The following is a 243,793-nucleotide window of genomic DNA, read 5'->3' on the forward strand; positions in this document are numbered from 1 at the left end:
TAATGTAATGGAAGAGAATGCCAGCTTGATTAAGATGAAGTGCTTCCTGTTCTCTTGCTGTTCTTTCTCTTGTATGGATCACATTCTGCGAGGGGTGAATCGCGCAATTCAAGCTCTAGACGACTCTGTCCGCATTACCGCACTTAATTTAACGGAAACGATCTCGGGGACATTTAGAACCTGTACTTTCCCCATCGCTTGTCTTCCTCTATCTGCAGTCTGAGGCCACGGCTGATCCCGGACCTGAATCTACGACTGCTGACACCCACGACGAGCCGGCTGAGTGACGGGACACAAATCACCAGCACAGTTATGATAAGGAGACGGAGGCCCTGTCAATCATAGTGCAGACAGGAGACGACAGGTGTAAAAGGAGCCACTGGAAGCCTGTACGCTTTAACACTTAAATGTTGCTGAGGCGGGCAGTTGAGGGTGGTGCATAATGTACAAGCTATAAGACCGTTTTTATATGCCTTACTCCACAACTACTGCAAATCCCATTATCTGCAGATATGCAAAGAGGCATTTTAAAAAGGAGACAGCAAGCAGATCTAGGAAACGCTTTCCATAGCCTCATTCAAAACCTGCCCATTATGAATGAAAATGCTCACCGACTGAGGAAGGATCAGCTCCTGTGAGATGCAAACATACACATAAGCCCCAACACATGGAGGTTCTCACCACAATGTGGCTATAGCACAAGAATGAATATAAGATATTTCACCTGAAAAGGTCTAAGCAGAGACTATATCTAAATCCACAAAAATTCACCACTTATTATCTCCTAAATAATCATATAATGACAGCATTCATTATGTTCACAGCAGAAGTTGCTGCAAATTCAATGTCATACAATATACTGCAAGGTAGAAATGATAAAGTCTTTCTAAAGACAGATCTGTAGATCTGTTATGCAAAGGAAATGGCATGCTGTAAACAGTCCCCAGCAAACAATTTAACCAACTTACAACACTGGCAGGGTAAAACTCCCCCAGAGAAACCTTGAGAGAAACCAAGACTAATTCTTTAATTACAGACAGTAGAGAATGGAACTAAATCACTTGAGTGTATATCGATCCCGGTGTTAAATAACTGGCAACCTAAGAACAGATAGGTGTTTACAGTGACAAAAGGAACAGCAGATCTGATGACAGGTCATTGATAGCCAGTTTAAAGTTACGCCGTGGTCATTCTAAATTGGCCTTAAAAGCTCTAAAAAAAAAGTGTTTAGGCAAGGTCAATGTGAGCATTTTCATGTAATATGAGTGGATATATGTTCAGATTTCAATCCAACTGATTCTTCAAATCCATACACCAATTAGTCTTTCACCAAAGTACAGTGGATCCCAAAAACAAATGGGGTCGGACTTAAAACATTGCAGAATTGTTGCAGGGCCCATGTTAAAATGATTCATTCTGATTGGCTTTCCTTCATGAAACTGCCAGACTGATCTAGACAGCATAAAGTGAAGATGAAATTTGCACCTTCTGTTTAAATAGAATTACTTAGTAGCTAAAAAAGCAAAAAAAAAAACAGCTATTTATTATTAATCTTAAGCAGAGTGTACACCATATAACAGCAGCATGCAACACCATATCACTGAATTTGCAGCATCTTAGCAGTAAATCTACAATCTTGGCCAAATTCCAGGGCATCAGATATATAGGAAGTCAGATTATTTGATAAAACCTTTCTAAAGATAGATCTGAAGCTCAGTCATGTCATGTATGAAAATTAAATTCTGCTGCATGTTTTTGCTCAAGAATGCTTCAGCATATAAAAAACACATTAAAAGGCAAACAGACTAACCAAAACTGATACTCTGCATTAGCAGTAAGTGAATAACTAAACTTGGGATTTTTGTAATTCCCAAGTAAAATGCCAAAACATTAACCAAATCCAAACAAAAAAGTTTTTAGGGTCCAGGCCCAAGTCAAATTCAGGAAAATCCAATAGAAGTCTTAGAAGGCACTTTGGAGTACATTGTTTTATAACTGGAACCAAAAGTGAAGTGAAAGCACCTGTATGGATGAATGTGTGAGTGGACATGCTGTACAAAATGGCAAGTATAAATACATGAATAAAACCCAGCTGTTGAATAATTCAGCTGCATTGCTGCCAGGGTTCCACATGAATGGATACATTTAAAGCAACTCCAGCACTCGGCCAAACTAGAAGCGCCAGGGAAGCAAACCACTGGACTACAGCGGACAACTGTGGAGTGAGGGGTGATGGGAGAGCAGCAGAAATAGAAGAACAGATTTATTCTCCGACACATTTACTGACAACAAAATAAAACCCACTGAAAATCCACTGAAGCTGCTACAGCAATCAAGCTCGTATAAAGAGAAGAAAGAAGCAACACCGTGAGAACAGACACGGACGGTAATGGACAGTGTGCAGCAGAATATGGACCTAGTGCTGCTTGCTTGACTGACCTCAGAGGACTCGACATACCCCACTGATCTGAATAGCGGGGAGCTTTTGGGGCAGAAAACCAAATGCTAAAAGCTTCCTTGTAGAGATGAGTTTATCTGTGCTGAAAAAGCAGAGCTGCACAAATGAAGGGAAAAGGGCAAGATCCATCACAGGGGAAACCACCAAACTCACTCACAGGCAAATACGAATACAAAAACCCAAATAGAAAAAGAACAATGAAAGTTCATTCAAGAAGGTCACAAATATAGTGAAGGCTGAGTGGTTAGTCAAAGATTTGTTGGCAGTCTAATGGCTTAAAGCCAGTCTAAGGCATTAAAAGCCCTGCTAATCCTCAACACTGGCAAGTGGCGGATAATCACGCTTCTTCAAACTGTAGCATGAACCTGTGAAGGGCCCTGGTGGCCTCCAGAGCAGTGGCTCAAATAGCATACACCCTATTCTAGTTCTCACTCTGGAGGCCAGAACATTAGGAATCCAAGGCCAACCTGGATAAAGAGGAGCCATCTGCACAGAACAGAGGTGTTCACCTCAACATGCTATAAAGTTACACACTAGGGGTGTGATGATATCTCGTGGCACGAGATCTCGCGAGATTAAAACGTGACAACATTTCTCGTCAGGCTTAAACCTGTCTTGTGGGGAAAAAAACAGTTTAGGCTGGACTTTTAAAGAGGGATCTGGCAACCCAGTAGCGCTAGCGATAGTGTGTGGTGGCTGAGCAGTGAGAGCAGCTCTCAGCAGAAGAGGAAAATTTGGGCATTTGCAAAGAAGATGCTTCTGCTACTTTTAAGTTGTATGTCTGGCTGCATTTTGGCTCCAGTGGAAACAATAAACGGTAACAGAGTGACCAACAAGACACAAACCATATATAAATACTGTAAGTAAATCCTACACGTGACTGTTTCATAGGCAGTTGCACTAATCCCGTAGCTCTGTACTGTATTTAAAACATGTTCTGTCTCTGTTTGCACTTCAAGCATAGTCTTAATACGACTGGTTATGGTTATGCATAGTTAAATTAAAAGAGATTCAGGAGAAAAAACACAAACCAAACGCTTAATATGACTGGTTATGGTTATACAAACTTAAATTACAAGAAATTTAAGAGAAAAAAAACACAAACCATAGTCTTAATATGACTGGTTGTGGTTTGCATTTATTGTTTGCACTATATAAGACTTAGAAACGTTTTATTATTTTTTATTCTTATTTCTATTTCTTATAAAATCAATGTGTGAGAGAAACCAGTCTGTTAAGTTTGCGTTTTTCATTTTTGACGTTTTCTTTAAAATTTTATTTTTAAATCTCGTCTCGGTTTTGTGAACCCAATATCGTGTCTCATCTCGTCTCGTGATATTATTGTGTCTCGTCACACCTCTATTAAACACACTTTAACTGTAAAAGTAAAATCAACCAACAAAAAAAAAGAACGGCACAGAAAAGCACAAAAATAGGAAGTGCAGTATATTCTCAGCAAAAACTTCCTTCAGCGAGAGCTCTGATGTGGTAAATGTGGCTCAACTCAGACATGACGAGAAGAGCATGCAAGTTAAAAATAAGTCAGAAAGGAAAAAAGAGAGAGAGAGAGAGAGAGAGAGAGAGAGGCTGATAAAACTCATCCCACCCACCCAGCTCACCCACCACACTCACTAAGCCCTCCTGCTTAAGCCGAGGTAAACATCAATGAACAAAGTCGCGTCAATTCTGACCGAGATCAGCTCAAAAAAAGATACCAGGCCTAAACGAGGTCAAGCAGCAGGTGTTTGGCAACATACCAGCTGAAAATACAGATTATTTGGCAAGTGCTGAAAGCCAGCATGGCTTTAAAGCTACTAAGGATAACTTGGCACACTAAAAGCAGATCTCTGACCCAGTTGACCCTGAATGTGTAGAACCCAATGTTAGATGATTTCTGCTGCAGAAATGACGCAAAAAATGCATGTGGTTTTAAACTATGATGTGTGCGTTTTGTGCGTGAAGTAGACATGTAGAAATATATTATATATTATATTATATAGAAATATACGAACTTTACATAGACCACTATGAACTTATATAGATCATAAAATCATTCACACCCCATATATTTAAATAAACAGTTCTTTATTGAACCAAACTATTTAAATCTGTGTGACTAAAAGTGCAACCATATTTAGAAAAACAGTGGTACCAGGTGATGGGAACTCTTTGTGAATTGTGAAATATGTACTAAAAATCTTTATGCTAATGTTTAATGCAATTTTGTTGAGGCACAACTGTAATCATATATGTATGATTTCTTTTAGCATTTATTGACCGAAGAAGTTCTTCTATGACTTCACTCAAAGGAAAGTTTGTAGGCGTAGGCTACACAAAACCACAAACATCAGAGATGTTTAATAAAAAATTAATAACAAGTGTGTGAAGGTGGGCATTTGTGAGAAGTGGTCAGGGTAGAACAAGGTCCTTCAGAGAATTGTCAGATTTGTCTCATCCACCATTAGGAGCAACAACATTCAGTAGGTTGTTGCCCACAGCTATAACAGTTTTTTATTTAATTTAAGTATTTGGTGAGGATGTGCATTTGAAAAAAAGCACTTTTAAAACATGCATTGTGGTACAGTGATGCTACTGATGCTGAAATGTACAGGTATTCTTTTCCTCACCCTTTGTAGGAATACTACTACTAAAAAACATAAGAACTCCTGTTTTAAAACGCTACAAAAATCTCAGTGAAAATGAAACTATGTAGAGTTTACTTGAAGAAATGTTGTAGAGTATGAAGTAAGTCTTTCCATCCTTCTCTGCTGGGGTGAAGTAAGGGGGGTGGGGGTGGAAACTGATGGACTGCTACCAGCTGCATGCCATTCTTGATGCACACCACAACCAGCAACTCTTGCTTTCCCTAAGGAGACTCCGCAGCAATCTGAAACATATTTTCACTAACACAAAAACCTCTAGTGATAAAAGAAGCCCTTTACTTTTTTTTTTTACTATAACAAGTTGTAAGTTGTATTAATTATCAAGGTTTTGATACAACAACTGATAAAATCATATAAGCTTAACCTATGAGAAACAAAATCTGGAAGAAAAAAAAAACAAGAAAAAAAAAGTGTGAGAACCACACTTGTGAGAGTCAACACTTCCTAGATCTTTCACTCTAACCCACCCCTTGCCCCTCCCTTCCAGAAGCCGCGGATCAGGCACTGAACCGTTAAGTGGGGCGGAATCTGCCAAATGAGGGTCAGCGGAGTGTCTGCGTGACCATTGTCGCCGCCGTCCAGGGTTCAAAAGCAAAGGCAAAGATCAGACCAGGCCTAGTCATTGGCTGAGACGGAAGCGAGGGGAGCTGCGGAGGGTAATGTGGGAAGTTTGGGTGAGTGAGGGGTGGGCTAATGGCTTTCTCTGAGCTTTGTAAGCAGAGGGGTTGCTGGGGTTGAGAAGAGGGGGCCCACGGTGTCAACAAGGCACAGGCTGCAAAAGAATCTGAGCAAACTTGTGGACAAAGGAGCCCCTCAGCGCCTGGGGGTGAGAGAGAGAGGGAGAGAGAGAGAGAGAGAGAGAGAGGAAGAGCGAGAGAGAGAGCGAGAGAGAGAGAGAGAGAAAGAGAGAGCAAGAGAGGAAGAGCGTGCGAGAGAGAGAGAGAGAGAGAGAGAGAGAGAGAGAGAGAGAGAGAGAGAGAGAGAGAGAGAAAGAGAGAGAGAGACACACACGCACATTTCACTGAAGAGGAAGTCAAATCAAGCCATAAACCAGCACAAGCCATTAGATCAGCTAGCACTTAAACAAAACGCTCTTTCTACAGCCCACCCCCGCCGGCCGCCCTACCCCTCGCCCCCTCTTCACACATTATGCGCACACATTAGGCAGTCAATAATGCACTTTTTTCCTCTTTTAAACACCCCCCTCTAATTACACAGTGCAGGGTCTGAAAAGCAGTAAAATGTTTGTTGTCATTTCTCACAGAAATGATCCAGCGGTACAGTGATTCCATTGTGTTCAGAGTCAGCAGGGCTTATACATGACAGTAATGGACCCTGAGTCTTAAAGGGTGACAAGTCGTGGTGAAGTGCCCCGGTACCATAAAAACACCCCCTTGAGCCATTTACACCCCGATAAAGCGGAGCGAGGCGGAGACGTCTTGTCCCCTGCTGGTTTGCTCTGGCTCGGTCTGGCCTGGTCCACAGTGTGCAGGCTAAAGTAGGCCAAGCCCTCAGCCCACTGCTCATCTCTGACAAGATTGATCTGTCAGGTACAGCGTGTCCATGGAGACCAGTGAGTCGATCGAGAATTGAGTGACATCTCTTCACTCAGAGAAACCCACCTCCTCGCAACAGTGCAGTCAACTGTGCTCAAAATTTCAATGCTACATTTTCTCATTTGTATTCTCTCAATATTCAAATATATTGTAATTGTACTAGCAACTAAATCTTTAGAAATGTATACATTTGCAACAAACACTAGAGATCTAGCTTTTGAAAACTTGATTTACATTTTACCAAGCATCCTGAAAAGGCTTAGGCTATTGTAAAATATTATGGTCTGGTAGTTATAAAAAAAAGGTTGACTATTCTAAAAAGAATCTTATTCAATAATGACATCCTGTTGTCCTTAATAAAAGTGTGCAATTACTGCAGTAGTAGTAGTAGTAGTAGTAGTAGTAGTAATGGAGGTTTAACTCCAAGACAGCTCATATGCTATTTTCCTGACAGGAATGGTGATTGTCCTGTCTTTGGGGGGGGTAAGGGAGTGTTGCAATTGTTGCAGTAACTATTATAGAGTTTAGCCAAGCAGTTAAACTTGCAACTTATTTCAGTACCTTATGAATATCAAGTGATTACTAGCTTACTATGCTACAAACACACTGATATTTGAAGGGCTGGCTTCTGTTATTTAAAAAAAAAAATGACTTTCTGAAGCAGAATGCAATCAAATTCTCAAATCAGTGCTCCAAATCTGGTAAAAAAAAAAAAAAACTGGACAGTTATTGCAACAAAATCTGAAAAGCTTTTCATTTAATTCCACCTCACTTAAAAAAGTAAAAAAATAAATAAAAAAGGCAATGCGCAATGCCCCAATACTTTTGTCCAAATAGTGTATACATCTTGTTAAATGACTAGTGGTAGCTGCTGAACACAGCTTTAGTTTTAAAGTGCTACACAGTTCTAGTGAAAATTGCAAATCTTAATATATTATCTCGACAGCTTTCCATCATATACACACCTTTACAGTACAGTGTGCTAATGTGAGAGTCCAATCACTTGTTCACATGCCAAACGCTATGCTAATGTGGCCAAATACCCAGCTAAACAAAAGAGGCCAGCACTCCCTACCAAGAACAAATACAACCTATTTACTCTCCACTTCCTACCTTCATAACGCTGATAACCTCATAAAATGTAAAACATCCAGCTTCCTCCAGTCTGTTACATTATGCATGTACCTTCCTTCCCATATGTCAACAATTGGGATAGATTTCACTGGACTCTCCAGGTGCACAGAGGGGAAACTACAGTTCATGCCAAACTGAAGCATGTCGGTTGTTTGAAAACTGAGCAAATAATAATGAAAGTGAGTGATGCTGATTGGGTACAATGAAAACCTGCAGCCACTTCAGCCATTTGTGAACTTCCTCAAACTCCTGAGGAAGTGTCTCGGTGCATTACTTTCTTGTGAGCGAAAAAAGACTTTCTAGGACTGGAAACTGTTTTCGAATCAGTCCACATTTGACAACCTTTGTTCTACAGTTTTGCTGAAAGAATTTTTTATTTATGTTTAAAAAGATACATCACAAAAAAAAGTAAAGCACATATTAGCCAAATCATGATGGATTCCAATGGTATGACCCAACTCCAAAGGTCTCTCTCCCATCTCACTCAGGGGTTCATCCATAAAGTCATGACTAAAAATTCCTGCAGACTAAAATAAACCTCTTCCTCCCCGCCATCTACTCGGATTTGTGCTCCATGTAGAACCTTAAGAGCATTATCTCAGTTTACTTCAGTAATTCCCATCCATTTCCACATCAATATTTTACATACAAGAGTCACCAGATCTCCTCCAATCACTTCTACTCCGGTGGGACAGATGGCGAGCCAACAGTCCCCTCCACAAACCCAGGCCTTTTCAATCAGCCCGGCCCAAACAAGCAAGATTTCCACACAAACCCTTTGATCTGAAGGCCACAGCCAGCAAATTCTCCTCAGGGTAAAGACCTCAAGCAGGAGCCAATCAACCGTCTGCTTCTGTAAATTCCTTTTCAAAGGGAAGCGATTGGCTGCATGCCTCCTGCTTCAGAATGAGGGACGCTTTTACCACTTTACCTTCCACTTATTAATTCATGTGCGTCAAGCGCTCCCCGACAGGCCGCGGATAAAAAGACTCGTTTTGTGCTTCTTATCCTGTACTCTCATTTACTGCCACTTGAATTGCCTCAATCCTTCCCAAATAGCGCCGCTGTTAATGTGTGGGAGCAGACGGAGATATTCTCACAGTGTGAGACTGCTACACTGGCTAGGAGCAGGCAGGTCACTGGGCTGTAGTACCTCCTGAAGATACAGCAGAAGTCTCTTATGACTTTTTTGGAGTGGAAACAAATAATGTAGACTCTTCTCCTACAAGAAGAACTACTTTAAGTTCCACAAAGATCCTTTTTTTAAAAAAAGGTGCGAGTGAAGAATCATAAATTTGGTCAAGAACTTCTAAAAACTCTTAAATGGGTCTTCACAAATCTAATTTACAAAATGGTTCTTTTATTACATTGCTTGAATAACATTTTGTAGTTCCATGGCCCATTGTTTTTAAAGGTTCTTCACAATCAACCCTCAATTACACCTTTAAAATCTACAAATCTTCAAATCAATGAGGCACCACATATTTGGCCTTTCCAGGATTTTAAACTCCCATTAGTCAAAAGCTATCACCTATGTGATGGGATCAGTGCGCCTCCCTGCACTCGCATCAGAAATATGGCTGTAGCGGGAAAGAGCGTTTTAACACAAGCCACAGAACTGAGTCATTACCTGCCCAGGAACCAGACAAGATCGATGGTACACCTCAACTAATCCAGAACTGAGACGCTCACTAATTCATAGACTTAATAACATCCTCCAACCTCCAGAGGAACTGTAACCATGCGAAAGCTTACACACACACACAATTAAAAAGATTCGCTGATTAAGATAACGCAGTCACACCACATTATGCACAGAAATATATAATCAACTATCAGTAATTAAGCAGAACTCTATTCTGGTTAATTAGCTCAGCATTAGCATTTTTCCACACAATCACGGGCCACTGCTTTAAGTGAGGGAAGATCATGAAAAATTCATGATTTATTAATGCGACAACAGAAACAAATAACACAAGCAGTAGGAAAGCCTGCCTCAAAGATGTTGGGAGCGCAGAAACTGCACAAATTAAACATTTGTGTTAACCTCAACAGAGCCGGCCCTGCCCTCGACAGAACGAGTGTCACCACAGCGCTGCGATTAGCCACTCACAACTACAACTCAGCTATAAACCTGTCGAGGAAAAGAGCAACACCAAAACAAACCAAAAAATAATAGTACACCTGGCATGAGAAATATATTTTAGATAATATATTGTCCTAGAAATAACTGTGAGGAACTACACTATTGCCGTTTGAAGTCCATTTCATGGCCAACGTCATGGGACAGCAGTATGTGAAATCATCAAGACATGTATCGGTAACCCCAAAGGACCACTGTATAAGTTACGAGGTTTTATCCTGTGAGTGTTTTGAGCATGTTGGCCAGAGTTCAGCCTCAAAGTGATACGAACTTTGAGATTTGAAGCAAAGCCTGATAGTGGGTTCCAGATGGATGGAACATTCCATATCTGATTTCTGATGTTGTGTATCAAAAATGTCTATCAACTGTATTTAATGGAAACATATTTTTTTAGCAATATAGTTGAGAGTTATGTGATCTGTGAGTACACTGCACATATTTCCAAGTCACTGACAGACCTCCAATAGACAGCAGAAAAAAAAGCACACAACATACTTGCGACTAAACACGAATGACCAATATCAAGATTAACAAAATCGACTGGGATTGGTCCATATATTAGCTGTGTTTTAAAGCCTTATCTGCAGCTAACAAAGGACGGCTCCTCAGTAGCACTGTGCTATGAAGATTCCTTAGCAGTTTATTGGTCACAAATATGAAACATTCTACAAAGTGACTGGAGGATTTAAGGGGAGGTCACCAGCAGGGGTGGGCAATATAGCTCTAAAAAAGATCACAATATTTTATTGTATTTTTGGGCTACTGATACTCTTGGCGAAATGACGAAAGATTGAATTAAAAACATTATTTCAAGAATACTCTACTGCAACAAAAGGAACATTTTATTTTATTATTGCATAAGATAAAAATAAAAAGACAAGGATTTAATCAGATTTGTAAAAGAAATCAATGATCCAGAACGTCATGATACTAATAATGCACTCCATATATCTCCATATATCCAGGATTAAAGTAAAGTAAATGATACTGAACAGATATAATCTGTCTCTAGTAGATATATAATGGGAAATGAGAACAGTGTGAATTTTTCTTTTGCTACAAACAGCAAAAAAAAAGTAGATGTGATCATTAGTGGTGGAAGATATGGCACAATATTTCAGGGTATAATATCGTTCACGATATTTAAAAACTTGGCCAATATTATTGCGTATGATACGATAAATGGCACACCCCCTAATCACCAGAAAGTTTCAGCCCATTGTTTTGTGCCTTCAGGCATTTTTATATTTTCTAATGAACTAATTAAGAAAAAATAACTGTTTAAAACAAACTCCAAAGTTTTAATTTCCACCATTCTCCTATGCAGTTCTCAGCTGCACACAAATGATCCCTCCATATGGAAAAGCCCTCTATGGTGTAGCAGCCTATGCTTAGGAATCGAGCACACAAATGATAAGCCATTTAAGTAATTATTGTGACAGGCCTGATGAAAACAGACAGCACTTCCAAGAAAATGTACACTTGAGTCATTTCTACACAGGTACGAGAATGTAGAGTAAGGGGTCTTTCCCAAAAACACAAATTGATGTAGTACAGTGAGATCCCTTTGCCTAATATCTGACTGAATTTTATTCTGTCACAGTGCTGTTATCCACTACTACACCCAACATATGAATGTTTTTTTCATAGAAATTCAACACTACAAAAACTCAATCAAAACAGACCCAGCATGATTAAAAGCACTACTTTCTATTTGACTGCAAGAGATTTAAACTTGTATGTTCAGCAGACTTGATAAGCTTGCCATGACAAATATTTGCCATAAAAAACTAAATCAAGGGTGATTTACAGAATACAGATCTCTGCCCGTGTCCTTCATTCCCCCATGCCAACAAAGTCAACAGCTGTAGAAATACCCAGTTAAACATTACTAGTTTAAGTATTAAAAGGCGAGGAGTCACCTGACACCCCCTTTAGAACACTAAAAATATGACCCTTCCTTCTCTTCTCACTTCTCTGACTCATTTTACAGGAAACAGGATTTGTTGTTTTAAAAAAAGAAAAAGGGGGAAAAGCTTTAAGACACTGATGGAGCAGCAGCCGGGATGGCAGATTGAATATCCCCCCCGTGGACAGGGGGCTTTAAAATCATTTCCTCCATCTGTATCTGATCAATGTGACAACTTCCACAAATCACATTGTGATGGATAGGATTTCCTGTGCATACCCAGTCAGTGAGCGGCGGACGTGCTGAATGATTCTATTGTTTACTAATGCGTGGTATGGCACTACACACATATTTCAGCCTGGCCCACGGTGGAATTTTGGCCCTCAGAGCCAGAACTCTGAGAGCATGCTCTACAAGCATGACAGACAGTCGGCTGGACCACCAATACATCAGCATGGGCAAGTGCAGGGTGGTTTACAGCTGTGGGTAGCAGGCGTACATCATCACTATATTTACATACTTGTGAGAAGTTATGAATGTGGTTTTAAAAATTGGGAAACAGTTAAAACACTGCTTTAAATCTTGTCAAGCATTAAAGATAAATGTTACAATTATGCAATTAGCCAGGTAGAGTTAAGTCTGGAGGTTTAGGAACCACAAACCTTGATGTCTAGATGTAACAGACCACCAAACTTTTCTTATTCTAAAAATAGATGCTATCTGCAAGAAAGTCACTTCATTCTAATGAAGAAAATGATTACAGCTGATGACACCAAACAGATCTCATAAAAAAAAAACTTTAAATTTTTGACACAATATGAATCTGGAAGTTGTTTGACACTGTGCCCAAATTTTATAACAAAAAAATAAATAAATAAACAACAGAAATAGTCTAAAATGACTTGGGCTTCCACTAAAATTTAGGTTTTGGGCAAATGTTTGGAGAAGCTGTGTGTGTAGATATACAAACAGATACTTAATTCAATAAAAAATACATAAAACAGATACCTGAATTAACCCTTTGGAAGTCCTTATGCCTACATTGTTTGGTTCGAACCAAAATAGCAGGTGTAAAAGCTACCACAAACTATGGTCTGGGACCAAAGGACCAACATTCAATCAAAGCAAAGACATACAGAGATACAGTCCACAGGCTGCATCAACTGAATCATGGGTTGGTTAATATGCAAAACACTTTTTAGGATAGTGAAACACTTTTGGACCAATCACAGGGTGTTGAGAATAGGTCCAATATGCTGTTAATTGGACCAGGTGTGTTGGGAGCAGGGAAGACTGCTACCTGCTACCTACTCTGGATGCAGCCAATGCTTTGGAACGCAGCACACAAATGATAAGCCATTAAAGTAATTATTGTGACAGGCCTATGGAAAATAAACAGAAAATCCAAAAATGGACGCTTGAGTCATTTCTACTAAGGTACAAGAATGAAGAGTAAGGTGTTTTGCCAATAAACCCATACAGATATAATAATGTGGGGTTACCTGGCCTAATTAGTAACTAAACCCTATTCTGCCAAAGACTATTTAGAGCTCCAAATTCCTCCTTTAAAACAGCCCCAGCTCAATGTACTGTATAGCAATACTTTCCCCAACTGATCTCTATTTGACTGGCTGCAAAATATTACCTCCACAGTTGATACAAGAAAAAAACAATAATACAAAGCACCTCAGGAAACAAACAAGAAAACAATGAAAGAGTATTAAACAATACTACCCTTCTAAAAATAAAATATGCTTCATATGGTTCTGCTTGAATGACGTCCAAGACAAACCATATTTGTGTCAATATGGAACCATTTGGTCCTTTATACTTTATATAAAACATTCCTCTGACTGACCCATTCTAAAACACAAAAATGGTTCCTTATGGCCCACTTCTTGAGCAGTATTTCTCAATATTGGCCCTAGAGGGCCACTGTTCTGCACTCTTAAAATGATGATTTTATTTTATTTTATCAAATTGAAAACCTCTGGAACATAATCAAGAGGAAGATGGATGATCACAAGCCATCAAACCAATCTGAACTACTTAAATTTTTTTTTGCACCAGGAGTGGCATGAAAATTATCCAAAATCAGTGTGTAAAACTGGTGGAGGAGAACATGATGCCAAGATGCATGAATCGCACTGTGATTAAAAACCTAGGTTATCTCACCAAATATTGATTTCTGAACTCTTAAAACTTTATGAATATGAACTTGTTTTCTTTTGCATTATTTGAGATCTGAAAGCTCTGCATCTTTTTTTTAATATTTTAGCCATTTCTCATTTTCTGCAAATAAATGCTCTAAACGACAATATTTTTATTTGGAATTTTGGAGAAATGTTCTCTGTAGTTTATAGAATAAAACAACAATGTTTAATGTTCATCGACCAACCTAATTCGCTCACTTCAGTGCCAAGGCCCCTCTCCTCCCCGTAGATACACAGAAAAAGCAATAATCCACGCCGGCCCATGTCAGCTGCAGCATTTCTGCTGGGCTCAGCTTGCTCATGTTCCAAACAGCTGTCCACAAACACACTCGCTTCCCAATTAACATCAGCGTGTCCTGCTGAGTAGCACCTCTGCAGTGTCTTGGGAGGGAAGGGTTTGATGCCAAAAATATCCCCTGCACATTAGTGCCATGGCTAAGCAGGAGGGAGCAGGAGTGGGAGGATGAGTGGTGACCTGGCGCAGGTGCACAGACACAAATACTCCTCAGGAAAGAATAGCTCTACTGCACGAAGCCGCGGACAGAGACGCACTGCGGACTGATAACGCGCACTTAATTACAAGGACGCGTTTCCTAAGCTCGGGTTTAGAGGGGTCATTATTAATGCCTCAGCTGTGGCTGGGCTAATATGTTACAGTAGAGATAACAGGCTTAGAAGGAAGGTAATAGTCTTAAAACAGTAGTGTAATACACTAATATGACATTACAGCAACATTATGTAGCATTTTTACCTTAAAATAGCAGCTTCAGGTCAGTTGATGCTCCACTGACTGTTTAATAGAGAGAATAACATGGACGTCATTGCTAAGCGCGCCAGCTACATGATATTTACTGATACTGAATTACTGTCCAGCCCTGTACTTCAGCTTCAACGTGAAACTTTCAGTGACAGTTCTGCAACTCTGACCTTGTCCAGAAATCTGTGGGGACAGCATGACATTTAAGGCTAATTTACGACCAAATGCATTCAATTTTGTCCTCGTATAACTCGTATTCCCGACTGTAGAGGAAGCCCTGAAGCAAGAAGTACCAATTCTTGCATAACGCTACTTCTATGAACTGCTGTTTAAACATACTTCCACTGTATTGTTTGGAAATAAAAATATTACATAATATATTTTTCTAGCATATCCACATAAAACTAAGGCAATATTTTCACTCCATCAAGTGAAAGTGAGGCGAGGTCAACGAGGATACGGCCGTTTCATTTCACCCTTCAGCTGATCTGCACATGGCTTAATGTTCAGGTAAATGAAACGTGTCCAAGCATTGCCTACTTAAGCTTCGAGACCATAAGCCAAGAGAACTGTGTGAAATATGAGATACATGAAATTCCACTGCTAGAAAAGGGGGAAAGTGGGACAAAGTGCACTGACTTAATGGTTCACACAAAGGCAAAAGAAGCAAGTTGCGGGTTCTTTCAGGGCTGAAAAGGAGCGAACCAGTGCTCTAAGCTCTGAGTGTGTGTGCCCAACCTGTCAACAGCTCTGAGTGGCAATAAAAGTGGCTCACAATCTTAAAATCGCACACAGTCTGTGTTCCCTCATGTTCCCTGAGAGCCTCCAGAGTGTTCAAATCAAGCTGAGCTCAATTCAAGTTCAGTTCTGCTTTATCTGGTGACATTTCCCCCTAAGCGGACTGGATAGGGGGCCGGACAAATAATCCAAATCTAAATAAACTCACAACCAATGACTAATGTTTACACCTTAGACCATGTACAGTATAAGCCAACACACTGTCGTATTTCTGATAACTACATAACTCTCATAAGTAAAACTTAATTAACATTAATTGACCCAAGAACAGAACCCTGTGGGACTCCACAAAGTACATCAAATAATTCAAAATAGATTCTGAATTAGGATTAATGGCTGAATATTAACCATAAGGCTTATTAGGGTTTTAAAAAGCTCTAAGGGCTGGTAGACTACTGAGTGAACATACACAGTGTGGTAGATAACAGAGACACAGTGAGTAATAAGCTCAACCAGCACAACTAATTGCACACCAGCCTGTTAAAGCACTCACCTATCCCTTTTTAATACAGCCCTGCAGAACAGCCCAGCAGCACCCAGCACTGAACTCACTTTCATTACACTACAGGACATGATTTTCCCTGCTCCAGGCCTGGAGGCCCACCTGCCCTGCAGTTCACATCATCATCTTCTAATGAAGTGAGTCAGGTAGGTGCGTTCAAGCAGGGGAGCACTAAACTGTACAGCTGTGGTCATCAAGCCTCCTTCTACTTCTGGAGATCCACTTTCTTGAAGGTTTTTACTTCCACTTAACTCACTACTCCCACGAAAACAGTAATTAGATTGATCAGATAGATTATTATTAATGGGGCTGGTGCTACAGTCTACATGAAGGTACATACAGTAGATTTTAGGATTCCACTGAGCTATTTGACCAATTTATTAATATAGCTGAATAAATTAAGACAGAATTGAAGTCTGGCAATAGGATCATACCTTAATTTTGCTATGGTGGGACAGTCCTGATAACTAGCTTATGTTATCATAAATAAATTCTTCAGAATCCAAGCTAGTAAATGGGTCACAGAGCAGAATTGGAGTTGAAAGTGTCCAGCTCCAGTTCTGGAGGTTTTTATACAGAACGATTCCTCAGTTTAGCTAAAGCCTGGAATATATACAACACCTACTTTTTCCACACAAACCTGATTTTAGGGCTGTAAGTTATCTGGCTATTTTGACAACTCGTACCCTGTGAAACCCGTCAATGAGCCGGAACTTGGAAACTGTACTTTACAGCGTTGAGAAATAGAGGCCACTTAAAACCACTTCTAGCCTTGACGTTGAAGCCCCAGTTCTGGAGACCCACCAGCCCTGCAGATCATTATCATTACCTTTGTGAAGCAAATCAGATGTGTTACAGTAGACAAAACACTAAACAGTAGAGTGTACTGAGGGCTTTTTGCAAAGCAGGATCTCTCAGTTAACAGCCAGCCTACAAGATATCCTACTAGCCTAAATTCTGACAACACCTACTTTGGGAAGCACCACCCGATGATACACAAAGCAGGACTTTTTTTGTAATTATAAAGCTAAGGGCAAAACTGAACACTTATAGGAAGTGGTGTCCACCTGCCCTGCAGATCATTAACTAATTAATGTTTAGAATACAGAAACACATTTTCTCACTCAAAGTCACCCTTTACTATCATTTAAACTGTCAGCCAGCACAAGTAATCTGGCCAAGGGACAAATCATACTTTGTCAAACAGTCCACAATATAAAGATAGAACAACATGGAGATTTACCTGCTCAAACACATGAGCAGGTGGTTTAAGGAAGTAAACGCAAACTCTTAGGGTCAGTTTTCTTGACAAGGATCAAGCACAGCCCAAGACTTACTATATTTTTCTTTAAATGGCAACGGCAAACGTAATGATCTAAGATCACCTCTCATCAGCTGTCTAATAGAATTCAGTAACCCTTAACTGATCCTGGATCAGCATTCTTACTTCAAGAAGTTTGATAAATAAGGGCCACAGAACAGTAGAAAGTACTACTTCTACTGCACATAACTCAAATTATCTGCTTATGCTCAGCCCAGCACAAATTTGGTCAACTGACATATAATACTTTGTCAAACATTCCACAGAATAAATCTAAGAGATAACAGTATGGAGATTTACCTGCTCAAACATTCCAGATGTTTTAAGGCAGTAAAACAGTAAATTATTCTAGTCTGAAACTTTGACATAGATTAAGCATAGCTTTAGACTGGCTATATTTTTCTTTAAATGGAAAATCTCTATTCAAAAGGATGTTTATTTCAGGACTAGGCTTCAGTGGACACCCCAACCCAAACTTTCACTTACTACTTTGTGAAACACCCTATGGACTAAACTGGGAATTATTAAGCAGAGGGAGGGCTGCTCATCATTGGGAGCATTGCTATATTTAGATCATTATCTAATTATGTTCTGTATGAGGTGAATTAGGTGTGTAAGGGCAGGGAAAAAAACATAAAACAGTAAAACTTATAGAAGTCTTTTTTTTCTCAAAAGCAGCACTTCTTTTGCACATGACTCATGTTATCTGGTTAAGCTCAGGCCAGCTCACGCTATGTGGCTAAATGACAAATCCTACTTTGTTAGACACCCCCTGGACTGAACCGTGGGGAGGTATTTGCAGTACTGTGGCTTGGGACATGAGATCCAGCTCAAAACAAGCTGGTTAACCAAAAAAAAACATACTCTTCGCTGGTTGGATAGCATTGGGTTGGTTTTCTCTGTATGGCAAGCTGTATATTTTAGCAGGACTCGCTCATACACAAGCTGGCAACCTGGAGATTCACCTGCTCTCAGACTCCTCTCAGAACTTCTTCTATTGGAATAAATTAATCAAGTTAGCTGAATGAGTGAGACAACCCCTGGACTAAGGCTGGGTAAAGTAAGTATATGAAGTTTGGAGCACTGTGGATGGGAAAGCCTCCTTGCTTAACAAAAAAAAAATCCATCTTAAAACAAACTGGTCAACCAGAAATAAAACATACTCTATGCTGGTTGGCTTGTTTGTTAACTAAGTCTTGACTAGTATAGAGTTAGTTTTCTCTGGATAACCAGCTGGATATTTTATCAGGGCTTGCTCCTGCACAACCTGGAAATACCTGCTCTCATATTCTTCTCAAAATGAGTGATGAGTGAGACACCCCCTGGACTGAAGCCGAGAAACGTATGTATATGAAGTTTGGAGCACTATGGCTGGGAAGGCCTCCTTGCTAAACAAAAAAATCCAGCTTTAGACCAGCTGGTCAACCAGTTTATATATAAAATAACATATTCAATGTAGGTTGGCTTATTTGTTAACTAGGTCTTGAATTGCATATGGCATATGGTGCTCTCAGACTCTTCTCACAACTTGCATATAACTCAAGTTAGCTGGATATATGAGAAGCTGGGCAAAAGTATATACAGTTTGGAGAACTGTGGCTTTGAAGCCCTCACTCACTCACTCACTCACTCACTCACTCACACAACCTGGGAATTCACCTGCTCTAACACACCAGGTGTGTCTGAGGCAGGAACTCCGTGACCCCAGACTGGACCCCCACGATCAAAGTTGGCAGTCACTTACTTGTCATACTCGGCGTTATCCCTGTCACAGCGCGCGTCCTTGTGCTTCTGCCAGTCCTTGCCGTGCTTGCAGGTGGTGAGCAGCACCACATCCTCGGCGTTGTGCACGTGGTAGAGCGCGTTACGCGTGTCCGAGCCGATACCGGTCAGGTAGCGCTTCCCTTTGAACACCAGCATGTACTTGCGGAAGGGCGGGATGCTGTTGGCCCGCAGGTGTCCTCGCTCGCCTCCGGCACGGGGATGCTCCTTGGGGAAGAGCGGGATGGAGACGTCGAAGTTAGGCCTGAAGTTCTCGGTGCTCACGCTCGCCTTGGCCAGCATGGCTTGCCCGATGTCGAAGCCCAGGTCCTCGGTGTAGTCCGGCCAGGTGCCTGAGTACAGGTTAAAGATCAAGTGGTTGCGTCCGTCGTTCCAGAGCGGCAGGCTCTGCACTTTCCCCTTCAGGTTGTGCACGTAGTGCGGGGACAGCTGGTCCCGGTCCAGGGTGTCCAGGCTGAGCACGAAGAGGCACGCCTGGCCCGGGTCCGAGGTATAGAAGCGAGAGCCCTCGATGGCCGCCAGGATGCTCTGGTAGTTCTCGGAGATCTTGTCGCCCTTCTGCTGCGGGTACACGTACACCTTGAAGCCGTTGCGCTGGCACAGCGAGAAGTCGAAGCACGAGTCCATGCGGCAGCGCTTGCCCCGGTACACGCTGGCGTGGACCTCCCGCTTGTGGTGCGGCGACACGTGGGCGTTGTACTCCTCGGTGTCCGTCTCATCCCACGGGTTGAACGCCTGGAAGGTGTGGGACGTGTGTGGCCACGGCTGCCCGGAGCCAATTCCACCACCAACTCCTCCACCACCACCACCGGCTCCTCCTCCACCGCCGCCGCCGCCTCGGGCGCGCTCATGCCGGCTAGTGGCCGGAGCAGGGCCCGGCACGCCGCCGCCACCGAAGTAGAGCAGCAGCACCAGGGAGGCGCCCGTCAGCAGCGAGATCAGGTAGCGCTTCTTGGCCTGCATGGGTCGGCGCTGACGCTGGTGCTCGCAAACCAAGGTCGAGGGGCTCCGAGTCGGGCTCTCTTACCGCCTCCAGCTCCGCGGCTCCGGCATTGCCATCGTCTTCCACCAGCCTGCACGGAGTTGCTCGAACGGGGTCTTCTTCCCTCAGCCTCGGATTCCGCCGTTCCCGCACCAGGAGGCTGATCAAGAGCATGTGGGCGACTTAGAAGGAAGGCTATTCCCACACTCTCCCTAGCGAGGTTATAGTTAGCTGAGCTGTAGAACAAGTTGTAGCATAGTAGTAGTAGTAGTAGTAGTAATAGTAGTAGTAGTAAGCTGGCTAGCTAACACATACTCCTCCTCCTCAATAACTAGATAGGTTAGCTAGCGAGTTAAAGATCACACTGCCTTAGAACTGATATGTACACATTACGAACACATAAATCCAGTGAACTAAATTAACTATCCTTTAGACTCCAGCTAGATTAGTTGTTTCCTCCAACTAGTTAGTTAGTAGCTAACCTAGCTTGGCTAGCTAGCCAACTTCCAACCATCCAGGAGTGAGTTAGGAAGGGAGAGAGGCAGGGAGAAACAACAGAAAGAAAGGAAAGAAGGAAAAGGGAAATGGGTTTCCTAGCAACTCTAACTAACTAGTCCGTTTATTTACCTTCCTTCTGTATCTGCCCCAAGTCCCAAAACACTCCAAAAACGAACAGCTTCCCCCCTATTACTCCTCCATTCAAACTCATAGCTAAAAGCACCGGGATTTAAATTTCCCAAACAGAAACCCTACAATGAGGGAGGGCAGTTTACCACTGTGGCCAGTGTAACCTCACAAATCCCTGCATTTCTCCCCCCCTCTCCTCCAGGCGGACCCCCACACGCCAACGAAGTAGATCCGAGCAGCAGCTCCTTTCATGCGGGCGGAGAGAACGGCGGCTCCCGGGGGAAGCAGCAGTAGGAGTAGGAGAGCCGCTAAGGAAACAAAAGCAGAGTCTCCAGCCCAACAAAACGAAGCACAGCCAAATCCAGCGCCCAGCCCGCACTCTCCCCGCGTTTAACTCAGAATATCAGCGCGCTAACCCGCCGCCCGGATCCCGAATATTCCCCCGCACCACTCGGCAGCCGCTCGCTCCTCCGCTCCTCTCTCACATTCCCGTCCCGACACGACGGCAGCTCCGCGCCCCGCCCACCACGCTGCGTCCCGTGCGATGATTGGTCAGTGCCGGGCGGCGGAATGGGCGGAGCTTTAGCGGCACCCTTTCGGTACCAGAGCGCAGCCGCAGTTATGTCGAGATTTTTTTATTTTTACTAAATTTATTTGTGCACAAATAACACAGTAACAATAATACAGACATTATTAGGAAAAAAGATAAATTAAACAAACACAAAGCAGTACTATACCAACAGGACACCTTCCTAAAATAAAATAAAAAACACACACAAAGCAGTATTATACCAATAGGACACTTTTCTAAATTAATAAAGAAATAAAAAAGACAAAAACAATCAAAACTTAAAGCAGTATTATACCAATACAACACCTTCCCAAAATAATAAACAACTAGAATAAGACTAAAACTAAACAAAAAAACAAAAAAACATAAAGCAGTATTATACCAATATAACACAGTCCTAAAACAATAACTAACTAAATAAATAAAAGTCAAAAATCAACAAAAAACAAACAAACACAAAGCAGTGTTATACCAATACAACCACTTCCTAAGACAACAAATAAATAAATGACAAAAAATTATGGAAAATTATGGCCCTTAAAGTCCAGCTGACATGTGCAGGACATTCACTTTCCCTTACTGGGTGTGGGATAGGGGGATGTTTTTTCTTTTCATAAGCTATTTTTAAATAGAATGGCAACATTAAAAAGCCTGGAGTAGCTATGTTTTCAGCTAGTTAAAGTTAAAAGATAAAGATAAAGTGTACCCTCAGTGATGCCACCCTAGTAAAAAGCAAAGTATGAGTCATTATACTCATAGCACATAATATTAAAACTATATACTGTATATACTGTAGAGTACTGTATAAAATTATTCTTTTGAGTATTCCAACTTAGAAAGCTGGGGTAAGAGCACAGGGTCAGGCATGTTACAGCACCCCTGTAGTACAGAAGGTTAAGAGCCTTCCTTAAGGGCTCAACAGTGGCAGCTTGATGAATCCAGGTCAGAAACTCAAAAAGCTGGGAGATGGGGACAGAGCACAGAGATATCACCCCTATGCCCCAAAGTTTGGTACAAGACTCTGGGCCAAATGCATGCTGTTATTTTAAGTGAATTAAGTCTGAAGTTCTCTGTGTGAATTAGGTTACTTTAATCAAAGTAGCCCACTTTGGCTATCTGTAAATAAAACTTAACTTTAAATGGTACATGGTCAGAAAATAGTACAGGTTCATCCCCAAAGCTACAGACAGTGCAAAAAAGCAAGTACCCCCAGAGGTATAATATAATCCTTAAGGCTCAACTGTGTCCCTTAAAAGTGCATGAAATACACTTTCCTATGGAAATTGTGCTTATTTGTAGCTTTAAATAAATAAAAAAAACCTCTATTAAAACAGTTCCTTACTAAAGGTACTGTGCACATACCCCCTCAGGATGTAAAGGGCCTACAATGCACACAACATGGTTCATTTATATGCTAACAAATGCAAACTGAAGTAAGTAAATGAGCCACTGGGTGGGTAGATGGCGCTCTTTCCCCACATCAGTCCAAAGGGTGATGTCAATCAGCATGAGGCGTCTGTGAGCTGATGTATTGGAACCGAGTCGCTGCTCTTTTCTCCGAGTGCGCTGTGATGCTACTCAGCAATGCTGCATCAGCAGCAGTTGGAAAAGAGGCAGTGGCTGACTTCACATATATTAGAGGAAGCATGTGTTAGTTTTCACCCTGCTGGGTTTGGGGCATCACTAATGATAGGGGGAGTCCTAATGAGTGGGTTGGGTAATTGGCTCTGTAAATTATGGAGAAAGTGGGAAAAAAAATTGAAACAAAATTAACAAAAATAACTTCAGCTCTCATAATTCACATCACCTTGCCATCTTATACAGGTACAGGTCACAACTTGTACAGGTCAGTTTACTTACTGTCGGTGTATAATGTTAAATTAGTTTAATTGGGTTATCTTTCTATAATTTATGGACATTCTATAAGTCATTTTTGTGATGACCAATAAGCTAATGATCAAAAGATAAATATCTACTCTTTAGTCTTCAGTCTGTGTTGTTCTTCAGTGTAAAGGTGAGAATGAACTGTGTAAAAAAATGAAAGGCTAAATCAGGACATTCAGTGCATAAAGCTGGATAAAGAGGTTTACTAGACTGTGCTCCTGAAAAGTCACTTAGACATTTTCATCAGGCCGTTCGATCAGGAGAGATGGGGAGGGGGGTAATTACTGGAGCGGGGCTGGGTGAGAGGGCTGGGAGAGGAGCCAGGATCCCGGGGTTAAACAGCTCAGCAGCCGGGCAAAGACAGGGGAACATCCCCTTCATTTCTCTTTGGAGCTTATGTACAAAGAGTTTCAAGATTGAAAGACAGATAAAGGACTATTTTGGGATGACTATGCTTAAAAGGATAATGTTTCCAATTGATGTTGGTAGATGGTTTAACAGTTAACAGTTACTGCATATTGTATTATTTGGAAACCCTCTTTACAATGGTGGCTTGGGTCTTGGGTTCAAGTCCCTATCTTGGAACACAGTTTCTATGTTCTCCCTGTGTCCATGTGGATTTCCTCCACACATGGATTGGCAGTGTCTTCACCCTATAATAGCTATCTAGCTGTTGGATAATCACAGCCCAGTTTATCATCCACAATTCCCCAAGTAGGCAAAATACTTTAAATGTATTAAATTAATTGGAATTTACTTTGATTAAAGGTGGTGTATATTGGTGTATATACTGTGAATATTAACTCTAAAGCAACACACATACACCCCTTCGACCCTTCTTTAGTGTTCCTTCAGAAGCTCCAACACAGAAGCTGCTACACAAGCCAGTTGTGATTCCCCTTCACAAATATCCGCAAACAAGACAGAACAACACTGTTCTATGCTGAGAAACAAAAATAATAATAGTCAAGTCAATATGAGTCACTTATCGAGTAGGAATAGAGCAACATTTTTCTCCCTTTTCATGTCTTTCTGTGTTTAGAGGCCTCTCCACCATCCAAACCACTCACCGGTGTTTATACTTGTCTTTACCACTGTAAAGCTCCAAGTGTGTGTGGTTGTTGTTCCACTGGTAAGACATTATTCCACAACCTGCTGTTGGGGTGGAGGGTGGATAAGAGCTGCTATTTCAAGAGAGAATGACTGCTCGGTGGTGGTCATTTAAAGCTTTTCTCACTGTTCCAAATTAAAAGATAAAATGTGTTAAACAGGACAGTGGCCTGGTATTGTTACTTCACCCATATAATGCTACAATATGTTGAAAAAACAGCTCTGGAAAATATTAAGAGGCCACAAGAAATGGCTAAAAATAACATAACAAAAAATGCAGAGCTTTCAGACCTCAAATAATGCAAAGAAAACAAGTTCATATTCATAAAGTTTTAAGAGTTTAGAAATCAATCACAGTTTTCGTGCATCTTATCATGTTCTCCTCCACCAGTCTTACACACTGCTTTTGGATAACTTTATGCCACTCCTGGTGCAAACATTCAAGCAGTTCAGTTTGGTTTGGTGGCTTGTGATAATCCATTTTCCTCTTAATTAATTTTAAAGGTTTTCAATTTGAAAATCAAAGAAACTCCAGGGCTGTATATCTTCCAAAATGTCTAAGAAGTACATATAGTCTGTAAACCCACAATTAAGGTGAACTCAAACAAAGGAAGTCTGATTTATGTAAAATTGGATATTTCTAAATATTTGTGGGCACATATAAATTTAAACAGAGATATTTGAGTTGAATCAACTTAATATAATATCTGAGTTTGCTGAGTGTTGCCATTGACAGCTTCTTTTCCATTGGCTTCTGGCACAATATATTTGCATACTGGGTGTGTCCCCAGATTCCGACACTAGTGTGTAGTGATCCCCCCTGGGCTAACTTAGGTAAACTTGTGGATCATATATTATCTGCATTTAACTTAAATGAAATCAAAGAGTATACTAAATATAAATCTATTTTATTCACCTGACATTAACATTCAAAGTTTAATTATTTTGAAAAACAAGTGATATAACAAAAAAATAAAAAGCAATGAATCATGCTCACGATTTAGATATAATAACTACTGTATTTTTCACACTATAAGGCGCACCAAGGAACCCTGAGAGCTCCGGTAAGCCAGGGCGATATTAGCTAGCGTTTTTTCCCACATCCCACAGCTTGTTTTAACACGGTAAATGAGAAGGCTACAGTCCAATATACTCCCCTCTGAACGACGAAAGAGCTAGCACTGCGGTTAGAGGGTAATGCTAATGCTGCTTCAGCAGTGCTAGCCGGAGTTAGTAGAAGGCATACAGGTCGATAATACTCACCTCTGAACGAGGAAATAGCTAGTGCGGTTAGCTGCTAATGCTAACGCTACTCTAGCCTCAGTGCTGGAGAACTAAACTGAAACTTCTTTAAAAAAAATTGTAATTCAGCAGAGTGGCTTTACTGCTCCTTACAAGCTGACTTGTAGAATTCATACATAAAACGCACCGGATTAAAAGGCACACTGATGATTTTTGGGAAAACTTAAAGATTTTAAGTGCGCCTTATAATTCAAAAAATATGGTAAACATTTCTAGTCTAATTAACTCTTGTTGTTTTCAGTAAACATTACTTAAAAATCTTAGGCAACCAGATTTCTCAAATAATTAAAGTGAATTCAGCTTATCCAGGCTTACAGTGTACTACATGAGCTAATGTAATGGATTTTCCTTCTCTTCCTCTCCCGTCTCTGGTTCATAGACTCTAGTAAATGGAGTTCTCCACTCCACAGCAGCCCAGTTCCCTGACCTGCACCTCAGAGTTCTCCAGACCACTGCCTCACTAGCCGCCGCTCATTTACTCCCCTACACTTCGCTGCATGCCTGCCGAATAACGCTGAGCATTAAATCCTGTTTTAATGACTTATTAATTATCCTTATCAATCAGCGCTAATCGCAGCTATCACTTCTGCTGGAGGATCTTTTTATTTTTATTTTTTTTCTCCTCAGAAGCAGGGTAGTAACTGAATAGACTTTAGCAGCTGGTTGGTGGAGAGGTGGAGAGGTGGATTACCTGCAGGATTTGCTTTTGTTCCCTGGCTGCAGATAAGCGTCCCCATGCTAAAGCACTTCCCCTTCCCCACAGCATGGCAGCCTGTGATAAAAAGCCCCAAATTTGGGCCGCTGTAAACAAATACCCGTGTCTGGAGGAGGTGCGCCGCGGGTGCAGGGAGTTCTGAGCACGGGGAAAGACAAAACAGCCTTTGAGAGTCCTCTAGCAGTCTGTGATTCATGGGCTGATAAGGCCGCGCTGGATGATGTAACTCTCCGCATTCCCTGAGTATCCTGAGCAGGCGGTGGGCGCAGTGGCACGGAGCGGCTACAGGAGCGAATGTGACAAGACAATTCCACAGCCATAACACGCCCTTATGGCAAAACCTCAACAGAGGGATCCATTAACTGTGGAATTAACAATAGAAGCTATGCTTGCCTGTGCACTCTAAAAAGTGATTTTGTGTTTTAGTCTCATGTACTATCAGCATGAACTTATCAAGAAGAAGAATTTTATTCTAAAAACTTAAAACAGTTTGTTGAGCCAATGAAAAAAAAGTGTATTTGTGTTTTATATAATAGTATCTCCATGCCTCTGTGTTATAGGCTTTAAGAGCAAGTTACCTTCATTCTGTGTTGCCAAAGGTTATCCTCTGTTGGCTTGGTACAGCAGAGTCAAGCAAATTAAATGACTGTGTGAACTAGTAAAAATAACTTTCAGGCTCCGATTGAGGGGAAAAGCATTGTCTAATAAAGAAAAAATGTTAAATATATGACACCACAGAGTCGAATAAGAATGAATAGATCTGTATACAAAAACACTGTTGACCCATACTCACTGTTTTAATTAACATTAAAGTTTTTTTGTATTGTGGATAGTGCTGAGGACACCTTTATTGTGAGACTTTTTAGTAATGTACAGTACTGTTATGCTTTTATTATGATGTGTATTGATAAATATTGTGATACAAAATAAAACACTTAAGTATCAAAAAAAAAAAAAACAACTAATGTCCATTGACTCAACTATAGGAACTAAATTCGATGTTGATGGTTGGATGGTTTGTAAAAGACCTGGAACTGAATTCCCTCATGTCCACAATTATAATGTAACATTTCAAAGGACTGTGTGAGATAACGTCATTATTTTTCCATGCTCATTAGTCATGTACAGAAAGGTAATTAATTCAATCTGCTCATTGCTTTAATGACTGATCCAAATCCACACATTGCAAGGGCCATTAATTCTAGTCCTGGATGAGCAGAGTTCATCCCAGTTTAGTCATTTCCCTGTTCAAACCACACCTAATTGAGCTTCTCTGTTAGGGAGAATTCTGCCAATTGTTCAGGGGTTGAGATGTAAGATGTGGCTTGAGGTGAGATGGACTAACTCAGATTTCTTTACAGTCCCAGAAGGCACCAGACATCAATTTGACATCAGAAAGATGTTGGACTCTTAAGTCAGACAGGCATTGAATTTCAGTTGAGAGTGATATCTGAGCTGGTGTAAAAACCCAACATGGTAGAGATGTTAACAATTGTCAAAAACAAACATTGTGTTGATATTAAGATTCAGTGTTGGATAGACATTGAATTCTAGACTTCAGAACCCTTTACAACCTTCAATCAATAACATTCTACAACAGTCTAATAACATAAAATCTAATGTTCTGTGAATATTACCATTATGAAGTCTAGCAGAGGTTTTGGTTAATAGATGTTCTAATTGTTTTGGAAGGACTATATCTTTTGAGGTTATTGGTTCAAGTACCAATCAGGATCTCCACAGCATGTACAACTATATACTAGTGCATCTCAGAGAGAGTGATCTATTTTAAGCATTTATTTATTTTATTGTTGATAATAATGGCTTACAGCCAGTGAAAACCCATAATTCAGTATCTCAGACAATTAGAATATTATATAAGACCAATTAAGTACTTTTGGCAGTGTGGGCAGTGTGCCAAGTCCTGCTGAAAAATCAAAATCTCCATAAAAGTTGTCAGCAGTGAGAAGCATGACGTGCTGTAAGATTTTCTGGGAAAACACTGCACTGACTTTGGATTTGATAAAACACAGTGGATCAACACCAGCAGATGACATGTCTCTCCAAACCATCACTGATCATCAGTAAATTTTACATTTTATTTGGAAATTAAGGGAGCAGAGTCTGGAGGATAAGATGGAGAGACACAGTCCAAGCTGCTTGAGGTCTAGTGTGAAGTTTCTACAATCAGTGATGGTTTGGAGAGACATGTCATCTGCTGGTGTTAGACCACTGTGTTATATCAAGTCAAAAGTCAGTGCAGAGTTTTCCAAGAAAATCTTACAGAACTTCATGCTTCCCTCTGCTGAAAACTTTTGTGGCAATGTGAATTTCATTTTCCAGCAGGACTTGGCACTTTGCCCACACTGCCAAAAGTACCAATTAGTACTTTATTTTGGCATGTATGAGATATAGAGTACAGCTTTAAAAAACCCAGACAGCAGCTGCGGGATCCTGTGGCTCACCTTTAGGTGCTATGCTTGATGATTAAGAGGTCATTGACCTCAGGATCTCTGTGGCATGTAGGAATATGCATGCATGTGATGGGCAGACAAGGCTGACAACAGATCCTGAAGAGGGGGATTTCGGTTGATGGATTAACAGAGCTGCAACCAGTCCCAGAACAGGAGAGAGGAACTACCTGATGACAAGCAATGATTATGGAACCAAATATATTTAATTTTGAAAAAAAGAATAATAATTTTGTCAAGACCTAACTTCAACTTGACCCCCCCAACCTTTTTTAATTTAAAAATACAAAAAATACAAAATACCTAACTTGTATACCCTTACTCCTATATTGCACTTTTGTCTTGTGTGTCTTGTCTCATGTATGTTTATATCTGTGACCTTGTTGTTTTGTACTATCAGTGTCTCTCATTCTTCTTTTATTATTTATAATTTTATTTTGCTGTACTTGCTGTAACTTTGGGAAGGAGGGTAACGTCATTTCAGTTCTCTGTTTGTTCTTTACATATGCAGTACTGACAATAAAACTACTTGACCTGACTTGACTTCCCCTCCAAGACAAAAGAAGACTGGTTTGTAATGGAATTTTAGCAGCTTAATCCAATGAACTTGCCTGACAGAAACTTGCCTTCCTCATTTTGCCTTTATCTGCACGAACCCGTCTGTGCTCTGAATCAGCCACAAATCTCTTCACAGTAAGATGATCACGCTTAAGTTTTTTTAATACCTTGTCCAAGGAATTGCACTTTTTGACGCTTTTTGACAACAGAGAGATCCTTTTTCTTTCCCATGTTGCTTGAAACCTGTGACCTGCTTAATAATGTGGAACATCCTTCTTAAGTAGTTTCCTTTAATCTGGCTCACCTGGCAAACTAATTATCACAGGTGTCTGAGAATGAGATTGATCAGTGATCCAAACAGCCCTGAGACACAAGACCATCCATGAGCTTAATTGAGAAACAAAAAAAATCTTTATGAAAATTAAATACAATTTGCATAATAATTTGGAACGTGGCGTATTAGACCTTTGGTCTGGACTAGAGACCCCTGGCATGCTTCTTCTTTAGAGAGCTATCACAGTCCTGACTTTTTGCTTCCATTTCATTTCCCATTTTTGTTGATTTATTCAAAACACACACTATAACCACTTTATTCTTACAATGCTGTGGTCATTTCCGGCTACTGATAAATGAGTCCAAATCCAGCTCTCCTCTTTGAGCGCGCTCAGATGCTGCGAAGCCAGAGGCGTTGAGGGAATCGAACCGCTACTCCATGACTAAAGCAGGCATGGCCACTGAGTGGGAGTGCAGTCTGAAGTTCTGCTCCTCTTGTTTAACTCTCCCTAACGGCCTCCGGGCGATCCAAGCTTTAAAAAACAGAGAGAGAGAGAGAGAGAGAGAGAGAGTGAGTGAGAAAGGAACAGACTGAGAGAGAGGGGGGTTTTTAAAAGAAAAAAAAAGAAAAAAAATGCAAAGCCTTTGAAAGCACAAGTCAGGGTGTGGGATGGTGAGATACCTCCTCCTTTCTTTATTTATTTAAAGTGACCTTTCCCTACTGGAATGGAGCTCGCTCTCGGCAGTGTGAGGTTTAAACGCTGGGAGATGTAGGAGGGGAGAAAAGCAGTGGTGGAAACTGAGCCGGAAAGAGAGAGAAATAGAGAAAGAGAGAGGCTTCATAAAAGAAGAAATGAAAGAGCAGAAGATTCTGGTGTCTTCAGGGAGACAGAGGCAGCAAATGAAGCAGAGCAGGTTAGATGTGCTGATAGTTTTTTTTGTCCTCATTAAAAAAAGCAGAGCTCTTGACTTCTGAACCCCTTCATTTGTATTCCGCAGCAATTTATTTGGTAGCGATTTGGACTGGGGAACCGGAGGATATTGTAGAGGTGAAATGAGACTTTCTTAGCTAAGAGCTAGCGAAAGATCCTTTACATTTTGACTCTCCTTTCTGACTTACCACAGTGATTAAAATAGAGGCAGAAGAAGCAGTCGGTCTCGGCCTGTTGAAAAAGCCTGGAGAAAGAGAAGAAAATACTGCGCTGATACTGAAAGGCACAAGGAGCAAGTGCAGTCATTTAAATCCATCCACTCACATTAATGAAAATTACATGTAGGTGAGGTGAGTGGGGTAAGATGAGCCAGAGGGTGAGCTGAACCAGCATTTTGGTCATGTAACCCCAAATTAATTTTCATTTTTCTGGTTCATACTGCTGTAGAAGGAAGAAGAATGTATATAAAAGAAATACATTCTTTTGACAAAAACCTCAAAAACTACCCTAGTGAAAAAAGTAGATTAAAGTATACTAAGCATTATTATGATATAGTGCACTAAAGTGTACATGCATTTAAAGAGTACTAAAATTTAAAAAATTTTTTTGTACTTATCATACTTTAGTTGTATAAAAAATGTCCGTACTTAAATTGTGCCCAGTGTTCTTAACTGTACTAAAATGGAACTAATTTAAATAACCTTAAGTAACATTTAAACTTGCTACTTCATGTATGTAACCCCATATTTTAAATATGCTTACAGTAAAATTATAATACAGTTAATGAGTATTACAACTATATCACTATTTTACACTGAGTATGTTAGAAATGTACTAAAAATTGATATTAAATATATTTACATGAGTAAATGTATTGAATTGCATTAAACTAAAAGTATACTTCATAGTAGTCTATTTTTTAAAACACTATATTGCACTTTTTAAAAAGTATGATCAAAGTTTACTTTCAAACATTTGATGAAAGCATAATATTAATGTACTTTTAATATATTTTGAGTAAGTAAATAATTCTTTATATTAACTGCCTCCTGGTGCCGGTTGCTATGCTATGTGGAGTCTATGTATATATATATATATGTCTATGTCAATATCAGTACCAATATGGCGGCACTTGGAGCTAAAGCTAGCGTTATAGGATGTAAACTGTGGTTTTTAATAAGCTTCTTGTGCACTTTTTTAAGTTATTAATGTCTTGTTTTAAATATCAGGGCTCTCTGGATTCTAGCAAGGAAGTGTGGAGCTACTTTGAGCTGGATAACGGTGGAAAAAGAGATTTATCAGGGCAAATTATGCCCTGTGTCACCCAGTCTGAAGGGTGTTTGGACAAACTGTTAAAATTTCTGGATCTTGGAACACTGTGGAAGAACGAAGGTGTGCTATTCATTAAAGGTAAGAACTTTTTTATCATGTTTTACTACACTAAAAGTCCATTTTACACCGGAGTTCTCCTTTAACTGATGCCACACATTCTGCACTGTGTTGTATACAATCATTTAATAATATAAATTCCTGTCTCATATTCTCTTGCTTATACTGTAGGTTGACTTAAGTAAAAAAGCCTCACTCTCCCCTACAGGACAGTAAGAGCTCTGTGAGATTTGGTATGTAATTTAGTTCAAAAGAAACAGGAGGAAATTATGTTCACACATCACACACTCATACACACACACACACACACACCCATATTCGCCTACACCCTCTTTGATGACATACAGGGAGAATGATAATGCATTACCTCCACCAGGTGAGATCAGAGCAGCTTTCCTCACCCCTCTGAACTTCCCCTCGCTTCCTCACACACGTCCCAGCTGCAGAACAGACACAGGCATCTGCATGGATCCCCCATCAGGGAACATCTCTCTGTACTGTATGTCATACAAACACACACACACACACACACACACTCTTCTTTAGGCCGCTGTGAACTCTCCTACCTCCTCCTCATTACTCAGCCCTGCTGGAAAGAATGCATGTGCAGACTGTGGACATTTTACATTCTTTAAAGTTCAGACTGTGACTTCGGTTAAGTAAATAAGAGAATCCAGGCTGGAATGTCTTCACTTGTTTCACGTCAGCAGTGGAAATACCACTGTTAGCCTTCCTGTTATGGCTCTGAGGTCAGACAGCTCATTAAACACTTTTTTAAAATCTAATTTTCCTGACTTTTCTCCCAGTCTCTACATAACCCCCATCATGTGCTACCACCTTCCGGCAGGAAAGACTGGCTGTTAGGCTTATTAAAAGGTGCATCGTCAAGAAAAGGGAGATGAGGCAAAGCAAACCATGGAATTAACGTTAGCATCAAAACACTTTATAATACTGTTTTATGGTTAATAGGTAACTAAGCAGGAACTAAGCAGTGACTAATTAATAGTGCTGCATTAACACCTACAGTACAGGCCAAAAGTCTGGACACACCTTCTCTTTTTCAATGCTTTTTTTTTATGACTATTTACATTTACTTTAATTTACTATCACCACAGTCACTGGACCTGAACCCAATCCAGATGGTTTGAGGTGAGCTGGAGCACAGAGTGAAGGCAAAGGGGCAAAAAGTGCTAAACACCTCTGGGAACTCCTTCCTTCAAGACTGTTGGAAAACCATTTCAGGTGACCACCTCTTGAAGCTCATTGAGAGAATGATGCCAAGAGTGTGTAAAGCAGTAATCAGAGCAAAGGGGGGCTATTTTAAAGAAATTAAAATATATAATTTATTTTTAGTTATTTCACATTTTTTTTGTTAAGTACATAAAACTCCACATTCTGTTCATTCATAGTTTTGATGACTTCAGTGAGCATCTACAATGTAAATAGTCATGAAAATAAATAAAACACATTGAAAAAAAAAAGGTGTGTCCAAACTTTTGGCCTGTATTGTAAATCTCTTCAATTAACTAATAGGAAGTCCTGAGTAATTACTCAGTAGATAGTACCGAACTAATGATAATAGTAGTTTACTATTAACTCCACATTAATTACTGAGACTTACATATCTCCTGGAGAACTACTTACTAATTATGTTTTCTTTATAGTTACTACTCATTATTACTGCTCAAATCAACATTAACTGCTAAATTAAAAACTCTTACATGCCACCTAGGGAACTATAGATCTAAATCAGTTTACACAAACAATTATTCAATCAGTGGTGATATTGAAGGCGTATTTGAATAAAGCCAGTGGCACCATTTGTAGTAGTAGTAGTAGTAACCTTACTTACTATGGCGTATTATATAGTAACTCCATGGACTAATAATAATAATTTTGGCTTGCTGGTGGCCTGTTAACAGTTTAATCTTTGATTGGTGGATCATCATTCACTTTTACCTGGACTTTAGCTTGGTGCTCATTTTTAATGTCTCCTAGCTATTTGGGATTAGCAGGACCTAACAAACATGAAAAAGATGTTGCAAAAAACAAAGTCGTCATTTTTAAAATTATCCTTAATATTTGGGACCAGAAGGACCAAAAACTAAATTATAGTTTTCTACAGTAAGTAAATAAACTAGTTTCAAGCATAAAATTCTATGTGAAAGTTTACCCGGCCCATGTTTCTGTCTGGACTGGCTGTAGGAACTTCTGACTGGGATTCCCGTCGTCTTGATTTCAGTTGAGTGTAATGTTATCATGTGACCACTAGATGGTACAGGCAATGTCTACATATGAGAACATGTATAATGGTGCAGGGAAGCAGGAAAGTAATGTAAACATATGAGGACGCAGGACTAAAACCAAAATAAAAGGTGCAATCTTGTCTCTTGTCTTTGCTAACTGAAAGAAACGATTATTATTACTATTATTGCTGGCTCAATCAACTGCACTAATGTTGTTTAAAAACTCCAGCAGCACTGCTGTGTTTGATACACTCGTGATAACAGTGTCATTGTCACTACAGTTCTGAGAATGCCCATTAAATGACGATGAGCATTGAAGCACAGGGTGAGAGGAGGATGATAATAAAGCATACAGAGAAACAGGTACAGGAATAAAGTCTGAATTTATCAAACTACAAAGTGCTCCTATATGAGATTCAATGTCGCCTTTATATCCAAGCCGCTTTCTGAGGTAATTCTTCAAGATCAATGTATTTAGGGTGCTGCTGTCCCATGAAATTTTGCATGTTAGTGTATGATGTGACGTCTTATAAGCTGCTCAATACACAGTATTTCCATTTGGTCTAAATGCTGTTTATCTAGCTTACTTATTGATAGCTACTCAAGCTACTGCATACTTAACCTCATTTACTAATATTCTATAGAACAGATACAGTTTAGTATAAACTGTATTATGTGTAAGGTAGCATCTTTAATTGGTGATAATTAACTGTATATTTGATGCACGGTACAGTCATTATGCTCAAATTAACACCAAATTAATTTTGTCCAATTTACTCGTGCATGCATAATGAATGTCGGCGAGTTGAAATAAAAAAACGCTGTTTGAGAGTATCGGTGGCATGGTTGGCAGTGTTGTCACGGTGCCAGGGTTTTATCTGGTGAATCAGTGACACTAGTGCTGAATCAGGCTCTTCTAAAGGGCCTCCGTGCTGCAATTAGTCAAGTGCAGCAGCCAGAGACAGGAACACACGCTTCACAACGTGTGGGGACTAACAACTCGGCCCTTTCCTGGAGAAAACAGGCTGCTGATAGAACATCAAGATCGCGTTTCAGCCGCTGCGAAGCTTTTAACACTGCTGACAATTGTTGTCACAGCTTGTTTACGGTGAAATCTCGCAATAAAAAGACCGTTTGGTTCGCTGTGCGACTGCACGCATGTGTGTATGAATAATTCTGCGAAACAGAACAAAGCTGAAAAGCTGCTGCTGTGATTGGATGTAGGAGTGTGTGTATTGAGAGCGTGTTAATTGTCAGAACGCAGCAGTCACTCCCCAGCGTTTGTGGGCGGCGCGGGGTTAAAAGTAGCTCCTTTTACAGAGCACCTTGTGCGGTCTCTGTTTGAATGCGACTATCTATTGTCCCGTTAATATTTCAGCTGTGAGCTGAGAGGCTGGGACACAATGCCTAAGGCAGATCATGCAGATTACAGAAACATTTACTATTCTGTGTGGTACACCACGGAGCCTTTCATCAGGCCTGCATTATTGAGGGAAATTATAGATTTTATGACAAATTTAAACTCAGGAGCTGTCAACTAAATCAACCCCCTTTGTGGTATTTCGTCACTTGTTTTTTCTGTGCTTTTTTCTCCCGCTGGCAAGCTCTTGTCAAAAATACCAGCTCAGTCTGTCTCCGCAATGCTAGAAGAAAGGAAAGGCTCCACTAGGACACACTGGTTTATGGGCGAACTGACAGGACGATCTGCTCCTTGCATTAATGCACTGCAACGTACACCAGAGGCCCTCTGCAAAAGCCATTAGTCTTGCATAACTCCCAGACTCGTGCCAAGAGCACTTAGTGAAAACAAAACGTAAAGCTATAAGCTATATAGGAGCCACTGGCAGCCTGATTGTCTTCACTAACAATGAGAGTGTAGCATTTTAACGATCACACGGACGAGTAAATGTGAATTCTTTATTTAGGACCTCATTATAAAAGAGCCCTAAGTCTGTCAAAAGCATTAGTGGTCCAGTCACTGCAGTGACTACACTGCAAATAGTTTCAGAACAGTGCACAACAGTATTTACTTTGCATAAACAAAACACCATTTATAGCTGATATGCCTAATGACATAAATAGAGGAACTTGTGTCATCTCCCAAGACTTTTGCCTTGTCCCATGGAAGCCACCTGAACCTTATGCATCCTGTGGTTGGTAATGCCTCCTATGTCATTTACATGTCAAGTACACATGTGACACATGACAATGTGTATCAAGGAATCTTATATATCTGCAAAATGAAATAAAAAATTCCATCCATCTGCACTAGACCTTAGATCGGAGCTAAAAAATCCAGCCCAAACTGACCCGAGCCCGTTCTGCCCAAGCCCGAGTCATTATGAGCCCGAACCCGATTTAAACTCGATATTTGTTTAGTAAGTAGATCATAAAAATGAGCTTTTTAAAAAAAACATGAGCAACATCTGTTCAGAATGATGGTAATTAACATTGCAACACTGAAGAAGCGTAGACCTATTATTTAATAAAAATGAACAGCTACACACAGCGCTGCAAGTCAAGTGTTAATGTGGACAAGTAGAGCGCTGCATGATTATAACATTCTAACTTGTGCAACTTAAAAAAAAAAGTTTGTTACATTGTGATTATCATGCCATAGCTTTATATAAAACAAAAATAGCATTAAAAAACAGAGGCCTACGTCACAGACCCGACCCAGCCCAAGGAAAGTAGTGGGAATTTTGGCTCAGGTTGGGCTCAGGCAGAGAATCTAAACTCTAATCTGCACCCACTATCAGACTTCAATCAAACTCCGACAATTAACGTTTCCTTACCATGAATATGCTAGCCAATGTTCAACCTCGCTCACATGATAGCACCTTACAGCTTAAACATGTACGAGTGTTCTCAAGCCATCTTACCCTGAAGTAACACTTCACCATCAATTTATAATCTTCAATAAATTATATGGCACAATACAAATATGTTGCTTTCCTATTTGTGAAACTGCACAGTGCTGTAAATTATCCAGTGTTAAATTAAATAATCAGTGTTGATTTAAAACTGGTACATTTACTGTGTGAAGACCTAACGCCCCTAGTGACTGCAGCTTTTCAAAAACCAGGCCAAGGTAAACACCCCCATGCAAGAATCAAAAGAGCAGCTCACGTCTATGTGCTGTTCTTATGCTCTTCATCAATAATTCAGACATCAGGTCTGCTAGCAGAGCTATTAGAAAATATGGCGTCATCGCACTCTTCTGCACTAAACAGTTGTAGCTTTACAAAGCTGCGGTGCACTGCTGAGGCCTGTGTATCTGCAGACAGGTCCATAAGTATTGAGACAGAAACACAATTTCTTTGCATGAAGCAATTAAGAAGATATGATTAAAGTGCAATCACAGGGGTTCTTAGCCTGAGCATTGTGACCCCAAAGGGGATCCTGACATAGTCCTATAGCAGTTTGTGAGAATAATGCTAAATGAGGATGATTTCTCTGTTAAATGTGCAAAAAACTTTTCCCAGTTTTGTCCTTTCGCCGATTCAGACAACTCATTGATTCATCTTGATTCAGGTTCCTAAATGCATGTCGTGGATCTGCATGTCCAAGTTTGCTTAAAAATAGAGCACTTTTTAGGAGATAGATCTGGAAGTGAGAATACAAAAGATAATGTGCATAAAAGTTTCTCATTCCAAAAACTTTAGAAAAGTCTCAACAGAAAAAAACAAAAAAAAAAATATGAGAAAATTTGCTTGGCACATTTGCCAATGTTAAATGAACCCCGTTAGTGTTAAATTAACACTGTGAGTGATACATTTTAATAATCAGAGTGTTATTTTAAAACTAACACTGTTAATGCGCCCATGCAGTAATTTCCAGTACGGAATCATGCCTGTTTTAATGCATTGTCACTTGAGGGCCCAAAGATCCCCAGCATCCAATACTGACTGTCATCCTTGTCCAGTTTGCCATGGTATTTATTCAGATTCTCTGAATATTTTGATAATATTATGTACTGTAGACATGTACTGTAGATGGTGGGATATCCATAGTATTCACAATATGTTTTTGTTGAGGAACATTTTATGAAATTGATCTAGAAATAACTTTTAGACAGTTTTTAGCAGGTTGGGGAAACTCTGACCATCTGTGCCTTGCAGCTGTTTTTTTATTACTGCCATTTACTTTTCCAGCATTTCAACTTTTTTGACATGCGTTGATGCCATTAGATACTGTTAAGAAACAGTAAATATTAATATTAAAGGTATTTTTCAGCTGATCAGACAAAATGACATTTAATCCAAAAACCTGATTATGATTAAGAGAATGAAGTGTCAAGTGAGTGATCTTGTTTGGGCTGACTCAAGTGTCTGAAACTAGTGAGTTGTTTCTGGATATTTGACCTGAACTGTGTATGTGGGTGAGTGTGCAAAGGACAGTTAGGCTGACACCTCAAAACTGAATGTCCAGTATGTAGTATGTAATTCAGAAGTCAGCGCCTAAGCAACAGAGATGAGGCCGGAGGACACATAGAAAACAGTAGTAATCAATAAATGATTTAACTTAATCAGTTAGAAACAGTTGCTGAGGAACCGCTTAACTGACCTTTGCACAGTATGTATGGGTGGGATTTTGGGGATAAAAGGTCTTGCAAATGTAAGGATCATTGAACTTCTTCTACTGAAACTCTGTCTGAGTGGAAGGGGTTCCCAGAGCTCTGTTGTAATAAATTGCTAATTTGCTGAAGATCTAAGTATCCTATCTCTCTATCAACTCTACTTCGGGCTTCCATCAAAAGAATCAAGGGGAACGCACTGGAGCAGTTGAGGGTAGTGCTGATTTTCCCAACAATACTAAATGAGTTATTATTTTTAACAGAATGCTAAAATGTCTCACTTTCATGAAACATCCTGAAAAAAAACCCTCAAATCCTTAGACCCTGAAACGTCTAAACCTATACATTTTACACAACTTGGAATTTAGGTAGTTTCCAAGACAAGGATTAACTTAACATTAAACTACACAGCACTGTAAATAAAGATTTTTTATTGAAAGGAAAATATAGTCAATGGATTAAATTAATTTCTGTCTTGAAAATCAACCATATGAGGCAGTTTACCTGACAGAGATTAACTCCGGTGTAAATTTGACTTTTGGTTTAGTAAAATATGATTAAAAGTACTTACCTTTGATGAATAGCACACCTCCGTTCTCCCACAGCGTTCAGAGATCCAGAAATTTTAACAGTTTTTCCCCAAACACCCTTTAGACTGGGTGACAGGCTCAAATTGGCTCCACACCTCCTTGCCAGAAGGTGTGCTGTTTATCAAAGGTAAGTACTTTTTATCATGTATTACTACACCAAAAGTCCATTTTACACCAGAGTTCTCCTTTAAGCCTCGTTTTGAACTACATATCTCACATTTCAACAGGAAACGTCCATTCACAGTGCTGTAGATTAGGTATTAGGTATAAGATTAGGCATAATCCTTGTCTGGGAAACAATTAGATTTCTCAATTTCAATAATAAAATATAAAAAATATAGGTTTTGAGGTTTCAGGGTGGAAGGATTTGAGGTTTGTTTAGGATGAGAGGTTTTGAAAATGTGACATTTTTCCATTTTATTAAAAACAATAACTAATTTACTGCTCGATGGCAGCAACGCATCTCAAAAAAGTTGGGTATAGGGCAGCAAAATGCTGGAAAAGTAAATGATAGTAATAAAAAATGGCTGCAAGGCAGAGTCTCTTATTTATTAAATATGGACTACACTAGAGATGATTTAACTTGCCAAGATTTACGTGCACACATGGAAAAGGGAATCACATCACATTCCGGTGTAAGGACAGTTGCAACTGTGTGTAAAATTCTGTGTGTGTGTGAGTGTGTGTGTGTGTGTGTAAAATACTGGGTTTCCATGCCAAGTCTGTTGCTTGAGTATGGGGATAGCTGTAAAGGAATGATCTGGACTGTGGAGCCACAGGCAAGAAGCTGGATATCAGTCTCCTTCCCACACACACACACACAGCAGGAGCATTTGCAGACGAGCACCCACACCTCCAGCTGTGTCCACTGAGCCTCGTAAGTCACACACTGCAGGTATGCCTCCTGCCCTCTGAGAAAGCAGGAATATCTAAACGTGAACTTTTGGCTTCTCTTTGTGTAAATATTGCAGTCTGGAAAGCCATACCACACACACACACACACACACACACACACCCACTCCACATGATTTATCTGAGTCAAGCCTAGGCCGGCATCGAACAGACAGACGGGATGTAAATAAAGAGAATCGCTGCCTGAGGACGAGCTGAAAACAGGCAGCAGCTTTTCATCCTTAAGAAATATAGCCTCTGTCAGCGTTCACGTTCACTGAGGAACCCTCCTGAGGTGGGTCATACCTGTGTTCCAAGCTGCTTGAGGCCTAGTGTGAAGTTTCCACCAATCAGTGATGGTTTGGAGAGACATGTCATCTGCTGGTGTTGATCCACTGTGTTTTATTATCAAGTCCAAAGTCAGTGCAGTGTTTTCACAGAAAATTTTACAGCACTTCATGCTTCCCTCTGCTACTGACAACTTTTATGAGGATTTCATTTTCAAGTACCAATTGGCCTTATATAATATTCAAATTTTCTGAGACCCTGATTTTTGGGTTTTCATTGGCTGTAAGCCAAAATCATCAGCATTAAAAGTAATAAACACTTAAAATAGATCACTCTGTGTGTAATACATCTATATAATATAGGAGTTTCACATTTTGAACTGAATTACTGAAATAAAGTAACTTTTCAAAGATGCATCTTTGATCTAGTATGCTTGAGATCAAGCTGCTTGAGATCTAGTATGCTTCATATTTATATGAGTTTAGACTACACAGAAATCATATTTTCCAGTCTAATTACTTTTTTCTGCATATGTATAATGCATGTGTTTGCTTATGACAAGCTACATGGCAGTGGAGTGAAGTATAGTGAAAATTGTCATTTAAAGAAAGTGTGGTTGAATTAGCATTGCTAACATTTTAAATTATTTATGATGACCCTGTTCTGTTTCTAAAATTATTTTAATAACAGTGATATTTTACACAACATGGTGGACAGCAGTGTCTTCAGTGTCTTTAGCCCCTTAAACAACTGAAATGTATTTATTTTACAGTGAATAAATATTTCCATCAAATTGCAGGACCAATTAAAATAACATTACTTTTTCCAGTGGTTCTTTTCCAATTGTGTAAATATACAGTGCAGTGTAGTGAACTAGTGTTTATACAGTATCCTGTTAAATTATTCAGCTGTTAATTCTAATAAAGAAGCTATTGGGAATTTCTTAGTAACTGGTTGTTTTAGCAACAACTAGTAGAGACCCACAAAGCTCTGAAACTGATGTTAATAATTAATGAACTACTGTAGTTATGAGCTTGAAGAACTGAATAGTAGGCTCATATTTTTACGGGGTTTATGGGGTTAAGCTCTAAACACAAACACATGTAAGGTTAAGAAAATTACATGTGAAAACTTTACTGATTTATTTCTTAATATTTTAGTGCAGGTACCACCTTCGGATGCTTCATGTACCACCAGCGGTACACGTACCACAGTTTGAGGACCACTGATTTAGACCAAAATGATCCCAAAAAGATAAAAATGCAGCCTAACAGGTTTTTAGCTCTTTTATTGATGGATGTGCTGAAAATTTCTACTGGGAACTTTTTAGTTTTTCAGTAGTTGTGCCTTTACTGGCGTCTCTAATATCTATCTAGTCATTATTTTAGTGAAATGATGCTTCAGTGATGCTTCATTATTGTTTCTTGAGTATGGTTTTAGGCACCTCTGCCCTCCTCTGCTGCTGGACAGTAGATGCTCGGGTCAGTGCTCATCTGGAGATGTACGGATCGTTCTTGGCGTTTAGTGGAAGCAGGCTTCAAAGAGCAGAGAGGAAACGGCTCTGGTTCTGGACTCAGCGCAGCAGTTTGAGCAGAATCACAATTGGACATTCAGCTCCCCGGGTTGCGAGGTGCAGGGCTGATGAGAATAAAACGTGGAATGTCTTGTTTTTTTCTTCTCTTCCAGCCCAGAGGGAGAAGGGGAGTGAAAGGTAAGGCAGAGCCCGGGGAGAGAGCTGACAGAAATGAGGGTTAGTGAGTCCACTGCGAGTTCGCTCTGAGCCTGGAAGACTGCTCAAGCTGCTCTGTAATTTCAGCAGACTCTGAGGGAGAGAGGGGAGCTGCTGGAGGATACACTCAGTATCCGCAGAACCTATAGATCTAAATTCACGTCCATGCGATGAAATTAAAATGAAAAGGAAGCAAGTCTTTTACCCACTGGCCATGAATGTTTGATACAACAAGTGTTTGAAGTGAATACTTCCTTTTTTCACATGTTGAACAGGTGCCAGTTGTGCTAGCTAATATTTCTGAAGAACAACAGGTTGTGTCGTAGTTTGGTAACAGTAGAAAAGTAAAAACAATGTGACAGATTTTTTGTAAATTTCATATAGTGTGGAACATTAACTGTAAGGTAATTTACCACAGCATGACAAATTTACCACAGCTTGAATCCCAGAACATGAAAAGATGACCATTGAGTCAAAGATTAGAAATTGAAAAATATATTAAAGTTTACTTGGAATATTGTTTCAGCATTACAGATATAAAAAGGAACATAAATGAAGAGATATAATAGAAAGAAAAGTAGTAAAAGTACATGAACGGATCAACACATAGTGTAATTAAATCTCAATAGGTCAACACATTCACAACTCAGAGAAAGTGAGAGAGAAAAAGAGAGAGAGAGAGAAAAAAAGAGAGAGAGAGAGAGAAAAGAGAGAGAAAGAGAGAGCGAGAGACAGAGAGAGAGAGAGAGAGAGATAAAGAGAAACGAAAAGCCAGGCTAGGGGGTGAGGACCCTTGGGCGTCTACCTTCCAAATCCAACACAGACTTCACACAAGCAGTTGTACCTTCAAGCAAATGATAAGTAAATCAATATAATCTAATGCAGGTGGATATAATATATTAATATGACTACATCACCAGCTCCAGCCTGTCTGGGCAACAAGTTTTTATCATGGTATTGATTTAGAACACAGCAAACAATCCTTGTGTATCACGTACAGATCAAACAATCCCTAAGTGTCCTAAAGTCTCTAAAAAGATAAAAGAAAAGAGTGAATGGAAAGCTCTTCTGGCCTGTGTATGACTTCAACTACGACCTCGACTAGACCTGGCATGTGCTGGATATCAAATGAGAGGTTCCTTTCTACACAGCGCTTAACTCAGATACATAGCATGTTGTTTCCTTGTTTATATACACTGGTCCCAGAACAGCAGCGAAGCTCCTCTGCCACTCACGTTCACGTTCTCCCCACAGCTCTTATTGTTGATGAAAACCTTCCTGACCTTCCTGACCTTCCTGATTCCTGATAAGGGTACAAACATCCTCTAAGGCCCTGTGTCATTGTGTCACAGTTAAAAATAGAGTAAAGTAAAACAATAAATGTATATGTAAATGTATAAACCATTAGAGTATGAGGGTGTGGTTATTTCCAATCTTCTTCTGAGGATCTCCAAACTGGTGCACCAAAAATAATGGTGAAATGGCACGACTCAAGCAAGTGGATTTAATCCTTTAGCTAAATCCACCAAAATTGCAATTACTGGCACTGTAAGGGAGAAAAAAGCATGATTAACCTGACCAAGCTATACAGGGATAAGCAAGGTCAACCAGCTTCAGCTTCAAACAAGATGGTCTTGCTGGTCAACCAACGTGGTCTTGCTGATCATGGTGGTTTACCATCTTGTATGAAGCTCAAGCTGTTGGTTGAGGTTGAGCTTGTTCATCCTTGTATAGCTTGGTCAGGTTAATCATGCTTTAGACCAGTTAACCATTAAACTGAACAAAAACACGCGGTATGCTGCTGAAAGCTGGTGAATCAGATTAATCCGCTTGGCCTAATGGCCAGGCTGCTTGTTTCTGCAGGGTCTAGACCAGAAGCATCCCAAAAGGAGAAAAATAGAGCCCAACAAACTTCATCTTTCAGTAGACGCTGGAAGTTCTTTAGCAGTTCTTTGGGGAACTCACTGTCAAGGATTTTTAACCCCATCTCAGCTCCACTTGTGTTTTGCTTGGTCTTGTTTTCTTCTACTTGAGCTCAGTCAACAGTCAACAAAACTTTTCCTTTAGTGTGGTTGGTTTCAGACTGGTGTCTCTGGTACCCCTGGACTCAGAGAAGCTCTGGGTTGCCTCCAGCTGTCAGTGGAGTGCTGAGTAAAGGTAGTGCCGTCACAAAGCACTGAAGCGATCAGTTTGGGGAGCAATTAATCATTAAGAGACGGAGTCCCGCAGAAGTGCTCCGAGCTCAGGCAGTTAGAGGTAACAGTGGGGGTAATTATGACGAGGCAGGGCGATATGGCAGCTGACACCGCCAGCCAGCAGCACCATTAGAGGGGCGGAGGGTGGGAGGTACCTGGAGCCTCGGAACACATCGGCAGACGGCTGGGAGATAAAGGGTTGGTGTATGGCTGAGAGAGATGGAATGTGTGTGTGTGTCAGTGAGAGAGAGAGAGAGAGTGAGCGACGCGAGAGAGCAGGAGAAATAGAGAGAGTGAGCGAATGCTCTTTGACCCGTAATGAATGCTGGAAGAGAAAGCAGGCGGAGACTCCTCATGCGCCCCCTGATGTTTATCCCTCGCCCCCTGTCCCCTCTGTTCCATTTCTGATTAATCCTGAGGCAGACTGAGCTGTCAAAACACATCTGACTAATGCCGCATTGTCTCGCTCTCTCTGGGGGTCCACTCAAACCCACTGCATTAATAGCTGAAACATTCAGCAAGTGTGTGCGGGGGTCCGCAATGACTCAGGCAGGTGAGGCAGCTGGCTGAACTCTAGAAGACCATCTCCATTCAGCAAACACTGAGCTCATGATGGGCTGTCTATGAGGTAATCTATGAGTTCGAGGTCAATGCTGGACAGATTCACTGGATGTCCTGAGTAATTGTTTGCACATTGGAGGACATTCAGTGCACTATACTGAACAGTTTCTTTTCCAGTAAACTTTCATTTTCACTCAAAATTGCCAACAAGTTACTTGAATAAGAATTGGATGAAATATAGGGAAATATGTAATAATAAATAATACGGAATTCCTGGAACTATTGATAAGGTACACCTGACATATTTCACATAGGCAATTGTGTATATACTTACCTGTTTCAATATAGTACTGCACATACTTTCCTGTTGGGTCCCAAAAAAGTAAAAGTGGCAAACTTCTGAGCTTTATGTTCCTCCTTTGTATAAGGGGAGGGGTAAGAAAACCTGTGAAAGACATACAAGCATGCTTGTATATACTTTGCATTGGCCAAAAAAGGTGATGAGAAAAAGGAGAATATCTGTACTTCTGCTGCATTTTTATTCTGGTGCTCCAGACCACTTGCCCAACATTAACCACAAAGAGTATCCTCTTTGGTTCGAATCCCGGTCATATAGCATTTCATCAGCTGCCGAAGCCCTAAGAGAGCACAATTAGCCTTGCTCTCATGATGTCAATCAGCAGAAGGCATCTGTGAGCTGATGTATCAGAACTGAGTCGCTGCGCTGTCATCCGAGCGTGCTGTAATGCTACTCGGCAGTGCTGCATCAGCAGCAGTTCAAAAAGAGGCGTGGCTGACATTCATATATGTTGGAGGAAGCATGCGCTATTCTTCACCATCCGTGTGTTGAGGCATCACTAGTGATAGGGGATATACAGCTGAGTAGCAGCTGAATTGGTGGGTCAATTGACAAACTCATAATACATAATACTCATAATACATAATACTCATAATACATAAAACTCATAATACATGTCAGTGTATTATTCAACCAGCTCTAGTTTAACACTAAAGACCGCAGGCTAGATATTTAGTCATTTATCTTTAGGCTTTTGATGCAGTAAATAATTACTAATCAAACAACTTAAATAGGAATAAAAAGTGAGGGTAAAAACACTAATGTGCAGGGGTTGTAAAAATACTCAGATTGTAGTAGTATTTTTGCCCAAGGACTCTTATTGGTCACCTTGACTGGGAATTGAACCCTAGTCTCATATATGATGTGGAAGCTCACTAGCAGGGGGTGGTGTTATCCACTGTGCCACACCAACCCCATTCCCATACTTTCCCCACGGGCACTAAGATGAATTTGATGAATAAAGGCAAAATTAATTGTGTTTTCTATAAGAAGTGTGGGGTTTGGTTCTCTCTGTACTTTAAAGGGTTTGGAACACAAATCCTCCTGCTGTACCATGAGACCCATGAGCACATCAGGTCTCTAGTTACCTTCTGATTGAGGAGCTCCACTGGTGCCTGGTTGTTCTCTCACTGCTGTGCTGTGTTCCTGCTCTCGATGTGTAACAGCAGAGTGAGGCAGCAGAGCTGCTCATGCTGCCATCGCTCTCCCAGCTGCCGCAGCCCAGTTCTGTGCCCAGCCTCGTGTCCCAGGGGGCGGCCTGTGCCCGGGGCTCAGCACGCTTCCAGCTGGCCCACCAGACCCTCCAGACCCCCTCTCTCTCTCTCTCTCTTTCACACACACATACACACTCACTCATTCATGCCCACAAAACCCGACCCCCTTCATCAGGCACCGTGCCCTACCCACACATGTTCCAGCCGTCACAAGCCGACAGGAGCGTTAACAACGTGACACATCCAAACCCAGCATCATCAATCTCCTGGGCCCGATCCGAGACACAAACCAGAAGCACTTCCACTCCAGTCGGCCCCCGCAGGACGGAGCGCTATCCGAGAGGATTTGGATGAGAAACAAGTCTGAAATTGATGCAGGATACTTGTGGTGGTGGCATTTGATTGGGAAATAAGGGTGGCACACCTGCCTAACAACAGCGTCCGCTTTGTGATGGAAATGCCCCGCCAGTGTACGACCAGGAGGCTTACTGAGAAAAGCCGTTTCCTCTCAAAGAGCATCAAACAGATTTAATTAATACCCCTGACTCCTACACACCGGGTCTGACAGATAGCATCTCGCAGTCTTAAGCGCGATCGAGTTCCATTAGTGCCGAAAACAAAGACAGGTTAAGTGGGTGCTGTGGGCTTCCAGCGAGAGTCTTTCTGAAGTTAGTGGCTTTAATATTATATGTGCTAATTAGTGCCCCACTGAACCCTGATTGTTTTAGAGCATCCATCAGTAACACTTTATAATAACTTTCATTAATGTATTATTAACTAATGATCAGTAGATGAGAACAAAGCATTAGTGCATCAGAATTTGAATATTGACAAATGCTCACACATGGAGTTTCATATAAAAAATGTTAGCAAATCATTATCTCATCAGAATTAGAACAATAATAATAAATCGTTAGTTAATAAGAATTTTAAACCGCGCAATTGTTGATCAATTGCAGTTCATGTTGCCAATGCGTTCATTAGTATTTACAAATGTGACAGCAACTTTTCAGTTTCTTAAAATGTGAAAAATAACAGTCATTAATCATTAATTAATGGTATATTAACGAAAGTTATTATAAAGTGTTACCCATCCATTCCAATATTAAGCAATATCATAATTCGCTCTTTTGCACGACTCACTGATTTTATATTGTTGTAGATTCCAGTACATTTCAATTACACTACTACCGTAACACTACTCTTGGGTAAGCCCAAAAAGTCCTTATCCACCCTTTTCCACCACACCTTGAAACACCATAGCAACCATCTCATGGAACATCATAGGAACCATCAGGCAATAACATAAAAAAATATATAGGACCACTGTAGCAACTGCTAGTAAAGCTCAAAAAACACTTTGCAATCATGTAACAACACAACAGGAGCCATCCATACAACACCATAAGAGGACACCATAGCAACTACTTAGGATCACCATGGAAACCACTCAGCAACACCATTGCAAACATCTCGAATATCATAGCAACCACTTAGAAACACTGTAGCATCCAGCTGGAATACCACAGCAACCAATAGAAGCTACTTTAGCTGCACAACCACTAATCACTTTGCTAGTCCAATACTGCATTCTTTTTTTGAGTGTTTTCTCCCTTGACTTGGTTGGTTTTCAAACAAGCACGACCCTAAATGCACCTAAATGCACCTCAACAAACCACTCAAGCATGTTGTTTTCTCTAATGTGTAGGTAAATATAGCAAAAAGGTTCTGTGTTCCAGTATATATACTGCATGTATATTTGTGCAGTGTAAGTGAATGTGGAAAATATTGCACTTTTTCAAACAAAGGTTTTTTTTTTAATAGGATGTCTACACAGTAAGCAAAGTTGCGGGGCGTGAGCGGTAAGCGCTGGACATATCGTATTTAGTGTGAAAACAGCTTAGCATGGAGCAGCAGCACAGACAGTGTTAATGCATAGCTTTGGTAATAATCTTGGTAATAGATCAGGTTAAACTGCACCTGAAAAGCCATTTACCTCAAACCTGAGGAGTATATTTAATTGTCGGTTAGATCACATTTGGATCATGACCACCTCAAGCGAATAAGAGTCTCTTTGGTCTGATCCTTAGTGCAATTACTCATAGTACACCTGCTCAAACAAACCATACCAAGTGTGCAAACAAATCAGAGACCGTTTTCTCCGGAGCAAATAGTGCTGGTGTAAAAAAGTCGTAAATGCTGAGGGTTTCTGATTGATTTCAGCTGGATCCTTCACAAGAACAAGCTGAATAAAGTGATTTAAACGTATATTAAATGTATAATTAATTATATTGGAATTGTCTTGTCTCAGATCTGAAGCCTTGAATCCCATGTGTTGTGTTTGGGAGGTGTTCTCTGTTCCTGGGAGGGCAGTTTTACTTTCATGCCAGTTTGAAAATGACATGGCACTTTCATCTGTTGAGCCTGGCACACAGCCAGAGGACCGACATTCGCACAGACATGTCTGAGAGAGGGAGAGGGGGTGGGGAGGTCAGTGATGACACATCAGATCTTTGTACTAGGACACCTGTTTTTCAAACACACACACTCTCACACACACACTTAGACACTTCTCAGGTGAACACGTGGGATAGAGTGAATCAGATCACTCTTCACAGAAACCTCTCCAAGGAAAGGTTCTCACCAGACTTGCTCAACTGTGACTGGGAAAAAGTGCACAGTTGTGAAACCAGCTTGGTTTTACTTGTGAAGGGTGAGGTTACCCAACAGAATGAAATGTTCTAACATGCAGAGTAAACTGAGATGCAGTGAAAATCCTGCTTCAACCATGGACCAAGATTATTAACACACGTCCTATTGTTCCACATGTCCTGTTAATAATAACTATTATTAACCAGGTTATTAATATTAACACTTTATACAGTACTTGGACAGATATTTCCATCTACTCCAGTTTTCTGGTTTTAGCTGCAGTGTAACTTCACTGATCCATTTAACCATATTTGACAACTGTGGTTGTTCCATTCATTAGAGTGTTTGCACTGTAATCCCACAATTAGTTTGAACTCAAATAAATTAAACTTTTTATATTTTCAAACCTTACTCAAGCACTTTGTGTTAGATGAACATTTGTGACCACATGTACATTCAAATGCCATCTTTGAGTTGAATCAACCTATAACAAAGAGTTTAGTCTGTTGCCATTGGCTCTTGCTCTTTTAATCTCAGTGTCTTCATGAAGGAGAGTCACCTGGAATAGTTTTCTCAGAGTCTTGAAGGAAGGAGTTCCTGGAGGTGCTAAATAATAGATGCTGCTTTTCCTTCATGCTGTGAAGCTCCAAATCACCATCTAATTTTATCAGGTTTAGATTAGGGGATTGTGAAGAACAAACACTTTTTTCTATGTAATTTCATATGTGCTTCTTAATTGTTTTGATGGTTATAATATTAATCTACAATGTGGAAAATAAATTCAATAAAGAAAACTATTTTTTCATTGCATGAAAAGATGTGTCCAAACTTTTGACTGGTACTGTATTTGAAGTAATTATACCTTTTTTACCTTAAAAATGTAACCGTAACCGACGTGAACATGCGCACATTCTGCCAATTATGAGTCTGAGCACATTAAACCTTAAAATCATTTTAGGCTGTTTGAATGAGTGAAATCTGTTTAGAATGATGTTCATTAACACTGCAACACTAAAGAAGCATAGATTACCTATTATTTATGAAAAATGTTTATTAAAAACAGATCACGAACAATGTGAACAATGATCCACAGGCCTCAACATCGGTAAATTAGGCTACAAGAATGATGTCTGAATGACTTTAGTCTAATCTAATATAATTAACATGGTTTAAGAATAAAACTGTAATATGGCTATACACTGCACAATCATTCAACTGAAATAGACCAAGAACAATAACATAATTTACAATGACTTACCTCTACTCTAGTATAATTAACAAGGTTTAAGAATATAAAACACTTTCTGAATAAACTAATATTTTAATATTTAGCATATAGCCTACGCACAGAACACAGAAAAGCAGCAATAAGGCTATGCACTGCAAATCAAGTGTGTAATGCGGACAAGTAGAGGTGCTCATACGGTTGTTTAAAACATTTTGCCACAGTGCTGCATGATTATAACATTCTAACTTGTGCAACTTTTCTTTAAAACATTTAGATTTGTTACTTTGCTATACTGTGATTATTACTCCATAGCTTTATATAAAATAAATCTAGACAGACGCTTACGTCACAGACCATTCTTGAACCTGAACCCACTCAGGCTTGAGGGTTGAGGGTCTTGCTCAAGGGCAGCAGTGGTGGCTCGCCAAACCCGTGTATGGAACCCACAGCCTTGTTGTCAATGAGCCAGTGCTTTATCTTTGGTGCTCCTGTTTGCTATGCAGAGTTTCACTCTTTTCCTGGTTCCAGCATCACCTCAGAAGATAACCAGAGCTGGAATAACAGAAAAGGATTCAGTGAACCAAAGCTGCCAAGTCCAGGCCAGCCTCACCCCAGCTCCTCACAGCCAAACCCTCATTACTCACCTCTACCTCCAGCAGGGAAATCCACACAGCCAGTTACTGTGCTAGCAGACCAGTACTGCATGCAGTGTGTGTGTGTGTGTGTTTAGACTAATAATACACTATGAGCATGAGCAGCTGCTCTTCGTTACTGGTCAGAGAAGGGGTGTGAAGAGGAGAAAGAGAGATGGAGAGAAAGAGAGATGAAGAGAGAGAGAGAGAGAGAAAAAGATGGAGAGCTGAGGTGGGTGATTCATGGTCAGTGCAGGCTATAATGAGCATGCTTACAGCACTCCAGCATCCATAGTGGCATCTGGAGACTGGAGAAAGTGGACCAGTTCCCTGCTGGACAGCTTCCACTTGGCCTGGGAAACGAGCAGATATCCCCTAACCCAGCCTGTGAGGTTTAAGAATATGCAAAGTCATACAAATACATCTACAACATACCCTATCAACATATAGCTTAGACACATCTGTCCAAAAACTCATTTTAGGGTGTTAGCATCAACATACACAACACCTACCATGACCACCACAACTATACAAAACATTTACAGTGGCTTGCAAAAGTATTCATGAGCTTTTTTTTTTTTTTTACATTTTATCACGTTACAACCACAAACTTTAAAAAAAAAAAATTATAGTGGATTTTATAGGATTTTAAGTGATAAACCAACACAAAGTAGCACACAATTGTAAAGTGGAATTTAAAATGATGTATTGTTTTCAATATTTTTAATAAATAAAAATCGGAAAAGTGTGATGTGCAAAAGTATTCAGCCCCTTTACTCTGAGCACCCTAAATAAAATCCAGTGCAGTCAATTGCCTTAAGAAGTCACTGAATAAGTTAATAGAGTGCAGCTGTGTGTAATTTAGTCTCAGTATAAATACAGCTGTTCTGTATCGACTTCAGTGGTTTGTTAGAGAACACTATTGAACAAACAGCATCATAAAGACCAATGAACTCACCAGACAGGTTCAGCAGGGTTGAAAATTGCCCAATTTTCAGCATATTGTATTTGATTTACAAAAGCCAATATTAATATGTGAGAGAATGCTGCGAGTAACAGGAGAAGTGGGATTTCTGCTGATTGCATTTACAGCTACAATAAAAACTAACACTGCAGATTGAGTTTATTAGCAAAATGTACAAACTTTTAGCTGTTTGCAATAAACCAAACAAATAAGAGCAACTTTAATATCTCAATAGAGTTTTGGAATGCCAAATAAGTTTTACACAGTCTTGACATTAGAAAAGAAAATCATACCATAGTATACTACATAAACTATATAGATAATCCTTTTTAGAAATATAGCATACAGCCATGTCAGATGAGAGTTCTCTGGAACTCCAGTACTTTTGGCATAAGGTGGGGTGGTGATCATCCAACATTTAAACCTCACTAATTTGCTTGTCACTGATACAATCAAACACAAAGCAGTGTTAAATCTTCCCTGGACAAAATACACTTGATTTTAGAAGGAAATGTAGGTATTGGGAATTAGTAGGTTTGTTCAAATAGTGTGTGGGCGTGTATTATATTACTACATACGGAGTGAAAAAACTTACAGTTTGCTCATTTTTATCCCAGTATCTGACCCTCTCTGTTTGTATGTGAAGTAAATATGGAGTGTGTGTGTGTGTGTGTGTGTGTGTGTGTGTGTGTGTGTGTGTGTGTGTGTGTTTGCCCAGATCTGAGGCATTGACTGTCTGCAGCTGTGACAAATGTTCAGGGGGAGCTGAGTGAGGCCAAGACACTGATTCCAACAGTTTTCAGCCCTAAAGCAGTACTTTTTACATACTAAAGATGTCTCCGTCTGTGTGTGTGTGCATATCCAATATCTGTGGAGAGTGGTGGGCAACAGGTCTGCAAGCCCCCCTCACTCACTTATGCTGGATTACACAAATATAATCTTAAATTAAATCCTGTAGATATAGGTCAGAGAGCACAGGGTTTGGAACAGACCACAAGACTGCAATGTTACAGATGAGCTAGCATTTAAGTGCTGACTGGTTGGCTAAGTCACAGGCCTGAGTGGTGCATCATGGGAGTTGGAGTTCATGAAAGTGGGTAAGTTGAAATGCAAACATTTTGAGATAAGATTAAGGTGTGAAACGTATTTTCTCCAATAAAATTTGTTTTAAAAACATTAAAAAAAAGAAACTCTACCCTGGAAGCTTAGTTTTTAACAATTTGTATCCAGTTTTTGTGGAGCTTTTCTTCTTTCGACAGAGAATTATGGGTAACTGAGGGCCAAGAAATACATCCTGCCTTTGCTGCAGCCTAGGCTTTGGATCACAGCTGTAAATATTATATATACATTTCTTCATGTTTTCTTATATTATACAGCACTGCTTTCTCTATAAAGATATAGATAAAAAAAATCAGAGTAAATCAGAGTACACATGCATTGAGAAATCAGATTACTGAGCTAAAATCCAGCTTTCTTTAACAGGTTACATAATTGGATTTCTATGCCTTAATCCAATCTAAGAAATGGTTAAGAAAAGGCTTCTTCTGGCACCTCTGTCTTTCCTATTGGTCCTGTTAGTTTGCTACAAGACCTGGGTTGACGGTGGCCTGGACAAAAACTTTTACTTCAGCTATTGTTTTCCAATTGTTCCAAACTGTTAAGATGTGTCTAAAATGAAAGTTTTTCTTTCATATGCTTGCCTCTTGTGCATTTTGGATGAAAGAAGTTTATTATAGAAGTTCTTTCTATAATTAAACCCTACTTAGTAATGCTAATTAGATCTATCTGAATTTGTGTGGTCCTAATATTTTAATGCCATTTAAAGACACAATGCCCAACACACCCAGCCTGCTAAGCAGCAGAACTAAACACAACAGCCCTGAAAAATTAATAAACCGGCTTCTTCTAAACACAAGTGGTGCTGTGGATCCCTGCTGTGTCTATTGCCCACTAGGAACATTCTGCAGCTTTTATGTGAAGCCACCTCAAAGAAAAGTACACTTTATTACAGAGGATGCTTTCAGGGAATATACTGTACAGTCATACATAATTCTGGCATTAACTAACAGACAAACAGTTCTATAGACCGATTACTCTGTTGGCTTTATCTTGCTCGTCTGCTTCCACATGCTAAGTTCTTCTGATTTAAACATCTTATTAGGGTTCAAGCACCGAAGGTGCGTAGAACCCTATTGTTTTTGCTAAGATTTTTCTTCTTCTTCTTATTATTATTATTATTATTATTCTTTTTCTCCTGTAAAAACAGTTGTGCAGCCTAAACCGTAAGTCATAGAGAAATGAAACTTGGTAGGTAGATGTAGGATCAGTGCATCTCGGTGGACAACAAAAATGGCACCGATTGGTCAAGTGGTGGCGCTATAAACAAGGAAATTCATTTTTCACAATTTTCTCAATAACTCAAAAACCATAAGACCTACATTCAAAATTCTTTTTTTGATGGATTCCTTGGGTCAATACCAACAACTTTCCAATTTGGACCATGCACTTCCGTCTATATAGATTTTGTGCTAATTTGCATAATATGCAAAACCTACTTTTGCAAACTAGTCCTAGGAATTTTGACCAATCCTGGCATGTTTGGTATCAAAACACTCGTGAGAGCATGCGCTTCAATGTTCATTAAGAAACAATTGAAATATGTAAACAATATGGCCGCCATATGCAAATTAGTCCTTCCGGATATATGCCCCATTCACTTCAAGAGGTAAATTTGGAGCACTGTTTCTCAGCAACCGTGCAACCTAGCAAGTTGAAACTTTGCATGCAGAATCTATCATACAGCCTCTAAAGGATGTTCAAAGGGCAACTTAATCAATCAACATGGCTGAACACCATCAGCCAATCAGCATTCAGCAGACATTTTGGCAGGCTGAATGTTGCCCAATCTGGATGATATTTGGCAGTTATGTTCAGGTGGAGACACTGTAGTGACCTGCAAAGTGCTGAAACAATCCGCCCACTGGGGGGCGCTGTTCCAAAAAAACGAGTATATGTCAATCATGCTGTACTATTTTGACATCTAATTGTTTTTTGCCATATTTAGTACAGTGGCTCTGACAAATTTCTCAATACAACTATGTTTAAAAAGTGCTTTGTTCATTCATAATTGCTAATTGTTTGAAAATAGCTATATTGAAACTACTCTCTGGATATTTGGCCTATCACCTCCATTTCAGTCTTGCTGCACACTGTAGAGTCTCTAGGTAAATTTCGAGACTGGTTACATTTCGAGACTCCAGAGTACTTATTCTTTACGCTCAAATGATTGCTATCTCCTCAATGTTCCCAAAGTTCGCACTGAATTCGGCAAACGCTCCTTTATGCATTCTGCACCTGCTGCCTGGAATTCATTGCAGAGTACTCTGAAACTGAAGGAACTTATTTCCCTTAGAACATTTAGAAATTTTGTAAGAAACCTGGAATCAGCCTCTTATTGTTTCTGTTCATGTTTTGTGTGAAGGTCCTGTTATTCAACCATATTGACCCATCCAGACTCTATATTGTACATTACTGTTTGATTCCTTATTGTTTGATTCTTTGTTTTATGGCTTAACTGTGAACTGTCTGTTTTAAATGTTGAAACTGATGTTTAGGCTGCTGTCTTGGCCAGGCTTCCCTTGAAAAAGAGATCATTGTGTCTCAATGGGACCGATCTGGTTAAATAAAGGCTAAATAAAATAAAAATAAATAAATGTTCATTAAAAACATTTGTGAAAATTTCACATACAATACTCTCCAGGCATCAAGCAATCTGTGCGTCCTTGGAATTTCTAACCTAAATTGCTGTAACTCTGCAGTATTTGCTGTAATCTCACAATGTTAAAGACCTCTGTACAATATCACTCTGATGAAGCGCCATTTAATACAGAACTAGATTAAGAATAACTTGACATTACATGTCATATCAGAACATTCACTCCTTTGTGCCTCTTCTCAACATTAATAACAGGTGAAAGACTTTTGATCATTTTAAATGTGACAGAATGTCTCCAATTGTGTTAGACCTTCTTACACATCACCATCCTATGCTCTAGTAGGCACCATTGTGCTAGTTGGTGCTTGATGAAGCGCCATTTAATTCAGAACTAGATTTATAATAACTTCGTAATTACATGTCACATCAGAACATTCACTCCTTTGTGTTAATTTAAACTTGTTTGGTCAAACATTTCAGCTTGTTCTGCAAAGGTTCAAAGGTCAATCTGAATACCACTTTGTGAACATTCTGGTTGAAGCCACCTGATCAATACCAATAACATGTAGACACCTTTTGACTAGTTCTAACTCACTTAATGAATATCCTACAAAGTTCACTAGATTTACATGTGAATTTAAGCACTGATCAGGTTGAAAGGCCTCTGCTCAACATTAATAACAGGTGAAAAACTTGATAATTTCTAAATGTGACAGGGCATCTCCAATCATATTAGACCTTCTTACACATCACCATTCAATGCTCCAGTAGGCACCATTGTGCAAGTTGGTGCTTGAACCCGATGATTGCCGCTTGCGGCTATATTTACTTATTGTATCTCATTTGTCACTCTATAAGGTGCACTTAAACTCCTTAAATTTCCCTCCAAAAAATTGACAGTGTGCCTTATAATCTGGTGCGCCTTATGTACTGTATGCATTTTACCAGTCAGGTAAGGAGCAGTACGACCACTCCAATGAAGTACAGTGTTATACAGGAGTTTCAGTTTAGTTTCTTCAGCACCAAGGCTCGAGCAGTATTAGCATAAGCCTCTAACCGCAGCGCTAGCTTCTTTGCCGTCCAGAGGTGAGTATATCAGACTGTAGTCTGCATATTTACCATGTTAAAACAAGGTACGTGGGATGAACTGCTAGCTAATATTGCCCTAGGTTACCAAAACACTCAGGGCAGGGGTGCAACTACATGCTTTTTGAGGTGTATGCAAACATACTATCGGCTGATCAGGTACATCAGGGCAAGTTAAACATATAAAGTTTTATTTTCTCAAACCTTGATTTGTGTGTTTTGATTAAGAGACGTCTCTTTTTTTTATAATTTTATTTCTGATTTTCCCCCCTTTTTCTCCCAATTTGGATATCCAATTGTCCCACCCCTTTGTGCGTCCCCATCACCGGTGACCCTTGGAGGATGCGGATGAGCACACGCCTCCTCCGACACGTGCGAAGTCAATCACCCCTTTTTTCGAGCTGCTGCGGATGAATCATTGCCTGAGCGGCTAGCACGCTCGGAGGAAGGCACAGCGGCTAGGTTCCGATTCATCCGCTCACAGACGCCTCTTGCCGCCCAGCGCCACCTTGAGTGTGATGGGGAGAGAGCGCCATCTACCCACCCCAGGGGGAGCAGAGCCAATTTTGCTCCCCCTAAGCGCCGGCAGCTGATGGCAAAGCTGCATGAGCGGGGGTTTGAACCTGCGACCTCCCGCTCATAGTGGCAGCGCATTAGACCACTCGGCGCCCCAGAGTAGTCTCTTTTTAACCAGCTATCAGAAACACATCACAGTTTACATGGTTCAGTTACCTTTCTTTTGGAAAAATCGCCATATCTCCAGATATGTTTTATCATCAGCGCTGAAATCCGGTGCAAGATCTCAAAAACCCTCAAAAATCCTCCCCAGTGAGGCGGTGGGGGGCGGGGGCGAGTATTTTAATCTTTGATTTAAAAATATCTAAAGTCAGAGCTTTTCTAACGTTTTCATTCAGTTACTTCTGTTTAAGAGCGGCATATAGGCAGGACTAACTACAGTAGCACATACATGTTTTTAAACTGTTAATATAGTATTTTGTAAAACACTTATACACATTCAGCTTCACCGCTGTTTAGAAGCTTAAATCGCGCTACGTTTAACCGGTAGCAATGCAGTTTCCGCCTTCTTTTGACAGATCTGTTAAGGTGATTGGCTGCAGTAAAAAATGATGGACAGCTTGGTCTGTCTGAGGATTGGCTTAATAAAAAGTGATTGACAACGAAAGTGTAGTATCTGATTGGCTGCAGTCGAAAATGATTGACACATGCTCAGCCCTTTAGCCACGCCCACTGGGGCTCCGGTCTGCAGCATTACATAGATGGCGCTCGCTCACGCTCGCTGGCCTGATGACGTCATCGCTCTCATCTAAAGAAATTTTTTAAACAAAGCAAAACGACGCGAGATTGTCGGTCCCATGGTGTAATGGTAAGCACTCTGGACTTTGAATCCAGCGATCCGAGTTCGAATCTCGGTGGGACCTAATTAGGCATTTTAGGCCACGCATTAGCAGATATTAACCAGCAGATATAGCATGTAATATTATGTTAACATAATTTAATTAGCTGGAGTCACAGTTTGCTAGCCTTGAGCCTATAATTGGTCATAACTATTTATAAACACAGCCAGATATTATTTTTCATAAATTTTTGGCCCGCCGGCGGGCCAGGGCGTGTTAAGAGGTTAATTTTAGTTGATTAATGGTATTATGTTATTATTTTATGTTTCTGATCCTTACTTTAACATTTTAAATTATGTTTTTTGTTGCCTTTACAACAAAGTTTAAATAGCGTTAGCTGTGCAGTTAAGGTACATGGCTTCATAGCTCAGTGGTCAGAGCGATGGTTTACGGAGCCTTAGGTCGCGAGTTCGAATCTCGCTGAAGCCTCAGTTTGCTTATATGTATATAATATGTTTATTAATTTACAAGTTTTTATTTTTATTTTTTCTAAAATGATTAAATATTATTTAAATATTTTTTCTTTCAATGAGGGCAAAATGAGGGTTTCTCTCTGTGACACAAGGTTTCTGTTTGATGAATAAGATATAATCATAGTTTATATTCAGCATAATAATAGACCAGCAGACCACTAAGGTCTTCCGTCTGGTTCCATGGTGTAATGGTTAGCACTCTGGACTCTGAATCCAGCAATCCGAGTTCGAATCTCGGTGGAACCTACTTATGCTCCCTAGGCCACACCTATCAGGACTCGCTGAAGCCTCAGTTTGCTTATATGTATATAATATAGATATTAATTTACAAGTTTTTATTTTTATTTTTTCTAAAGTGATTAAATATTATTTAAATATTTTTCTTTCAATGAGGGTAAAATGAGGGTTTCTCTCTGTGACACAAGGTTTCTGTTTGATGAATAAGATATAATCATAGTTTATATTCAGCATAATAATAGCTGAACAATAAGGTCTTCCATCTGGTTCCATGGTGTAATGGTTAGCACTCTGGACTCTGAATCCAGGAGTTCGAATCTCGGTGGAACCTACTTATGCTCCCTAGGCCACACCTATCAGGACTATACTAATGAGCGATAATTAAGGAGAGCAGGGACCAAGCATATTTTCTGTATATTTAGGAGAGGGAGATCAGCTCTTTTCTACAACTTTGTTTGAGTTCGAATCTCGGTGGGACCTAATTAGGCTTCTGAGGCCACGCATTAGCAGATATTAACCAGCACATATAACGTATAGTATTATGTTAACATAATTTAATTAGCTTAATTTTAGTTTATTAATGGTATTATGTTATTATTTTATGTTTCTCGAGAGGTCGCGAGTTCGATCCTCGCTGGAGCCTCAGTTAGCTAGCTCGAGGTAAACCTGCACGGCTCCATAGCCCAAAGTCCTAACAAATTCTACCACAATCCTAACTACTCCTAACAACAGCCGGGCAAAAGAGCCAATCACATGCCTCCACCTGTCTCTCCTTCTTATTTATAATTATAACATTTAATTTTTTATATGTACACAATGGAAAATGTGAAGAGAATAAGTGAAGATATTTGTCTATAAACCCAAATACACTGATTAAGCATAACCTCCTCCTTCAAACAAACACACACACCTCTAGTCTTTGCTCCTTCATCTCCACCTGTCTCTCCTTCTCTACCTCCTCCAGCTTCTCCTCCTGTATCTCCTTCACAAACACAACTGTCCGTCACCTGACAAAAAATATATTTGCATAATATTGATATTTATATGTGACATATGAACAGTCAAGATTTTGATGGTTTGGTTATAGTCGGAGGAAAAAAACTCAGTTGATTATTATGTGCAATTTACTTGCCAACCATATGGATGTATAAATTCACATTTGTAATCCAAGGTTTTACTGTATTTTTCCCACAAACTTTCGCTGTTGGTGTTTTTAAACAGTTGCTTCCTTCCAACACACAACTAATACATGGTACAATACAATAATATTACAATACAAAAAGTATAAAAACTATATTTCTTTGGCATTAAATATACACATACACATCTTTGTTTTGTTGAGGTTCTACAGTTATAATATAAATAATAATAATAATAATAATAATAATAATAATAATAATAAATGTATTTGTCACTGCTTTTAATAAAACTAAAAGATGTGGAAGGTGTCTGAAAGGTGTCTGCATATTCCCACTGTTTTGCATATTCTAAAGCTTTCTCTGCTTCATACACTTAATAAAGACTTATGGAATGATGTGTATAATCCACTACTGGATATACATAATGATTCATTTAGGCTCCATAGGGGGCTAAGGGATTTGAACAGGTAAATTCAATAAATGACTGTTTATCAGCTAATCAGTTGAATCCGCTGGAAAACACAATTTGAGGGCAGTGATCAGGGTTAAGAAACTGCTTTGAACTACAAACATAAAGTACTGTAATGTTACTAAACTCTGGCTATCCACAATATCTTTTAGATAACTATTTAGCTAAATGAATTTTTGTTCATTATAGCTTACATTTATCCTGCAATCCTAAATTAATAAACATAGTTTGGAAATGAAATAGTTATTAGTCGATCAAGTACATCAGGGCAGGTTGAACATGATCCGTTATATTGTAAATACAGCACCTGTCCAGCAGGTGCGCCACGAAGTGTGTTTGTGTTTGTGAGGAAGTGACAGGAGGGTAGATGGAGAAGGAGTGGATGGGTGCCTGATTAGTGCTATGCTTCAGTTTTTTTTATATGTGTTATCATGGGCGTTGCCTAGGTATGTAAAAATCCGGGGCTCAGCCCAGTTAACTATATTATTTTATTATCTGATCAGTTGGATCCGGTGGAAAACAATTTTAGGGCTAAAAAACTAATTTAAACTAAGTATAGGACTAAATTCTGGCTATCCACAACATCCAGCTTCTAGCTAACTGGTTAGCTAAATACATTTTCGTTAATTATAGCTTACAATAACCCTGCAATCCTAAATTAATAAGAACAATTTGAAAATGAAACAGTTATTGGCTGATCAGGTACATCAGGGCAAGTTAAACATATAAAGTTGGCTGTTTCTCCAGAGAGGCGGAACTTTATCCTTGAACTGGCTCCGTGATTCGCGTCAAGAGTTTTTTCATTCACACACGGCCAGTGACCTGTCTCCTCATTAATAATACAGCTGAGCTGAGCGAAACGATTCGGGGCTACTGGAAATTTATTTGGGGCTAAAGCCCCTGAAGCCCAGGCCAGGCAAAGCCCCTGTGTATTATCATACATGAACAAACTTACAGAAAATGCAGACTACAAATCATTTTCCGGCATCGATTTGGCGCCCCCTCTAGTGCAGCGCTCCTATGCATCGCATACGCTGCATACCCCCTTTTTGCGCCACTGACTCAGGATTCCTCAGTGTAGGGCTGTTGGGGGGCATTTACCAGCGATAAGCGCCACTAACCGTGGCTAGTGCTGCTGATAACTGCAGCTAGCGCTGCTGCTAACCGGGACAAAATACTGGAAATCTAAGCTTTCTGTATGTAAATGGAAGCGCTTCACTCACCCAAATAAACAGTTTTCAGAAGGGAAATCTGTGTAGATTAACATCCAGCACTCATAGACTTTGAAAGAAATAGTTTTTTTTAAGAATTAGTTTTGTTTACATAGGCGCCCCCAGCAGCAAGACCTGAAGGGAAGGGAATTAGAAGGGAAACATGGCGAAACCCCTGTTCCTTACTATTGTCACCTAAAATGTGCCATATAATCCAGTGAGCCTTATGTATAAAAAAATAGACCAGAAAATATACGTTCATTAATAGTGGGCATTATAGTCCGGTGCACCCTATAGTGCAAAAAATACAGTAGTCAGGACGGAAATTAATTTACTAATTTATTTTGTGTCAAAAATACACTGGTCAAAAAATGGGTGCAAAATAGTTGCATCCAAAAGAAAGTGTCAGATTTTGATGTTATTAAGAAGAAAGACAAAGGTTACCAGGAACAATAAGTTACTAAACATTTAAACTGATATAGGCAACTCTCAGTCATTTTAACTGAGCTACACATATAGAAGTAGTGTGTAATACAATATGCCAGCCATTCTCTGCATGAATTTCCTAATGGTGTCCTGTGATAATCCATCTATATACATATATATATATAAGTTTTGACAGCACATTCAATAGAATCCCACACATTTTTAATCGGGGATAGGTCTGGCGATGGGTCTGGCCAGTGTCTATGTCCTCAAGGAACACTTGGCATAGCAGCAGTATGCGGGTGAGCATTGTCCTTCTGAAATAGCACAGCAAAGTTTGAGTTCAGAATAAGTAGGGCCACTGGTAGCAGATCTAATAAATCTAATTAATGTAACATTGGGCTGTGGTGGATCTGGTGTCTTACAAAATGTGTGTCATACACTAGAACTTGAACCCAGCATCATGAAAAATATTTACTTTTTGGGCTTTTGTTTCACCGGCAGTGTCAGTCCTGACTCTGTCAGTCTGCCTGCTCTGGCCTCCGAACTACTTGAGGACTCCCCTTCCCAGCTTGCACTCATGCACTGGACACTACAGCGTTCCCGCTCCCCCGGTTACTGAATGTTTGCTCCTGGCCTGTCTAGTATAAATTCCCCCTCAATTTGCTCTGTTCCCTGCCGAATATTGAATTTAATTTTCTAGCTTTCTACAAGGTGTTTCCATTGTTTCCATTTACCTTTTGTTATCGACTTTGTTTGTTTATGACTCCCAATTTTTGCCTTGCCCCCTCTATCCCGTTGTCAATCATTTTTCGCTCCTCTTTTGCCTGGATTTACTGGGTTTTCGCCTGACTACACTCTGGTATGTTGTTTATATTTGCTGCCTTACTGATACTGACCCTTCCTGTCCCTTACTACTCTTGTAAGCCTAGTCTCTTTGCTAATAAACTGTGTGATTGGTATCTGCAAGTGTCTGTTGTGTGTCTGGCCAGTGAGGCAGGCAGTTTTTGTAAGATACTTAAGAGTTTTTATGGCTATGAATTGTACACAATGATGTAAACTGTCAACATATTGTGGGTGTAGGGCTGAATTAAATCAACAGTATAGTTGATAAATATTGGTGTGTATGTAAACACACTCACCATATACAAGCCATTATAGTCTATGAGCCTCTGACACTAGTTCTGCTAACTGTTACAGTTCAGGAATAGAAACGGATGCTTGACCTGTCCCTGTTGAATCAGCCGCCCAGCACACACACACACACACAAATGAAATCACAAACACACACACACACAAATAAAATCACAAACACACAAAGACACAGACACACACACACACACACACACACACACAAATACAATCACAAACACACAAAGACACAGACACACACACACACACACACAAATAAAATCACAAACAGACACAGACACACACACCATGGCTGGCTCACTTTGGTGTGACACTCTCTGGGTGAGGCTTTCAGGGTGTCGGCTCTGATGTTTAATTCATTGGACGGCGTGCGTCTGCATCCCAAGCCCACACTATCCACCATCCTTCTAGAGAAAAGGGTGAGGAAAACAGACGAGTGCGTAAGGAGAGGGGAGGGGAGGGGATGGGATAGGTGGAGGGGAGAGCAGGGAAGGTAAAATAATAAAAAGAATATGGTGTATATATATATAATGTACAGAAATAGAGTAAAAGAGGGCCATGGGGAATGCAGAAAAGAGTGACAGGAGAGAGAGGGAGAAGGAAAGAGAGAGAGAGAGAGAGAGAGAGAAGGAAGGAAGGGAAGAGAGAGAGAGAAGGAAGGAAAGAGAGAGAGAGCTATGAAAAGATGAGAGTATCTGTGCTGCTGGAGTCACAGGGGAGTGTGGAGGGATTGAGATAGAGTGATGGACTGTCATCTCTTTCAGTCCGTTCATCTCTCTCCCTCCCTTTCCCTCTCACCAGCTCGACTGAATACCTTCCGTCAGCAAGAAGACGCCGAGCTGAGCCCCGTGCACTGCAGTGTGTGTGTGTGTGTGTGTGTGTGTGTGTGTGTCTGAGGGGTCCCTGTCAATTTCAGACCAGCTTAACTCCATATTGAATGTGACCACACACTATAGCCTGTATGTTAGGGATCTGCAAGAATTTGCCCATAGGCATTTTGAGGCAATTTTGATCAATACCGTCATTGATTTAAAATCACAATCATGTAAAATATAATGAAACAGCAACAAACATTCACTTTATATTGTCAATAAAAAAAAGAAAGAACAAAACATTATCATGTACATGTGCATCTCAAAAAATATAGAATATCATTAAAAAGTTACTTTATTTGAGTAATACATACGTTTAAGTTAAATGTGAAACTCATATATTATATAGATGTATTGCACACAGAGTGATCTATTTTAGGCGTTTATTTATTTTATTTCTGATGATTATGGCTTACAGACAATGAAAACCCAAAAATCAGCGTCTCAGAGAAATAGAATATTATATAAGACCAATTGGTATTTTGGCAGTGTGGACAGAATGCCAAGTCCTGCTGGAAAATGAAATCTGCATTTCCAAAAAAGTTGTCAGATGCAGAGGGAGGAATGAAGTGCTGTAAGATTTTGTGGGAAATCACTGAACTGACTTTAGACTTGATAATAAAACACAGTGGATCAACACCAGCAGATGACATGTCTCTCCAAACCATCACTGATTGGTGGAAACTTCACACTAGACCTCAAGCAGTTCGGACTGTGTGTCTCTCCACTCTTCCTCCAGACTCTGCTACCTTAATTTACAAATGAAATGTAAAAATTACTGATGATCAGTGATGGTTTGGAGAGACGTGTCATCTGCTGGTGTTGATCCACTGTGTTTTGTTATCAAGTCCAAAGTCAGTGCAGTGTTTTCCCACAAAATCTTACAGCACTTCATGCTTCTCTCTGCAAGATGCTGATTTTATTTTCCAGCAGGACTTGGCACACTGCCCACACTGCCAAAAGTACCAATTGGTCTTATATAATATTCACATTTTTTGAGAAACTGATTTTTGGATTTTCATTGGCTGTGAGCCATAATCATCAACAATAAAAGAAATAAACGCTGAAAACAGATCACTCTGTGTGTAATACATCTATGTAATATATAAGTTTCACATTTTAAACTAAATAATTGAAATAAAGTAACATTTTAATGATATTCAAATTTTTTGAGCTGCACTAGTATAGGACACATGCTTATTTTCTAACATACAGTGTCCCTGAAGCTTTAGCTTTAGCTACAAAACTATGATTTATCCTCCTGTTTTATTAATGTAACGTTTACTAGTTTTATAAAAAAAATAACTAAACATTAACTCAACATTATTAATCCAAATTATACTATGAACCCTGCTAATAGAGAATGTTATAAGAACATTTGTTCAACAATGTTTTAAAAATGTTCCAGAAAGGTTAGCCTGTAATGTTACAGAAATAATGTTCCGGGATTGTTCTGAAAACGTGTCAAATAATAATGGCTTGCAACGGTCCTAGCTAGAGGTATTTTAACATTATGGAAATGTTAAAAGTAAAATAAAAACACTGACACAAGTCATGTTGCAACAACATTGCCAGAGCATTAAAAAAAATATATTTAATTAAAACATTAAAAGAGCATGCAGAAAACTTTTAAGTTACTTGTAACATTCAGTAAACTTTATTCTAATCAGAAATTAACAGTTGGCAGCCTGTGGTGTGGCATTTGATCAATTTAGTGATGCTGGTCAGCATCAGTGCAAGGCAAACGTGAAAAAATAACTTAAAAAAATTAAGGTAACAAACAACACAGAACGTGTTAGAAGACTAAGCTAATGGATGGGAAGTCTGATGCAAAAGTAGCTTGTTAAAATTTTAATACTTCCTTTTTAAACCATTTTTTTAGTTATTCCAAGGTCATAAAACTTTTTACAAACAAAACTGGAGAGCTATGTGTAAGACAGAAACATGCACACACAAGCATTACCCATGTGAATGATGACAGGCCTAATATTATGTTGTCATGTTCCACCTGTCTTTACCTGAAACACTCACCATTCATCAGCAGGTTCATCAATAAGCTTTCAGGCTTTAGGCTCATCAGCACATTCAGCTCGTTCATGTCTTCAGTAAGAAGATAGTTAAAGGGACAGAAGTTCAGGCAGCCTCTGCTTTAAGCTGGAAGTAACATGAATCTGAATTTAAAAATCAATTATTTTTTCCCAAGAAGGATCAATATTCTACAGAAAACTACAGAATAACAAAAAAAACCTTTCCATAAGACTTACATAATAAAACAATATGGTTTAAAAAAAAAGTGGAAATGTTTACTGACAGTACAGTAGTGCAACTACTGCAAATAGCCTTGAAACATCCCATAATAATACACTGGAGTTTCTAATGGTCAAAACAGACCAAATGTAGAGTTATGTGTTGTTAACTGAGTTGAAGTAGTATCTATTAATAATGCAGAGAGTGTTGAAAGCAGCCCAAAGGATGTTCACATTCTGCTTATAATCACATCGCTGTATAGGAGATATGGGTGTGGAAACTTCTTGAAGTTTTAATAAAATGAGAAGATAAACCCTTAAACTGATGACTGTAGAACCTTTTACACTATATCAATGCACTTTCCACTAACAATGCATTTTTTAGAAAACAGCATTGTTTTTTTGTATTGTCCAGTAAAGCCTTATTAGCAACTTTTTGTTTTTAAGAGTGTAAGATAAATACAATTAATCATATAAATACAATGTAATCACAGACAGTCATATGGAAACGTTTGGAAACACCAGTCAAAATATATTAAAACATATTAAAAATATTCATATAATGTACATATGGACAGTTTACAAACATTTTGACACATTTTACACGTTTTTTCCAACTTTTACATAAAACAAGTCATACAAGTACAAGTCATACAAATCTAATAAAATAATTAATATGGATGGTCAAGCAACTCCATCCAAGCCTTACCACCAGAAAGCCATGCAGACAAGCCAATATTTTGGCAATATAGTCTGTATAGTCTAACATGGTACAAGCAGCTCAAATGGTTCTTCTACAGCACCACTCTATTAATACTTTGACAAAAAGGATGTCGGAGAATTCAGATAAACATTTCTGTGTAACTTTTTCAAAAGTTATATGCAGAAAACTCAAACTCAAGAGTTTAGAGAACTGACAAAATGTGTTCAAGATATTGAAGCATTGGGATACACACCTTCATATACAGTACTAGTCAAAAGTTTGGACACACCTTCACATTCAATGTTTTCTTTACTTCTTTATTTAGTTTTTACAGTGTAGATTAATATTACAAACATGAAAACAGTTAGGAGACACATATGGAATTAGATGTTTGTCCTCTACCATCTCCTGATCTAAACCTGATGAACTGAGATAGTAATTTAAGGTGATTTGAGATGAGCTGGAGCTTCACAGCGTGAAGGAAAAGCAGCTACTATTGTTCAGCACCTCCAGGAACTCCTTTAAGACGCTTAGAAGAATCTAAAGTATAAAACAGATTCTGGTTTGTTTGACACTTTTCATTTACAAAATAATTCTGCATGCGTTCCTGTATTGCTTTATTATAGTCTTTAATATTAAAGCTGATGTGCGTAAGTTTTGGGATTTAGGGCCCTCTCTGGTGAGAATGGGTAATTGCACCAAGCATGCGGAAGAATCATTTTAAACTGGGTGGGTGTGATGCGGTCTTTCAGAGTGGATGAATCCGATTCCAGGTTATGTTCATTCAGAGAGAGAGAGAGAGAGAGAGAGAGAGAGAGAGAGAGAGAGAGCTCGGTCAGAAAATTCACTCCTTCGTTTCTTTGCTATTACTTTGAGTAAATCAGTCTCCATTGCTCCACCAGCCGCTCTTGTTCAGTAAAACTGAGCCGGGTCCTCTTTTAAGGAACATGTGTACATGTGACATAAGTACGTAAAGACATGTGACATGGCCAGAAGAACTTTCACGAAAAGCAACAGACACCTCAGTTTTTTTTTTTTCAGAATGAATATATTAGGCTTAGCAGGGATGATCGTTCCTGCACACTGGTACCATTAAATACAATATTTTATCCCTTCTCCACTCAGAAATGCTTCTGTTTCAGTTTAGAAACAAAATAATACGGACTGTAGCTTTAAATTTACAATGTAGAAACTCATAAAAAAGAAAGAAAACTGGAAATTGATTGTGAAGAGGTGCGTCCAAAACTTTAACTGGTGTTGTAGTACTTACCATTGAGCACTGAATTTTCCACTGCTGTATACGTTCCCACCACGGCCATTCGTCCTCCTTTTTCTTCTTCAGTCCCTCTACTCACCAACACCTCTCTCTGACACCTCCTCCTTCTTTCAGTCTTTATATGGAGAGACGTGTGCGGCGCACAATGAGGAACTCGGCTAATGCAGAGTGGACGAGCACATCAAACATTCATCCCTAATTAACACGTGATTAAAGGAGAACAGCAGCTGTGAGACTTCTACGTCTCTCCAGCTCGCGGTCCGGCCTCAACATCTGCTCAGCCAAACACAAAACAAGACACGGGAAGGACACGGCGTCTGATATATTAATATATTTATTTTATATCATTTATTAGAGATTTGTAACATTTGTTTTGAATGGATATCCATGTTTAGGCACGCTATATGGAGGTGGAGGAGACGCCAGGGCTCGGAAGGTTTTGGTCTGCATGCCTGTCTCATACAACAACAGCAGAACAGAACAGAACATGCTACCAGAAGTGGAGAAAATCAGTTCAAATACGTTCAACCGTGTAGAGGCGAAGAGTGTGCGAGAGTCATATTCAAGGATATCACATCAGAGATACCAGAGAGAGAGAGAGATAGAGAGAGAAAAGATAGAGAGAGAGAGAGAATACAAATAAATGTATTAGCATAGCATAAGTATGGTGGTTATGTCTGAAAAAAGTACAGGATATCTGTATGCGAGTGTGTGGATACCAGCGTGCACGTGTGCAGGTCACGTATCTGTGTATGTGTGAGAGTTTTAATCCCATGTGCACCCGTGTACATTTGTGCAGATCTTCTGTGAGGATCGCTCGGTGTGAAGCGGTGGTGTTTGGCACCCGAATAGAGCGGACAGATGAGCTGATAATTAGGACAGTACGGACATCCATATAATAATACCATCCAACATATAATACTAATACCTCAGCTCTGTAAGTGTGAATACACACACTGCACTACTGTTCAATAGTCTGGAACCACTTGTTATTAGTGAAATACCTTCTGCGGATTAGAAAATACACAGTATATACAGTAAAATATTTGGGCACTCCTTTTTATTCAGTGTTTTTTCTTTATTATTTAACTTATTTTCTACATTTTATATTAAAGGGGACATATTACACCTTTTACACAAGTTAGTTCTTTGCACAAAATCACTCCACTGCTCTATTCTTGCTAGTATCAGTCCCTTTGAGAGTGAGCGTTTAAGGGCTCTGTCACTTACGAACGTTCACCACAAGTTAGTGTTAGCTTGTGCTAAATGGCAAACCAAGAACAAGCCAGTCATAGAAGCACAAAACTCCTTATTTGAAAGTACTTTCATCTTCTTCACCTACTGACTTTCCACAGACAGCAGGTACAGATCCCTCCCTCAGAAGACGTCTACTGGCTAATTCTGCTGTGTACTACCTGAGCTTCTCAACCAGAATGGCCAAAATGGTGGACCTTTAAAATCGGAGGGGTGGTGCCAGGGGTGGTGCCAGGGTGGTTCTATGCATAGTTCCTTATAGTGACATCAGAATAAGGGAACATCCAAACATGCTCATAGAAGCAAATCACGATTCCTGTCACCTAACTCTTTCAGCTTGCAAAAAGTGAGTTTTGCATAATATATCCCCTTTAATATTAAATACGCCAAAACTACGAAGTTACACTATCACCTGCCACCTGTTATTATTATATTAATAACTATTTTGTTTTATTAATAACTATTATTTTATAAAAATTGATAACCTACACAGTGTATATTGAAACATACTACAATAACTGGCTATCAGTATGTGTTTTCAGATATGATGTTATTTCATTGATGATACACCAAATGTATCCATTTCTTATCAGTTATTGATAGGCATGAATCACTTAATTCATGATGTTTTAAAGCTCTGTCAATCATCTAATCATTCATATCACAATTACAGCTTCATGTATTATTCTGGATATATCTAAGCCTGTATATTAGCCTGGTTTACACATGTTGTGAGTTGTTTACATGGGTACAAAATAGAGACCACTAAGAGGATTAGAGAGTGATAACTATTATCATTATAAATTATACCAGTGATACGTGTGTGACATGAATGCACTATAAAAACAGTTCAATTGATAAATGTGAATATCTTAATGCTATTTACTGTCCTGCTCTTTGTAACTGTATACATTAAAATATGATTTGTTATCATTTTTATTTGTTATAAAACCCCATCAGATTAATTTAATACATGTATCTGAACCCAGACTGTGTTTCTACTATTCATATGATTTTTTCCAAACTATTGAACATTAGTGTAATGCAGCAGAACTTCATTTAACACTCAGGATTCTGCATTCTGACAGGTGGAGAGATGCAACCGTCCATTAAAACTCTATGCTTTTGCATTCATAGCAAAGTTTTGACACACCAAAAGTTCACACACCATCTCACTGGAAGAGAAGAGCTATCCCTGAAGAGCTTTAGCGTGAGTCTGGAATGCCATTGGTTAAATAGCATAGATCTGTGCTAATTATGGGATGGAGCCCATTATATAGATCACCAGAGCAAATATGAATTTGGCCTAAAGCAGAAGAACATCAGGGAGAGCAGTCAGAGGTATATCACTTGTATTATCTGGAATATTTGGTCTGAGGATATATATTTCATTGTGTTTCAAAACCAAGCTGTGTGTTTTTGTGGGAAGAGATACTGAAGGTGAAAGTGTTTTAAGCACAACATTATGACCATCTCCTTGTTTCTATACCCATCATCCATTTTTCAGCTCCACTGATCATAGAGGAGCACTTCATAGTTCTATAATTACAGACTGTAGTTCTGTATCTGTTTCACTGTACACTTTATTATTATCCTCCTTTCACCCCGTTTTCACACCGTTTTCCAGAGCAGCTATTATTTTTTGGGATAGTGGTGTATGAGGTGTTAGTGCGTGTTGTGCTGCTGATACAGTGAGTGGATCAGATACAGCAGTGCTGCTGGAGTTTTTAAACACTGTGTTTAATCACTTACTGTCCTCCACTCTATCACACACTCCTATCTACAGCTGAAACAGCTTGTAGATAAAGTAAAGTCAGAGACAGAAGCTCTAAATCTGTTGATGCACAGTTTACAGTGTTGGTTATCTTCTAGACATTCATTAATGCACACAGGATGCTGCCCACAGGACACTGTTGGCGAATTATTCCCAGTCCAGCAAATACCTGTCAAGTTTTGGATTAAAAAATAAAGATTTTTTTTTTGCCACCCGCTTCGACCTGCCCCACCAGCCCAACCAATTTCAGTATCATAGTATTATGATACAGTATTTAGAATTTAATAAATGAATTATTATATTATGTATATTAATATATAGTATTTTTTGTAATTTTATTTTGTTGTGATCAATCAATATTTTCTGTAGTCAGAATGTATGTATACATATGCAGTCAGTATGTATGATATACATATGCACATAGTATGTATCATAGTATGGTGTTTTTTTGGCCAGTAATGCCCTCTGCATTCATCCATGCATCTCTGATTTCTTGTTCCAGGGTTGTTCACTTGCAGCAGCCTGGTTGGCAATTCTCACGAGGTTAGTGGCATATTAGTTTGGAGAGGCACATGAATGTTTTTTGTATTAAAATACAGGAAATTTATGGGAAAATACTAATACGGGTGGATGCCAGGAAAGAGGGATAAAATATGGTAGTTTGCTGGTCAAAACGTGAGACTTGACAGGTACGGTCCAGCAGTGACATTGAGGTGTTTAAAAACTCCAGCAGCACTGCTGTATCTGATTCACTCACTGTACCAGCACAACACATACTAATACCTCATACACAACCACCATTCCAGGGTCACTGCAATGCTGAGAATAATCACCCAGCATCCAAATATTATAGATAGCTGCTCTGTGGTGGTTTTCTCTCCTGTGGGGTCCTGATCATTGAAGAACATGGTTAAATGTGGATAATAAAGTATTCAGAGAAACAGATACAGGACTACAGTCTATAATTTTAGAATTACGAAGTGCTCCTACATGGTCTGTGGAGATCAAAAATAGATAATAGGTCTAAAAATAAATAGGTGGTCATAATGTTATGCCTGGTTGATACATTTTCTACCTTTTCCGAAGTTCAACGCTGAAGAATGTTTTCGCCGGCATCTTCGCCGTTTCGTCATTTTGCAATATCATGGAACATTAACTGACAAATTTCCCAGTGGCCATCAAATTACCTTTCCTCAAACGGTTCCTCTTTCCTAAGCATGCAAGAGTAAAAAACAGACTTCTCATTTCAAACATATCATGAAATACTATCAATTTTTCACTGTAAAATAGCACAAAAATGCCCCAGGGACACTCAACCCAACCCCTGAACAGACACAATTTAGTGTGAACGATTGTATAAATGGGAAAAGACTCACACTTGTGCTTGACTTGCACTTCATAGTCAATGTACCGTAGTTTTATATTAACTTCAGATCAAAAACATTAGTCTTTAAAGAAACGTCTTCAGTGCACCCAGCAATATTTTTCAAAGTCACAGTACATTAAGAATTAAAGTTAATTCTGTATGCCTTGTTAGTTCCCTTTTCTAACAAGGATTAGAGGCAAAGATTAAACATTAACAATAATATGTATATAATAATTAGTAATACCTAAATAAATATGACTATATCTAATAAAAAATGCCCTTAAATCTAAATAACTCCCATGGTAGTCACCCTACAGCCACTCTAGCAGACTTTAAAAAGCCAGTTTTACAAGCCTTCCTCACATCTACAGCCCTAGACACCACGTCCATTACCGCAAAGCTATTTGAGCCTAGTCCTCCTGTGCAGCAGTGCCACCAAGGCTTCATCCAGCCATGAAATAGTAGCTCTTGGTTTAACTGGAACAAGCCTCTCCCACATGAATCACAACTTCAGCACATTTCTTGTAAACCAAGGGTTAGCAAACACAAGATACAGTCTAATCGATACCTTTCAATCTGCTACAGAATCCCCATCCCAGAACATGAATTGACTTCATGCACCCTTTCTCCATTTCACACACCATCGCTATCGCCCACAACACAACCTGGAACTGTTCTTTTAGATCAATTCCTCATTACGCTCGTCTGCTTCGCTGGAAGGCTAGTGATGCGTGATGCTACAGCTGCGAGAAAGTAGTTAGTTATGTTTTTTTCTTTTCTTTTTTAACTACTGGAGCCCAAGGATTGGTGGATTTAAGATTTAAGACAAAGGTGACGAAGACCAAGCAATGAAGAGATTAATCCACTCGATCCAGCGCAGCCCCATGTGCTTTATAGTAATAAAGGTAACAGTGTATGGCCATAATCACATGACAGTGATGCTTCAGAAACAATCCGCAAACAGAGAATGGAAAGTTCTTAGACATATCTCATTTTTTCTTTCAGACACTGTCTTTTAACTTGTTTTGGATGATATTTTAACAATGTTTTTCTGGTTATTATGAGCATGGACCACACCCTGACTGATCTTGGGACAGAAGAGGGGAACTCTACGTGAGAAATTTGGGCCGGACTCTGGCTTTCCCAGATTCATCATGGGAAACAGAGTGGATAGAAAGAGAGAGAAAGAGATTTATAGAGTGTGGGGTGGAAGGAGGAGTTTCAGGCGTGGTTCTTATCCCAAACTTAAATTATCCCATATCTATATTTCATATCTAGCTTGTATCTTTCTATGTCTGCTGTTTTCTTGGTACCACTAAGAGCTAGAGGATGCAGTTCTAATCTTTCATTCTTTAGAGAAGCACATCAACAGTCCTTTCCTTCTATCTTCAAGAGAATCTCTGTCCATTTTACAAGACTTTTCAAAAGATGCAGTTCCAACAGAAGTTCCCTTAATCCAATGGGGGTCTTTAAGCGCTTTAAGAATGTCTCAAGGTCAGGGATCAAGTGTATAGGATTTATAGTCCAGTGCTGACATAGGAGGAGGTGTTCTTTTCAGAGAAGCACATTATCCATTATTTACCAGATTTGGGATAAAAATCACTTTGCTATCCCTCTTTTTCCAGCTTCCCTGTCCTCCTTGATTTGTGACAATCACTGGCCATTTTCCACAGCTTTACAGTAGATGAAGTGCCAACAGAGGTTCCCACTGCTCTTGGATCAGCTCCTTCCTCCCTGGCTCCTTAAGAGTCCAGTATTTAAAGTATACAAGGAAGGGATGTGCCCCACCCCCTTGTGGAAGGGCAGGGGTTCCGTTACAAAAAGACAGATGAGGAAAATCTAATCTTCAGAGGAGCACATTATCCATCATTTACCAGCTCTCCATTTCAGCTTCCTTCATGAGAATCACTTACAATCCCTTATTTTCAATTTTCCCTTTCCTCCATGCTTCCTGGGAATCATTCGCCATGACAGAGGCTTTACCAAGCAAGTAGTGCCAATGGAAGTTTCCACTGCTTTTGGATCAGCTCATTGCTCCTCGTTGGGTTTCAAACTTTGTTGGGGATCAATTGCTTGAAGACTTTCATATCATCAATCATTTTCCATAGTTCTTTTACTCTTTGCTTTATGAGAACCATGGGTCATTTTCAAAGACTTTACAAAGAATGCAGCTTCAATAAAAGTTTCCTGGAGTCTGTTGGAGGTCAACTGCATCACGTCTGTCTTCAGGTCAGGGAAAATGAGTACAGAATTTTCAAGTTCTGTGGAAAGTTGGGGTGATCTATTGTGATCTATTCTTCAAGAGAACCACATCATCATCTTTGCTTGTTTCGTCTGCACTTAACTTCATAGGAATCACTTGCTATTTTTCAAGGCTTTACAATGGAATTAATGGCTAAAAACCTTTTTACTGCTTTTAGATCAGCTTCGATCAAGTATAAGATGTCTACTCCAGTGCCGAAAGTTGATGAGGTTAGGAAAAAGTGTCCCCTGTGGAAGGATGGGGTGGTCTGCTGCAAAAAGCTGGAGAAGGAAGGCCTTTGAGATCTTTGAGAGAAGCACATCATCAGTCATTTTCCAGTTATCTCTTCCATCTTCATTCATGGAAATCATTTGCCATTGTCCACGGCTTTACAACCAAATCTGTTCCAATGTAGCTGATCCCAGATCAGCTCCTTACTTCTCAAGCCCCTTCCTACTCCAATGGAAGTCGAGCACTGCATGACTGTGTTAATGTCAGGGAACAAGAGTATAGGATTTAAAAGTTGAGGCATCTTTCTTTATGAGAGCCACTTGCCATCTTCCAAGGCTTTACAACAAATGCTGTTCCAGTGAAAGTTTCCACTGGTTCTTGATCCCAGATCAGCTCCTTGCTCTTCATCCCCCCTCTTAGTCAAATGGAGGTTTATCTCATCAAGTCTGTCTTCAGGCCATGGTGGTACATTGCAAAGAGTTGGAGAGGGGAGGCATAATCATTGGAGGTGCACTCATCATTTTCCACTTTTCTCTTCAACCTTTATCCATGGAAATGATTTGCCATTTTCCAAGGCTTTACAATGAATACAGCTTCAATAAATGTTTCTACTGCTCTCAGGTCAGCTTTTTGCTCCTAGTTTCCCTCCAAAGCCTGGTGGAGGCCAAACACATCAGGTCTGTCTTCAGGTCAGGGGGGACAAAAGTATGGAATGTCTAATCCAGTGCTGAAAGTGAATCGGCATGGTGATCTGTTGCAAAGAGCTAAAGCAGTGAGGTCTAATCTTTGAGAGGAGGATATCATCCATCATTTTTCAGTTTTCTCTTTCTTTCTTTTTTCTTGCTTCATGGGAATTAGTTGCCATTTTCTGAGACTTAACAGATACAGCTCTTACAAAAGTGTCTATGCTCTCAAATCAACCTTTTACCCCATGTTTCCCTTCTAACTTCAATGGAGGTCAAGTGCTTCAAGACTATTCAAATCAGGGGACAATAGCATAGGAGTGCTGAAAAATTGGGAAGAAGCACCCCACGTAGAAGGACATGGTGGTCCATTGCAAAAAAAGATGGAGGATGAAGGTTCAATCTTCAGAGGTGCATATCATCCATCATTTACTATGGATGCAGTGCTGATAGAAGTTTACACTGCTCTCGGATCAGGTTCTTGCTCCTAGTTTCTATTCTAATCCTGATGAAGGTCAAGTGCTTTAAGATTTCTTGTCAGGGATCAAAATATAGGGTCTGCAATCCAGTGCTGGGAAAAAAATGATGTTGGGACGAAGCGCCCCCTGTGGAAGGGTGTTGTGGTCCATTGCAAAGAGGGAGATTCGATCTTCTGAGGAGCACATCATCCATCATTCATTGACCATTTTCTTTTCCACTTTTCTTCATAACTATCACTTGCATGTCTTTGCAACAAATTCCCATTCTAACTCTTATAGAGGTCAAGTGCTTCAAGACCTTTCAAGTCAATAAACAAGAGTTTGAGAAGAACTTGGGAAGAAGTGTTCCCTCTATGGAAGGGTGGGGAAGTCGGTTGCTTTAAGACACCTGGTCAGAGTCACAGTGCAGTTCAGATTGAGGGAAGGACTTGAGACTAGAGAGACGTCTGTGGCACAGGAACATTGAGGGAACTCGATCACGGGGACTCACAAAAACAGAACAAAGAGATGACTCATTAAGCAAATCTACAACAGACAAGACACTTCACACGACAGACGGAGACAGCAGACTGAGAGGAAGTAACATGGAGGGGGGGGGGAGGTTAGATAATACACAGGTGTGCAAAATGCAATCTCTAACGCAGTTCTTCCGCTGTCATGTAGTGAGGTGAGGAGGAATTCACAGAGACGGAAAGAGAGAGAGAGAGGGCGAGTAAGAAAATGAGACACAGAAATAGAAAAGAAAAGAAAGAGGCCAGCTCCCCTACTAAAGTGATTAGGAGGTCTGGTTGGTGTGGCAGAACATCATGCTAGTCTGCAGAGCGTAGCTAACAGGCTCTGTACGGGTTACTGTCGGGAAGAAGACGGTTAAAGTGCTACATTTCAGATGAGATTACATACAGAGAGTGGGCTACTTGGGCAGTTAGTCTCTCACACTGTCCCTCAAGTGGGAAGAAGATCCATGGTCCAGGGCTTTTGAGGTCCATCTCTTCAGTACAGGAAGAAGACAAATGCTAAAGAGAAGCCTTGAGGGCTCCTCTTGAAGAGAATTGGGGTGGTGGTGTTGGTGATGGGAAAAAGAGAGTGGGTTAAAGGGAGGTAAGGGCTTGTGGAACACAGGGGCAGATCAGGAAGTCTGAAGCCTGAAGTCAGAAGGAAGTCTCAAGAAGATGTTCAGGTTCAAGAGAATGGTTGCAGTCCAGGGGCTGGTGCGTGTGCCATTTGACATTTGAGAAGACGGTTGGTTGGAGGGTCATGTAGCGGCTTGCTGGTCTCCAGGAACGCTCGGCTTATGGAGAACTCTCCAGAGAGGCTGCAGAGAAGGACAGTAGAAGAGAGAAGTAAAAAAAAAAAACAGAGAGATCAGGGAGGGGGAGAGGAAATGAAGATGGGGTGAGAGGCCAGAAAAGGCAAAAGAAAGTCGAGAAAATGAGGAATGAGGGAGAAGAGCGAGCGTGAAAGAGTGCGAGAGAAATTACATGAGGGATTGAGGGAGGTAGAGCGGAAGGAGGGAAATTAAATGAAAAATAACAAATACAATTTAAGGAAAAGGAAGAGATAAAAATGAACACGGGCAGGGAGGCAGAAAGCGAAAGGACAAGGCGTTTTAAAAACAAATGTCGAAAGGAAAACATTTGTTCAGATTTAGAGGGGGAAAAGATGGGGAAGGGGAAACAACAGCAGAAAGGAGAAGAAGGGAGAGAGAGAAAGAGAGAGAGAGTGCAAGTTTTAAATGGTGGATTCAGTGGTAAATCAATAGGAAAACATGCATATTTGTATCCATAGCTTTACATATACATATTAGAGTTCTATGTTATTTATTGTATTAACTTTTAAATAAATCATACATTTATTTTTACAATTAAACCTTCTTGAGCCCTCCATTAAGCAATATTTAAAAATAATATAAGCATATAACCATATAACCAATAATTAAAAAGTGCTTGTGATGTGTGAAGGGTGTCAATTTTGAAATAAATGACATAAAAACTAACTAAATAAATAATGTTTTTCTACAAATTATCTGCTATAATCTGCACATGACTACAAAATATCTGATTTACCTGAAATCAAAAATAACAATTGCCAAATAAATTTGATGAAACATTTATTTTTAAACCACGCTGATGCAGTTTCTTGACCTCACTTTGTGTATTTCTGAATATTTCTGAAGTCATCTATTATATACTCATTTCAGTTCAGGCTCATAATTTCATATGAAGCATAATTTTTACAATAAAACAATTTAACAATAAAAAAATAGCATACACTAAATTACTACTAGGTTAAATAGCATGTTAGCAGATACAGCATGATGGACTACATGAGGATTGATGGTCAGTTGCAGCTGTTTTGGAAATGCATTTTTCATGCAAAATGTTCCTGGTGTTACCTTTCTTTGGTACCCACAATATGCAAATAAATAAGAAATATTTACACTGTTTTTATGCATTTTCTTTTAGAACATAAGTTAACATACTGTAAATACATTAATAACATTTGTTGATAACAAATTGAAATCATATGCTAGAAAAAAAGTTAAAACGTTTTGCCATTTTTAAAGTGGGTGTTTCTGTAGAATGACCTGATTCAACTCTATAATACAAACAAAAAAAAAAGACAGTGGAGGCACAACAGTATCTGGATATGCCAGTTAACTGGCACCCCACTAGCTTAACTGTCCTGACAGAAAGAGAGAGAGAAAGAAAGAGAGATAGAGAGAGAAAGACAGCTAGCTCTAACATTCATAAGCATGCCCTGACATGCAATGTGTGACGTGTGGCATCACAACATGACTCACTCACTCCAGACACATCTGACACTCAGCAGTCCACAAGTCTGCTTAGGTCTCAGAAGAAAAACGGCAGTTGAGGGTAGCATACCCATCTGTACCGAACCAATTACAGTTAAAGGAGAGCAGGATTATGAATCCACACATCTGCAGCATACCAAATCACCAGCTCCCTCTCAGTAAGGACCTTATTAGAGAACATACATTCCAAGAACATGCAATGCCTCCTGGCTAGCGTTTGAAATTCATTATCATGGAGCATCTTGACAGGCTGTCAACGCAACGCATGCCCTCCATCTCAAGCAGATGCAGAGGCGCTGTTGTTGATAGGAGCGTAAGGGAGTAGGGGAGTATGAATGGCTGACTCTGGAGGCTCGGAGGCTGAACCTTAAAGCGTCTGGGTTTTTTCAATTTTTTTGTTCGTAAGGGAATCGGAATCAAGGTCATGATATTTTTCTATTTTACTTACTTTGCCAGAATGTGTGCCAACTTGACAGCTACCATACGTGCATACGCAAGCATAGCAAATACAGCGGTGCACACGCACACTTTGTCGTGTCAATTGTGGGGTAAAGTGTTTTAAGTTCACTCCCCTGAGGGCTAAAAGTAGTAAATGGAGAGCAGTTTTCAGGGAATTTGCTGTTAGGCAGAGTGAAAATAATCCATCCTTAAACTTTCACTGAGTGAAGACTGTAACAGCAGGCCTCTGCAAAGCTTCTGTACTGACGAAGCACAACTACAGTACAGGCCAAAGGTTTGGACACACCTTCTCTTTTTTCAATGCGTTTTCTTTATTTTCATGACTTTTTACATTGTAGATTCTCACTGAAGGCATCAAAACTATGAATTCTAGAAATATATTCTAGTTTCTTCAAAATAGCCACCCTTTGCTCTGATCACTGCTTTGCGCACTCTTGGCATCATTCTCTCAATGAGCTTCAAGAGGTGGTCACCTGAAATGGTTTTCCAACAGTCTTGAAGGAAGGGGTTCCCAGAGGTGTTTATTAGCACTTGTTGCCCACTTTGCCTTCTTCACTCTGTGATCCAGCTCCCCCAAACCACCTGGATTGGGTTCAGGTCCGGTGACTGTGGAGGCCAGGTCATATTTTGTTAAGTAAATAAAACTCCACATGTGTTCATTTATAGATTTGATGCCTTCAGTGAGAATCTACAATGTAAATAGTCATGAAAATAAAGAAAACGCATTGAAAAAGAGAAGGTGTGTCCAAAGGTGTTTTGGCCTATACTGTATGTACTTGGAATTAGAACTGCAGGGACGGGTGACGGAGGTTCAGTGGTAATCACAGGGTTGCAGGTTCAATATCCTGGTCCACTTAGCTGCCACTGTTGGACCCTTAAGCAAAGCCCTTTAATCTGTTGTTATTTGCTGAACGGGGCAGGATAACATGGTTGACCCTCTGCTCTAACCCTAGATTTTCCAGAAGCTGGGATATATGCAAAGATATGAGAAGAATTTACATAAATGACAATAAAGGTACAGTACATCACATCTATCCACTGCAATGCCAAGTTCAAACTACAAAAGTATTGAGCCCTGATTTTATAGTCACTTTGCACTGACTTCTGGCTGATGCTGGCTTAGTTGCTATGTGTGAACTGTTGTGAAATGCGACCAGTGAGCTCAATGATTGATGGCCATTGCCAATATCTGTCTAAAATATCTGGACCTGCCAGCAACTTTAAATCCAAAATTGCTGTGACTAGAAGACCAGTACTGTACAAACCATAACCACTTAAATATTCCCGATTACAAGAAAAGAAAATAAGTTTCTTGAGAAGTTTTAAGGTTTTTTTCACTCTTACTTTCACTTTTAAAAGTAAGTGGGAGGTAGCTAAGCGCTGCCACTATAATCAGGAGACGGCCGATTCGAATCCTGTTCATGTAGCTTGCCATTAACTAACGGAGCCCTGAGAGAGCATGATTGGCCTTGCTCTCTCTCTGGGTGGGTAGATGGAGCTCTCTTTCCCCACAACACTCCAAAAGGTGATGTTGATCTGCACGAGGCGTCTGTGAGCTGATGTATCGGAACTGAGTCGCTGTACTTTTTTCCAAGTGCGCTGTGATGCTACTCGGCAATGCTACATCAGCAGCAGTTAAAAAAAAAGGTGGTGGATGACTTCACATGTATCAGAGGAGGCATGTGCTAGTCTTCACCATCCTGGAGTTTAGGAATCACCAGTGATAGGGGGAGTCCTAATTAGTGGGCTGGGTAATTGGCTATCTGACAATTCTGAAAGTTATGTAGTCCATACATGGCATTAGCTGTCACTGTTGGGCACACAACTTATTAGCTTTGGAGGCACCAAAACACAGTTGACCCTGTGCTCTGACCCAGGCTTTCTAAGCTATTATTGCAAAGAGAATAATTTTATTGCATTGTAGTACAAACACCAATAAATATACAGTCATAATAATCATTACATTAAATCATTTTCCACTGCAACAGTTCATAACACTCTCCATTCTCTCCTCTGTCCTACTGACTCCGACCTCGAAGAATGTGATTTACTCACAATGGAACGCAGGAGGAATCTGTGCACTTCATATGCTACACATTACATGCTTGCGTTCTGTTTCCTTTCCAAACAAAGGATGTTTATCACTGTTGCCTTCCCTTGACGCAATTTATAGTGCAATAAAAGATGACGAAGATAGAGCGCAAGATCTTTTTATCTCTTCCTGCACCATACTGGTTACGCCCTCAGCCTCAGTGGAAATGATAGATTGGATTCAAATGAATTACAGATGAGCAGCCTAGAGAGAGGGAAACTGAGAGAGAGAGAAAGTGAGAGAGATAGGAAGAGAGAGAGAGAGTGAGAGAGGGCCTGGAGAGAGCTCTGGAGAAGAAGGAGCTGGAGGCTACCTATGCATCCATAATCAGTTCGTACCTCTCCCATTGAATTCCAGCTCAGCCCCTGACTGTTCCAGGCCTAGCTACTCTCTGCCGAAAAACAGCCCAAAGCCCTTTGAGCTCACTGGTGATTGACAGCGCTGCCTTTGTAGTGGCTGAGGAGCTTGCTGATTGGATGACTTGCACAGAGTTTTGGCGACTCTGATCTACCGTGGCTTCTGTTTTGGCAAATGACCCGAGGCTATGTTTGAGAACTCTGAAGCGGGATGGCCTCTGCTCTCTCCTTCTTGATTTACTTGAATAGATTTTAAATGGCAGCAGAGGTGAGACCTAGCATGTTCATTGAGCTGAGCTGAGTTCTAAAGAGTCATGGGGACAATGAGGGAAAATCCACAAACTTTCATTGTGTTTTATAGATGCCTGGTTTGCTGCTTGTAAGTTATTATGTACGTCTAAAGTAAGAATTGTTAGGAGATGGACAGATTTTAAAGGTTACAAAGGTGCAGGGATGCAGGGACCCCAGTGGTGCTCTCACAAATTGATGGCCACAACCATTATGGCCGATAAAAGTTAACCAAAACAGGACACTGGCCTAATTGGTCTACAAAACCCATATTGTTGCTGTCCAATGAAAGTTTAGTTTACTATAAAATGTGAACAGACAAACTGGCAAACACTGTGCCAAGATTTACTAATAACAGACCAATAGAAACACTTCAAAATGACCTGAAATAAACTTTTTTTACATTGTCTTTCATTGAAAGTTTGAATTTTTTCCCTCTCTCCTGTAAAGTTGTTGTTTTGGAGATACTTGTTTTTTTATTGGACAATGACTATATGTGTGTTGAGAGACCCTTGCCACTCTTGTTGGCACTGGTGTACACCCATGGTTGGAAAAGCTTTGCCAAAGTGAAATCTAGAATGGCAAAAAGAGACCGAGTGGCCTTTTGGCTGCCCTTCTTGTGGGGAAAAGTGCCAACTCTACGAGACAATGTCCCAAAAGGTTCCATTTCCAGTAGAGTAATTGGAATGCTCTGCTGAATAGGGTTCTCCAACAAGGATAAACTGTAATTGATGGTATAAGCCAAAGTAAATTGTTGCCAATGATGGCAAAAGCTTTAAATACTACATGCATGCAGTATACTGTAAAACTGAAAGTGATATATTAGCAGTTTCCCAGACAATATAGTTGACTATATTTTCCTCGCAATGAAAAATCTCTAAAATCTAAATGCTGTGTAGTCCAAGACCAGGCTTAATCCCTGTCTGGAAAACTTTCCCTTAAAGAGATTAAGGGAATTTTACACTGTCCTGGATAAAATATGGTCCCACACTACATAATCTATGATTTAATTAAACATTTAATATGTTTGGGATAATTCAACACTGTATGGAGTTATCTATTAACCCTATGTAACAATAATCAGTGTTAACAAATACTGTTTTTACTTCACAGGTAGAACAACTCTTAATATTGTTCCTTAAAGTGTTAATTTTTAATGTATTTAATTCTTATTTTATGATTTCTTAAATTAAATATATTAACTATTCTGCAGGATATATCACATATTTATCCTGGACGAACTTTATTTTGAAAAGGAAAGAAAAACTGTTGCAGGGGAAAAAACAAGCAAAAGTCCTCTCAAAAATTAACAGCTTATTGATTGAGACCCTTATCCACCCCCTAAACCCAACAACGAGAGAGTTATTAATGATCCACCAGTGGAACCACCACAACTTAATCACATTCATTAAAACAAACGGTAAAATGTTGGCTGTAGTGCAAACTTTTTTACGATTTTAACACTAGGGTTTTAAAGTGCAGATGCCTTCTTTATTTTTTGCCCTTCAAACTGCTTGAGTCCACCACTGTTTGCCACTGTGCCACTCTCTTTAGGCCTCACCAGCTTCAAAATCCAGCCGGATATTTCCAGTAGACCACACAAAGAAGCGCAGCATCGGATCTGCTGCTTCTTGTAGGCTGCCGGCATTCACACGAGGTTTAAATAGGTCGTCGTGTTCTGCCGCACTTTTAGTTCCTCCTTTCTCCTGCCCTGATTTCTGATAACAAACAAAAGAGGGAAGTTTTTCAAACAAAACTGCTCATCAGCATAACCCGCAGAGGTTAAGTAAATAGGTCTGTTTATGCAGACGGAGCCGTTTGCTCTTTGTTCTAACTTCTCATCATTGACAATCCCATTTGTCGCGCTTGCTTCCTCCCCTCCCGCTCCCTCTCTTCCTCCCTGCCAGTGCCGAGCATGGCGAGGCGTGAGGAGAGGTACTGTGAGGAGAGGAGGCAGAGAACAGCTGGTTTAGGCACAGTAGCATCCCTCCCTACCTCTAGTGCCGGTTCCCCCGCTGACTGCAGGAAGAGCTGCTGAATAAATCACTTAAAAACAACTTTCTAATACACACAGTCTGGCAATTAGACCCTATTCTCCGCTTATTCAGAGTCAGATGAATTTACCAATTCAGTTTTTGACCATTCATGCTTTTGACTATGCATGGTTTGAAGAGCCACTTAGCTAAATATTGCTTTATTATAACGTCTACTTCAAACAAATCAGGGACATTGACTCTTTGGGCGTTTTCAACTTTTTCACCCAGGACCCGATTCTGAGCTTGTTTGGAGGGAGGAGCTCATTATCGCTGGTTTGTGCTCATCTAAACCATGTATCAATTCCAGTCTGATGTACAAGTGTGATTTTATTAGGCTGATACTGATAAAAAAAGAGGAAGCAATGGGATTGCTGTTGAAGCATTTATAATGAAAAACCAACCAGTCACTCAACCCCACACACAGCACTAGGAGCAGATAGCTTTCAATTTTGAAAAAATACCAATCAGTGATGATGGTGGAATATCTAAGGGGGAAGAGATTTGACAACTACTTGTTGCACTTGTGGACAGTGTTGGGCATGTTACTTTGAAAAAGTAATTAGTTATAGTTACTAGTTACTTCTCCAAAAAAGTAACTGAGTTACTAACTGAGTTACTCCACTATAAAACTAACTAGTTACCAGTAAAAGTAACTATTGCGTTACTTTTGTGTTACTCACCCCTGTAACCCCCACCCCCCCACCTTCTCAGCATTCAACGCCATTATTCCCATCCCATCACTGCTTGTTGCCCCTTTGTTTCCGAGTCTCTTGTCGGTGATTGTACATCCTATCGTCAGTCAGGTTTCGTGTTCCCTTGTTTTGGCACTTTCTATGTTCTCAGTGTTTCTTTGATTCTTAATTTTTGTTGGTTCTTTGTTTGTTTTTGTTCATTTAATGAATACTTGTAAGTGCGTCCACTTTCCCCATCTCCGTGCTGCTTCCTAACTGACAGTATGTCCCATTACTTGTGTCCATATCCTTTGTTTAGATTATATAATAAATATGTTAGATAACAACTACAATGTAATACATAATATAAAACGTAGTTGTGTTCTCCATTAATATACTAAGCATTTTTTTATTGTCAAGTTGAAAGCTGTGCTGAGGAAAGCAATAGAGACTGTCAAAAAAAATGACTTAAATATCTGTAGTCATTTACAGCATATGGGCAACAGAGCAATTTACATACAGCAGCTATTATTCACTACAGCATATCAACCACTACTGCATCAAATCACCCGGCTATTAGAAGAGAGAAGAGCCGACCAGATGTTCATGCAAATTTTTAATCAAAACAGGCTACGCTAACAGTACTAAAACAGTAAAGAAGGAACAGTCTTTTGAAATGGAAATACTGTGGAATTTACAATTTATATGTGCATACCGTTTGTGTATAATATATAAAGACAACCTAGTTTAGTCAAAGGTATCTAATTTGTAAAAGAACATTAGTAAAAGAGCCCCAGCTGAAATGAATCAAATGATTTGAAAGGTGTTTAGTCTGTGGCTCCTCCCCCTCATTTTTTTCAATTCTTTATTTTTAAATATGTAGGTTAGAACCTCTTTAATCACATTACTCCAAACAGATTTGACCTAATAATCTCCTCACACCTTATTAGCAGCAGTTAGACAGTAGGGCCGGTTAAAGCTGTGATATAACAATACATTTCATAAAGACATATCTGAGCAAATTTATCTTTTTCATCGGTTTTGGATACAGAAATCTACTTACCCTTATACCTAATAGGAGTAATTTAATTCTTCTATTATGTTTTTTCATACTTTATCCTTCGAATGCAACCATGTATTTTGTGTCGTGCCGTGAACAATGTGAAACTGCTAACGGGTGACTTAAACATTCATTCATGAATTTATTCACTCATTCATTCATTCATTCATTGTCTTTCTGTCTGCGTCTGTCTGTCTGTCTGCAGGTCCACCCACCCAGCTCTTCACATTTTTGACTTAGCTTCCCTCAAGATGTATTGATTAAAATATTACTGTATTTTTCACACTATAAAATGCACTAGATTATAAGGCGCATTATGTGACACTAATAAGGGACAGGGGTGTCGCCACGTTTTGTCTTTTAATTCAGCAGGTTATGCTGCTGGGTGGTGATGGGGGTGTTTGTAACTAAGTTAAGTAAAGCTAAGCTAAGTTAAGTACTTTCTAAAACGTACTAAACTGAAACTCCTGTATAATGCTGCACTTTCGCGGAATGGTTTTACTGCTTCTTACAACCTGACTGGTAAAATTCATACAAAAGGCGCAAATAAAATCCTTTAACTTTCCCAAAAATCTTCAGTGGGTCTTATAATCCGGTATTCATACATAAGGTGCATTGGAATATAACACACACTAATGATTTTTGGGAAAATTACAACCATTTATAGTGGGAAAAAAATAGGGTACCCATAAGTAAAATGATGTCAGTAGAAATTTTGACTTAACTAAATTAATTTAATTCAAAAGACATTCTGAAATCAGATACTTTATCTTATAAAACTGGCCATTTTCCTATGTTTGCAGTGTAACATGTGCAGGTGAGGGGCAGTGTTTAAAGGGCATAGAGGAGCAGTAGAGCAGTGGAGCCGTAAACAAGCTTCTTAAAGAAACACCAGTCTCCATAAATGAAGCTCTACAGGGGTGTAATCTCATTCCAGTCTAAAGAAATAGACTTTGTGAAACAACAACAAGGACAGTGGGAGCATTCTGCTGCAGATCATGGTATGTTTTACGGTGTGTTATCTCACACAGGTAGATCTGGGGTAGAGAGTTTAAATAGGGTTATTCTGTTGGTAAATATTCTCTCAGCATTTGTTCAGCTGCATACGTCTATCTAGAGACTACTGGAAATGTACACCTGGTTGTAAAAGGAGGAGTAATTCCTTGTAAAAACTGTCTGACATGAGTTACTTAAATATGTAATTAGCTGTACTTAGGTACCTGGATATATCCACCCATTTTAATGTGTTTCTCTCATACACAGCCCTGCCTCAAATGGAAATTATTACTGTCCAAAAAAATAAAATATCTGATTATAATCGTGCATTAAGTTAATGCATTTAGTAAGGTCTTTTCTTTTATAATTTTATTTCTCTTTTTTTTAACCATTTACACAGCCGATTACCCAACCCACTCATTAGGACTCCCCCTATCACTAGTGATGCCCCAACACCAGGAGGGTAAAGACTAGCACATGCCTCCTCCAATACATGTGAAATGAAAATATTTCTACAGAAAATATCATCCTCAATGGTCCTTTAAAGTACAATGGAAGACGTGACAGGAAAGTTGTATAAAATTCACACCCAATGACAACTACGCTAGTGATTGCGACAAATTACCCACCTATGATTAGCTAACCATAGCTGAAGCTCAGTGCTTATTTGCTGAGGAGGCTCTAAACTTTCTATATCTGTTAATCTCACTACCAGTATTTACTCAATCTCTGGTCATAGAACATTTTTATAGAGTGATGCCAAGCATGTATTTTCAAGCTGTGTAGAACCCAATGGTGTTTCTGCTGAAACAGTTTGCATGCTAGCTTCCATGGCTGCAGCAAACTGTTTGCCTGCTATTGTGTTCTATACCCGACAACCCGGGGTGTGAAAATGCGACTAGGGGAATGGCGATGATGCATCCTCTTCGTTTTATGAGATCCTACAGAAAATATTATCCTCAATGGTCCTTTAAAGTACAATGGTAGACGTGACAGGAAAGTTGTATGAATTCACACCCGTTGATAACTACAGTATGCTAGTGATTGTAAAAAATTACCTACCTATGATTAGCGAACCATTAGCTGAAGCTCAGTGCTTATTTGCTAAGAGGAACATTAGCCTAAATGGCAGTTGTCTTCTAGATTCTTCTGGGCTCTAAATGGTCTCTAATCTGTTGATCTCACTACCAGTATTTACTCTTATTTTACTCCATCTCTGGTAATAGAGCTTTTTTATAAAGTGATGCCAAGCATGTCTTTTCAAGCTGTGTAGAACCCAATGCTAGTTCTGCTAAAACAGTTTGCATGCTAGCTTCCATGGCTGCAGCAACCTGTTTGCCTGCTATTGTGTTCTATACCTGACAACCCGGGGTGTGAAAATGCGACTAGGGGAATGGCGATGATGCATCCTCTTCATTTTATGAGTTCCTACAGAAAATATTATCCTCTAAAGTCCTTTAAAGTACAATGGAAAACGTGACAGGAAAGTTGCATGAATTCACACCCGTTGATAACTACAGTATGCTAGTGATTGTGAAAAATTACCTACCTATGATTAGCGAACCATTAGCTGAAGCTCAGTGCTTATTTGCTGAGGAGAACATTAACCCACAAGGCATTTGTGTTCTAGGTGTGAAAATGCAATTGGAGGAAATATCACCCTCAATGGTCCAAGCTTGTCTTTTCAAGCTGTGTAGAACCCAATGCTGGTTCTGCTAAAACAGTTTGCATGCTAGCCTCCATGATTGCAGCAAACATGTTTGCCTGCTGTTGTGTTCCATACCTGACAACCCGGGGTGTGAAAATGCAACTTGGGGGGATGGCGATGATGCATCCTGATCATTTTATGAGTTCCTACACAAACTATCATTCTCAATGGTCCTGTAAAGTACAATGGAAGACGTGACAGGAAAGTTGTATAAATTCACCCCCGTTGACAACTGGGCGAGCGTAAAACGAGCGTGACTGTGCATCAGCAGCTGCGTAGTGAATCAGCCTGACTCACCTGTTTTGCTGTGAACACAAACACAACAAAGAGAGAAAAATAAAACACGATGCCCAGGGAGTTTGGGCTGGGAGGAGAGGGAATTAACTCTGACAGCGAGGAACCGCTCCTCCTTTCTGCAATTTAGCGGTGCAGGGCAGGCTGTAGCCTCAGAGTCAACGGTGCATGGAGCCAAGCTTTGTCTGACACTGATAAATACCTGAGGAACTGGTCCTGCTCAGAAAAAAAAACACACTTTCTCTCCCATCATTAACCTTGTAAAACCTAACCTCCAGCCTATGATTAACGACGCTCCATTATAGCCCTATTAGCTACCATTATTAGAGGCTATATTACACATACAAATACAACAAAGTTTGCCAGAGGAGGAAAACTGCCTATAGAGACTACCAGTCAAAAGTTTTAATTCCACATTTTGAATATTTTATGGGGGGTTTAATGGTTTAAAGGGGTTTCGAACCAATTCTGGCCAGACACACTATCCTGCTAGAATATCCCATGATTGGGGCGGTACATGAAGTCCCTAAAGGGCTGCTATTGGTCACAGAGCAGTGAAACATATCTGGAATGGTTCAATGACTTCAATGTTCAAGCCAAGACCCAAGCCAAGTCAACACCAGCCTGCACAGTTCCTTTTGGGGAATTATTATCATGTGGGGTCAATGGCTTCATGAAATTTATGCCACACATGAACCTTAATCACCAATACCATTAAAACCATTGCCAGTCCTCTAGAGTTAAGTTAACAACCTGACATGCCCAGGTGAGATGATGAGTTTAGAGTTGTGGTCCCATCTATGAAAGCTAAAGAGTACTGCACTGACCTGAGGGAGTCAGTATGTGTGTGGATTCTCTTGCATGGATTCTGCCAGATTTACATGGACAATTCTAGCCAGACGCCGCCAATCATAATCATTATTGCCCAATTATGCTCTGTACTGTGGGTTGTAATGCCTTGTTATTGAATCTATCTATCTATCTATCTATCTATCTATCTATCTATCTATCTATCTATCTATCTATCTATCTATCTATCTATCTATCTATCTATCTATCTATCTATCTATCTATCTATCTATCTATCTATCTATCTATCTATCTATCTATCTATCTATCACTGGACCACCTCTCTGGATTCAGTTTTTGTTAAAGAACTAATTCAATTCAATTTTATTTATGTAGATTTTTACAACAAATGTCACAAAGCAGCTTTGCAGAGTGGCTACAGTGTCAAGAAAAAAAACATCATCATACTAGAGGAAGAAACCTTGGGAGAAACCAAGACTATTAGCACTTTTTCACCAAAAGAACCATTCAGGCTTATAGAAACTGCTGTGCTTTTCAGCGAACCCACCTATGTTTCCTTCAGTTTTAGTGGAACCATCAAAACATCACATCATACATCATAAACCTACCAGTAGATTACTGTTAAAAAATAGGGGTAGTGTAGGTGTTAGCTGTGTGTGTTTTAAAAAACTATATATAGTGAAAAGAAATAATTGTGCCAGTAATACCTTGAAATGAAGTTGGATATGACAGCGCAGATCATTATTAATCTTTTAATAGTTAACCAAATAAGTGATATTGTGCTCCTGCACTTCTCAGGGAGTGCATATTTATAACTCTGAATACATTCAGCACTAGAGGGAATTTTCCCACAATGCGGCCTCAAAAGAAAAAGAGAAAAGAGTATTAAAAGATAGAACACAACAGCTTGCAGAGAAGGATAAAGAGAAGGAGGGAAAGAGCATGTGAGAGAGAGAGAGAGAGAGAGAGAGAGAACGAGCGAAAGCACCGATGAGGGCTGTATTCCCTAATGTGGTTCTGGGTGTAGGCTCTCGGCTTCTGCTCAGAGGATTACTGCATTTACACTTCAGCTTAAAAATAGCCCCCATGGTAATTTATTTAGCCTGAGCACGCCTGCCTGCATTGTGCTCCTGGAGAATGGCTTCCTCTGCCCAAGGCATGATAACCCTCCCTGCACTCTGAGCATCTCCTGTCCTGCTACCCCACCTCAAACACCAAACACCCTCCACTCCCTTTAGAAAAAAAAAGAAAAAAACAAAACCTGACCACCACCTCATTTCCTAATCAGGTTATGCCAAAACCAACACGTCACCATAGCCTGGTAGGAAAGTAGTTAGGGTCGGTTGGGGTGGGCATGGTTCAGCCTCATAAGCCCCAATAGCAAAACACATTCAGTGTGGAGGTTCCTTTTAATTTTTCGTATTTGGTTCAAAACTCACAGCATCCATTTCTTCTTCTTCTTTGTAAAAATAAAAGATCAGAAATACTAAATTTGTCTAAACACCATACCTATTTCCAATGTGTGATGATCCATCCCAGATGCCTCTGAGCCCTCCAAAACACTGACGCCACTTTTGAATAAGACTAACAAATATAAGACGTGGGTGCAGGTCAGAACTTTAGGCCAGTCAGTCCAGTTACCCATTTCTTTTAAGTCAGCCGCCACTCCATTGTAATGTGTGCAGCAACTGGTTTTGCATCGTCTTGTTAAAAATTGCATGAATGACCCTGGAAAATATGTTGTCTTGAAGGTAGCATATGGTGCTCTAATATTTCAGTGTATTTATTTTTGCATTTATTAAAGCTACATCACAGAAGTTTACTGAAACACCCGTGTACCATGACAAATACTGGCTTTTGCACTTGTTGCTGATAACAGTCTGAATCTTCCTTTTTTTTTATTAATTAAACACACTAGCTTTTTCTAAATGACGGGTCTTAATGCAGTGCCAATTGAGGGATCAGCAGTCATGGATGTTCAACAACAATGAAACAACAAATTTAATGATAATTAAGGTAACAAGACAAAAACATGAAAATATACATTGCAATACCTTGTTTTTCTCTGATAATAATAATAATAATAATAATAATATTTAATATGTAATATTACTATATATTATAAAAAATAAAAATAAAATAAAATGTTTTGCCAAGCATAAATCATTCAACGTCATGATATTAATCACGTAATTAGGTAGATATAATTAGTAATCACATAGAAATTGGTTTATAAAACGAAAACAGTGTTTTTTTCTTTGTACTCAGCAAAAATGTTTTTTGAAAAATGTAAAAATAAAAAATTTGACATGGCACAAAACGTTGTACATTGCATGTCCTGAGATGTGACTGTTCCGCATGTGTAGATCACAATATCAATTCCGAAACAATATATTGTGGAGCTCTACATGAATGATCATTCTATTTATACTGTCTGCAATTAAATCAATTGCAGCTTTCATTCAGTGAGGATGAGTAGCCTCTAGCAAAACACACATTCAGGCTTGCTTGCCCTTGAGGCTTGTCCCCCCAATGTTCTCAATCTCTGCTGGCAAGAAATAAAGAAATAAATAAAGCCTCCGGGAGTTTGATAAGAAAAAGGAGGGTGATGAAGTCCACAGCTCCCCACAAATGAGTCCATGGAAAACTCGGAACCTGTCAGCGGCAATTACAGCCGACATTGATAAGGGTGTAGCCAGCAGCTCGCCGCCTCGCTAAGTTGGAGTCCAGGCCCGCGGTGCAGAGCTGGAGAAAGCTGGCCGGAGCTAATCGGTGAGGTGCCGAAGCTCATTAGCCTTTCATCGGTAGGGAAGAACTCTCAAAAGGGCCCTAAAATGTGACAACTCAACACTTTCAGTAGCTATGATCCGTGTCGGCCAGGAAATGGGTCCAGGAAGGAATCCTAATGTTTTGACTCAGCGCTTTATCTCCATAACCTTGAGATTCATTGGTGAATAATGACTCTCCTTCGTGCGTTGACATTGCTCATATGGGAAAAAGATATTGTATTTTGCTTTCCCTCCTGCTGGCACCACCAAAACACTGGCGCTTATTGAGGATGCTAAATTTCCCATTCTCTGACATAAAGTGGAAGTGCAGATGGTGTCTATAATATGTAGCATAATAAAGAAGCGCCGCATATAAAAACGATACGCAACGGAATTTAGAGGGGAAGAGGAAACTTGGAGCTGTGTTTTACGGCTCAGTGCTTCGTGCAGAGGTTTCTTTAACCTTTAATTACCCTTGATAATAGTTATTGTTTCCTTTGATACAACCACATCAGAACTGATTTAATCAGCAACTGCAGCCGTACTGAAATTATACAGCATCCTTCATCAACTACACTCCCCAAAAACCCATAAGAATAAAAATAAAAGAAAACTGGGTCATGATCATCTACGAGCGAGAGATAAAAGCGTCTTCTGTGATCAGATGTTCTTTATGATGGTAAACAAGCAGCATTAAACATCTTCACGACTCCACAATATGTTTTAGCAGCAGCTGTGAGGGTGAATTTCTAACAACTGATATAAAACCCTAATTAGATAAAATGCAATGTTTCTTACATTTACTTTGAACTTTATTTGAACTTTATTCCAGACAAAACTTTTATTTTTATTTAATTTCTGATTGTATTATTGTTGATCACCTGTGATCTTTAGTCCTACATAAAGAACTATCATTTATCAATAGCTGACCCATTTTAAATAATAAAAAAAAATCTACATATATTTTCTATTGGGGACAGCTCTGAATTGGAGGCAGACCAGTCCAGTACATGCACGCTTTTCTCTTTCACAGTCATGCCTTTGTGATGTGTGCAGCATGTGGTTTGATGTCTTGTTGATATTCTGACTAGAATACACTTTTTTCAGTGTTTTGTTCCACTCAGATGCCTTTTTTTCAGTTTTTTTGGATTTAGCATTTGGATTGGCCTCTTTGCTGTGTTTACTGGATTTTTGCTGTTTGATTTTTTATCTTTTGCCTGATTTTTGACTTTGTCTCTGCCTGATTTCTATGTGCTTGTTTTGCTATATGTGTTTTTTTTACCTGGTCTGGCTTTTTGACCACTTTTTTGGATTACCCTTAAAATATTAAACCTGTTTGCTGGTTTTACATTTGCGAGCTTCTGGTTAATTCTGAGATTGTGTCAACTGTTGACGTAAATGTTTTGAAATCACATCATTTAGTGTTTTTTTTATAACATTACTAGTCCTAAATTGTCACATCCCAACAGTTTTTAGAATGTGTTACAGCCTAAAATGCAGGAATGGACATAAACTACCACAAGAAATGACGTTGAACAGAAACAACATGGAATATATTGGGTTTATACTGTCTAAAATCAAACAAAAGTCAAAGTAAATGTGAGAAACATTGCATTTTATTAGCATTTTCCATATTGTTCCAACGTTTTCTGAGGTGTAGCAGTAGTTTGTGCCTGTGGAGGATTGGGAGAGCAGGAGACTGGGTGTGGACCCAAAACCGACGCCAAGTTAAGTGCATTAAAGGAATCAGGTTGAGTGCCTCGGACATGAAACACAAACTTTCTTCAAGCTGCATTGGCCTTTTCCCTGCAGAGCTCTACACGGCCCAGTGCTTCACGGGGAAATGAATTCTACAGTAAAGTAATTAAATCAGAAATCAATTCAACAAACAATTAGTCTGGTTCCTGCATGAGTGTGGGTGTTGGGATGTGGGCTGACTCATTTCAGCTGATTACCAACATGTTTTCTTTTCTTTTTCCCCCTCTTTGGTTTGTTTTTCGAGAGGCAGGAAATTCTACTCAGGGCAAGTCTGGGCCTAATTACCCAGGTTCTGGAAGAGAGGTCTGTACTAAAGTTACAGAAAATAAAAAAAGGGAAATGCAAGAAGACGAAAGTAATGCGCCAATTCACACCTCCAATAATATGTTAGGAACACGATCAATCACTGAAGATGGTCACTGATGAGGCCTAAAGAAATCTGTTTTCTTATGTCTCATCTTTCATTTTTTCTGTTCAGGTTTTTAGGTTTTTTTTTAATACAGTTTTTTTTCTAAAAGGACATATCTATCATAAACTACAGATAAACAAAGAGGAGCACAATATCACTGTAATTACTCTGTACAAATTAATTTGTATTGATTACAATTAAGTACAATATAAATAAATAAAGAATATGTTTATACACATGTACAAAATGCATCCATACCTTAGTAGTGGTTTCATTTAGGAAACTCTCCTCAAAAGAACAAATGTGTGCACCATTCAAAAGTGAGTGAAATACATCTGTAAAAAAACAATTTTGTTATTTTGGAAGTTTTTGGGAATTGGGACTCACTGAGCTTAATTTAGTCTTGCTCTTGAGGAGCGTTTTGAAATTAATTTGTTCATTGTATATATATATTTTTCATATGTCTTGTCTATAGTATTTTTGCAAAACTAACAAATAAGCTGTTCATCTGATTGATAAAATATTTTGGGGTGCTGTTGCGCTCTACATTTTGTATTTAACTCTTAGATTTTAGGTGTTATTGTGCTGTTTAACATTATTCCAAAGCAAAATGGTGTAAATTAACAAGGACAATGTTCGATTTTGATAATACATAACTTTTCCCCTAATTCCCCTAACATTTCTGTCTTTATATCTGTTTCCATTCGACAATTCTGTGGCATTTCTTTAGCCTTCGTCATTCATAAGATTTTTAAATGAACTCATTGTGTGCATAACAAAGAAAGAAGCAAAGTAAGAAGTTATAATTGTTCAAGATGGGAATATAAGGGAGCAAAGGTCAAACCTGGTCAACCCAGGAGGTCTTCTGACAGCCATCAGCATACATCATATTCTATGTACATTATGAAACACTAACATTAGTGACTGTAAGCTATGTAGGTCGCATCAGAGAAGGATGTTTGCCAAGCAACTAAATGATAAATATTAATAACAAGAGTGCTCGGGGACTCTGGGGAGCGCATGTCGCCATGACGACTATCTTCCTTCCATCTCTGGCATGTTGGCCCCTCGTCGGCTCTCATCAGTGAAGAAACTGTCGAAACAGACCTGCCAAATGATTAGCCCAGCAGCAGTATCCACAGATCTGCACCAAAGCAGCCTCTTTAAAAGAGTTAAACTCTTTAAAGTGCTCCTTAAACACCAGACAAGGCCGGTTAATAGAGGGTGACCACACTGGTAGAACGGGCACCCAGGTGGCGCCAACGTCAACGGAAATGTCAACAGCAGAATACAGACCAAATCCAAACAAGTGAGAGGACGATTGCGCACTCGGTGATGACTAATGAACAACCGTTCATTTGAGCTCCAATAAAACCTGTCACCTGATCAAACACCCACTCCTCGCTGAATCATGGAGGAGGTATACAGCTGTCCTGTTAGCTCAGCCCTGCCTTCTCACACCTTCTCACAGCCAATCAGAGCGTGCGAGCTATTAGCTCAATATACAGTACACGCCTCTGTGAAAGACATGAGGAAATGGGGAAATCTGTGGACCGTGGAAGTGGGACTAAGGTGAGAGGTATCATAATGAGTCACTCACAGCCCAAAGGAGACACAACAATGACGGAAAAATTGAAAATGAGTGAAATACACCCAAGTTTAACAGGTGCGCTGTATCAACCGCAAAACAAATACACAAACCAGTCTACACAACAGTGTACAATAACATCCCTTGTTAAATATATACTTAATTGGAATATCAGTTTGCTTAAATCAATGTCCATGTGTTCCAAAACACATATTATTAAATGTGTTGCTTGATCAAACATGACAATAAAACCTGTCGCCTGATCAAACACCCACTCCTTACTGAATCATGGAGGAAAACAGCAGAACTGATAGCTCAGCCCCACCTTCTCACACTTTCTCACAGCCAATCACAGCATGTGAGCTACAACCTCAGCAAACATGGCTCCACCCACCACAACTGGTGAAAACTATGGACTGTGGAAGTGAGACTAAGGTGAGAATTAACATAATAAGTCACTTTCAGCCCAAAGGAGGCTCAACAATGATGAAAAATGTAAAAACGAGTGAAATACACCCAAATTTAAAAGGTGCGCTGTATCAACCACAAAACAAATGCACAAAACACTCTACACAACAGTGTACAATATTATCCCTCGCTAAATATATATTTTATTTGTAATATCAGTTTGTTTAATCAATGTCCAAGTGTGTATAATAATAAATGTATACATAGTATAATAAATGTGTCGCCTGATCAAACACCCACTCCTTACTGAATCATGGAGGAAAACAGCAGAACTGAAAGCTCAGCCCCGCCTACTCACACCTTCTCACACTTTCTCACAGCCAATCACAGCATGTGAGCTATAAGCTCAGAAAAAACATGATTCCACCCACCACATACATGTCTCTGCAGAAGAAATTGTAAAATATATGGACTGTGGAAGTGAGACTAAGGTGAGAATTAACATAATAAGTCACTTACAGCCCAAAAGAGACTCAGCAATGATGGAAAATTAAAAAATGACTGAAATACACCCGTTGAACAGGTGCACGTTAGCAGCCACAAAACAAATACTGGAAGCCAACAAGAGCATGCAAGCTGTAGGATCAGCAAACATGACTCCACCCACCACATACACACCTCTGCAGAAGACACGTTGAGGAAATGCCAAAATCCGACTGCGCCAGTGAGACTAAGGTGAGATTTAACATAATGATTCATTCACAAGCCAAAGGAGACTTAACAATGGAGGAAAACAGGGGGAAGGAGAAGGAAAACTGCAGAAAGAAAGAAAGAAAGTTCTGTCCTTTTGCACATATCGTTAGATAATTGCTTATGAATTATCACCAAGTGAACAGTTCAATGTTGCAGAATTGCTAATGTGCTAAAATGTCTATGTTTATTTTTCATTTAATTGCATTTGTAACCATACTACAAATGCTGTATTTCCCTGAAATGCTAGTCCAGCTGGATTTAGTACTTTAATCCTTACAATGTCGTAGAAATTCTACATTTCATACAGATTTTTCACAATTTTTTTTCAGGATTGCAGCTTAGAAAACATGGGTATTGAACCCATAAGCCTATGATTAGCAGACATGTGTATAAAACCCACTACCCTGATTAATAGCCAGGGTAGTATTATTAATCACATTTGGTTGGTTGTGGTTAATAGCACTAACTAGGCTATTAAAAAACATGTCACCCACTCCTTGCTGAATCATAGGGGGATAGTGCTGTTCTGTTAGCTCAGCCCCACCTTTTCCCACTCACAGCCAATCAGAGCATGAAACCTAAGCTCAGCAAATCTGGCTCCACCCACCGCACATGCATTAGACGCGTGGAAGTGGGACTAAGGTGAAAATGAACATAATGAGTCACTCAAAGCCCAGAGGAGACTCAACAATGATGGAAAATAAAGAATGAGAATTGATAGACAGAGGAGAAGGAAATTAACAAGACAGAAAAGAAAAAAAGAAATAAATAAAGAAAGAAAAGGTGCTGTCCTTGGTTTCACGTACAATTAAAGTGTGCTGGGAGCTCTGGGAGAGCTCAGTGAAGAAGTGACATAGCTGTAAATCAGTTTTCCACTAAAGCTCCAGTAATAATCACTCCTTTCACAGGAAAAGGGGACGAGCTCACATTCTGCTTCTCACTGCAATTGTATTAGAGCAGGATGAAGAGAATAAAACCCAAACACAAAGGGGAAATGATTCAGTGAATCTTAATCACTCTTCAAAAAGAAATCCTAGCAGCTGAAAAGCCCAAGAAAATAAGCTGACTCCTTCTCAGCATTTAAATCAAGCCAGCCAATCGTGGCAGAGCCAGTGAATGTGGGTGGGGTGAAATTTGTGTACACAGCTCTGTCTAATGCAGTGTCAATAAGCGTCATCTGCATGAAGGGCACTGCTTCCGACCTTGGGAAATAAACTCTGTGGCAAAAGTTCTGCCTAAGCTTCTTAACCTCTGTGCCCAGTATGGTCTAACCAATGTGAACAACACATTAGTAATACCCATATTAAGGAGTTAAAATATCAGATACAAATTATATCAGCTGATTAATCTTTGTAAGGCAAAGCAAGCCCAGTTTTTTTTATATAGCACCTTTCATACCCGGTCATTCGAAGTGCTTTACAAATAAGAAAATACAAAGAGAAGTCAAATAAAAATAATGTAAAAAAAAAAAAATAAAATGTAAAAGAATAAATAAAAACTATGAAAAACTAAAATAAGAATAAAGCATGAATGATTCAAACATGATTAAAACAAAGAGAAGTCCAATTAAAAACACGTAAAAGAATGACAATAAAATGGAAATAAAAATAAAATAAGAATAAAGCATAAAAAATATATGATTCAAAAATGATTTTTGTACGGTTATAATTAATCAGAGTACAATCATTTTAATGAAGATCCTTTACTGACTTGACTGCCACTGGTTGACTGCCAGCTCTATAATTTTCAGTAATCACATTTCATTAACACAATCAGCTAAAATTAAGCAAGTAAGCAGGGAAAGGGTTAATTAATGCACTGAAATGCCAAAAGTCATGGGACAACAGATTCAGTCATCCCCACTGCGCTGTGGAAGTTACCTCTGCATGAAGTGTTATTTCGGGGGCATGGCTTGGATTCACCCAAATCTGTATAAGTTGTGAGATCTTATCTTCTACATCAGGTTGAACACTGGTCAGCGTCACTGTAATGCAAAAAAACTTGACCCTCTATAGTATTTCTGCTGTTTTTCATTTTTTGTTGACCTAATGTGCATATGAGTGTTGTTCTTTACACTGAGTTAAATTTTATTAGACCAACAGAAATGATCCTGAATTACCTGGAATTAAATCATTTTGACTGATTTCCAATGAAAACAATGTTTTTTTCTTCTCATGTAAAGTTGACATTTCAGAGATACAAAGTTTTCTGTGTGACAATATATACACGTATATATGTATGTATATGATATATGATATATTAGTATATATGATATAGATAATATACTGTTTTATTGTTTTATTGGTTATTCTGTTCTCAAACAAACAGTCGGTTTTAGATGAGGATGTGCAATGATTTTAGGACCATGTCGGTAACTCTACATAACTACTCAAAAATGTTCTACACTGAACAGAGCCATTCCAATACGTATCAAATTAAATCAAAATAGTAGAATGCAAGGGACACACTGTGGAAAAAATGTCTACGTTTTATTAATTTTACTATTTTACTGAATTTGTAACCAAACTAAACATGCAGTATTTTTCCAAAATGCACTAGTCCAGTTAGAACTAGGTATAACGTAAGAATATCAGAGCAACCCAATTTTTTGCATTGGTGTATTCCTAGTTTCAGATCCTATTTAAACAGTTTGGCTATGGTATAATTAAAACTTGCCTGGCTGGTAAGATATATCTAACCTTTTATTTCATGACAAAATTTTATGACAACAACCATTAAAGCCCCGACAGTGGCATCTGGGGGATCATGGGCATCGAACAGGGAAGTAGAGCTACAACATTACTGTACTTAAGTACTAAAATCTTAAGCATTATTATATTAAGTATTATTTTTCTCCTGCTTCCACTTTTACTTCACTGCATATTTTGGTTTAATACTTTTAATACTTTTACTTTGATACATCTTCATGTGCTGCATCAGTACTTGTTACAATTATAAAAGTTACAGTTATAAAAAATTTAGGAATCATTCTAAACCCACATTATCACTAAATCCAAAGCTGATTTTATAAGAAGACCATGCTGCTCCATTCTGCCTTTCACTCTGAGAACTTTTCACTGCTTTATGTAATAACTAAATACAGAAATAACACAGTATTTTACTTTTACTTATTTTAGAAAAAACTACTTGCACTTAAGTGTGAAGCTTAAAGAACATGTCAACCTCTACTCAAGTCAGTTTTTTTAATAGAGCATTTATACTTTTACTCAAGTCTGGGTCTCTATTACTTTATACACGCATGTTAAACACACAACCCTTAGAATAGGAGGCATGGGAATCAAACTTCCAGCCTTGTGATTAATAGCCCAGGTAGTGCTACTAATTTCAGATTTGGGTGTGAAAAAATAGCACCAACTGTTAATCACTTAAAGGATTAATCACAGTTGAGAGTTGTGAGTTTGATACCGCATTCCCCACGTTTTCACTGCTCTAAGGGTGCTGCAGCATGGCTCACGAAGAGCTCTAAAAACAACTTTTTTTTTTTTTTTTTTTTTTTTTTTTTTTTACTGAAGTTCTGTACTTAACAATCACCATTTGTTGTATTCAAATGTATCCAGTGAATCTTGATCTTATGTAACAGATTTGATGAGTATGTGATTGCTCTCAATTTGGCAGTTACAATATACTCTAGACTTCCAAACAAGCTTAAAAGACTACATTTTTAGAGAAGAATAGCTGCTGATGATCCTACAGTACCTCGTTATCAGCCAGTATTATCTGTACACTGTTATAACTGGTCTGATCAAAATCTCTAGGGTATCTAGTTTCTGCATATTGAAGCTACAACCTGGCACACCCAAAAGCTCCGGCACTCTCCAGGTTGGACGACAGCCTCCTGGATGCAGATGCTGGAACTGTAGTATGACAGAGGATGTAGGCTAACAGTGCTACACCCCACACCTCCCCTGTTCAGAGCAGAACCTAGAAAAACAGTTTAAGAAGCTGACAGTGGAAAGCAAATCAGTGTCATTACTGCGTTAGTGGGTTTTTAGGTCTGTGTGCTGGCGTGTGGGAGTGCATGTGTGAATGTGTCAGCGAGCATGTGCACTGCATTTTGATCTATACATAGAACTGAGAGTGTATTTCATCCCGTTTACACCACGGCTTTATCTGTGTTTTTTCCTTCCCGCCCGGCCGCATCAAACCGAGGTGAAGACGGGCTGTCACACATCGCGGGAGCCGAGGAAAATGGCAGGATTTCATTCTTCATTAAGGGAGGAGAAAATGAGTTTGTCTTCACGGCTCGCTGCAGCGCAGGTCTGCAACAGTCTGCCATATGCATGCCGGCAAGCAGACTGCCACTCGCTTTAATGACATTTACTGAGGAAAAGAGAGAGCGAGCCAGAAAAACCAGAGCAAATTAGAAAATGAGTCTGTATTCTGATGAATGTTAATTTGATAAATACTTCTTATTATTTTGTGTCTTTTCATGCAGAAAATTGCACTTTTTGAGACACTTCTGCAGAGAAGTGCTGAAATAATCTAAACAGTGTAATTATCATCATGGCCTTGTCATGGTCATCTTCATCATTATCACTGAATTACTGAATAAGACATGAAGATACACTGTGGTTATGCTCAGACTGCAGGAACATTTAGCTGAATTCTTTCTCAATTGGATTTGTGTCAGTAACTACAGGATCTGTAACTACAGCATTTATAACTACAATGTCTATAACTACAGCTTCTGCAACTAAAGCATCTATACCTACAGCATCTGTAACTACAGCATCTACACCTACAGCATCTGCAGCTACAGTGTCTGCAACTAAAGCATCGGCAACTACAGCTTCTACACCTATAGCATCTGCAACAACAGTATTTGTAACTACAATGTCTGTAACTACAGCATCTGCAACTACAGCGTCTGCAACTACAGCTTCTATACCTACATCATCTGCAACTACAGTATTTGTAATTACAATGCCTGTAACTACAGCATCTGCAACTACAGCATCTGTACCTACAGCATCTGCAACTACAGCATCTATACCTACAGCATCTGCAACTATAGCTTCTATACCTACAGCATCTGTAACTACAGCATCTGCAACTACAGCATCTATACCTACAGTATTTGTAACTACAATGTCTGTAACTACAGCATCTGCAACTACAGCGTCTGCAACTACAGCGTCTGCAACTACAGCGTCTGCAACTACAGCTTCTATACCTACAGCATCTGCAACTATAGCTTCTATACCTACAGCATCTGCAACTACAGCTTCTATACCTACAGTATTTGTAACTACAATGCCTGTAACTACAGGATCTGCAACTACAGCATCTGTAACTACAGTATCTGTAACTACAGCATCTGCAACTAAAGCACCTGCAAATACAGCTTCTATACCTACAGCATCTGCAACTAAAGCTTCTACACCTACAGCATCTACTACTACAGTATTTGTAACTACAATGCCAGTAACTACAGCATCTGCAACTACAGCATCTATAACTACAGCATCTATAACTACAGCATCTGTAACTACAGCGTCTATACCTTCAGCCTCTGTAACTACAGCAATTATACCTACAGCATCTATAACTACAGCGTCTATACCTTCAGCCTCTGTAACTACAGCATCTATACCTACAGCATCTATAACTACAGCATCTGTAACTACAGCATCTATAACTATAGCATCTGTAACTACAGCATCTATAACTACAGCATCTGTAACTACAGCATCTATAACTACAGCATCTATAACTACAGCGTCTATACCTTCAGCCTCTGTAACTACAGCATCTATACCTACAGCATCTGTAACTACAGCATCTGTACCTACGGCATCTGTAACTACAGCATCTATACCTTCAGCCTCTGTAACTACAGCGTCTATACCTACAGCATCTGTAACTACAGCATCTATACCTTCAGCCTCTGTAACTACAGCATCTGTACCTACGGCCTCTGTAACTACAGCATCTGTACCTACGGCATCTGTAACAACAGCATCTATAACTACAGCATCTGTAACTACAGCACCTATACCTACAGCATCTATACCTATAGCATCTGTAACTACAGTATTTGTAACTACAATGCCTGTAACTACAGCACATTTTAAACCTCCACATGTGGCTGGACCTGATTAGCAAAAATTGTATTTCATGTGTTCTTCTGCTGTCTATCTATCTTTAATAAAATCTAGATATTTTGATGAATGTTAATTTGATAAATAATTATTATTGTGTCTTTTTATGCACTAAATTGCTCTTTTTGAGACACGTCTCAAAGCACAAAAATAATCTAAACAGTGTAATTATCATCATGGCCTTGTCATGGTCATCTTCATCATTATCACTGAATTACTGAATAAGACATTAAGATACACTGTGGTTATGCTCAGACTGCAGGAACATTTAGCTGAATTCTTTCTAAAATCAGATCTGTTGAGATGACAGTCCGCACTGTTAATTGCAAGTAATAAGATCGGATTTGTATCAGTAACTACAGCGTTTAGAACTACATGGTATATAACTATAAAACAACATGCTATTGGATCCCTGTGTTTATGTCACACAGGATTTGACAAGATCGTTGTTTATTTTATTGCAAGTGATGCCAAAAAGTTACTTTGAAAACTGATTTCAGCATCCAGGCTGAGAGACATCTATATAAACCTGATTACAATGGTATTTTGGATCACCTCCATATGTGGTTTGGATCTGATTGGCAAAAATCATATTTTATATGTTTTTTCTCCTTCTCCAGACATTCAAAAATCAATCTGAATACAATATAGATATGCCAAAAATCAGATTTGAGCTGCCAGTCTAAACAATGCCTAAATGTCCAAAGGTTTCTGTCTAATGATAGATTTAGCTGTGTTAAAATGCATATAGAAGACTTAATGCAATGTAGTTTGCCACCAGAGTGAAAAAGAAAATGAGTCTGTATTTTGATGAATGTTAATTCGATAAATACCGGTAGTCTTTTCATGCTGAAAATTGCACTTTTTAAGACACTTCTGTCTAGAAGTGTATAATTATCACTGTGGCCTTGTCATGGTCATATTCATCATTATCACATAACTCCCAATCATCACAACTACATATCCAGGCTGTTCAATTTCCATCTGGTGTGGATGATCTTTATTGTGTTGAGTGATGTAAAAACACTTCTGAAATCTGATACGAGACTGAGACTCTTACAGTCTTACTTGTCCTGGTCCTTATCATGGTCATCTTTATCTTTTTAATACATAACTGTATAAGATATGAAGATACACTATGGCTAAACTCAGACTGAAGGCAAATCGGATTTGTTTCTCAAATCAGATCTGCTGAGATGACTGTCCACACCCTTTTTTACCAGTCATTAGACTGGATTTGCATGTCTTGTGTCTACTGTGTCTGTATCTACTTAGAAACACTGTTGAATTCCTGCACTTTCATCAATTTCCATAAACTGAATTTGATTTGATAGTGTGTTAAGTTGCCAGTGAGACACTTTGAAATCTGATTTGAGCTTCCAGAACATCCAGGCTGAGACACATCTGTACAAAACTCTATTTAATCACATTTCAAATCACCTCCAAATGTTTTTCTTTGTTGACTCTTTCTTGACGTCTGAATACAATCAAGATCTGCCAAAAACTGAATTTGGGCTGGCAGTCTAAACAATGCCTAAATGTCTGTACTGCTATTTGCTGATATAAGTGATTAAACCAGACTGTTGAACCCCTGCACTTCCTTCACTCTGAATCTGACATGGTCATTGCTTATTGTTATGTTGCAAGTAAAGCAAAAAAAACTTTGAAAAACTTGATTTTGAGCTTCAAGAGTGTCCAGACTGAGATGCTTCTGTACAGATTTGACTGTAATTGGATTTGAAACCACTTTTAAGTATGATTTGGATTTGATTTGCAAAAATCATATTTCATGTGTTTTATTTCTGCTGTCTAGACAAATAAAAATAAATCTAAATAAAATCTAGATCTGCCAAAAATCAGATTTGGCATCAGTGCCTAAATGTCCAAATGTTGCGAGCAAATGCAAATGCACACACAGCTTGTTTGTATAGAAGAACTGCCAACACAATAGACATTTCAGGAATAAGAACCTGTTAGATCTTGCAGTTTAAAGAGGTGCTACAGCATTAACTTTCTATCCAGCATGATACGCACGCTTCAAAATAGAAATACTGCAAATGGTTCTTTGAGAGATACCATAGAAGAACCACTTATTGTTCCACGAAAACCATGTTTGGAGTGCGAGTGACCCTTGAAACTGGTAAAGAACATCTCTTAAAACATTCTAGCTCCATATGGAACCAAATCTGGTTGTCCTAAGGCATTGCTCTAACAGCTCTTTGTAGTGTCTTTATTTTTGAAAGTGTGTACATGAATAGTGAGGCATGACAATTCAGCTTTTGTATACTTCCGCCATGCTGTACATGTATATGAGCGATACTTAAACATTCTGATTGGGGATCTAATTGGGTACAGGTGTTTATAAGGCTTTTATTTTTCTGTTTACCAGATCATTTAAGAGATTATCCACCTCATGCAATCAGATTGAAATTGTATTTAGAAAGGCCTCAATGGGACTACTCTATTCCAATTAAGGTGTTTACATGGATGTGCTCTATTACAATTGAATTATTAACGGATTATTATTCTGCATGTAAACGTAGCCAGTTTAAACTTTCTTGAATCAGGCTCTTTCGAGCATGCCTACAGGAAGGAAGCCTACAGAGAGCTGCAAGGTTAAACACTCTAAACACTCCTGTGTTCCTCTGAATGACATGTTACTGACAGCCCAGACTGACATCTTCATACGTTCCAAGGACGGAAACTCAGTGGATGCGGTGGATGAGCGAACTAGTGAGCTATTCCATTAACAGAGCAGCAGGACAGCTGCTGACAAAGCAGGAGATTCAGTTGGGTAACACACAATGCCGGGTCTTCCGTACGGCTTTATCCACAAAGAAAAGTATTGGCAGGTCCTGTTGTCTGAGTGTGAGCGTGGTCAGGCTTCAGTAATTGCTGCCACCGCTGGATATCTTAATTCGAGGCGTGGGCAGGAGAGAGGAGGTTTCCAGGACAAGTGTTTAGAGGAAGGTGGTTTGTTTTTTCTCCTCCAGCCTGCTGCTAAACGTCAAAGCCACTAGTTTCTCTACACAGCCAGCAATTAGAGCGTCACTTCAGGGCATCCCAGTTACCGAGTCAAACTTCAGATCTGAGTGCTGTGAACTTGCCTTGGGCTGAATAGTTCTTGACATTTTACAGCCGTCAGACGAAGGTAAACGCTGCCGTTTGCGTCAGCTGCCGGCGAACACCTTTAAGGCGCGCAAGCCGCACATCGCGGAGGGTAAACAGCCAGCTCGGTTTACACAGGGATCTGGGAAATGAGCTCCGGAGGAGACCACGGGTTGCAGGGCAGCACAAATGGGAGCAGACATAGGCACATTCTGCGGATTCTGACTCTGAGCTCAGGAGACGTTATTTCCCCTTGATTTCCACTAAACAGAGCTGTGTTTGCGAGTCCTTTGGGGACGCGATTCCTCCGGGGTTTTTATGAGGCTCATGAGTTTTCTTTGCTTGGTCTGAGTTTATCTAAGCCATCAAATAGTTTATGAGATTGCTGCTTACCACAGCAGGGGGCGGGAGAAGTCATTCATTCACGAAGCGTCCTCGGTTAACTCCGCCGTGAGCGTAATGAGCAGTACATTCGGGTACATTTGGGCTATAAGCAGAATGTAACCCACAGCCTGTATACTTCTTCCCACAGCTGTAATGAGTTTTCAAGGCACCAAAAATATGCAAATATGCCACACAAGCGTTCTTGCATTCTTCTTCCTTTCAACAAAAAATGTCTTTTTTAATACATCCAAGCACTAAACTCTAAACCTGCAATCCTGCGGTTTTAGGCTGCACTCATGTTAGAGATGTTCTGCCTTGATATGACACAGATCTGCTATTTTTAGAGCTATTTTTAAGCCAATTAACCATTCAACACACAAGGACTGTCCTCATCATCTGCTCGTCCTCACACTAGGAGGATAAGGACATTCCCAAGCCTTGTTAAATACATGTGAATTGGTCAATGCCTCTTTCCCATTCACCCAACCAGAAAGAGCATGACCGATTGTGCTCTCCCGGGGCTCTGGCAGCTGATGACAAAACAGCCTTCAAATTTCAGAATTGAGTATCATGATTCTCAGGCCATAGTGCCAGCCTCTCAGTCTGCTGAGATACTCAGAGCCCATTTCAAAAAAATCAAACAAATACAGATCTAAGACAGTTTAGGACTGTTTACATCTGGATAGTATTACGTTTGCGACTTGACTTGATGAAGGCATGAAAAATTCATGTCTAACCACATATTTAGGAAGCACTACGCACTGGTTTAGAATAAGGCAGAATTTGCAAAGAAATGCAAAGAAAACAAGTTTATATTCATAAAGTTTTAAGAGTTCAGAAATCAATATTTGGTGTAATAAGCCTGTTTGGCATAATTTCTTCCACCAGTCTTACACACTGCTTTTGGATAACTTCATGCCACTCCTGGTGCAAAAATTCAAGCAGTTCAGTTTGGTTTGATGGCTTGTGATCATCCATCTTCTTCTTCATTATATTCCAGAGTTTTTTTTATTTGATAAAATCAAGTCCACTAGATATCCACTAGATATCCTAACTGTTTACAATTTAACGTGACAACAATTTTTCCATGAGGAACACGTCAGTTCAAAATGTGTGTAGTCCAATCCCTGTCTGGCAAACTGTCCCTTAGGGTCTAAGAGGCTAAAAGTAGCCATGACTGTTAAGACTCATAGAGTTTAAAATAGTAAACATGTCTGATACTTTTAAAATATGTTGTGTAGATTATATAAAAAAAATGACAAATCCTTAAAAATTCCCATGCCCATTTCTCACTCACTCAATTAGACAGAGGACAATCATCATTTGATGCCTCAACAAGGATGGAAGCCTACTAGTTCTGGGATTTTGTCTATTTTAGTCATAAATTAAGCATTGAAGTCAGTTTACATAACATAGTTTAATAATAAGTGACACGTTCACCATATTGAGGCTTATATGTCTTAACAACCAGAGCTCCCTTTAAGCCTGAGAGAACAGAACACTCCTCAGCTGGATGATGCATCAAGCTATCCAGCAAACAGAACAGAACGGATCTACACCGGGTGACGCACTGTCTGAAGATGACACTGGCATCGAGGCAAAGCTGCACACTCTGTCTCCAGTGTGTCGACAGAACTTCAGCAATGTGGGAAAGCCTGCAGAGGACAAGGACAGGCGGAGAGAGAGGGAGAGGAAGAGCTGCAGGCTGGGAGAGGTTAGCCCTAATGGCCTGATGACACTTCCCATGGGGTGTGGAGAAAAAGGGGACAAGAGGCGATTATCGCCGGCCGTGCTTTTCTCCTCTCCAACCGCTGAGGGTCTTTAGCTCGCGGACCACCACTCCAGCCTCTTCTCACATCCGCGCCTGGGAGATGCACTAAGAGCTCTTCAGGCCCTGTCTCTCGAGAGCCAGGCCCACACCTCTGAAACACTGCAGAGGGCATGCAGCTCCAGACACCTCAGGATTTCTCCCCCTCTTCTTAAAGGTCATATACTGAAGCCTGCATTTATATTCCAATGCATATTTCAGCTCTCAGAATAAATGCACCGCTCTGACAAACGGGTGTGATTGGTACATCGAGATGGGTCTTGGTATTCAGCATAAGAAGGTGCTGTGCCAATCACTGCCCTGCTACTGCATAAGAAAATGTCCCTGTTTCTTTTAAGAAGTGTCTTTACTGCTGAACAGAGGCAGAGTTTTCACGCTGCTCTTATTATAGTCAGGGTAGGAAATGTAAAGAAAAGAGATTATTGGGTAAAAGGGATGGAAAAGGAAAGGAAGTGAAGTGGGGCTATTTTATATAGGCTTGTGTATGTGATCCTTTGATTACTTCGCTGTTAAATCTGTAGATATGCTGACTTCTCCAGATTGCCTGTTTAAAAGTTAAGAGTTCTTCACCAGTGAATATATATAAATGGGTAAACACTTTATAAACCATTAAAAAGTAGTTACAACACAATAAACTAATGTTGAAAGTCAGTTTCAACTCATGTTATTTTATGTTAATATAAACCACGTTATTATTATTGGATAAATGATTAATCTGGGTAGTTAAAGTTAATTACAGATATGTTATTAACAGATATGATGATACTGACTGATGGAAAAGACAAATTAACATAAGCATCCAGAAGGATCTGAGGTTTAACAGTATAAATGAACATTAAATCACTATTTGGCAAACAATAGGCCACTGTTATCTTTTCCATGTGTCTATGTACTGCTTATTAATGGTTTAAAAAAAAAAAAAAACGTATAACCTAATTAATACAAATCTCTATAAACCCTTTATTTATAAACCCTTTATAAAGAAACCTTATTTTAAAGTTGTACCTTCATGCCTTTTGCACATTTGGTAGACATCTACAAATCTGTAGATGTTTAAAAGTTAAGAGTTCTTCAACACCAGTGAATATATAAATAGTAGTAATACAGGCAGGATGTGCACGAGGTGAATCCTTGTTTAATACTGCAAGAGGCTTTAGAGGGTTAACAGAACTTCAGCATTGTCTCTCCTGCAGGTCGTCAGTACTGAGGGGGGCTCTGTAAACTCTCTCTTTCTCTCTCTCTCTCTCTCTCTCTCTTTCTCTCTCTCTCTCTTTCTCTCCGGGGTTTTCCAGACCGCGCTGTAAACATTCATAATTAAGGCCATGTCAGACCTGCTCTGGTCACACTCACATATACACCCTTCTAATTACCTTCACATGTGACAAGGACAAACCGAAGAGATCAAAGGGTCTAGCCTGAGCGGACCCCCATCTCTCTCTCTCTCTTTCTTTCTCTTTCTATCTGTCTCTCTCCTTTTCACTCTCTTTGTTTTTTAATCTCTCTTTCTCTCTTTTTCTCTCTCACTCTTTCCCTTATTCACTTTCTTTCCATCTGTCTCTTCTTTTCACTCTGTTTCTCATTTTCTCTCTCTGACTCTTTCTTTCATTCACTCTTTCTTTCAATCGTCTCTCCTTCTCACTCTCTCTGTTTCTCGTTGTCTTTCTCACTCTTTTTCTAATTCTTTTTCTGTCCATCTGTCCTTCTCCTTCTCACTTTCTGTTTCTCATTATCTTACTCTTTTCTCATTCTCTTTCTTTTTATCTGTCTCTCATTCTCTCAATCTCACTCTTTTCTCAATCTCTTTCTATTCACCTGTCTCTCTTTCTCACTCTTTTCTCATTCTCTTTTTCTTGCTCTAACTGTATCTCTTTCTCTCTCTCTCTGTTTCTCATTCTCTCTCTTAAATTTTCTCTCTTTCTTTCATCTGTCTCTCTCCTTCTCAGTCTCCTCTTCCCACACTTGCTCTATTCTATTTACTCACCCTCTCCTTCTCACCCTCTCTCTTTCTCTCATTCTTTGCTCTCTAGTTCTCTCTCTTATGCACTCTTTCCCTTTTTCTTACTCTCATTGTCTTTCTCCTTTTCACTCTCACTTCTCTTAATCTCTCCTTCTCACTCACTCTCTCCTTCTCACCCTCTCTCTTTCTCTCATTCTTTGCTCTCTAGTTCTCTCTCTTATGCACTCTTTCTCTTTTTCTTACTCTCATTGTCTTTCTCCTTTTCACTCTCACTTCTCTTAATCTCTCCTTCTCACTCACTCTCTCCTTCTCACACTCTCTCCATCTTACTCTTTCTCTCTTCTTCTCACTTTCTCTCCATCTCACACTTTAACTCTCTCCTATTTACTCTCTCTCCTTCTCACCCTCTCACTCTTTACTCTCTAGTTCTCTTTCTTTCTTGATTTTATTCTCTTTTTCTTGCTCTCACTGTCTCTCTCCTTCTCACTCTCTCTTTCTCACACACTCTCTCTCCTATTTACTCTCTCTCCTTTTCACTCTTTACTCTTTAGTTATCTGTCTCTTTCTTGCTCTCACTGTCTTTCTCCGTCCTCTCCATCTCTCCCTCTGTCTTCTCCATCTCTCCCTCTCCTTCTCACTCTCTTTCCGTCTCACTTTTACTCTCTCTTTCTCACTCTCTTTTCTTCTCACCCTCTCTTTTTCTCAATCTTTCTTGTATTCTTTCTCCTTCTCTCTTCTTCTCTCACTCTTAACTCTCTATTTCTCTCTCTCTCTCTCTCTCTCTCTCAACCTTCAAGCCAAAGGTGATTACTCTCTCAAGCCCACCTCAAACAATCAGCACAGATGGAGCAGGGGAAGGAGCGAGGGTAAACATTAGCTTTGTGAGTGAAGAGTACACACACACACACACACACGCTCTGCATAACCGAGCCCCCTCATCCATATGTGACCACCTCATATGAGTGCATACACACTCCCACACACAGAACACACACTCTCGGGCAGGAATGTACGCTTCATACGCATGCAAACACGTATGAGCTGCTTCTGCATGAACCCTTATTTATGCACTGTGTACAATACAGCAATACACCTTCATTCCAACTGAATTAAGGTGATGTACAGGGTTATTTGAGTCATGCCACATGAGATGCCATAGTTTTGATGCTGTACAAGAGTATCAAGAAACTGGAAAAGATATTTTATGTTGATTCAGTAAAAGTTCCAGAGGTGGTTCTTTAATACAATTGTTTATCTACGGCACCTTTTGTAGCACCTTTACTTTTAAGATTTATGAGTATATTGGCAAATAACCTTTACACTGACCTTTACAAACCTTTTAAGGTTCTTAACTTATTTACTCATCTCTTTAAAAAAATAAGGTTCTTTATCAAACAAAAAATAGTTCTCCAATGATAATACTCACAAAGCACCTTTATCTTCTTGTAATGTGAGCAAAAAGTACCTTCAAACTTGTAAAGAACATCTACATTGCCTTCAAATGTTCTTCTTTTAGAACAAAAATCTTCAAGGAACCAAACACAGTTCTGCTATAGAATCACACTTGAAAACCTCTTTATATAACATTTGTTTTGAAGAATTCTGAGTGTAAAGAACCTTTGCATCAATCTATTAAAACCATTAAAACTCTCTCTTCATAATCCTTTGTGATGTCTTTATTTTTTAAGAGTTGCAAGGGTTAAGAACCTTTTTTTAATGGACAGAACCTTTAAATAAGTGAAGAACCTTTGCATTAACCTATTAAAACCATTAAACTATCTCTTTAAAATGGTTCTTCTATGGTGTCACGCAAAAACCCTTTGTGACATCTATATTTTTTTAGAGTTGCAAGGGTGAAGAACCTTTAAATTGGTAGAGAACCAATTTCAAAATCAACTTGTTTAGGCATTTAAAAGTTTATCCACACATACACCAATCAGCCATATCATTAGCACCACCTGCCACAAGACCTGGCTGATGTTTAGGAGATGCTCTTTTTCAGTCATCTAGTCATCACAGTGTTTTTCACTTCACCTGAGAGTGGGTCTTATGTTATAGCGGATCGTTGTACATTTCTTCAGACATGTTTTTTCTGCAGCTGTGAAGAGTGCAGTGTACTACACACAGTTAGAAGAGCTGCTCCGGCTGCAGTGATAGTGGGAATGTTTGGAGCTTCACCTGCTGTCTGTGTGTGTGTTTGAATAAGGGAGAGATATCAGACCAGTCAGCTCCATCTGCCGACTCACTGCTTATCATCATCATCAGGCCTTCAAACACTCAAACTCCCCGGGGTGGACGAGCCGTATCTCTTTAGCAGTGCTCATCCACTGCCCGGAGACTGACCACACCTCTTAGTTCAACTGTCCAAACCTGCATAGAAATGACCAGTATGTGATTTTCTGCTTGTTTAATTCTCAGATCTGATGTATAATTCTGAGCAGACCACCTAGCAGTTCTACTTCTGCCCAGTGTGGAAACACTGCTGTAAATTATTTAAGATATACAGCTCTGGAAAAAAAACTTTAATTTTACCAAATTGAAAACCTCTGGAATATGATTAAGAAGATGATGGATGATCACAAGCCATCAAACCAATCTGAACTGCTTGATTTTTTCACCAAGAGTGGCATAAAGTTATCCAAAAGCAGTGTGTAAGACTGGTGGAGAAGAACATGCCAAGATGAATAAAAACATTAAACCATTCTTGCTTGAGGTATAGCCCTCAGTTGGCCAATCACAAACATGCCCTAATATTACCCATAACCCATCTGTGCCACCTCAACTGTACTCTCCGCAGCCACACTGTGTGTACAGAAACAAAGCCACAGAAGGTGAGGATCTGCCTAAGCCTGCATGCAGGAATGCTGATTCTTCATCATCAAGTTCACTCTTTAAGATGCAGGAACTCCATATCTCTGCTGATTAGCATATTCATGAAAGTAAGTAAATCGCAGCTTTAAATGCAGCTAACAGAAACAGTGAGTAATATTAAATACGCTTGCATTTCACCCAGAGAACACACACTTTAAAATGCATCATTCTTCAAAAATGCTGGTGTCAGCTGGTGCCATCAGGCATTTTTTTTTTTAATCTCATCGTTTTAATTTTAGATTCATTACACTGGTATGCCAAATGTCACGGGACAGAAACCAGTATATCCAATGGAAGTTGAAGAACATTTAATATAAGATGTTACATACATTATCTTCATAACTATACCATCCAGCCACATTGTGTCCAATTGCTTAAAGATACACCTTCTAATGAATGCACTCAGCTGTGCTATGTTGCAACCATTGCTGACACACATGTGCAAATGCACACACTCAAAAAGCTTGTCAAGTTTGTATAATGTATATAAAATAATAAGTACTGTTATTAGAATAGGACTCTCTCTGGAGCAGATAAACATGAACCTATTGGCGCCATGCCTAATGCCATGTGTGGGCAAGGGGGGTATAAAGCTCCGGAGAATTGTGTTGTTGAGCAGTGAAATGAAATAATAATCATAAAATAAATAATTACGGCAATGCTTTAAAGTCTAGTGGAGAGTGAAGAGCTTTCTGGACAGTAGAGACGGTTATTAAAAAAAATAGGATAAACTCTATTTAATACCCTTGATTTTAGAAGAAAGAATGAATGAGCAGTTGTTTCTCAAGGCTCAGATGTTTTGCTCAGATTGGATTTGGCTATCTTGACAGTTCAGATTCACAAATGTAAGTGAGCTGTATCTGTGTGTGATGTGAACGAATCTGTCCCTGAAACGCCTCACATGTGCACATTAATATATGTATAAATGTCGTCTTTTTCAACATCAACAAAAAATCTCATATTTGAGAGATGACTCGTAGCTTTATAAAAGGAAATGGATGCGTTTGTTAGCAGCTCATATGTGGAGCATCTTTTGCTGGAGTGGAGAGTAAACAGCTGTTCTGAAGTTCATGCTCAGGTCGAGGAGGTGAAAAAAGGTCAGGTGGTTTGCTTTTGCTGTTTTTGCAGCTATAGCTGCACAGCTGCACTAAGAGACGCAGTGTGGGTACGAGAGAGAAGCATGTAGCGCAGCGTAAAAGCAAAAAGACACATGAATTCTGATTTGTTTGTTCACATTCATGCCGCATGTGCATGGATCGGATACATATCTGATTTAGGACCACATATGAAAGTGACTTAAGTCTGATTTGAAAAAATATGATTTGGCACATTCACACAGCAATGAAAAAATCAGATCTGAACCACATTGAGCAACAAATAATGTGAACATTGCTTAAGTCCAGTCTATTATTTGCAGTATTGAATGTTTGTACAGCAGGTTATATAGTGTTGTCAACCCAGGAAAACCTCTGAATCTAAAGCTTCATCATTTCCCAGCACTCATTTCAAAAGAGATAAGGCTCTGTACTAATAGTTCTGAGAGCAATGACCTTATGACTGTATGTTTAAGAGGGTAATGACATTAAGGAAAAATCGATCCGACAAAAATGTAAGATAAGCATGCATAAGCGTAAGAGGATCCCCGGTCAGCAGTACAGCTCTGTGATAGTGTATCAATATGAGTCTGAGCCAGAGATCTTTGGCCATGGAAATGTTCAAAACACACAGACAACTTTCTGAAGGCACCTCCAGATCTGCACACACCCCCTCTCTGCTTTGTTTTTACTGCCAAAACTGTGTACAAGTTGAATCTGCTTTCCTTTTGTAAAGGTTACAGCAGTGTTTCTTCACTGTTCAGATCCAGACAGTCTTTAGTATGAAAGTCGAGACAACCTTCAGCTGCTGGTTTCTACTGTGTTTGGCACACAATATTCTTAAGACCAGGCCTGTAGGTGTCAATAAGACTTTTTTTTTTGGATAACATATATGCTATTTGTCTAAATGTTTCTAATGAATGCATTCAGCTAACCCTAAGAATAACTTTTCTTAGGGTTTTCTGCAATGATGGCTTTCTTTCAGTCCTTGATTTAGGGATGATACGCATTTTTCACATACCGCCATACCACTAGGGGTGCTGCGAAGTGCTGTGTAGAACAGTGCCAGCAAATAAGCACACTGGGACAGCTCACTAGATAATGTTAGCCAGTTAACATAACTGCAGCGTTCTTTAGCTTACATGGCAAAAGTCATGGGACACAATACTAGTGTCTAATGCATTTGGTAGGTCAGTGTAATTATCTGGGGTTCTTTAAGCCCCTCTACTCTGAGGGCAGCCAGCACCAAAAAATACTAAAAAATAATAGCATGTACACTAGATTTAAAGTGAAACAAATGAGATTCTATTGAAGTATAAACTTTCAGGTTTAATTTAAGTGGTTTAGCAAAACTATCCTATGAAGCTTTTAGTAACTGCAGCCATTTTTCTACAAAGCCTTCTTATTTTAGAAGTAATTGGATAAATTATCTCAAAAGCTATTGTATGGGCTTCATGGGCTATTCTCTCAATAATCCATCATTAGTTAAGCAGGTAAAACGTTTGCTTGAGCTGATTCCATGTGTGGCATGTGAAAAGCTACTTACTGTGCATCCCTACTCTGGATAAGGCACTAAAATATTACATAAAAGCCCAAGTTTGTTGCTGTAATATCTCAGTTCTGTTACTTTCTGCAGAACTATCTACCCTCCCATGTTCTGCAGCAGACTATACTGTTATGCCTCCAGACTGTTTTTTTTGACGTTCTTTTTCAATAAGACAGTGCTAATGCAATTTCTGCAGGCTCTTTTTCGGAGAAATCCAGCCAGTGACAGGCGGGCCCCATCAGCCGAGCTGGCAGGGGATCTGGGTTCAATATCTTTGTCAGATATATTGTAATTGTGAGGGGCAGTGTGGCAGAACCCGCTGGTCGGGATATTGCTTTGTATTTCCCCGGAGTCCACCTTCGCCTCCTCCAGTCCTCTCTCTGTCTCTCTGTCTCTCGTTCTAGTTCTCTGGGTATCTCTGCCTGTCTCCCCCTCTCTCTCTCCTCCCTTTTCACACTTTTCTGGGGGAAAAAGGAAGAAGACCCAAGAGAGGGGGTTTGTGGTTTACACACTCATCCACCCGGCCTGCTGAAGCGAGCTGATACAGTGATCCATTTAAAAGCCTGCACGAGGAGGAGCAGGTGCCGCAAGACACTGGAAATGCAGAGGAAGAGGAACAAACAGCGGGAGATTGACGAACTCGAATGCAAAGCACATGCGCTCACATAGAAATGGAAAATGGACCGTCGAAAATGAGGACGAGGCAAATATGACCTTCAAACTACATCAGAATTCATATTTGAGGTTCTCTATCAGATACAGAGAAACAAAAACACTACAATAGTCCATTATTTTAGATCCAATCACCACATAGGACACTTTGTACTTTATTATTATTTCACCCTGTTTCTCAATGGCCAGGACCCCACAGGATAGACCACCCCACAGAGAAGCTATTATTATTTGGGTGGTAGATCATTCGTCTCAGCACTGCAGTCTATGTTCTGGCATGGTGGTGGTGTATGTGGTGTTAAAGTGTGTTGTGTTGGTAAGAGTGGATCAGATTCAGCAGCAGTGCTGCTGGAGTTTTTAAACACTGTGTTCAATCACTCACTGTCCTCCACTCTATTAGATACTCCTACCTACATCTGCTCCACCTTGTAGATAAAGTAAAGTCAAAGACAGAAGTCTTGAATCTGTTGCTGCACAGTTTACAGTGTTGGTCATCCTGTATACTGATGTGTATAAAAACTCCAGCAGCACTGCTGTAAGTGCAATTTTACTTACAAAACTGCACAGTGCTTCTATATGCTCAGTGAAGCTGAAAAAAGACAATAAGTCTAGAAACAAAGAGGTGGTAATAATGTTCTGACTGAACTATGGAGAAGCTATGTATAGCAGAGGCAATCCGTCTGCTACATTCTCCTCCACCTGCAAACAAGTTTTCTTCTCTCTGTCTATTTCCTCCTCTATCAAAGTCACTCTCTCTTTGTCTTTCTCTCTCTCTCTCTCTTTCTTTCTGTATGTCTCTGTCCCAGTCGGCTGAAGCCTGCTGGCCGTTAATCCTGCTCAGCCGCTGCCTTTCTCCTGCACACTGCGTTAGTAAACAGAGGCCTGTTTTAGTCAGTGGGATTAGGAGGGAGAGAGTTCTGAAGTATGAAAGAACGCCACGCTGGAACGCAGTCAGGACACCATTTCATGCTGTGCTGGTGTGATCTGTGTTACAAATAGGGCTGCAATTAATTACAATCATTTAGAGGATTGAATCATTTATTTTATCGAGTGTGTTTTTGGCGATGCAGAGATTTTAAGACTTTCAGAGATTTTATCTCTTAACAGTAACTCATAACGGGTAGAGTAAAATGTATCAGCATTTGAAATTGGACTATTCTTTGAGTTGTCTCAGTAAGCTGTATTAAACATTCACGATAGAATTCACATTTCTGTGCACACTGTCAGAACAGAATTCAGATTACTGCACACACATTCAAATAAAATTTAGATTACTTTGAACACATTTAGTTCACATCAGTTTGTCATTTAGAACAAAACTTGAATCAATAAGAGCTTATTATGCTTATTATTGTCTTATTATCAAAATATTAATTTGATATTAGAATTAGTTCAGTATTAGTTCGGAAGATCAGGATAATTTAGATAATGTTCATTACATACTGAGTACATGCAACACCATCAGTAAAGCCACACGTAATTAACAGAGAAAAGCAGATTCAATGGCACACATGGCAGCTACTTAAGGTGGTTTAAAAGGAACGTTGCTATTTTAAACAATTAAACAGAAAAATGTTTAGAAGATGCTACAGTCTATCTATAAGTACAGTGTTGTATGTGGTTACCAGATCTGGTAGTGGTTTTAAGAGGAAAAAATATACAAATTAACAACAAAATTTATTCAAAAGTTGATGAGAATATAGCATTTGTGACAAGCGATTTGGTGGGACAGTGGATGTGCTGACATAGAATACAACCAGAGTGATAAAAAGGGGGGGGGGGGGGGGATTGGGGGCACATGGTAATGATGTATGGGTTTAGGGGAAGGGCAGGAGGGAGAGCTGCTTGGGCGGTGAGACCCAGATGAATCAATGTCACCAGGGGGGTGGGGGAAGGTGAGGGGTTTTATTGATTGACTGACGATTTGCATATTCTGATGTGTCTGCATACCAAAGTACTCGGACACAACATCCACAGCCTATAGCACGGTTGAACCAGAGAGGTCGCTGCAGTGGTGGAAATCACCAAAATTAAAGCTTAATTAAAGTTTTTTATAAGGTAAGTAAACGTTTATTTTTTTTTAAGCAGGACTGATATGTTTCATTTACTTCAAAGGAACACATTTCAGCTCTTTAAAATGTTCTCTTTAAATTTTGAACCTTCAACCACACACAGACACACTCCTCTTCTTGTTTGGAAGCGATTTGTTCGAAAGCTTGTTAGCTGTGCTAGTTAGCATAGCTACCTACTTTATGATCAGTGTATAAAAACTGCATTTACTTAGATTGCAATATTACAATACAACCACAAACCATTTAATACAAAAGCATGAAGGCAAAAGAATCTCTAGAAACTGAAATAACTAGAATAATGTAAATACTGTGTAATTACAGCATGTATATTAGTTTAGCTAAGTTGATGTGTCCTACTTACAAACTTTGAACTGTAATGGTGAGAAAAGTGAAAGAAAAAGAGAAAGAGTATGTGTGTAAGAAAGAGTAAGTGAGGTCAGAAGGTCGTTCTCCTGATATGAAAGCTCTCCAGGTGATTCTAGCTCCTTGCTCACAGCCCGTCTCCCACTTAGCCTGTCTCCAATCAGGTCCTGTGTGCAGACTCTATCGCCCCGCTATCGCATCTCCCGCCGCTGGAACCTCGCTTAACGGTGATGACAGTGCCTGTGGCTAATGAATACAATGGTAAAAATGAGCTGATGCGTGGGGCTGGCGGGCTCAGGAACGCTGCAGATAAGAGGCTGAAGATGACGAATGGCCTCTCGAGCAGCGCCGCACTGATAAGCTGCTCCGAGGACGGTCTAGCCAGGGACACATCCATTGTTGACCACTGTGAATGGCTGGTGCTTAAACGCAGAAAAATGAAGTGAGCCACATAAACATGCACTCGGTGATGGAACGCCTAATTAAGACAAAGCGGGCCACAAATCTGCCTGACATTTAGCCAGCACCAGAGGGGCTTCCTGTCGGCACCGTAACAAACTGCGACGGGGCCAACGACAGACTCCACAGAGAGGCTGTCGTCCAATCTGATAGCGGCTTTATCCCTGACATCCAATCACAGTTATCAGTGATCTTTGGGTGTGTGCTTAACTAGGCCAATCTGACAGGGATAAGAGGAGATTCTAACAAATCCCTTTAATATTTACTCTGGCATGAAGCAAAGTGATCGGAATTAAAAGTAGAGGTGTGAACACGACGCACTGGGAATAACCCAAACTGCAGCTTAGTTCCCGCCCAGAGCTTGTGCAAGTTCTGCCCAAGTCCCGCCAGACCCCAATCATAAACTATTCTTAGTCATTATAAGGCTGAACCGGATTTTTACTAAGTAGAGTGTTAAAACTGAGCTTTTTTTAATACATTTTCGGGCTGTTCAAATGAGCAGTGAAAATCTGTTCAGAATGATGTTAGATAACACTGCAACACTGAAGAAGCATAGATTACCTATAATTTAAGAAAAAATGTTCATTAAGATCTCCTAAAGATTGAAACACAAACAATGCGAACAATGATCAAAAAGGCCTAAACATCTGTAAATTTGGCTACAAGAATGACATTTGAATGACTTTTTCATAATCTAATATAATTTAACATGGTTTAAGAATAGAAAATACTAAAATACTTTCTAAACAAACAAACTTTTTGATATAGAGCTTATAGTCTAAGTGTAAAAACACACAAAAAACAGCAATACAGCTCTGCACTGCACAATCATTAAAGTGAAATAGGCCAACAGTTATTAAGATCATTTACAATGCCTTTCCTCGACTCTAACACAATTAACAAAGTTTAAGAATATAAAATACTTTCTGAACAAATGAACATTTTAATATTTAGCATATAGCCTACGTCCAAAAACACAAAAAAAACAAGTCAAGTGAATAATGCGGCAAAGTGGAGGAGCTCAAGTGTGCGTGATACCATTCTAACTTGTGCAACTTTTTTTAAAACACAGTTTGATTTGTTACTATGCTATATTGTGATTATCATTAAAAAGCATTAGCATAAAAAAAAATAAAAATACAGACCCCTACGCCACAAACCATTTTCTTGAGCCTGACCCGACCGAGCCCAAGGAAAGCTCGGCCCGACCCGCCTTTGACCCAAACTACACCGACACGCCAAAAGTCATGGGATAGTAGCTTGTGTATTTTTTATGAAGTATTACCTCAGAGGTGTTTTGGGAACACCCACACATAAGTTGTAAGTTGTGAGGTGCTATTTTGTGACTGAGGTTGAACACTGGTGTCATATTCGGGACAGGACTCAGACACTCGCAGATACAGGTAAAATAACAGTTTATAGTTTATTAAAGGCTTGTATGGTACAGGAGTAGTTGGAAACAGAAACAGTTAACAACCGGATAACAGCAGCCACGTAGACAAAACCATACCATAAACTTGAACAGTCCAGAGAATCATACACGGGAAGGCCAGCAGCAGAGGTAGACAAAAAGGCAAAGAACGATAAACAGTCCAGGTCAAACACAGTAAATCCAAACAGAAGGGAGCAGGCAAAAATCGGCGTCGAGAAAACAAAGAACAAGGTCATACACTGAAAATACAGAGACAAGAGATAGTAACGCTTTGTAATGAGGATAAACCAACAATTCTCTGCAGTATAATGCAGGTAATCAGTACTCGGGACTTCCTGGAGGAAGCAGGTGATGTGTCACGTGATCGGGTGTGTGTGTGATGTCAGCAGGTGGTGCGTTCTGGGTACACAGGGTAAACAGGCGCGCTTTCAGCACCAGACGTGACAACTGGTTAGTGTGCTCATGGTGAAGTAGTGTGTGTTAGTTGAGTTGGAGCGAGGCCTGATGTATATCAGACAGTGTATATCTGTTTTACAAAAATGGTTCTGCTATATGATTGCTCAAATAACCCTTTGTAGCACTTTCCTATTTTAAGAGTGTGTAGGTAGTAGGAAGCCAGGAAGCTGTTGAAAATGTAAGAATTTGTACAGACCAGAATTATTAAAAATGACAGGTTGTAAACTGACAGGGACCTTGAAAGCTTTTCAAATAAAAAAAACAAAGACATACTGCAAATGATGACAGTATTTTATGTAACACTGTGAAAAGCTTAATAATAATATAAACATACTGGTGTTTAGTTACAACACTACAGTGCATAATTTATCACTGCATATAAAACAACTTTATGATGAGTTATTTTAGCCTTTCAGAGAGTAGTGTTTATGTATCCACTCTTCAGGGGATGTTAATGCGAGTGTGTTTGTATCAGCGGTACACAGAACTTTTCAGAATCAGAGATAAAGCGAGAGAGAGAGACAGAGAGAAAGAAAAGAAGAGAAAGAGAGGGATCTTATCAGAGTGGCAGGCACGCCGGGATCAGCTCAGGGATCAGAGTGGAGCGAGAGAGGGTCACACTCGGAGACTGAAAGCAGCTTTAGACTGGCCTTATCACTGCAGCGCTGCAGAGAGAGGGAGAGGGCGGCGAGGGCTGCGAGGGTGGCGGGGTTGGCGGGGGCAGACCGGGTGCGTCAGCACAGACATGATCAGGTCCATCTGTGTGATGTGGCTCCAGACAGAGCCGCCTGCCACAGCCGGCTATGAGATTTCGCCCTTGCTGCCTGAGAAATGGTAAATATCGCGCTTTCTGTGAAGCACTGCTTACACGAGCAGGAACTGCCATCTGATAGCACTCGCCAGCTTTTAACAAACAGTGTGAGAAAGCTCTGCCTGAGAAATAAAAACCAAGAAAGCCTCAAAAAAGGATCATCTGGGTTTATTGACTTCTGCACGCTATAAACTTATTAAGACAATTACTTTACAGTTAACCTACATTCTAAATGAAGCTGTTGTCATTGTTGGTCATAATGCATTTCGTCCATACAGCAAGTCAAAGCTTCCCAAATTCATCTGTTTGTCATATGTGTTATTTGTATTTAATGCAATGCAACTAAGTCTAAACAGCCAGATCAGAATCTATGCTACTTTCATGTCAAAGGGAAAGAAAAATGGATGGAAAGAGAAGAGAAAATGGACAACAGCAGTGAGTAAGGGGTTCAGTGGTGGGATAGTAAGGTAGAGACCCTAAATAATAAGGAAGATGTCTCTGTTAAAACTAAATTTAAAAGTCGAAATCACAACTGCACTATGTTTGGAGAAATTTCTAAAGAAAATTCTAAAGAAATTTCTAAGAAAATTGCCAAACAGGAAGACAGGTCTGCAGTTAATTAATGGAAATATAAATGCTTTAAACTGAGGTTTCTGAGCAGACACTGTTCGGCCAAATTCCAATATAGGAGTGAATAGCCTGAATCAGATTTGGGCCACAATTTCAGCTGTAAATCATGTCATTAACTCATTAATTTATTTCATAGTGCTTGATAGTGGCTTAGAGGAGACCATGGCTGCTGATGATTGGGAGTCAGACTACTTATAAAGCTTAGAAATTTTCTTCACATGACCTTTCCCTATGATTCCCTATAACTACCCATATCTCTTACAGGAGAATAAAGATTTGAGAGTTTGGTGAAATATTCTACACTGTTATAAGTATGAGTTTCTTGATGAACTTGCAGATTTTTTTTTTATTTGAAACTGTGGAGGATCCCCATATGGTGCTTTTCTTTACTAAAAGATTCCTCAAAGCATCTTAAGAGGATCCTTCACAGTTTTAAACTGAAGAACCCCTAAAAGTTACTAAAGAAGCTTTTATTTTATTTTTTACAGAGATCCCCATTTTGAGGTTCCGCACTTCTGTGCTCCTTACCTATTTTTCCGCTTTAAAACTGTACAAAACAAACAAAACTCACTTTTAGGAGATCAGTTTATCTGCTAGTACTAAAACTTCAGGCTGTGTTGTAAATGAATGTGTAGTAGAGGTCTGCGCGGGACTGTTTTTTTAAACCCGCTCCCGCCCGCTCCCGCGTCTTTTTGTCCCGCTCCCGCCCGCTCCCGCAAAAAAATCACTTCTTTTAATCCCGCTCCCGCCCGCCACATACACATTCCCGCCGCTCCCGTCCCGCAGTCCTAATATGAATTGAATTAATTACATTTAGTGCTTCAAATTTACATATGTATTTATTAAAACAGCAATTCAGTTCGCAGTCCAAACACATGCCATCAGGTGCATCAAGAATCCTAGAAGTGGATTAGAAGTGGATCTATATTATATAAAATAATAAATGTAAAAATATATAAAATTAAATTCAATTAGTTTAATTAATATTTGTATTATTATTATTAATAATAATAATAATAATAATAACAATAATAATAATAACAATAACAATGTTATTGTTATTATTATTATTATTATTATTATTATTGTTATTATTATTATTATTATTATTATTATTTTGCACCAGTATAGTAAATGTCGTCCTTTAAATTACACACCCCCCCCCCCCCTCCTCTGCACACGCCTGCTGGAGATGCTGAAAATGTGTGTGTGTGTGTCCATCCTCCGAGAGATTTTTCTTGTGTTTTTTTGTTGCTTGCATGGGAATCATAGCGTGATTATTATAATTTTCTTAACTATTTATCAATTTGCGGGAGCGGGACCACATGTTAATGTGGTCCCGCTCCCGCATGGCCTGTATTGATTAAATTACCGCTCCCGCCAATAACAATTCAGTTTTGTCCCGCGCCGCAACATATTCTAACGGGTCCCGCGGGACTCCCGCGGGAGTGCAGACCTCTAATGTGTAGGTCTGGACTATGTGAATCTAGATTTGGGCATGATGACAAAAAGATGGGATTCTGAGGAATGTTCCATGAATGTTCCACTGAGCCTCGCTGTGTGTTTTTCCGGTTGCTGGCGGTGCCCCAACTTTCCATCACTGCTGCGTTGAGAAACATGGAAAATCCATTGTTTCCATTTTTCTGTCCTCTGTCTTCTGTCAGAATGCAATAATATTTGTTTGCAGGGCTGGGAAGTGGGAGGTGTGGAACGGAAAGTTGATAGCTGCATTGAATTCAGGAAGTTCATCTTTTTGGGAAGTTCTTTACTTTTTTTCTACATGGAAGAAGTCCAAAGAGTCCTGTCGTCTTACACGATAAGTTGCCAAATTCCTCTGTTTTTTTTTTTAGGTAAAAGTGTTGGAGTGCCAGGTTGATGACTCAGAATGGGGTGGTGTGTGAAAGTATCAGCGGCGGCTGCGGTGCTGCAGAGGCAGCAGGAAGGACAAGTTGTACATTTGCTTTACATTCAGAATGCTTTGTTATGAATCATCGCCCCCAGCGGAACAAATTACTATAAATGGCATTATTACCATAAACTAGAGGGTAAAGAAGACTTCAGATTAAAAAGTCTAACACACACTCTCGCGCTTTCACACGAAGGCAGTGTAATTATGTGAATGCATGGAGTAAATACAGCCGTCTGGCGGCGGCTCCGTAATTGATTTGGTGGAGCTGCTTTGTTGCTTAATGGCCAGAGGACACGGCGCTGACCTGGGTGGGCAGGACGAACAGGTGCGGCTGTATTTGATTTGTCGGGAGGCTGAAACGCCCCGGAACAGCGCTCCTTAATCATGCGCCTTAATTAAAAACGGCCTGCGCCGTGCGGGACGGACAACACATCCCACCGCTGCCGACGGTCCAGAGCAGGGTGTAAAATAAACTGCACCCCCTCCTTCTACTCCACCAGCAGCCATAATAATTAAGCGTAAAATGAGGGCAGTAATGAAGGCGTCACGGGTGTGTGTGGTGTGTGATCAGATGCAGCCGTATATTACGGTGGCTCTGTGGAAATGAAGCGGCCGGTGGATGATAGCTGGACTCGTGTGTGAGTGTTTCAGCCCTGTAGAATAGCCTGTGGGACTCTGGCCTTCGGGTGCAGCTGGCACCTGCTACAGAGTAATGGCTAAGTGTTGCATTCAGTTTGAGCTCAGTGTGAGTGAGTGAGTGTGTGTGAGTGAGTGTGTGTGTGTGTGTGTGTATCCAAAAGACTTTAGGGCTTTGGACAACTCTACAGTATAAGGGGTGGGAGATATGGACCTGATATAACATCTTTTAATATATAAGAGTATTTTTGTCATCAATATTCAATAATTCTGCACAATATGGAAAATATTGTACTATTTTCTAGTTTATTGTATTAATTATATACTACTGCATCAAAACAAACAGTAAAAGTAATGTTAAATGTAACAGATAAGTCACAATGTATATATATTATAATATTTCACGTTGTTTTTGTGACGAAAATAAAAATAAAAATATTGATATTGATACTAATTTTCAGAATATACTACTGCAACAAAAACAAGTTTTACTACATAACGTTTTATGTAGTAAAGAAGTTTCAACCATTCAGTAGAAACAAATCCTAAACTCGTAAATTTATGTCTAATTAGTAAGCAACAATAAATTAACAAAATAAAAGTAGCAATGTAGCAAAAACAAGACCATGCTCTACCATTTTATAGACATCAAAGCAGTTTGCCTCTAGGAAATAATCTATAAATGTATAAAGTCCACTGACCCCAACTGACACCAAGGTAAGCAGTAAACTGCCAGAGCTTTTTCTGGTAGTTTACTGTGTAAAAAAGTAATAGTTTAACAAAATGCAGCAAATGTTCTGTAGCAATGGAAAGAAAACTATCCTTTGCAAACAATTTAATATTTAAAAGCAGCAATCTGTACAAAAGCAGTGTTAAAGGGACAGACTGTGTTACTGTAGTTTCCACCACAGTTTTTACACAACTATGCAAGTTTGAATTGCTATCATAATCAGAAGTAGGCCATATAAAATCATAAACTATATCAATACAATTATTGAAATGATAAATTATATCCATATTGTGAGAATATAAACTCAGAATAATAACTACTGAAAGTGTAGAAACCTGAAAGTCAGTGATAAGAGGGCAAATTAAGAAAAGCACACATGCTTGGGATGTGCAGAACAGCAAGTTGTCTACTAAAAAAACAAAAGAGAGTGTTCTAAAACTTTTGACTGGTTCCATTGCATTATCAGTGCAACACTAACTTAGCTGTCCCCTCTGCCACAGTCTACCAGCGTCTACCAGCCCCCTGCTACCTGTATCCCCTGTGTACAGTACTAGTCAAAAGTTTGGACACCTCTTCTCATTTAATGTTTTTCTCTTTATTTCTTTATTTAATTTATTCTCTACATTGTAGAATAATATTAAAGATATTAAAACAATTAAGGGACGCACATCCCCTGATCTAAACCTGGCCAACTGAGATGATTTGAGGTGATTTGAGATGAGCTGGAGCTTCACAGCGTGAAGGAAAAACAGCAACTATTGTTCAGCACCTCCAGGAAGTCCTTACTTCAAAACGCTGAGAAAACTATTCCAGGTGACTCTCACTCGAGATTAAAATACCAAGAGAGATCTGACCTCAAAGATAAATGTGATATTAGAATAATCTAAAGTTGTTTGGCACCAGCTATAGGCTGGGTTATGTTTCAGCAACTGAACTGAAACCAGGAAAGAACAACATGCACTTGCATAGCCACCCACACTCTCTCTCACACTCACATACACTTAAACATACACACAGGATCAGAAATGAAATATTGTATTGTGACGCATAATGCAGCATTCATAAATGTAATGATGTTCATTGTGATAATGGAATTAATCTGCTGCCTGCAGTTTTCTAATTAAACTAATTAATGTTAGTGCATTGTTTTAAAAGTCATAATAAGCTCCTCTCACACCAACACATTCAGGGATAGCATCATAAACCTAGCCCTAGACTACATTTACTTTTCAATGGACAATTTCTATTTTAAATACTGTGTTTAAGTCCAAGAAAAAACTGCTCCATAAAGTACTTTTATACTCCCAGCCTTTACATTATTACTGCACCTCTAAATGTTCATAATATTAATACTGTACTTTAATCACCTTTACCTTGACCCATGCCAGTACCTTAAACTTACATTAATTCACATCAGAAAAACATAATTGAGATTCAAGTCATGAATTCCAATTCGAATATACAGGTGCATCTAAAAATGTAAATGTAAATATCAGTGAAAAGTTACTGTGAAACTCCTATAATATACAGATGTATTACACACAGAGTGATCCATCTATTTCAAGTGTTTCTCTGAACTTTTGAATATTATATAAAGACCAGTTGGTACTTTTGGCAGTGTGGGCAGTGTGCCAAGTCCTGCTGGAAAATGAAATCCGCATAGAGAAGCATGAAGTGCTGTAAGATTATTCAGGGAAACACTGCACTGGCTTCAGACTTATGTTAGATATAACACAGTGGATCAACACCAGCAGATGACATGTCTCTCCAAACCATCACTGATTGGTGGAAACTTCACACTAGACCTCAAGCAGTTTGGACTGTGTTTCTCTCCACTCTTCCTCCAGACTCTGATCCCTTAATTTACAAATGAAATGTAAAATTTACTGATGATCAGTGATGGTTTGGAGAGACATGTCATCTGCTGGTGTTGATCCACTATGCTATATCTTATCCATAGTCAGTGCAGTGTTTTCCTGGAAAATCTTACAGCACTTCATGCTTCCCTCTGCTGACAATTTTTATGGAGATGCGGATTTCATTTTCCAGCAGGACTTGGCACACTGCCCACACTGCCAAAAGTACTTATTGGTCTAATATAACATTCAGATTTTCTGAGACACTGATTTTTGGCCATAATCATCAACAATAATAGAAATAAACTCTTGAAATAGATCACTCTGTGTGTAATACATCTATATTTTAAGTGAGTTTCACATTTTGAACTGAATTACTGAAATAAAGTAACTTTTCAACGATACTGTAATTTTTTGAGATGCACCTGAATGTGAGTGTGCTGAATGTTTGTTATATTACACTAGGCAGTGAGAAATGTTGCAACAAAGAACTCAGGAGCAGTATGCTGTGCTATGGCAATATGCTGCAAGCTGCACATCAGGATTACAACAGTGAACAGCTCTACAACTGTACACAAAAACTCAAACTGTGATTCTGCTGCTAAAACGAGGGACTTAATTCAAAGCAGTAAATTACACTGTGCACTGATTATAACCCAGTACCCCCAATATCATATCATTTTACAGTCACTTTCCCTCCAGAAGGAGCCAGCAGCAGAGTGCACCACACTGACGCTTAAAATCAAACTCCTGATTCATTCCTGACAGTCCGACACGTGACCCAGAGACTCATCAGGGCACAATAGTTCTCCTCCACAGTCTCCTAGACAAACTGCCACGCCGCTCTTTGAGGAACATGACTGCTTAACAACTGCTGAGATTAACAAGCCTCATAAAGCAAGCGCTGCAGCGCACCACACATCCAACATGGCCGCCTCCAACGAGTCCCGGCAAATGAGATTACAAATCATATCGCATGCAATAAAAGGAGCCACTACATAGGCTCGGGCCAGGCCACAGGGGTCATTCGCTGACCGTGTCCTGAGCTGGGTAAGGAGCCATCAATCAGACGCTTATTAGGATGCCATTGGCCGCGGAGCTGTACCATCTGGGCTCAGCCGTCTGGCCTGTGTTGGAGCAGGTGACTGCTGCATCACTCCTTCTGCTCCTCATGTATTCCTCACGAGAACTGCAACATCTCAGCTCACTGAAGGATCTGTAGCATCCATATATTACCTTATATTTTCTTTATTTTTTTTTACTCCCTGAGGTTTAATTATACTTTTATACCATTGGCATGATTGAAAAGGGCTCGAATGTGGGAGAGTACTGTAAAAAAAAACGTGAATAAAAAACAATTAAGCCACAATGGGTCGGATTAGCCCTAGCTGTAGTCTATATTTCCCTTTTACTGGAAAGTCTCTAAGCTGTGGAGTCCAAGACTCCAAGTCAGGGATCTACATGGACAAAACTCGAGGAGCAGCGACTCTGAGCTGCACGGCCCAGATCCAAACTCCATAAGATCTTCATATCATCAGTTGTGTCCATTATACAAGTACTGGACACAAATTGCAGCCACTTTTTGCTGTGATATAAGAGATAAGAGTTGAGAGCTAGAAATGAATTTAACAACCTAAAGACAATTTGGTTATGTGATGTACCTCAGCACTTGACAAGTGTACCTAATTTTTGGCAGAATGCCATAAAATCACCCAGCGCATATGAAGCTGTACCATGCTGCTGTACTGTAAAATATACTTTTCTGTAAATCATAGTTGTCAGTTATAATTACATGATAGCTTCACACATATAGTCCAAAAACATGGAGATTAGGTAAATTGGATATTCTAAATTGATCTGGTGTGTGTATGTGTGTGGTATGTATGTAAGTTTGTGTGTGTGTGCGAAATATATGCAGGACTGTGTGCCCAGATATCCTGGGTACATGCTAGTCCAGGTGGACGGTTGTTTCCGGTTGAGAGTACGCTGTGTGCTATTGGCTGTGTGCTGATGAGTCTCTGGGTCACGTGTCGGACTGTCGGGAAAGAATCAGTTTACTTTTACCGTCAGCGTGGTGCACTGTGCCGCTGACTCCACTGAAGGATCTGTAGGTGATTGTAAAAATAGTTCCACATTGCAGATAAAACTGTTCTGTTACCTTCTGAGAAGTTTGTTTTACTGTGGCAGCTGAGAATCATGTCTGTTAATGAAGCCTAGAGGACGTCAGATGGTGCTCTGCCACAACAAAACTAAGGAACTGAATTGGGTCGTCTTTAAAATCTGATTAAGGCAATTAAGGCTAATAAATGCCTGGATTGGCCCTGATCATGATGCACTTTATCATATCAGGACATCCCTATTTAAAAAAAATCTAATTTAAAAAGTGAGAAAATTTGTTTTCCCCATTATATTTGCCCTTTCACAGCAATTGCAATAGTATGCCAAGCAAACGTGGGTTGCATATAGGAGAAGATTATTCAAAGCTAACAGTTCTGAAGCACAGCGGCTTATACAGTAAAGGGAATTTCAATATCAGATGACTATCTAAAAAGGTGTGTAAAGGTGAGCAATTAAGAGAGGCAATTACATAAAAGGGGCAAAAGAACAAGTGGTGGATGGTGTGAATGTGTGCTGTGATATGGTTGGGTGGGGGGGGGGGGTAGATGACACAGGTCCTGAGAGACATTCTTAGTCTGCTGTTTCAAAGGCTCAGAGAAGATCAATCAGCCGGAATAGCTAAAAGACCTTTCAATGAACTGGCTTTAATCTCCCCCAAACGTTACAATCAAACTGAAAGTCAGCATCCTAAAGATGACCCAGGGGTTTAATAACTATCTCTGTGAAGAGTGTAAATCTTTAATAGAGGGCAAAGTAAGCCCGCGGCAGATACACGCACACACACACACACACAGAAACAGTACGAATTAAAGAGCTTCAGTCTGACTCATCCGCATCAAACCCTTTGGGCATCTTTTGGTCTGTAAATATTTATTATCTGATCACTATCAAGCACTAAAGCCACTAGAACCCAATTGGCTCTTCATGATGAATAAGCTCTCGAGGATCAGCGACTCGGAGCTGCACCGCCCAGATCCAAACTCAATGAGATCTTGGCATCATCAGTTGTGTCCATTATACAAGTACTGGACACAATTGCAGCCACTTCTGCAGTGATATAAGAGATAAGAGTTGAGAGCAAGAAATGAATTAAACAACAACCTAAAGACAATTTGGTTATGTGACGTATCTTAAAATTTGGCCGATTTGTACCTATTGTGGCTAAATGTTTTTTTTTGTACCTATTGTGGCTAAATGTTTCAGCCAGAATGCCATTATAATCACTCCAGGGAAGATAAAGTTGTACCATGCTGCTTTAAATCTGTCCATTGTAAGTAGATGATAAGCTTACATATATAATATTTTCTATTATATTCTACAGCACTGGAAAAAAATAAGAGACCACTTCAGTTTCTGAATTAGTTTCTCTGATTTTGCTATTTATAGGTATATGTTTGAGTAAAATGAACATTGTTGTTTTATTTCTCCCAAATACCAAATAAAAATATTGCCATTAGGAGCATTTATTTGCAGAAAATGAGAAAAAAAGTTTTAAGAGTTCAGAAATCAATATTTGGTGAAATAACCCTGGTTTTTAATCACAGTTTTCATGCATCTTGGCATGTTCTCCTCCACCAGTCTTACACACTGCTTTTGGATAACTTTATGCCACTCCTGGTGTAATTCAAGCAGTTCAGTTTGGTTTGATGCCTTATATTCCAGAGGTTTTCAATTTGGTAAAATCAAGGAATTTCATAATTTTTAAGTGGCCTTTAATTTTTTTTTTTTCCGAGCTGTCTGGCTTTTTTTCCCCCAAATTGACATTTACATTGCATTCACAGATGGACGAGTAGGAATGAGCCAAAATATCCTGGAACAAAATCATGTAAAATTAATTGGTACTGATTAAATCCTGAAAAATAGTTTTTCTTTTCTAATAATAAAAAAAAATGCTTTTAAATATTTACTTCCCATTTGAGGCACTTGGTATAAGCTGTAAATAGCTAATTTCATACAGGGTGTTTCTGTTCATTTATATACATTACTGTACTGCAGAAATCTAGGCACCTAATGACAACATTTCAAATATTTTCTCTCAGTAGTAAAAGAGTTTTACTGTGAAAAGTCCAGCTCACATCAAAACAGATGCAGTTAACCATAAACACAGTAAAACAAAATTAAGATTTCCCGTGACCTGATTTAACACTAGGCATCAGAATGATAACTATGAACTATCTAACTATGAATCGTGCTTGAAAAGATTTCTGAAGAAAACACTGAATACGTGTGCAGGTAAAGTGGTGAAAACTTCCTGCTGGTTGCTACAGTGTTGATGAGTGGAGGTGAGGTGATAAGCGTGTGAAGGTGGAGATCATTATGCAGAGGGTAGAAAGATAGAGGTTAGAGGCTCCTTTTGTGCTGATCAAAGCTCCACAGACCCTTAACATTTTTACTTACTATCTGTAAGTCTACAGTAGTGCATTCAGCACTGATTTTTTTTAAAGCAACAGTTTGTAGAAATATGTTTTTACAACACAGAACAGCTTAAATCTAAATCCAGTGAACTTTAATACAGAGAACAGTACTTTCATCATTGCTGCTCCAGGCACAGCGTACCAGTATCTACACTACGTAACTCTGGTGAAGCGGAAAGGATATAACTCGAGACATATTCTTGTAAAATCCTATAAAATATTACCCGACAGCCTCAGTGCACATGCTTTGTTCACTTCTACTGATGGTTCAGCATTGTAATATTTAGGGCCCTATAAAAATATGTTTTTTGTTTGTTACCCTTTTTCATCACATTTCAGATTTTTAGGATTTTATTAGTGCTGTCAGGCAATTAAAAAAATAAAATTAGTTTAATGTAAAGTAAATTAATCACATTTAATTACATTCATCCTCAAAGTATTTTAAGATGTACAATTCATTATAATTGTAATAAATACTTGCCATAGACTTATACGCTTTATGTAATGATCATCAGTCAGTAACAGATGCTGTAATTACTGTATATCTCCTACAAATCTAAGCCAATTTTTATTGTTTGATGCATCTTTATTTACTGACAAAAAATACCAATCAATTATAGAGTATAAAGTAAATTGGGCTTTTATTATTAACCCTCTACAGCACAGCGTTGCCCTCAGGCAACAGAAAGTTTATTTAAGCCTATTTTCTAGTACATGTTTCTTTAAATGATTGCAATCAATTAGAATGGTCAAAATAATCTCAAAGATCAATCCAATAAGGTGTGGGAGTCACTTTCAAGCACCATTTGAAGGCGGGACATCGTTTTTTGAACCATGGTCACAGGAGCACATGGTGTGAGAAGAACGTAAGATTATGTGCTTTAGTAATCTTTTTGTTAATTAAATTAACTCTAAAAAAAAAATATTTGTATGTGTATTAAGATGTCAACAAGCAATTCATCAGGTTTTTATGAAGTTTTTTTATTTTTCATGTACAGAAATTAAGTTTATCTTTTCGTTGCCTCAGGGCAACGTTGTGCAATAATGGGCATTTTTCAGGCAGGTTTTGCTAACAATGTGTTTGGATGTTATTACATGTATGTACAATTGTACACATTTTGTATATATGTATATAATGTACAACTGTACATATTTTAACACATTTTGCCAGGAAAATGGACACAAGACTGTTCTATAAAAAAAGAGCAGGATCAGCATGTTAGACAATTCCCATCTGACAGTGAGGATAGTAAGATAGACAATGAGGATGCGTGGAATGGAGAACAAGGTTTTAACAGAAGTAAATTAATAGAGTTTTAATTTCATATAGTATACAAAATACAAAATTGTGGGTCAGATATCATGCTGAAAATATCTTTGTTGTGTTTTAGTTGGAACTGGAAACCTATTTTTGATAAGATACTATTGGGGATGTAGATGATAGTCTTTTTGAGGAAGACAGTAGGTTTTCCCAGACACCTTGATGAAAAATGTGTCACACCACTGCCTCTCCAGTAAACCCTGACTGGTTACACATCCCTCCATCAGCTGATGAAATTCTGACTCCTTATAAATACTTCAAAAGTCGTCTCTCTGATGATCTCTTTGAGCTTATTGATAAGGAGTCAAAACGTTACAGCATCCAGTGCAATCGCACCAAGCTGCTCAAACTTACTGTAGAAGAACAGTTCATTGACTCAGTGCTCTACATGTCACTATTCATCCTACCAGCCACCTGCATCTATTGGAGCCAAGGTAACTGCATTTCGTATGTTACTAAGCTGATGCCACTTGCATGGTGGGAGACCATCAAAAAAATTCTCCATTTCAGCGACAACAGTGTTCAGCCCACAAAATATAAGACACAACATTTGGCCTCACCTAGAACACATTCTCACCAAGCTAAAGTACATGATATATATAATGTTTCTTGTTATACGATATGTGATTCAAATTTGTACTATTGTTGCACAACATTGCCCTTATATGACATGATATGACAAGAAACACTACGTAATACAAAGATATGGCTATATCACATCCGGTATGTTTTCCTGTTTACTTAATGAATTGTTATTCTTTGTTTAAAGTTTTTGTGCTCTTACACTGCTCTTTGAGCACTGTTCTATGATAAGTGAATTCATAATTTTCTCTTCAATTTTGTACCATTGTTGCACAACGTTGCCCTTAAGCAACAAAAAAAAAAAAGATTGAATGGGGGGGGGGGGGGGGGGGGGGGGTTCAGTTATAAAGGTTAAAAAAATAAGCACTGAGCAACAGTGCTGTCACTGCTGGTCATTTTATTTTTTAGATTTTCTAATTCTGTATATTCAGTGTGTATCGTGTTTACATCTCCAATTCCAATTTTGTTTTTCAATTCTGTGTTTTCTGCATCACATAAATCATATGGCTCTACCTACAGCATGTCCTTTACTAGTTCAACTGAGCAAATTCCACTTTAGAGAATAGCAGCAATAAATGGTAAATCTGGAACAAATACTGCTGCTTTAATTCAGAGCGGTTCAGAATCACGGTGGACTCTGCGTGAACCTGCAGGTCGGCCATAAATTATGAAATTCTATCATGGCTTTATTTAATTGCCTGAACACAGGCGCAAACTAAACAATGCCAATCACATCTAATCTTCTGTAATTCCTGTCAGAAAATGACTGGAGAGAGATGAAAACCCACAGGAGCATAAAGAACTTTACCCCACGTCTGCTCATTCACAGGTGTTTGGATCCGTCCGCTCTGCTTTCCACAAACAGAGAACTGCAGACAATAATCGCCTCTCCCACAGAGACAGGAGAAGGGACATTTGGACAAGCAATTAAACATGAAATGCGCAATAGCACCAATTATATCTAATGATGGATTGTTAGATTGTTGATTAGTGTTTGAAAATGCTGTGGGATTTCTATACAAAAGAAGAAAATGAGAGAGGGGAACAGAGGGAGAGGGAAGGCAGGGGAGACAGAAAACGATAGAGTGTGTTTTTGTGTGTGAGAGAAAGAGTGAGAGAGAGACCACACACACTGACTTGTGTGTGTGTATGTGTGTGTGTGTTTGTGCGTGCTGTCACAGCAGGAAGGACCCAACTCAACAGTGCAATGAAAAGCTACAATCAGGCTGGCGCAAGAGAACAGAGAGGAAGAATTAGCCCTGCTTGTTGAGAACCTGTGTGAGTTTCAGATGGAACTGCATCACAATGGGTCAGCTTGTTGAAAAAACTCTTGATTTAGGCTTAGTTTAGTCACACACTCTCGAAAATACCACTTGGTTTGACGCAACAGGGTCATCAGGTGCTACACTTGGCTCATGAGCTGCTTGACACTGTGTTCTCTTCAGCACAGCTGAGACTCTGTGGCCCGGGCAAGGTCAGCGGCTCCACCGGTTCCAGCGCGGAACGCTTAATGACGCTTGAAAACTGAACTCCAGCCAAGTGACCTCAGCAGCTGGACTAACAGAGCCTCCTGGAACAGGCTGAAAACACAAAACTGTGTGGACTGGAATGGACAATCACTGTGTCTTATTTTTCACACTATAAGAAGCACTTAAAATTATTTTATTTTCCCCCAAAATGCATCTTATGCATGAAATTTACCAGTCAGGTTGTAAGAAGCAGTAAAGCCACTCTACTGAAGTACAGCTCTATACAGAAGTTTAGTTCAGTTTAGTTCTCCAGCATCGAGACTGAGGCAGTATTAGCATGAGGCGCTAACCGTGCTAAGTGCTAGCTCTTTTCGCTGTTCAGAGGTAAGTATTATCAGCCTGTAGCCTGTTTCTAACCCTGGCTATCAGTGCTAGAGCAGCATTAGCATTTTACCATGTTAAAACAAGCTACGTGGGACAAACCACTAGCTCATGTCGCCCTGGCTTACTGGAACAGTCAGGGTTCTTTAGTGTAGCACTGTTAGGTGGCATTAGCCGCTAACCGTGGCTAGCACTAGCGGTTAGCTGCTAATGCCAATGCTGCTTCTCCCAGCCTTAGTGGAAATTAACCTTGCTGTAATAAAAACAGAAGCGCTTTGCTCACCTAATTAGACAGTTGTCAGGAGAGAAATCTGTGTAGATTAATATCCAGCGCTCAAGATCTGCTGAATTAGAAGGAAAACATGGCAAAACCCCTGTTCCTTACTAGTGTCGCATATAATGCGCCTTATAATTCAGTGTGCCTTATGTGTAAAAACAGACCAGAAAATAGACGTTTATTGACCGTGCGCCTTATAATCCCGTGCACCTTATAGTGCGAAAAATTCGGTAATATATCCAACAAAGAAAGAGTAAACATGGAGAAAAGTATTATTTGTTATTTTTTACTTTTTAGCATAAAGTGAATTTGTCAATTGTTCTTTGTTGTCAAGAATGGACCAATAAATATGCTCCAAAATTGACAGTGGCAATACAGATATATCCTGTACTATTTGCCCAAAAGTATTGGGACACCGGCTCCTGCATGATATCTTCTTCAATCAAAGGTATTAAAAAAAGAGCTCATCCTGCTTTTGGTGGGAGTAACTCTCTTTATTGGTGTTTTTCTTACTTTTGGAGCATTGCTTTGAGAATTTGATTGCATTTAGTGACAAAAAGAGAGTAACGAAATAAAAAATAATTGTGTGTCCTGTACATATGCAATATTGACAATAAAACTACTTGACTTGACTTGAATAGCAGTAGTGAGGCAGGATGATCACCACCATCCTCATCATCAAAAGGATTGGATGGAGCACCAACATTCTAGAGAACACAGTTCTGGGGGGTTTACATCACATTTACTTTACTTTTTTTTTAATACTACCTTTACCTACACCTGACATTATTCATGTTCAAATCTGCTCTAGACAAAGAGTCCAGTTCTATTGGCAGTACTTGTCTACTGGGGCTGGACAAGCTCTGTGTGTGCATTTGCACTAGTGTATCAGCAATGGGTGCAAATTAAACTATTTGAAGGCATTTTTAGAAGGGGTATAAAATATCTGTGTAAAATACATTATTCGTGGTGTCCTCTTGTTTTTGGCAATTGCAAGTAGCAGACATATTTTGGCATAAAGAGAGCTGTATGTACAGTAAGCTGCTGAGGCTAATCTTATGTTGATTTATATTTCTGAGCAGATGCACAACTGCATCCTGGCACAGAGAAGCCAATCATTGCTAAGCGTAGCACGCAGGGGTCATGAACTACATGTCACACATATATCTGTGCAGCTGTGCACTACGTACACACACACGTATCTACACAGTAGCATAAATCAGGCTTCAGCCATGAATGCTAATCACCACGATTATGTGTCCAAAAGTTTGTGTACATCCATTCTAATGAATGCATTCAGATACTGTAAGATGCACAAATGAACCCACACAGCTTATTTAGTCCCTGTAGAGAGGTCATGCCAACAGAATAAGGCTCTGTGGAGAAGATAAACATGAACCTATTGCTACAATGCTGGTATACTATTACCAGGCGTGGGTTGGAAGTAGCCTAAACTCTCTATTATTAATCCATCCAGTACTTTTGGGATAAGTTGGAAAGTTGACCATTTTTGTCGCCTAATCCTCAAGGCAATGCTTTGAGTCTAAAATCTCGTAGAAAGCACTTGGATGGAACGTGGACTAGGTGTGTTCCAGATGGGCATGAGCTCTGAATGGTAAACTGGAGCAGCCTGGTGGTCAATCTTCGTTAATTGCACATTGCACCAGTAAGAGCAAAGTGTGATGGTTCAATAAGCAGGGTAAAAGTACAGTTATGCCCAAAATATTGCAATGCACACAATATTATGGGTGACATACCAGCGTTCAAAAGTGGCCAAATTGTTGGTGCACGTCTTGCTGGCGCATCTGTGACCAAGACAGCAAGTCTTTGTGATGCATCAAGAGCCACGGTATCCAGGGTAATGTCAGCATACCACCAAGAAGGACCAACCACATCCAACAGGATTAACTGTGGACGCAAGAGGAAGCTGTCTGAAAGGGATGTTTGGGTGTTAACCCGGATTGTATGCAAAAAACATAAAACCACATCTGCCCAAATCACGGCAGAATTCAATGTGCACCTCAACTCTCCTGTTTTCCCCAGAACTGTCTGTCGCCACAATAAATTATTGTGGTCTAAAACCAGGTGTTTCAGTTTCATTGTCCAACCCCTGTACAATCTATATGGGGACATGTTTAACCCCTCTTGGTCCCATTTCCAACCCTGATAGGGCCCATCATTAATATTCATATGTGGCCAACATGAAACTTGGGTGCACAACTTTCAAGGAAACAAGTTGTCTACACATATAGGCCCAACAGACTCAAAAAAAAAAAAAAAAGAAAGACAGCATGAAAACTAGTGTATTTACTAGTGTATTTAATAGTGCATACCATTTATTCTTCACATTCTGTTTTCACCAAAGTTTGAGGTTCGTACTGTTATGGTTCAGTGCAAAAACCTACCATTACCACCCAAACCATCATCCCCTTCTATCAGCCTAACCCTGCCATCTAAATCAGTATCAGTTTTAAAAAGTCCAGCCTCCTGGAGCCTAGGCCCACTCAGCAACCCAACCTAAAGAGGAAAAAATCCTGCAAATATCTTATTAACAAGCCTCAGCAGAGTGGAGGAGTGATGTGCACTGCCCAGCCCTCCCTTAATGCCCACACTATTGATTCTGTTAGTGAGGTTCGTGGCCCAGGGCTGGGTAAGTGAATGCATGGCAATGGGCAGCCTGGTGTTTCAGCGTGCATGCTTGTGTGAGTGTGTGCGAGGCGAGGGTGCAGCTCAGAGTGAGTGTACGAGCACAGTGTGTACGCGAGTCCTGGCGTCTGGTGGTCCCAGAGCCCAGTGGTTTTACACTGGAGACGGGGGGCAGACAGTGCGGAACCGGGCCGATGTCTTTTTAATGGACTTTGCTTCTCTGTGTAAGCTGATGAACGAGGCTCCTCGCTGTGAAACTCGAGCCTCCAGGCACTTCATTGTGAACTCGCACTGACCCGACACGCCACGCCGCTCACTTGCACCGACCTGCTGCACGCTCTGGCCCCATTTCCACTGTAAACAGGCCATGCCCAGTCCTCAGTACTGGTTATCTTCTGAAGCAGATTATGTATTGACCTCATACAGGTTTGATATCTGCTGTAAATCCTAACCAAGATCAGATTTTTCTGGTTTAAGCTGGTGTTCGAAGGTCAAGCATCCTGACCACTTGGTTATGTTGGTCTAGATTCATCAGGTTGATCATTGCCAATCGATCACACTAGTTACACTTTGTGTTCACATGTTTGTGCAGTTGCACACATTCTAGCCTGTCTAGTCCCTGTAGAGAAGCACCATATTTTTCGTACTGTAAGACGCACCTAAAATCCTTTAATTTTCCCCAAAAATATCAGTTCACATTATAATCTGGTGCACCTTATGTATGAATTCTATCAGTCAGGTATTAAGGCATTAACAGTTACCAGCTAATGCTGCTGCACCCAGCCTTAGTGTTGAAGGAACTTCACTGAAAACTCAACCTTAGAAAAAATATTGTAAATCTAAGCTTACTGTAAGTAACAGAAGCACTTCACTCACACAATTAATGGTTTTAAGGAGAGAAATCTTTGTAGGTTTACATCCAGCGCTCGTTTGACTTTCATTAATAGTGTGCCTTTCATTAATAGTGTAGACAGAGTCACCAATTGACCCACCAACAACCCAACATGGTAGGCTCCTGTCCTAAGCATAGACAGCTGCAGTCAATGTAAGGAGAAGTACCTTGATCTCCTAGTCCTCCTACTGTATTTTGGGCTTGATGGCTTTCGAGAGATGGAGAAGCAGATTGGCTGCCGACCTTTCCACCCTGTTCACTTCTGGAACAGAGGCGGTACCTGGCACTGCAGAAACTGAGTCAGTGTGAAAAGTGCACGAGGGACAGACGTCTCACTGTGAACTGCAGTTACATCAAGATGGATTCTGCTACCAGAGTCCTGGAGGGTGAAAGCGAGTGCCTGAGCCTGTGGGGGTCTGTGCTGCCGTGACTTGAGTGTGGATGCCTCATACCCCCAGCTATTGGTACTGCCCCAGTCCCAAAGGTAGATAGAGTCTCTGGCACAATTCTCTGCCTTGGATTTCCCCTCTATTACTCTACGTCTCTTACGTCTTCTTTCTCTTTACGTCCCCAGTGTCTTGACTCCTCTGGTCTTGTCCTTGGGCCACACCTGTTCCCAAGCCCATGTGCCTCCCCTCTTACCCCAGGCTAGTTTCTCTGAGGTGGGAGATCAACCTTTAATGAGGGCAAGGACTTCACCTGGCCAGAATGGCTGCAATGGCCAGATGCCCGGTGTATCAGGGAACATGTTAGAGTTGCTGCCAGAACTGACAGTGACACTGGCGGCTGTAGAAAGCACACATGTGCCACCGCAGCTATGCTGCACACATTGCTGATGCTGACTTCAGATGTGCAAATGGCCACACACAGATTGTCTAGTTCCAGTAGAGAAGTATTGTCAACTCAATTGGACTCTCTAGAGCAAATAAACCAAAACCTGAAACTACTGACACTATGCCTTATTCAAGGAATGGGCTAGAGGGCTAGAAAGCCCCCCCAACACTGAGCTATGGATCAGTAGAACTGTGTACACTGGTGAGTTAGGATATGAGATGCAGTGCCCTCAATAAAGTTGAAAGCCTTTTTCACAGTTGCTCCAACACACAGAACAGCATGTGAAATAATACACTATTTTTCTAATAACAAACACAAGACAGTTGTTTTTTAAACCTCTTAATTATTTATGGGTGTTTTGATTGTAACATGAAATCAGCGTGTCACTTGTCATACCTTTTGAAAGGCAGGTTAGATCTGACTTCGGCGCGTTCGTATCTTAACAGCGCAGCGCTTTTGCACATCTCGGCAGAGGATATTGACCTGTGTGTTCACGCTGTGAAGCTACACCAGCAGCTCTTCTATGGGAACAGCAATGTAATTGTATTCTTTATTCTGTTTATTGTTGAGTTAAAAGTTGGGTTTGTGCTCTGCAGAGCATCCATGTGTGTTTAAAGGGTACCACTTTTAAATAAGACTAACTTTATTAAGGGTTTATAAATGGTTTACAATTAGTTCATTAATGGTTACTAATTAGGTTGTAAATGCCTTAAAGATCATTAATAATCAGTTATAACACATACGTAGAAAGGGTTACAATGACCTGTTGTTTGCCAAATAGTGAACTCACAGCCATCCATATTGTTGGCCTTTCTACGTGTGTGTTATAACTGATTATTAATGATTTTTAAGGCATTTACAACCTAATTAGTAAACATTTATAAACTAATTGTAAACCACTTATAAACCCTTTATAAAGGTAGTCTTATTTTAAAGTGGTACCGTTTAAAGGACATGCCATAAATTTACCTAATTTCCAGACCACCACGCCCATCCGTGTAGATATATTCCTAAATTTCAATGCTTTTTTGACGGTGCGGGTGCAAGGTGTGAAAATAGACTGTTGACGAAGTGTAAGACAGCAAAAAACATTGTGAAACGCCTTGTGCAGGGTGTACGATAAGACCCGGAAACTTAAACCTACCCAAAACCTCACAAAAAAAAACTTTTTTTTTTTTTTTACAGGTTTTACAGCCAAAAATTTAACATTTCAAAAGAAGACAAGGTGTCCCCCATATGCAATGGATTGTTTGTATGCGTGTGTGTGTGTGTGTGTGTGTGCATTTATTTGTCTCGCTCTGTTTGCAAAAACCCATCCTGTCTCAGTGTTATCCCTCTCTCCAGCAGGCTTAAAGACCCGGCTTCATTAAGAGCCTGCACATGTTGCTCATGCCTCACTGCTCCTGCTTCTACTGTCCTTGAGAGCCTCTCTTCTCTATCTCACTGTCTTTTGCATCCTCTCTCTCTCTCTCTCTCTTTCTCGCTCGCTTTCTGTCTTAGACACACACACACACACACACACACACTGATGAACAAACACAACCATTTAGTCCAGAGAAGCCTGCTTGCATGGGTAGACACACACACCCACACATTTGTTGATTTAACAGTGTTAAGACACGGGGTCACTCACATATTCCATGTATACTGTCTACCTTGTTAAGCCAAAATATTATGACCACCCACTGATACATTTCTGTATGTATTCTATGAGTTGAGAAACGGGCAGATGTGAAGGCCTAAACCTCGTACGTCCACAAGAGATAAACTGTTATAGCCAGACTGCCGGTAGTCCAAAGAAGGAAAAACCATTAACAAACCATTAAGTGTTCAGCGCTCAAGGCCCATCGATGCAGAAGGGCAACAAAGGCCATCCCAGCAGGGGCTGAACAGACAGGAGTCTTGCAGTAGCCCAGGTCATATAAATGGTTAATGATGTTTACTGGAGGAAGTGTAGAATCTGCAGACCGGTCAGAATGCCCTTGCTGACCACAGTCCAGCACTGATAGAGGAGATATACAGAATAGACAGTGAAAAACGTGAAAGAAGCTTGTGGACTGAGGTGAAAGAGTAGTATTACATCATGCCTGTGTAGTGGATTAAACAGAGGATTCCTGCATCGCTTGGACACACACACACACACACACATACACACACACACATACTACCCCCACTTTATGGTCTATAAGGAACTTCAACCCCCAGAACACTCTAAAAGCCTTGGAGTTATCTTTTTCAAACAGCCTTAAATTTCAAAATGACATTTCCTGACTATTTCTTCACTCAGCCTCGCCCGAGAGCCCTAAATGCGAGTTTAGGGTAAAATTCTGTTTACATTCCTCCAAGTCATAAACCTCGGAGTTAATGTAAACATTTGGAACATTTGCAACACATTTGCAACATTTGCATCACTAGGACAGGACTACGGGACTTGAGAGAGGGTTCAAAACTTAATGAATGCCTTGGAAATTGTAAATTCACCAAATATATTATACCAATTTAGGGGTTTGTGCTTTCTGCAACCACTTAGAAATAAGATTCATGAAGTTAAAATGAATGCTCTTAGCTTGGAAATTACATTCCCAACACCAACTTCACCAACTTCCCCCACGGTCGTAAATTCCGACGACAGCCGCTTATCTAAACACAGCAAAGGGGAGGAATTTCTCACTAAGAAGATTTTGCTTAAAATACATATATATTGACTATATAAAAAAGGTGTTTTATAGAATGTTTACTAAATAATGGTATATGTGTCTGGTATATGGTATATGTGTTTGGATGTGTCCTGATTGAATTCTCCTACACATTCAAGTCTGAATCAACAAGGTTTAATTAGCATTTGATAATATAGCTTTATTTGGTTATCAGTGGTTTAATCATGTATTTTCTTTTAAGTGATTTAATTGGGTTTAAATAATATCATGACTCTTGATCTCTTTCTGACAGAGTACCATCCATCATTGTATTTCTAAGATTATCTTGAGTATTACAAAACTGTTTGTGGGCAATATATATATATTACATTTATTGTGATTCAATTGTAAGATTGTGTTTCCTGAATTTATCATCACAAACTGATATGCTGAAAAATGTATTTTGATCCACTGTTTAATTGAGTTTTCTTTTGGTTTGATCTATTAGAAAAATTCTGAAGCATGCTGACCATGTGAGCAAGGGGGGGTTTTATGGCCCTTTGTGAATCCCCACCAAAGTTTGAAATTGCTCCTAGACCAATCAAAACACAGACACTTGGGCCACAGAGCCAATCGGAGCTCAAGGGCCAAACAGGCCACAGAGTCTAATAGTAAACTGGGCAGACACAGTTTAGAGTTGCCAGTTTTAGAGTTGCCAGTTGAGTTTTGGGAGTTCAGGTCAGAGCAGTTAGAGAAGGAGTGGGAGAAGGAGTTGGAGAAGATGAGTTGAGGAAAACAGTTAGAGGAGAGAGGTTAGGGAGCCCAGAGATGGATAAAGGATAGACTGTTAGTTTAGTCATCTTAAGTTAGTTTTCTTAGACTAGTGCATTTAATCTTCAAGTATATTAATATTAGCTATCCTAGTTAAAATATCTAAGGTTATTTTACAATCTACGAAGCCAAGCATTATTCCATCTAAGTTTAGCTAAAGTACAGCTGAAAAGGAGATCCGCCAGATCCAACCCAGAAACCTGCGGTCCGGAGGCCACCAGCAAGCCACCTGAGAGCGAAGGGATTTCCCTGTGGGTTCTCATGGGGCTCCGTGCTGACACAGGAAGTCAAGCCACCCTGCAGACCGGCTCACGTGATCCTTTTTCGGGGTGAAGCATCAGACGACCAACCCAGGCGGACTCACCAAGGCCCACTTCAACAACTCAGAGTAAGGCAGAGCTGGGTTTAATCTTTCGGCAGATGGTGTTCTGTTGGTCATGGTCTGGGTCAGGTCTTTAATAGAGCGTCTTTAGTATAGATGACTCATTTTGAGTGGCTTGGTTGGAAATAAGAATTGGTTTCGTAGACTTAAAATGCCTTAGATCCTTATTTAGAAATATTCACTTAATAGTTCTATTAATCTTTATTCCTTTCATATCAGCATTATAACGTGTTTGTTCTTTTATTTCTCATTTATCATTCTACACTATGATTTGATAGCTAATGGCTACATTTATGACTTTTTAATGAATTATTTACTCATATCTGTGTGATTTAATAAATACTTTTATTTTACAAAACCTGTCATTTCAGTGTGTTTTTCTGGATAACTTGGTTATGAAAATTTCTGTTACCTGTAGAAACCACACCCTGAGATGTCTTGTGTTATTAATTAATTTGATTAATCAATTAATTAATTAATTGATTAATCTAATTAAATTAATTTAATAACTGGCGCCCAATTAAAAAAATATTTCAACATCTCAATTAGCACCAGGTATTAAACCACTGAGCCCGCTACATAATTGGCTCGCCAACGTGGGGCAGGATTATTATTGGTTCTCCGCCGCGAGACCAGAATATATACACATTTCATAACCAGTTCCAGAAAATAGCGCTGTAAGTTGCAGAATAAAGTGTATTTTGTTGTTATTATTAAATGCGTTAGCTGCTGGCTAGCTGGCCTAGTTGGAGTTAACTGCATAAACCCAGCGTGTTAGAAACACACGCACATGTTCTACACGTGTTTTTGTTTACAATTCAGGACTGACCAGTCCCCCGCTGTGTGTGGTATGCGAGCGCTCTTGAAAACATTACGCTTATTTGTAAAATAAGCTTGGTTGACACACCGCCGTGTGTGGGTAACCTTAAACCCGGGTGTATATACGTGTATATACGTGTGTACTTACATAAAGTTCGAACTGTTTCCGGTAAAATAGACATATTTTGCCAGTGTTGATCTGATAAGGCCTTCGCGCAGCCCTGAGTCGCGGATCTCCGGCTCATCGACTCCGCGCTCCAGTTAAAACTGCCGGTTTTTGCGCGAAATCCGTAAAATCCTGCAGTACTGGACACTTCCACGTGCGTAAAAGAGTAGCTAACTTTTACGTAACACCACCCTGAGTGGCAGGAAGTCTATTGTGTGCGTGATTAAACTAACCACGCCAGGATGTAAATCCTCTTTGCTCATCTTGTGAAGTGTGTTGCTGCTGTGTTAAACTTTAGGACAGCCGAGTCCTTCTCCTCTGCTATTCACAGTCGACTGAGTCAGTCAAATCTGCTGACCAGGTCCCAGACCCAAGGGGCGGTCCTTAACGTGGCATCATCAGTGGGCGTGACCACTCCCACCAGTCGGCCTCTGCCACCATCTGGTGGACAGCCTGACTATTTACACTCAAACTCAAAGGGTGTTTTACTACCCCTCACCACTAGGGGGGGTACACTGCCACATCGCCATCTGGTGTTTGATTTGGTTAACTGCATACAGTGCAGAAAGGTGCATTTCATTTGTTTGACCACCAGAGGGAGCCACTTAGCCATATAGCTGTGTCGCCACCTGGTGTTGTACTTGTGTAATTGCTATCATCCTGTAGAGTGCATTTAGAGTTTCTGTCGCCAGAGGGTGCCAATTTCAAACAAACTTTTTGTTAAGTTAATAAAGGGAATTTGCATTGTGGTGGGGTTAAATGGTTTGTAAATAAGTAAACAAATAACTGCATTCATTTAATCGGTTAATATTAAATAGTTAAATTTAAGTTTCAGGTCTGCTCTCTCAAACATTACTCTTTATGTTACATTGAACCAAGCTAAATAGCTATCTCCATTGAGTAACTAATCACAACATAAAATAATTAACTGGTCATTTTAATCAATTTGATTAAGTAAAGTTAATTAAATTTTTGTTAATTAATTATTTTCAATTTAATTCAACCATCTTCAAATAAATTAAGCTTAATTATTGATCGATTAAGATCAATTATTAATAACTGATTGAAATTAATTAATTAATTAACCATTAAAAAAAAAAAAAAAAAAAAAAAAAAAAAAAAAAAACCTATCCAGTTATCAGTTACTCAACCATATACCCAGCACACCTGTGCTTAATACATAGTTAAATTCTCCCATCCTGTACATAGTTAATAACTATACCCATATTTAGATTTAGACATTGTGTATAGTGCCCTACAGTTATTAAACTGTTCACTAGCATCACTGACAACAAATCTAACTATTCTTTTAAAATTAATCTACTAATTGTAACCTTAGGTCGCCCACTTTTAACAGATTTTCTTCTTAGAAAAGGCACAATGCTAATTGACTCGAACATAAAATAAACTTGTTTGTCATCAAAATTGTTTGATTCCACGTGCTTTACGTAAATCAAAATGTGTGCCACCGAAAAAGCTCTTTTAGAGCTTACAGCTGGTCTACCCCCAGGACTTACCATCCCAGTCCAACAAATGGACAGTGGGGGTCTCCATGCACTAATTGCCAAAAGCCTCAATGAGTGTGTATCTAAAATCCTTGAGGGCAAGCAACAAGTGGATCCGATTTCCCTAATACTGTGGAAACAACTGCTGTTGTCACAGGATCAACTTGCTGCTTCCTCCAAAACCATTCAAAATCTCCAAGCAGAGATTGTGACTTTAAATGATAGAGTTGCAGACCTAGAGAACAAAACTGTACAGTCTGAAATTAACCAAAGAGACCTCAAAACCGAAGTGCAGCTGCTTCAAAAGGAAGCCAACATAGCTACCCAACTTGCAGCTCAGTCACAGGAAAAACTAAAACATGCCATTGCAAGACAGGTTGAGCTACAAACTGAATTAGCACATGCTAACAATGCAGTCAAATTAACTCGAGACCAAACAGAGTTAACATTTGAGCTGATGATGGAGGGAGACTCCCCCATCAATCCAGCTGGTAAATCAGGAACCCCTGGGGTTCCGGATCCTAAGCAACAACCATCCACAAATACAATCCCTCTAGTCTCCCTTAAAGGTGCTGAAGCGCCAGTAGAACCAAGGTTCACTCAGCGTTCCCAGCCACATGGGACCTCTGCGCAACCTCAAGCACCCTCTGATAGAGATTTGGACAAAATTGCGCGTAACATCCCACGCTTTGAACCAGAACCGGACGGTTCTAATGATGTCCACCAGTATCTTCGCGACATTGACTTCTTCTTACGCCGTTTCCCCAAGGCCACGGTAAATGATAAAATCTACCTCATTAAGGTGTCCTCTAGTCGGGAAGTTGGACGTTTCATTGAGCGCCAACCACCCCAGGTTAAGAGAGATTATCCTGCTCTTTGCAAGGCTTTGGAGAATGAGTTCTCCAACCACCTTGTTCAAACCGGCCTTGCTGCAGCTCTTGCAATTAAGCAGAGACGCCAGGAAACACCCCTACAGTACTATCACCGCCTCAGGCTAGCTTATTTCGGCTATAGAAATGAGCCTGGAATGGAGGAAGAGGAAGTTTTCAAAACATTGTTCGTGAGAAACCTCCATCCCTCCACCAGTCGCTTTTTTGGAGTCGCAGCCTGCCCTCGTACGCTAACAAGCCGGCAGCTGCGTGATTTGGCTCTCAGAGGATTTGCTAAGTTCCAACAAAACATTAATAAAAAATCAGAGTCAAATGACATCCTGATAATTAATGAGCAGTCCTCCCACGTCAAGCAAAAAGGGGCACACAAGGCTCCAATGCCACCTAAGACCCAGTTAAACCACAAAAACCAGAGAGTGTTCCACTCTTGGCGTCGCTCGTCCCTACATTGGGCCCAGCAAAGTGACCAAAAGCCCTCCTATCGAAGGAAAGGTAGGATAAAACGCAGTTGGAATGGCGAACACTCACAGCACCATGTTCGAGCACAGAGCTCCAGCAAACTTCAATCTCCGCTCAGGAGAAAGAGCCCAAAGCACCACAAACGTTGGTGTCCACCTAAAGGGCACAAGGATGAGACATATCCAACTAACCTGAGCACTAAAGACGGCAGTCTGCTCAGACAATTTCGTAACGAAATACGCAAGCAGGACAATGCTGAATCTGAATTCTTGCCAATTGTCCAAGCTCCAGATCAACCTGCTTGGGGGGGTGCGAAATCCATCCACCCCAATGCAGCCTTGGTTGTACAGCCAGACGCTGAAAACAACCACACTGAGGAAGCTTCTTTCCTCAGCCTGGAGGATCCACCACCTAAACAATTCTTGGGTTTCTTAACCGAGAAAGGTTCAACACCAAAATTCTACCTAGCCACCTGGCTGGAAGATGTGTTCGGGTATGAAGCTCTTTTGGACACGGGGTCAGACATTTCTTTGATGTCAAATTCACTTTTTGACCAGGTGAGGGCGACAGCCCGCCGAAACAACAAAGAGATACCTCTGAAAAAGTGTGCTCTTCACCTTCAACCATATTCGCACACTGGTATCACTCTGCATTCAGCAGCCCTGGTGCACGTTGCCATCGGTCCAATGAGCCTCACCCATCCAATTCACATTTCTCCATTGGAGAACGTCCCATTGCTCTTTGGCAAAGACCTCCTTGACCGGTTCAAACCATTGATTGACTTTCAGCATCGTAGAATCTGGGCACAGGTTTGCGAACCCCTGCCCTGTCCTAAGGCACAGGATAGAGTTCAATGCTATCATGTTGCTAGCAACATTGAGCCACACAAGCTCATTGAGCCTTCAAATTCCACGGAAATCAATGAGAAGCTCACAGTCAGGATTCTGAAACCACCATCTTCAGAGTCCCCTAGCATGACTCTAAAACAAAACACCTGTTCATGGGCATTGACTCCCTCTACGGCTGTAGATGAGTACAACCCAAAAGCTGGAAAGTCATTCACTCTTAACACAACGGTCAACGGTGAAATTTTTCTTCCATGGGCTGACAAGTCAGCTGTTCACAGACCACCTGCAGGTTCCTTGCCACGGACTAACTGTGATCCTCTGTTCGTGCACCAAAAGGATTGTTCTCTTCTTGTTCCTGCACCAGTGGTTCCAGACAAACACAGTCCCTTGGATTCTTATGAATGTAAAAACATTCCCACCATCTACACAGATGGATGTGCTTTTCAGAATGCTCAAATCAAATGGAAAGTTAACATGACAATTGGTGCATGTGACAACACTTCTTTCAGAACACTGGCATTTCAACTTGATCCACTTGCCACTTACTGTGCGTCTTTCAGGATGCTCAAGGGCCTGTTTGTTTATGCCCCAGATACACACGCTTCATCTTCATTCGTGGTGCCTCAGTGCCATGGGGGGGAGAGCCTAGCCCAGGCCCTCGATCACCCATGGGTGGACCACAAAATGATGGGGAAAACACACAGAGCACTCCCACAATTGACATATCTGCCACTTGTTGGAAAAAGGCTAGTGTGTTTTCAGCCCCAATCTTCAGAAGATCTGTGTGGTGTATGGCCAATTCCACAAATGGATTGGGTCGAAAGACTCATGAAATTTGTTCGAAGGAACAAACATCTCATCACTGTGGCAGGTGCATTTGCCAGATGGAGGGGACGTCCCCCAGACCCTATTGAAATGGCTCAGGCCACAACTTTTTCGCTGAACCACACTTTCTCAGGTGTTGGTATATCTCACCGTTCTAGCGGAGAACTGCGGAAACACCCAAAACTGGGAAAAAGCACGCTTGGATACCAACCATTGTGCTACACTGCTGACAAGCTACTGGTGAGGTCCCAGCACAGCACTGGCAAAACAATTCGCGAGCTCAGGTCTCATTGGTTTGGTCCTCATGCAGGGGCAGACAAACTGCCTCGCATCTGGAACCAAATCCCGCATCGTCAGTGTTTTATTAAACCGATTCTCAAACAAGTTCACTGTAACCCAATTAAACTATGCAAAAGCCCCATGGGACAAGTCGGGACCAATAATGCCCTAGGTTAAATCATAATACGGGGCTAAATACCTAGACACACTGAGTGTTCATTGTCCACCATATTCTGACCTGACGCAATTGTTAAATTGAGAACGTACCACACATTCACTGTCTGGAACTCACCTATCCAAGTAGCATAACTCACAACAAATTGGATATTTTGTTAAACCTAGTGTTTGAATCACCATTTCAAACCATTAGCATAGCAGTATAATAAATACATGGAGAAGGGGGGGTGCCAATTTTTTTTTCTCTTCTCTTCAGGTGCCCAAAACATATTTTGTTTCCCTTCTGACTACGTTTGCTCCGCTATATTGTTCTCAATTGTTGACTAAGTAGTGGCTAATTATTGAAGCATACCTTATGGGTAGGTTGTCTTGATAAAGTTATAAAGGAACAAATAGCTAGCAAACTATTTGTGACCCTTTCATATGCTTGTTGCCACACTATCACATTAAATTAACTATTCTATTCAGAACCAAAAGCCAATAGCTACAAAAAAAAAAAAAAAAAAACTGATCATCAGAGAAATTGTATATCCATTAGACCAAAAACTCTGTCAGCGACCTTGTAGTAGATTGTCTTAAGAAAGCATGACCAACAGGACACCAATTGCATGAAAGATGTACCCTAACATGCTCTGTCTACAGAAATCCACGTTGACATCGACCGATGACCCAACGTCCAGTGGCCCATCGATCGATGGGGGGGGAATGTAGTGGATTAAACAGAGGATTCCTGCATCGCTTGGACACACACACACACACACACATACACACACACACATACTACCCCCACTTTATGGTCTATAAGGAACTTCAACCCCCAGAACACTCTAAAAGCCTTGGAGTTATCTTTTTCAAACAGCCTTAAATTTCAAAATGACATTTCCTGACTATTTCTTCACTCAGCCTCGCCCGAGAGCCCTAAATGCGAGTTTAGGGTAAAATTCTGTTTACATTCCTCCAAGTCATAAACCTCGGAGTTAATGTAAACATTTGGAACATTTGCAACACATTTGCAACATTTGCATCACTAGGACAGGACTACGGGACTTGAGAGAGGGTTCAAAACTTAATGAATGCCTTGGAAATTGTAAATTCACCAAATATATTATACCAATTTAGGGGTTTGTGCTTTCTGCAACCACTTAGAAATAAGATTCATGAAGTTAAAATGAATGCTCTTAGCTTGGAAATTACATTCCCAACACCAACTTCACCAACTTCCCCCACGGTCGTAAATTCCGACGACAGCCGCTTATCTAAACACAGCAAAGGGGAGGAATTTCTCACTAAGAAGATTTTGCTTAAAATACATATATATTGACTATATAAAAAAGGTGTTTTATAGAATGTTTACTAAATAATGGTATATGTGTCTGGTATATGGTATATGTGTTTGGATGTGTCCTGATTGAATTCTCCTACACATTCAAGTCTGAATCAACAAGGTTTAATTAGCATTTGATAATATAGCTTTATTTGGTTATCAGTGGTTTAATCATGTATTTTCTTTTAAGTGATTTAATTGGGTTTAAATAATATCATGACTCTTGATCTCTTTCTGACAGAGTACCATCCATCATTGTATTTCTAAGATTATCTTGAGTATTACAAAACTGTTTGTGGGCAATATATATATATTACATTTATTGTGATTCAATTGTAAGATTGTGTTTCCTGAATTTATCATCACAAACTGATATGCTGAAAAATGTATTTTGATCCACTGTTTAATTGAGTTTTCTTTTGGTTTGATCTATTAGAAAAATTCTGAAGCATGCTGACCATGTGAGCAAGGGGGGGTTTTATGGCCCTTTGTGAATCCCCACCAAAGTTTGAAATTGCTCCTAGACCAATCAAAACACAGACACTTGGGCCACAGAGCCAATCGGAGCTCAAGGGCCAAACAGGCCACAGAGTCTAATAGTAAACTGGGCAGACACAGTTTAGAGTTGCCAGTTTTAGAGTTGCCAGTTGAGTTTTGGGAGTTCAGGTCAGAGCAGTTAGAGAAGGAGTGGGAGAAGGAGTTGGAGAAGATGAGTTGAGGAAAACAGTTAGAGGAGAGAGGTTAGGGAGCCCAGAGATGGATAAAGGATAGACTGTTAGTTTAGTCATCTTAAGTTAGTTTTCTTAGACTAGTGCATTTAATCTTCAAGTATATTAATATTAGCTATCCTAGTTAAAATATCTAAGGTTATTTTACAATCTACGAAGCCAAGCATTATTCCATCTAAGTTTAGCTAAAGTACAGCTGAAAAGGAGATCCGCCAGATCCAACCCAGAAACCTGCGGTCCGGAGGCCACCAGCAAGCCACCTGAGAGCGAAGGGATTTCCCTGTGGGTTCTCATGGGGCTCCGTGCTGACACAGGAAGTCAAGCCACCCTGCAGACCGGCTCACGTGATCCTTTTTCGGGGTGAAGCATCAGACGACCAACCCAGGCGGACTCACCAAGGCCCACTTCAACAACTCAGAGTAAGGCAGAGCTGGGTTTAATCTTTCGGCAGATGGTGTTCTGTTGGTCATGGTCTGGGTCAGGTCTTTAATAGAGCGTCTTTAGTATAGATGACTCATTTTGAGTGGCTTGGTTGGAAATAAGAATTGGTTTCGTAGACTTAAAATGCCTTAGATCCTTATTTAGAAATACTCACTTAATAGTTATATTAATCTTTATTCCTTTCATATCAGCATTATAACGTGTTTGTTCTTTTATTTCTCATTTATCATTCTACACTATGATTTGATAGCTAATGGCTACATTTATGACTTTTTAATGAATTATTTACTCATATCTGTGTGATTTAATAAATACTTTTATTTTACAAAACCTGTCATTTCAGTGTGTTTTTCTGGATAACTTGGTTATGAAAATTTCTGTTACCTGTAGAAACCACACCCTGAGATGTCTTGTGTTATTAATTAATTTGATTAATCAATTAATTAATTAATTGATTAATCTAATTAAATTAATTTAATAACTGGCGCCCAATTAAAAAAATATTTCAACATCTCAATTAGCACCAGGTATTAAACCACTGAGCCCGCTACACCTGATGATTGTCTGAGTTACAGAGTGCAGTAGCTAACTTGCTGATTTTGCAGTAGCAACAATATGACATTATTTTATTATTCTCTTGGCTATTGAAGCTGTTATTTTAAGAGGTTAAAATGCTACATAATAGGTATGATGTACGATATATATCGATATAAATTCCAGAAAAACGCTCTTATTGACCATTTAAAAAGCCATTTAAAGGCCTGATTAAAGGGCTGATTACTGTTGTTTAGATGTTTTCCTCGGGTTTTGAGTGCACAGGTGGGGGCGTGACTGGTGACGTCAATGGGCCCTGCATTGTTTAATATTGTGATATATATATATATATAGTCAAAAAAACAACAACATTTGCCATGTATTTTTTTTCCCAAATATTGTGCAGACCTACTACATAATGTTGTTTTAACATCTTAGAACATGAAATTAATTTGAGCCTAAAATAAATGTATAACTTACTTTAAAGAAAAAAAGCACTCCCCTTTAATTTTTGACCTTATAAACCCTTTAAACTGTACATAAGCCATCAATTTCATAGACACTAAAACAAAAAAACCTTGTGACTACAGTTATGGGGATAAATACTAGCACAAATTATTTAAAGTACTTCTTGACCACTGTGTTATTTCAGGCAGTGTTTCTAACTTTAGGCAATCTCTGACAGTTTCTGGACAGAAACAGAGAAAATCTGATCTGACAGTCTATTATTGAGACCAAGTGTCCAAAACTAATGATGTTTCACTGTCATGAGTTAAAATAGAAAGTGTCTGAGGGAGTGCAGAGTAAAAATATACAGTATTTATGTGTTTACAGGAGTGGATGGAGAGCTGAGCTACTGCTGCTGCTGTGAACTTCACATTCACAGTAGATACAAAAAAGTGAAGAAGAAGCAGGACCAGAGAGTTATAATGTCACTGCTAAAATAAGAGAAGAAACACTGGTACAAGAGAACTAGAACTCTTAGACCCAACTAGACAACCTTTTTGAAAGGTCAGACCACCTTCCATTTGTACCAGGTGTTGATGCGCAGTGCCGCCATCTTGGATTCTGATCTCTTTGATGCTGTTGATGCTGTTTCGATTTTCTGAGTGGGAAATCTGATTTGTGGAGACGTTCCATTTGGACTTGGACGTGGGAAATCTCAACTGGAACGCCTCCACAAGTCGCAAGTGCACACCACATCATACAGTTTATTAGCACTTATTTATCAATTTGTGTCTTAATAAATAAATCAATCGTAAATACTCTACACTGTACAACTTTTTTCTTAACATTGCTTCCATAGTGTTTGGATGTATAAATACCTTACAATGCCTTATCAACTGGTATGGCTCACAATACTAAACTGGGATAATATTAACAATGATAACCTGGGGCATAAAAAGTACCCAAAACGATGGTTGGATTGCAACACTATTCAAAAGGAAGATTGAGGTTAACAGGAACAATAAATGATTAAAAACAATTTGATTGATATGGACAATATTTATTGAGCTACACATACAGAAGTAGTGTGTAACGTATATGTAACACAATGTGCCAGGCATAGAGTTTTGATTTCCTGACTCTGTGCCCAACCCAAACTTGGACTGAGCTCAAGAAAATGGCCTGAGATGTAGGCCTATGTTTTTTAGTGCTATTTTTTATTTTATATATTGAGAATATTGAATATCCTTAGGACGTTCCTGCAGATTTTGCAATGGGATATAGACTGTAGACAGTATGTCCAATAGCATCCCACACATTTACAACTGGGCATAGGTCAGGCAGTGTGACTTGCCATGGCTCTTTTATATGAACATTTAACAGAAACCCAGTAACATGGGTGTGGCCACAGCATAGCATCTGCCTTAAGGGCAAGCTATTGAGATGGCAGCTGTATGAGGATGAGCATTTTCCTGTTGGAACAGTGCACTGGAGTGTGCGATCAGAAAAGGTAGATAACTGTTTAATATATGTGAATGTTTAACTGGAATACAGTGGATTAATTTCCAAATTGAACACCTGAAATTCAAGGTGATAAACAATAAACTGTAAAAACCCTAGATTTGTTCCCAGGGGCACCTCAGGTCTCGTGATGGTCATTGCTTTTCGGGTCAACTCTGTTTCGGTATTGTACATTGTACATATTGAAGGTTAAGAGTTAGGATATTTTTGTCCTAAAAACACTAAGACTCACATACACTCACACACACCCACATCTAAACACACACACATGCACACATACACACACACACACACACACACACACACACACACACGACTGCAATGCATTCCCACTTTCCTTCCTAGTCTCTGGATGAATGAAGCGGAGATGGGCTTCTTTCTGACCTTGGCATTCTGCGCCCACAGTGTGCCACCCCGCAAGGTGCCGAGAGGGAGGAAGAACTAAGATTAGTCCTGCATCGCAGATAAAGAACATGCAGCTTACAGCGGAGATGGAAATGGGAAGCTCTCACTTCTCGTGTCAGGGGTATTTTAGTCTCAGGTGGGTGGTAGAGGCAGGGAGGAAATATTTCAGATGATACTCAAATACCAGTGTATGACTGCTATAGCTCCTGAGCAGCAGGAGGCTCTCCAGATTTAAAGCAAGACTCTAAACCAGGAGCAGAAATGCATTGAGATTAGGAAAACTGGATTCTCTAAATTGCCCTGATGTGTGTAAATGTGTGTGTGAGTTTGTATGACTGCATGTCCAGATATGGACTGGCTTCTCAGTGCCCGATGCAGTCCTCTAGGTGGGCAGTCGTTTTCTGTGTGTGATTGGCTGCTGCTTCTCAACAGCTTGTGTGTGCCAGCTGAGTGCAGAGTGTGAAATGATTGTGTGTGGAAATGAAAGCGCAGCGAAAGTTCTACTAAAGACTCCAATGCTACGTCACCTAATTACCTATCCAATCAGCTGTTTCCTCTGCCTTTAAATAAGATCACTCATTCAGTACCTTTGCTGCCTTTCAGACGCTGATGGTCGTTCTTACCCTCCTCCTTCCCCACCGCCTCCAGGTTGGTCCCGTTTGGTTGCCCGGGGGTTGGCTCCGCCCCTGTCTCCAATGTACGACAGGATCTGCAGAGCCCAGATGAATCAAGCCCTGGGCCGATGACGGGGCCTACGCCAAAGACTCTACTAGAAGACTGTTTCAATATAACTTCTTTATATATGTGTCTTTGTTTTGCTAAATATGTTAAAACATTAAATTGTTCAACTGACAACATTTCTTCCGGAGTCGTAATAGTAGAACTTAATTGCACAGCGTCCTTGGGTGTCTAGAAAATATAAGTGTAAGTTCATTCATTCATTCATACTCAATGCACACTCTGGTCTGAATACAGAGCAAATAGAGTTTTCTAATTACAAAAAGTTTAAAGTTAGTTTATACGTAGTGTGGATGTGGACACTGCACAGCTCGATCAGTAGCCTCTGATTCACCCTGTTACCATCCCACTCATCACTTCTTCACTCCGCTCCACTCCACCTGTGTCTTGTTAAAGCTGTGTGTATATCTGTGCTCTGGTTTTGTTTAGTCTTTGTAGAGTCTTGGTTTATTTCCTGTGATTCTGTGTTATTGTCGTCCAGCTCTTCGTTTCCTGTTAGTTTCCATTTCCTATGATTTCCCATTCCTTTTTCTTAGTATCCTGTAATTTTTAGCTTTTGACCTTTACTGTGTAATTTTGCCATTGCAATGCTGTACTACACAATACTGAAAACAGTACAGGCCGACCTGCACGAGTGATACTAGAAAATGTAAGTGCTATTATTGTCTTATGCACCCAAGGGAGTACTATTCTATTGGTAATAGCCCCAATTAATTTTCCAATTAACTTCAGACTGTATATGTTTCTCTCTACTGTTCAGAGAAAATACTTTCTTGGAGGTTCCAATATGCGTATACAGCTCTGGAAATATAAGAGACCACTTAAAATTTATACGTTTTTTTTATTTTACCAAATTTAAAATCTCTGGAATATAATCAAGAGTAAGATGGATGATCACAAGCCATCAAACCAAACTGAACTTCTTGATTTTTTGCACCAGGAGTAAAGACATAAAGTTATCCAAAAGCAGTGTGTAAGACTGGTGGAGGAGAACATGCCAAGATGCATGAAAACTGTGATTAAAAACCAGGTAATGCACCAACTATTGATTTCTGAACTCTTAAAACTTTATAATATGAACTTGTTTTCTTCTCATTATTTGAAAAAGCCTAAAAGTTCTGAATCTTTTTTGTTATTTCAGCCATTTCTCATTTTCTGCAAATAAAAGCTTTAAATGACAGTATTTCTATTTGGAATTTGGGGGAAATGTTGTCTGTAGTTTATAGAATAAAACAACAATATTCATTTTACTCAAACATATACCTATAAATAGCAAAATCAGAGAAACTGATTCAGAAACTAAAATGGTCTCTTTTTTTTCTAGAGCTGTATGTTCTTGAGAACCCTATTCTACTGACGAGACTGGCAAATAGACAAGCTGTGTGTATGCATTTGCACATCTGTCTCAGCAGTGAGTGCAAATCAATATTAAATTGTATATGCTTTTGCTTAATGCCAAGAAACCTGTATCGAGTCATATTTCCTACACAAAAAAATCAGGGGCACTTCAGGGAACACTATAAAGAGACTGTCTTACAGGTACTTTAAGTATATTAAATGTTAATAAGGGTAAATTATTTGTGGAATTCGTATTACAGTGCATGTAGGGAAAATTAAAGACTAATTCACACTGGATGTGTTTCTCAAGGGCTTTCTCTCAAGTGCATTTTCACCTTTCAATGATTTAGCTCAAACAAGCTCTGCAGCCAAAGTGTTTTTTAAGTGTCAAATTGCTCTTTTTCAGCCTTGTGTGATTTTAAATTGCATTCTTAACTATATTTAACATTATATATTTAAGAATTAATCAAATTGCCACTACTGGTCTAATTTGTATTTGTGCAAGGACATCTATAACTATAAAAAGAATGTATCCTGCTTTTGTTGTAGGTTTCCTGTATCTCTTAAGTGTCTATCCTGCATGACGCCCTATGCATTACAGGTTTGGTCCACATGTAGTCAGTATTTATGTACCGTATGTTTAATATTCTTTATTTTAATGTAATTTTGTATTATATTTTATTGTTAAATGATGTTTTTTAGAAGTTAATTTTCATTACTTCATTACAAATTAAACTTGAACTTTTTCTTTTCCAGTATTTAGCTTCATTCACACCAATTTTAAAACAAACGAAATAAAGAGAGTAACAAAAAAAGAAATCCACACCCAAATGATTCCTAGTCACATGCATAATGAGCATGTGAAAATAAATGTATAAAAAAAAGATGAGGGATACGGCATAACAATACATAATGATGAAATGATGATGGAATTTCTTACTGTATATTTGGATCCAAAACAGGGCCCCAAAGCGTAATAAAAATCAAATGTTTTTGAAGCCTTGGGCCCGATCCCATTTCACCCCTTGGCCCTAACATATACTCCTACCCCTTCTTTTCTAGTGTAACCATTCCCCTTGGGACAGAGTTACAAAGGGAAGGTATAAAAACCTCCACCTTAAGAATTGGGACAACCATTTAAGCACCTGATACGTCATTAGGAGCGCTGAAGTTCAGTAACCTAGCTGCTGCTGTTGGTTAACTAGTTAAGTTTAGGGCTTTATTGTATGTCTTCAGAAGGGGGGGGGGGGGATAGTGCAGAAATGAATTATTATTATTATTGTTCCTCTATTCATTTCTCTGTGAAGAGGAGCTGAAATTAGCTTTGATTAGCTATTATTTTATTTATTTTTTTCGTTCCGCCTTAAACGCTGCAGCCCCTGCTGTCTGTTGCACCATTTAAGGTGGAATGGGAAAGTTAGCTAGCTAGCTAGCTACTGAGACAAACTACTAGCGATCTTTTTTATGCTTTTTATGAAGAATTCTGCCATGAACCATTATAACTACTCATTAATCTATGGTAAAATAGTGCTAATCATCACTTTTAGTAAGAAAAAAAAAATTTATTTGTGGGTTTCTTACCAGTGATCTCTGTTTGAAGGGCGAACAAGCCCTATCTATTCTTCTTACCCCTCCAGCCTAACAGGAATCGGGAAAACAGCAAAACAGAGGGGTAGGGGTAAGGGGTGGAATGGGATTGGGCCTTAGTGTATATGTTATTTGCTCCATCTGATAAACATCCCATAGCTTTTGTATCCACAAGATGTATGTTGAGGTCTGGCTTCACCCATTTCATTGTAAAGTAAGTAATGTTAACTGCTGTAAGTAGAAAATGTAAGCTTTTAAATGCTTTTTTTGCTTTTACTGTGTGTATTTTGGATTTGACAGAGGGATTTCAATATATAAACCTCTCAATCTGACAAACCACCACTTCACACCAATTATTCTATTATGACAAAGCTGTTTGTGGCAGTTTTACGAGTATATAACTATGACCTCTCAATCGTCTCAAACACTGTGCAAACTGTGCCCTGGTAGATCTGCAGTCTTCCACACACACCAAAAAGCACACTGTATATAATAAAGCAAATAAGCATTCTCTATAACACTCACATACTGTAACCGAAGCCCTTTGTAACAAGTCCAAGAACTGCACTGCCAACTTTCTGAACTGTGCGGTCCACTCCCTCCGTAATGAGGCCCGGTCTTTAGCACACGAGTCAAAGAGTCCGCCTAATGTGCAAACTCATCCAATATGGCCAGATTGTGCTCCCATTAAAAACCAGTCACAAGCATGGCAGAGAGGACTTCATTATATGCAATCTCTCCATGTGGCTTGAATTTATGGAGGCATTATGTGACAGGCTCTTCTCCCCCCCCCCCCTCTCTCATAAGCAAGACTTAATCACAGCCTCCAAAACAGGACCCAGATACTGTCTCTTTTGGGATCGTCAGGAAAGGCAATTAAAAAAAATGAAATTAATCTGACCTTCTGGAGGAGAGAGGAAGAATTTCCCAGCATGGATCCCGAGGCTCTGGCTGATAATGACACCAATCGGCTTTTCTTTCCTTCATGACCCCCAGAGCAAAGAGCGCTCAGCCTGCTTCACATCCCCACAGAACACACACTTCATACCTCCATAATGAACAATCCGTTAGATAGATCAGAAATATGACTGATATTGCTGGAATAAGGAAGCAATTTCATCACAGATGTTGAGAGGTAAAGTCTTTGCTGCCGATGCAAGTATATTACATTAGATATTGCATTGAAGTCAGTTTTAAATATGAAAGCTAATTGTTTTTTTTTTTTGTAGCCGAGACCATTAGTGGCATACATGAAGACCAAGACCATCAAGACCAAGGCCAGTGCACATCAAGTCCAAGACCAAGGCAGAGACTTTGTAGTAGTCATCCAGTCTAAGACAATTCTGAGACCAGTTATAACAAAGACCTAAAGGTAGAAAAGTCAAGTCAAGCCCAAGACCACAACACTTTAAGTTGTTGGAGTTGTCTTCCTTAATCAAGTCACACCTAGTTGAAAATCATGAAATGAAGCGTTTGAGACATGAAAAACGCCTTACACCCACACTGTTAAAATAGCATCGGAGCTTAGGGCGTACACTGATGGGCGTAATGGTTTGGAAGTGAGGTGTGCTCAGGTAAACTTTTGGCCTGTCACAATTTTGGCAGCAGAAAACTAAGGTGCGCTACTGACCTATTTAAACCCTGACAACAGTCAATCGTCACATGTTCATACCTACGCAGGTGCGCCGTACGCGTAACACACTAAACAGAATAAAGAATTAAATATCACTGAAGTTCCCTTAAATGAGCTGCTGGCGTACCTACACAGCGTGATTGTACAGGTCAGTATCCTCTGCTGAGATGCACAAAGCATAGTGCTGTTAAGATACGAACGTGCCAAAGTCAGAGCTCACTCTTAAAGGGAATGACAACCGGCACACTGATTGGTTTATTTTCCATTATGCCCAAAAAACACCCATGATTAATTAAGAAAATTAGTTCATGCCTTTTGCGTGTTTCGAGTAACTCAAGGTGTAATTTTTTACGTCCTCACGATACCAAAGACACACAGACACACCCTAAATCCAGCTGGTCAATGCGTAATTGACTGGTGTGCTATAGGGTCCAAAAATAGGGGTCAATGAAGTGTAGTGGTTTAGTCCGAGTCAATCCTGAGACCAGGACAGATCAAGTCCAAGTCAAGACAAGGATTTTGTAATAGTTAATTCCAAGTCAATGTAAAGATCAGGACACATTCAATCGTAGTCCAGTCAAAGTCAAGGCCAAGACCAGTAGCAGATAAGACCAGGTCTCCATCCTTCAGTGTTTCTTATGAAAGCTTCTCAAAATGAATAATGGATGCCCCCCAAAATCTGCATACTTTCTGGCAAGATGCCTAATAAAACAACTACAACTAGCACATACTAATTTTACCTTAAATATTACCACTAAATACAGTGCACATCTACTACAACCACATCAAACACCAGCCCTACACCTCAACCCTGTGAGATACTGCATGACATCATGAATCCCACCTTCACTAAAGGGACCCTGCAGACATTCAATCCACTAGAAACAGCTTGCAAAAACCACATAACATGTTTAAGCAACTTGACATTTTTACAAGTCGATGCGTCCCTGTGTGCCCTGTGGGCTCCTGACACATCTGGGAGTTTAGTATTTTAAAGAGTTTAAAGCTTTATGATGATGAGCGTAAAACATCGCAAAACACAGACATTTTCCACCTCACCTTTAAAGAAGCTGGAGATAAAAAGATTTAAGACACCAGTCAGAGACAAAATTAATCCTAATCACACATTCTTACACAAATAATCACACATATCAACAAAATAGCAAAAACACACAACACTAGACTTTACAGATTGTACAGTAAGCATGTTATTTCTGTATTTTCAAAAAAAAAAAAATAATATTTTAAACAAATATAAACTAATCCAGTTTTGCATGTTAAGGTATGCACTGTAAATGTGGGTAGTGCAAAATTGAAAATAAATTAACACAATGATGAAAATGATGTTTCTCTAAGTTCAGTCTGCTGTTAAATCGATCAGTTAACTTGCATATCAAATACAGCCCTAAAAAAAAAGAAACCACTTCAAAATTCATTTCCTTTGATTTTACCAAATTAACAAAAACTCTGGAAAATGATCAAGGGGAAGATGGATGATCACAAGCATTAAACCAAGCTGAACTGCTTAAATTGTTGCACTAGGAGTGGCATAAAGTTATCCAAAAACAGTGTGTAAGACTGGTGGAGGAGAACATGCCAAGATGCATAAAAACTGTGATTAAAAAACAGGGTTATTTCACCAAATATTGATTTATTCTTCTTTATCTGTTTTGTTTATTTGTTTCCATTTCTCATTTTCTGCAAATACATGCTCTAGATGACAATATAAATAACATATACCTGTAAATAGCAAATTCATCATTGAACAGATTAATTTCTGATTGGTTACTGGTCACAGCAAGTTTTAGTTATCTGCTATGATGATTGCTGTCCTGTATAATTAATAGCAAACAACCTAAAAAAACTAAAGACCATCATTACCACCCACTGCACAGTCTACTATAGGTGGTAATGCCTTCTGATGATGTATTCCCAGTACACATGTGACACTGTGGATTGAGGAATGGTAAATTCCAGCACAACTTCAGAAATGAAATGTCCCATCCATCTGTACTCACCATCAGACCTCTCTCCAACTATATGCTAATTCATGTCACCTTGCCATGAGCACACTGACCAGTGTTCAACCTCACTTACAACAACAGATAACACCTCACAACTTAAATACAGGTGCAGATGTTCCCAAGCTGTTCACTGAGGTAACACTTCAGAATACATTTCCAAACTGCTATCCCATGACCTCTGGCACACCAGTGTAAACGAATATTAAGTTGCTGCATCTCCGTCTCCAGCAGTTTGGTGCAGGGCCAAAGAATGCAAGCATTAAAACATAAAAGAGAGGAAATATGAAAGAATGTATGAGAAAAAAAAACGCTCTCACTTGGAGGGAAATAAAGCGACAGAATTATCTGTTTATGACACCTGTTTGTTTACGCTTTAGTCATTCTCCACTTCCTGAGCGGTCGGGAGCCGAGCTTCATTAAATAAACCAATGCTGAGAACATCTATTTTTATCATCTATCATCTAGAAGAAGTGGATGATTATTTGATGTCGTCATGGATACAGATTTGAAGGTACTCCATAAAACACTAATGAGAAATATGTGTGTCTAAATGATTAGGAGCGAGAGCTTTTTACAAGCCTGATAAACAATTGAACAACTGCATTCCACGCCATCTGCTGCGCTACTCTGATGACCGAATGCGGCGTTTATTGCAGACAGCTTGTTGTTTAATTTTGATGTTGAGATTATTTATATTTACATTGATCAAGCATAAAGCAAAGACCATCGGCTGTTATTTGGCTGGTGGGTCATTGTCAGTAATGCAGTGTCACAGCTTGTGTTGTGCTGGTATGAGTGGATCAGACACAGCAGTGCTGCTGGAGGTTTTAAACACTACCCCCTACTACACCTCCTACTTTTTTTTTTTGCCCTTCCTGCTCCTATCCTCTGTTCTATTGTTTTGTTTAACCCCCCATGTGCTTCACATGGCTCTGTTTTGTTTTTTGTCTTGTTTCCGCCTTAGCCCCACCCTGTCATCTGTAATCCCTCCTGTCTCATTTGTAACCCCTTGTTACTTCCACAGGTGTCCCTTGTCTTTGCCTGTGAATAAATACCCACATGTTCCTTTGTTTTCTGTCGTGCTTTTCGTTTGTGTTGGACCCTCTGTCTTTATGTAAACTCTATTCTCTGTATTTTGACCCTGTCTTAGAAGACCCAGTCTTTTGTTTAATTTCTGTTTGCTTGATTCTCTATTCTGCAGTTTTGTTGTTTGTTTAATGTTTGAGATATGGAAAATAAACAAGACCTGCATTTGCATCCTGTCTCCACATTGTTACAAAAAGCACGACAGAGAACACTGGCAGTTTGTTGGTCTCAAAGTGGTTGAAAAGTTGAAAAGTCATCCAGGTAAAAATGTACCTTATACTCATAAGCTGGTAACTGGTTAACCAACTCTTGGCTAGCATAGTGTACGTTGCATTTAATTTAGGAACAATTTGATCATCTAGGCAGTCTAGCTTGCTCAGGTTGACATTGGCTGTAGACCATCATTGTAAAACATCAATTATTAAAAGCTAAACTGGTCAATCACCTCAACCATCTTGATTGACTTAAGCTGGCCAGTTTTGCTGTCCAAAAAAGGTTAAAAACAAACCTGAAATGACCCTTGGGTTCAGACATTGTCTTAGAGGTCATCCAGCACCCAGATAACCTCCTTTCTAAAGAGGCAGAAAGGAAATAAAAAAGTGAAGTGCAACAATAATCTGATTCATATGCTTCACTAATAGCGTGCTAAACGGTGAAAGCTTTGCTAATAATGTTGATTTGGACGACTCCACATCAAGTGTGCAAGATCACATCCTGGTGTTCAGCGGCTGCACAAACTCAATGATCTCCTCAGGCTAAGTCAGCTCTGATGATGACAACCACGAAGTGACAGGAAAGACAACGGTGAGACGGGTCCTTCTGCCCACTGGTCTTCTGTGTGAGCTGGGAACAATAAGCGAGCGCTACTGCGAGCTCGGCTGACTGTAACTGATAAAGCCACCACTTTCCAATCATCCTGCTGGCATTCAGGGAGCCAAGATCTAATTATTTTCCTTCCATGGCCCAATGAGCCTTAAAGGTTAATTACTGTCCGTCTGCATGACGCTGCCTGAGCACCAGAATTGCTTCTGTAGTCCATCAGTGTGGACTGAATGCTAACACTAATGTAGATTCTACCGAATTTACCTCATTAGTTTCTAATAAAGCCAGAACCTCTGTGAGAAACTTTGCCTGGCTTCTCTTTTGTTCGCACCCAGAGAGGCTAAAACCTGCTTATCTCCAGCCAAATAATGGCTGATTTCATCACCATGTCAGACATCAGACATCCCGCCCTGCAAAAACTCATTTCAGGGAGGTAAAATTAGGGCCTGGACCCCAGATCTTCTCTACCAGACCCCAGAAGCCTAGGCCCAAGAAATACAGGAGATTTGAATAGGAAAGAATACAATTGGATTTTTCACACATTCAGTCTATTAAGACTAATATTTTAAACAAATATGCATAGACCAATGAAGCAAAAAATTATGATCACCTACTTGTTTCTTCATCCGATATCAATTTCTTTAGCTCCACTGACCATACAAGATTACAAGCTAACACCTAGTTCTAAAATTACAGTCCGTAGTCCTTCTTTCTGTTTCCCTGCATACTTTACCATGTTTTTTTTACAGTACATTACGTTACATTACATTTGACAGACGCTTTACAATAATGATGTACATAGAGTAATAGAAGTTCAACGTAAAAAAAAAAGAAAAAATTAGACAGGGTCTAAAGGAGGTCAAATGGAAATAGTGGAATAGAGGAGGAAAGTAGAGGAAGAAGGAAATGAGGTTAGAAGTAGTTAGTTTGTTAGAGGTGTTAGGAGAGTAGGTGCTCTTTGAAGAGCTCTGTCTTCAGGAGTTTATTAAAGATAGTGAGAGATTCTCCTGATCTGGTAGTGGAAGGTAGTTTGTTCCACCATTGAGAAACTCTGTATGAGAACAGTCTGGATTGCATTGTGTGAATGTTTGTTTGGTAAAGTGAGGCGATGTTCATTGGAGGAGCGCAGCGGCCGGGAGGTGGCGTAAGCCTTCAGTAGTGATCAGTGCAGGTAGGAAGGAGACTGTTCTGTCATCACCTTGTAGGCAATTGTAAGAGCTTTGAATCTTCAAATCTTCTGTGGGCAGCATCCTCCCTCTTTGCTCACATTTTGTTGCAGAACAAAAGTTTTTACAGGATATTGTTCAGCCCCAATTAAAATTTGGTAGACTGACAGAACTTCCGTGAAAGATGGGATGTCTCCCATGTAAAGGATCAGTCGACTCTTTTTGACAAACCTCAGTGAAATGGTCTAAATTTGCACAGTTTGTTTGGACAGTTTGTTTGGAAGTTAAAACTGGCATGATTTTACCCTAAACGACCTCTTCCCCCAACACTGACAAGCTGCAGAGATGCTAATGCTAGCACAGTGTGCAGCAAATAGGCCTTCCTCCTTTTTACCCTCCTTTCCCCTCCACTGTCTGTCAGATGCTAATGCTAGCCTGTCCTAGGCCTACTTCACTATTCTTCTTCATGCTGTCAACTAGTGCTGAATCAGGACCCCTTTGTGTCTGTGTGCTGTCCATTCACATGCCTGTCAGGAAGCAGGCATGGCGCACTAAGCCTGCTGTCTTGGTAGTCAGTCTGGAGCTCTTAACGAAGAGGATAATATAACACCACCATCCCCATCACATACACGTCAATTTAATTGGGTGCAAGTCCCAGGCATGGGTAAGGTCTCCACCTTGGAACAGAACTGGTATGAACAAAAGTATTGGGGTTTCTTCTTAAATAAAGAGTATACAAACATCTATCCTGCTTTTGTTGGGAGTGAGGAAAGGGTTTTAACTAGATTTTGGAGAAATGCTGTAAAGATTTGATTGCATTCAGGGACAAGAGTGATTGACAGGTCAGGATGCTGGATGATCAACATCTCACCTCATCCCCAACTCCCCAACTCTTTCCAAAAAATATTGGACTGAATATAATCAATCATACCATAGATGCTAGTAAGGCTGCAACTAATGATTATTTTGGTAGTCGACTAATCTGACCAATATTTTTTCGATTAGTTGATTAGTCAACAATTATTTCTGCCATCACTAAAAACGCTAAAAACAGCACAATATGAGATTTAAATAATATTTAAATATCTGAATGTTATTTAAATGTGGAAAGTACTTATATTTAGTTATTAAATATGTAATCTGTTTTGTTTGGGCACATTTGCACACACAGACAAGTTGATTGTAAACTGTGTGAGCAAACCATTTACCCATCTCCCATTGCACTTTGTGTAATCCGGTACTGTTACAGATAAACAATTAGTCGACAATGAAATTTGTAGTCGACAAATTTAAATAATCTACATTGTCGATTATATCGACTAATCGTTGCAGCCCTAGAGGCTAGTAGATGTTCATTTTCATATCTGCATCAGTAATGAGTGCAACTTACAGTAGCTGAACAGAATTATTAGAAGAGATGTCCACAAACATAAAGTGTCTCTACAATTAATATAATTACATGATTTTATTTCTGAATGAGGTTCTGATAAAATGTATGCTCTCAATATCTGTGTAGACTCCATTCTATCTGAAAATAAACCTTATATTATGTATATATTAAATAATCTGTTGGATTGCATATTTAACCACAGAGGCAAGCATGAACTAAAATCAGATCTTAGTATTCACTATTTGTTCTATTCAAGGTTATGCAAAGTACTGTATGTCTCATTTACATCTTAGTGAGCAACTCTCAGGTCAGCAAATGCAGGACGTTTAATGATGCTATGATTTATGTAATCAGCTTGGTTCTACTGTACTCACTACAGGCACCATATATTTACAAAGACTCCTGCAAAGACACATTCCTACCTGAGTGTTTTCCAAGTTACAGCTGTCTGAGTGACTCTACATCAAGGCCTGAATGTTTTCAGAGCTTTTTTCCAGCCCCCAAACCCCCTCTATGAAGCAACTCTACAACAGTGCTTGGATGTTTCCCATGCCCACATCAGTACTGACTCTACATCCATGACCTGCTACTGAAGAAACTACTCAGATGTTCAGATGTTTCCAGCCACCTTTCACCACCAGAGCAACTGACTTTTCTTTGTGGCTCTGATGTTTCCTGGCCTGAGTGGAAATATCTGGGTCTGCTGAGTGACTCAATGTATTAAACTGAACTTATTATTCCTTATGAACTAAAGTGATATGCTGTAAAGAAATTCTGAAAAGCTTGAGTTAAATCGATATTCTACTGCTTATTGACCCCAAAATGTACATTAAACTACACCAATGTTTAATTGATGAACTACTGTATGTTGGTTCAGTTGCCATTGTGGTTTTTAAGTGGTTCAAGTGTGCTTATTATGACATACATACTTGTACTTAATATACAAATGCCAACATTGAGAAAACATATTTCAAGGGCCTGTCATGAGGAGTCCTTATGATGAACCAGAAGCATGTGTGTGGTACGTATGTAGTCTGTGTGTGGCATTTGGATAGTAGGTGTGTAGTAAGTGTGTGGTATGTTTGTAGTACGTGTGTGGTATGTGTAAAGTCTGTGTGTGGCATTTGGATAGTAAGTGTGTGTAGTACGTGTGGTGTATGTGTGTAGTATGTATGTAGTATGTGTGTGGCATGTGTGTAGTATGTGTGTAGTACGTATGTAGTACATGTGTGGTATGTGTGTGTGCTGTGTAGTAAGTGTGTAGTACGTGTGTGGCATGTATGTTGTATGTGTCTGGCACGTTTGTAGTGTGTGGAATGTGTGTGGTATGTATGTAGCATGTGTGTGGCCTGTGTGTAGTATGTGTGTGTGGTAAGCACGTAGTATGTGTGAGGTGTGTGTGGTATGTATTTAGTATGTGAGGTGTGTGTGTAGTACGTGCATAGTATGTGTGTGGCATGTGTGTAGTACATGTGTAGTAAGTGTGTGGTATGTGAGGTGCTTATGTTGTAGGTGTGTGGTGTGTGTGTAGTATGCGTGTGGTTTTTGTGTAGTACATGGTGTGGTGTGGGTGGTATGTGTGTGGTGTGTGTGGTATGTATGTAGTACATGTGTAGTAAGTGTGTGGTATGTGAGGTGCTTATGTTGTAGGTGTGTGGTGTGTGTGTAGTATGCGTGTGGTTTGTGTGTAGTACATGGTGTGGTGTGGGTGGTATGTGTGTGGTGTGTGTGGTATGTATGTAGTACATGTGTAGTAAGTGTGTGGTATGTGAGGTGCTTATGTTGTAGGTGTGTGGTGTGTGTGTAGTATGCGTGTGGTTTTTGTGTAGTACATGGTGTGGTGTGGGTGGTATGTGTGTGGTGTGTGTGGTATGTATGTAGTACATGTGTAGTAAGTGTGTGGTATGTGAGGTGCTTTTGTTGTAGGTGTGTGGTGTGTGTGTAGTATGCGTGTGGTTTGTGTGTAGTACATGGTGTGGTGTGGGTGGTATGTGTGTGGTGTGTGTGGTATGTATGTAGTACATGTGTAGTATGTGTGTTGTAACTCTGTGTTACGTATGTAGTAAGTGTGTGGTATGTGTGTGGTGTGTACTGTAAGTGTGTTGTATCTGTGTGATATTTGTGTGGTAGGTGTGTAGTAATTCTGTGGTACGCATGTAGTAAGTGTGTAGTACGTGTGTGCTATTTGTGTGGTGTGTGTGTGTGGTACATATTGGTACCTTGTGTGAGGAGCTGCAGGGTGCGGACCTCCTCTCTGACGCGGAGCTGCAGGACCTGTTGGAGGATGTACTGTCTCTGACTCTCCTGCATGATTCCCATTCTCTCCAGCTTTCTATCAGTCAGCCTCATCAGAGCTCGGCCTGCAGAAAAAGACAAGCACACAAGAACACATAAAACACAATAAGAATGCATTTGATCACAGTATAATTAAGAGAGCAACTAATTAGTAACAGTAATTATAATACTAATAGTCCATATTTACACAGCCCTCCTACTAATCACTTACAAATTCCTCATCACGGCAAAAAACGCATTGCACAACATGCACTGAACCCAAACTATGAAATTTGCCATCTTTAAGTGCCTGTAACGATAGGCCCCTGATGTAACAGCGCACTGGATATTGAAATACATTACAAGGACATAACGAGGATAAATACTGTAATTAGTGAAAGGAAATGGACTGGAAACGTTTCCTTCAGACAAAAAAACTAGTCAAGGTCGGATGAAGTTCACCGCATTTCATTCTATTCTTTCGGCACACTTTCCTCAACATTTCCCATTTCCTAATGACGCAGCACAGTTGCCAGGGGCAGACGGAGTAATCCAAGTAATATGAAATTTTACTGCCTCAGCCAATAATTGGCATTTTTGCGTGCTGAAGCGCTACACGGCATCTCCTTTTGGCTTGCGGCTCATCGCTTCGTATGTGTAGAGGTCATTTACTGTAATAACATCACGGCAAGTGCTGGAATTTCAATAGCTTCCATGAAAACTGCAGAAACATCATCCTGCGCTATTTCACCAAGCAGCTAGTTATGTTCAGCCATGATGGAAAAAGGAGGACCTCGTTGTTTTGTTTGATAGCATCAAAGAAGTGAGTGCCCTCTCTTTCTCTCTATTTGTGATTGGCCAGTTCTCTCAGCCTCTGTTATCTGACCCACTCAACAAGGTCAACAAATTCAGGACTTGTTTTGGTCTCTACTGTATACTGTGCCTCTATCCCTCCATCTTCTTATCTTCTTATCTTATCTATCTCTGACTGGTCAGGTTCTTGGTTGGTGCAAGAACCCAGTCCATCACAGGGTACCACACACAACCATTCACTTTTACACTCGGTCCAATGGACAATTGAACACAGCCAATTTCAATAGTTCTCCTTTATGTTTCAACAAACATAAGGAGAACACAGCTCAGGAGTTCAGTACTTGTTAATCTCTGAAGCAATTCTATTCTCATATCTGCTTCTAGACTGACTCTAAACGGTGACTTGGATATTTCTCATATCTGCCTCTTACATGACTCTACACTGTGCCTTGGATAATACAAATATCTGCTGAAGATTACAGATGTTTCCAGGTCTGCTATCAGGCTGGGTCATGTTTTGCGGTGGTGATATCTACAGTTCCCACATTCCAGTTCACTTCCACGGCACTCATCATTAGAGTGACTATTCTTTTGGGACTCTGAGGCCTCCTTGATTCTTGTTTGATGCCCTGTGATGGCATCCCCTCATTCTCTTTTTTTCTTGCGGTTCACCAATTCTCCCAGTCTTTATTATCTGTAAAGTACGACTGCTGTTGAAACGATGCCGATGTGAACGTTTTGCAGCAGCATCTTTCAACGCCATGACATCCATTCAGAGCCCAGTGCACTCTGAATGTGTGCAAGCCTGCTCAAAGCTCCCTAACAAATCAGGCCTCTGAATTGCCAACCACTATTTCCACAGGGAACATAATGTGGGACTAAAAAGAAGACATCTGAATTAAAAGGACGAGGCACGATTATCCAGACCTAGAGAAGGAAACTATCGCTGCAGAGCCAGCACAGGCCGGAGAACGTGCACGCAGAAAAGCGAGATGACAGAATGAAAGGAAGGTGGAGGTAGAAACAGTAGACACAAAGCAGCCTTTTTTTATTTACAGAGCTTGATAGAAATGGGACATGGTTTCATAAGATAATTGACAGGAAGAAAAAAAAAAACAAGCATGGCAACACAAGTGGTGTTTCAACGCCTGTCGCCGAGCAACAAATGCGTCAAAGGACAGATCAAATTTTTGCTGACATTTACAAACGCCTAAAGTGCGGATCTGGCCGGCGAAAGCACAGATGGGTCTCGTCTTTAGTTGGGCTGCACAGCGAGCAGGGAACAGGGGAACAGGGGAACAGGGGTGCGGTGTTGTGTAGGTAGACGCGATCAGAGGAAGGCGTCTCTGTCAGCTGGATGGGGGCCAGGCTACCTCTTCATTTTGGCAGGCGTCGGCCAGAAAAGCTCAATATGAAGCTGAAACTCAGTGTGCCTTCTTTCTGACTCAGTGCCTGCAGAATCCCACAAAGACACAGGAGGGGATGAGTCAAACCACAGCTAATACACAGAGCAGTGTAGCGTGGAGGGGAGGAGAGAGAGTGAGAGTGCGAGAGGAAAAAGAAAGAGAGGGAGAGAGGGCCGAGGTACGGAGAGGGGCGATAAGAAAGAGAATGCGAGGATACAGAGGAGAAAAAGGCAAGGAAGGATGAAGTGAGGAAATTCAAAGGAAAAGAAAGAAGTGGACAAATCATACGCTAAGAACTAAGCCAGCTTGAAGGGGAACTAGGAACAAAGTCGTTCCAAACAGAGCCCAGTGTGCAGCAGTGTCCTATATAAAACATTATGGATGTTGCTCAGCTGTGACTGGCAAAAAGAACCATGAAGGAACATCAAAGGTCACCAAGTAGGAGCACCATGACGGTGCGATAAGCCAGCAGAAAGACTTCACAGTTCATCTGAGTGCGTCAAATCTCCCTACAATGAACTGCATGTCAAATACAAGAGAAACAGAGCATAAAAGGCAATAAGGCTGGAAGGCCAAAGCGCATGCGGGGGCTTCGCCACCACACAGGACTACAAGGAAGTGGGCAAGACGCGATAATCCCGCTCGACATTTCTGTAAATAATAATTTTCCACTCAAAGAGCTCGGCAAACTCTTAGCGGAGTCGCGCTGACGGAGGTGCATCTGTAACATTTCCACAAACACCCCGGTGATTGAAGAAAACTGGCTTTCCTCTTTCTGAATGACTATAATGGTCTTCCTTTTCCGCTGCCTTTCAGAGACGAATAGAGCCAGGTGACATGGCTAACAGTATCGGCTGATGCTTTTTTTTCCTCCCATATCCACTTATTTTGGTCCAATTGACAGAGAAAATGATTTAAAACACCTCGCTATCCTGGACTGCAGGTCTGATATTGATCTGACTTCAGCTCATCTCTTTACTTGTCTTCCTCCAGACTGCAGTCCTGTCTGCTGTTTGTGTGTGTGTGTGTGAGAGTGTATCTGATTATGTGTGTGAGCCAACGCCCCTATAATTAAAGTTATAAAGTGAAATTAAACCAAATCAATGCCAGGAAGATACGTACACGCATAAAATATAGTAAAGGTTCCTGTATAAAATGCTGTCACTTTCCTTCATAAATGGGCTCACATTACTCTTTTCTCCTTTATACGTAGGCCCTCCCACCCAGAGGACACATGCTACTTTTTACATGCAAACCAAAAGCCAAGCTAAGTACTACTCCATCCACCAGAAGAAAGGAAAGGGAGTGAGAAAAGTACATCAGGGCCACTAAAGCTGCAATTTAACCACTCTCTCCTCTACTAAGCTCTTGGCTGGCTAGATGTCAATCAATGTTGCAGTAGAAGCTGATGATGTGGCAAACATACAATCCTCTGACACTAAAAGGTATTTGCACAAGCAATACAGAGTGTAGTACTATTCTCACTCCAAGTTGGAATGTATGGAAATGCAGTAGCAAAATAGCAGAAAACTACATAACTTAATTTGGTTGCTCCTGGGCCCCCTCTGTTTAGGGAGTCTAACTCACTTTTATACCACTGTAGTAAATACAAATTCAGATATTTCTATTCGACAGCTGACCATGTGCATTTGTTGACAAGCTGACTGATACAACACTGGCATCTGATGTGAAAAAAAAACATGTGGACTGAGGTGCTGTTGTACTCATCAATTTAAGAAAAAAAAAATCGAACAAATGTTGACATTTTTATTTTCAGTTTGGGCCAATATGGTACAGAAATACACGCCAGTCCAATTTGAAATGAATGTAAAACCCAAACAAAAGCCTAAAAATAACAGATTCAGGGAAAATCTGATTTTGGCCACACTGCATGAACTTATTTTTGTACTATTCAGAAGTTTCATTCAGTAAACTAAATGTAATACTTCCTCAGAAAAGCACACCACATACTAAAGCATACTACTTCCACCAAGTTTTTGATTGGAAAAATCAGCCAAATAATGAGAAAAGTGAAATATCAAAACCAAGTCCTATGATTTTCTTATCAGTTGATATAGGTCGTTGGTGACTGGAGAAATTACTGGCTCAAAGAATGCTACACGGCTTTTCAAAGATTGCTTTAGATTTTCCATTCTTAAAGGATAAATCCATGCTTGAAATGCTTGCATAAAAATGGATCTGCACTGCTCTAGCAGAGCTGTCTAGTGCATTTGGACTCCCAATACATTTTGATGATTCTGTCAGAGCAGCTGTCACAAAAAGCATGGCAAAACAACAGTCGTAAAAAGATGATTCTGCCAAAAGCAAAGGCAGATTCAAATCTGTCCATTCTGCTTGTTTTAGTACTTCATGTATTTTAATGATGTTTAAAGTATACATAGGCCATACAATCTTATTTTAAACATAAATACGTGTGTTTGCGTCTTAGGTAAATAGCGCAACAATATATGTGCAGCATCTCCTACTGATTGTTAAATGTTCAAAAATATGTTCCTGTGACTCTGCAAGAGAACTAATTGAAACTCAAGCATAAGGATTCTCTGAATGCTAGATAATAATATGGCAGATTATAATAATCTATATCTTTTATGAAAGATTAGTATGGAAACCCAGCTTTTGAAACAATTTAACCACAATGCTGATATACAGCTCTGAAAAAAAATTAAGAGACCACTTCAGTTTCTGAATCAGTTTATCTGATTTTGCTATTTATAGATATATGTTTAAGTAAAAAGAACATTGTTGTTTTATTTTATAAACTACAGACAACATTTCTTCCAAATTCCAAATAAAAATATTGTCATTTAGAGCATTTATTTGCAGAAAATGAGAACTTCCTGAAATAAATAAAAAGATGCAGAGCTTTCAGACCTCAAAAAATAAATTTATATTCATAAAGTTTTAAGAGTTCAGAAATCAATATTTGGTTAAATAACCCTGGTTTTTAAATACAATTTTCATGCATCTTGGCATGTTCTCCTCCACCAGTCTTACACACTGCTTTTGGATTACTTAAAGCCTTTACTCCTGGTGCAAAAATTCAAGCAGTTCAGCTTGGTTAGATGGCTTGTGATCATCAATCTTCCTCTCGATTATATTCCAGAGGTTTTCAATTTGGTAAAATCAAAGAAACTCATAATTTTTAAGTGCTCTCTTATTTTTCTCCAGAGCTGTATGTAGTCAAATCACCCGCCTCTACATTTCAGGAGGGAAAGGAGTGAGACTAAATACGGGCAGAGTGGGGGGGGAACTCCTCAGGTGAGTCTGTGGCATACTTCACATAGTTTAGCAGCAGCTGCTTTCATAAAGCCTGAGGGGTAATCTCTCTCTTCCACAGACAGAGCTGTGCTGGAACTCAGTCTGATGTGAGGCCTGGGGAAGTGTCTGGCCACCACGCACCCAAACAGCCTTTAGCTCCAGAGACACCATGATCCGTCTTCAGCGCCGGCCACACAGAGATACAGCCCACTTTATCAGCAGAGCCCTACAGCTGAAGACTGGAGATCCCTCAGGAAAGGAGCCGAGGGGACACTTCAGAATAAACTTCCTACGAGTGATTAGCAGCGGGCAGCTCAGGTTCTGAAGGTTAATTTAGTCCCACAGTCATCGTCTACTCCCGCATGAGCTGGAGATAAACTGATCTATGAGAGGTATGAAGTTAAAGAGGAAACATATCATCAGAAAAAAAAACTTTAGGAAGGATTAGTGCATTATTATAGTGAAAAAAAGAGTTAAACTTTACATTAATTGCATTAATGCATTAATTACCATGAATTAGACGTGAGGTAATACATTGCTTAGGTAAAACAATGCTTAGGTAATGTTAATTAAACACAGATTCCACAATTCCTCCTCCTGCTCTGAGGGAGTTATTCCTTGCCGCTGCGCTCGCTGGGGTTTTGTATTTTGTATTTTCTATGTTTAATGTTTTGTCTGATTCTTTGTCCTGTAATCATGTTTCTGTAAAGCTGCTTTGTGACAACACCAGTTGTAAAAAGCGCTATACAAATAAATTTGATTTGATTTAATCAATGTTCCTTTCACATTACAAGTGAATCATTTTTTAAGATGAACAACAAATCATATACTTTTTTTTTTATAATTTTATTTCGAATTTTTCCCATTTTCTCCCCAATTTACACGGCCAATTACCCAACCCACTAATTAGGACTCCCCCTATCACTAGTGATGCCCCAACACACCAGGAGGGTGAAGGAAGTCTAACTTATGCTTCCTCCGATACATGTGAAGCCAGCCACCGCTTCTTTTCGAGCTGCTGCTGATGCAGCGTTGCCGAGCAGCCAGAGCGCTTGGAGGAAAGTGCAGCGGCTCGGCTCCGGTACATCAGCTCACAGACGCCCTGTGCTGCAGACATCACCATAGGAGCAATGTGGGGAGAGAGCGCCATCTACCCATTTAGAGGGAGCAGGGCCAATTTTGCTCCCTCTAAGCACCGGCAGCTTGATGGCAAAGCTGCATGAGCGGGGGTTCGAACCTGCTTTAGACCGCTGGACCACTTGGCATCCTAACAAATGATATACTTTACTAATGTTAGACAAACAAGTAACAACTGCATTAGTTAATCTTCTTGTCATTTGCTTGTGTACTGCAGTCATGCATACGGTTGTTAAATATATACTAATTATATTAGTCTGGATTAGTTGGAATTCAACTTACATGTAGAAATTGTAAAAAATATAAACCATGATTAACCAATAATGGCTTTGTTAAGCATTATTAACATCTTTTAAACATTGCTAAGCATTTATGCAGCTCTGTTCATTAAAATAAATATACCTGATACCTGTAAAGTGTAATTGAAATAATTCTAATCCATGTAGAGATGTATTTCCAATAGAAGTAAATGTGAAAATGTAAAATATATAATACTATATTAGTTAACTGACATCAGTAAATAAAACAAGTAACTGGCAACCACTGCATGTTACGGTGTTTTCACAGCCAAATATATTTATAACTAATATTTAATCAATAAATATTTAACAATGACTGAATGCATAGCTGCAGCATATAAGCAAGTGACAAGAAGAGCAGTTGTTACTTGTTTGTCTAACTTTAGTTAACATTATTAATGAAGTGTATGATTTATTGTTCATCTTAATAATTGCTTTACTTCTTATGTTAGTTAATGTGAAAATAACATGAATTAATGTTGTACATTCGTGTTTAATTAACATTACCTAAGCATTGCTAATGTATTACCTCATGTCTTATTCATGGTAACTAATGCATTAATCCATGTTAGTTAGTCAACATTTATGGAACACTACATGTCCAAATGTTTGTGGACACCCCTTCTAAAGAATACAGTCATCTGCTTGAACTTTGAGTAGCAGCTATTGCTGACACAAATGTGCAAATGTACACAAATGTGATGCACCCTGTCTGCTTCCTGTAGAGAAATATTGCCAATAGAATAGGACTCTCTGAAGCAGATTAATATAAATCTACTGGCATATATTGGAATAAAGCCCATCCAAGCACTGAGATGTGGAGCAGGGAAACTGTGTTCACTGGAATGATGGAGCTCCATCCAATGCTTTTGGGATGAGTTGGGGACGAGGTGGAAAGATGATCATCCAATTTCCCTGCCTCATTAATGCTATTAGAGATCAATGCAATCAAATCCTCACAGCAATGCTCCAAAATCTGATAGAAAGCTTTTCCTGAGCAGTAGAGACAGTTACTCCAACAGAAGCAGAATAAACTTTTACTTTGAATGCTTTTTATTTTGGAAGAATCCATTAATTAAAAGGTTTTCCAACAAATGTGTCCAAATACTGTACCTTTTACCAAAGTTTATTTTAAATACGATGGTTTGTTTATTGTCATTGTTGGGAAAAGGCCTGGTAATGCACATTTGAACATTTTATACATTCCCTGACTTCTAAAATGTGGTCCCAACAATTAGAACGCATCTGCCTAACTCTCTGCACATTAAAATAATTGATGCTCACAGACAAAAAGTGGGCTTTAACAGGACAGCAAAGTATTTTCTAGTACATGTTTCTTTAGTCTATAATATAAACTCACACTCAAAGAAACAGACAACGTCAAAAACTGTATACAATATACAGTTGCAAGAAAAAGTATGTGAACCCTTTGGGATTACTTGGATTTCTGCATAAATTGGTCATTAAATGTGTTCTGATCTTCTTCTACATCACAACAATAGACAAACACAGTCTGTTTAAACTAATACCACACATAAAATATTATATGTTTGCATGGTATTATTGAACACAACATGTTAACATTCACAGTGAGGAGGGGGAAAAGTATGTGGACCTTTGGATTAAATAACTGGTTGACCCTCAGAACACATTTAATGACCAATTTATGCAGACATCCAAGTAATCCCAAAGGGTTCACATACTTTTTCTTGCAACTGTACCTCAGGAGAGCAGTTCAGCATGACAGTCCAAGAATACTACAACACTAACAGTCTTTAAAACTAATTGAACAGCAACATGACAAAGCCAAACTCTGCAAAAAATAAGACAGACTATTTATTATAATAATCTGCTTCACTCGTCTGCACAGTGGGAAACAAACAATTTTTTTCCCATATGTGCAAAATAGTATTTGGCGATATTATGGGCTATTATGTAATATGTTCAATTTCAACAGTTACCTTTTAATACTAAACTAGGCTGTGGAAGGGTGCTAAATCTTAGTAGATATTATTAGAACTCTCCAAAAACATGCTAAAGTATATTAAACTACTAAATCTAGTAAGTAAACTTCAGGAAAAGCTGACACTTCTTGAATGTCAACTTTCTAAGGCTGAATCACTTGAAATAAATGCAACGTTTTAGGCCCATTCTGTTGGTAAGTCTTTATTGATTACTTGGATAGGAGGACAAAAGTGTTTGGCACTTAATCAAGCAGGCCAAGGATTAAGATCCTGAGAGGTGGGAGTACGGAAGACAGGAACGGGGCTTGAGAAAGCGATAGAGAGCGAGGGAGTAAAGAGATATCAGTAAAACTGGCTTACTGATCCTCATCTGTAATTGCATTCACGTCCAAATAAGCCAGGCCCCACTTCTCCCAGCTGACTGTTCGGGAAAGCCTCCTCTAACGACATGCTGATTTCGTTGGAGAATACTAGGAAAAGGAGGGCATTATTCTAATGGCTATGAGCTGCTTCCCTCTAATGAGAGCTGCTCTGTACACGCTGAACATTAATCAGCCTCCAATCATGGCCCGCTCCTCATCTCCTCATCATACAGGGACATGGAGATCCTTAAACTCAGGCTTGGGCTTCGGGGTTGTGAAGCCTCTTGGAGCGAGTACAAAATAGGCTTTTTACAATAGGCTGCTTTAGAGATCTGAGTGACGAATCAAACTTTTCTTCTGTAACCGGTCCTCCATGCTGGGGTATTCAGTGTAACGTGAGTCATGCTAATGCTAAGCACTGAAGCACATTTTACAGACTGCAGGACACTAGAAACTTCTGCACGGATTAATAAGAGGTGAAGTTTTACAGTTTCTTCAAATACAAGACAGTGATTATTCCACAACCTCAAACCAGAGAACCAGAAAGTTGGGATGGAAGGGAAACTGCAAATAAAAAAAATACATTCTTTTGACTTTTATTTGATTGCAGACAGTCTAAACTTGAGATGTTTCATGTATAACATTGACATAATGTGTGATGTTGACATTCCTTCTCATTAACAAGATGTTTTAGCTCTGAGAACTCCAATCGAGTAAGTGTTTTAGGTGTTATTTTTACTCATTCTTCCTGGAAACACATTATGGTGTGCAACAGCAAAAGTCAAGTCAAGTCAAGTCAGGTCAAGTAGTTTTATTGTCAATACTGCATATGTACAGGACATACAGAGAATTGAAATTACGTTACTCTCCTTCCCAATTTTACAGCAAGTACAAATAATAGGTGTAATAAAAGATCAGCATTGTCACATTTTTGGTCTTATAATTGTCCACATGTTCTCTCTTGGAAACAGGTTAGGGCTGCAGACAGGCCAGTCAATGTTGAGCTAAGGAGAACTTTACGCAAATTAATCCGTCTAACGCGATGCATCGATCACACGTGTCCCCAGTGCAGTGGTTTCAGGCTTCCCTGTTCTTTATGATCAATTCCTGCTGATTTACAGGGACTCTGATCAGTGTATGGAGAAAGGTTGCCAAGTTTGTTGGGGTCTCTAATGGGTTTTGAAAATATTAATATATAATTTCATTGGAAAAGTTTGCTTTTGTTAGCCTAGGCTATATATAGACTGGTTTCTTAAACATGACAATGAGTTCCCTGTACTTGAATGGTCTCCACAGTCACCAGATCTCAATCCAATAGATCACCTTTGTGATGTAATGGAACGAGAGATTCACATCATGGATCTGCAGCCAACAAATCTGCAGCAACTGCATGATGCTATCATGGTCAATATGGACCAGAATCTCTGAGTATTGTTTCCAGTACCTTGTTGAATCTATGGCACGAAGGAATAAGGCAGTTCATATTAGTGCATAGTAAATAAAGCTTGTATAAAAGCACTTCCCCTTTTTATTAAAATGATTTAACTGGACAACGCAGGTAATGCCTTTGTAAAGCTTACATGCTGCCAGTTGGAGGGGGGCAGTGTGTTCAATGCAGCATTACCCTCTTTTTGAGTAGCCATGCCTCTGTAATGTGTGCAGCATTTGGGTTTGCATTACTTTTGCTTTCACTTTTCTGCATTAATGCCGATTCTGTACTGACACAATCTCAATCACAGACCCTGGCTTTCCTTCTTGTTGTACTCTCTGGTCTGAAATGTGTCAATTTCTACCAAAAGAAAACTGATTTAGTTCTGCATAGTAAAGTTGTAAGTGGTATTAGTGAATGTAGCTCTGTATTGCAGAGCTTGATAAAGGTTTGCTTATTTATTCCTTGCCCATATGGAGCTATCAGACATTGCTAAATGATGGTTCTTGATGTAGTGCCATTTGAGAGTTCAGAGATCATGGGTGTGCAGGTTAGGCTTGTTCCCTTGCCTTTTATACAATGAAATTCTTATTTTTAAAAATCTCTACGCATTTATTTTATCTGTTGATCCTTTTGCCCAGACTCAAAAATCACATCACTGTTATTATTTGTTCCACATTTCAAGCCCTAAATTGCTCTATTCCAACTTGTCTTGAAATGTGTTGCAGGCCTGAAATGCAAAAATTGACGTTTATTTTTGAATGAGATGAAGTTGACCAGATAAAACATAGAATTCTTGGGTTTGTACTATTTGCAATCAAATAAAAGTCAATAAAAAATGTATGAAATGCTGCAATCTTTATATGTTTGTTTCCATACTACTCTAACTTTTTCTGATTTGTTGTAAATTCAGTTAAGAATTGGTTATGCAACAAGAAGCAAGACCTCTCAGATCACATGCGGACTAGCCGCCTTGCTTCTGCCCCAGAACATGAAACAACAGTATCTCTATTCATGTCCAATCACTTTTCTGTGCTTACAGAGATCACAGCAGTTCTGGCTGATCACTCAGCCCAAACCTGCAGAGTTTACTTTTAGGGATTCCAGGCAGCAGCTGTTGTGAGTGGCTGTGGTGTATGGGGAAATTTGACGTGATTGCTGTGCTGAGTGCTCCATAGCCCATTGATTTGAGGCAGATCCCATCCTTTTCTAGCATTTTAAGAGGAAATATCAGACAGAGCGGCTGATGCTTTACAGAACTGCAGTGACCAAAACTCTGCAGGTTTGGGCAGAACTGGTCACTGCAGTTCTGTAAAGCATCAGCCGCTCTGTCTGATATTTCCTCTTAAAATGCTAGAAAAGGATGGGGATGCCTCAATCCAACAGCCCAGAACAGAGCAATTCTGGCCGCTAGCACCTCATCATCCCCTTGCAGTAATGACCACCGGGCTATGGAGCACTCAGCACAGCAATCACATCAAATTTCCCCATACACCACAGCCACTCACAACAGCTGCTGCCTGGAATCCCTAAAAGTAAACTCTGCAGGTTTGGGCTGAGTGAGAGGGGGAATGTGAGAGGATTTAGGCTGTGGCTGCTCACGGAAAAGTGGCATGATTAGCCAACAGATGCTGCCGCTCCCATTTCCATTGGTTTAGTGCTCCCGGTGGTAATTATAACTTCACTGGCCATTTTGGTGGTTAAGGTGTAATTAGAGAAAATGAGTTAAATGACTGGTTTGAAGTGAACTTTTATACAGACACACAAAATGATGTGCAGCATGTACTGACACTCACCTGTTGCATTTCATCACTACAACTTTTATAAAGATTCTGGATATTGGCTTGGATTGTAAAAATAAACTGCCTGTAAATGATTTGGGGTTGATGCTGCAGTTGGTCTGCAGGTTTAGATTAAGCAGCAGTATTTGCTGAAAGAATGAGGTCAGCTGACTACCTGAATATACTGAATATAGACCAGATTATTCCATCAATGGATTGTTTCTCCCCTGATGAACACGGCCATATTCCAAGATGATAATGTCACGATTCATGGGGCTGGAATTGTGAAAGAGTGATTCAGGGAGCATGAGATCATCATTTTCACACATGGATTGAGAGAGTTCACCACAGAGTCCAGATCTTAACCTCATTGAGAATCTTTGGGATGTGCTGGATGGAGACGTGCTGCTTTGTGCAGTGGTCAGACTCCACCATCATCAATGCTGCTGCAAGATCTTGGTGAAAAATTAATCCTGCCACACTGGACTAAAATAAATCTTGACATTGTAGAAGCTTATAGAAACAATGCCACAGCAAATGTGTGGTGCAATCAAAGATAAAGGTGGTTCAATGAAATATTTCCCCATTCCAACTTGTCTTGGAATGCGTTGCAGGCCTGAAAAGCAGAAATGGATGTTTATTATCGAATGAAATAAAGCTGACCAAATAAAAGATGGAATATCTTGGGTTCATATTCTATGCAATCAAATAAAAGTCAAAGTAAATGATACATTAAGTTAGAAACACTGCATTCTTTATGTTTGTTATGTTTTCATACTATTCTAACTTTATTCTAACAATTTGTAGTTGTAAAATCAATTGTTAAGAACTGTTCATTAAACAAGAAGCAAGTCCTTCTAGATCACATGCGGACTAGGCGCTTTGCTTCTTATAAATCTCTATTCATGTCCAATCACTTCATTGTTGTCAGTGTCAACTTTTAAAAAGGTCTATACTGCTTACAGACCTCAACTTTTTCATACTTGGGCTTCCAAGTGGGTCCATTCCTGATGCTGATTTTCCATTGGAAGCCCCTGAAGATGAGTAATTCTGAGTGAATCTGATCTAAGTGTTCATTCATTTCAGAATGGAAAAAAACTCGACAACAGCAGGGATGGAAGGCTGCTGAGCAACCTCAAGGCAGTAATAAAATACGGTACTTAAGAGTCTTCGCTGGTTTCTGTGTGCAGTAATAATAAGAAAAAAAATCCAGAGAGAAACAGATTCCTTTTCACTCTCGAGCCAAGAACGTCTGTCTGGAGTGTCAGCTCACGAGTGCCTCACTTACACTGGTTCTTTATAAAACTATCATCAAGACTCATAAATAAACCCAGGCTTTTAACCACACCCTCGGCCAAAATTCCCCCCGCCGTTCTGTGGAGGAGGGAGCGCAGGCGGCCGAGGCCAAAACTCCCCCCCCCGATTCATTTGCTTTCCACTGAGGACACGGGAGCAGAGCCTGTTAACTAGGAGCGTCCCAGCTGCTTTCATTTAGCCTGACAGCAGAAGATCTGGCTAGCTTTCCTGTCTGCCTTCAGCTCCTTCACTTCACTGTTCCACCAAACCGCCCACCCCAACCCCCCTCCGCATCTCAGCAAACTGCAGGCATGTGTGTACAAATTCTGCTGGGCTTCAGTGTTAGAGTTTGGAGAGCCGCTTTATGATATACGATTCAGTCCAAGGTTGTCAAACAACGGCCCTGCGGCTGACGGCCCCGGCTTGTGAGGAATTCTCCGACTGGGCAGGCCTGAAAATTGTGAAGAGAACTCGCTGAAATAACAGCAAAAGATCAAGCCTTACTGAAGGTCTAATCCAGGCCTAATTTGTAATACTACAAAAGCTGCAGTGGCAAACAACACGTCTCCTGTTAAATCAGTCAGCCGGGGCCAAGAGCATTCCAGAGTGCTAAAGGTTTAACAAGAACTTCAAGAACTTGCAAAAACCAAGGCATAACCGCTGAAATACCCTCTTAAAAATAAAAGGTGCTACAAACCGTTCTTTGTAACTAAAGACTGAAAGGGAAGAATCTTTTAAAGATTTAAACACCTTTAAATTCAAGGCTTTATCAATCTAAATGCTCTTCATATGGTTCTTTATGGAACCAGAGTGGATCTTCCATGGCATCACTCAAAGAACCTTTTGTAGTTTTAAGAATGTACACTGTACAAACAGCACAGAGCATCCTTTCTTCTCAGGAATAGTTGCAGTATGCAAGAAAGGACACTATTTGTCCATATATTTGTAGACACTAAGGGTGTGTCACATTTTAGCGTACACAATATATCATAACACTGTAATATTGTGATGTAAAAATCTATATAATCACATACGAGTATTCCCTCTGGAAAAGAGTCTATTATTTACTTTGTATTGTATTTTGGTATATCTTTATGTTACATTATTAAATGTAAGTTGTAAGTAATGTTATTAAGTGGCTTAGTAGGTAGCCCATTCACCTCCCAGCACTGGGGGTCCCTTTCTGAAGACATACAATTCCCAAGAGTTAACTAGTCAACCAGCAGCAGTTACGTTATTGAACTTTAGCGCTCCTGATGACGTATCAGGGGCTTGAAAGGTTGTCCCAATTCTTAGGGTGGAGGATTTCAACTCTGTTCCAAGAGGAAGAGTTACACTCGAAAAGAAGGGGTAAGGGTAGTAGTAGGGCCAAAGGGGTTAAATGGGATTGGGACTAAACCTTAATCGCAGTGCTTTTTAATCTTTTTAATCTTTTTTAAACATTTCAATCATTTTCTCATGCATTTTCTCATTCAAACTGGAGATACTCTGTGCAATTATTCTTGTCAAAGGCTCCACCTTTTGTGGATACTGTTCTTGTACAAAATCATAATTGCAGAAAAGGATGTACAGTATATTAAAACATTAAAGAAAGTTGACCAGACAAAGCATGAAATATCTAGGGATCATATTTGGCGCATTAAAGAAGTAAATGTAAAAAAATTTCCATTTTTTTGCATTTTTCATACTTTTTTCAAACTTTTTTAATTAGCAGTTGTAGTTCATCTACACAAACACCCACTCTCATGTTCTTATGATCTTCTGACAACTCATAAATGCATTGTTTCAGCCAGTCTCCACCAGTCTGTCCACCCCGTTCCACCACCACCCCGCTGCCTGCTGGATGGTTAGCGTGGCACCGTTGTGCTGTATGGATCTTTAAGAGTCCCATTCCACGAAGGCCCATGGGAGCTGAATCCCAGTGAAGCTCAGCCCAGCGTTTGATTGTGTTTGACATGCATGCCCCGGTTCAATCAGCGGGCCTGCCTCTCCCCTCGGCAGATTACACACTGCGCGTGCACCTTCTCCGCTGATTACACCTACGCCATATCAGAAATATGTGCTTAACTCATTTACCAAAACCACTCGCTGCCTCTGTCTTTATAATTACTGCAGATTAGGGACTAATATCTAATTACGCCTTAATATGCTGTAATGAATTTTTAATGACAGCTCTGTGTTCAAGTCAAACCCGGGGAGACTGTCGGGAACCGGCGAGGAGGTATCTTGGCAATCTATGGCTGGCGACGGAGAGAGGAGCGTTTATCTGTCTGGCTGCTTTCTCCTGATGACGGAGACAAAGTCATTCTTTAAAGTCAGTTAGTATGAGGAAAATGTGTCGCCTCAAAGCAAATCTGTGACTCTTTATCAAGAGGACAAGACCACATCTCAGAGAGCATTCATCTTTTATAAAATCAAGGAAAAAGGAAATACACCCAACTACACACCCGTGCTATGCGTATCACTGGTGGTATGCAAAGCAGGGGTAGAAGACATAGCAAAATTATTATTGTATCAAAACATTTATCAAAATAATATTTATGTATCAATAAATGTTTATCTTTTTTTTACATTAGCACTGGGAAGTTGACTGAATTCATTTGATTAATTAAATTAAGTGTGACTTTCTAATCTTTACATACAGAAGCTGCCAGAGAGAATCGTAGTAGAGAGATATTTGCTTCTGTCAGAAGCCTGTAAAGGACTTTTTTTTGTGGCAGTGATTTTCATATTTTAACTGAAAATGTTATATAAAATATAAAAGCTGCCTGTAAGATTGAAGGGGGCTGCTTAAAAAATATATATATACATGTATAAAAGTTTTTACGTTAAATGTCAAGAAAACATTAGCTTGTGCATCACTTTAAATGGTGCTGTTTGCTGACAAAAAAGTTGTTCTGTGAGAACTAAAAATCTAAATTGTAATCAATTAAGGGGAATTGCTCATATATTTGAAGAATATTATTATTTAGCCTGATTTCACACACAGAAAAAATACAAATCTGCAGCCAGACCGTATCGGTCCTGCTGGTCTAAAACCTGCTTCTCTAACTTTTAGGCCATGACTGGATTAGATCTCAAATGTTTCTTTTTTTTTTTTTTTTTTTTTTTTACATCATTTGAATGTGGCAGGTCCTTCTTTACACTGTGTCTAAAAGGCCCTGTACTATAAAAAAATATTTTACTGTACAATAAAGTATTTTTACTGTACTATAAAGTTTCATTTTGAAGATATAAAGTGACAAGAGACAGGAGCTATTACCATGTCCCATGTCTTCTGCCATGTACCTGTGGGACGTTCTGCACTAAAGGTGGAATGTCCTGCCCATCTGACAACCACTATCACTATAATTCAAACCAGGCACCTCTTTACAGCTTTGTGTCAGAATGTCATAATAAATAGACCAAACAGAATTTTTTTATAAAGACTTGAATAGAAATTTTTTTTTTTACATTAGTAATAAAGTTGATATTTTGGAGATTTAAGATGGTAGCAATGATAGTTGCCCAGAGAAAATGCAGGCTGTTCCCCTATTGTTAAAATCCTTGTAAATAAGAGAATGCTCAGTTAGATGAATCTCCTCAGACAAGAGAAACAGAAAGAAGCATTTAATATTCAAATAAAGACACTTGTTTGAGATTAATCCACACCAGTGACTTCCTGAAAGCGTTTCCGTTCGGATACGAGTTCCCCATCAAAACAATTCAGCTCCTTCACGCTGTTTTGTGATTTGAGTCCTAATCTTTTGTTTATTGTAATGAAGTGAGTTGAGCTACGCGGGGCATTACGTTCACCGGAGAGGGATGCAAATTGCATTGTGTGACTAATTGGCGAGGCCCGACGTTTATTAACTAGATTCTGTTAATTAATGCTGGATAGCCAAACCGAGCTGCTTGCATATTTCCTGCATATATTAAAAGCTAATTGGAATGCGCATTAGCCTGACCTTTAACGTAAAATGTAATCAAGATCCTTTGAGTCACATTAGTATTACTCAAGGAAGGATGTGGAACTGTTTTAATACAGGCTGCCTCAGTTTTAAATTAACAGTCAGAATCGTGACAGGAAAACGAGAAATATTTTCAAGTGGTGGAAACACAACAGATCACTGAAGAATAAAATACATTTCCTGAAAAGGATCCTCAATTATCAAACAGTTACTCTATTTACAAATGTTCTGAAGAGAAGATGAACAGGGTCCAGCATCGCAGCACAGGACTAAACAAAGCACTCCTTGTGCATTTGATTATAAATTATGGTTATGTGCCAGTCATTACATTTCAAGCTGAAAAAAGATAATCTAGAGGCTTTCTTTGCTGTTAAACATGGTTGTGGGTAAATCTATCTATCTATCTATCTATCTATCTATCTATCTATCTATCTATCTATCTAAAACAGTACTGCACTTTTAGGTCAAACAAACATATTAAATAAACACTGTTTGGCCAAAAAAAGATCACACACTCTAATATTTCATTAAACTGCCTTTAGCTTTGATTGCAGCACACATTCACTGTAGCATTGTTTCAATAAGCTTCTGCAATGTCACAAGATTTATTTCAGTCCAGTGTTGCATTAATTTTTCACCAAGATCTTGCAGCAGCATTGATGATGGTAGAGTCTGACCACTGCACAAAGCCTCCTCCATCCAGCACATCCCAAAGATTCTCAATGAGGTTAAGGTCTGGACTCTGTGGTGAACTCTCTCAATCCATGTGTGAAAATGATGATCTCATGCTCCCTGAATCACTCTTTCACAATTCCAGCTCCATGAATCCTGACATTGACATCTTGGAATATGGCCGTGCCATCAGGGAGGAAAAATCCATTGATGGAATAACCTGGTCTATATTCAGTATATTCAGGTAGTCAGCTGACCTCATTCTTTCAGAACATACTGTTGCTGAACCTAAACCTGCAGACCAACTGCAGCATCAACCTCACATCATTTACTTAAATTAAGTTAAGTCCAGGTGGAGACTTTTATTTGTCCAGGTTGTGCATCATTTTCCAATTCCAAAAAGAAATTTATATATTGATAATCATGTCCTGAAGTATTGCTTTAAACAAGAGCTCCACAGAGTTAATAAAAGACAAAACGCAATCAACTATTGAGGTCGAGGTGATGACAATTAGTGCTTGTGCCATTATGTATGAGTTGGTTAATTTAAGCACAGACGTGTGTGTGTGTGTGTGATTAGTGTGTGACCTTGGCTGAACTCTTTACACTGCCGCTGGTCATGGAGGGGTGTGTACCTGTGATATCGTGCTGTTTGAAGGAGTCGCTGTAGACCTGGTGCTGGTTGGGGCAGTGCTTCTTCAGCCACTTACACACGTCCTGCTGGGTCCACAGAGCGACCGGTTTGGACAGCTTCACCGTCCCTGGCTGGACAAGAGAGATGGACAGAGGTTTAGACTGAACAGCTCGACTTCAGCATCCCTAAACAGATTAACCCCTGACTAAACAGCCAATATTAATAACAACATGCATAGTTTAAATGGCAGGGCATGATTTGTTGGCGTGAAACGCGAGGGGCAACAAGTGACAAATCAGTAGAGCGACAAGCGATACAGACTTGAAATTTTCTCAACTTATAAAATTGCAAATATGCAAATAAATTATGATGCAGTGAAGTGACATTCAAACCCAATTGGCTTCTAGCATTTCTTTGGACCTATCACATACAAGGCGGCCTGAGGTCCTCAAACTTATTCCGGCTGCATTTCCAGTGCAGGTAAATCACAGATACATCCAAGAGTCTAGAAGCTCAGGAGTCATAGCTGCAGAATAAAGTGGCCAAGCAATTCCTCATATTTATACCAGATTTTCCCTCCAAAATGTAGATTTTTCAAGTGGGAATAAAATGACTGGATGGTGAATGCGATATATAAAACATTCACCATGTCTTTTTAAAATATATTTATTTTTACCTAATTTAGTGATCTCAATTTAGTTATCAAATACATATTTAATACAAACACACATTTCATTTAATATATATATTTTTTTAGGCCCGTTGAAGCAATACAATTTTTGCGCCTTTTTTCTTTTCGTAAGCTGGACCATGCACGCACGTTGATCTTTGACACGCCCACAAGCGACAAACACGGGGTGTAGGGTAAGTTTAATGATTCTTTTAAATGGTAAAATAAACCAGTAAAACAATACGATATTTTTAATGTTTTAATAATTTATGTATTTTAATTATTCCTTTAGCTATTTTCACATTACACATTACTCACAAAAATATCTGGTCCACCCTGTCATATTGGGATAACTTCGCCCCCAGAAAGTAACCTTTGACATCTGTGACAACGAACTGAAACGCTTATTGAATGTTCTGCAATTAATAGTATTGATTTCTCTTAATATTTCTAATGTTGTCTGAGGTAAAGCTTATGCTGTCCACCCTGTCGTGATAAAATATCACAGTTATTAAAATAATTTTGGAAAATCTAAATGTATCTTTGAAACAGAAGAGGACCACCAAGAAGAATTCAACATACTTGCAAGTCTAGTTCAACCATGTTTTCATTAAATTCAATTTTTGTCTAAAATTGTCTATCCAGTCTTTGCAATCTAAATGACAGGGCAGACAATTTAAGCCAAAATTTGTATTGTTCATGCCTGATGGGAAACAAAAAGTGATTTAATGGGACAATACGATTGCTGTGTGGCCTGAAGTCTTGATAAAAAATAAAAATAAAAAAAACTTTTGTGATTCTATTTTAAATTTTGAGGTCCAAAGGCACAGTATACTGATAAAATGTCATGCTTCCCCGGCTGATGCATCCTGACTTTGTCCTTGTTCGGACAAACACTGGCCTCCAAGAGTGGCAGGAACATAAGATAGGATGTTAAAAGTTAGGAATGAAGATCACTTGCACTTTTTAATCATATTTGACCTTCATGACAGTTTAATTGGTTCAGATGGTTTCAATCACGTTTAGGTACTGATTAGATGTGTACTCTATTGAACCCAGTGGGAAATTGCTTCTTCACAATTGCAAACACAAAGCACTGCAAATTACAAGGACACTTACCAACACAGAGCTGAGAGAAAAAAGAAACCATTTGGAAGTGCCTGAATTTCTGCTTAAATAACTTTAGTCCTAGTTTAAAAAAAACATGTACAAAAATATATAATCTAATTATACTAAACTATTACAATATTTTCTGTTCCCTAAATTAAAAAATCCTATTAAAAAAGGCCTTTTCATTTTTTTTATATGGTATGTAAATGTTAAACAAACAGACTTTTTTAATGTGCATTGACTCTGAATGAGTTCGTTAATTAATTGCTGCTGAGACTCGGATGGGATTCCCAAATGGGCTCCATTGATACAGCCCCCCTTAAATCACACATTGGTTCCTATTAGGCCCCATGTTTATTGCACAGCCCAAGTATGGTGCCCATGTTTAACTCCTCCTGGTCTCATCATTGACCCTGATGGGCATCTAGATGTGAGGTCAACATGGAAAAATTATCTGGTTTCAGGTAGATCTATTACAATAACGTCTTTGCTTGCAAAATATACTGTCCCAAAATTTATTTCATGGCATTGATATGCCACTGATATATTTAAGCAATTGAATTTTCATTATTAAGAATATTCAGCCATTAGAATTGGAATATGTCAGGTACCGTGGTACCGTGGTATCCAGGCCAGAACAACCCAACTAATGAACAGTTTTTACCCACAGGCTGTTAGGCTTTTGAACAAACTGTGAGACTGTGACACTAAATGACCAACACACCTTTTAATTTGATCATTTCCAACAATATATTTATATTTATTATATATTTTCACTATGGTTAACACTACTTAGTCACTTTAAATATATATTTTATTGGATTAATTTGTCTATAAAACTAGAGTTTTTATTGTATTTTATTTTGTTTATCTTTTTTAATTTAATAATTTTTTTATTATTACTGCTCGGTTGAACTGTTTTTATTACTGTAAAGTGATTATCTGAGCCTCACCCCTAGCATTTCAATGCACGTTTAGTGAGAAAGATGAACTGTGAAACGTGGTATTATCTGGTTAGTGGTGTTTGTTAGCTCTGTTCTCCACTGATTGGGATGAAACATTAACTGTAGAGCGTGATATATTTTCCGGTTAGTGAAATTAAAATCTTTATTACTTAATTTTCACCATAAGGACCATCAGTTACGGCTAAATTAGAGGAATATAGTGTCTTGACATGATGTGCAAATGACAAACTTGATACTTGAAACGTGGAATATACAAAACTTTGAATATCCTACATACTGTGAATACAACATAAATGAAATAAACCCACTGTGTTTAAGCGAAATCTAAATAGTAGCTCAATTACAACAAGGCACTCGCCTTACTAACAAAAACATCATCACAAGCAATATTGAGATCAGCAAAGAAAAGTTATTGAGGTCATATCCTCATATCCTACAGTAAGTCGATCGTGTAATTATCATGCTAGGCCCTTATCTGAAGTAGTTTCCAAATAGCAATTGTTAGATTTCAGTCATACAAAACAGCTCATAAATTCATAACCAGGATTAGTTTGCATCCTCAGACAGGATATACAGGCTACTGGGGGCATTTCTGGGGATTAGGAATGAATGAGAGCTGGGGCCTCGCTGGCGATATGTCAAAATACAGTCATGCACACCATCCTGAAGGCTGAGGACGAATGGCTGAGTCCATTCTTCAGGCCGCCCTTCTCGAGTGTTTTCTCATCATTCACTCTATGGCTCTCGGCCGAGGTAAACCAGCAATCGTCTCCCACAGCCCACGGCTCTCACGCTCCCTATGAAGCACTTCCCCCACGCCAGAGGAAAAAGAGGGAGAAACAAAGGCCGGATCTGTCCACTCGTCTGTCTCCTCACGCAGACTGAACTAGCACGATAGCTAGTTTTCACAGGCCGGCTAATAAAGCAATGACACAGCTCAGCCAAACAGGCAGACGCTGAGTCAGCAGAAAGCAGCCCCTGTGTGTATATGTGTGTGTGTGTGTGTGTGTGTTTGTGTATACGTGTGTGTGTGTCTGTGTGTGTGTGTGTGTGTGTTGGTTGGTTGGGGAACGTTTCGGTCCCCACTTAAAGCAGCAGAGCGCTAATTAACCCAATCTGATAGTACCCAGCAGTGCAGGGGGCAGGGAGTATGTTCTGCAGGTGTGCACTATCACTCTGACACAGCAGTTCAGTGAGTGGTGATAAGGTGCCGTATCTGAAAGGTGTCTCGAGCATTGCCGCCGCTTTGAACAGTGATGGTGCAGAGATTCACAAAACGCATCCAGCAGCCGGGCAGCTCCAGGAGGGAATCTCGCTCTGTGAGGATTTCTAGCCAATTAGAAAGCTGAGTGACAGAGTTTTAGGGTCAGGCTAAGATGAGACGTGTGAGAGCAGAGAGCTCTGAATTCTCTCTCTCTGTCAGACTCTGAGGCCCAGTCCCATTTCACCCCTTGCCTCTAAATGCGTTTTCACACAAGCACTATTTGGTCCGGTTAAAACGAACGCTGGTCCGTTTGTAACTTTAGTGCGGTTCAGTTGAGCAGGTGTGAAAACAGTAATCGCACTCGGGTTCGGATCAAATGAACCGGACCGAGACCACCTAGAGTCCGGTCCCAAAGAACTCTGGAGTGGTTCGCTTGTGCTGAGAACGTAATCCGGTCTCGATCTAACCCAGCTATTAAATACAGTCCATTTATTTGAGCTAAACTGCTGATAAGGTGCAGTTTAATCTGATATTTAGCCACATAACACTAATTACCACAGCTATGAACAAACAGTGTCTCTGCTCCATGCACGTGCGGTCTGTGCTGCGTTCACTGCTCACAGCCGTGTGACTCGGTTTACTATGTGTACATCTGTGCTGCACGTCCAAACACTGTGTTTACAAGCGTAGCGTTTTAATGTTCAGTGTTAAAGCACAGCTATTCGCACTGGAACACAGAATCTTCTCGCTATATTTACTTTTTCCGTATATTTATAATAACTCCCACACCAGACAGCTCTAAACAATCAAAGGACACAGGCTGCTCGCATGGTTTATTTGTGTGCATTTTGGTGCGTTTAGGTTTATGCCTGTGTGAAACCAAACCACACAAAGGGAGTAAACAAACTTATCAACTGATCTAGACCAGAGAAACCAATTACAGGTGTGAAAACTCCCAAACACTTAGCCCATAACCCTCAGTTCTGCAGGTTCACACCTAGGGATAGGGTGTCCCCATGCTTGTTGAGATAGAGGGGTAGGGTGAAGGGTTAAGGCTACACTCCAGCTAACAATTTGTGGTTCCTAGAATGTTTTTGGAATGTTAGTTTTTGGTTCCTGAAATGTTTTAGGAAATTAACGTTTTGGTTGTCGTTTGGTTCTTCCGGGAAAGTTTCCATCCATTCAATTCAATCCATCCATCCATCCATTGCCAATACCTAGGGCTTTGTTCAAAAGATCGATCAGCAATCCAATATCGATTCACGCTCAAAAAATACGATATTGATCCATAAATATGTGGATCAAACTTTTCCAGGTGATTATAGGCACTATTTTCGGCTAAACGAAACCGAAACTTAAGAGAGAGCTAGATGGCCGAAGCTACAGTACTAAAATCACCGCCTGGAATGAAGGCTGATGTTTGGCAGTACTTCGGATTCAAATGTTACGAGGACAAAGAGGAACTAGACAGAACAAAATAAATACTTTAAATTCTCGACTCTTCTCTCTGCGTGTCCCTCTTACAGATACACAGATACAGAAATGTGATTGGGCCCAACTCTCTTACTCAAATACAGCCCCACAATACCACACACACACACTCAAATATTAGCTGACATGAAAATAGAGAGCAAATCTAACTGAGAATTTGACTAAGGCAACACAAACAGACACACACACAAACCGACACACACAAAGACACACACTCACACACACAGTCTCTTTGTCTCTTTGTCCTTGGTATAATTAGACAATGCAGGTATTTTCATGTTCCTAAGCAACAAAGCCAAGTCAAGCTCAAGTCATGAATACATAAGCAGCTCAAATCAGCCCATCTGTGAAGTTCATAGAGCTCTGTCAATACAGCCAGACCCCAAACTTCCCAACATCAAACTCTTTTACTAAGAGATGTATGTGTGTATCATATGCCAAAAGTCATGGGATAGCAGCCCATACCTGTATATGCTGTGAGGTGTTTCCTTGTGAATAAAGCTGTACACTGGCCAGAGTGTTCAGGGCAAGATAAGGTGAAATATCATAGTTTAAGCGAGACGTGATAACAGAAAATTCCTATTTCAAGTGTTGTGAGCATTCCTCAAACCACAGGTCACAAGAATGCCGTACATCACAGAAGACATCATTAATACTGACAGTGGACAGTGCAGTGTGTGGTAATTATACTGATAGTGACCCACAGCATCTGGCTAGTCGTCACAGTGTAAAGAAACAAGCGACTATCAGAAATCAGAACCATAATCAATGCAGGAGATTTCATGAAGAAGCAAAAATGTATGGTAAAGAACCATTCAAATGTTCTTCCAAACATTTTTTTTTTGCTTTTACAGAACAAGAAACAGTTATGGCATATATGACAACCCACTGCAGCACCATTACTGTTAAGATTGTAGAGAACATAAAAACAAACAGAAAAATAAGCCATAACATTGATCAATAAAGCTTCATTAAACATGAAGCACCAAGAAAGGGTCTTTGAGGGATGCCATTATTGACTGCATAAAGAGAAGTGTGAAGGTTGTGTGAAGATTTAATGTCAATTTAAGTCAATTCAAAGGCTCTTTACTAATTGAAGGTCCTTCACACTCTATCAGATAAATGACCAGATATCAAATATTTCTCTCCTACGACAAATTAATTATGTTTTTTTCACTGTTGTGAGTATCTTCATAAATAAAGAAATATATATCTCTAAATAAAGCACATTTTAGTTTTCTAATGTAAAAAAAAAGAATAACCGATTTCTCTCAAAAAGGAGAAATGTTTGATTATATGGTATCAATATATACAGCTTTGGAAACAAAATGGAAAGAGAGCACTTCAGTTTTTGAATTAGTTTCTCTGATTTTGCTATTTATTGGTATATATTTAAGTAAAATGAACATTTTATGTTGTTTTATTCTATAAACTACAGACAACATTTCTCCCAAATTCCAAATAAAAATATTGCCATTTAGAGCATTTATTTGCAGAAAATGAGAAATGGCTGAAATAACAAAAAAGATGCAGAGCTTTCAGACCTCAAATAATGCAAAGAAAACAAGTTCATATTCATAAAGTTCAGAAATCAATATTTGGTGGAATAATCCTGTTTTTCATTCACAGTTTTCATGCATCTTGGCATGTTCTCCTCCACCAGTCTTACACACTGCTTTTGGATAATTTTTAATGCCACACCTGGTGCAAAAATTCAAGTAGTTCAGCTTGCAGTTCAGATGGCTGTGATCGTCCATCTTCCTCTTGATTATATTCCAGAAGTTTTCAATTTGGTAAAATTAGAGGCATTTATCAAGTGGTTTTATTTTTTTTCAGAGCTGTATATATATTTGATCAAATATAAAGAAATCATACAAGGATGCAAAAATGTTTGGTTTTGTACAAAAATGATCAAAGACGCTTTTGTTGCACCTTTACTTTTACGAATAAAGAGATCATTATTATGAAAACATATTTATCAACATGTATCACATTAAAAAAAATAGGATTATAAGAATACACTTCTCAATTTGGAGTCAGCCTATGTGAAGACTCATCTGGCGCAGGAGTGACACGGGCAGGTAACAGTGTAAATGAGCTTGTGTGAATCGAGTAAATTCTTCAATATTCAGCTGAACTCTTCTTCTCCAGAACTTTGAAATATTGATTGAGAGTCTCTTTTTTTTCAGGGCATGTCAGTGGTTTATTTTTTTTTTAAAGAGCACAGACAGGATCCTCATCTGAAGCTCCCTCCATCTCCAACCACGGCCAGGAATACATCCTAAACGCTGGAGACGGCTCCCGTGAATACAGAGCGCCACCTAGTGGCACAGTGGACTCATGTTTACCCATCAGCTCTCAGCCCTCAGCATCTTCAGCATCCTCATATCCAGCTTCTCCCATCAGTCCTCTCACAAGGCCTCAGCCTGGAGCCACTGCCCGTGACTGGGCTGCTCCTTTAATTAACTGCCCATCACAGTCACATTTCCAGGCCTAAATTTCCCCCCTCATGAGATGTGCAGCAAAGGCTCCCTGTTAATTATTCCCCTCCATGCTGCACGGAGAGCGTTTGAGCGAACAGCTGGAGAAAATAACGCGTCGCGCCCCGTGAATTTATAAGCGCAACGGGCGCCCGGCGCTTAAATTGGATTTACTCAGCGAGGGAACAATTGAGCACATCAAAGGGCTTGAGAGTCTTAAGAACTTTAGTGTCAGGAGAGCGCCGGCTGATTAGAAACTCAGAAACCAAGCAAAGCTCCAACCTGATCAGCACTCTGCAGCCTGCACCCAGCCTGCACTCAGAATAAAAAAACACTCAAAAGTTTGGACACACCTACGCATGAAGGGTTTTTACCATTTTTACAAGTCTGTCAACGTTACAGCGTTAAAGCACGCTATTAATTTGGAATCAGTAATTAATAATTTATCTTTTTAACCCTTAGAACCCTAGGGACAGATTTTCCGTCCAAAATCGCACCTTGTGTTCTCAGCTTTATTTATTATTATTTATTATATTTGTTTTGGAATTTAGGTATTTATAGAATAAAACAACAATGTTCATTTTACTCAAACATATACCTATAAATAGAAAAATCTGAGAAACTGATTCTGAAACTGACATGATCTCTTAATTATTTCCAGAGCTGTTCCAGAGAGAAAGTTTAAAAGATAAAACATGAAATATATTGGCTTAATACTGCCTGAAATTAAATACATTTCATTGGATATGGAAGAAACACTCCAGCTTTGCAGGTTTACTGGTCTACAGGTTTCCAAATCCAAATCTGCAGTTGTACTAAGTATCTCTAATAGGACAGGTATCAGTGATTTGTCCTACTGCTGTTCAGCAAACACTGTAAGGCCTTTAATCCTCTGCTGATCCAGGTCCTGATCAGCCTCAGCATATATCAGCCTACAGAGGACAGTTTCTCATTAGAGTTTGCTAAAACGGCAGAACCTGCAGTTGCAGATACAGGTATTTTCAGGAATACATCTGCAGAGTAACGCTCACCGAGTTCTTATTCTTTATTTCTTCTTCAACCAGAAAAAGAACAGCTTATTAAGAGATATTCTGTAGATTTATCATCCTGTCAGGCTATAGCTGCAACTGTATCCATTTTTAAACTAAGGAAGAGCTCCATGTTCAGGTAAAGCTCATTTGCTATTAGACAGAGGAATAAAAAAGATAGCAACCATTAGTTTTCAAGAACAAAAAGAAAATACTGTATGCCCCACAGAAGCATGGCTCAGCAATACATCACAAAGGAGCACTCTACCCAGTGTTAGATTACGCTTAGCTCCACACACTGAAGATGCCACACTCTCTTTTTAGTAAGAACAATACGTTCTATACAAACAGTGTATTTATATTCCCTAACTTTTAGAAAACTAGGAGACACACCGAACATGTGGAAGAAGTAACTAATTACATTTACTCACATTACTGTAATTGAGTAGATTCACTGTGTGAATCAGCTGTGTAGCCTGGGGTCTGTGTGCGCGGCTCGGGGGAACCGGTGTTCTGTCGAGTTATGCTACCCATCGATATGTGCTTTACGGCACTACGCACGCGCCGACCAACAGTTTTTGTATGTTTTCATGTTTTTAATGATAATTCCTTAAGTTTTTATTGGAAACATTAAACAATCTGCTTAAATGTTAAACAAAAAATAAATAGCAGTTAAAGCATAGCAATGGCAAGTTAAAAATTATAATGAATTGTAAAACTATAAAGATACGGTTTATAGTCACCTACATGACCATAATTTTTAACAGTAAAGAAAAAAGGGATCATAGAAACCTATGCCACTTGTTCTTAAAAAATGTTTTATGGGGGGGTCTACACAAATACTGCCTAAAAGGTCCAAATTATTTTATTGAATAATTATTTAACTTATGATTTGTTGTACTTTTTTACATCACATAATTAAAAGTAACTATGTAACTTTTACTCAAAGTACATTTTAAACTGAGTACTTTTTTACTTTTACTCGAGTAGATTTTTAGATGGGTACTTTTACTTTTACTTGAGTAGAATTTTAGCAAAGTAAAGGTACTTTTACTTAATACAATTTTTCAGTACTTTTTCCACCTCTGGTCAGATGAAACCAAAATTGAACATTTTGGCCACAACGCAAAACGTTATGTTTTGGCGTAAAAGCAACACAGCTCATCACAGTGAAAACACCATCCCCACTGTCAAACATGGTGGTGGCAGCATCATGGTTGGGCCTGCTTTTCTTTAGCAGGGACAGGGAAGATGGTTAAAATTGATGGGAAGGTGGATGGAGAAAAATACAGGATCAGTCTGCAAAAAGACTGCAAATGACCTGAGACTGGTCCCACTTTTCAGTTTTTTATCTCTAACAAAGGTTTAAAATATCCAATAAATTTCGTTTCACTTCACAATTGTGTCCCACGTGTTGTTCATTCTTCACAAAAAAAATATTTCATATCATTATGAAATAATGAAGCCTGAAATGTGGCAAAAGTTTGAAAAGTTCAAAAATACTATTGGAAGGCACTGTATGAGCGAGTAGGTGAGTGAGTGAGTCAGTAACTGATTGATATACTGTAAGTAAGTGCCTGGTTCATGAAGTGCTTTTTTTAAAACACAGCCACAATGTAAAAGATGGTTAACATTATAAACGACTGTGGTAAACATTGGTTGTTGGAGTGAGTTAGAGAGGTCTGAGGTGCTCACCCTGGACAGCTCAGACTCGACCTGTGGTGGCTTCACTTTTGAGAGACGATGCTCTGTCCAGCTATACACAGTGTATGCTCAGGAATCTCTTCAGACATCAACATAATCCATATATGGTGAGAAAGGGCGAAACTTACTCTTTCTAAAAATAGCAATTACATCCCAGAGCGGAAAAGCATCTACAAGAAACCAATTGAGAAAAACACCTAAAAAAGTGAGATCTCCTTTTCAACCAATATTATTTACCTTTAGTGCTTCAAACATATTTATATGATGTTTCAAACCAAATAATATCAGTAAATAAAGACTCAAAAGTGTTGACAGAAAAAGTGTGAAACTGCCTGCTTTACTCAAACTAAAGCTAGGTATGGTGTGCGCACTACTTTATATAGTTTTTATTTTACTTGCAAATTTTTACTAAGTAGATATTTTGCACTAAACATTTTTATTTATTTAGACTAAAAAGTTGAAATTTTTGTATATAATTTTCTTTGTGTGTCCTGATTAAAACACTGAAAGGTGTAGGCTGCTCTAAGTGTCAGGTCTTTAGTATCTACATGAATGATTGATATACATGAATGATTATACATTGGGCCTGCTTTTCTTTAGCAGGGACAGGGAAGATGGTTAAAATTGATGGGAAGGTGGGTGGAGATAAATACAGGATCAGTCTGCAAAAAGTCTGCAAAAGACCTGGGACTGGTCCCACTTTTCAGTTTTTTATCTCTAAAAAAAGTTTGAAATATCCAATAAATTTCGTTTCACTTCACAATTGTGTCCTACTTGTTGTTCATTCTTCCCAAAAAATTATTTCATATCTTTATGTTTGAAACCTGAAATGTGGCAAAAGTTTAAAAAGTTCAAAAATACTATTGCAAGGCACTGTATGAGCTAATGGGTGAGTGAGTGAGTGAGTGAGTGAGTGAGTAATATACTGTAAGTAAGTGGCAGGTTCATGAAGTGTTTTTTTTTAAACACTAACACTCTGTAAAAGATTGTTAGAATTATTAATCATTGCATCCAACATTGGTTGTTGGAGTGAGTTGGAGAGGTCTCAGGTGCTTACCCTGGACAGCTCAGACTCAGAGACGGAGCGCTGGGGCGGGGCGCGGCACTGGAAGCCAGGACTCTGGTCCTGAAACCCCGGGCTGTCATCGTCCAGCCCCGGGCCGTGATCAATAGGTTCTTCCTCCAGGTTTGAGGTCACATCCTCTGTGCACACCTGGTGATCGATTCCATTCTGACTTAAGTTACAGTGGACAGCTGTGGAGAAAAAAAGAAATGGAAAATGAATAAATGTTACAGTCATCTGTAATTCTAGTACTTCTAAATTCTAAAGAATTAATGTATTTGGACAAATGTATTTGAAGACCATGGAGCGACTGCTGCTGGACCTACTCAGACCTCAGGTCCACCATGCTGAGGACCCACTGCAGTTTGCGTACCGGGAAAAGGTGGGAGTGGAAGATGCCATCCTCTATCTCCTGCACAGAGCTCACTCTCATCTGGACAAGGGGGGAGGTGCTGTGAGGGTCATGTTCTTCGACTTCTCCAGTGCCTTCAACACCATCCAGCCCCTACTACTGAGAGACAAGCTGATGGAGATGGAGGTGGATATGCACCTGGTCACCTGGATCACTGACTACCTTACTGGGAGACCACAACATGTCAGGATCAGGGACTGCTCCTCTGATACAGTGATCAGCAGCACAGGAGCACCACAGGGGACTGTTCTCTCTCCAGTCCTGTTCACACTGTACACATCAGACTTCAAATACCACTCGGAGTCATGCCACATGCAGAAGTTCTCTTACGACACTGCAATTGTGGGGTGTGTGCGTAATGATGATGAGAGGGAGTACAGAAGCCTGGTTGAGGAATTTGTGATGTGGTGCAAGATGAACCATCTGCAGCTGAACATCTCCAAAACCAAGGAGATGTGCATAGACTTCAGGAGGTCCAGGCCCTCTGCTCAGCGGCCAATCTCCATCGAGGGGGTCGACGTGGAGGTGGTCAAGTCCTACAAATACCTTGGTGTGCACCTGGACGACAGGCTGGACTGGTCAGTGAACACTGACTCCCTCTACAGGAAGGCTCAGAGCAGACTGTACTTCCTCAGAAGGCTCAGGGCTTTCAACATCTGCCAGAAACTCCTCCTGATGTTCTACCAGTCTGTGGTAGCCAGCGTCCTCTTTTACACTGTTGTGTGTTGGGGAGGCAGCATCAGCAAGAGGGATGCTGGACGACTGGACAGGCTGGTGAGGAAAGCTGGTTCTGTGCTGGGATTAGAGCTGGAGTCCTTAACACCACTGGCAGAGAGGAGAGCCCTCAGCAAGCTGCTGAACATCATGGACAATGTTCACCACCCTCTGCACAGCACCATCACCAGGCAGAGGAGCTCATTCAGCGGCAGACTACTGTCCCAGTCCTGCTCCACAGACAGACTCCGAAAGTCTTTTGTTCCTCAGGCCATAAGACTGTTCAACTCCTCTCAGCACAGCAAACTAAAGACTCTGTGAAACTTTTTCATTCCGGCCACTCTGGCCACACCATGGACACACCCCCAGCTATGGACACACTCTCAGACTTGCTGATGCCTAGAACACTTTTTATAGTTCTACCATATTTTGCACTAGTAGTTCATTCACTAGTTAATTCATCTACTGTTTACGTATCTTTTGCACTGTTTACGTATCTTTTGCACTGCTTAATTTAATTTAAATTATTATATAACTGTGTATTTGCACTTTCTGTTTGGCTGACATCAGTTATCCTCACATTATGCACATCAACTGGTGTTCACTGTCTGTTGTGTACAACTGCACTACCTCCATTCTCCATCTCCATTACACACACATACGAAGACTGTACATTTACACTGTATATTCTATTTCTTATTTGATTGTATTTATATGTATCTTTATATTTTATATTTTATCTTTTTTAACTTTGTGTATTGTGTAACCTGCTGCTGGATGCCAAGAATTTCCCCCCGGGGATCAATAAAGTATCTATCTATCTCATCTATCTATCTAAAAGTACACTACAGCCCACCTACCTGTCTGAGCTAGTTTTATACAAATAACAGAGAAAGATACAGTTTTACAGATTCAGATGTTAAATATAAAAATAGGAACACATCCTTCTTTCTGCAAAATTACTCAGTCCAGATTTAATATAGTGCAGAACAATCACTCAAAGCAAAAAGCATCTTTATTCTGTGCACAATGTAAAGAAAACTTTAGAAAGCTTAAGAATAATTGTGGAGCTTTCACAATTATTGACATTTTTCACACTCCAAAAAGCTTTGAGACAATTCTACAGAATCAGGGTGTAAATCTGACTGACCAAAAAGTAGCGACTATAACCCTGCTCAAACTTATTTATTATGTATTAAACACAGAGTGATCTATTTTAAGTGTTTTTATTTTTATTGTTGATGATTATGAATTACAGACAATGAAAACCCAAAAACCAGTGTCTCAGAAAATATGAATATTATATAAAACCAATTGGTACTTTTGGCAGCAGATGGAAGAGTGAAGTGCTGTAAGAAAAACGCTGCACTGACTTTACACTTGATAATAAAACACAGTGGATCAACACCAGCAGATGACACGTCTCTCCAAACAAACCATCACTGATCATCAGTAAATTTCACATTTCATTTGGACATCAAGGGAGCAGAGTCTGGAGGAAGAGTGGAGAGACACACAGTCCAAATTGCTTGAGATCTAGTGTGAAGTTTCCACAATCAGTGATGGTTTGGAGAGTCATGTCATCACTTTTAAAGAGATGCAGATTTTATTTTCCAGCAGGATTTGGCACACTGTCCACACTGCCAAAAAATATAATATACGAGTTTCAAATTTTTAACTGAATTACTGAAATAAAGTAACTTTTTATTGGTTTTCTAATTATTTGAGATGCACTTGTGTAATCTGGATTTCTACCACATATATTTACACTTGGAACTCAAAAATGTGTGCGTGTGATAAGTCAGACTTGATATTTTGTGGGATAGAATCTAGAATGGAAAATGTGACAAACCGCAGCCTCTTAATTTGCTGTGCTTAAATGGCTGCTGGGCCAAAATTCTTAAATGTCAAATTTCTTCAAAATTAGGAGAGGCATAAGCTTTAAAAGTTCATGCTGACAGGAAAACATTAGTAATAACATACTGCATTTTGTATTAAATAATTTAAGAGGGGCAGTAGTCATTACTGTAAATGTGTTCTAGTTAGATGGATGCGTTTACACTGCTATTTCATATGAAGCGATTTGAGTGACTGGATGTGTATGGTTTTAAATGTGTTTTGAGTGTGTTTACATTTGTATTTTATGTACCTTGGCTTTATTCAGAAATATACCTAAAACTCAAGATACATAAAAGTGCCCAACTGCATGTTTAAACATGGTTTTAGTGTTAGTAATGTTACTGGTCTTTACTACTACTATGTACTATTTACAACCACATGGTGGCACCACAGTCCTTATATGTGATCCACAGACAGCCAAAGACACAGCGAGTATAAAAAGCACCTATTTTTTTGTGACTATCAATCAGATTTACAACTGAAACTCGTTTACCTATTTGTATGTTTAGCTCCACCTTTATTTTACTGATTATTGTTTCTGGTTGTAGACTACATTTCAAATGATTCAAAGGAAAATTATTACATTATTACATTCAATATAGGCCACCTGTACAGTAAAAAAGGATAATAATAATAATGGCCAAAACATACCACCCAATCTAAACAAGAGAATAGATAAAACTGACTGACTGCATTTTATATTTTTATACATCAGCCATTAAATAAAACCACTCATATATTTAACAGACAATACATTTTAACTGTATTATACCATAAGGCCACTCAGAATTTATTTTTATAATGATGACAATGATGATAATTATTATTATAAATGTTTTATTATTACTGATATGCCATAACAGTATTTAAATTGACCATACCCCAGGGTATAGATTGGAAACACCCAAACCCTGCATCTGTATAAGTTGTGAGGTATTATCTTTTAAGGGAGTGAGTTTGAGTGAGGTCTGACAGCGGTTGCCAGATGGAAGAGACATTGCATTTCCAAAGTTGTGCAGGCATTCACAGTGTTACATCTGCTTCAGGAATATGGCATTACCACCCACAGTAAAAAACACAGTAAATGGAAATGATCATGACTGACAGCATCTGGCTAGAATTGTCTTTAAGAACAGACATGCTACTCTGGCAAAAGTGATGGGACATAGGATACTAGTCATTGACCCATGCCCACCTTGTACGTCAATGTACTGTAATGTTCTAAATATATACATTTAAAAATAATACAATTTAAGATATGCATTCTTTATTTGTATATTAATTGTTTATTTTTTCTTTTTTGGTTCTTGACCCCCCAAAAAAGTCCTGTCACCCCTGAAGGAGTGAGCTGATGGAGAACACTGGATGCTGAATCATGGAACTGAAACAGTGTAAAACTAGATGGCACCAGATAGCAAGATCAGGGCCACACCAGCATCACTCTCAGCATGATTCACTGTAATATCCTCCATAACACCGTTTATACAGAGCCAGCCTGTGCCAGTGAAGGGTGACCCTTAATGGATGATAATTAGCCACACAGGAGGGTTATTAGTTTTAATGCAATGTTACTGAATCAGTCTGACTGCAGGACTCTCACACAGCCGTATCTGGCAGTTCAGCTCAATAACACACAGTTACTGTCCAGTTCAGCCTGGAATTCATTGTGAACCACAAGCACGTCCGTCTCACTGCCACTTAAAGTAGCCGGTTGAAGAGCCTAATCCGTACACGGCACATCTGAAGATTACTCTTCATCCACGTCTCTGACAGCCTCCAACTGCTGAGCGCACAGACGAGAAGATGACACTTGCATAAAGCTGCTGGTCATGTCACTCTGACAGAATCGAGGCCAGGCAGCACTCCGAGCTCGTTCTGCAAGCGATTACAAGAATCCAACACGGAATTAACATCCTAAAATAAATACCAAAGCACTTCCTCAAGCAGAGAGAAAGAGAGAGAGAGAGAGACACAGAGAGAGAGAGAGAGAGAGAGAGAGAGAGAGATACAGAGAGAGAGAGAGAGAGAGAGAGAGAGATACAGAGAGAGAGAGAGAGAGATACAGAAAGACAGTGAGAGAGATACAGACAGAAAGAGACAAGGACAGACAGAGAAAGATAGAGAGAGTAAGAGAGAGAGATACAGAGAGAAATATACAGAAAGAAAGAGAAATACAGAGAGAAAGAGAGAGAGAAAGAGAGAGAGATAGAGAGATATATACAGTCAGAAAAAGAGATAAAGACAGAGAGAAAGATAGAGAGAGTAAGAGAGAGAGATACAGAGAGAAATATACAGAAAGAAAGAGAGAGATACAGAGAGAAAGAGAGAGAAAAAGAGAGACACTATATCCAAATGAAACGGGAAACCAGTTTTTCCAGGGGGCCACATGATAACCTGGGACTGGGACTTTCGGAGGGCCGGGCCAACAGATTGATCTTAATTTTGCTTAATGTTGATTTTAATCTAATTTTGATTGACGCTTATACTGGTAAAAGTAGATGTTACAATTGCTGCTTCATTAATTAACAGAAATATTATACCATTATTTAATCAAAATTCACAATAACAATTGTGAACAAAAAATTTTATATTTATTTAGTATTCTGTTTATTGTTGATGGAAAAGTTGGGTCTGTGTACTGCTGTGTAATTGTGTACGTAAAAATGTGGGGGTGTACTTGCAATGCCAAGATAGTAATGAGCGTCCGATGGTTGACTGTAGTCAGGGTTCTAATTAGTCAGTGGCGCAGCAGTATTTTCCACCACCAAGCTAGAAATACGAGAACCAGAAATGTTCCTGAACACACCATATTTTGCTTCTTTGCTATTTAAATAGCGTATGCACAAGGCATAAAAAATACAATGTTGGCAGGGTGTAAGATAGCAATGAGTATCAAGACACGCCTTGTGCAGGGTGTAAGATAGGGCCCCTAGTGTCCAGTGGGCATTTTTGCCTAATGCCTGCATCAGACTACACACATTTAGCCCGATTTTGACCCGATTTTAGCATGTTATTTTATCGTCTGGTTTGACATACTCCACAATGTGCTCCCTGGTGCTGACCAATAGTCATGATTGTCAAATTCTTTGTTCCTCCTTCGCGATAACCTACAAATTCACACAAGGTTGAGGGGGCTGATTGGTCCAGTGACTAACGTGTAGTGTTGCCAGTTCCCCGAGTAAAGACACGAAACCAAGATGACTGCCTAATCTGACATAGTGAACATCATGAGAGACAAAAATGTTGGGTAGTCTGAGTTTGGCATAAGGCACTCAAGGGAGGAGACAACTTCACTAAGTTTCACTAAGTTTTTTTGTAAAAGCTGAAGCGCTGTGTTCTGCTACTGCATGTCTACTGGTGTACTGTGTGCAGCGAGTGCAAATAATTGCTCTCCAAAGAGAAGTATTGAGGCTTTTTTGACGTTCACATGCATAATACATCAGCCAGATACTGAAATGATCAAATAACTCAGAAAAAAGGCAGATCATGGCAGGAGAAGTGCAACTCCTATTGATCTTCTGCCTCAGCGCAGCCCACCTCTCCTCCTCACAGGAACCCAAAGCATTACGTAAGACGGCCAGTGAATATGAGCAGAAATGACTGCTGGATGCCAGTGGCTGAGGCGCCGTAGCTCAATCGGAACAAATCACTAGGCCGGGGTTTGCCTTGTCCTGTTGCTGTGAATGCTGGGAATATTCTTCGGCCTTGATGCATCCGCTCCACGCTGCTGAGAGAGCGAGCGGCTCCGTGGAGAGAAAGCCCTTAAACAAAGCCAACTTAGCATTCACAGCACAAAGCGCTTATCTTCTCTGTGTCCCTCACTGCTTCTCTCTCTCTCTCTTTCTGAGTCTCTCTCTTTCTCTGTTTCTCTGTCTCTCTCCTTCTCTTTCTTTCTTTAAAAAAAGCAGAAAAGCTCACCCTCTGCTTAATGTTCAGCCTCTCCACAGGATAATGAATTATGCATCTAGCTGAGTACAGCTGAGCCATACTGAGAATAGAACGGCAGGAAGAGAAAGAGAGAGAGAGAGTGTACTATGAAATGTACTGTATGCCAAACGTTGTGGACACCCCTTCCAATGAAGGCATTTAGCTTCTTTAACAAGGCAAAGACACATATTTTACTGACACAGATGTGCAAATGCACACACCATACACATAGGCCTGTCTCAGTAACTACATTATCGACTAATCGTTCAATAAATGGATATGACCTCAATCATTTTAAAAATCGCGATATCGTCCACAGAGAGACACAGACACAGGGAGTTCCGACCCTGCAATTTTATGAGTGAAATTATCAGCCGGTAATGCACTGTAACCGAAGCTCTCCATGTATTACTTCACCACATACAGATAACCTAGAAATCATGCAGCACTTACAAACCAAATACAAACCAAATGCAATGTAATTATACACCACTGGGGTCGCTGGATCCCATAGGCACAGTGCAGAAACGTCATGTGAAAAGGAATAGAAAGTTTATTGTCTTTAAAGGGTGTAATTCCTTTATGATATTATGTTATCATTATATGTGTGTCATTTAATGGTTTTAAAATGACAACAATATCGTTTATTGCACTAATTTCTGGGACAACATATCGTTTCCAAAAATATATTGTGACAGGCCTACATACACAGCTTGTCTAGCACGTTAAGAGAAATACTGACAATAGAATAGGACAAAAATGAATATACTGGCATCATGTCTGGGAATGGGCTAGAGGGGTATAAAGCAGTGCATCTGTGTTCTCTGGATTGATGGTGCTCAATCCAATATTTTGGGTACAGGCTGAGAGTTAACTTATTTTTATGTCGCTGAATGTTATCAACTCTTCACAGCATTGCTAAAGCAAAATCTATCACAAAGCTTTCTTTGCACAGTAGAGACAGTTACTCCTACAAAAGCAAGATCTCTTATTAATGATCTTGATTTTAAAAGAAACAGTGTATGAGCAGGTGTCCACGTAGTGTACATTCATGCCAGCAGAGCTTAGCGATTTCAACTGAGCTGATCTGAGAGGGGGAAAGGGAACACAGAAAGCGAAAAACAGAGAGAGCACCAGCTGTTCTGAAGCTTTTGAGGCAATTTTGTTGTCAAATCAAACAGATTCTGCCTGTATATGAAAGTGAGAAAAGCCAATACAGAAATGTGATAAGAAGTATTGGATGCACGGATGTTCATTTTTTGCTCTGTTTACTAAAGCTTGTACAAAAAGCCGTGTCTGGTTTTGCGATTTCTCTTCTCCAGCTCTTGTAAAATCAGGTGTACCTGTGTGTAGCTGTCTCAAAGATGCATTGTTGAGAGGCTTCAGTTAACAATGTCTGCAGACACAGCAGCCAGACAGAAGCACAAGCTGAATAAAAGGCATGCTGAAGGACAAACCCATTTTCACACTTAAGATAAGAAGTGAGAAGTACATGTCTTAGTAATTCTGTAAGAAGATGCAACACAAAACCTATGTTATGACGGATGGGATACCCATTTTCCTTAGCTTCAGCTTGCCTCTGTTTTGTAGTTAACCAGTGGAATTTTATTCAATGAGAAAATATAAATTTTTCAGAAGAAAACTTAAAATTTGAAGCTTTGAGGCTTGTTTAAGGACAATTTAACACTCTTCATTATAACCACAAACATCATGAAGAATCACCCCAAGCCCAGGTTACAAATAGCAGCAGTGGATGAGACTCAGCATCGGGCTTACAGAATAGGCCCAATTGTGGTTTATATTAGGCAAACAGGGTGTTGGTATAAGCGCCTTTGGGCCCATTCCCATATTATACTAGGCAACCGGGTGTCGGCACCTGTGGCTCTGGCCAATACCTGTATTATTCTCAGCAACCGGGTGTTGGCACATGTGGCTCAAGCTGATTCTCACATTATACTCAGGAAACAAGGGTGTTGGCCTGAATACAAACCAAGCATTTCGGGCAAAATCAGGCCTAGAGTTAAAACTGAGATGGGAGGATGAATCTTAAGCTCAGCATGGGATATTTAGCCCAAGAAAAGTCTAGAGTGATTTTTGCTATTTAGAACAACAGACAAAGGCCAAAGCACATATTCCACAAGGTCTCTAAGCTGTGATGCCACACATTTAACCTTGGGCCAGTGGTTCCTCAGTAGTTAGAGCATGGGTAACTGATGACAGAGTTTTGGGTTTGATACTCAGGTTTGCCACTTGCCAGTTTCGACACCCTCACTGGGAGCCTCTATGAAGGCTGCACACTAGTGCGACAACACTGAAGGCATTCACAGTTGGAATGATAAATGTGTTGCACTTCTATACACAGCCACCGTCCTTGTCCCAGGCCATGTGCAGTTAGTCGGCAGTGCTAAGAGCAATTTGCGTGATTAACTACAGCTTTAATGGATCAAACGTTAATGTGAGGAGCATTGTGGGTTAGATTCTGCACCGTGTCTCAGCATGCATTAACATTTTACCCACACAGAGAATAATGGGGAGAGAAAGAGAGAAAATTAAACAATAGGTCTTTATATTTCAAACATTTAGCTTTGTTAATACTGTATCTGAATATGGCCATGCCAATTAAGCTGTCTAAAGTGAAATGAAGTGACAGACAGTGAGAGAGAGAAACAAAAAGAGAATGAAATAAAAGGAAGATGAGTCAGAAAGACAGTCAGACAGAAGAAAGAGAGCCTCAGCTGGAGAAAGACACAAAGACAAGTAAATGGCAGGGGGTGGGTGGAGAAACAAATCGCCCCTGACAAAATGAGGGGACAGAAAGAAAATAAGAGATGCAGAACAGTCCAGAAGTAAATGGCGGATGTCAGATGAACACACTGAGACTCCTTCTCTCTCTCTCTCCCTCTCTCCCTTTCAATCTCTGTGGAGAAAGTTTAGTGCAGTGGGCGGAGTGACGTAGTCTGGGTGATCAGGGTGCGAGGGGTGATGCTGCTGGGCAGGACGCTTTTTTTACATCAGCTTCTAAAAATAGCCCAGAATGTTCTTCGCCCTCGCCGCTCCGGCATGCGCAGTCAGGAGAAAGAGAGAGAGAGGAAGAGTGAGAGAGAGAGAGCAAGGGGATAAATGAGAGATGCATGACTGAGCACACTCACCCTCACCCCTCCGTCTCATTCACACAATCCAGTGAGGATGAATAAAAAGGTGAGAAAGCGTCAAATGAACATTGCATCGATCCCTCCCTAATGGCGGCAGGACGGCCATAGTTCTAACAGAATTAGCCTTCCTAATGCAGCCAGCGGAACAGATAGAACAGATAGCCTGAACACACTTTGCTCTGCGTCTGCGGCGCTCCAGTGCACTTGGCCGTGGTGATGGTTGGGGGGCGTGTGGGTTGGGGTCTGGCCTGGACTGTGACGAGTATATAATCAGAAGTGAAGTTGGGTTAGGCTGTAGGTCTCAAAGCGGAGCTCAGTGGTTTGTTTACGGCCCAGTAACACCGCCTGTAGAGGCAGGGTCAAACTGATTTACCATCAACAGCCCTCCAACCAGAAAGCTCTCAGAAACCTGATCCCAGCAGTTCCCAACAAACAGCACCCGACACAGCAGCATCCTTCAACTATTAGGAGTGATCAGCTGTGCTGCTGTGATATAGGTGGGGGTTGCTATGGCATTCTTAGGTCATGGCTAAGGTTTTGCTATGGCGTGTTGTTATTGTATAGGTCTTGATTATTTAAATATAGTTTGGTGTGTTTGCTACAGTGTTTCTATGGTATATGATTGGTTTGCTAAGATGTCGCTGTGATGAGTATATAATCAGAACTGAAGTTCGAGTTAGGCTGTAGGTCTCGCAGCGGTCTGGTTACGGCCCAATAACACCGCCTGTAGAGGCATGGTCAAACTGATTTACCATCAAAAGCTCTCCAACCAGAGACCAGGGAGAAATCATCCCAGCAGTTCCCAACAAAATGCACACATCCATCAATTACAGACACATTAAAAAAAAAATATATCATGAAAAAGATTTATTTCCATGATTCCATTCCAAGAGTTATACTTTTATAGATTCAGGGCCCACAGTTTAAATGATTTCAAGTATTTATTTGTTTATTTTTATATCATTTGGGCTTCCAGCTCTCCACAAAAACAGGATTTCAAAATAATACTGTGGAGAAATCAGCCCAAATTTTGCAGGGCATGAATGTTTTAAACTGAGTGTGAGACACTAATCACCTACTAAACTCAAATCACCTGCACAGGTTTCCCCAGGTGTCAATGTAATGACTTCAGTTTGGTTCAATTGTCTTAAGATTGGTTCAATATGGGGAATACTGCAGACCTAACAACTGTCCAGAAGACCATCACTGATGCACTCTATAGGATGGGTAAGCCACAGAAGTTCATAGCTAAGGAGGCTGGTTGTTTACAGAGTGCTGTGTCCAAGCATATCACTGGAAAGTCTAGTGGAAGGACAAAATATGGCAGGAGATGATGCACCATCAAAAGAGACCATGGGCTTCAGTGGATTATCAAAAAGATATCTGTAGACACTTCTTCCTCTGGCAATCTGATAGATGGGTCTGAGTTTGATGATTCCCAGAAGAACTACAGTCATATGAAAAAGTTTGGGCACCCCTATTAATCTTAATCATTTTAGTTCTAAATATTTGGGTGTTTGCAACAGCCATTTCAGTTTGATATATCTAATAACTGATGGACACAGTAATATTTCAGGATTGAACAGAAAATGTGCAATATGCATTAAACCAAAATTTGACCGGTGCAAAAGTATGGGCACCCTTATAATTTTATTGATTTGAATACTCCTAACTAGTTTTTACTGACTTACTGAAGCTCAAAACTGGTTTGGTAACCTTATTGACCTCAAGAAGCCATTTTTGCAGGCACGCCACAAACAGAGTCGCCTGAGGTGTGCTTTTGGTTTAATGCATATTGCACATTTTCTGTTAGTACAATAAACCTCATTTCAATCCTGAAATATTACTGTGTCCATCAGTTATTAGATATATCAAACTGAAATGGCTGTTGCAAACACCCAAATATTTAGAACTAAAAATGATTAAGATTAATAGGGGTGCCCAAACTTTTTCATATGACTGTATACTAGTCTGCTTTGGCTGCATTGTGGCAAGTGTAAACTTTGGATGAGGGGGGATTATGGTTGTTTTTTAGGAGTTGGGCTTGGCGCCTTAATGCTCTGTTTATGACATACCATACAAAGGGAGTAGTGTGTAATTTGGGACTGAACCTAGATGGAATAAAAGCTAGAATGCTCCTACAAGTGGAGCGAGGGAAATTATTATTATTTTTTTAATCAAGATATGTGCAAAGTCTCACAGAGCGAGGCTGACACGTTCTGAAAGGAATAGCACAAAAGTTCACCTATCGTCTGTTGCATCACTTCTTGGAGCATTGCAGAGCTCCAAAGTGCTTTTGGAAGCGACATCAACACACAAGAACTGTCTGCCTGGAGCTTCACAACATGAGTTACCATGGCCAAGCAGCTGCACACCAGCCAACGATCACTATATACAATGGAAACAATGTGCTGCTATCTGCTTAGCAGAGAATTCCTGCTTTATAAAACACTGCACCCGAATATATGAGAACTGGGTAAAGGAGATCACTGTAGGTGATTTTGGGGTTATGTATGTGTGTGTGTGTGTGTGTGTGTGTGTGTGTGTGTGTGTGTGTCAGTGTTGGCACTACAGGCAACTCACTGTGTTTACAGCCAACATGCTGCTGTTTATACCATACTGACAGTAAGTACTTGGAAATGACCTACACAGTATTCACAGAACTCTTCCCAACAGATTAAAAACTACTATACACACTTCATACAACCCCAAATCAGAAACAGCATGAAATGCATGATGGTTTACTTTGACGTTTATTTAATACTACAGACAGTATGAACCCAAGATACATTGCTATCTGTGCAGCACAAGTTTTGTCTGGGCAATTTTACTTAATTTATTAGCAACATTCTACATAAAATAGGGACAGTAAAGCATTTAACAATTTGCAATGTTGTCAATCCTTTTTACAACACTTAAAATAGGTTTTGCCTCAGAGGATATCAAATGATGAAGGTTTTCAGGTGTTATTTTGTTTATATGTATCCTGTAAGCACATCTTAAGGTGTGCACCAGTATGGGTCTGTCTTTATCGCATTTTTCCTTTTAAAATCCTCCTTAAACTATTGGGGACAGGCCAGTCAAATACCCATATCCTCTTTCTTTGCAGCATGGACAGCATGTGGTTTTGCTTTGTTGTATTAAAAAATGCATGGATGCCTCTGAAAGGTTGGCATCTTTTCCAGCAAAGGTAGTCATGGAGATCTACCAGCCTCCAGAGTAGTTTACTCCCCCCCCTAATCTCACACACCTGACCCAGGTAAATTAAGGCCTTCACTAGTATCTAGTATGTTATACCTGATATCTAAATGAAATTATAATAATAAATTTAGTAAATTATTTGCATCCTGGTTATACACTGGGCAAGTTAGCAGGTATTAGATCCCACCTATTCAAATCCTATTTACTCACAAATCACTGTGACTTGATAGAATTAGCTAACTTTTATATATGGGGTAAATTTGCATCTGAGATAAAACCACCTCCATTCTTCAGAAATACAGCTATAACGAATGCCAGGTCCTGGATCCACATTCTGCCCAGTCTTTAAACATGTATGCCACCAATTACGCCCTCATGCAGGCTGAGTTCCTGTCATCTACTGACTTCAATGGTAACGAGCCTCTCATCCATAAGAGAAACCATATGGGACCAAAAACAGTCTCTTCAGCCATGTTTGAGGGTGAGTTCAATGGCTCTTTCTAAACCGAACCCCAAAGAACAGCTTAGCTGTCAGCAGGGGAACTTCTCTGTGGGCGCCTTGTTACACGCTTGCTAAAGTTCTAATTGAGCTCTTTGAAGACCAAGCAAGAGACAGAGTGAAAGAGAGAGCTAATTGTCCCATATGTGGGCCAAAGCCTGGCTCGCCCTCACTCGCCCCCTCTCCTGCCAGCAACCAAGAGGACGGGATTGTCTCAGTCCACTAAAGTAGGTCAGTCAACTCTACTTCAGTATGGAGTAGAGATGAGTCTTAATCTTTGTTAGAGATCCACCAAATGATGGTGACCCCACATTGAGGCTTAATCTCAGTTCGCATTTGTATACCTAACCCTTGTTTTTGAGTGTTAACCTTATCCTTGGAACTGGGGAAAGGGAAAAAGTTGAAATCCTGCCTCTAAGAAATTGGACAACCCTTAAATGCGACAATTATTTATTGTCATCCGCCATTCATTTCTCATTATTATAGAGCTGAAGCTATTTGCTTCTTGTTTGTTTATTTTCCCATTCCACCTTAAATAATACAGCAGCTTTAGGTGACAGAATGTAACTGCAGTATTATTTAAGGTAGAATGAGGAAATGTAGCTATGTAGCTCTGCTGTGACATTTCTTCAGGGGAGATTTCAGCCACTTCCCCTTATAACTCAGGATTATAAGGACTAGGCCACTAGGATGCACAATATTGAAAAATTTAAACAGGCATTTAAATGGCTTTTTAAAAGGTAAAAATAGCGTTTTTTCTTGGATTAAAAGCGTGAATTCACCTGTAACTGGAAATATCTGCATAAAACTGTGCTGGACTGAGGTGCACAGCTTTCGACACCTGCGTTTACAAGCACTTGCCCAACCATGTGGTTGGAGGCCATGGGGTTACCTCGTGTTTACTCCTGCCCCTCCTCGCGCTGGCAGCAGAAGCCCTGTCACTCACACAGACACAGAGACAGAGCTGTGTATCTACTTTTTGTGTCAAGAATCAAAACATTGCAACATGACGTGTTTGATTTAAATGCCTTAGGTAACATCACATGACCTGCGATGTGACTATTGCGCATGCGCACATCGCAATGATGATGCTTAAACAATATAATGTGCAGCCCTAGATGCAACTCAAAAACAAAGAGGAGGGGGTAGAAATGAGAATTGGGACTACGCCTGAAAACCTCTGCTTAGGGAATCATGTAGCCCTAGCCCTTCACCATACCCCTCTATCCCAACACGAATTGGGACACCCCACTCCTAAACATGAATGAGCAAAACAGAAAGGTAGGGATTGTACAGGGAGAGTTGTAAAGATAAGGGGTAAAATGCGATTGTGCCCAAAATCTCAGCTGGTTCTGAAGGCCCAGTAGCTAAAGCATACACTCTAAAGACCTTGAAGAAACTGCAGTTTCAGAGTAAAAATAGGAGTGAGATTTCTTCAACCACTATTTAACAGCAGGGACATGTTAGCAGGATTTAGGGCCTTCGTGTCACCTGCTCTCCGGCAGTTCAGCAAGCTTACGCTGGTGTCAGGCTCAGTCACCGCTGTGCTCTGCTCTAAATGATCTCTCCCCCACTTACCGTATTTTTCGGGCTATAAGGCGCACTTAAAATACTTATTTTTTCCCAAAAATCGTCATTGCGCCTTATAATGCAGTGCGCCTTGTGTATGGATTTTGCTTGTGTTTACTGACCTCGATTTTTATGTGGTACACGGCGCTCTGTTGTGCAGAATTCCTCACCCACGCCAGAAAAAGATCCCCCTCTTGGGCTAGCGCGCGGTTACCTTTGACTGCCGTACTGCCTCTCGGCTGTGGTTCAGGGTAGCTAGTTTCCACTGTAGCTCCGTGGCCAGAACAAGGTGCCGGTAAACTTTCCTTTCCACCCGTTCTGGGGTAATAGCACAAACTGTTTCTTTTTAGCGCCCACTTCTAAGTAAAGTTAACCTCTTAACACGCGCTGGCCCACCGGCGGGCCAGAAATATTTAATATTTCATAACTGGCTGTGTTTCTGAATAGTTATGAACAGTTACAGGTTCAATATAGACATCCAATATACCATTTTAAAGCTTAGAATCTCTGCTTTTGAGCTATTTAGCCTATTTAGCGGAATATCCTTTCAGAAAATAAACATTTAGGGCGAAATATGCCTTGGTTATGATTTTAATAATTCATAACTCTCATATTTGCGTTTATCGTTCGTCCATATTTCATCGAATGCGGTCATGTCATACACCATTCGAACCGTCTGGCTCTCCGGATTCCAGAACTGTGCTTTTACTGTAGGATGTATGTTTCATGAATTAGAGCTGCGTCAGAGCGCATGTTTCCCATAATAAAAGGCTCTCCTTTTGTCCTGGGGTAACCTCCGGTCACTGCCGCCACCCCCCGAACACACACCCGCGCTCAGCCACAGGTCCTACCTTCAAAACGCGTCCAGACTAAAGAGAATCCATCAATCCAGTCTCCTGTAATCCACAGTTATATCCAAACAGCGCTGGAAATCACTTCATCCAGAAATGAAACTTATCCAATCTTTATCTCTGTTTTAAAACCGTTTTATTCACCGAATTCGGCACAACACGCCATTATAGTCAGAAGCCTCGCGGAGTAATGCGGTACTTGCTGTGCTTCAACATAATATTATGGTCTGTCGGAGCGTTGCGGCTACCGTTGTCAGGAGCCTCGCGGAGTAATACGTACTTGCTGTGCTTCAACATAATATTATGGTCTGTCGGAGCGTTGCGGCTACCGTTGTCAGGAGCCTCGCGGAGTAATACGTACTTGCTGTGCTTCAACATAATATTATGGTCTGTCGGAGCGTTGCGGCTACCGTTGTCAGGAGCGTCGCGGAGTAATACGTACTTGCTGTGCTTGTTGATTTATTGCTCAGAGATGTTGTTATTTTTCACAGATATTGTGAAGGATTTATTGCTCAGAGTTATTGTTACTGATATAAATAAAGTTTCATTTAGTGCGCCTTATAATCCAGTGCGCCTTGTGTATGGACTAACACTAAAAATAGACTGTTCACTCATCGTGCGCCTTATAATACGGTGCGCCTTATAGTCCGAAAAATACGGTAGTTAAAAAAACAAACAAAAAAAACACTCGACCCACTTTTCAAACAGACACAAACGCTCTTAAAATAACCCTGACATCAACCCACCAATGAGTACACTTCTGAGGCTGAACACTACAATTACTTTGTAGACCTAAAACAGTTTGGGCAAAAGGAAGTCAATATAAATAGCGGCGCAGGCTAATGTGGATGTAGAGCACAAGGGCAGCTATAAATAATTCAACACAAGTCAGAACTTTAAGAGCTTTTTCTGAGCCTATTTTAAGGATCTCTGACTCCTGTTACCAAAAAAAAAAAGCTTTAGATGCTGCACACATTTTAATGTAGTAGATTATTCTCGAGATCTCAGCAGAGAGCTTATATAACAGAACAGTTCTGGAAGAGTTCTACTTAAAGCGACAGTACTACGTTCGTTTTTGGTGAGATTGTGTAATGTCATTGAGCAGGCAAAAAGTACTTTAAAACATGCACTGTGGTGCAGGTTCTTTTCAGAGCGGATGAATCTTATTTAAAATGTGAGATTGTGCAGATGAAGGCTGAGTCTGCTATTCTAATATCTCCATGTTCACAGTAGCTCTTGTAGTAGTGCCATTAGCAGCACTGCAGTTGCTCATGTAAGCAGAAGAGGCTGTCAGGGCCAGAAAAGCTCACAGGAAGACCTACTAGAAGCAAAATATATATATTTTTTTATATTTCGTCCCCTTCTGACTTAGAAATATTAGTGCTTTCAATTTAAAAGGTAAAAATATTAAGGATTGCTGCATTAAAAGCATTTTTCCTTAAAAAAAGGCTTACACAAACATATTCATTGGATGTTAATGATTCTAATATTGATAACACACTTTTTAGGGCTTCGTGGTATTTGAAAAAAAGGTTTTTAAAATATTTTTAATATAAGATATATATTGTGAAAAAAACATTGATTTTCACCAGTAGCCAATGATCTAATCTGTCATAATAATGACAATAATGCACTCTTTTAGAGAGGGCCGATACTGTAAAAAAACGTTGTGATCTGACATTATGATATTCTGTTGTTTTGTGATATGTATTAAATATTAAAATTTATACATACAAAAAATTACCATATTTTACAATGATCCAATGGTAAATCTAACATGTTCTGATATTAATAATGCATATTTAGAGATTATGTTGGGCAAATATAATCTGTAGGTGTGTAGAGATATCATAGAAAAAGGTTTGTTTTGTATTAACCATGAAGCATCTCTAGCATGATGTGAATAATAAAATATATTTACCCAGCATATCGTGGGATGTGACTACTGTACATGCACACATTGAGATAATAATGCTCAAACAATACACTGTGCAGTCTACCCTACACTGAAAGTATTTAAGAATGGAGTTAAAATGTATTTAAACCTATGAAGAGCATAAGACTGCAGATTCTCCATCACTGACAGCTCATCTGCCTACTGCTATCACCTTCCTACCTAAAGGACAATCTGCAGACAGCACAAATAAGAAAAGCTTGCCTGCTGTTATTGGATATCTAAAAGGGACTATTGATTTCTGGACAACAGGGCCTCAAAGACGTGGCAAATTCTCTGCAACTGTACATTTCGGAAGTGTTCTGAGCTTAGTCACACAGTCAGTATAAATAGAATTAGGCATAATTGGATTTTGTAGCAATTCATATTTCAATATTTAAATTTTTAAATAAAGGCTGCTACTACTACTAAAGTTTTTCATTAAAATCCTGCAACTAATATCATTTTTCATTAACCACTATGAAACTACAACAAAAGTATTAGTAAGAACAGGATGCCAGTAGGTTCGGGTCTTTTTTCTATTGGCCATAATTCTACTCCAGGAACAACACTCTGTGTGTGTGTGTACGCGCACATCTGCAATGGGTGTAACTTAAAGTAGCTGAACACAGTAATAATAAGGCCTGTCCACAACATTTAGACATGTTGTGTGTCTAAGCTGGGAACACCAATGAGAATTCATTATCTTATTTTAGATACAACTCCACACTAAAATATGCTGGGATGTTTTTTTTTCCAAAACTGTTGTGTTATTTAGATTTATAGATGTATTTCACAGTGTTGGGTAGGGGCCGTGTAGCCCACTTGCTAAGTTGCTGATCATGTCACTACAACAACCCAGGCAATGAGTTCATTATCACCTTTAATTAATGGCCATTAAAACAGAGTTTGCTAAACAGTTTCAGGCAGCAGCCTACAAGAACACAGCTCTCACTGGGCGTGAGACACACGCATTACAAGCAGTTCTCATGCTCACACGCTCACACCTTGTATCTCTCACGCAAAGAAATACTAGGACAACGCCCACCAAGGTGGCATTTATCATTATTTATATATCATTTATAATAATTTATATTTTATATATTATAGAAATAATTTATAATATAATTTATAATATTTTTTTCCCATTTTCTCCCCAATGTACATAGCCAATTACCCAACCCACTTATTAGGACTCTCCCTATCACTACTGATGCCCCAACACCAGGAGGTTGAAGACTAGCACACGCCTCCTCCGATACATGTGAAGCCAGAAAGGTGGCATTTTTTTAACTGTGAATGAAGAGAAGCATTAAGTTCTTCCTGCAAGTTCAGAAGAAGCTTGCCTTACACAAGTCAATAAATTCAGAAATATACCAACAGCTAATTAAAAAAAAGCATTGTTGTATTTGGGTAAAATGCACGTGATCCCAGAATTAACTTTTCAAAAAAGACAATGCAGACAGACACATACTGGATGACACAGGAGCACCATATTTGATGAGTAGCCTTCAGTACAGTAAGTCATCTATCTCATTTTTATTTTCTGATGGAAATTAGTACTAACATCACAAAAAAGAGCTTCTCTACAGACCTTTTGTCCCGAGAGCCCAGTGGAGCCAGTCTCATCCATCCATCCATCCATCCATCCATCCATCCAGCAGCTATTTTTGAAAACTGTTTCAGTCCTAGTGTTGCACACTTGAATGAAACATTTATTTAGCTCTTCCTTTACTGGGCGACTGCCAAACTCAAAAATACACAACCTGACAACAAACTGACCTCACCATCACCTCTTGTTGATTAATGCGATCTAATGCTCACAGCAATGTTCCAAAATAAAGCAGAACACCTTCACTGGTGAGGAAGAAGCAGGTGTCCCAATTCTTTTGTCACCTATTTGTAGTTGTGAGATGAGGACCTGTCCCACCCTGGTCCCTGTCAGAGTTGTGTTCTTTATAACTGCTGATAAATAAAACTCAAATTTTGCCAAATTGCCAACAATTATAGTAGATTCAACACCTAAGTGCATAAATAGATGTTATTTATGCATTCAACAGTGGCAACATGATGCTAAAGTTAATTAGCCTCTATATATCTGTATTATGATTATCTGTATATTCATTGTATTTTTGACTGGCTAGTTATGTTTAGTGTTAGCTTACCAGCTAAGATAATCAGCGCACACCTCATGTACCACATGTGATGCAAATGACAATAAAATCTCCTTGAATCCTTGAATCATGCCAGTCCCTAACAAATATCAGAATTCCACGATTCAGCTTTAGCGCTTGGTCAAAAGATTTTGGACTCGTTGCTGCCCTTACTACCAGATTATCAGATGATCAGTTTTGATTTACTTTCCTATCAAGAAATTGTTTTTGATTTTTTTTTTTTTTTTTTTGGCACAGGAAAAATCAGGGTTAATTGAGCTAAAATAATGTAATATGCACCAGGATTTACTCAGCTAACCTAGTTAACCAATCCTACTCAGTTACTTCAGGCTTAATATAACTCCTGTAAAAGTTTCTAAGTGTACCATGCAACTCCAGACAGAAAAAAACAGAACAGTACAAAACTTTACAACATCAGGCTATCATTGAATAAAATTCATATATTCATTAAACTCATCATTACCTCGAAAGACACTTTGACTCGCTGGGATGATTCACTGCTGCAGCTTTTGTAAATCTGACAGCACAACAAACGGAGCTCTCTCAGCTCTGCTTCAAATGAATGCTAATCAGAGATAAAATTAGTGCCAGCATCCCTCTCCCTCGCCATCAGTGTAAAAGAGCCACAGTATAAATAGAGCTGGCAGGGTTTTAAATAGATACATCCCCCCATCTATTACTGATCCCACTTTAGTTAGACTGATGTTCCGGGCTGGAGGACCAGATGCCTCTACTGCACTGAACCCCACAAATCAAAGTTAAATTATCCTAATACATGATGTGTTAACTAACGAGACTTGTAAAGTAACTATTTGTATTGTACAACTCTTCCCAAGTTTTGGGGTACTGTGGTTGTGTACAACACTAAAATAAGTCCTCTAGTAGCGCAGTGTGCGTGTTTTTTTCTGTTTATGTAGTGCAGTAGCTGTCACACAACAGAATGATGCAAGAAACTGTATAGTGTTGAATTGTAAAACTGCATGAGCAAAATCTCAAAGGGCAAAAATTGTCCCATCAGCTTTAAGAACAAGAAAAGCTGGGCTGTAGGATGGGCTGTAACTTGCTGAACAGCTGTATACAGTAAGGAAAAGAAGTATTTAAACACCCTGTGACTCTGCAAGTTCTTCCACTTAGAAATCATGGAGGGGTCTGAAATTTTAATCTAAGCTGCATGTTTACTGTAAGAGACATGATTAAAAAAACATAACTCACAATGTATGATTTTGTAAATACTTAATTTGTGTGTTACTGCTGCAAATAAGTATTTGAACATCTGTTCAAATCAATGTTGATATTTGGTACAGTAACCTTTGTTTGCAATTACAGAGGTCAAACATTTCCTGTAGTTTTTCACCAGGTTTGCACGGCACACTGCAGCAGGTTTTTGGCCCATTCCTACACACAGATCTTCTCCAGATCAGCCAGGTTTCTCGGCTGTCGCTAAAGAAAAACCCTTTTTTTGAGCCCCCTCAAAATATTTTCTATATTATAGTTTTTTTTTATAAGGTTAGGTCTGGAGACTGGCTAGACCACTCCAGAACCTGGATATGCTTCTTACAGAGCCCCTCCTCGGTTATTCTGACTGTGTGCCATTTCTCATTTTCTGCAAATAAATGCTCTGAATGACATTTTTTTTTTTGGAATTTGGCAGAAACAGTGTGCATAGTTTATAGAATAAAACAACAATGTTCATTTTACTCTAAAACTAAAACATACCTATAAATAGCAAAATCAGAGAAACTGATTCAGAAACTGAAGTGATCTCTTATTTTTTTTTCCAGAGCTGCATATAGAGACACAAAGACCACCAGAGATGCACTTTAAACAGGGTTAAAAAAGTGCTTGATAATAACGGTGGTCATACAGAGTATTGACACTTTGGGCACAATTTAGACGTGTTTATTTTGAGGTGTACTCATTTCATTAAATCATATCAAAGTTTTGTTTCTATCTATATGTGTTGTCCCATAAAATATATAATAAAATATTTGCAGATGTGAAGGGTTTACTCACTTTTGTGAGATATTTAATAATGCCAGATGTATAACTTTTTAAGACATGTTATTATCTTGCATTTATCAAATCTGAATTTTGAAGTTATTTATAACATTTTAAGGATCTGTGTAAATCCTGAATAAAAATCAGTTAGGCACTCTTTTCTTTAAATCGTGTATAATGTGGTTTGTTACTTTAAATAAATTTGCTTGGCTTGCTGCAGCAGAAAAAAACATGCAGTGTTTAGAAAATCTTTAACAACTGAATCCTTTAAACAGATGGCCAGCCTTTCTCCCAGCACTGCTGTGGATTATCACGCTAAGCATCAGTGATGCTGCATTTTATTTAGCATGCCCCGACCCATTCCTCCCTATTCCTCAGGAACACCTTCAGCACCTTCAGTCCAGGACAACTATTTTTCCGTACATAATGAAACCTTTAGCAGGTCAAGCACAAAACAGTGTACCAGCTGTGTCGTTGCAGAGTCATGCTGTTGTTCCTGCCTTACAGCTGAGCTTTTAGTTGCTACATCACTGAAAAAAAGAGCCATAAAGAACCAGAGCACCTGAGCAGGAACACCAAGGGCAAACGCAGGCACGATGCCTCAGGAATGGAATGGTTTTAGAGTGAGAAATCATTACTGAATTCCCTCAGGCTGAAGATTCACTGGGAGACCTGACTGCCTCGGGTGGATGTAATTAGACTTCTGCAGTCGACCTCTGCGGGAGTACTAGTCTCAGCGGACCTGTTGAAGAACTTCAGGCCTATAGGAGTTTAAGAAGCTACGCGACTCTAATGTAGGTCCTGTAACTGGGGCACATGCTCTTGGCTTGTCCTGACCTCACATCTAACAAAGCCGTGACTAAGAAGATGAAAACTTTCAATATACAGTATTGGGGCAGGGATTAAGGATTGTCCTAGGCTACACAGCAGGGGGGTGCCCTTATATATTTCATATCTTAAGCACAAATTTTACCAACGATTCTAATATAAACAAATATGATAAAAATAATTCAAAATCATATAAATCATACTGTGATATTCTTAAAAGCAGTGTATTTTGTATTTATTTAGCTATTTACTGTATTCTGTATACTAGGGGTGTGCCATATCGTATTTTGTATTTATTTAGCTATTTACTGTATTCTGTATACTAGGGGTGTGCCATATCGTATCGTACGCAATAATATCGCCAACATTTTTAAATATTGTGAACGATATTATACCCTGAAATATTGTGCCATATCACTCAACTCTAAATTATCACATCAGGGTACTACTTTTAAACTGTTTTTAGCAAAAGGAAACTTCACACTGTTCTCAGTTCTCATTATATATCAACTAGAGGCAGATTATATCTGTCCAGTATCATTTATTTTACTTTAATCCTGGATATATGGAGATATTTTGAGTGCATTACTAGATTCATTACATTCTGGAAGATTGACGTCTGATAAAATTCTTGTATTTTTTAATATCTCAGTTAAGAGTGTGCCATATCATATCGTATGCAATAATAAAATCTTATTTCTATTTTGTTGCAGTAGTGTATTCTTATATACTTATTTTTTTATTTAATGTTTTGTCACCAAGAATATCGTTATCGCGAAAATACCATGAAATATTGTGATATTATTTTAGGGCCATATCGCCCACCCTTGCTGTATACTGTATTCACTTTTAATTGTTTGTTTGCACTTTACATGCACTAAATATGTGGCACTTTTGTGGTAGATTTTTGTTGTTAACTTACATTATTTTTGTTATATATTTTACACTACTGAACTAGTATTTTTTTACACAAAATCAAACTCTCTGTAGGTTAGTTTTAGTTTTTAGTTATTTTTAAAAATATTTATTTTGTTGCAGTAGTATATTCCTGAAATTCATTTTAAAAATGTCAATGTTTTGTCACATTGCCAAGAATATTGTTATTGCAAAAATACCCTTAAATATTGAAATATTATTTTAGGGAAACATTTTACACCCATACTATACTGTAATGTGGATAGAGTTTTTTTATTGAGAGGAAAATATAATCAACGACTACTAGGTATTTTACCGTGTCTGGAAAACTGACCCTTTGTCAGAAAGTGTCCAGGCAACCCTTTTTAAAAAACAGATATTAACCTGATTAATTAATTACCTCAGCGAAAAAACACACTATATAAACTAAAGTACCGGGGCATCAGCTCATTTAATGTTACTTCTGAAATCAAGGGCATTAAAAAGTATCTATTTCTACAGGGGCTCAATGGGGCACATAGCTAAATATCAATAAAAAAAAAACTATTGCTAATAGAATGAGACACTCTGGATCAGCTGGGGTCATGGGCCTGTGGTACCCAGCATAAAGTCTCAGCCAAGGCGCATGAAGCCCCTCAGCAGTGAGATGTGGAGCTGTGGAACTGTGGTTTCTGGAATGATGCGCTAAAGCTACTTAAGCATAAATGCAAATAAGGCAAATCTAGTGGAAATCTACATTTCTAGAAATCTAGAAAAATGGAGCTCAAGATCAGCTTCTGTTGGTAGCTGGTTTTGTCTGGTTTAAGCTGGACATTGACTTTGACTGTAAAGGTTAAAATGCTGGAGATCCAGCTAAAAAACTATCCTAGCTGCTAAGCTAACTGGTTATTCACCTCCTGATTAGCACTGTGTATGCTGCATTTGAATTTGGCCGTGCTTGGTCATTCTGGTCACTTAGCGTACCAAATTGGTCGGGCTTTTTAAGCTTGTAGACCAGCTAAACAATTCAATTTAAACCAAAACTCTACACCAGCTTAAACACCTCAATCAGCTACTTATGCTGGTAAAGCAGCTTGGACTAACTGGTCGTGTTGGTAAACTAACACTAATGTTCAGGTTGATCATGTTTGAAGACCAGCTAAACCATACCATATCATACCATATTTAAGTTTAACCACCTCAACCATGCTGATAATGCTGGTTCACCAGCACGGTCAAGCTTGATAACACAGGTTATCTAGATGGGTCAGATTAATCATGCTTGAAGACCAGCTAAATATGCTGTCACACATTCTCTGTGCCTTCACAGAACAAATTCCACCGCTTTCCTAATTCCAACTATATCCTGAGTTAATGAAAAACCCACCTGTCTGGAGTGACACTGATGTACACAGACCATTGTGCTCGTCTGCTATCTGCTTCAGACTAGCTGCAGTTTCTAGCTGCAGTGACAATGTCAGTTGTAACAACCACTAAACAAACAAATTTGATTTTATTTGATTTTATTCCCAGTTGATAGAAAAATGCAGTCTAGAACTTGACCTAATCCATGTCTGGGACACGTACTCATAGTGTACATCTGGTCTTTGATACCTTTTAAATCAAATCCACTCACACTTCAACTAAAAGTGAAACCCCAGCAGCCAAGAGGAAACACTTCACACCTTTCCTGCTAAACCAGCCAGTGAACCACGTGTAACTAAGTACTCCAGTTATTCCAGTCTATGCCAGATTCCAGACTATACAACCAGTCGAACAAGCTGTGAGCACAATGGCTTATCGTAAGTACATTTCAGTAGTCATTTAGAGAAGTTTGAATGAAATAACTTCTTAGATAACATGCCCAGGTGAGGTGTGTACAGGAAACCCTAGTCCTAGAGTTATAGTAAAAAAAAAAACAAGCAAACACATGCATCAACCCGCTCAGAGCAAATATTCACCTGAATCCCACCTAGATATCCCAAATTCTACCTATGTGGGCCAAACATAACCATGTTGGCTACTGGGACCTCAGCTCAAACCACAGAACACTGGGTCATTCTACACATGTACTGATCCATTAATACCCCATGACCTCCTGGAACCCACAAAGATACCACACATTGGCAAGGACCTCAAGGCAAGACCATTGATTCATACATAATCACAGGAGCTACATGACTGACAATATTGGCCATCCTTACATTCCTGGAACGTATCTTGGATTGAAGATCCAAGTAAAATTTGACAGTGTAGTCAGATGTAGTATAACCCAGTGGTCTGTATTTGTGTCACAGGCCATCTCATGATTCTATATTATCACGATACGTAGCCCACAATAACGAAAATGTCCCGATTATCTGATTCGGCATTACTTGATATAGAACAAAATAATTCTTTATGATATTTTACGTCATCTGTATTACTGAAGAGGACAGAATACTTGTAAATAAGTAAATACAAGGAATTATCGATTAATTAGTGTCAGTCTTACAGAATACAACAACCAATATTTTTCACCGCATATCTGCCCTATTCATTTGATTAGTGCCAGCACATGAAGTAATGAAGTAGTATCTATAGTAATTCCCTCCCGGACTGGATGCATTTAGGAGCATCATGGCTCCCATCAAAACTCATTTTACCTCTGAGTTTATCCATGTCTATATTTTGACCTTCTCTACACAGAAAACAACATGTCCATGTGGGGCCTGTGGGAAACCCAACAGGGTCCAAGTAAAAACACAGGTACCAACCCATTCATAACTTATGCCCACCTGAAACCCATATAGAAAGCCCACACACTACTCCCATATGAGACAAAAATAAGCTTGTTGACTTATGGGACCTCACCTTAAACCACAGAACCATGGGTAATGCTACATCTGAGGAGCTTCATGACTCACTGTAATTTGCTACAGGCAAATTCTACAGGATCTTCAATCTAAGAAAATTCTCAGGAATGTTAGGAATGATAGGAATGTCTCTCTCTGACTGACAAAACGAAAACAACACGAGCCTGACTGAACCAGAAGTAAGGTAGCTTAATAAGTTACCTCGCATGGGGTTCTGAATCCACAGGATGCCTCCGATCAGATGTGGAGACTGGCCGAGCATCGTGAGACTGACTGACTGACTGACTGGAGCAGGAGGAGGAAGCACCTGTTCAGCCCAGCCGAACCGAGCCGAGCTCAGCGTACATTGACACGGCGCTCAGAAACGTCCCATAAAACGTTAACGTTAAACGATGAGACGTTTTGTTATTTCCACCGTATTTAACGTTCAACCCTTAGCTAATAAATAAAAATGGCATATATCGTATCCTATAACTTAAACGCCTTCCAGCATCAATAAACCTGCCATATCAATAGGAACACAAAAACAAAAAAACACTGTATACAACAATTCCCCAGTCCTCCTTCACTCAATCATTCGTCTTATGGTGGTCCCTCAGTGCAGCAGCTCAGATCCCTCAGCTCCTGGGCATCAGTGGGCGGACGGTAACAGCGCGCGAGCTGAGTAATGTGAATCCGGCAATCCGTACAGCATGTGCACGGGGCTCCATCCCCCATCTACAGCCAGTGCCAGGACCATCCCTATGTCATACAGCATGCTCCACGCGCACGAGAAGAAGGGCAGAAGATGTGCAGCCAGTCTCATCAGCAGCAGCCAATCATAACGCATGATCCACACACACACACACATCAGCAGCAACATCAGCACCAGCTCCACCAGCTCCCTGCTGCTCCTGGATCTGATCTGTTGTTGTGGAAGCTCCACAGCTCCACGTTATTCCAGGCTGCTGCTCTCTCACAAATCATCATACTACTACTAATAAAAATAAACAACCAGCATCATCATCATCATAACAATCCTGCACGTGTGGCACAAACACAGACACACAGCGCTTACCATCGACAGCCATTCTGCTACTCCAAAGAGTCACGCATAGCTGCTGGAGCCGGGCTCGGTTCCGCTGGACTCTGCTCTGCTGTGTCTCACACCGTCCTGCTCGTTAACACTTGCTGCAGGCAGGCAGACAGGCAGGCAAGCGACCGCGTGTAGCTTTATCTCGCACAGGATCGTGGGTAGTGTAGTTCTCGCACAGCCCCAGCCACAGCTGAAGGCACACAACACTTAGTGAACTTCATTTCCCATGAGGCCAATGAGTATAGTGTTTAACCCTGTAGAGTTATGTGATGTTTGTTTGTTTATTTGTTTGTTTTTGTTTATTTGTTTGTTTATTAATTCCAAAAGGGCAAAGTGATGTATACTCTGCTGTAACGAAATGACATAAACATGGTGTGTACATTAACTCTGTTTGTGTACTCCTGTTGAATATACAACTCTATATTTTATCTACAAAAAAACTACAGTAACAATACATTTATGATGATGATGATGATGATGGTAATGATGATGATAAGGCCTATTATTGTTAGAAATAACGGTCAAATAAAGTCACCATGCACCAAACCTCTGAAACAATATTCATCATATTCATCAGGCACCCTATTACCATCTTAACAAAGCAATAAAAACATATGCAAAAAGTATAACACCCATTTGTTTTGCAAATGAACACCTATTTGCTTTGTTTATTTTTATAATTTTATTTTACATTTAAAGTAATTTTATCACTACTATTATCAGTTTTCCCTTTTCAATTTTTTTGTTTATACAATTTATAGTTTTTTGTTTGTATTACCTGGTGTAAAGCACAAGGAACTGCATTGTATGTATAAAACTGTCATATAAATGAGTTTAAAATATTATTATTATTATTTTTAGAAGTAGTAGTTTTACTAATAATATTCTATAAATCATGTGTTCATTAATAAATAATAATCACCATACATTCAATAAAATTGCACTCTTCCTCCAGACTCTGCTACCTTACTTTCTACTGTTCACACAGCCACACTAACGACACACCTGTGCCACATATGACGCAAAAGACCGGATTTCGGCCACATTTATCTGTTGTGTGAACGTAGCCTAGATAACACGCCATGTAATTACTTAGTTGTGCAGTTGACACCTACATGTCTGTTTCAGTGGAAATGTAATGCTAAACAATTTTATAAGCAAACAGTAGCTAATATTCTCCTCGATTTCCCTGAGGAATTATGACAAATTACTCCGCGCGCGTTTCCCCCTGCCTCAGAGGCAACAGCCACAGGCCGTGGGGTTAGTAGCTGAAGGTAAGTTAAGCTGTGTGTTTATACACTAGGTTAACTAGCTAGAAAACATATTAAATGAAAGTAATACGACATATTTTCAAGTTACACACGGCGCGCTTTACTTTAATCCGAATACGTTACACTGGTAAGCAAAACGTCTTAAATAAATAGCGGGCGTTAGCTAACCTCTAACTGGTACCTAGCTAGCTAACTTGCTTCTATACTCTTTGCTAACGCTAGCTAGTTATTTAGCTCCTAGTTAATTTAGCTAATGCTTGCTGGTTAATTTAGCTAATGCTTGCTTAGTTAGTTTACCTAACGAGTAAGTGTAGCTATCGCTAGCTAGTATAGTTTCGCTATCGCTAGCTAGTATAGTTTAGATAACGCTAGCTAGTTAATTAAGCTAACGCTACCTAGTATAGTTTAGCTAACGCTAGCTAGTATAGTTTAGCTAACGCTAGATATTACAGTTTAGATAACGCTAGTTAGTTAATTAAGCTAACGCTAGCTGGTATAGTTTAGCTAACGCTAGCTAGTATAGTTTAGCTAACGCTAGATAGTACAGTTTAGATAACGCTAGTTAGTTAATTAAGCTAACGCAAGCTAGTATAGTTTAGTTAACGCTAGCTAGTTAATTAAGCTTACGCTAGCTAGTACAGTTTCGCTAACGATTGCTGGTATAGTTAAGCTAACGCTTGCTAGTATAGTTAAGCCAACGCTTGCTAGTATAGTTAAGCCAACGCTAGATAGTACAGTTTAGATAACGCTAATTAGTTAATTAAGCTAACGCTAGCTAGTATAGTTTCGCTAACGCTAGCTAGTATAGTTTAGATAACGCTAGTTAGTTAATTAAGTTAACGCTAGCTAGTATAGTTTCGCTAACGCTAGCTAGTATAGTTTCGCTAATGCTAGCTAGTATAGTTTCCCGAACGCTAGCTAGTACAGTTTAGATAACGCTAGTTAGTTAATTAAGCTTACGCTAGCTAGTACAGTTTCGCTAACGATTGCTGGTATAGTTAAGCTAACGCTTGCTAGTATAGTTAAGCCAACGCTAGATAGTACAGTTTAGATAACGCTAATTAGTTAATTAAGCTAACGCTAGCTAGTATAGTTTCGCTAACGCTAGCTAGTATAGTTTCCCGAACGCTAGCTAGTATAGTTTAGATAACGCTAGTTAGTTAATTAAGCTAACGCTAGCTAGTATAGTTTCGCTAACGCTAGCTAGTATAGTTTCGCTAATGCTAGCTAGTATAGTTTAGCTAACGCTAGCTAGTATAGTCTAGCCAACGCTAGCTAGTTAGTTTAGCTAATACTAGCTAGTATAGTTTAGCTAAATGTAACTAGTAACTTATAGTTTAGCTAACGCTAGCTAGTTCATGTAGGTAAGGACGAATAGTGTAGAAGGCTTATATACTTGTTAAGCTAACACTAGCTAGTACATTTTAGCTAACGCTAGTTAGGTAGTATAATTTAGCTAACACTAGTTAGTTAATCTTAATAATGTCAGCTAGTTAATTTAAGTATACGATTTTAAAATAAAATTAGAAAACGCTAGTTAGTTAGCAAGTTAACTGGCCCCCTTTATGAGCAAGCAGTGAATTTTATAAATTTTTTTAAATTTATAATACGTCGGTATGGTGTAGTTTTAAACTACATTTTAAAGTTAAATGCTATTAGCTAAGCTAGCTGCCCAACATTTAATTTAAGTTAGTTGGATAGGCCAACAACTGCAGGATAAGATTTAAAAATAAAATAATAGGAAATGCATGTTAAATGGTCCCTTCATGAGCAAGCAGTGAATTCTATTAAAATAAGTGTATGGTGTAGTGGCTGTTCGTCTAATGTTAACTAACTAGACGAAATAGATGGCTAGCAATTACTTAATTTTGAATTTAACAATAAAACACTGATTGTTTTGACAGTACAATTACAATTCATTTTGCAGCCACTGCCCTACAGTTACACTGGAACAGATAGCTGCAGAGCACATCATCACAACAGTAGAAGGAAAACATCCTGTGGCAGGGTGAATGCGTTTCAACATTTGGGGTAAGTAGTGGCAGGGTGAATGCGTTTCAACATTTGGGGTAAGTATTAAATTACTTAATTTTGATTATGATTAACACATGAGTGTGATGTATGCAATGTTTACACAGCTTTACACAAATACAGGCCTTTAAAGCCTGATTGTGAGGATTTCCACTCAGAAACCCCTGTGACAGTGAGTGACTGTGACTGAGTAACTGAAAGTATTCCTATTGAAACAGAAGGTGCAAAACAAATCTCTCAGCTCTTTATTATGTTGTGCATATGCAGTATAAACACAATGGGTCAGTTTCTAGAACGGGCATTATGCCTAGTTCGCTAAATAATCTGTAGTGTAAGACTTGGCTTTATTTGTTTTTTGGGAAACAGCAGCATCAGCACTCCCCCTACTGGACTTGCATTGGCATTACATCACATTGCTCTTAATTTGCAAAGCTGTAAAAAGAATTCATTACAAATATCACTGAACAAAACACTAAGTTACATTTATTCACATGTTTGAGACTTTATGGTAAACTTACACAAGCATCTCATTGCACAAACCCACTTTTAAGCTCGGGTATAAAAAAAAAAACAGGAAAATTTATAATTCTAGTTCCAATGAAAAATTAACAGTAAAACACCACTAGTATTACCATACTCTCCTTCTCTTACAAGTTTTCCGTTAGGTGCATCTGTCTCACACTCATTGGCCATATGATCAGACAAATCCAATACATGGGCATGTTGCAGGCAGGTTTATAGTTACTGACTGTATCTCATCTATGTCATATTTTATGGCATAATTAATTAGACTGGCATTCTCTACCTCATCCTGCAATAGAAATGGACTATCATAGGACCACATTTTTGGCACAGGAATGATACCAGCATGGCTGTGACATGGTAATGTATGTTCAAAGAGCCGCAATTCTAACCATAACTAGTCAAGTGTTTAGAGACTGATCATTGACGAAGGGCTAAAACACACTGTGTATGGAAATATATTATGGTAGCACTGACTAGTGTGGGGGATGGTGTATTAGGAGCTGTCAGAGAAGCTCTCAGCATTTTTTGAGGTTATTTAAGGTGATAAATGAGTGTTGGTTTCCCAATAATTTGTCTATTTTGGGGCAGTTCAATAATGTACAGTGTCATATACTTTATGTAGGAAACTTTAATATGCATCTTGTGAGTCTTTCAAGCTGCAGGCATTGTCTTAAGATGGAGTGATTTCACAATAAAATAATAATAATTTACTTTATATGAAATATAAAGAACTGTGTGGTCATATTGTGTCGTTTTCTATTGGTAGATGGTACAGAAAAGTCAGAAATGGTAGACCTGGAATTTTAAGTTGTCAGTAAGCATGAACTGAAAACTTGTCTATGAATATATTTTTTTCTACAGCAGCAAAGTTCATAATATCTTCTCTTGTTTATGGAATCCTTTTATCACACAAGTAACGTAATGATGACCCCATCGTCCTGACCCTGCCACAGCATCTCTCCCTCGAAGTCGACCTTCCCATGTTTCCTGGCCCTCATCAGGATGCCCACTACTTTGTCAGAGATTCGTACATATCTGTCAAACAGCTCGCCGAAAGTGATCCGGGTGTATCCGTCTGGGTCCTGGTCAGCCATGGTCCGAATGATGAAGCACATGTGTTCGATCTCGCGGTGGATGTGTGCCTCCGCCCGTTTGGCCCTCTCTGCTGTCTTGCTGCCCTCCTTGGGCCTGCCGTATCCCTCCTCACCCTTCCGCAGGCGGGTGGACATGGAATACTCATAATCGAAATCCTCGCTGAATGGGTTCAGCTTCTGGTTGACTGTGTGTTCTGAAGCCCAGTTCTGCCAGCGGCTCTTGAGGCTTCCTACAGCGCTGTACTTGTCGGAAAGGGCGTTTATTTTATTGGCATCCTGTGCCTCTTTCTTGGACCTTTGTATGGAAAAGAAATACATTTTTAATTTGTTTTTCAGGTTATTTTTTAATAACTTCAGGATATGTCAGACACCATTCAAACAAAAAAATTAAAGTACATCAAACAAAAATTTAAAATTATATTGATGAAGGCATATAGTAATAATAATCTTAATATAGTTAAACTTTTTATTACAAGTGTTGAAAAAACTATACTCATATTTGTTGTGTGGGTTATTTTTCTGGTAATTACAGGGTACAAAAAAAAGTGTATTAAACTAAGAATAAATAACAAATAATACAAAATAAGGAGGCACACAATGTTTATTGCTGTAAATAGTGCTGGGCGATAAAACGATATCGATAGTTATCGAGGAAACTATATATCGCGATAAGTCGGGGCGAGAAATTCGATAAACTAAATTTTCTATTTCCCGTTTAAGTAGCGTTGTGAAAAGGCGCAGCACGAGATCAGGCAGCACGCTGAACTGCTGCTCAGCCCAGTACAACCCCTCCCCTCCCCTCTCCACCATCCCCCTCCGCCCCACCCCCCGAGCCCCTCCACTCTGAACTCCTCACATAGCGGCTCCTTCTCTCCCATTTACTGGATAAACTTCATTTATACTATTCAGCGGCGCTACACTGGAAAACTCACCTTTTAAATATGAGGCATGCGTCTCCAAGATATTTAGAGAGGTGAGCTTGTTCAGATTTCTGAAGGCAGGTAAACGCTGCTCTGTTTGCTGCTAGTTAGATTAGCTTGTCTCCAGTTTAAAGTTAGCGATGTTTAGGTGTAAAAGGGATCTGTGCAATCTGTCATCATTAGCTAAGATGCTTTCACTGCTTTTTACATTCTAATAAACTAATGGGTAACGCACGTTAGCCGTGTTAATCCACGTTTCGTGTAAATTAAGGTTAACTTCAGCACGAGTGAGGGGTTAGTATATAAACACACAGAAAGGAAGCACTTTCCATCTTTTTTCCTAACTCTCACTGTTTCTGTTAGAAAACCCTGAGGGCAGCATTCTCCTCTGTCTTTGTGTTTTATAGTTTTTAACAGATAGAGAGTCTGTTATGCTGGATATTTTACTAAATACAGAAGATTATATAATCTGTCTAGCTGTATTTGAACTGAGCTAAACATTGCTGTTACTGAACTGGAGTTTTAAATACACTTAAGTAATGTAAGTCTAGTCTACTGAAAGCCAGTAATGTTAGTATAAATCTGTACTGCAGTAGAAGTGGATCATTTCAGAAACTTGACTTTATTCCTCCCACCTCCATTATAGGCCACTTTTTTTTTTAAATATTTAAATGTTAGCTTAATTTAAATGAAAAAAAAACTAAAGGCTCTTATTTAAAAAAAAACATAAGCAGTAAATTATCTAAAATTACAACAAATAGAAAATAGAAAAACAGTAAAACATATGTAATACATACTTTTTATATGACCAAAATTAAACTAGACTGAAATCTGACTAAAACTAATAATATCCGATAGACTAAAATGTAACTAAAACTATTATACATTTTAGTGAAAAGACTAAGACTGTATCAAAATCACCTGTCAAAATGAACACTGTGATATACTCTTGTATTTTGCTTTATGTAGTTGCCTGCATTCAGGGAGGGGAATGATCTTTTGATTAAATATAATTTTATAAAAATAAATAAAGTGTTATTGCAATTTAAATTAAACAGACATATAATGTAAAGGGTCTTACATATTTTTTAGTTTATATATTTGTCCCCTTTTTAAAATTAATTTAAAAGCTGTACCCACCTGGCAAGATGTTAACATCCTAGTGTCTGTCCACAAGGCTCTGAGCCTGCTAGTGATTTTGTCCATAACTCCCTTATTCTGTCACTTCTGAGTAAAAATAGAAACCTTTAAGTGTAACAGAAAGTGATTTGATTTATATCGTGATACATATCGATATCGGCTGATATGAAAAACTATATCGTAATAAGATTTTTTTCCATATCGCCCAGCCCTAGCTGTAAATGATTAAGAAACACCTACTCAGATGTTTGCTTTCCAGATTTCATTTCTGTGAATTTCAGGATACTTAAAACATTTAAACTACAAAATAAAAGTCTATCAAACTAACAAAAAAAAAGAAAAACAAAAAGGCATACAGAATGTTTCTTAATATAAGTCAGTACAAAACCTCTACTTAAATCTTTGTTTTCTGGGATATTTATCCACAAATCCAGGATACTTGGACATTATGCAACCCTTAGTAGTCTTTTGTTGAAGTATTGCATTAAACTAATATATATACTTACTCATAGCACTGGATTTGTTTAAAATATGGAGGCCAAAGTAATGTGAAGAAAAGTTCCCTTTAAAGCTCAAATAAATGTAATCGATTTGGTAAGTACAGTAATTCAGATTGAGAAATATTGAATGTCTACACAACTTCTGAAATGTAAGTCTCACTCACAAGATAACACTCAAGATGTGGGTATTTCCATGTCATCCTCTAAGGTGTCAGTTCATGAACAATTTACATACTGATATCCAATGAATTTTGGAGTGTCAGTGTAGGTTATTTATTATTAGAGCTAGAGTTAGTTTGTAGATTCACACTTACCCAAGTGTCGATGGTCTCTTGATTTTAAGTGATCCAGTCTCGTTCTCTTTGGTCTCCTCTGAAACATCGTCCAGCTCTAGGGCTCTCTCTTTGGCCTCAGAAGAGCCACTGTCCTCATCAGCTTCCCCGGCCCTTTTTCGCTCCTTCTCCATCACCTTCCAGCTCTGTGTCAGCTCTGACACCATGTTTGAGCACTTCCTGCGTCGTGTGGGTGAGCTCCTTTTGTTCAGCATCTTGTCCAGCTCCTCCGTTGCTGGATCCTTACAAATGCGGTTGGTCAGGAACTCGATGCCTGCACTCTTTTCCTGCACGTCTCTGGTCACTGTCTTGACCACCTGCTTGGTCTTGATGCGAGATTCTCCAGGTTCCTCCTCTACCTCCTTCTTCTGAGGTTTTTGAGGCAGGTCTAAGGGATCCTTCTTCTGAGAAGGTCCAGGCTTAGTTTGCTCATTCTTAATGGTTTTGTCCTCTGGTGCCCAGCCTGTGGGTTCACTGGACTGCTTCTCTTCATTCTCACATATCCACTGCTGCCAGCTCTTCGCTAGGTTGCACACCATGCTTAGTGTCCGCAGCTTCTTGATATTTTTGTTGACCGACGGCTTCCTCTGAGGCGTGCTTGCAGCCGTAGATTCCGACATGGTGAATTTGTACTCTTTCCTTTGCTTGGCTGATGGTTTTATATCATACACTGTTGTTCTTCTCTGGAAATAGAGTCTAGAGACAGTGTCCTCTCTTAAGCAACGGTGGCATTGAAATGTGGAGCAAACTCTACATGATGGTGGAAAGAATGCCAGGCATGCCCACCTCCCTACCGATCGTCTTTCCCTGACACTTTCCCCCGACCCCGGGGGAGCCGCTGCGGAATCACGTTTCATCAGAGACAGTGGCCATCAGAGAATGTAAACAGGGCAGATCTACGAGAGGGCTTTAAGCTCGTTCAAGCTCTGTGCAAATGTGTAGACAGCTGTATGGACTCACAAGCTGACCGACCAGGCCACGCAGCTTATCTGGATGTGTTTCCTCTAATGCCTTGGTTTTGGTAGGTCACAGTGTAAAGCAATGGAACCTCCATATATGCACATATTGCTTTTTTTTACTAGATGTACATGTAGGTTTCATTGCTTTCGTATGTTATCCAATGAAGTGAAGATCTCAGATATTGTCAGTGTCAGATTCTTGAGCAGGGGTAATGCCCATGCCTAGACTATGTTTTGCTTTTAATAGAAAATCTATATTCAACATGCTGCGGAGTCCAAGACTAGGCTTAATTCTTGTCTGGAAAACTGCTCCAGTGCAGACATCAAGTCTTGAGAATTGTATGTTGCAAACAAACTCAATTTTATATCAGGAAATTATATTGAAACGTCAGTTACCTATTAGCAATTGTGTACAAACATTATACATATATTCTATATATATATATATATATATATATATATATATATATATATATATATATATATATATATATATATATATATATATATACATACATACAGGTGCTGGTCAACGAATTAGAATAATTTGAAATAGTGCAATCATGAAATTCTTTGAATGCATTTTTTGTGCAGAAAGCAAATCAGGTGTTCACCGCACCTGTCCTACTCGTTAGACTAATCACAGAACTCGTTACCTGGAAAAAGCTCAGCTGAGCTTTCCAAAAGGCCCATTTAGGCCATTTAACTGTGACACTGTTGTTTTATTGAATTAGAATAATGGAGAAACCGTTTCATTGAATTAGAATAAATGCTCGAATTTTTGTTTTCTGTGAAGAGTGTTCACTGTGCAGTATAAAGTCAGGGTTGAGTAGAATTTCTAAGTTGTAAAATCAATCATGGGTAAGCAGCACGACCTCTCAACCGGAATAGTGGCTCAAATTCAAGCCCTTCGCCAACAAGGCTTGACCCAAACTAAAATTGCTGAGCAGCTCGGCATCAGCCAGTCTTCCGTCTGCAAAGCTCTCAAGAAAAACTGCAGCAAGCGCACCAACTGTTCCGGCGTCCGAAAAACTTCTGCTCGCGACAACAAGCAGCTGAGAAAGATCGCAGTCAGCAACCGGTTCAAGTCCACTTCCGAGCTCACCGACTTGTGGAACAAGCAGACCGGCGCTGACGTCTCCAGATCAACCACTTACCGTCGTCTGCGCGAACTCTGCTTCAAATCTCGCGTTCCAGCAGTAAAACCGATGCTGAACAAGAAACAAATGGAGAAACGGCTGAAGTGGGCCAAAGAACACGGCGAGTGGAGACTGGCAGAAAGTGGTCTTCAGTGACGAATCACGCTTCTGCATCTCCTTCGGTGACCAAGGTCCTCGTGTCTGGCGTCGTGGTGGCGAAACCTACAACCACGAGTGCGTCAAGTTTCCCCAGAGCGTTATGGTCTGGGGATGCATGTCCGCTCGAGGTGTAGGGAAACTCTGCTTCCTCAAGAAGACTGTCAATGCTGCCGTATATCAGCGAAGAAGACTTCATATTTCAACAGGATCTTGCACCGGCTCATGCGGCAAAGTCGACCAAAGATTGGTTCACTAAAAAACAGCTTGAAGTTTTGGCATGGCCGGCCAACTCGCCTGACCTCAATGTCATTGAAAACCTTTGGGCCATCGTGAAGCGGAAAATTCGCGACAGAAAGCCTACTACGCTGGACCAACTGAAGCAGAACATCGCCACTGCCTGGGAAGCTGTGAGTGCGGAAACTTGCGACAAGCTGGTCAAATCGATGCCGCGGAGACTTCAGGCAGTCATACAAGCCAAGGGGGCAGCCACAAAATACTGAGAAAGTGATGATTGTAATTATAATAAAAATTATTCTAATTCAATGAAACGGTTTCTCCATTATTCTAATTCAATAAAACCACAGTGTCACAGTTAAATGGCCTAAATGGGCCTTTTGGAAAGCTCAGCTGAGCAAATTTTTTTCCAGGTAACTAGTTCTGTGATTAGTCTAACGAGTAGGACAGGTGCGGTGAACACCTGATTTGCTTTCTGCACAAAAAATGCATTCAAAGAATTTCATGATTGCACTATTTCAAATTATTCTAATTCGTTGACCAGCACCTGTATATATATATGTGTGTGTGTGTGTGTGTGTGTGTGTATATACATATATATGTGATAAGACAGGAACTCAGGAAATAGTATAATTTTCCATGACTTTTCCCATGTCCCATGGAGGATAGAGAATGATAAAAATATCCAATTGCATGGTACATGTGTGATTTGTACATTTAAAAAGTTTATGTGCACATTTTTGTATCAGAGAATGCTTAGATGCACTTGGCAAATTGTGTGGATCCACAAGTGAAATATTACAGCTACTACTTACCGAAATGTCTACTTCAAAGCACAGCTGGGTAATGCAGGAATTCATTTGTAAACTACAAGCTGAAATCACCTGTGTCCAAATAAGCAAATTTAGCCTATTTGGCTTAGCTAAATGCAGCTCAGTGTTGTTTGCAGTTGTAAACAGTGAGCTTTTGTCAAACACTTGTCCAATTTCAAAGCCATGGCAGATGTTTTTAATAAAACATCTGTGAAATATTAAACAGGAAATCCAATGCATGTGAAGCCACAAGATGTGGAGATGTCTGTGAAGAGGCTTGTAGGAAAGCATAGAAAATCATTGATGCCTGCTGATGTAAAATGGATACAGAATAAAATAAATTCTTAACTTCATATCAGATCTACCATCAGTATACTGCTAAATAAGAACAAGCAACCCAACTTACACACTTATCGTCAAAAAAGTTGCAAAAATAGTTGCACCCACAACAAATGTTAGATTACAATGCTATTAGGAAGTAGGAAGAAAAAGTCACATATAGGCAACCTCTGGTCATGTTTGTTTATTATTTATTAGCTACACATACAGAGGGGATGTGAAATGCTTGTGTAATGTAGCATGCCAGGGGTCAGCAATAGGCATGAAACATCTGACCCATGATGTTGTTTAAACAATAATAAACGATAATGGAAAAAATATGTATATATAAAATGCTTCTCTGGCCAGGTTTTGTTTACATCCCTCCCCTGTCTCTCTGTTGTGTTCGGTGTGATTTTAGTTTCCACCCGTTCTCGTTTTTCCGCCCGTTCTTGGACTTCATCTCCTTATAAGGGCGTTTTTTCCCGGCTGTGTCCCAATTAACTAGCCGGGGCAGTGGTAGTGTATTGGACAACAACCCTGATGACAGGGGTTCGATCCCGCATGAGGAGCGGTGTGTTTTTGTATTTATTTATTTATTTATTAATAATTTATTTATTTATTTATTAACAACTTTGAATTCAACTGTTCTGCAATTGGGTTCAATAACCCTCAGGGCTGGAAAGATACTAGTCTGTACCACTCCATCCCATTACACTTTTTCCTAAACAGATTTTTTTTTGTGGCCCACCACGTAATGGCTTGGAAAATATCTTGGCCTGCGGCCAAATTTAATTGGTGACCCCTGCACTATGCCAAACATCTTAGCATGGAGAAATAGTGGTTTCTGATGGTGTCCAGCTATTATCCATCCCATACAGCTTGAATAGTCACACAGTTTCTGCAGATTTTGCAGTAGGGGTGGATTGGAGAAATAACATCCAATAGCATCCCACACATTTTCAGCCAGGAATGGGTCTGGTAATGTTGGTAACCATTGAATAGCTTGGCTTTTGTCTTCAAGACAAGCTCTTTTGATGACAACAGCATGTGGAAAACCATATTCCAGTTGGAACAGTCCACCAGAGAGTGCATTTAAAACAATGACAAATGCCAAAATACTTGTAATGAGGACCATAGGTGATTTGGCATTGCACAAAATTGCAGCCACACCACACCATGCACAGATTCAATTATTGTTTCCATAAACACAAAAGCAGCCATTCATGACCGACTTGTTTAATTTCTGTTGGTTGATTTCTTCTGGGTGCAAATATGTTTGTTGAAGATAAGTGTAGCAAAAATAGAATTATAGATATCATATAGTAGGCCATGCATGGAGCAAGAGTGCAAAAGGTAACACTGGTTTGATTCTACTTGGTAGTGCTGGAGTATTTTCCCAGCAATGAATGTGACACCTGAAGGAGACGTGAAGTCCTGCTTGCGTATGTCTGTGGATCATCTTGCATCGCACCTGGCACTGTGCAAAGACATGTAGATAGTCAAGCCAAACTGTGGTTCTGCCTTAGTGAACTACACATGCATGGCTGATATGCATTTTAGCCTGTGCATGCATGCTTATGCATTTGTATGCTTATCAGCATTTATCAGATTATAGTTCATATGAGCTCTATATGAAATGTTTTTATGTGTGTGTTTGTTTTCAGTGTGAATTTAAGTGCTGTATTATTAGAACCAGCCTGCAGCAATGGCCAGATGGCGGCAGCTGTTAGCTATCAGTCATAAGGGAGTGGATGTGTGTCAGCGAGCATGTGCAGGAAACAGAGGACCTGCTGGTGACCCTCTAGAAGAATTGTGTGTGAAGCTGATCTGCAGCACTGAATAATGTCAGTCACAGATCTCTTCGAATAAATATATAAATATATTATTATATAAAAATTATTAGCCTACAATATTATTAAAAATATATTTTACGAGAAATGGAAAGTTATTGCTTTATTTGGGGGGAAACAAGACCATCCAATTTAATTTGAATTAGTTTGAAAGTCATGTTGAGAGATAAATATATTATTTATGTATTGCATGACCTAAATAATGTAGTAGATTAACTCATTATAGAGAAAATAATTCATTAATCACTTTATAAATATATAATAACAGGGCTTAAAGTTCTCCAGCTTGCCATCAGCAACTGGAGTAGATGGTGCTCTTTTCCCACATTACTCCCAAGGTGATGTCGGTCAGCGCAGGTACCTGTGAGCTGGTGTATAGGTGTATATATTGTAAGAGTAGTATAATTTTAATGTCCCTCCTTGGGTATAGGAGGTTCACACTGTAAACATTCTGTTAAATCATGTGTCAGTCAGTTACGAAGAATTTAAATTTAAGCATATCACTATCTAGTGCTGTGCAATATGACGATAAATAATGTGGGGACGATAGAAAAGTGAATATCGTGGTATATCATGATATAGATAGTTATTGTGATATTAAAAATTTCACATCGTGATGTATGATTTTCCCATATCGCCCAGCACTATCACTATGAACTAAATGGATTGGGGGCTGGTGGGCACTCCACAAGCATTTAACAGTTTTTATACTTGTTTTATCCACAATGGAGTAAATATATCTATTTATGTAATG

At 39.5% G+C, this 243,793-nt stretch overlaps 3 protein-coding genes and 3 non-coding genes across 7 annotated transcripts in view; 3 read left to right on the forward strand and 3 right to left on the reverse strand.

Annotated features, from left to right (window-relative positions):
• ext1b (exostosin glycosyltransferase 1b) overlaps positions 1-21,340 on the reverse strand; it is a 133,214-nt gene extending 111,874 nt beyond the window's left edge. The window contains exon 1 of the mRNA XM_022683328.2: positions 19,199-21,340. Within this exon, the coding sequence (XP_022539049.2) occupies positions 19,199-20,199 (1,001 nt within the window). The 5' untranslated portion in view covers positions 20,200-21,340. The remainder of the gene's footprint in view (positions 1-19,198) is intronic.
• A 37,002-nt stretch (positions 21,341-58,342) lies between these two features.
• trnaq-uug (transfer RNA glutamine (anticodon UUG)) lies at positions 58,343-58,414 on the forward strand. The gene has a single exon. It is a non-coding gene; the product is annotated as a tRNA-Gln (tRNA).
• A 332-nt stretch (positions 58,415-58,746) lies between these two features.
• trnar-acg (transfer RNA arginine (anticodon ACG)) lies at positions 58,747-58,819 on the forward strand. Its single transcript has one exon. It is a non-coding gene; the product is annotated as a tRNA-Arg (tRNA).
• Positions 58,820-59,037: 218 nt separating this feature from the next.
• Positions 59,038-59,109, forward strand: trnaq-cug (transfer RNA glutamine (anticodon CUG)). The gene has a single exon. It is a non-coding gene; the product is annotated as a tRNA-Gln (tRNA).
• Positions 59,110-68,910: 9,801 nt separating this feature from the next.
• On the reverse strand, positions 68,911-229,880 carry samd12 (sterile alpha motif domain containing 12). Of its 2 annotated transcripts, none has more exons than XM_007245761.4 (5): positions 229,735-229,880; positions 201,766-201,962; positions 190,058-190,187; positions 170,980-171,120; positions 68,911-77,935 (listed from the first exon to the last, which is right to left on the reverse strand). In XM_007245761.4, the coding sequence occupies exons 1-5, from the start codon at positions 229,745-229,747 to the stop codon at positions 77,913-77,915; spliced, it is 504 nt and encodes a 167-aa protein (XP_007245823.2). In that variant the 5' UTR covers positions 229,748-229,880; the 3' UTR covers positions 68,911-77,912. The 2 variants fall into 2 exon arrangements, with proteins under 2 accessions (XP_007245823.2, XP_007245822.2); XM_007245760.4 differs by lacking the exon at positions 229,735-229,880 and adding an exon at positions 228,879-229,411.
• Positions 229,881-234,313: 4,433 nt separating this feature from the next.
• On the reverse strand, positions 234,314-238,370 carry abrab (actin binding Rho activating protein b). The gene is made up of 2 exons (XM_007245759.4): positions 237,548-238,370; positions 234,314-234,968 (listed from the first exon to the last, which is right to left on the reverse strand). The coding sequence occupies exons 1-2, from the start codon at positions 238,183-238,185 to the stop codon at positions 234,485-234,487; spliced, it is 1,122 nt and encodes a 373-aa protein (XP_007245821.2). The 5' UTR covers positions 238,186-238,370; the 3' UTR covers positions 234,314-234,484.
• Positions 238,371-243,793: the final 5,423 nt, after the last annotated feature.

This window comes from Astyanax mexicanus, chromosome 3, assembly GCF_023375975.1.
Source record: "Astyanax mexicanus isolate ESR-SI-001 chromosome 3, AstMex3_surface, whole genome shotgun sequence".
Classification (NCBI taxonomy): Eukaryota; Metazoa; Chordata; class Actinopteri; order Characiformes; family Acestrorhamphidae; genus Astyanax; species Astyanax mexicanus.

Bases quoted from the DNA above. Each gene is read 5' to 3' on its own strand.
- samd12 (XM_007245760.4), bottom strand. From the start codon at position 228,939: ATGCTCGGCCAGTCTCCACATCTGATCGGAGGCATCCTGTGGATTCAG. The intron at 190,188-201,765 runs GTAAGCACCTGA...TCTCTTGTCCAG, and splicing joins CTGAGTCTGAGCTGTCCAGG to CCAGGGACGGTGAAGCTGTC. The intron at 171,121-190,057 runs GTACACACCCCT...CTTTTTCTGCAG, and splicing joins CAAACAGCACGATATCACAG to GCCGAGCTCTGATGAGGCTG.
- abrab (XM_007245759.4), bottom strand. From the start codon at position 238,185: ATGTCGGAATCTACGGCTGCAAGCACGCCTCAGAGGAAGCCGTCGGTC. The intron at 234,969-237,547 runs GTAAGTGTGAAT...TTCCATACAAAG, and splicing joins AAGAGACCATCGACACTTGG to GTCCAAGAAAGAGGCACAGG.